At 43.3% G+C, this 253,275-nt stretch overlaps 1 protein-coding gene across 9 annotated transcripts; it reads left to right on the forward strand.

The window, feature by feature from the left end:
• Window positions 1-55,006: 55,006 nt before the first annotated feature.
• On the forward strand, window positions 55,007-222,945 carry RBMS2 (RNA binding motif single stranded interacting protein 2). Of its 9 annotated transcripts, none has more exons than XM_056562405.1 (14): window positions 55,007-55,027; window positions 174,962-175,134; window positions 204,724-204,782; window positions 210,849-210,940; window positions 213,662-213,819; window positions 213,965-214,044; window positions 215,191-215,300; window positions 215,389-215,435; window positions 216,838-216,931; window positions 217,019-217,069; window positions 218,732-218,839; window positions 219,353-219,430; window positions 220,703-220,778; window positions 222,811-222,945. In XM_056562405.1, the coding sequence occupies exons 1-14, from the start codon at window positions 55,025-55,027 to the stop codon at window positions 222,843-222,845; spliced, it is 1,164 nt and encodes a 387-aa protein (XP_056418380.1). In that variant the 5' UTR covers window positions 55,007-55,024; the 3' UTR covers window positions 222,846-222,945. The 9 variants fall into 9 exon arrangements, with proteins under 9 accessions (XP_056418380.1, XP_056418379.1, XP_056418376.1 ...); XM_056562404.1 differs by lacking the exon at window positions 55,007-55,027 and adding an exon at window positions 89,990-90,092 and having other exon boundaries at window positions 220,695-220,778; XM_056562401.1 differs by lacking the exon at window positions 55,007-55,027 and adding an exon at window positions 89,990-90,092.
• The last annotated feature ends 30,330 nt before the right edge of the window (window positions 222,946-253,275 follow it).

The raw sequence follows: 253,275 nt of genomic DNA on the forward strand, positions 1-253,275 counted from the left end.
TGTATTAATTGTGATTCCGGGTGTATTCAGGGTATCTAGGATTATGCCCTGTATACTCCGGCTGTTATTTTCTCTGTTGTTCTAATATTACTAATTTTTCGGGGTATATATATTTATATATATACCTATTTCTCTCTTGATACCTAGTTTTTTTCTCATACTCTGTATTTCTAAGCTTTCGCTACCTCTAGCAGCGATTCCTGTCATATCTCTGTATTTACCTCTATTAGTATTGTCCCTCTACAGGCGCCATCTTAATTTCTATTCGCGCCGTCTTTTACCTTCTTCCCGCCGCTCGACACCTTCGCGGGCTTCGCGATTTCAGGGGGCGTGTCCGGGTGACGCGCACCCTGCGACACGCCTTCCGGGATTCCGTGCGACCTATCACAGGTCTTACAGCCGTAGTCTCGCGAGATTACGGCTGTAAGCGCTGGTTGCTGGATCCCTCCTCCTCTCCCAGTCGCCAGTGTTGTGCGAGCGGTGAGAGGAGCGCCAGCATTATAGGTCCGGTCCCAGTTTTAGTACCTTCAGGTAGTTTACTATTAATAATAGCTAGTAGCATTAGTTCCTATAAACAGAACTACTATTATTTTACAGTCAGTTGGCTACTTGTAGCTTCTGCTAAAGTTCTTATAACTTCCCTACTCTGTCTATCATGGCTGGTGAAAAACCCTCAGTCCCTTTCTCTACTCTGCCTGGCCAGACTAATGAGGGCATAGAGATTGAGGCTGCTCAGATCATGTCTGCGACCCAAATACAAGACTTGATTAACAAGTCCATTCAGGCAGCTCTGGCTGCAAATATAAGTTGTGATAATCCTTTAGCCTCTACCTCTAGAGAGGTGCCCGTGAGGGGTAAGGTCTCACATAAAAGAAAACATGTCTCTGGACATTCCGACTCCCCGGCAGGGGAAGCTTACAATGTGCCCCAGACAGAACCTGAACCGGTCTGTCGCACCCCGCATCCTAATGTACATTCTCGACCCTTGGGCCCCAAGGAGAAAATTTGTAAGGGGCAAAAGTCCGCCCGGCGGACGAAACCGGACTCATATGTCACGTCTACCGATGAGTCGTCCGGCGAGTCTGATGTGGCTGAGGCCACAGGCTCTGATTCTGATGAGGAAGATGCGGGGTTTACGGCTGATTATCCTGATGCCGAACCAGAGACGCCAAATGAGGCGATCCTAGATTCTCTGGGCCAACCTCTTTTCAGCCCGGATGCGATCACACACCCACGCTCCGGAGACTGGGCACCGCTACCACACGTAGCACAATATGTAGATTATTGGACTAGACGGGCTTTGGACCGCACGAACCGTAACAAATTGAGGGCTGAGTGCCCCAGACCCTGTGTAACCAAGAAGATTGCGGTCACGCCGGAGATAGATCCGGTTCTCCTCAAGTACCTGACACGATCAGGAAAGTATTCAAAGAAGGGGATTGAGAGATCATTTAAGTCGATCCAAGACCGTATTCTTGATCTTCTCGGCCCGCTCACAAAGATATTAAATCTTTCAGAGCAAGCGGCATCCACCGCCCAGCCAGTAGACCTAGAGCAACTGAGAGGCTGGGCCCAACGTGCTATATGCATGCTGGGCAGTGCGAACACGGCCTGTTCTACTGAACGGAGACGGTCCATCCTGATGAAACTGGAGCCGCAGCTCTCCCACTTAGCGGAGAATGAGCCGGGTCCCTCCGCTGAAGGTCTCTTATTTGGAGACGACCTCATTAAAAATATTAACAAATTTGTCAGCCTGTTTTCCAGCCTAGATAAGGCGCAAAATTCTCTAAAAAAGACGGGCCAACCTGGTAAGGTTTTCGGCAAGGCCGGTAGAAGCAGAGGCCGATCTGCCGGCCGCAATGCCCCATATAGGCCCTACATTAGACCGGCACAGCAACAATTTGCTCCTGCTCAACCACAATATGCTCTGCCCGTGGTCCAACCGGCCCCTTTCTTTCCCCCTCGAGGGCGACCATGGAGAGGACGTGGAGGTCGTGGATTCCCCAGATCCCGCCCACCGACCGGTGAGTACCTTTTCAATTCCATACACATTGGTGGGGGGCAGGCTAAGATATTTTTTCCACGTCTGGTCCACGATTACAGCAGACGTTTGGATCCTCAATACGGTAGCTGGCTACCGGATAGAATTCCAATCTCTTCCCGAGTTGAATGTTATACCTCAACCCATACGATTCTCCGCGCAGAACGTAGCGCTCATAGACAACGAGCTCCAGGAGCTCTTGTCAAAACAAGCAGTACAAGAAGTAGACCCATTCTCCCCCGGATTTGTCAGCAACATCTTCTTGGTCAAGAAGAAAGATGGCGGTTACCGCCTGGTGATAAATCTGAGAGGTTTGAATCAACACGTGACTTACCGTCATTTCAAGATGGAAGGGATCCATCTGTTACGCGACCTCCTCTGGCCAGGAGACTGGTTAGTAAAAATCGATCTGAAGGACGCATATCTTACCGTCCCCATTCATCACACCTCTCAAAGATTCCTACGATTCCTATGGAGGGACCGAATGTGGCAGTTCACCTGCCTTCCATTCGGATTGTCATCGGCCCCCTGGTGTTTCACCAAGTTACTGAAACCGGTGATAGCGGCTCTTCGGAGCAGGGGGGTACGACTTATTATTTACTTGGACGATCTACTAATCACGGCCCGGTCCAGGGCACAGGCTGTGACTCACAGCCAATGGGCCCTTTCGTTGATGGAGGAATTGGGATTCCTCATCAATCACAAAAAATCGGTTCTGTCTCCCGCGCAGGAGATGGAGTTCCTGGGTTTCCTAGTGGATACCCAACGAGCCGTCTTGATGTTACCAACATCCAAGTTGGCTTTGATTCGCAAGGAAATCAGAGCGACTTTGCGCAAAGGTCGAGTATCACTGAGGGTGATTGCACGCATTGTGGGCCTATTATCGGCCTCTATTCAAGCGATTTTTCCGGCCCCTCTTCACTATCGGGCCCTTCAGCGGCTCAAAGCTCTTCACCTTCGCCGGGGTCTTCGCTATGCGGACGAAGTTACCATCGGTCCGGAAGTTGTAGAGGAATTGCAGTGGTGGCTTCGACACGCTGTCGAATGGAACGGCAGGACTATCTTCAATGCCTGCCCGGACGTCATAATAGAGTCCGATGCGAGCCGCCACGGTTGGGGAGCTCGCTGCGGGCAAGACACCACAGGAGGGAGATGGTCCGCAGAGGAGTCTTCTCTCCACATCAATGCCTTGGAACTCTTGGCAGCATTCTTCGCTATCAGGAGCTTTCTCCCTCACCATTCCAATTGTTGCGTACTTGTACGCATGGACAATGTGGCGGTGGTTCAATATGTCAACCGCCTGGGAGGTACAAGGTCCAGAGTGCTGGCGGACATCGCGTCCACGTTCTGGCATTTCTGTTTATCCCGGGACATCATCCCGATTGCAGAATACCTTCCTGGTGTGTCCAACATTGTAGCAGATTGGAATTCTCGCTATTTGAAGGATTCCAGCGATTGGATGTTGGAACGATCTATTTTTCAGACTTTGAGGTCTCTTTGGGGTCCGTTACACACGGACCTCTTCGCATCCCGGCTCAATCGACAACTGCCTCGCTTTTACAGCTGGAGGCCGGATCCGGAAGCATCCGCAGTGGACGCATTCCGTCAGATATGGGAATTGGGGACGCACTATGCGTTTCCCCCATTCAATATGATAACCAAAGTTCTTCTCCAAGTACTGAGTCAGAAGGCGACGGTGGTGTTGGTCACCCCTTGGTGGCCAACGCAACCATGGTTCCCCCTTCTTTTAGGGATGGCGATCGACTATCCTCGTTTGATTCCTCAATCGCCTCACCTTCTCACGAACCCAACCAAGGGTCCTCATCCCCTGATATTGGAGGGCAACCTTCCACTCCTCGCGTGGTTGGTTTCGGGGTCCCGGATGCCGGTGGTGACCTTTCGCAATTGGCTAGAGACCTCCTTGCCTTGGCCTGGGCCCCAGGGACTAGATCGGCATATCGATCAGCCTGGGCATTGTGGGTTCGTTGGTGTGATAGACGGCAAGTTGATGCCGTTCATGCACCTGTTTCAGTGATAGTGAATTATTTAGCAGACTCTTTTGAGTCTGGGAAATCCTACAGTTCACTAAATGTCTACAGATCCGCCATATCGGCGTATCATTGCCCGGTGGATGCGTTACCGGTGGGCAAACATCCTTTGGTATGTAGACTCTTACGAGGCGTAAGATTTAAACGTCCTCCCCGTCCTAGGTACCAGTCTACTTGGGATGTCTCCCTTGTGTTGGATTTATTTTCCTCCTGGGAGGATAATGACGCACTCGCTTTAAAGTTGCTATCCATCAAGCTTACTACACTGTTATGTTTAGTATCCATAAAACGGGTGTCGGATGTAAAGGCGCTGGATATTTCCAGGCGACAATTTTCACCGGAAGGGGTACGGTTTTCGGTGGTTCGTAGGACTAAGACGGGACTTCAATCCGTCTTCTATCCCTTTTTTCCTGATCACCCACGTCTGTGTGTAGTACGCTGTCTACAATCGTATGAGTCGCGGACCGTGACTTTGAGATCTGAATCTTACAATCAGTTGTTGATATCATATGTCAAACCTCATCTTCCGGTATCCTCGGCCACTTTGGCCAGGTGGGTGAGGTCGGCCATGGAAATGGCTGGGATCGATATCTCTCTTTTTGGTGCCCACTCTTCTAGAGGGGCTATGGCCACCAAGGTGGTCACTTCAGGAGGTTCACTTTCGGATCTTCTATTGGCCGCTGATTGGTCGTCCGAGACGACTTTTCGGCAATTTTATTTTAGACCTCAAACACACGTCTCTGTGTCTGTTCTATGACATATTTGTTATTATTTCTGTATGTAAGCACTGTTAGCTTTAAACTTGCAAGATATGAGCCTCCTGTCTGATATATAAATAGAGATTTTCCTAGCTAACGTGACGGAAAATATGAGTTATATGAAGACAGGAGGCGAGTATCTTCCCTCCCTACCCTCCCTGTTATGGTGTTTTTGTTTTCCTTCCAGGGTATTGAAAGGAGAAGACGAAGACAGCGGTGTTTCGGTGCAGCCTGATATATTCTGTTGCAATTGTTCCTTAACAGTTTCGTTCACGGTTTTCGGTCCTGTTGGCCGGAGGTTCGGAGTTACCAAGGAGGAGCTGTCCCGGATTCCGGCGTTCCGTGGTTCTGGTGACGGTCATGCAATTCGCATAAAGAAAGAGGAAGAGGATCTTCAAGCAGTCCCTTATATAGCAGCCAGCATGCTGGGATAGGAGGAGGAGTTCACAGGGGACTGCTGGGATATGTAGTTTTTTAAAAAAGATTTTATTAAATACGTTTGTATAAAATTTTTCTGCTATGGGCATTAATTAAAGAAAGATTAATGCAAGATACTCGCCTCCTGTCTTCATATAACTCATATTTTCCGTCACGTTAGCTAGGAAAATCTCTATTTATATCCTGTATTATACTCCAGAGCCGCCATTCATATAACAGAACCTGAGGAGCCTCACAACAGTCGAATGTAAAAGTTTCCTTAGGAGACGAGGTGAGTGACCTGCTGCTTCCACCATAAGTAATGTAACGTGAGCCTTCATTTATCGCAATAGTTAGATTTTGCACAATGGGTGCCACCCGTTGTACAAGATGTCACTATTGTGGTGAATGTAGGGTCACTTTACATTACTTATGTACTGAGTTATATCCTGTGTTATACTCCAGAGCTGTACTCACTATTCACTAGACTGTCCGGGAATGCTGGGAGTTGTAGTTTTGGACCACCTGGAGAGACACTGTTTTGAAAACACCTCCTTAGTCAGTATTTTCCAACCTGGGCACCTGCAGCTGTTGCAAAACTACAACTCCTAGCATTCCCTGGACAGTCTTTAGCTGTCCAGGCAAGCTGGGAGTTTTAGTTCTGCAACAGCTGGAGGCACTCAGGTTTGGTAGGTAGGTTCTTAGTCCATTGTTTCCCAATCTGGGTGCCTCCAGCTGTTACAAAACTACAACTCCCAGCATGCCCAAACAGCCAAAGCCTGTTTGAAAAACACTGGCATATTCTTTGCACAGGGGCGCTCTGCTGTCTGTGTCCGCCCCTGATGGAAACCACTAGGAAACTGTTATATAGATGGTATTTAACCCCAGCAAAATTATCAAGAATGTTCCCGGAACATTCCAACCTGTGTTGGAGATGCGACCTGAAAGTGGGGACGCTTCTTCACATGGTGGGAATGCGAGGAACTTACTAGGGTCTGGGATCAGATTAGGGTAATGATTATTAATATACTCAGAGGCTCCTGTCCTTGGGGACCGGAGGTGGCTCTATTACTCTTATGCCTTGACCACCTCCCTAGCCCGGATTTAGTTGTAATTGTGAACTTGGTAACAATTGTGAAAAACAAAATTGCAACTAATTGGACAAATACCGAACTTCCCGACCTTACTAATTTACTGAATGTGATGCATCAAATCTGTAAAATGGAATATAACATAGCACAGTCTTCTAATGACCTTCCGCGTTTTTATTATCTATGGTCCAAATGGTTCAAATATAGACCCTTGGCAGATGAGCTACTGGTTTGATTTATGGGCTTTCCATGGCGGTCCTCCAGCCTTCTTTCTTTTTAATTTCTTTGCTTCTCTGTGTACCATATTTGCTTGTTGAGTGTTTGTTTGCTTGATTTGATTGTTATCATGTATACCATGTAATGTATGCATAAAATAATAATAATAAAAATTAAAAAAAAGATATGAGATAGATATGAGATAGATAGATATAAGATATCACATGGATTTGTTTACATGTCAATCATGCTTGTGGGGGCGGTCCTGCATGACCTATAAGTACCCTCCTCTTCCACCATTTTGTTGCTTGACAAAGGCAGCGTGAGGCTGCCGAAACATAGCACACTTTGGAGTAAATAAAGACACCACTTTATTTCACCAGCCTGGAGTACCACTGCTTCTACTTCGCTAGATATAAGATAGATAGATATGAGATGGATATGAGATAGATAGATGTGAGATAGATAGATAGATAGATAGATAGATAGATAGAAAGATATTAGATGGATAGATGATAGATAGAGATAGATAGATATAAGATAGATACAGTAGATAGATAGCAACAGGAGAATACAGCAGCACACTGCAAGCACAAAGATATAGATGAAACATGAGTATATAGATAAAACATGAGTATATAGATAGAACGTGAAAAGCTATACAGCTGTAGTGCAATAAATGAAAATATGAAACTATGAAATCATGAGGTACTTAGCTTGCAAATTTGGCGCCAAATAGCGTGGACCGTCCCAACACGGTAAGGTGACCTCATTCTGGGATGGACCCTACACTATGAATATGCCTCTGTGTGAACAGTACAGCAGGCATTGCAAGGTCTGAAACATCCAAGGCACCTTATATACACCTAATAGAGGTGGGTGGGGTGCAAGAGCCAACATGGAGGTAGCCACTCCCCCGTATGTGTAATACAACCAAAGAATAAGTTGGCCAGCACGATTGATTCCAAACTATTGTAAAGACCTGGCTTACAGGTGTAGGCTGCTGGGCTAAATATACAGCAACAGATCTGAAACATCCAAGGCACCTTATAAGGCCAACTTATTCTTTGGTTGTATTACACATACGGGGGAGTGGCTACCTCCATGTTGGCTCTTGCACCCCACCCACCTCTATTAGGTGTATATAAGGTGCCTTGGATGTTTCAGACCTTGCAATGCCTGCTGTACTGTTCACACAGAGGCATATTCATAGTGTAGGGTCCGTCCCAGAATGAGGTCACCTTACCGTGTTGGGACGGTCCACGCTATTTGGCGCCAAATTTGCAAGCTAAGTACCTCATAATTTAATAGTTTCATATTTTCATTTCTTGCACTACAGCTGTATAGCTTTTCATGTTCTATCTATATACTCATGTTTTATCTATATACTCATGATTCATCTATATCTCTGTGCTAACAGTGTGCTGCTGTATTCTCCTGTTGCTGTATATTTAGCCCAGCAGCCTGCACCTGTAAGCCAGGTCTTTACAATAGTTTGGAATCAATAGTGCTGGCCAACTTATTCTTTGGTTAGATAGATAGATAGGACATGGATATCTTTTTACCAACCAAAACTAAAAAAAACTACAACTCCTGGGCCTTTGGCCGTTGAGGTATGCTGGGAGTTATAGTTTTGCAACAGCTGGAGTCACCCTGTGGGATGGATAGATCGATAGGTAGATAGATAGTGTTTTCCAAACAGGGTGTCTCCAGCTGTTGCAAAACTACAACTCCCAGCATGCCCGGACTGTAGTTTTGCAACAGCTGGAGGCACCATGGTAGGAAAACACTGATCTATGCCCAGTCAATCTATCTATCTCAGTGTTTACCAACCAGTGTGCCTCCAGCTGTTGTAAAACTACAACTCCCAGCATGCCCGGACAGTCTTTAGCTGTCCGGAAGTTGTAGTTTTGCAACAGCTGGAGGCTCCCTGGTTGGGAAACACTGCCTTAATGGATTAATGATAAATAAACAAGCAGTGTGTCCACATGTTGTGGCCCCAGTGGGGTCACTTTCCCTCCTCCGGGGTCCACAGGTCACCTACAGGTCACATGACAAGAATTTTTTTTTTGAAAAATTGCGGCATAAATGGCGCAGTTTTACCGCGATTTTACGAAATCGCGGTAAAAACTGCGCCATTTTTGCCGCAATTTTTCCCAAAAATTTTTCTTGTAATGTGACCTGTAGGTGACCTGTGGACACCGGAGCAGGGAAAGTGACCCCACTGGGCTGCTACCCCCCAGCCCCAGGTTCTACTGCTAGTGAGAAGAGAGGCAGGGCAGGGGACATAACTTCCCCTCACAGCCGCTGTGCTCCTGGGAGGCCGGTCAGCTCTCGGCCTCCATCCTCTTCCTGTGCTGGGGGCGGAGCCATGAATCAGGTGCCTTCATCCCTGCGCTACTGCCTGTCTCCCTAATGATACCGGAGCAGCGCAGGGATTGTAAAAAAAAATAGCGCTTGTCTGAGTGGGGATCGGGACAACTGTCCTGGATCCTCACCAGCTGCACCTCTCTCTCAAGGGGGCCCTTGGCCAGTGCCTGAGGGCCCATGTGTAGTGGCAGGCCCCTGTGCAGCTGAACATGCGGCACATGTGATTTGTCCGCCCCTGGTCTAGACGAAGGTTCCAACTTGGTCACACGTACGTGAATACAGTGATTGTTGCAGTGCGGACTCCAGCGACGGACTTCTCCGGTTTTCCAATCCAGCTGTGGGGCATGGAACTGCAGCCAAGGTAGACCAAGCAAGAGAGCTGAAGTACATTGTGGGAGTACATAGACGGACAAGTTCTCCCTATGGGAGACTCCGAACTGCATCACGAAACATCGACAGGACTTGGAAACCCCCTCATATTTTTCAGGGAGCAATAAACGGAGTTTTCTTCTGGAGGAGACAGCAGCAACGGGAGGCTGTACTGGAGCTGGAGGAGGAGGCTGTGGCAGTTGCTGCTGAGCAGATAGCAACTGCTGCCTCATGGCGGATAGCTGGTTAAGCTGCTGGGCCAACTGCTGGGACTGGAGCGCCACAATAGATGCAAGATCCGTGTTGTCAGGCAGAGGAACCCCAGTTGGATCCATGGCCGGATCTTACTGTCACGCACCTGAATGCGGGCTGTCACGAAACTGGATGTGGATCCTCTCTACCTGTGTGGCTGATGACTCGGACCGTATCGGGGAGCGGAGTCTAAGGTGCCGTTGGTCTTCACCAGAGCCTGCCGCAAAGCAGGATGGATTTGCTGCGGCAGGCGACACCTATGTCGCTACCCTCGACATGGCTCAAGCACACACGTAACTGGGCAAAGCGGGGTACTAGAGGATGAGGCAGAGGCGTAGTCAACGTAGCAGAAGGTCTAGGCAGGTAGCAAAGGTTCGGAGTCAAGAAATGTAGCAGGAAGGTCTGGAAACACGGGTAGGCAAAACAGGCAATGGGAACGCTTTCTCTTCCCAGGCAATGAGCACTGAAGATCCGGCAGGGGGGTGTGGGAGGTGCAAAAAACTTATAACATAGTGACAGGTGTATACACTAATTATGGGCGCACTGGCCTTTAAATTTCAAAGCTCCTGCGCACGTACCCTAAGGGACGCGGACGAGTGCTCCAGGGCTGAGAGGAAGCAGCAGCAGGAATGGAGCAAGGTAAGGGACGGGCCAGCATTCACATGCGGGCGCATCCCGCAATGCGAATCCCTGCCCCGCCGGGAGTCGGGGACACAGGGACGCTGCGCTCACGGCCAGTGACAGAGGCTGGAGCGCAGTGTGTTACAACTAAAGAATAATAATGAGCACAGTGATGTCACTAAAGAATAATATTGAACACAGTAATGTCACTAAAGAATAATAATGAGCACAGTAATGTCACTAAAGAATAATAATGAACACAGTGATGTCACTAAAGAATAATAATGAACACAGTGATGTCACTAAAGAATAATAATGAACACAGTGATGTCACTAAAGAATAATAATGAACACAGTAATGTCACTAAAGAATAATAATGAACACTGTGATGTCACTAAAGAATAATAATGAACACAGTGATGTCACTAAAGAATAATAATGACCACAGTAATGTCACTAAAAAATAATATTGAACACAGTGATGTCACTAAAGAATAATAATGAGCACAGTGATGTCACTAAAGAATAATAATGAACACAGTGATGTCACTAAAGAATAATAATGAGCACAGTGATGTTACTAAAGAATAATACTGAACACAGTAATGTCACTAAAGAATAATAATGAACACTGTGATGTCACTGAAGAATAATAATGAGCACAGTGATGTCACTAAAGAATAATAATGAACACAGTGATGTCAATAAAGAATAATAATGAACACAGTGATGTCACTAAAGAATTATAATGAGCACAGTGATGTCACTAAAGAATAATAATGAGCACAGTGATGTCACTAAAGAATAATAATGAACACTGTGATGTCACTAAAGAATAATAATTAGCACAGTAATGTCACTAAACAATAATAATGAGCACAGTGATGTCACTAAAGAATAATATTGAACACAGTGATGTCACTAAAGAATAATAATGAGAACAGTAATGTCACTAAAGAATAATAATGAGCACAGTAATGTCACTAAAGAATAATAATGAGCACAGTAATGTCACTAAAGAATAATAATGAGCACAGTAATGTCACTAAAGAATAATAATGAGCACAGTAATGTCACTAAAGAATAAAAGTGAACACTGTGATGTCACTAAAGAATAATAATGAGCACAGTGATGTCACTAAAGAATAATAGTGAACACTGTGATGTCACTAAAGAATAATAAGGAGCACCGTGATGTCACTAAAGAATAATAATGAGCACAGTGATGCCACTAAAGAATAATAATGAGCACAGTGAGGTCACTAAAGAATAATAATGAACACTGTGATGTCACTAAAGAATAATAATGAGCACAGTGATGTCACTAAAGAATAATAATGAGCACAGTAATGTCACTAAAGAATAATAATGAACACAGTGATGTCACTAAAGAATAATAATGAGCACAGTAATGTCACTAAAGAATAATAATGAACACAGTGATGTCACTAAAGAATAATAATGAGCACAGTGATGTCACTAAAGAATAATAATGAGCACAGTGATGTCACTAAAGAATAATAATGAACACTGTGATGTCACTAAAGAATAATAATTAGCACAGTAATGTCACTAAACAATAATAATGAGCACAGTGATGTCACTAAAGAATAATATTGAACACAGTGATGTCACTAAAGAATAATAATGAGCACAGAAATGTCACTAAAGAATAATAATGAGCACAGTAATGTCACTAAAGAATAATAATGAGCACAGTAATGTCACTAAAGAATAATAATGAACACTGTGATGTCACTGAAGAATAATAATGAGCACAGTGATGTCACTAAAGAATAATAATGAACACAGTGATGTCAATAAAGAATAATAATGAACACAGTGATGTCACTAAAGAATTATAATGAGCACAGTGATGTCACTAAAGAATAATAATGAGCACAGTGATGTCACTAAAGAATAATAATGAACACTGTGATGTCACTAAAGAATAATAATTAGCACAGTAATGTCACTAAACAATAATAATGAGCACAGTGATGTCACTAAAGAATAATATTGAACACAGTGATGTCACTAAAGAATAATAATGAGCACAGTAATGTCACTAAAGAATAATAATGAGCACAGTAATGTCACTAAAGAATAATAATGAGCACAGTAATGTCACTAAAGAATAATAATGAGCACAGTAATGTCACTAAAGAATAATAATGAGCACAGTAATGTCACTAAAGAATAAAAGTGAACACTGTGATGTCACTAAAGAATAGTAATGAGCACAGTGATGTCACTAAAGAATAATAGTGAACACTGTGATGTCACTAAAGAATAATAAGGAGCACCGTGATGTCACTAAAGAATAATAATGAGCACAGTGATGCCACTAAAGAATAATAATGAGCACAGTGAGGTCACTAAAGAATAATAATGAACACTGTGATGTCACTAAAGAATAATAATGAGCACAGTGATGTCACTAAAGAATAATAATGAGCACAGTAATGTCACTAAAGAATAATAATGAGCACAGTGATGTCACTAAAGAATAATAATGAGCACAGTAATGTCACTAAAGAATAATAATTAGCACAGTAATGTCACTAAAGAATAATAATGAACACAGTGATGTCACTAAAGAATAATAATGAGCACAGTGATGTCACTAAAGAATAATAATGAACACTGTGATGTCACTAAAGAATAATAATGAGCACAGTAATGTCACTAAAGAATAATAATGAGCACAGTGATGTCACTAAAGAATAATAATGAGCACAGTAATGTCACTAAAGAATAATATTGAACACAGTGATGTCACTAAAGAATAATAATGAGCACAGTAATGTCACTAAAGAATAATAATGAGCACAGTGATGTCACTAAAGAATAATAATGAGCACAGTAATGTCACTAAAGAATAATATTGAACACAGTGATGTCACTAAAGAATAATAATGAGCACAGTAATGTCACTAAAGAATAATAATGAGCACAGTAATGTCACTAAAGAATAATAATGAGCACAGCAATGTCACTAAAGAATAAAAGTGAACACTGTGATGTCACTAAAGAATAATAATGAGCACAGTGATGTCACTAAAGAATAATAATGAACACTGTGATGTCCTTCAAGAATAAAAACGAGCACCGTGATGTCACTGTAAAGGAACAATGAACATGGGAAAGTATCAATACAGTTTTTTTTCACTAGGTGATGCTATACCACAGCAGAATGCATACCATAGTATCACAGTAAAGATTAAATGCACAAGGAAAAGGTAATGCACATGACTAATGTATATGCTGTAATATAGGCACTTTACAAGGATAATGAACACAATGATGTCACAGGTAAGGGATAAATGTAAGATGAACAGTAAAGTGATAGTACACATTTGATGTTCACACAGTGAGGCAATGGCTTATAAATAGAACCCACATTTACATTACAGTCCAGGAAAAAAGCTTCAAATGAACTTACATCACAGAAGCAATGCACACATACACTATAGTGTTGTCATACCTCTTCTCTGTCCTGGTACATACCACATGCCCACTAACTGGCAGAGATGGATTACCACTGTGGCCAGTGCTGGCTGGGTGAGCATTTCCTATGTAATAGGACAGAGAAGAGGATGTGCTGACAGCTGGAGCCAGCACTGTGTAATGCAACGGATAATGTTGGAGAACAAGAATAATGGTGGTCTCTACTAGCATTGCAAGGAGCCTGGAGATGACCACCCTGCTGTGCAGATGGTGCAGCAATTGATCTGACAGACACAGTCCTTGCTTGCAAACTTTACTCAGGAATGTTACTCATATGAGGTACATCAAGCTTTGCATTTACAGGAAACATATGTAAATATCCTAAGGGCATGAGGGTTCTCACTCTCAATTGATTAACAGTTGTTGGTATAACAATGGTGATTTGCAGTTCCTTGCGGCAAACTCTCTACATTTAGTCTCAATCCCCTGAGACAGTCGACTGCGGTATTCAGACTCTACTCAGTCACTTGAGTCAATGTCCTAGTACTAGGCCTCAGCCCCAAGGACACACTGTATCAGTCTTCCAATCTTTATCTCAGATGACCCTGCTTCAGGGATAACACTGTTTATTCTCTAATCCACTTACACAGGTGCTTTTGATATCAGGGATGTTCCTCATCTCTCCTGCCCCAAGAGCCCTCGGACCCCAGCTCGCTCACAGGCTGTTCTCTCTCAATACTCAGCAGATGTCTTCACTACTTCAGTCACTGATGGAAACTGTTCTGCACACTACTCTTCATGGCCCAAACAGCATTCTCACAGGTCATGACTGCTGCCCTAGCTCAAAGGTGGCCATCTATCTTGAAAAGCAGTTGGTCATGTTCGTCCAGAAGATATTTTAAATCAATTCTTCCATACACATAAATGCTCAGCTTGGCTATAATAAATAAATAAATAATGATTTATTCAACCATATACAGTACAGACCAAAGTTTGGACACACCTTCTCATTCTAAGTTTTCTTTATTTTCATGACTATGAAAATTGTAGATTCACACTGAAGGCATCAAAACTATGAATTAACACATGTGGAATTATATACATAACAAAAAAGTGTGAAACAACTGAAAATATGTCATATTCTAGGTTCTTCAAAGTAGCCACCTTTTGATTTGATTACTGCTTTGCACACTCATTCTCTTGATGAGCTTCAAGAGGTAGTCACCTGAAATGGTCTTCCAACAGTCTTGAAGGAGTTCCCAGAGATGCTTAGCACTTGTTGGCCCTTTTTGCCTTCACTCTGCGGTCCAGCTCACCCCAAACCTGAGTTCAGGTCCGGTGACTGTGGAGGCCAGGTCATCTTGTGCAGCCCCCCATCACACTCCTGCTTCGTCAAATAGCCCTGACACAGCCTGGAGGCTTGTTTGGGGTCATTGTCCTGTTGAAAAAGAAATGATGGTCCAACTAAACGCAAACCGGATGGAATAGCATGCCGCTGCAAGATGCTGTGGTAGACATGCTGGTTCAATATGCCTTCAATTTTGAATAAATCCCCAACAGTGTCACCAGCAAAGCACCCCCACACCATCACACCTCCTCCTCCACACCAGCACACCTGTGAAGTGAAAACCACGTCTAAGGGGTTAATGCTGGGCATCACCGTGATCGGTGATGTGTGGCATTAGACATGGATCCTGGTGGCTGATAGCCCGTGTCAAAGCAGGAAAGCGGGTGCAGGGCATACAGGTATGCCCTGCGTCCTAAAGAGGTTGATAAACTTGCAACACTCGCTTTTGGGGCCTAAAAATCTATATGGCGGCACAGAGGAGCCTATAAATAAAGCAGGCGCTATTGTTGTGTGGGGCCATACACATGGGGAGTTTGTAAAGTGGTATGCATTGTGCTGCAGAAAGGGGCCTAAATGTTTGTCTGCTCTGACAGGTTCCGTGGAGTCACAGCAAAGAGAAGTCTTCACAATGGTCCAGGTCAGAGAGGGAAAAAAATATATAATGAACAACTTCCATCAGAGAAGACGTCGCCTGTAAGTCCCTTACAGTATGTAACTGTAATCACTTATACTGTCTGCTGAGTGCTTGCTGGTATCAAACTGTGTGAGAGAAAAAATAGAGTGATTTTCCCCTAGCAACCAATCACAGCTCAGCTAACGAGCTCTGATAAAATGAAACCTGATTGGTTAACTGGGGCACTAAAAATACCCAAAGTGCTTAATGAAAAAGCGGCACTAAAAAGAAAAAAATGTGTACAGTCCTTAAGAGATTCTAGAGAGGGATAGATGGTATAGAAAAGGAGAAGAAATAGGAGAGGAGGGTTGAAAAGAGGGGAAAAAAAGAAGTGTGAGACAAACGGGGAGTGAGCAATAGAATGAAGTACACTAGACCGTTATAATTTAAAATAAATGGACATTTATTACTAGAATAGGATTTACCAAATACTGTTGTTGATGCTAAGCGTACAGGTGGGATCACAGAGCCTTTGTGGTCACCTTACTCAGCAACCACAATAGGTCAATAAAACATAGGTAGCGTAAACATAATCACAATAAATACAATAAAATATGCATCAGATTTCCTTTTCCTTGTGCCCTCACCATTCCATCTCCTTCATCTACGGCCTGATGATCTCATCTAGGACAGAGTCCCCCCGGCTTTTTGTCATGAGTGGGAAGCCTTACTTGGCTCTACTTTCTCTCCTGAGCAGTGGGCTAAGTTTTTTTCTTATCTCATTAGAGTTTAGCTCTTTTCCCCCGATATAGAACGCTCTGTTGTCCGGCCTCTGTCGCTTGATCCTTGTTGGCAGTTTTCCAGTTTTCCAAGGACCTTGTCGGGTCTTGCCCCAGGTCTACTCTTTCTTCTTTTATTTGTTTTTCTTTCCTGGTTTTCTCCCTTTTCTCTCTATCCTTTTTCCTCCTTTTATTAGTGTATGTTAGTGTTTTTGGTTAACGGCAGCGTATGGTGGGATGGTGGCCCTTGCTTTTTTTGTTTGCTCTCCCATGGCTCAGGTACTCTAGCGGGTCTCTTTACTTCATCCTCCTTACCTAAGTCCCTTTTATGCTTAGTGCTCTCCTGGAGCCCCAGGGATGATCCCCTTGGTTGTTCTCATGCCAATTTTTCTTGTATTGTTTTGAATGATTCCACTATGAATATGGCTGCTCTATATTTTTATAAACTCTTTTCTGAATTTGAAAAAAATAATAATAATATGCATCAGGTTAGAAAGGTATTAAAATATGAGGGGATAGGATGGGATAGCCAGGGGGTTGGCACTGTAATAATACACAGATGGACAATCCAGGATTATTGTAAACTTTCCACACAATAGGTCTGTAATGCAATGGTGTTTTGCAAACAAATTGATTCTGTCCCAAATAACCATGTTAGCTACTATGTAGCTTATAAGACACAATAGAATACAGTTATATCCTTGTCCTATCTCCTCCAAGATGTATCAGTTCCTGTGGGGGAAAGGGTATGCTGATCGCTACGATGTAGCTAGATGTTATAGCTGTAACACGTCATGCAGCGTTTTAGTATGCGAGTTTAAACAGGTTCCGTTGTATCCAATCCTGTGGGGAGAAATGTGGGGGGACTATGTCCCTGCTCACCCGATCTTGCGTTCCTTCTCAGTCACGTCCATGCTTCTGGTCCCGGCGTTACAAGCCAACTAAGACAGTCTGTCCCTGAGGAAGACCGTCCCGTGCAGGGAGCATCCGGTACACAGCACTGTTCAGGGATCGCTGGGGCCGGCCGCATGTGGAGAAGGTGCGCACTTGATGGAGCGCTGTAGTGATGTAGGTCCAGTTGCGGAGTGGGCAGTGATGCTTGAAATCCTTATTCTGTGCCACAGTCTGCTGCCCATCCCTGGGGGCAGATGCAAACAGCTATTTCTCCTCCATTTCTATACCATCTATCCAACTCTGGAATCTCTTGCGGGCTGTACACATTGTTACGTATACCCTTAAGGCTGTAACTAAGCACAGTTTAGAGTTGACATCACAGGTAAGATATAAGGTGCCCACCTCCTACTACTACTACATTAATTTACTGAAAAGGGGATGTAAAAAAAGAAATCAGAACTAAAATCTGGGCTTCATAGAACCTCTCGAAATAGGGACCACAGAGCAAATAACAATAATAATGCAATACCCAAAATATTTTTTAGGTAAACTTTAACTTTACTGTAAATACAGCATTATGTTTCAAGTATACTGTATATATGTTGTCCTCGTGTTCATTTGGTTTCCTTTGGGTACTGTGGTTTCTTCTTACATTCCAAAAACATACTTTGACTTCCTATGTAATCAGCCTGTGCTTTATGGGTTAGGTAGGAATAGAATGTGAGGGTCATTGGATACAGGGGCCAGTTCAAGTGCGTGCATCATGTATACCCTGAATATTCTACAATATATTTATACTTGAAAAGAAATGTGAGAATTATCACAGAAGTGTATGAACTTCTATTGTTAAAGCACATCCACTGAGGTGGGGAGAACACCATAAGCTTCTTTTCGGGCACATGTGGAACTTATCAAGTATCCTAGTGCGTTAAGTGCAAAGTGGATTGGAATGCTAATGTGTGAATGAACAAACATGCAAGCACATGGCCCCAGCATTCAGGAGCCTTCTCTAGCTCTAAAAGAACTACTACAGGGATGACGCATTGTCTGAGCTGGTAACATATTTCTACCATCAGTGCCTGAACCCAACTGTAGCCAAACCTCCAACCAGTATGGTGTAAGTTCAATGAGTCATCTATGGAATTCTGATGCATATGCTGTACTTCAAATGCATTATGGTCCATATTTATCAAACTGTGTGAGGGAAAAAAAATAGAGTGATTTTCCCACAGCAACCAATCACAGCTTAGCTTTCACTTTACCACAGCTCGTTAGCTGAGCTGTGATTGGTTGCTGTGGGAAAATCACTCTATTTTTTCTCTCACACAGTTTGATAAATCTGGGCCTATTTGTTTTAGACACTTTTTCCACTACAGTGATCCCTCAACTTACAATGGCCTCAACATACAATAGTTTCAACATACAATGGTCTTTTCTGGACCATTGTAAGTTGAAACCAGACTCAACATACAATGCTACGGACAGTCCAGGTCTGTGAAATGTGTCAATGGCTGAAAGAACCGACCAATCAGAATGGACATTCACTGGTAAAACACCTGTATTACTGAAGTGTATGCACTGCCTGGTGTCTGGTAGCGCCCTCTACAGTACAGGGAGGTATTACATGTTCTGTACTCTTTACCTGTATTACTGAAGCGTATGCACTGCCTGGTGTCTGGTAGCGCCCCCTACAGTACAGAGAGGTATTACATGTTCTGTACTCTTTACCTGTACCAGGGTTAGCTGCTCCTCTGGACACCAGGTGAGGGCGACTCCATGTTACTTTTTTAGGACACTGGGTGTACTGTACAGGACCCCGAAGAAGTTCCTTTCCTCTACATAGACCAGTGTTTCCCAAGCAGGGTGCCCCCAGCTGTTGCAAAACTACAACTCCCAGCATGCCCGGACAGCCTTTAGCTGTCCGGGCATGCTGGGAATTGTAGTTTTGCAAAAACTGCAGGCGCCCTGCTTGGGAAACACTGACATAGACAGTGATTTACAGCTCCAGTCAGATCTTTCTTACTTTTATGTGTAAGGATTTGCTTTATCTCTATTAGTAATCTGCTCATTTTTATTTAATCCTCACTTTTTCCTATTTTTGGATGACATTTTGGGACTTTAGAACCAATTACCAGGTTTCCATAGAGTTATGGTCTCAACATACAATGGTTTCAACATACAATGGTCGTCCTGGAACCAATTAATATTGTAACTTGAGGGACCACTGTATGTCCAATAAAGACTGGCATGTCTTCTGTAAAAGGGGCATGGCTTGAAATAGAACAATCGAGCCTCTGTATATCCAATGACTCACACATGATGGTTTTGTATATATTCTCTTTCTCCCTCTTCTCCATCTAGCGCAGACCACCATGACAATTAGAGCTTGCTTCCTAGACATCTTCGTTCCCTTGCTTCTGCACAAATTCTCCAGATTAGACCCCAAAATTCATTTAGACCCCAGATCAAATGCGTAAATGAATGCAGACCTGAGTGGCTTGTTCTTCCACTCTTTTTGCTGATCAAATCCTTATACCCAGCCAAAGTTTTTCACCCATTTGGTTTCAATTGGACAATATCATCTGTCTCCACTACGAGCTTCATGTTGTAAATGGGAATGGGAAATGTGCCTTGATTTGTGCCTACTCTCAATTTTGAAGCTAAGGATTATAGTGAAATGATTACCTGGGATAATTTAGATGTCAGCGTAACAGTTCCTCCTGTGTTGTGTTGTGACATGTTTCAAACAAACAACTCAGAGACAAGCTTTTCTTTCTGATAACACAGGACCAGGGTGATCTTTCCATAAATTTCTATGCCATGCAGTGGCAGCGGGCAGGACTATGAAACTTGTGACAGAGAGGTCCACAAAAGTATGTGGTCAAGAGGTACATCACCGCCAAATCTACTCTCTTATCCAGAAAGGCCTTGCCCAAATTTGACAATATGGGTCAATTTGCTACTATCTTTCCTGTTAACCCCTTAAAGGGTACCTCTCATCAAAAAAACTTTTGATATATTATAGATTAATGTATGCAGAATAACTTCACAATTGCATGTTATTAAAAAATATGCTTCTTTCTATTTAATTTTCCACTTTGAAGAAATGACCACTAGGGGTCTCCCTACCAGTCCTGGCAGCAAGCATTTCAGACTCATGCTGGAGTCCTAAACACTACGAGCTGCCAGTCTGCTTTGTTCACAAAGGAGAACACTCAGAGCTGCCAGCCTGCTTTGTTCACAGCCTGTTTGGCTGTGAACAAAGCGGGCTGGCAGCTCTGAGTGTTTAGGACTCCAGCATGAGTCAGAAATGCTTGCTAACAGGACTGATCGGGAAAAATACAATAGAAAGAAGCATATTTTTCATTAACATGCTATTGGAAAGTTATTCAACATTCATTAATCTAAAATATATCAAAAGTTTATTTGATGAGAGGTACCCTTTAAGGACTCAGGGTTTTTCAGTTTTTGCACTTTAGTTTTTTCCTCCTTACCTTTTAAAAATCATAACCCTTTCAATTTTCCACCTAAAAATCCATATTATGGCTTATTTTTTGTGTCACCAATTCTACTTTACAGTGACATTAGTCATTTTACCCAAAAATTCACGGCGAAACGGAAAAAAAAATCATTGTGCGACAAAACTTCCGTTTCTACGCAGTGTATATTTCGGTAAAAATGACACCTTATCATTATTCTGTAGGTCCATACGGTTAAAATGATACCCTACTTATATAGGTTTGATTTTGTCGTACTTCTGGAAAAAATCATAACTACATGCAGGAAAATGTATACATTTAAAAATGTCATCTTCTGACCCCTATAACTTTTTTATTTTTCAACATACAGGGCGGTATGAGGACTCATTTTTTGCGCCGTGATCTGAAGTTTTTATTGGTATGATTTTTGTTTTGATCTGAATTTTTGATCACTTTTTATTCCTTTTTTAATGGTATAAAAAGTGACCAAAAATAAGCTTTTTTGGACTTTGGAATTTTTTTGCGCGTATGCCATTGACCGTGCGGTTTAATTAATGATATATTTTTATAGTTCGGACATTTACGCACGCGGCGATACCACATATGTTTATTTATTTTTTTTATTTACACTGTTTTATTTTTTTTATGGGAAAAGGGGGGTGATTCAAACTTTTATTAGGGAAGGGGTTAAATGACCTTTATTAACACTTTTTTAAAACTTTTTTTTACAGTGTTATAGGTCCCATAGGGACTTATAACACTGCACACTCTGATCTCTCATGCAGATCACTGGCGTGTATTAACACGCCTGTGATCAGTGTTATCAGTGTTATCTCAGGCACGGAGCAGTCATTTGTCGATTGGACACGGAGGAGGCAGGTAAGGGCCCTCCCGGTGTCCTGTAAGCTGTTCGGGATGCCGCGATTTCACCGCCGCGGTCCCGAACAGCCCGACTGAGCTGCCGGGATACATTCACTTACACTTCAGATGCGGCGGTCAGCTTTGATCGCCGCGTCTGAAGGGTTAATACCGGTGATGTCCTGTATTAGCCGCGGGTCCCGGCCGTTGATAGCCGCCGGGACCGACCCGATATCATGCGGGGACACCGCGTGACCCCGCGTCATATCGCGGGAGCCGGCGGAGGACGTAAATATACGTCCTGCGTCGTTAAGGAGTTAAAGATTAATCAGATTAGGTCACCCAAGCTCTACATATGGTTGTTTGGGTAGGGCTTGGGAGGAGCCCAAAATGCAGCCACCTCCACATGGTGGGCCCTGGGTCATTTGATAACTACATCATCAAGTGTGCGAGGAGGTGCATAAGAATGATTTCCACACAATTCACTGCACATTTCCCATGTAAAACATGAAGCTCCTAGTGGAGACAGAAGATATAGTCCAATATATTGTCCAATTGGAACCAAATCTGGCATGCAAGTGGCCCTCATGGGTGATCCGCGAAAAATGTGAAAAAACAGGGCTATCCTAGTATGTAGCCCAGACCAAACAAAGAAAAATCCTTGGTGGCCTATGCCAGGTAAGGATTTACTGCTAGGCAGGGGTCTTGGTTATATCAGCATCCATGGTCGTCTAGCACAGAGAAGCGGTTAATAACACCGTGGTGAGGGTGTGATGAGGGCAGCTGTTATTACCCTAGGGGCAGATGGCATTAACCCCTTGGGTTTGTGATGCCAGGGCATGGTTTAACCTCTACACCATGCAAAGGTATACCATTGGATCCTGGGCTAGACACGGGGGCAAATAATGACTCCGGCGCCAAGTTACAGAACAACGGCAGCTTTAATGAGTCAGACAGGTGTAACAGTCTATACAGCTTGGTTAGGCCCAAGGAGGTGATCAGTGACTTCAAAGACCTCAGGGCTCGCTGGGATTGTAGTGAACTTGGACAATTTGATGCAGGGCCATGCTGACTTGACACAGATTTATGTTGACTGACTTAAATGAGACTGACTATGACAGACTTCACCCTGTTTGGAGCTTACCAGATTTTGACTTTCACCTGTGGAGTAGTGGACTTGTGGATCCGTGGCTGTGTGGTAGACTTAGGCCTCCTCAGGACATCAGATAGTCTCTCAGGACTTGACCTCACTGCAACTCAGCTAAGCAGGAAAAGAGACTGAACTAGCTCCTCTTTATATGGGGGAGACTCTGGAGGGGTCACATAGGTCACCCTGTAGATCACTGGTACCTTCCTTGGTTACAACACTTAGCAACATTACTTAAAGGTATATAACAACATATGTACATTACAATACAGAACATAGGCACTGCTTAACTAGTTAGGGTACATAGGTGAAGGGGGTGGGGCAGGGGTCACTGAATGGAGTCCGCCTGACAAGGCAGCAAGGGTACAGGGGTGCAACTCCTGTACTGGGCCAACACAACACCATTCCTGTTGATCTAGGGAAGTTAAAGGGTAATTTTAGCATCCCTGGTAGTCTAGGGCAGTGAAGATATTAATGACATTGGAAGTAGTCTGTGGCAATAGGGTTAATGAGGGGAATTCATCAAGCTGTGCTTATGTACACGGCTTACGTACACTGTTATACATGGTGTGTTTCTTACGTGTGACACATTTATCATACTATCATGGGGGGGTTGATAAATTTCGCTCACATAAGCAAAAACACTTTTTTAAGCATACATAAGCAAAAAGAAAGAAATGACTTCAGAACACCACTTTGTAACACCACCTCTTCTCCTCTGTGACTTTTCTGCTCTAAAGCCACATTTGTGACAAAAATGTGCGATATATATGTATTAATTATTTTTTTTAACACTTTTCCCCCCTAAATGTACTAACCCATTTTTTTGTATGGTTTTTCTTTTCCTCATTTCAGTTCCGTGTATGCAAAGGACTACTTCGGACTATGGTGACCAGCATTTTTTTTTTGATATTAATAAAATGGCTAACAAAGGCTTGTGGGGGAGTGTTTTTGGAATAACATTTTTTAAACATGTTTTTTATTTTAAGTTTTCTTAACAGGGTTAGTAGTGGAACCTGTCTAATAGACGGAATCCATTACTAAGCTGGGCTTAATATTAGTCACAAAAATAGCCACAGCCTGACATTTACAGGATGGGTTAGAACCATTGTTACTGGTCCTCCCCAGCCTAAATAACACCAGCTTGTTATCGCCTAGGCCCTGGAGCGCAATTTTTGACGCTTCGGGCCTGTTTGTATCTGCTCTTCCCAGCACCCCTGTGGCATTGGTAGTACTATGTTCATGGCTCCCGACCGACCGGCTCTGCTCCCCACCACCCATCCGCATCTATCACCCGCTGCCCCTCGCATATACCACCCGTCGCACGCAATATGCCACCACGTTGCCTCCCCCCTATGTACCACCCGCCGCCCGCATATACCACCTGCTGCCTGGCCTCATTTAACACCCGCCAGCTACCAAGAGTACAACTCCCAGCATATCCTCACTGTAAGTGCATGCTGGGAGTTGTAGTCTTACAACAGCAGGTGTTATATGCAGGAGCCAGTGATCAATGCGGGAGGCCAGCCGGTGTTAGATGCGGGCAGGACTTTACGCTACTTTTTGTAAGCCATGTTTTTTTTTGGGTGTAGATTTGCTGCTTTTCACCCACTTTTTTGCGACTTTTTAGCAAAAGTTGCAGTTAGTAAATCCCTGCCTTCAGCTAAGCAAAAACAAAACTCATGTAAAACAGCTGGATTGTGAGAAATCATGCAGGCCAGCTAACCACTAAAATATACACCAAACATTCAGTGTAAATCCCTTGATGAATTCCCCCCAATGTCTTTAAAACTGGTGGTGTAGGGCAAAGAGAAGGTAAATGCCCAGTTCCCAGGTGGTTTAAGGCAGTGGAAGGGTTAATATCCTGGTGATCTTGAACAGTAAGTGTAATTGATCTTGAACATTAAGTGTAAAGTTGCATACTCCGTGTCCAATGGTCACTTACTTCCCCAGACTCCAGCACTGTACACTGTACACAGCAGTACATCTCTCAATAATATACACCTACTATAGTGAGCAGTGATGCATATAATGTATGCACTGCAGCTAACTTTACATTCCCACTGTTAGGTTAGGGGGCACAATACTTGCCATGCCTTGGGCGCGGCAACCCATGCTACGCCACTGACTGTGATGAATTTGGCACATCTCTATACTGTCAGTGTTACTAAATCCACCCAATTACTCCAGAGAAGATAACACATGTGAGTCACTAAATGTCATTATATAATTATCCTGTGCCTGCCTTGTATCAGTGATGCATGTACTTGTATGGTGTGTAGCCACATGATCATGTGGTGTGTAATTCCCAGGATATCTTTATCATTATTTAGGTCACTGTGAAGACTAGTTTCACACAGTAAAAACTTATATTGCAGGAGTTAACCTTGTCTTACAATTCAACTTTGTATCGAACTTGGTTTGGTACTTCATTTATGTAATAAGCTTAGTTCAGGTATTAATAGGCTTGGTTCTGGTACCCTATTTGGGTAATGAACTTGTTTCTCATACTATATACTGAGCTTGGTCCTTGTGTTGTACTTATGTATGTGCCAAGCTTGGTCCTTGTGCTGTGCTTATGTACTGCGCTTGGTCCTTGTGCTGTGCTTATGTACTGCCCTTGGTCCTTGTGCTGTGCTTATGTACTGTGCTTGGTCCTTGTGCTGTGCTTATGTGCCAAGCTTGGTCCTTGTGCTGTGCTTATGTATGTGCCGAGCTTGGTCCTTGTGCTGTGCTTATGTACTGTGCTTGGTCCTTGTGCTATGCTTATGTGCCAAGCTTGGTCCTTGTGCTGTGCTTATGTACTGAGCTTGGTCCTTGTGCTGTGCTTATGTGCCAAGCTTGGTCCTTGTGCTCTGCTTATGTACTGAGCTTGGTCCTTGTGCTGTGCTTATGTATGTGCCGAGCTTGGTCCTTGTGCTGTGCTTATATACTGTGCTTGGTGCTTGTGCTGTGCTTATGTATGTGCCGAGCTGGGTCCGTGTGCTGTGCTTATGTACTGAGCTTGGTCCTTGTGTTGTGCTTATATACTGTGCTTGGTCCTTGTGCTGTGCTTATGTACTGAGCTTGGTCCTTGTGCTGTGCTTATGTACTGAGCTTGGTCCTTGTGCTGTGCTTATGTACTGCGCTTAGTCCTTGTGCTGTGCTTATGTGCCAAGCTTGGTCCTTGCGCTGTGATTATGTACTGAGCTTGGTCCTTGTGCTGTGCTTATGTATGTGCTGAGCTTGGTGCTTGTGCTGTGCTTATGTATGTGCCGAGCTGGGTCCGTGTCCTGTGCTTATGTGCCAAGCTTGGTCCTTGTGTTGTGCTTATGTGCCAAGCTTGGTCCTTGTGCTGTGCTTATGTGCCAAGCTTGGTCCTTGTGCTGTGCTTATGTACTGTGATTGGTCCTTGTGCTGTGCTTGAAGTAAGTTCTGACTAATGCCGTTACTTTAAAAGATAATACATTTGAAATATTGTAACTCTTTTATTATTATTTAGTGGTTATTTACTGCAAAAAGCTGCTCTGCAGGTATATTTAATCAGCCATTTAGGCAAACTCCTGTCAAAATTAACCTGTCTTAGGCTACCTGATTATGTGTTCTATGTTGCTTCTTGTGTTTACGGTATAGCTTACGTATTTTTTGATTATATAGTACAGCATAGGATATTATGAGGGAATAAAGCAAAGGTTCTTGTGTGTGCCTTGTGCTTACCTTATTTAGCTGATGTGGCAGGTATGAGTTGTGCTCCATGTTGGATATAAATAGATCACTAAAATCCATTGCTTATGTTTCCTACATTTCCCATGAATCTTCTAGCTCCTCTGAGAGATTGGGTGAGGTATGTGACCATGTGAACACATACCGGGGGAAATGTATAACTACTATATATCCTGATCTCATTTAGGTAGCAGTTATACAGATCTGGGTGGGGAGGGATATGACCACTAGTAGGAGGGGATCTGGTAGGTGATGATGTTATCCTGTAGTTAACAGGAAGTCAGTTGATCCCAAACTGACATCCTGTTCTGACACATTAAGCATTGGAATGTTTTGGAATCAGAATGGTGATCACATGACCAAGTTACTGTAATGAAACATATAGCTGCAGCTGCGCTGGAATAAAACAAATTACCCTGTAGGACTAATAATAGTGAATGTGCATAACCTGGGCATAAACAAACAAAACAGAATGCTTCTTTATAGGAATGGCAAGAGTTACATCCAAATAAAACAATATTGACTGCCCCCGCATCCCACAACTTGGATCCACTCCTGCATTAAGCCAGTGGGTTCACAGATGTGTTAATAGCACTAATAGAACTTACAGCTTGGATTTTATCCTTTGTATAATAGTGACATCCTATCTCACTCAGTGATTGGCTGAGCGGGTCACAATCGCAGTGAAGAGCTTTTATTGGAAGTATGAAATAGCCATAGGTGTGGAGGACCATATGACATCACAGCAGGGGCACCAGGGGACTGCGGTAGGTGAGTATGTGTTATGTTTTTTCTTTTTAAACGTAAAGGTTTTTTTTTGTTTTGTTTTTTTCCTGATAACCCCTTTCATCTCTATCTTCTAAAAATTTCTAAAAAGAGGGGTTTTATGAGTCTTCTATCCAACTGATACTGCAGCCCTGGTATATAATTTACATGTGTACTGTCATCTACATAAGGTATCTGCACCTCATATGGTCAAAATCAGCTGACAGATTCCCTTTCATTTATTGAATTAACATTAGACAGATGGGTTTGCCATGTGGGTTTTTATTTTGTCTTTTATTACAGAATAATTACACAAAGACAATTTGAAATGTTCCATTGGATTTCAGCAGCATAGTTATTCAGCACAATCTATATGCTGCAGTATAAGGCTAGAATTCCACTGAGGTTTTTCATGCAAAAACACTGATAAAAACGCCCATTTTGCCACGGCCAGATGTTAGCTGCAAGTCAATAGTGAACTGCAAAATGTCAGATAAACTTGGTGTTGTAGTCTATGGGAGTGAAAAAACGGCGGTTTTTCATTTTGTCAACTTTAGCGATCCAAAAAAGTGATGGAGATACCTTTTTTTGTTAAATTTCATAGGGTACAATTAAAAAAAAAAAAAAAAAAGAAAGTACAGTAGTGATGGAAAAAATAGTTTTTAATGAAATTTTATTTAATTTAAATTTTATGAAATAATTTTTTTAATCAAATTTTTTATACATTTTTAAATAGGGATCAATTTATGTGGCCGGGCAGAGAACTAAAAATCTAGCTGGCAATATAAAAAATTTAGAAAGGGGCCATTTAATTCTAAAAATTATATATTTTTAATAATTAATTTTGTAAAACTTTTTATTAGTAATGTATTTTAATTATGTGTTTAATAAAATGCGTTTGTTTTTTATTTTTTAACTTTTTAAAAATATTTTTATAGGTAGTACTACTACTCCCAGCGTGGAACAGACTGTTACATGATGGGAGTAGTATTACCTGTACTAATAGACAGATTGCAACGGGTGTCACTTCTGATACCCACTGCAATCCTCTGGTATAAGCTATAAGCCGGTGGCGGCCACACTTCTCCGCTCCACTGCCCGGCACTATACTCCGCTGTGATGTGAAGTTCTCTTCAGTTCACAGATTCATATTTCCCGCTGAGAGCTGTGATTGGCCAGGTTATAGGTTACATGCTGGCTTTATTTAGGCTGGGGAGGGCCAGTAACAATGGTCCACGCCCATCCCGGTAACATCAGGCTGTTGCTGCTTGGTTGGTGTCTGCCTGTGAATAAAAATACGGGGAACCCTATGCATTGTTTTTTTCCACATAAATAAAAAACGCATAGGGTTCCCCATATTTTTATTTTCAGCCAGATACCAGGCAAGCAGCAACAGCCTGACTTTGGGAGAGGACCATTGTTACTGGCCCTCCCCAGCCTAAATAACACCAGCCTGTTACCGCCTAGGCCCAGTAGTGCCATTTTTGATGCTCCGGGCCTGTTGGTACCGGCTCTTCCCGGCACCCCTGCGGCGGTGGATACCAGGGTAATAATTGGGGGTTAGCGCTAGCTGTTTTGGGGGCTAATGCTAACCCCCGGCTTAGTAACGGATTCCAACAATAAGACAGCTTCCATTACTAAGCCTGAAAATTCAATAAAAAAAAAAAAAGACGACACATTGGAAAAATTATTTTATTTTTAAAAAACACTCCCCTACATCCCTCATTAGCCATTTTGTTAAAAGAAAAAAAATCCAGTTCATCTGGAGTAGTCCTCCGAATCCGCCGTAATCCTCTGCTTACACGGATCTGAAACGAGAAGAAAAAAGAAACACATAAAATAGGTTAGGACATTTTTGGCGCTCTCTGCTGGGGAGACCATAATGCAGTGTCTTCCCAAACAGAGAGCCTCCAATTGTTGCAAAACTAGAACTGCCAGCATGCCCAGACAGCCAGTGACATCATCACTAGGGGTGGAGCTACACGGACCCGACAGGGAGCGAGGTAGGTAAGCGGACCTTGTCTTCTGTATACACTATACCCAGTTATCTATAGATAGCTGTATATCCTGTATACCGCCCATAGGGGCTATAGGAGCAGGGAATCCTGTCAGTATAGTGACTGGATTTCCGGTTCCTGTATAGTATACATTGGTACGTTATGCACCCCTTTATATTATACGGCCGGGGGAGGTGAGTAGAGATATTATACATCATTCCTCACCTCTTTACACTCTATGGACCAGGTGCTCAGCATCCGACCTACTGAGTGGTACCTGAAGGAAGTGAAAAAACTGCCACAGGGTACAAATTGGTTGTTTCAACACACCAGAAAAAAAGCCAGAAAAAATGCCAAAATGCAGGAAAAAGCTGTGTCAGTTTTTCTGGCAGTTTTTCCTGGTGTTTTCGCTGGTGGGAAAAAAACTTCAGTGGAATCCTAGCCTAACCGTCAAGCAGGGAAAACTGGTCCTATATTTAGCAATATTTCTATTGTGGCTTAAAGGCTAGGTTTCCACTTGTTTTTCTTTTTTTTGTGTGTGTGCAAAAACACCAATAAAAACGCCCATTCTGCCGCATGGGATTTTTTTTGTGAAAAAACGCTCTGGCCAGATGTTAGCTGCAAGTCAATAGGGAACTGCAAAATGCCATATCCACTTGGTATTTTTCAGTTTGGCATTTTCTTTATTTTTTTTTTTGCCATGTGGGTTTTTATTTTGTCTTTTATTACAGAATAATTACACAAAGACAATTTGAAATGTTCCATTGGATTTCAGCATCATAGTTATTCAGCACAATCTATATGCTGCAGTATAAGGCTAGAATTCCACTGAGGTTTTTCATGCAAAAACACTGATAAAAACGCCCATTTTGCCACGGCCAGATGTTAGCTGAAAGTCAATAGTGAACTGCAAAATGTCAGATAAACTTGGTGTTGTAGTCTATGGGAGTGAAAAAACGGCGGTTTTTCTTTTTGTCAACTTTAGCGATCCAAAAAAAGTGATGGAGATACCTTTTTTTGTTAAATTTCATAGGGTACAATTAAAAAAAAAAAAAAAAAGAAAGTACAGTAGTGATGGAAAAAATAGTTTTTAATGAAATTTTATTTAATTTAAATTTTATGAAATAATTTTTTTAATCAAATTTTTTATACATTTTTAAATAGGGATCAATTTATGTGGCCGGGCAGAGAACTAAAAATCTAGCTGGCAATATAAAAAATTTAGAAAGGGGCCATTTAATTCTAAAAATTATATATTTTTAATAATTTATTTTGTAAAACTTTTTATTAGTAATGTATTTTAATTATGTGTTTAATAAAATGCGTTTGTTTTTTATTTTTTAACTTTTTAAAAATATTTTTATAGGTAGTACTACTACTCCCAGCGTGGAACAGACTGTTACATGATGGGAGTAGTATTACCTGTACTAATAGACAGATTGCAACGGGTGTCACTTCTGATACCCACTGCAATCCTCTGGTATAAGCTATAAGCCGGTGGCGGCCACACTTCTCCGCTCCACTGCCCGGCACTATACTCCGCTGTGATGTGAAGTTCTCTTCAGTTCACAGATTCATATTTCCCGCTGAGAGCTGTGATTGGCCAGGTTATAGGTTACATGCTGGCTTTATTTAGGCTGGGGAGGGCCAGTAACAATGGTCCACGCCCATCCCGGTAACATCAGGATGTTGCTGCTTGGTTGGTGTCTGCCTGTGAATAAAAATACGGGGAACCCTATGCATTGTTTTTTTCCACATAAATAAAAAACGCATAGGGTTCCCCATATTTTTATTTTCAGCCAGATACCAGGCAAGCAGCAACAGCCTGACTTTGGGAGAGGACCATTGTTACTGGCCCTCCCCAGCCTAAATAACACCAGCCTGTTACCGCCTAGGCCCAGTAGTGCCATTTTTGATGCTCCGGGCCTGTTGGTACCGGCTCTTCCCGGCACCCCTGCGGCGGTGGATACCAGGGTAATAATTGGGGGTTAGCGCTAGCTGTTTTGGGGGCTAATGCTAACCCCCGGCTTAGTAACGGATTCCAACAATAAGACAGCTTCCATTACTAAGCCTGAAAATTCAATAAAAAAAAAAAAAGACGACACATTGGAAAAATTATTTTATTTTTAAAAAACACTCCCCTACATCCCTCATTAGCCATTTTGTTAAAAGAAAAAAAATCCAGTTCATCTGGAGTAGTCCTCCGAATCCGCCGTAATCCTCTGCTTACACGGATCTGAAACGAGAAGAAAAAAGAAACACATAAAATAGGTTAGGACATTTTTGGCGCTCTCTGCTGGGGAGACCATAATGCAGTGTCTTCCCAAACAGAGAGCCTCCAATTGTTGCAAAACTAGAACTGCCAGCATGCCCAGACAGCCAGTGACATCATCACTAGGGGTGGAGCTACACGGACCCGACAGGGAGCGAGGTAGGTAAGCGGACCTTGTCTTCTGTATACACTATACCCAGTTATCTATAGATAGCTGTATATCCTGTATACCGCCCATAGGGGCTATAGGAGCAGGGAATCCTGTCAGTATAGTGACTGGATTTCCGGTTCCTGTATAGTATACATTGGTACGTTATGCACCCCTTTATATTATACGGCCGGGGGAGGTGAGTAGAGATATTATACATCATTCCTCACCTCTTTACACTCTATGGACCAGGTGCTCAGCATCCGACCTACTGAGTGGTACCTGAAGGAAGTGAAAAAACTGCCACAGGGTACAAATTGGTTGTTTCAACACACCAGAAAAAAAGCCAGAAAAAATGCCAAAATGCAGGAAAAAGCTGTGTCAGTTTTTCTGGCAGTTTTTCCTGGTGTTTTCGCTGGTGGGAAAAAAACTTCAGTGGAATCCTAGCCTAACCGTCAAGCAGGGAAAACTGGTCCTATATTTAGCAATATTTCTATTGTGGCTTAAAGGCTAGGTTTCCACTTGTTTTTCTTTTTTTTGTGTGTGTGCAAAAACACCAATAAAAACGCCCATTCTGCCGCATGGGATTTTTTTTGTGAAAAAACGCTCTGGCCAGATGTTAGCTGCAAGTCAATAGGGAACTGCAAAATGCCATATCCACTTGGTATTTTTCAGTTTGGCATTTTCTTTATTTTTATTTTTTTTTTACTTTGGGCGTTTTTCAGCTATTTTTGGCTCCTTTTTCAAAAATGACCTCTTGTTGAGTGAAAAAACGCCAAGAAAAACGCCATGTGGGTTTTAACTTTGGCGTTTTTGCCAGCAGTTTTTTTTTGGACTTTAGTGATCCAAAAAAGTGATGGAGATACCTTTTTTAATAACATGTATAAATGTATGTTTCTTATAACTAAATTATTATTCATTTTTAAACAGGGATCAATTTATGTGGCCGGGCAGAGACCTAAAAATGTAGCCGACAATAATAAAAATGTAGAAAGGGGCCATTTAAATGTAAAAACTATATATTTGTTACAATTAATTTTGTTAAACTTTTTATTAATAATGTATTTTAATAATGTGTTGAATAAAGTGTGTGTGTGTTTTTAACTTTTTTTTCTTTATTTTTTACATTTTTTAGGTAGTGGATGGTTCCAGCCAATCACAACTCTCTGTGGGAAATATGAATAGGTGTATATATACGTCAGTGCAGGGGACCATAGAAGAGCGGACACTGGCCGGCCGCTCTGCATCTCAGGGATGAAGGACGATTGCAGCAGGTGTCATAAATGACACCCGCTGTGATCTTTCCTTAACTGCAGGTACTACTGCTCCCAACATGGAACGCACTCTGCTCCATGCTGGGAGCTGTAGTACCTGCATTAATAGACAGATCGCAAAAGGTGTCAGAAGTGACACTTGCTGCAATCTGTCTATTAATGGAGGTACTACACTTTCCAGCATGGAGCTAAGTGTGTTCCATGTTGGGAGCAGTAGTACCTGCATTTAAGGACAGATCACAGTGGGTGTCACTCCTGACACCCGCTGAAATCGTCCTTCATCCCTGAGATGCGGAGTGGCTTTTTCCTGCGCTCCGCATAAACAAATTCACATCACTGATTCATATTTCCCCCTGTGAGTGGAGATTGGCTGCCACCATCCGGCCAATCCCCATTCTGCACGGAAAATATGAATGAGTGAGGTGAATTTATATTCACATCACTGGCTGGCCCAGAGTATAGTGCAGAGATGCGACCACTGTATAGAGCCGCTCCATCTATGCAATAGATAGGACGATTGCATCAGGTGTCAGGAGTGACACCCGGGGCTATCTGTCTATTAGTACAGGAACTACTACTCCCATCATGGAACAGTGTGTTCCATGCTGGGAGTAGTAGTAATACCTAAAAAATTAAGAAAAAATGTATTAAAATACATTACTAATAACAATTTTAACACAATTAATTATAAAAAAAAAAATACATTATTTTTACATTTATAAGGACCCTTTCTACATTTTTATTATTGTCAGCTACATTTTTAGTTCCCCCTGTTGGGTCCATCCCTTCTGCATGCTTTTTATTTATTTATTTATTCATTTTTGATACCCAACAAATTTAGAAAAAAAACGCCAAAAATACCAGAAAAACTGCCAAAACGTAGGAAAAAGCTGTGGCAGTTTTTAAGGCATTTTGCTGGCGTTTTTTTAGGTGTAAGAAAAAAAAAAAAAAGTGGAAACCTAGCCTAAAAGGGTACTCTGGTGGAAAACAAATGTTTTTAAATCAACTGGTGCCAGAAAGTTATACAGATTTGTAAACTACTTCTATTTAAAAATCTTCATCCTTCTAGTACTTATCAGCTGCCGTATGCTCTAGAGGAAGTTGTGTAGTTCTTTCCAGTCAGAGGAAGTCAGGAACTGTCTAAAGCAGGAGAGGTTTGCTATGGGGATTTGTTAATACTCTGAACAGTTCCTGAAATGGACAGAGGTGTCAGCAGACAGCACTGTGGTCAGACTGAAAAAACTATACAACTTCCTCTGTAGTATACAGCAGCTGATAAGTACTGAAAGGATTAAAGTGTTACTCTGCTCCCCAGCGTCCGGAACTTAATGTTCCGAACACTGGGTGCGGGCTTCCGTGTTCACCCCTGCCCCTCGTGACGTCACGCCCCACCCTGTGACGTCATGTCCTGCCCCCTCAATGCAAGTCTATGGGAGGGGGCATGATGGCCATCACGCCCCTTCCCATAGACTTTAATTGAGGGGGTGGGGCGTGATGTCACGAGGGGGCGGGTGGGAACACAGAAGCCCACACCCAGCGTTTGGAACATTGAGTTCCGGATGCTGTGGAGCAGGGTAACCCTTTAAGATTTTTAAATAGGAGTAATTTACAAATCTGTTAAGCTTTCTGGCACCTTTAAGTTGTTGTTCTGTTTTACTAAATCTTAATAGGTGAACAAATGAAAGTACTTATACTTAAAATATATATACGTGTATATATATATATATATATATATATATATATATATATCATGAGAGAGGACTTGACTGCGTTAGGAGAGCCCTGGGGACGATTAATCACACTAATGAATGTAAAAAATTATTGAGCGGACTTGTTGAAATTATTTTGACTTGTAATTATTTCCTGTTTGACAGTTAACCTCCTGAGCGGTATTCCCGAGCGTGACTCGGGGTTAATTTTCCCTGCCAGGATCGGTAACCCTGAGTCAAGCTCGGGGTAGAATTACAGAGTCCCCGGCCGGGCTGCACGATATATCGCAAGAGCAATGCGATATAGCGATGCGACCCCCGGGAAAACTTGCGATTATCTGCTCTGGTCGGCTCTCGTTGCGGGGGCCGGCCAGAGCAGGTAAAGAAAAATACTAAAAGTCAGTGTTTCCCTACCAGAGGGCCTCCAGCTGTTGCAAAACTACAACTCTCAGCATGCCCGAACAGCCAAAGGCTGTCCGGGCATGCTGGGAGTAGTAGTTTCACAACAGCTGGAGGCACCCTGTTAGAAAAACACTGAGCTAAGTGTAAAAGGAAAAAGTAGTAAAATAAAAAAAAACTTTTGCTCACCTAGTCCCGGTCCCTGAAGATGTCGTTCCCCTCCGTGCGCTCTGGTCCCTGCTCTATTCATCTTACAGGACCTTTCACTTTTCAGCCAATCACAGGCCGCAGTGGTGTAAAGCCTGTGATTGGCTGAAGGGGAAAGGGCTTGTTCTGCAGCAAATACACTAGGTTTGAAATCTGCCCGGCAAACCTAGTGTATGATGCTGCAGGATAAGGGGGGATGAATGTGACAAAGGGGGGAATGTGACAGAGGGGGAGGGGAATGTAACATGAAGGGGGAGAATGTGACAGGGGGGGGATGTGACAAGGTGGGGAATGTGACAGGGGGAGGGGGAATGTGACATGAAGGGGGGGATGTGCAAGGGGGGGATGTGACAGGGGGAGGGGAATGTAACATGAAGGGGGAGAATGTGACAAGGGGGGGAATGTGACAAGGGGGGAATGTGACAAGGGGGGGAAGAATGTGACAAGGAGGGGGGAGAATGTGACAAGGGAGAGGGAATGTGACGGGGGAGATGTGAAATTCAGTGCAAAAAATTGTACCGCTTTTGGTACAAATTTCCAGACAGAATCATACCGCCAGGGAGGTTTATACTACATACAATTGAGAGGAACGGCCATGGGGTCTAATATGGCCCCTACGTATGCCAACATGGTAATGACAGACTTGGAGGAGTCGGCCGTTTATGTATCTCCCCACTTCAGCCTTGTGCTGAAGTGGTGGAGATACATTGACGACATTTTTGTCGTCTGGGTTGGCAACAATGAGCAACTACAAGATTTCTATCTATTTTTGAATCAGATGGATACAGACATTAAATTTACGATGGTGGAATCTTCAGTAGTTATCCAGTTTCTTGATACCTGGGTGTATGTTGATGGTAACAGGTTGAGGACCAATCTAGTCACCAAAAAGACTGACCCCAATAGCCTATTGCATTATGACAGTCTACATCCTAGAAAAATGGTACGTTCCCTTGCGTACAGCCAGTTTCTCAGAGTGAGAAGGATTGTAGATGACCCTGAAAACCTTGAGAATAGGTTCAAGGACATGAACAATAAGTTTCTAGAAAGGGGTTACCCTAGGTGGCTAGTTAGTCAACAGAGACAGAAGGCAGCGGTGAAGGAGAGGGGGGAATTATTCAATCCCACAGATAGAGAGGTAGGTCCATCACGCATACCCTTTACATCCACCTATAATAGCTATAGCAAGGACGTGGCTAGAATTTTACACAAACATTGGCCGGTTATCTCGCACTCTTTTGATAATATTCCTGAATTACGTGTGCCTCTGCTTTTTTCATATAGACGGGCTACCAGCCTTAGAGACAGATTGGTCAAATCGGACGTGACGAGGGTTAAGGTAGATTTAGCATCACAGCTCAAGCCTGGGTGTTACCCTTGCTTGGGTTGTGAGAGCTGTAATCTATTGTTGAAGGGTGAGGACTTTGTACATCCCACGACACATAAAGGATACAAAATTAAACAACATCTGACTTGCAAGACGGATCATGCAATATATGTTATACGCTGTCCCTGCGACATGTTGTATGTCGGGGAGACAGTTAATGAGGTCAGGATTAGACTGAATAACCACAAGTCATCCATCAGGATAAAAAAGGGGGAATTACCGATCCCGAGACATTGGATTTAACGTGGTCACACCATTATTTGGGTTCATTACATCCAAATGGTTTGAATATGGATTTTCCATTGAGAGTATTTATATAAAAATATATATTTGACATAGAAGTATAACTTAAGGCCATTCTCCCTAAATGAGACACTTGGCAGTTGATGTCAGCTGATTGGTTGTAGAGGTACATTTCTATAATTTTGTCAATTACTTATAGATGTATGGCATATTTTTTACTTATACTTTTTAATTTTTCCCATTTTTTTCCACTTGTTTATACAGTCTCATGTCAGAAGATCCAGATGAAGAGGGGCGAGCTACTCGACTGATACAGTAGCCAACTTATACAGACTGGACTCCTGCCTGCAAAGGTTTTATTTGTATTATGACAGCTGTTAAGATGGATGTGACAGTGGGTACCGAATTGAATATAGTATATTATGTTTGACGGTCAGGTGTTTTGTTTAATTATTAGGGACACATTGTGTGTAATTTTTGATACAGGTGGACCGAAGAACTCCCCCTTAGAGGCCCAACCAATGCGGTGGAGAGTGGACGCTATTATGAGATGACCACTGGGGGAACCACAACTGGGACCCATAAGTGGGAAACTCTATTTAAGCAATCCATCCTGATAAAAGGTGCCCAGGGTTTTAAAAATTATGGGCAGCCAAATTGGGACCCACCCTATAAGGTAGTGGGACCTGGGGGATTGGTGACCTGTCACACACTGTGATTGTGTGAGAATTTATAGACACAATGTGTACCAAATTTAAAAGATAGGATTATCTAGTGGTGAAGTTACATATAACCGACCGTTCATAGTTATGTTAGTTTGATTGGCACCCACCGTCACACCTATTATCTTTAAACAAATATGAGGTTAAGGGCAAAGGTGCCCTTTTCAAATATGGCCGCCCGCAGTGAAAAGCATGAAGTTAGAGCATGCGTTGATATTGTGGGAGTGTTTAACAACTTAGATCGGCCCCATTACATACGTCAGGCAGATTGGAATCCCTCGCATGGTGCTTCTTTGACTTTATATATTTTTTTATATATATATATATATATATATATATTCCAATTTAAGATTTGTTCAGGAGACAACAAGTAGAAGATGTGTTCAGAAGAAAACAAAACATTTAGTTTGATATGCAATTATCTATTTTGAGCAAGAAATCTACATTATGTCAGAAAGGATAAACTGAAATTAACTTTTTTGTGCAAAAAAAAAAGAAAAATTAATGTTTTTTTTCTTGCCATTTTCACAGAACTGTAACTGGCTCCAGTGCCCCCTCCTTCACCCGCCTTTCTTTGACCCATTATCCATATGACATCAGCATTTCAGGCTTAAGTCCAAAACATCTGCAGATATCGTGAGCTCAGCTACAGGGTGGCAAAGGAATAACATACTCCTCAAGACAAGGGAATGAGAAGATCAGCAGCAGAGCAGGGAGAGCAGCCAATGCAATAACACAGGGAGCAGCACAACGCTTGAAAGGAAGGGTCACAATAGTTCAAAGAAGGTGTGAAAAGAGCACACAACCAGAAATATGAGTGTGCTAGACAGAGGGGAAACCGGCGAGGACACACACTGGGAAACATCCCTTCGGCATAGCTGCAGTTAAGCAACAGGAAATAAAGATGGATAGAGAGGAAGTAGTTATTACACTTATGGAAAAAATAGCAGATCCAGGGAAGGGAGAAGACAAAAAAGGGAGGAAAGTGACATTTACAATAAATGAGTAGAAAAAAGGGAGAACATTTGTATTTTTTTCTAGTGTGTGTGTATACATACATACATACATACAGTAGCTCACATAAGTAAGTTAATCCCTAACATTTTTGTAAATATTATATTCTATCTCTTCATGTGACAACACTGAAGAAATGACCCTCTGCTACAATGTAAAGTAGTCAGTGCACAGCCTGTATAACAGTGTTTAATGTTCGGTCTCTTCAAAAATAACTCAACACATAATCATTAAAGGACAACTGCAGCGGTATGACACTTATCCCCTGTCCAACAGGATAGGGGATAAGTGTTTGATTGCAGGGGGGGGGGGGGGGGGGGGTCCGACCGCTGGGACCCCCCTCGATCTCCCTAACGGGGCGCCACCATTAGCGCTCATGGTGACATAGCATCGACCTAGAGGTCGATGGTGACGCCCCGTCTCCTCCCCGTCCCCATACAGTTCTATGGGGGAGACGGGGAGGCATGGGGGAGATGTATGGAGATGTACGTCTGCAACGGCATGCTGCAGCCGGCACGCCCCCTGCACGGGACAGCCACGGCCTCTTACAGGAGATCACAGGGGGTCCCAGCGGTCGGACCCCCGGCGATCAAACACTTATCCCCTATCCTGTGGATAGGGGATAAGTGTTAATCACGCTGCAGATGTCCTTTAATGTCTAAACTTTGGCAACAAAAGGGCATGGAATTCACCAGAGCTTCACAGGTTGTCACTGGAGTTCTCTTCCACTCCTCCATGATGACATCACTGAGCTGGTGGATGTTAGAGATATTGTGCTCCCCCACCTTCCGTTTCAGGATGCCCCAAAGGTGATCAATAGGGTTTAGGTCTAGAGACATGTTTGGCCAGTCCATCACCTCAGCTTCTTTAGCAAGGCAGTGGAGGTATTTTTAGGGCCGTTATCATGTTGGAATACTGCCAGAGGGTCATTTCTTCAGTGTTGTCAAATGAAAAGATAAAATAAAAAATGTAAAAAAAAATGTGAGGTGTGAACTCACTTATGTGAGATACTATACAGTGGTCCCTCAACATACGATGGTAATCCTTTCCAAATGGACCATCGTTTGTGGAAACCATCGCATGTTGAGGGATCCGTGCAATGTAAAGTATAGGACAGTGGTCTACAACCTGCGGACCTCCAGATGTTGCAAAACTACAACACCCAGCATGCCCGGACAGCCGTTGGCTGTCCGGGCATGCTGGGTGTTGTAGTTTTGCAACATCTGGAGGTCCGCAGGTTGTAGACCACTGTTAGAGGAAGTTGTACTCACCTGTCCCCACCGCTCCGGACCATCACCGATCGTCACCGCTGCCCGGGATGTTGCTGTCTATCACTGTCGCCGCGTCCCCGAGTTGTCCCCAACGCTCCGGTGAGGCCTCTTCTTCCCCGGCATCCGCGCTCAACGTCGCTGCCATCACGTCGCTACGCACGCCGCTCCTATTGGATGACGGGATGGCGTACGCAGCGACGTGATGAAGCCGATGGAGAGCGTTGACGATGCAGAGGATCCCGAAGAGGACGCGCCGGAGCCCCGAGGACAGGTAAGTGATCGTCAGCGGACCACACGGGGCACCGTAAACGGCTATCCGGTGGCAGCTGAAGCAGTCAGCGCTGCCGGATAGCCGTTTATGCGATGGCCCCAACATACAAAAGCATCGTATGTTGATGCTGCCTTCAACATGCGATGGCCTCTGAGAGGCCATCGCATGTTGAAATTATCGCATGTCGGGGCCATCGTAGGTCGAGGGGTCACTGTATATATATATATATATATATATATATATATATATATATATATATATTTGTTGCTTGCTAAAACATATCAATTAATGGATGTATCTGCATGGTGCAGAGGTGTTAATAATAAACCTAATTACTGGGAAATTTTGTTTAATATCATTGATCATTGCAAGTTCTGCTATACTTTTTCCCAACGTCTAAAACTAGACGCTACATTTTTTTCAGTCATTACTGAGACCTCTCCATATTGGTGAGCACCTCTTTCACACTTCATTGTATCATTGTATCAATGTTGATCACCACTCATTGGTCAACTTTGCAGACATGGTGGTGAATGTCCAGTTGACAGCCTATGCCTTTATTAGTTTTAGGCTCTGAAACTAACAGTTCTGATAGGGGAGATAGGAGGGGGGTCATAAAAACTGGTGCCAGAAAGTTAAACAGATTTGTAAATTACTTCTATTTAAAAATCTTAACCTATCAAGTACTTATCAGCTGTTTTATGCTCCAGACTAAGTTCTTTTCTTTTTTGAATTTCTTTTCTGTCTGACCACAGTGCTCTCTGCTGACACCTCTGTCCATGTCAGGGACTGTCCAGCGCGGGATAGGTTTGCTGTGGGGATTTGCTCCTGCTCTTGACAGTTCCTGAGACAGACAGAGGTGTCAGCAAAGAGCACTGTGGTCAGACAGAAAAGAAATTCAAAAAGAAAAGAACTTACTCTGGAGCATACAGCAGCTGATAAGTAATGGAAGGGTTAAGATTTTCAAATAGAAGTAATTTACAAATCTGTTTAACATCCTGGCACCAGTTGATTAAAAAAATGCAATTGTACTTCCCCGCAGTATCCTTTTAAGCTAAATTTGGTGAGTGGAACAATAAAAAAAAGAAACGGATTGATGTATTTTTGTTTTTATTATTGCACAATTGATTATTATAATTATTATTATTGTAATAATAATAATAACAATAAAGTTTAAAGAACACTGCAGTTTTACCTTGTTTTCTATAGATTTCTAACCTTGAGGAAGTCCCCTGCTCTGTTTTCCTTGTAATAGAGAAAGTATGGATAAATGGGAGAGCATGTTATCCCTTAACTAGGCCCCCAGGTTCAAAGGAGTCCGAGGCTCCTGAAATCTACAAACTGGGAGATATGTTAGGAATTCTGGTTTGGATGGGGGGTTCAGAATGGGTCCCAGCTGTGCTAGCTATTGCTGAGGAATGTTCCCCCCACCACTGCCACACACAGTCACTACAACACGGCCAACACAACACAGGGACCTTTCGGCTATCTTCCTCTCACTGGCTATGTCACATTCCTCACAAGTCTCCATTTACTGGCCACAGCTCCAAGAAGACTTGACATAATACGTTAAACTAGAAATCCCCGGCTTTATAGGCCAGTTTGTCAATATTTTTGGCAATTCAGCCTAAATAACCAATAACAATATTGCAGACTATTTAAGCGCAAAATCAGACGATGTAATGTAAAAACAACATTTCCATCAATTAGGCATAAAAGTTGCATAAAAGCAACAGCAGGAATATTTGCTAATAACACCGACCGACAACTTGTCCCCATTGACATAAATATGCATTAGATTTGTGGTTTGCGTAGTTGGAGTTCAGTGGTTTTGGCGCGGTGGAGCCCCCTGGACCTAATCAAGGTAAAAATAACATTTAAAAAAACAACATATTTGGCTCCAAACTTACACGGCTTCGTTTACAAACTAAATAACACAGTATAAATGTTGTATAAGAAATATAGAATTACTGAACATGAAAGCAAAGTAAAGAGGGGCAGGGATCGGCTGAGGAAAAGACTGAACGATTGTTTACAAGCAATAATTATGTACAGCAACATTATATTCATTATGTATATTATGTATCATTAAGACATATATTTTACTTTACATTTTATTTGAATTGTTATGCGGCAAAAACTATCTTTTGTTTTTTTTAGGGGGAAAAAAAGCCTAGGCTATGTGAATGTTCACATCTACATTGGAACTCCGTTGGGGGGGAATCTGTTTAAATAGCGAGACCTTAGCAGGCTACAAAATGCTGATAGCAGTATTTTTTATTCCGCTTAAATCAGTGGACTTAAACTGTGGCCCTCCAGATGTTACAAAACTTCAACTCCCAGGCATGCTGGGAGTTGAAGTTTTGAAACATCAGGAGGGCCACAGTCTGAGACCACTGGCTTAAAGGGGTACTCTGGTGCTAAGACATCTTATCCTCTATCCAAAGGATAGGGGAGAATATGCCTGATTGCGGGGGTCCCGCTGTGACAGCTGTCACGCCCCCTCCCATAGGCTTGCATTGAGGGGGCGGAGCGGGATGTCACACGGGGGCGGAGCCGTGACATCACTAACTATGCTCCGTCCCCGTCATCGCCAGTAACCAGACCCGGAACGAGCATGCTCCGGGGGCTGATTCTAACGGGGTGCAGCGTGGACCCCCGCGATCAGGCACCTTATCCCCTATCCTTTGGATAGGGGATAAGATGTCTTAGCGCTGGAGTACCCCATTAAAGACTATCTGTCATCAAATCATATTTTGTAAACTAACTCAGATAATATTCCCTAGCTTCTCCATACACCCCTCCTGCCCTTAAATTTTTTTCCTGAGCTTTATAAAGCTCTGTATCTTCCGGTTCCGGTGCAGGCATGTGAGGAGCGCAGGGCAAGAGCTCCTGCACCCCAGACCTCGTACCCGCGCCGTACCGACAGCCAGGAGGGGACCTTTCCCACTCATCGGTCTCTCAGAGGTTCCAGAGCCCTCAGGGGCCACGGGGATCCCGCAGCTTATCCGCCGTCAGCCGCAAGAGTCGCAGAGCTCTGGCAGCTGCACGCAGCCTCCCAGCAAGAGCTGCCATCTTCTTCTGAGCTGCAGGAAACAGCAGAGGCTACAATTACTGACCCGGTACCAGCCTTTCATGGACCGCTATCTCAACAAAGGGTCCCAACAAGTGGGTCCCCCAGCTGTGGCACCCCCCACTATACCTGCACTCCAACCAGCCCCAGCTGCCAACTCAGTGCCCTCTAAAAGTGCTCAGCTCCCTCCAGTTAAAATGGAGGTCGCCAGCAGCCAGCCATTGTTCACCCCTGAGGAGGGTGCCCAGACCACATCTGTGCCCCTTCAGATCCCTCCCTTGGTGGGGGCCTCGGAGGTCTCATTTACTTCCCCCAGGGATCTTCAGAGCTTAGCGGCAACCCTGGTCAAGCTGATTACTCCTACTATACAGATGACCCTGGAAAACACCATGCGCTCCATGTGAACTCCTGAGGGCCTACAGGAAGTGTTCCTCCCTGCTCACTTTCTGCAACAAGAAAACATTGCTTTTTGAAGACTTTTCTGCGGAGGTTGCCAAATAGTAAAATTTGCTCAGAACTGTTCAAAGCCAAACCACGCTTTCAACTCCAGTACCCAGCCACTTTGAAAGTTTTCAGATCAGATGGCTCCTTTTCTTCATACCAGAATTACAGGAGCTCTTGAGGGAACCTGCCCGCACCACCCGCTCTCCATCTCATCTCTCTCCCTCACCAAGAGACTGTCCCTCCTCATAATTTTTCCAGACACAGGACCAGCCGCACGAGATCTCCGGTTGACTCAAGGAAACGTTGCAAATCAGCCGGAAGATGCAGCAGGAGTAGGAGCAGCCGTTCATCGTCTCCAGACTGAGTATCCTCTACGTGACTATCTCTTCTTACTTTCTTAATGTGGGGACATGCCTCACTTGAATAGTTTCAATTCCTGTTGGCCCACGAGGCACCTAGTTAACTGTCCCAGGGGATCATTTTACACTGTGCCTTAGGGGTTTATTGTCATTTATTAGTAAATGTAATGTATGTAATGCCATTTGTTGTTATTCTGTGCCAATGGTTTTATTACACCACTCCTCTACGGATCCATCAAGGGACTGCCTAATTTTGCAATATTCTTGTTGTTTAGGAGTGGTGGTTGGGTAATTTATTTATTTTAATTATATAGAGCCTACAGATTCCGCAGCGCGTAATCTCCTCTGGTCATTAGTTTTCCCGTGTTCCTCTGAGGTATCCCCTTCCTATAGGTACCCATCTACTTATAGTTGCTGTAGGATTCCTCGGGAGGCCCCTCTTTATGTATATATTCTTCCCCTGTTGTGTAAGCCAGATTGGATGGTTTATGTTGGGGGTCTGGGTTCTGGTTCCATCCAATGTCTCCTCCTCATCTTCACCCACCTTTGGTCCTCTTGTCTGTCATGTTCTCCTCACCCTCATAGCTATTGTCTTCTCAGTATATGGTCTAGTTCCCCGCTACTCTCTCTTTCCCCCCAGGGGGTCATTAGCATGCCATGTGTAAGTTAGTGACATGGAATGTTAAAGGTTAACGCTCCCCACAAAAACATGTGAAAATGCTCTTTTTGAAACGTCTGCGTCCGGACATAGTCCTTCTTCAGGTAACGCATCTAACAGAGCAGGATTTTCAGAGAGTGCAAAAGTTGTGGGTGGGCAAGGTGGTTGACAGCCAAGCGGTGGACGGCAAATCTGGAGTTGTAACATTGCTTCACTGTTATGATTCGGCAAGCTGGAGGTGGATCCTCTGTGTCATAGAGGGATTGGCGTGGACCGTGTCGGTGGACCAATTCTAGTGTTGCTACTGGTATTCACCAGAGCCCGCCGCAAAGCGGGATGGTCTTGCTGCGGAGGTAGCAACCAGGTCGTATTCACCGGCAACGGCTCAACCTCGCTGACTGCTGAGAAGGCGTGGGACAGAAGGACTAGACAGAGGCAAGGTCAGACGTAGCAGAAGGTCGGGGCAGGCGGCCAGGTTCGTAGTCAATGGCAATAGCAGAAGATCTGGAACACAGGCTTTGGACAACACTAAACGCTTTCTCTGGCGCAAGGCAACAAGATCCGGCAAGGAAGGGAAGGGGAAGTGAGGTTATATAGACAGGGAGCAGGTGGAAGCTAGTTAGACTGATTGGGCCAGGCACCAATCATTGGTGCACTGGCCCTTTAAATCTTAGAGAGCTGGCGCGCGCGCGGCTCCGCTCTCCGCTCTCCGCTCCATAGCGGGCGCGTCCCGCTATGCGAATCGCATCCCCATCGTGAATGTCAGTGGAGCGCTCCCGGTCAGCGGGTCTGACCGGGGCACTGCAGAGAGGAGAACGCCGCGAGCGCTCCGGGGAGGAGCAGGGACCCAGAGCGCTCGGCGTAACATTCACCACATCCTCTCATATGAAAGGGAGGACAAGGGGCGTTTTTCTCATTTACAACTAGTGCATAATGGTACCACATATCACGTTTATAATGTTTATGCTCCTAATGGTGAGAACTCTTCCTTCTTTGCATCTTTAGCAGATACAGTCAATGGTTCTAACGGACCGCACACCATCCTGGGAGGTCACTTGAATACAGTGACTGACCCACTAATTGACCGGGCCCTTCCACCTTTCCTGACACAGACAGGATTAATAGACTCTTGGAATCATTTACACCCGGACGGTCGTGAGTACACTTCTCACACATACACGGTTTATGGTCTCGCATTGACCACTTCCTAGTCCTTCCCCTTGTGTGCTCTCGCTTGGGAGAGGTGGACATACGGGACCATGCACCGGTGGTCTTGGAGCTCCTGCCATCATGCCCAAAGGGTTCTGATATCTTGTGGCGGTTTCTGTCTTACTTTACGAAAGATGAATCTTTTCTAAGACTCTGGAGGGTCATGCAATGGCAAGCACAGCTTTAGCGGAAGCTTACTCTCGCTTTTTAGAGTCCCCCACCACTGACCATAAACTCAAGTGGCAGACAGCAAAATCCTATGAACTCTGGTTGAATAGGAAAGAGAGAATCTATTGGTCTCACTTTGAAGTGGATATGTTTTGACAGGGCAATAAATAGCGAAGGGGTCACACGCGCCTGCGCATATACTAGCGCATGAGCCGCACTCCGTTAATGGCATCTTGGGCTCCTATAATGCTGCTCTCTATTCTTCTCCCCCTGCTCCTACTGAGGAAGGGGCGCGGTTTCTGGAGGGGCTCACATTACAATCTTTATCTTACGAGCAGCAGCAGGAGCTTAACTTGGACAACGGAAGAAGTAGTGGCTAGTATTCATGCTTTGGCAAATGGGAAAGCTTCAGGGCCAGACTGCTATACTGGCGAGTTTTACAAACCCCTGCTTGATCAGGTTGTTTCCCCTTTAACAGCGTATTTTAATGAAATATTAGGCACAGGTGTACTCTCTCCGGCTGCAAAACTAGCATATATAAAGGTACTCCCAAGCCAGACACTTTAGAACCTGGTTCTTAACGCCCAATATCTCTGATCGACCAGGATGTGAATTTATTATCTAAGATCCTGGCAGATCGCCTGGCTAGACTTTTACATAGTTACATAGTTACATAGTTACATAGTTAGTATGGTTGAAAAAAGACATACGTCCATCAAGTCCAACCAGGGGATTGAAGGGAAGGATGTAAGGGGATAAGGGAAAGGGATGTAGTTTTATAATTCTGCATAAGCTTTAATGTTATTTTGTTCCAGGAATGTATCTAACCCTGTTTTAAAGCTGTTAATTGTTCCTGCTGTGACCAGTTCCTGAGGTAGACCGTTCCATAAATTCACAGTCCTCACGGTAAAGAAGGCGTGCCGCCCCTTTAGACTAAACCTTTTCTTCTCCAGACGGAGGGAGTGCCCCCTCGTCCTTTGGGGGGGTTTAACCTGGAACAGTTTTTCTCCATATTTTTTGTATGGGCCATTAATATACTTATATACGTTTATCATATCCCCCCTTAAACGTCTCTTCTCAAGACTAAACAATTGTAACTCCTTTAATCGCTCCTCATAGCTAAGATGTTCCATGCCCCATATTAGTTTAGTCGCGCGTCTCTGCACCCTTTCCAACTCTGCAGTGTCCCTTTTATGAACAGGCGACCAAAACTGAACAGCATATTCCAGGTGAGGCCGTACCAATGCTTTATAAAGGGGGAGTATTATGTCCCTGTCCCTTGAGTCCATGCCTCTTTTGATACATGACAATATCCTGCTGGCTTTGGAAGCAGCAGCCTGACATTGCATGCTATTTTGTAGTCTGTGATCTACAAGTACACCCAGATCCTTCTCTACCAGTGACTCTGCCAGTTTAATCCCCCCTAAGACATACGACGCATGCAGGTTATTAGTACCCAGATGCATAACTTTACATTTATCCACATTGAACCTCATTTGCCAAGTGGATGCCCAGACACTTAGTCTATCCAAGTCATCTTGTAACTTATGCACATCCTCTATAGACTGTACCGTGCTACAAAGCTTGGTGTCATCTGCAAAGATAGAAACAGAGCTGTTAATACCATCCTCTATATCATTGATAAATAAATTAAACAGCAGCGGGCCCAGTACTGAACCTTGGGGTACACCACTAATAACCGGGGACCAATCAGAGTACGAATCATTGACCACCACTCTCTGGGTACGATCCATGAGCCAGTGTTCAATCCAGTTACAAACTAAAGTTTCCAAGCCCAAGGACCTTAACTTACCTGTCAGATGTCTGTGAGGGACAGTATCAAACGCTTTGGCAAAATCCAGAAACACTATATCCACAGCCATTCCTCTGTCAAGGCTTCTACTCACCTCTTCATAAAAGCAAATTAGATTGGTTTGACAACTTCTATCCTTAGTAAACCCATGCTGGCTATCACTTATAATACTATTATCCCCTATGTATTCCTGTATGTAATCCCTTATAAGTCCTTCAAACAATTTACCCACAATGCACGTTAGACTTACCGGTCTATAATTGCCTGGCGAAGACCTAGAGCCCTTCTTGAAGATTGGTACCACATTAGCCTTGCGCCAGTCCCTTGGCACAATACCAGACACCAGAGAATCTCTAAATATCATGAACAAGGGTACAGATATTACTGAACTTACCTCTCTAAGAACTCTTGGGTGTAGTCCATCCGGCCCTGGAGATTTGCTTACATTTACTTTACTTAACTTACCTTGTACCATCTCTACATTAAGCCAGTTCAATACATTATATGATGTGTTACCAGCACTGACCTGGCCAATGTCAGCTCCTTCTTCCATAGTATATACAGAACTAAAGAACCCATTCAGTAGCTCCGCCTTCTCTTGATCGCCCGTGACAACCTCCCCATTATCATTATTAAGGGGTCCTACATGCTCTGTCCTTGGTTTTTTTGTATTTATATATCTAAAAAAATATTTAGGATTAGTTTTGCTTTCTTTGGCCACCTGTCTCTCATTTTGAATTTTTGCTGTTTTTATTACATTTTTACAGATTTTATTAAGCTCCTTGTACTGTTTAAATGTTATAGCTGACCCATCAGATTTGTATTTTTTTAAGGCTATTTTTTTGTTGTTTATTGCTCTTTTAACCTCATTTGTCAGCCATGTAGGATTTAGTTTTAATCGTTTATATTTGTTCCCCTTTGGTATATATTTAGCTGTATAGTTATTTAGAGTTGATTTAAAGATGTCCCATTTACCTTCTGTATCAGTATTTGAGAACACCTCCCCCCAGTCTATGTCCTGTAGTGCAGCCCTCAACCCAGGGAAGTTTGCCTTTTTAAAGTTATATGTTTTTGCTTTCCCCGTCTGTCTTTGTATTCTACATTTTAAGTCAAAAGTAACTATATTGTGGTCGCTATTACCAAGGTTTTCCCGCACAGTTACATTACCAATCAGCTCTGCGTTGTTGGAAATGATCAGATCCAACAAGGCATCACTTCTTGTTGGGTCCTCCACAAACTGGCCCATAAAATTATCCTGCAATAAATTTAGGAATTTTATCCCCTTTGTAGTTTTAGCCAACCCCCGGCCCCAATCTATATCTAGATAGTTAAAATCTCCCATTATTACCACTGTACCTGCCCGGGCGGCCCTCTCTATTTGTTTATACAGCCGAGCTTCTATCTCTTCAGTGATATTAGGGGGTCTGTAGATTACACCAAATATAATTTTTTCAGTATTTCCCTCCTTTTGTAATTCTACCCACAGTGATTCCACCTCCTCGGAATCATCACACACTATGGCATCGTTCACATTGACTTTCATACCACTTCTTACATACAGACAGACTCCACCACCTTTTCTGTTCATTCTATCCTTGCGAAACAATGTAAACCCCTGCAGATTAACAGCCCAGTCATGTGAGGAATCCAGCCATGTCTCAGTGACCCCAACTATATCAATATATTCCTCCAGTATCAAGGCCTCAAGCTCCCCCATTTTATTTGCTAGGCTTCTGGCATTTGTGAACATACACTTTACATTTCCATTAAGTTTTACACATATAGTCTCACTAATGGGATTTTCAGAGTTATTGGGGTTAATGTCATTTTTTGAGTTATAAGGGCTAATTGTACTATTTAAGTTATTGGGGCTAATGGGATTTTTTGAGTTATTGGGTCTAACGTTATTATTTAAGTTATTGTGGCTAATGGGATGTTTTGCGTTATTGCGTCTAACGTTGTTATTTAAGTTATTGGGGCTAACGGTATTTTTTGAGTTAATGGGGCTTATTGTAGTTATTGAGTTATTGGGGCTAATGGAATTTTTTGAATTATTGGGATTACAATTTTTCGGGCTACATTTATTTTTACAGCTGGTTTGTAACGCATGAATCTCCTTATCCACTGCTCTTAACCTCCCCCCACAGGACTCCTCTCCACCCGCCATTATGTCCTGACCCCTCTCTAACCTATCCATCCCACTGTCTGCTTTCTTTGCTTTATTATCCTCCCCCCACTCACCTAGTTTAAATACTCAGCCACCCCTTCCAGGATTCTCTCCCCCAGCACAGCAGACCATCAAGTGACCATCAAGTGGGGTTCGTGAAGACCCGCTGGCGGTCACATACATTAGGAGGGTGCTGTCAGTGCTGGACAGTGTTCGGGGCCATATAGTCCTTTTAGTCGCCATGCGTTGTCTATTTGCTAAATGGTTATGTGGTAACTGCCTTGGGTGTAGTGTATTTGGGGTGTTGCTTCGGTATATGAGGGGTTAATTTAACCCTTGTCACTCGTGATGCCAGGGTGAGGGTTAATACGCTGAGGTAAATCTTCGGCCTATCGCCACCCTTCCCAGAAACGATAGGTGCGTGCTTAAATGAATGAAGGTCCACAATAGAGATGAACTTGAACTTGCATAAACTTTACTGAGGTACTTGCGGTACATCCAATTAACAGCAACAGTCTTAGCAATACAGTCTCTATACAGCACGGCAGTGATTGACAGATGCTGAGGACCATTGACTTATCCAAAGGATTATTAGAATTAGGATTGGTGCAGAGATCCGTCCGGATTTAGGTGTCTATTTAGGTCCGGTGATCTTGCAAAGTTAACAGGGATTGAGATAACTCACAGTTTTGTAAAGATGGCCGTTGCCGCAAGGCTTGGGCCTAGTCACTGCTGATGACAGCTGCGTAGATCCTCCTCCATCAGCAGCCCACGAGGAAAGAGAGCGAGTAATGGCCGCCGCTCCCTTATATGGGCAGGGCCGTTTTGGATTGGTCCGTGTCAGCTGTCACTCACCGTTACAATACATGGTGGGCGATCACCTGACTTCCTCCAAAGGTCCTTAAACCAGAAAACCATAGAGTTTTGGAACGCATCACATGACCCCCAGGTCCTGCGACACCACAACAAGGTAAGTACATTTTATTTACATATTTAAACATTGAATTTGAATAATTTTAACTATTAAAGGGGTGACAAGGGGTTAACTATTGATGAGGACCCCACCGGTACCTAGGGACTCTGACTTTAGGGACCTCACCACAAGGTAACGGATGCAATCCGGTACCGGGACACCACAGTTAGATACTACCACTCCAGATTTGCCTATGCTGATTGCCCAATTGAAAACGTTTCTAGAAGTAGATCGCTTAGATGCCAAAAGACATTTAGAGAAACTGGCACTAAACCTTTTTTCCCAGAAATGGAAATCCTTTATTGTTACTCACTTTGACTCTTGGGGGATCGTTAAGATTGTACGACCATTTTAATACACCACTTGGTACTTCTGAGAGGTTCTCTAGGGGCACTAAGATTACCGGATACATAATACTGAATACAGGCTGGCCATTTATTTTGAGCATTATGGCACAGGGTTCATGTGGGGCTCCCGCAGCGAGGAGCCACACTTTATGCTTTTATACATGGTATGGTGCCAGGGAAGGTATGTGGTAACTATGTCTTCCCATTGATGACACCTATTTTTCTTACCAGATGATGACTACGTGGTGAACAATGTCACTTTCTCCTGAGATGCCTTAGTGCGGGGGGGGGGGGGGGGACGTAAGCTGCCGTTCTGACCGCAAGAAGCCCCTCCATGTATCTCTATGGGATTTAATTGTTTATTTATTTATGGTGCTTGAGGAGAATAAAACACTTGCTAAATTACAGCTGATCCCTAAAGGTCCTTTCGAGAGGACACCTTATGACCAAATAATATTTTGGAGAACTTTTTAACCCCTTAGAGGGGAACTCAGGTACAGAACATATTATCCCCTATCAGCAGGACACCTCCAGATCTGCAACTGAGGAAGGGTGGAACAACACCCGAAACGCGTCTTGCTTTGATGTAGTCTGTTATTTTATTTTTGTTTAATAAACAAGTTTTATTGGATTAAGAGGATTTTCCTCACTTTTATTTTCTCCTCTGGAGATAGCGCCTAGTGGGGATAGTTTTTTTTAACCCTTTCTCTCTTTTTTAACTTTAGACCCAGCGATTGGTGATGTCCACGAGTCCCGGCTATCATCGTCAGCCGCTGGGACTGACCTGATATGACGCACGCCCCAGTGCCAGATGTAAATATATGTCCTGAGTCGTTAAGGGGTTAAAGAGTACCTGTCACCAAAACAAACTTTTAATATATTGTTCCTTATTTAATTAAAAGACACTTTGCTTTTTACTTGCTGTTAAAATTCTCAACCTTTATATGTTGTCAATGTGACTGAAAAAACGGCAACTAGGTGCCTCTGTTCTGTTCTCCTCTGGGCCTGGCCAGTTAGTTTGGTCTCCTCCCGGCCTGCCAGGAGACCAAACTCAGGAATGGGGCATGGCGAGACACAGCTCTCGCAGGCTTCAGTTATGATGCGCCTGCTGGGGAACGCCCACTTTCTCCTGCCAGGAGCTCACACAATGTGAGCAAGGGGAAAGGTATGATATACAGCTTTTTAAAGCTCGGAATTTTTTTTTTAAGGGCAGGAGGGGTGTTAGGAGTAGTTAGGGAATATAATCTGAGTTAGTTTATAAAATATGGTATGATGGCAGGTACTCTTTAAGTTTTCTTTTTGTGGCATTCACTGTGCAGCATAAATGATAAGATAGCTTTGTTTTGTGGTTTGTTTTTCTATCAATGAGAGCTTATTAATGAGTTTTTTTTTTGCAGGGCAAGTTTTAGTCTTCATTGTGGTGATGGTGTGATGAGGGCAGATGTTATTACCCTACGGGCAGATGGTATTAACACCTTGTGTTCGTGACGCCAGGGCGTGGTTTAACCTCTACACCACCCGAAGGTACACCGCTGGATCCTGGGCTAGGCATGGGGGCATATAATTACTCAGACGCTAAGTTACGGAACAACGGCAGCTTTACTGAGTCAGACAGATGTAACAGTCTATACAGCTTGGCTAGGACCAAGGAGGTAACCAGTGACTTCAGAGACCTCAGGGCTTGTTGGGACTTGTAGTGGACTTGGACAATTTGATGCAGGGCCACCCTGACTTGAGATTGACTTGACTGAGACTGACTATGACAGACTTCATCCCGTTTGTAGCTTGCCAGGTTTTGACTTTCACCTGTGGGGCAGTAGACTTATGGATCCGTGGCTGAGTGGTAGACTTTGGGCTTTCTTAGGACACCAGACACTCTCTCAGGACTTGACCTCAATGTAGCTCAGCAAAGACTCAAAGAGAAAGAGGAAGCTCCACCCAGGGTTTTTATGGCGGAGACTCTGGAGGGGTCCCATAGGTCACCCTGTAGGTCACATGGTCACTGGTACCCTCCTTGGCTACAACACAAAGCAACATTACTTAACGGTATATAACAATATATGTACATTACACTGAATAACATAGGCAGTTTATCATTTTAAATGCTACTTATAATAAAACATTGGGGAATATGGGAAAAATATTTTTTTTTTGTTTTTTACAGTTAAACTGGCACTTGCCTATGCAATTAATTGTGTGCTTCTACACTGGTGTATATAATGTGTTACAATGGAAAAGTGACAGGCAGTTGAAAGACCTTATAGGCATGTACATAGACATATTGTAGGACATGAAGGCAAACGACAGGATAACAGATGGAGCTTCATCAATCTGTCTAACCACCAGGCCCGTCGCTACAGGACAGGCAAACCAAGCAATTGCTTGGGGCCCCGAGCAGAGCCAGTGCTTGTTGTGCCGTCCTCCTGCCCCTATCCCAGTTTGGCAGTTTGCCCTGTCGGCCGGGCCAGCAGTGCGAGAGCCTGGAGTGGGAGGCAGAGACTAAAGCCACTCGGCCTCTGGCTCCTATTTTTGTGCCCGCCCCGGCTCACCTGTAGACTAGGCTGTAGTTGCCAGGAACTCAGGATGTACCAGCCCCCAGTGCCGTACAGCTACACGCGTGATGTGTCGGCCTCGTATTGAAGTTCACAATGCTCACGTCACACTCCCAGAATTCAAGGACCGGTGCTACTAAATCCTGATGCCGGCCCTAGGTATTCTAAGAGCGTGACGTGCGTGGTGCGTGAACATCATTACTGCATGTTACGCAGCAGCAGAGGTACCAGCTGGGGGGGTCTAATATAGGGGTACTAGTAGTTTAACCCCCTCCCCCCAGTAGGCAGGTAGTACCGTACTACCTGCCTACTGGGGGGAGGGGGTTAATCTGGGGGTACTACCTTCCTACTTGGGGGGAGGGGGTTAATCTGGGGGTACTATGTGCCTACTGGGGGGAGGGGGTTAATCAGGGGGTAGGGATGGGAAGGGGAGAATGTGACAGTGGGGGAGGGGGGATGTGACATGGGGGAGAATGTGTCTAGGGGGGATAGAAATGAAATGAGGAAAATGTGATTAGGGGGGGATAGAAATGAAACGGGGAAGATGTGAAATGGATATACAATGGGGGAATAGATGTAAAATGGGGGGAGATTGGACATGAAATGGGAGGATTTAACTATTTGTTTATAATGTCGAAATTGCAATATTTAGGTCCATAATCGCAATCGCACAGTTTCCCCATATTGTGCAGCCCTATTAGCTATGTACCTGGCTACTTAACTACCTACATCATTGTTTCCCAACCAACCAAAATGCAAAACTATGACTCCCAGCATGCCCGGAAATCCAGTGGTCGTCTGGGCGCTGTAGTTTTGCAACAGCTGAAGGCACCATGGTTGGGGAAAGGCGACCTACCTACATATCTAACAACCTGCTCTTTTACTGGGCAGGACACCAAGGGGGGCATTATTACAGCTCTATAGATGAGGAGATTGTGTAGTGTTAAGGAGAGCACTGGAAAAATGCAGCGTCTAAGATGTTTGTTCTGCAGATGAAGAGAGATGAAGTTTTGGCTGGAAAAAGACATCATGGCAGTCTGAGTCGGACGGGGAAGAAAAGGAAAGAGGACGACGCTGATCAGAAAAGACGTGACCTGTGAGTTCCTTCATGTAGCTGTAATCACTTATATGGTAAATATATCCTGTGTACAGCTGGTATGTACCTCTATATGGTCCTGTATAGGGGAGGGGGGCCTCCATGTCTATTTTGCTTGGGGCCCCCAAATTCCTTCAAATGGCCCTGCTAGCCACTAAGACGCTAAAGTTAGCATTGACCACAGCATCTAAGGGGTTAAATTAAGATGTGGTTTGATCCTGGTTGCTAGAGTGGATTGTTGCCTGTGTGAGAGTAGGGTCAATCCGCAGCTACGAGTAGACACACAGCGATCTGCTAATCATTGTACGCATGCACAGTGTATTCGCAGACATCGTGGCTGCTCTCCCTGCTTCCTGAGCTAGGCTAAGAGCAGCCGCGATGTGTGCGAGTACACTGCGTCTGCTCTTATCGGTGGATTGCCACTACGAGCAGGCATAGCTGGAGGAACACGGTAGGGTCCGTCATCAGCTGATCCACAGCGGCAAATATTCTGTGGATCCATTCCGTGCGACTCTACCCTAATATTGAAAGTGGTAGCTGAACTGATGTACATTACAATGGACTATTCTGTTAATGGAGTTTTCTAGCCAAAAGCTATTGATGGGGTAAAATATTTCCAGCACATTAAATTAACATTATTGTGCCAGATCTGATCTTTCCAATGGGCTGTCAGGATTTCATCCAGTTTGTACAATGTCTGTTCCCAAAATGATTCTCATTTTTACTCCTGGTTTGCTAGAAATAGGAAGATATAAGATGACTTTTTAAGAATGGGATCACAAGATTGCAGTTTTTCTCTATGCATATACATTATCACTACTTACTGTAACTCAGTAGGGCCTCATGTGCCATTTTCATTACCGGTCTCTTAACGGCCAGATGTGCCTTGGGGTTCCCTTAGGCACCATGGCCCTGGTGGGACTGCTACCTCTGCACCCCCAATAGATAGCCCCTGATGACACTGATCAAAGTTTGCATACAGTAGATGAATAAGTACATTGTACTACTACTTAACACCTTACAATTCAAGGAGGGTTTAAACTCTTTAAAGGGGTACTCCGGCGCCTACAGCTGTCATGCCCCCTCCCATATTACATAGTTAGTACGGTCGAAAAAAGACATACGTCCATCAAGTTCAACCAGGGAATTGAAGGGTAGGGGTGTGGTGGGATATTGGGGGAAGGGATGGGATTTTATATTACTGCATAAGCATTACTGTTATTTTGTTCAAGGAATGTATCTAACCCTGTTTTAAATTTATTAATCGTTCCTGCTGTGACTAGTTCCTGAGGTAGACTGTTCCATAAATTCACAGTTCTTATGGTAAAGAAGGCGTGTCGCCACTTGAGACTAAACCCTTTCTTCTTCAAACGGAGGGAGTGCCTCCTTGTCCTTTGAGGGGGCTTAACCTGGAACTGTTTTTCTCCATATGTTTTGTATGGGCCATTAATATATTTATATACGTTTATCATATCCCCCCTTAAACGTCTCTTCTCAAGACTAAACAATTGTAACTCCTTTAATCGCTCCTCATAGCTAAGATGTTCCATGCCCCATATTAGTTTAGTCGCGCGTCTCTGCACCCTTTTCAGCTCCACAGTGTCCCTTTTATGGACTGGTGCCCAAAACTGAACAGCATATTCCAGGTGAGGCCGTACCAATGCTTTATAAAGGGGGAGTATTATGTCCCTGTCCCTTGAGTCCATGCCTCTTTTGATACATGACAATATCCTGCCGGCTTTGGAAGCAGCAGCCTGACATTGCATGCTATTCTGAAGTCTGTGATCTACAAGTACACCCAGATCCTTCTCTACCAGTGACTCTGCCAGTTTAATCCCCCCTAAGACATACGATGCATGCAGGTTATTAGTACCCAGATGCATAACTTTACATTTATCCACATTGAACCTCATTTGCCAAGTGGATGTCCAGACACTTAGTCTATCCAAGTCATCTTGTAACTTATGCACATCCTCTATAGACTGTACTGTGCTACAAAGCTTGGTGTCATCTGCAAAGATAGAAACAGAGCTGTTAATACCATCCTCTATATCATTGATAAATAAATTAAACAACAGCGGTCCCAGTACTGAACCTTGGGGTACACCACTAATAACCGGGGACCAATCAGAGTACGAATCATTGACCACCACTCTCTGGGTACGATCCATGAGCCAGTGTTCAATCCAGTTACAAACTAAAGTTTCCAAGCCCAAAGACCTTAACTTACCTGTCAGACGTCTATGAGGGACAGTATCAAACGCTTTAGCAAAATCCAGAAACACTATATCCACAGCCATTCCTCTGTCAAGGCTTCTACTCACCTCTTCATAAAAGCAAATTAGATTGGTTTGACAACTTCTATCCTTAGTAAACCCATGCTGGCTATCACTTATAATACAATTATCCCCTATGTATTCTTGCATTGAGGGGCGGAGCGTGACGTCACATGGGGGCGGAGTAGTGACGTCACACGCCGCCGACCCCGTGGTAATCAGACCCGGAGCGAACATGCTCCGGGGACTGATTTTAACTGGGGTGCTGCGTGTAAGATCACGGGGGTCCCCAGCTGCGGGACCCCCGCGATCAGGCATCTTATCCCCTCATTTGGATAGGGGATAAGATGTCTAAGCGCAGGAGTACCCCTTTAAGCACACAGCATACTTTCATTTTTGCATTTTTATTTTGTCCTTGCCGATTTAAGAGACATAATTCTTTTACTTTATCCATCCACAGAGCCATATGAGGGTTTGTTTTGCAGGTCAATGTACTTTGCAGTGATACCTTTTATTTTATCATAAAATGTACCGCAAAGCTAAAAATATATTTTTAAGGGGAAAATGAAAATAAAAAATACTGCAAATTTTGGGGGTTTTCATTTTCACTTTGTGCACTTTTCTGTAAAAATGACATGTAAACTTTATCCTGTGGTTTAATAGGATTATAACAATACCCATATTTACATGCTTGTCTATTATTATACTGCTTTTAATAACAGTAAACCTTTTTGACAAAATAATTTGTCCTATTCTGACCCCTATAAGGCTAGGTTTCCACTTGTTTTTTTTTCTGGCAGTTTTTGGAAAACTGCCACTGCAGTTTTTGAGCCAAAGTCCATAACGGAGGAGAAGTATAAATCCTTCCTTTATATGTCCTATTCCTTTTGAATACACTTCTGGCTTTGGCTCAAAAACTGCAGTGGCAGTTTTCCAAAAACTGCAAGAAAAAAAAAACAAGTGGAAACCTAGCCTAACTTTATCTTTCTGTTTAATGGGCTGTATAACGGTTCATTTTTTGCCTTATGATCTGTAGTTTTTATCAGTTCTAATTTTACAGAACTTTTTGATTTTTTTTTTTTACAAAAAATGTTCTGACAAATGATATGAACAAAAATCAGCATTTTTTGTGTATGGTATTTTGTTTATGTTTCTGAACGTACGGGATTGCCGTTATCTGTCATTAACGCACCTGTGTGCAACCAATGCAGAAAAGACAATTAGAAAATGTTTCTTACACGCTGTGGTAGGTGGCTGTGAGTAAGGAGTTTTCTCTTTGATATACAACCAATTGGTTAGGTTGATGTCTCTCGTCCTGCAGCATTGCCGTCTCTTTTCTCAGAAATCCGGTTCCCTCCTTGCAGCCTGAAAAAGAAGCGACTCCATTGCCTCTGTTTCTGCATTAGCCCCTCTCCACTCCTCTGGCCAAAGTGGTTGACACCAAGCTAGTCTGTTCTTTTACTGTCAGCATCAGGTCCAAGAACAGCAGAAGCTATTTGTCATTTAACAGAACTTTTTTTTTTATCATTTTGGGTCTCTGTCCTGAGACCTTCTCTTATCAGTAGATATAGCTGGCTGAAGTGTGGTAGCCGAATTCACTCCCCAGCTGCCTGTGATCTCTATCCATATGCTGGAAACAGACTTAATAGAATTACAAAGGAGCCTTTTGCCTGCAACTGGACAGAGAGTGCAGCCAGCCGGGGCCACAATACTGCATGCTTCAGCTAGGTATATCTAGCCTTTGGAGGGTCTTAGGACTGAGACACTGATCAAAACTTTTGACAGGTCAAAGGGTAGAGCTCTAATACTGAGGTTCAGTTTTGCCTTACATCTATGTAGTGTACTATTTTTTACCTGTTAATCTGTCAAGGGCCTACATACTGTGAAAGTCCAGCCAAAACTACTCACCAGCTGGTGTTCTAGACAAATACTGTTTTAAGCGTAGTGAAGCATATTGTACTCCCCTCATATATACACTAAGTATGTCAGGCAGAGAAGTGCCAGGACATGCACAGAGGAGTGGCAAAGGCCTAAATCCTTCAGACAGAGGTGGCAGCAGCAGACTAGGGGCGAGGGGCAATAGGAGTCGCAGCGATCAGCTAGCGGTCGTGTCTCGACCAGCAACCCATCTGCCGTTGTCGATTGGTTAACACGGTCATCCACTTCCTCACAAGTGACCTCTGACACCCCAGTCAACAGTCGCTGGGTTCCTCAGACACAATCCTCAGTTGGCATGGCCCGGGAGCAGTACCTGTACTCCCATTGCCTCTGTCCTATGCTGTTCCCTCCCCTACAGAAGTATCTTATGCTGTGGGTTCAGCTCCACTATTCACTGAGGACAATCTAATAGAGGACACTCAGCAGCTACCGTCCAGCCAATATGTGGAGGAGACATCCGCCGTTTCCTCCGCTAGGCGGCCAAGTTGTGATGAGGAGAGTGACGTTGGAGGCGGTGTTGCCAGGGTTGAGGGTCCTGAAGCAGACACTGTTGAGGAACCTGAGGAGGACATCAGTGACGTGCAGACACTTGGTGATGATGATGAAGCCGATCGCAATTGGGAGCCAGGTGCAAAAGTGGCTTCATCATCATCAGGAGAAGAGAGTTGCAGGTCGCCCATGAGGCAGCAGCTGAGCCAGCAAGGCGGTAGCATGGTTGGCAGTCAGCGTGGTGGCAGAAGTGGAAATTCTGGAGCCAAACTTGCCATGGGGAGACCACCTGCTTCGCAGCAGCCTATCTTCCCAGGAGGTAGTGGAACAGGGGTTCTTGGAGACGGTAGCAGTAGCAGTCAATTAGTGCGGACTGTTGGTGTGAAAATCAGCTACTCGGCAGTGTGGCAGTTTTTCATCAAGCATCCGGAGGAGGTTCACATAGCCACATGCAAGATATGTCGGCTGAAGGTGAAGCATGGCCAGGGTCCCAATGTTGGCACCATGGACCTGCATCAACATATGCTTCACCACCATAAAGCGGCCTGGGAGAACCATGGCTCCGATGTAGTAGTCCAGACTGCTGCATCACCCAGTGGCACGCCGCTCCCTCTTTCAGCCAGCCAAGGCTCCACCACCTCAGCCGAAGGGAGCTGTGTGTCATACCCTCCTTCTGTCACTCCAGATGTTCCTGCTCCCCCTACTTTTAGTCAGCCATTCCGCCAACAATCCATCGGCGAAGCCATGTTCAAGAGACAACAGTATGCGCCCATTCATCCAACGGTGCACAAGCTGAATGTGCTCCTGTCTAACTTGCTGGTGCTGCAGTCCCTCCCTTTTCAAGTGGTGGACTTTGCACCTTTCAGAGAACTGATGGCTTGTGCTGAGCCGAGGTGGAGAGTGCCAAGCTGTCATTTCTTTGAGAAGAAGGCAGTACCAGCCCTGCACAATTTTGTGGAAGAGAAGGTGAGCCAGTCCTTGAGCCTGTAGGTGTGTACCAAAGTGCACGGCAGCGCCGATGTCTGTAGCTGTAACTACGGTCAGGGACAATACATGTCCTTTACGGCTCACTGGGTGAATGTGGTTCCTGCACAGCCACAACCCCAATTTGGACAGATCACGCCGCTTCCTCCTCCACGCTCTCAGCCCGTTGGTCCTTTGACAGTGTGCGACTCCGCCTCCTCATCCTCCACCCTGTCCTCAGCCTCCACTGCCCAGACAAGTCTCAGTGGCCCTTCAGCATACTATGTGTGCAGGGCATGGCAGTGACACGCTGTTCTTCATATGGTTTGCCTTGGCGAAAAGAGTCACACAGGGGGGGAACTGCTAAAAGTAATTCGTAAAGAAATTGGAGCATGGCTTACTCCACGAAAACTGGAAATGGGAACCATGGTGACTGACAACGGGAAGAACATCTTACATGCGCTGCGACAAGGAAGGCTGAGCCATGCGCCATGCATGGCACACGTGTTCAATCTGGTTGTGAAGCAGTTCCTGAAGTGTTCCCCTCATTTGCAAGACATCCTAACAATGTGAAGGAAACTTTGCATGCACTTCAGCCACTCATACACCACAAAGCACACCCTCCTTGAGTTGCAGCGTCAGAACGGTATCCCACAACATAGTCTGATTTGTGACGTTGCCACACGTTGGAATTCCACCCTCCATGTGTTGGACCGACTGTACAAACAGAGAAAAGCCATTACCGATTTCTTGATGATCCAAGTGGATAGGGGTACTCCCCTGTGTAACTTCAATGTGAACCAGTGGCAGCTCATTCATGACACCTGCTGTTTGCTCAGGCCCTTTGAGGAAGCCACATTATTAGTAAGTCGCCAGGATTACGGGATGAACAACGTCATTCCACTGCTTCATTTCTTACAACACGTGTTGGAAACGATGGCTGGTCAGGGCACTGGAGACGTAGCGCCTACATCTCACGGCCTGTGGGGGCTGAACTGGAGGAGGAGGACGGGGTGGGGCACAGTGGAGCACAGTTTAGGTTTTGCCAAATGGGCATTTTTTCTAGTAATCTGACAGGAGAGGAGGAGCCGGAGCAGCCAGAGAAGCCAGAGGGTTATAAGGAAAGTGAGACAGAGGACCCAGACACACCGTGGCAGTATGCAGTGGAGATGGAGGCAGGGAGTCCCTCTGAGTCACTTGCACAAATATCACAATGCATGCTCACCTGCTTATATCCAAAAAAATATATATAATTTTATTGATATACATTAAAAATCTTATAAAAATATGGAATTTATATTAAGGGAAGCACAAAATTTATATTAAGGGAAGCACAAAAAAGTGGAGAATAAATAGGCGTTGCTCCAGAACAGACCCACATCAATATGAAGTCAGCATATAATAGGTAAGTATCCACATGTATATATGCTATGTAAACCATAGGGACCATGGATTCCTCCTATAAGTGGTAAAGACAAGCTCACATGAAAGATACATACATACATACCAAAATTGTGATGTACAATTGTGATGTCGCTGGAGCGACGCCACCCCAACGCACATTTTGGGATGTCCTTCATCCCCAGGACTAGGGGGGCAGGAGCAGTACCAGCTCCATCAGCAGCAGGCTGAGTCTACAGTCGCTGATGAGTAGCTTTCTTCACCTGCATAGTGAAGAAACTCATCAGGAGCAGGTAGACCTGGAGCAGGACCTGAACCAGCAGGTGGTGGCATACCTTGACATGCCCATGCCAACACACCTTGAAGATCCGCTGGACTTCTGGGCAGCCAAACTTGATTTGTGGCTGCAACTAGCAGAGTTTTCCCTGGAAAAGCTGTCCTGCCCCGCCAGAAGTGTGCCATCAGAGCGGGTGTTTAGTGCAGCGGGGGCCATAGTCACTGTCAGGCCCAAGGCCTGATTATGGAAACATACATGTGTTTTATAAGACATGGGTGAGGGGTCATTCAGACGGTATATCCTTTGTTTGCTGTGTATTGCATTTTATTGAGGGGGTCTGGCTGTTTGTTTGTATCTCCTTTGAAGTCATGCACTCTGGTCTCATCATATAATCAAAGAGATAAGGGGCCAGGAAGAGAGAAGACCCCCTGGTGGGCTCAGAGGGGAGGGGGGAACGGAGTCTCCCTCCAAAAAGGCAGATATATAATATTTAACAATGCTAGACTCAGGTTATTCAAGGCTTTGCCAGAAGCTGACAAGACCATCCTAAGAACAGCTGGAACTCACTCTCATGGACTGCTATATCATCATGCTGTAAAAACATTTTTTGTTTTCTGAACTTGTCTTGCCAAACTCTTTTATATATTTTTGTAACTGTATGTCATTTGTTTATTTTTATGCATAGCACTGTGATACCTTTTATCAGATTAAATGTTTAATTAATCAGCTCTGGTCTTTGATCTCTAAATATATGAGCTCACCTTTCTGAAGGCAGCTCTGGTGGAAACACGTTTATCTAAGGGTTAATTTGGTGACTTGCTGGGACTAGTAGTGGATACCCAGAGGTCTGGCGGCTTTAACCCTTGCACCATCACACTCTCTCTAATGTCTTGGCTGGACCGATAGGGTGTGATCGTGACAACTGGTGGCAGCGGCGGGATATATTTAGAGATTTTTAGTGCTTGCTGGATTTTACCTGTAAGGAAATCTTAGCACTAAAAAGAAATTGCATACATATTCTTGTGTGTAAATTCCAAAGACAGAGCTCAGTGCTGGTTTAAAAGATATACAAAAAGAGTGCAAGACAGTTCTGTCCTCCCCATCTCCTGTTTTACCTCCTCTGTCTCATCTCGGAAATATGGAGGCATATCGCAAGCAGTCCAAGCCTGCACTGGAGCTAATGTGCCAAGAAAAGGACATCCCTACTGCAGGAAAGAACAAGGAACAACTTATTGCTGAGCGTGTGGAGTATGATGCCCGTGCAGAAGAGCTGAGTGACATGAGACAAAGTCCTACAGCTGGAACTGCCATCCAAGGACTGATATCTCCTGGGGAATACAACATTACTCCCCATCAGGACAGTACTCCACATGAGGCCTTGGACTCTTATATGCGGACTGCCTTACAACACCTTGGGAATGTGGATGCCAATATGAAACTCCAACTGCTTCTCCAGTACCGAACTGCAGAGAGGAAGGCTCAGGCACGAGCCGCAGAGAGAGAGGCGGCAGAGAGGCCCAGCGGAGGCATGTACTGGAGGTTCTGAGGCCTAGAGGGGATACTTTATCTGCACGCAGTGATGTGCAGGATCAAGGAGACCACAAACCTCGCTTGGAACATTTCCCCATGTTGGAGAAAGATGGTGATCTGGATGTGTTCCTGAGGGGATTTGAAAAGGTTTACCGGCAGTTCCATCTACCTAAGGAACAGTGGAGACGATATCTTACCCCATGGCTGCGAGGGAAAGCTCTGGATGTGTTTGCTTCGCTTCCCTCTGAGAGTGACCAGGACTATGAGGTAATAAAATCTGCCCTGCTAAAAAGTTTTAATCTGACTCCAGAGGCTTATCGGAAAAAGTTTCGGACTTTGCAACAAAGTGCCACAGAAAGCTGCACTGAACATGCAGGTCAGCTAAGGATTGCATTCAGGCAATGGACTGGGGGCCTACAAGTCACTATCTATGAGGTCCTGGAGGACTTGATGGTCCTTGATCAGTTTCTCCAAACATGGAGCTTTGAAGCCAGAGAGTGGATTTTGGACCGCAAGCCCAAGACAGCCATGGAAGCAGCAGAACTAGTAGATGACTTTGCCAATAACCGGGCGCCAGCAGCAAAGCGTGGATCTGCACAAGCTGGAGCAAGTACGTGGAGGGGAGCCACACAACCACTAAGCACCAAGTCAGCTGGAAAATTATTGCCATCAGCACCAAAAGCAACAGGAGCAACTTTGGGTCAGGGGGACACCCGCCGATGTTACAATAGCCCTGTGTATGATGCCTGTATTGTTATGTCTGGAACTGAGGGGGAGGAAGGTAAACCCTAGGGAGGCATACCAATGGTGGCAGTGGTAACGCATCAGCAGCATGCCAGGGCTGCAGCTTTAACAGGAAGGGAGGATTGTGATAAAAGGGGCAAGCTGTGTGACTTGCAAGCCCCAGCAGAGGAAGGTGGAGATGCTAGTTCACCTGGGGGAAATGTGCTCCCTGATACCACGAGATGGGGGGAGGGAAATGAGCATTTCCGGGAAGCTCTGCGCAGTGACCCTTCCCTTGAAGGGCTGAGACAACGTGCTGAGCATACAGATGTTGACACATAGGGGCATCGGGTATATTGGGAAAATGATATCTTGTACTGGGAGTCCCTTTCCAAAGGCATGCTAGGGGCCCAGGAGGGAGAAAGGCCGTTAGTGGTTCCTAGGCAGTACAGGAAAGAGCTGCTGAGGTTAGCCCATGAGACCACCCTGGCAGGACATTTGGGAGTGGTCTATGCGGTTATAGAGAAGGAATGTCTAGCTGTGGTCTGGGCTTTGCAAAAATTACAGCCATACCTGTATGGCAGGGATTTTACTGTCATAACTGATCACAACCCTCTGCATTGGTTGGACAGAGTGTCCGGTAACAATGGCACCTTGAAACAAATGCTAAAAAAATTTGTAGAATCGGAGGGCAGAGACTGGGAAAAGTATTTACCCCATCTGTTATTTGCTTACAAGGAGGTACCCCAAGAGTCTACTGGTTTCTCGCCCTTTGAGTTATTATATGGTCACAAAGTGTGGGGACCCCGAGATTTAGTTAGGGAAGAATGGGAAGGGGGGCTACCTGCCCCTGAGACTTCTGTGGTGGAGTGTGTTCTGAGATTCAGGGACAGGATGCAGACATTGACTGGGCTGGTACAGGACAACCTCATAGCAGCACAGTCCAGGCAGAAGTACTGGTATGATCACAATGCAAGGGACCGGGTCTATGAAGTGGGACAGAAGGTAATGGTTCTGAACCCCATCAGGCAGAATAAGTTGCAGGCTGCCTGGGAGGGTCCCTTTACCATTTTACAGTGCCTAGAACCCACCACATATGTAGTAGCCCTTGATGAGAAAGGTCAGAGGCAGAGACCGTACCACATTAATATGCTAAAGGCATACTATGACCCTGAGGAGGTGGTACTCGGTGTATGTAGTGTAGTGCACCAGAGGAATGGCTGGGTAGTGATCCCTTACTTGATCTAGTGGAGGAAGCTAAGAGCCAGGGATCCCTTCAGGATGTGGAGATCAATCCACAGCTCTCAGATGAAAGGAGGAAGCAGCTTAATCAGGTACTAGGCCCCTTCAGTGCCATCTCTGCCTGGGAATGCAGGGCCTGTGGTGTCAAGAAAAGAAATAGACGGTTAAAGGGTACCTCTCATCAAAAAAACGTTTGATATAGTATAGATTAATGTATGCAGAATAACTTTACAATTGCATGTTATTAAAAAATATGTTTCTTTCTATTTAATTTTCCTCTTTGAAGAAATGACCACTAGGGGTCTCCCTACCAGTCCTGGCAGCAAGCATTTCAGACTCATGCTGGAGTCCTAAACACTACGAGCTGCCAGTCTGCTTTGTTCACAAAGGAGAACACTCAGAGCTGCCAGCCTGCTTTGTTCACAGCCTTTTTGGCTGTGAACAAAGCAGGCTGGCAGCTCTGAGTGTTTAGGACTCCAGCATGAGTCAGAAATGCTTGCTGACAGGACTGATCGGGAAAAATACAATCGAAAGAAGCTTATTTTTCATTAACATGCTATTGGAAAGTTATTCAACATTCATTAATCTAAAATATATCAAAAGTTTATTTGATGAGAGGTACCCTTTAACCTCTTAAGGACCCATGACGTATGCATACGTCATGGGTCCCGGTCCTGCGATATAACGCGGGGTCACACGGTGACCCCGCATCATATCGCGGCGGGCCCGGCGTCATAGTGAAGCCGGGACCCGCCTCTAATAGCGCGCGGCACTGATCGCTGTGCCGCGCGCTATTAACCCTTTAGCCGCGCGCTCAAAGCTGAGCCGCGCGGCTAAAAACGAAAGTAAAAGTGCCCGGCTAGCTCAGAGAGCTGTTCGGGATCGCCGCGGTATAATCGCGGCATCCCGAACAGCTGTAGCACAGGAGGAGGTCTTCTTACCTTCTCCTGTGCTGTCCGATCGCCGAATGAATGCTTCAAGCCTGAGATCCAGGCTTGAGCATTCAATCGCCGAAAACACTGATTGATCCATTCCTATGGAGATGGATCAATCAGTGTAAAAGATCAGTACATGCAATGTTATAGCCCCCTATAGGAGCTATAATATTGCATAAGAAAAGTGTAAAAAAATCATTAACCCTTTCAATTATCCCTTCCCCTAATAAAAGTTTGAATCACCCGGCATTTCCAAAAATAAAAAAAACATTATGTAAATAATAATAAAAATAAACATATGTGGTATCGCCGCGTGCGGAAATGTCCGATTTATAAAAATATACCACTTTTTAAACCGCTCGTTCAATGGCGCACGCGCAAAAAAATTCCAAAGTCCAAAATAGCGCATTTTTGATCACTTTTTATACCACAAAAAAGTGAATAAAAAAGTGATCAAAAAGTCTGATCAGAACAAAAATGGTACTGATAAAAACTTCAGATGACGGCGCAAAAAATGAGTCCTCAAAGCACCCTGAACACAGAAAAATAAAAAAGTTATAGGGGTCAAAAGATGACCATTTTAAACGTATAAATTTTCCTGCATGTATTCATGATTTTTTTCGGAAGTGATACAAATTCAAACCTATACAAGTAGGGTATCATTTTAACCGTATGGACCTACAGAATAAAGATAAGGTATCATTTTTGACAAAAAATGTACTGCGTTAAAATAGAAGCCCCCAAAACTTACAAAATAGTGTTTTTTCATCAATTTTGTCGCACATTGATTTTTTTTCCCGTTTCACCGTAGATTTTTGGGTAAAATGACTAATGTCATTACAAAGTAGAATTAGTGACGCAAAAATTAAGCCATTATATATAATTTTAGGTGAAAATTTTTAAGAGTTATGATTTTTTTAAGTTAAGGAGGAAAAATTGAAAATGAAAAAACGGAAAAAGCCCGGGTCCTTAAGGGGTTAAGGAAGACAGATCAATCAGCCTGGAAAGGCAAGATCTCTCTGTCTCCATCTTAAGGGGGAGGTGTCAGGCCCAAGGCCTGATTATGGAAACATACATGTGTTTTATAAGACATGGGTGAGGGGTCATTCAGACGGTGTATCCTTTGTTTGCTGTGTATTGCATTTTATTGGGGGGTCTGGCTGTTTGTTTGTATCTCCTTTAAAGTCATGCACACTGGTCTCATCATATACTCAAAGAGATAAGGGGCCAGGAAGAGAGAAGACCCCCTGGTGAGATCAGAGGGGAGGGGGGAATGGAGTCCCTCCAAAAAGGCAGATATATAATATTTAACAATGCTAGACTCAGGTTGTTCAAGGCTGTGCCAGAAGCTGACAAGACCATCCTAAGAACAGCTGGAACTCACTCTCATGGACTGCTATATCATCATGCTGTAAGAACTTCATCTTTTGTTTTCTGAACTTGTCTTGCCAAACTCTTTTATATATTTTTGTAACTGTGTGTCATTTGTTTATTTTAATGCATAGCACTGTGATACCTTTTATCAGATTAAATGCTTAATTAATCAGCTCTGGTCTTTGATCTCTAAATGTATGAGCTCACCTTTCTGAAGGCGGCTCTGGTGGAAACATGTTTATCTAAGGGTTAATTTGGTGACTGGGACTAGTAGTGGATACCCAGAGGTCTGGCGGCTTTAACTCCTTAAGGACCAAGGACGTACCAGTACGTCCTTGGTTCTGCTCCCGTGATATAATGCGGGGTAACACGGTAACCCCGCATCATATCACGGCGGGCCCGGCGTCATAGTGAAGCCGGGACCCGCCGCCAGTAGCGCGCAGCGCCGATCGCGGCGCAGCGCGCTAATAACCGTTTAGCTGCGTGCTCAGAGCTGAGCCACGCGGCTAAAAGTGAAAGTAAAAACTGCCGGTTAGCTCAGTGGGCTGTTTGGGATAGCCGCGGCGAAATCGCGGCATCCCGAACAGCTTGCAGGACAGCCGGAGGGTCCCTACCTGCCTCCTCGCTGTCCGATCACCGAATGACTGCTTAGTGCCTGAGATCCAGGCATGAGCAGTCAAGCGGCAGAATCATCGATCACTGGTTTCCTATGAGAAACCAGTGATCAATGTAAAAGATCAGTGTGTGCAGTGTTATAGGTCCCTATGGGAGCTATAACACTGCAAAAAAAAAGTGAATAAAGATCATTTAACTCCTCCCCTATTAAAAGTTTGAATCACCCCCTTTTCCCATAAAAAAAACACAGTGTAAATAAAAATAAAAATAAACATATATGGTATCACCGCGTGCGGAAATGTCCGAATTAAAAAAATATATAATTAATTAAACCGCTCGGTCAATGGCGTGCGCGCAAAAAAATTACAAAGTCCAAAATAGTGCATTTTAGGTCACTTTTTATATAATTTTAAAATGAATAATTTTGATCAATAAGTCCTATCAATGGTACCGTTAAAAACTTCAGATCACGGTGCAAAAAATGAGCCCTCCTACAGCCCCATAAATGGAAAAATAAAAAAGTTATAGGGGTCAGAAGATGACAATTTTAAACGTATAAATTTTCCTGCATGTAGTTATGATATTTTCCAGAAGTACGACAAAATCAAACCTATATAAGTAGGGTATCATTTTAATCGTGTGGACCTATAGAATAAAGATAAGGTGTCATTTTTACGGAAAAATTTACTATGTAGAAACGGAAGCCGCCAAAAGTTACAAAACGACTTTTTTTTTTTTTCAATTTTGTCGCGCAATGATTTTTTTTTCCTTTTCACCATAGATTTTTGGGCAAAATGACAGACGTCATTACAAAGTAGAATTGGTGGCGCAAAAAATAAGCAATCATATGGATTTTTAGGTGCAAAATTCAAAGAGTTATGATTTTTTAAAGGCAAGGAGCAAAAAACGAACATGCAAAAACGAAAAAAAAAAACGGTCCTTAAGGGGTTAACCCTTGCACCATCACACTCTCTCTAATGTCTTGGCTGGCCCGATATGATGTGATCGTGACAGTCACCCCAAGGAGAACTCGTCTGTCCACAAAAAATGTGGAGAGACTGACCTTTGTGAAGATGAATCAGGCATGGATCAGCCAGGATTTCCAACCACCAATGCCTAATGCATGAGAGTAGATTGACCATGGTGCCACACCAACACTTCACAAATATGAATAGTTCCAAACAGATTTAAGGCGCTGCTCCCCAGTTACAAACATTCCTCTGCATCAGACCTTTTTTCACCCACCTTCGTCACCGGGTACTGGTATTGCTACCCACCGCACCACTCTGTCACCGGGTCACTTTCAGGAATCCTGATACTGCTGCTGCCACCTCCAAGCTGTCTCATTCAGACACTATATGGTCTCCTCATGCTTCAGCCACCTCTAGGCTGTGCAATTCATCCAATATATGGTTTACTGATGCTTCAGCCAGCTCCAGTCCGTGTCATTCAACAACTACATGGTTTAGTGATGCTGCTGGGCCTAGGACATTACCTATACATGTTTATGGTAGGACTAGGTACCAGACATCTTCAATGGAAATTTCAAAATTCATCTTTTATTCTTAGAGAGTGTGAGGCCCTATTGTCTCCTCATGTTCAAGGCTGTGCCAGAAGCTGACAAGACCATCCTAAGAACAGCTGGAACTCACTCTCATGGACTGCTATATCATCATGCTTTAAGAACTTCATCTTTTGTTTTCTGAACTTGTCTTGCCAAACTCTTTTATATATTTTTGTAACTGTATGTCATTTGTTTATTTTTATGCATAGCACTGTGATACCTTTTATCAGATTAAATGTTTAATTAATCAGCTCTGGTCTTTGATCTCTAAATATATGAGCTCACCTTTCTGAAGGCAGCTCTGGTGGAAACACGTTTATCTAAGGGTTAATTTGGTGACTTGCTGGGACTAATAGTGGATACCCAGAGGTCTGGTGGCTTTAAGCCTTGCACATCACACTCTCTTTAATGTCTTGGCTGGCCCGATAGGGTGTGATCGTGACAGTCACCCCAAGGAGAACTCGTCTGTCCACAAAAAATGTGGAGAGCCTGACCTTTGTGAAGATGAATCAGGCATTGTTATGGACACTGAAATTATGTGTTTTTACATCCATTGTTTCCATGCAGTATACATTTCCCTGCCCCCACGGTTTTAGCTTGGTTTAGCCACAGCCACAGTGGGCGGGGCTAAAGAACCTGTTTTTCCAGGTTATGTGAGGAGAGTAGGCCAAAGGGGTGGGGCATTAGGGGATATCACAGGAAACCACATAGCCTTTGGGCCTCTTTTGCTTGGGAATTTCGTTGAGAGAGGAGCATCCTGCTCCTTAGCCTGGGATGGATAAGTATATTGGTTGTATCATTTCTACACTAAATATTCACGTATCACTTGCGTAGATTCCTGCTAGTTTGCTAAACATAGAGTATGTACTATTGTATTAATGCTTGTATGTATGTCTTATTTGGTTTAGCTAATTAATGTTTTTATTAAATGTTATTAACTTTGCTGGTTACCGAGTGATAGTTAATTTGGTGGTATACACTGCCGGTACAAGACATTTCTGCCAAAATACCTTGTACAATTATTTCATAGTTGTACAAAACTTAATCAGTGTTTCTGGGTGTTTTACAAACATATTTAGGACCTATAAATTTAGCCTGAACTTCCTGCTTCCGTTTTCATATAGTTGGTGCCATTTTGACTCCAACAAAGAGAGCACATGGTCGGGGGAGGGGCATGTTTGTTTTACTCTAATTCTAAAATCACAATTGGTGTAGCATGCAGGATTGTCCACAATAAGTGGAGCTGCAGACAGGATTATCACCTTTAGAACCGCAACAAATGGCGTAGTTGGCAGGATTTTGCCGGAAATTGAGTATTGGCAGTTAATAACCAAGTTGACAATAATAGTTTAATTACTTTTCTAATTTGGTGTATCTTTTTGATTACATTAGTATATGTTCCCAGTGTAATTGAGTGAGTCTACAAGAGACTTATTCTTAAACTGTGACCTAAGGATTATTGCTTTAGACAGGAGGAAGCCCTTACAGATTTTGTTGTATGTTACAATAGGTTAATCTGTTTAGATGTGGTTATCACGTGTAGCACTGTACTAGTTATACAGGATTCTCATAGACTGTTGCTTTGTGTTCCTTATTTAAGGGTAACTTTTATTGCATACATGATAGTTATTTAGTGATTTGTCACTGGTAATTAATAGCATTGCTTTTCTAGGTAATGGATGGTTTTATTGCATACATGATAGTCATTAGACACAGACTGTAAAGCATATTGAAAGTCTCCTGTTGTACATGTGTTGTTAGATTGTGAGTGTACCCTTAGTTGTGTGAGCTGTAACTCTACAATATATATTTTCAGTGCTTCACTAGTGAGAGGGCATACACACTTGTGCGAGATACCCCCAGTGTAGCCTGTATGTGTTAGTGGTACAATAAGGCTTACTGCAAACACGTGTGATTGTCCTGCCATCTGCTGTTGTTCAGAATGAGTTTCCTTAGGAAGAAGTTTTGTGCATTGATGGAGGATAGAAGGCCCAAATTTGGGGCTGTACCACATTGGGCTACCACTATGGGAAAATGGAGTGTTGTAGCAGAAGAGCTTGTACGCTATGGTGCACCGGTTTACCCAGAGATGGGGATGAGATAGGCGGTATGGCTCTGAAGCTTGATTTAGGGGTTTATCCAAAAAATGAGAGCCGAGCTGCGGCTGAAGTGGGCTGGACTCTGTTACATGCCCTAAAATGTGAGGTGCAGAGAAATGAGGAACTTGAGAAAGAGTTGCAGACAAAAACACAGGTGATTTGTGATAAAGATAAGCAGATTTGCATGTTGGAATCAGAGTTACTGGAATGGGAGAGCCAATGTATAGATACTGATGAAAAATTGTCTCAGTCTTATGCTGAAATCCAGGAGTTGAGGAATGAGATTGGTAAAAGCGAGTTCCCCAAAATGGTGTCTGGTGTGGCCTCTTCCCACAATTCACAGCCACATTTCACAGCAGATTTGCCCTCTGAAAAGGTCTGTGTTTCAAGTGCAAATAAGGGGGCGCTAGAGAGTGAGATTGTAGAAGTTCCCAGTGTTGGTTCTCAATTGTGTAATAAACAGAAATTGAATAACAATAAGGGCAAATACAAAGCAAATTGGAGAAGTTTAAGTGTTGTTAGAAGTGTGTCTCTGGCAGTGAAGCGGTATAGATCAGCTATGAAAAATGAGACCCAGATAGTAAATACGGCTAAAAGGGTAAAGTCTTGTTTTGCATGTGGTGTTTCAGGCCATATCGCTAGATATTGTAAGGCACATGGTAACAAAACGAAACACTCTTCAGCTAAATGTACTACATGTGGTCATAGTGGCCATATCTCCACAAGTTGTTATTCTACTGGAAACATGAAGCAGAGGGAACCAGGTAAATCCAGACTGACTGGGAAGGGAAATCTACATTCTTCCTCCAAACAACAGTTTCCAGAGAAATCTCTCAGCTTCCCATATAAACCTCATCTGTTTAATCCTATGAAAGATGACATTACAAAATACGTGTTCAAGGAGTTGTGTGCACAGGTAGCAATATTCTTACAGAAACCGTATATACAGGTGGAGGATCCCATGCCCCCTGTTGGTCAAACGGGGGAAGGGAGACTAAAGAGTGAACAAGGGCCACCTTCCTTTTGCATGTAAATAGTGTTCACTTGTTTTGTCTTTTGGGGAAAAATGGCGGTACGTAAGATACTGACTAAACTTTCTTTCTGCCCACTAGGGCCATACCATAGGCTTACTTGTAAAAATGACAATTCATTTGTTAGTTTAGGGTTGACATTTACAGGAGCCTCCCCAAATTTGTGGGGAAAACTAATTAGGAAGAAACTAACTAACCACTTTGATTTATTTTTTTCAAGAGGTGGGGGAGGTTTAGCAATAGCTATTCCTCCCACTAGAAGGCAATATGCCTAGAGGGACTGAGGTAACACTCACACTCAAATATTAGTTAGCAATGGTCGGAATAATGCTGGGAAAGTGAGTGTGGATATGCAGAGTGGAGTTCAACTGTGTCTGGTGTTGGGTTGTTCCAAGGTTCACTGATCAGCACAGGCAGAAGATAATCTCTGATGGGCCTGGAAATACTAAAATTGTATTGTTGGAAAGTGACTCTAAACCTGTTTATTTTCCATTCAGCAGATTAGTGGCAGTGTAACCCCGATCAACCCATCGACCTCCTATCAGAAGAATCCAAGCTCAACACAAAGAGATGACCAGATGACCAATGCTTCTAATGGAGTGAAGAAGGCTACCTATTCCCCAGCATCCCGTGGTTGGAAGATGACAAGGATCAAGTCGTCAAGACTGGGTTTGGATGACATCGCGAGACAGGAGAACCCAGAACCAAAGAATTCCCTCCAGCATTTTGGAAAAGGCTTTTAGACACCACAGAGGATGCTTTAAAGAAACTGTCTGAAGAGAAGCTACAAATAAGGGCTGTAGCTCTAACAATCTCCTAGCCCTAGATCCTTGCTGCAGCTACATAGTGAACACTGAGGGCGACATTAACCATCATCAATGTAGACTGACAGCGATCAAAACTCCATGGAACACCAAACACCGGATTATTTGGGTGGATGGGGAAACTGGGGGAATATAATTACTTTGTATTTCTTTGTTTTATGGAGATATACATGTTGGATGTTTGGTAAACTAGCAGACATGGAATTTAGGGAATCACCTAACATTCGTCAATTATGATGTAAAAGCAAGAGGTGGAATGTTATGGACACTGAAATTATGTGTTTTTACATCCATTGTTTCCATGCAGTATACATTTCCCTGCCCCCACGGTTTTAGCTTGGTTTAGCCACAGCCACAGTGGGCGGGGCTAAAGAACCTGTTTTTCCAGGTTATGTGAGGAGAGTAGGCCAAAGGGGTGGGGCATTAGGGGATATCACAGGAAACCACATAGCCTTTGGGCCTCTTTTGCTTGGGAATTTCGTTGAGAGAGGAGCATCCTGCTCCTTAGCCTGGGATGGATAAGTATATTGGTTGTATCATTTCTACACTAAATATTCACGTATCACTTGCGTAGATTCCTGCTAGTTTGCTAAACATAGAGTATGTACTATTGTATTAATGCTTGTATGTATGTCTTATTTGGTTTAGCTAATTAATGTTTTTATTAAATGTTATTAACTTTGCTGGTTACCGAGTGATAGTTAATTTGGTGGTATACACTGCCGGTACAAGACATTTCTGCCAAAATACCTTGTACAATTATTTCATAGTTGTACAAAACTTAATCAGTGTTTCTGGGTGTTTTACAAACATATTTAGGACCTATAAATTTAGCCTGAACTTCCTGCTTCCGTTTTCATATAGTTGGTGCCATTTTGACTCCAACAAAGAGAGCACATGGTCGGGGGAGGGGCATGTTTGTTTTACTCTAATTCTAAAATCACAATTGGTGTAGCATGCAGGATTGTCCACAATAAGTGGAGCTGCAGACAGGATTATCACCTTTAGAACCGCAACAGGCATGGATCAGCCAGGATTTCAAACCACCAATGCCTAATGCATGAGAGTAGATTGACCATGGTGCCACACCAACACTTCACAAATATGAATAGTTCCAAACAGATTTAAGGCGCTGCTCCCCAGTTACAAACATATCTCTGCATCAGACCTTTTTTCACCCACCTTCGTCACCGGTACTGGTATTGCTACCCACCGCACCACTCTGTCACCGGGTCACTTTCAGGAATCCTGATGCTGCTGCTGCCACCTCCAAGCTGTCTCATTCAGCCACTATATGGTCTCTTCTCATGCTTCAGCCAACACCAGGCTGTGTCATTCAGCCACTTTATGGTCTCCTCATGCTTCAGCCGCCTCTAGGCTGTGCCATTCATCCAATATATGGTTTACTGATGCTTCAGCCAGCTCCAGTCTGTGTCATTCAACAACTACATGGTTTAGTGATGATGCTGGGCCTAGGACATTACCTATACATGTTTATGGTAGGACTAGGTACCAGACATCTTCAATGGAAATTTCAAAATTCATCTTTTATTCTTAGAGAGTGTGAGGCCCTATTGTCTCCTCATCTGCCGCCAACTCCAGGCTGTGCCATTCAGACACTATATGGTCTCCTCCTACTGATGCCTCCTCCAGGCTCTGTCATTGTGCTGCCATGTGACATGTGACTCCTTGTTAGATTAGGTCCTTTGTACCCACACGCCGGGGCTCGGGACACTAAAACTTGGGAGTTAAGAGTTCAATTTCAAAACCCTCAATTTCAATTTAAAAATCTTCAATTTCTATTTCAAATTCTTAATTTCAATGGTCTCCTCATGCTTCAGCCAACTCCAGGCTGTGCCATTCAGACACTATATGGTCTCCTCATGCGTCAGCCACCTCCAGGCTGTGTCACTCAGGCAATATATGGTTTACTGATGCTGCTGGGCCTGGGTCTGGGAATAAAACTTTTGTTATGGTAGCACTAGCTACCCAAAATCTTTGGTTTAAATTTCAGAATTCATTTTTTAATCTTAGGGATTGTGAAGGCCTAGTGTCTACTCATGCTACTGCCAACTCCTGGCTGTGCCATTCAGTCACTATATGGTCTCCTCATGCTTCAGCCAACTCCAGGCTGTGTCATTCAGGCAATATATGGTTTACTGATGCTGATGGGCCTGGGTCTGGAAATAAAACTTTTGTTATGGTAGCACTAGCTACCCCAAATCTTCGGTTTAAATTTCAGAATTCATCTTTTAATCTTAGGGATTTTGAAGTCCTAGTGTCTACTCATGCTGCTGCCAACTCCTGGCTGTGCCATTCAGACACTATATGGTCTCTTCATGCTTCAGCCAACTCCAGGCTGTGTCATTCAGGCAATATATGGTTTACTGATGATGCTGAGTGTTACGCCTAGCGCTCCGGGTCCCCGCTCCTCCCCGGAGCGCTCACGGCGTCTCTCTCCCTGCAGCGCCCCGGTCAGTCCCGCTGACCGGGAGCGCTGCACTGACATGGCCGTCGGGGATGCGATTCGCACAGCGGGACGCGCCCGCTCGCGAATCGCGTCCCAGGTCACTTACCCGTCCCGGGCCCCTCCTGTCATGTGCTGGCGCGCGCGGCTCCGCTCTCTAGGGCGCGCGCGCGCGCCAGCTCTCTGAGACTTAAAGGGCCAGTGCACCAATGATTGGTGCCTGGCCCAATTAGCTTAATTGGCTTCCACCTGCTCCCTGGCTATATCTGATCACTTCCCCTGCACTCCCTTGCCGGATCTTGTTGCCTTGTGCCAGTGAAAGCGTTTAGTGTTGTCCAAGCCTGTGTTACCTGAACCCTTGCTATCCATCTTGACTACGAACCTTGCCGCCTGCCCCCGACCTTCTGCTACGTCTGACCTTGCCTCTGCCTAGTCCTTCTGTCCCACGCCTTCTCAGCAGTCAGTGAGGTTGAGCCGTTGCTAGTGGATACGACCTGGTTGCTACTGCCGCAGCAAGACCATCCCGCTTTGCGGCGGGCTCTGGTGAAAACCAGTAGCCTCTTAGAACCGGTCCACCAGCACGGTCCACGCCAATCCCTCGCTGACACAGCGGATCCACAACCTGTGAGCCGAATCGTGACAGTAGATCCGGCCATGGATCCCGCTGAGGTGCCGCTGCCAAGTCTCGCTGACCTTACCACGGTGGTCGCTCAGCAATCGCAGCAAATTGCCCAACAAGGACAGCAGCTGTCGCAGTTGACCGCCACGTTACAGCAACTTCTGCCTCTGCTACAGCAGCAACCATCTCCTCCGCCAGCTCCTGCACCTCCTCCGCAGCGAGTGGCCGCTCCTAGCCTCCGCTTGTCCCTGCCGGACAAATTTGATGGGGACTCTAGACTCTGCCGTGGATTTTTGTCTCAGTGTTCCCTGCATATGGAGATGTTGTCGGACTTGTTTCCTACAGAACGGTCTAAGGTGGCGTTCGTAGTGAGCCTTCTTTCAGGAAAGGCCTTGTCTTGGGCCACACCGCTCTGGGACCGCAATGATCCTGCCACAGCCACAGTCCAGTCCTTCTTCGCTGAGGTCCGTAGTGTCTTCGAGGAGCCAGCCCGAGCTTCTTCTGCCGAGACTGCCCTGCTGAACCTGGTCCAGGGTAATTCTTCAGTGGGCGAGTACGCCATCCAATTTCGTACTCTTGCTTCCGAATTATCATGGAATAACGAGGCTCTCTGCGCGACCTTTAAAAAAGGCCTATCCAGTCGCATCAAGGATGTGCTGGCCGCACGAGAGATTCCTGCCAACCTGCAAGAACTTATCCATTTGGCCACCCGCATTGACATGCGTTTTTCTGAGAGACATCAAGAGCTCCGCCAGGAAAAAGACTTAGATCTCTGGGCACCTCTCCCACAGTATCCGCTGCAATCTACGCCTGGGCCTCCTGCCGAGGAGGCCATGCAAGTGGATCGGTCTCGCCTGACCCAGGAAGAGAGGAATCGCCGTAGGGAAGAAAATCTTTGTCTGTACTGTGCCAGTACCGAGCATTTCTTGGTGGATTGCCCTATTCGTCCTCCATGTCTGGGAAACGCACGCACGCACCCAGCTCACGTGGGTGTGGCGTCTCTTGGTTCAAAGTCTGCTTCTCCACGTCTCACGGTGCCCGTGCGGATTTCTTCTTCAGCCAACTCCTCCCTCTCAGCCGTGGCCTGCTTGGACTCTGGTGCCTCTGGGAATTTTATTCTGGATTCTTTTGTGAATAAATTCCGCATCCCGGTGACCCGTCTCGTCAAGCCGCTCTACATTTCCGCGGTCAACGGAGTCAGATTGGATTGCACCGTGCGTTACCGCACAGAACCCCTCTTGATGTGCATTGGACCCCACCACGAAAGGATTGAATTTTTTGTCCTCCCCAACTGCACCTCTGAGGTCCTCCTCGGTCTGCCTTGGCTCCAGCTTCATTCTCCCACCCTCGACTGGACCACCGGGGAGATCAAGAACTGGGACTCTGCTTGCCACAAGAGATGCCTCTCCCCCCCTCCCAGTCCCATCAGGCAAGCCTCAGTGCCTCCTCATGGCCCCCGTCCTTGTGTCACCCTGCCCCGTGCCAAGCTTCACCCTCTGCCCTCCCTCCCCATTCCCTCTCCTGCTGTACTGCCTGCCTTTGAGGAAACCCTCCATTCTCTCCCGGTGTCCTCGTCCCAGGTAAAGCAGTTGTCGGACAAAAAAAGGGGGAGACCTAAGGGGGGGGGTACTGTTACGCCTAGCGCTCCGGGTCCCCGCTCCTCCCCGGAGCGCTCACGGCGTCTCTCTCCCTGCAGCGCCCCGGTCAGTCCCGCTGACCGGGAGCGCTGCACTGACATGGCCGTCGGGGATGCGATTCGCACAGCGGGACGCGCCCGCTCGCGAATCGCGTCCCAGGTCACTTACCCGTCCCGGGCCCCTCCTGTCATGTGCTGGCGCGCGTGGCTCCGCTCTCTAGGGCGCGCGCGCCAGCTCTCTGAGACTTAAAGGGCCAGTGCACCAATGATTGGTGCCTGGCCCAATTAGCTTAATTGGCTTCCACCTGCTCCCTGGCTATATCTGATCACTTCCCCTGCACTCCCTTGCCGGATCTTGTTGCCTTGTGCCAGTGAAAGCGTTTAGTGTTGTCCAAGCCTGTGTTACCTGAACCCTTGCTATCCATCTTGACTACGAACCTTGCCGCCTGCCCCCGACCTTCTGCTACGTCTGACCTTGCCTCTGCCTAGTCCTTCTGTCCCACGCCTTCTCAGCAGTCAGCGAGGTTGAGCCGTTGCTAGTGGATACGACCTGGTTGCTACTGCCGCAGCAAGACCATCCCGCTTTGCGGCGGGCTCTGGTGAAAACCAGTAGCCTCTTAGAACCGGTCCACCAGCACGGTCCACGCCAATCCCTCGCTGACACAGCGGATCCACAACCTGTGAGCCGAATCGTGACACTGAGCCTGGGTCTGGAAATAAAACTTTTGTTATGGTAGCACTAGCTACCCAAAATCTTCAATTTAAATTTCAAAATTCATCTTTTAATCTTAGGGATTGTGAAGCCCTAGTGTCTACTCCTCATGCCTCAGCCTCATCTAAGCTGTGTCATTCAGCCACTATATGGTCTCCACATGCTGCCAACACCTCCACGCTGTGTCATTCAGCCACTATATGGTCTCCTCATACTGATGCCATCTCCAGGCTCTGTCATTGTGCCGCTCTGTGGCAGTGATTCTAAAAGCGATGCCTGTAATCTGCATGTCATACTGAATAACAGTATTATTTCACTACCCCAGCACACTCCATATGCGTGTTAGAACACAGCAAAGTGTTCTACACCCCTATTGAGGCTCTCTGTAGGGCAGAAATAGTCGTTTTTAATATAGATTCGCCGTAAATAAATTTGGATCGAACCGATCTAAAAATTCGGCGAATCGGCAGAATCAAATTTTTCAAAAGTTTGCTCATTTCTTGATTAATTTTTCCAAGGCGAGGAAGAATTACACAGAAACTGCCCAAACACAAAAAAAAAGTGTCCCCAAGACATAAAAACACAAAAACAAATAAACGGACATTACAGACAGTCATTAACCCCTTAATGACGCAGGACGTATATTTACGTCCTGCGCTGGCTCCTGCGGTGACCCTGCGTCATATCAGGTCGGTCCCGCCGGCCATCAACATCCAGGACCTGGCGGTAATACAGGACATCACCGATCGCGGTGATGCCCTGTATTAACCCTTCAGACGCGACGATTAAAGTTGACCGCCGTGTCTGAAGTGAAACTGAAAATATCCCGGCAGCTCAGTCGGGCTGCTCGGGACCGCCGCGATTAAATCGCGGCATCCCGAACAGCTTACAGGACATCGGGAGGATCCCTTCCTGCCTCCTCGGTGTCCGATCGGCGAATGACTGCTCCGTGCCTGAGATCCAGGCAGGAGCAGTCAGGCGCCAATAACACTGATCAATGGCATGTTATTACATGCCAGTGATCAGTGTAAAAGATCAGTGTGGGCAGTGTTATAGCCCCCCTTGTGTGCAGTGTTATAGCCCCCCTATGGGGGCTATAACACTGCAAAAAAAAAAGTGGAAAAAAAAGTGTTAATAAATGTGATTTACAGTGGGGATCAAAAGTTTGGGCACCCCAGGTAAAAATTTGTATTAATGTGCATAAAGAAGCCAAGGAAAGATGGAAAAATCTCCAAAAGGCATCAAATTACAGATTAGAGATTCTTATAATATGTCAACAAAAGTTAGATTTTATTTCTATCATTTACACTTTCAAAATAACAGAAAACTAAAAAATTGGGCCTCTGCAAAAGTTTGGGCACCCTGCAGAGTTAAAGGAGCAGTACGGCGCGCACTTTTCTTATTTTATCCCGTCCGGGTTGCAAAAGAAGACAACTAACTTTCTCTTGCCTGCCTGCATGCCCCCGGAGCTCCAGTACAGGTGTTCGGTCGCCGGGCTGTTTGCTTCTTACTTCCTGTTAGCCCGGCACGTCACACGGAGCTTAGGTGAAAGGCTGAAGCTCCGTGTGACATGCCGGGCTAACAGGAAGTAAGAAGCAAACAGCCCGGTGACCGAACACCTGTACCGGAGCTCCGGGGGCACGCAGGCAGTCAAGAGAAAGTTAGTTTTCTTTTTTGCAACCCGGACCTGAGAAAATAAGAAAAGTGCGCGCCGGACTACTCCTTTAATATCTTGTACTGCCCCCTTTGGCAAGTATCACAGCTTGTAAATGCTTTTTGTAGCCAGCCAAGAGTCTTTCAATTCTTGTTTGAGGTGTCTTTGCCCATTCTTCCTAACCAAAGTCTTCAAGTTCTTTGAGATTTCTGGGATGTCTGTCACGCACTGCTCTTTTAAGGTCTATCCATAGATTTTCAATTATGTTGAGGTCAGGAGATTGTGAAGGCCATGGCAAAACCTTCAGTTTACGCCTCTTGATGTAATCCCCCGTGGATTTCGAGGTGTGTTTAGGATCATTATCCATTTGTGGAAGCCATCCTCAAGTTAGCATCCAAAATTTGCTGACATTTTATTGAATACATTTTTCCTTCTACTCGTGAAATGTTCCCTGTGCCACTGGCTGCAATACAACCCCAAAGCATGATTGATCCACTCCCATGCTTAACAGTTGGACAGAGGTTCTTTTCATTAAATTCCCCTTCTTCTCCAAACATGCCTTTGCTCATTCTGGCCAAAAAGTTCAATTTTAACCTCATCGGTCCACAGAACTTGTTTCCAAAATGCACCAGGTTTGTCTCTATGTTCATTTGCAAAGTTCAAATGCTGATTTTTGGGGTGAGGATGTAGAAGAGGTTTTCTTCTGATGACTCTTCCATGAAGACCATATTTGTACAAGTATCTCTTTATAGTGGAATAGTGTACCATAACTCCAGTGTCTGCAAGATCTTTCTGGAGGGATTGTGTAGTCAAATGTGGGTTTTGAATTGTCTATTCTCACAATCCTGCGAGCTGTTCTGTCTGATATTTTTCTTGGTCTTCCAGATCTTGCTTTAACTTCCACTGTTCCTGATGACTGCCATTTCTTAATTACATTCCGAACAAAGGATATTGACATCTGAAAACGTTTTGCTATCTTCTTATAGCCTTCTCCAGCTTTGTGAGCGTCAACTATTTTCAGTTTCAGATTTCTAGACAACTGCTTAGAAGAACCCATGGTGCTGATTGTTGGGGCAAGATCAGATGAGTCTGGCCATTTAAAACCTGGTCTTCCCAGATGATGATTGAGAACAATCCATGACACTGGCAGGTCTCAGCTTTGCAAAGGGGCAGTGCATGTTATAAATTCTGCAGGGAGCCCAAAGTTTTGCAGACGCCATTTTTTTGTTTTCTGTTATTTTGAAAGTGTAAATGATGGAAATAAAATCTAACTTTTGTTGACATATTATAAGAATGTCTAATCTGTAATTTGATGCCTTTTGGAGATTTTTCCATCTTTCCTTGGCTTCTTTATGCACATTAATAAAATTTTTTACCTGGGGTGCCCAAACTTTTGATCCCCACTGTAACCCCTTCCCTAATAAAAGTGTAAATCACCCCCTTTTTCCCATTAAAAAAAACAATGTAAATAAAAATAAACATATGTATAAAATTCAAAGTCCAAAATAGCGTATTTTTGGTCACTTTTTATACCATTAAAAAATGAATAAAAAGCGATCAAAAAGTCCGATCAAAACAAAAATGGTACCAATAAAAACTTCAGATCACAGTGCAAAAAATGAGCCCTTAAACCGTTCCAGACGCAGAAAAATACAAAAGTTATAGGGGTCAGAAAAGGAAATTTTTACACGTATACATTTTCCTGCATGTAGTTATGATTTCTTTCTGAAGTACGACAAAATCAAACCTTTATAAGTAGGGTATCATTTTAACCATATGAACCTACAGAATAAAGAGAAGGTGTCATTTTGTACCGAAAAATGCACTATGTAGAAACGGAAGCCCCCAAAAGTTACAAAATGGCGTTTTTTGTTCAATTTTGTCGCACAATGATTTTTGTTCCGTTTCCCCGTGGATTTTTGGTTAAAATGACTAATGTCACTGCAAAGTAGAATTGGTGTCGCAAAAAATAAGCCATAATATGGATTTTTAAGTGGAAAATTGAAAGGGTTATGCTTTTTGAAAGGTAAAAGGAGGAAAAAAATAAAATTCAAAAACTGAAAAACGCTGAGTCCTTAAGGGGTTATAGGGGTTTTCAACCAAAAGGTGATTTTAGTACGTACCTGTCAGACAGTAATGGACATGATTAGGAAGGATCCGTGCTTGTCTTGGTGCTACATGGCTATGTTGTGAGATTAACATAACGCTGAGGCTATCTTTTTGTACACTGGCTATTTACTGTTGGAGTTTGTTCCCTCAAACTACAAGTTCCATGATTCCTTGGTGGTAAGTGTGACATCACTTTTCTCCCTCCCACACATCAGCCACCACACCTATTGAAACACACATTTAATCCCTTCCATGCAATAGACCAGTGTTTTCTAACCAGGGCGCCTCCAGCTGTTGCAAAAAAAAAAATTATGTGTCACTCCACCCATTGCAGCAGACAGGCTGCCTCTAAACATCCGACTAATGTAGCATAGTCAAATAAAAAAAATCCTGGAATAGCCCTTTACAATCTTAAAGGGGTTGTTCCACCATACCAACTTATCCTCTTTTCACAGGATAGGGCATAATTGTCTTATCATGGGGAATCTGACTGATGCCCCCCCCCCCCATATCTCAGGAACAAGGACCCAAGTCTCCCATTAGAATAGAGAAAGGCAAGCACTGTACTCAGCTTTCACTGGTGGCTCAAGAGTCTCCCATAGAGAATGAATGGTGAAGCAGTGCGCATGTATGATCATCACTCTCTTCTAAAGGGATGACTTGGGTCCCTGTTCTCAGGAAAAAAGGATCTCCCAGCATGTGGGCCCCCTGTAATCCTTTTTGGTAAAATTTCATTTTCATATCAAGTATTAGATATATAATAAAAGTTTGACTAATGTATATTTTATAGTACTGATTTGGTCAAGTTATTATTATTTAGTACTTCATTTGTGTCATTGTCTTTTATATATACGTTTGATCATTATATGTTCCACTATGTTCTCTAGTTTACGTGACTGATGGAAATATCATTAACATAGTCAAAACAGGAGCCACTTCATTTTATACCAAGCATAGGATATATGCCCACATGTTAACTCAGTAGGAACTATGTGCTCTAAATTCCCTTATTAGGGAATTTTATATTACAATAGTCATTATAAACAACAATTCTGTTACATAGTAGCCAGACTTCACAACTTAGCTAAAGTTTACCTAAAAAGCTAAACTAGTCTGTAAAGTGAATGGAGCCTAGTTGTAATACCACACACCACCTAAGGACAGGTGTGGCACTGTTTTTTTTTTTTTTTTATAATAATAATTTTAAAAAATTCTCATCAAGGACAACCCCTTTAAATTATTGCATACAGTGTTTTGAAATTATTTAGCACATTCTCTTAGGAATACAATATACATTATTCAGAGGCCAGCATTGTTTTAAGATACTTTTGCACAATTAATTCTTTCTTCCTGGTATTTTCCTTGCTACATGCTGCTATCAATATACTACATGCCCAAGTACAGTTGAATATTGACACAGGTAACCAATGGGCTTCTATGTGCTAAATAAAGCCTACATGTTATACACCTACAGAGAAATTCCTTTAGTGCGTCATCCCATAATAAAGCTGATTATCTACCAGTTGTATCCGGGACGGAACTGTAAAATCATGTGAAATTTCTAAAGACAGGAAAAGGACTGAGCAAATAGAACACAAACATAATTTTAGTAGCAGATTCAGTGTCAACATTTTTGGGCTTTTCTTTTGAAGGTAATCTGCCTCTACAGAAGTTTAATATACTCTTCTAGGATGCGGCAATAACATAGAATAGGTAATAATAGTCTGCCCGTATCAGGTCCCACTTCATGGAATTTTATCACAGTTATAAATTACTTATAACGAGCCCAAAGTAACACCTATTGTACGTAGTTGTTGACAAGGATGTGGAAAAAATATACTTTTGGTTGTGTGAACTTACCTATGAAAAAAATTACCACAATAAAAAAATGTGTAAATTATATGCGAACAATAAATGTTAACCCTTAAATGGGCACTGTCACCAACTTTATTTTTTGATATGTTGTAGTACTTATGTACTACAACATATCTCTAATATACTTTTATAAAAAAAATTTCATTAAAAAGGTTTAATTTACATTTAAAAACCGGCTACTGAAAATGGACTGATTTTGGAGTGGCAATCAGTCCTTTTTCAGTTAGGCTGCACTCGCTCCCTGCCTGTCAATCAGACAGACGGGAGCGAGCGCATTGGCTCCCCGGCCACTGGCTGGGAGGCCACTCCTCCCGCACATCGCTGCCGCCGCCTCGTTGCCGCTGCTGTCTCTGCACGCCCGCTGCCGAACTCTGCAGTAACTGCAAGTGTAATGAGGGAACAGGGTATGCAGGGCGGGGGGGGGGGGAGGAGGGAACGGGCTAGTGCCGTAGCGGGGGGGGGGGGATGGGCTAGCAAAAAAAAAAATAGGATGGTGGGAGCTACCCTTTAAGGACCCAGCCCATTTTCACCTTAAGGACCAAAGCATTTTTGCACATCTGACCACTGTCACTTTAAGCATTAATAACTCTGAGTTGCTTTTACTTATGAAATTGATTCAGAGATTGTGTTTTCGTGACATATTCTACTTTAATATAGTGGTAAATTTTCGTCAATACTTTCATCATTTCTTGGTGAAAAATTCAAAAATTTCATGAAAAAATAGAAAATTTTGCATTTTTCAAACTTTGAAGCTCTCTGCTTGTAAGGAAAATAGACATACCAAATAAATTATATATTGATTCACATATACAATATGTCTACTTTATGTCTGCATCATAAAGTTGACATGTTTTTACTTTTGGAAAACATCAGAGGGCTTTAAAGTTCAGCAGCAATTTTCAAATTTTTCATAAAATCTTCTAAATCGGAATTTTTCAGGGACCAGTTCAGTTTTGAATTTGATTTGAGGGGCCTTCATATTAGAATTACCCCAAAAACGACTCCATTATATAAATGGCACCCCTCAAAGTATACAAAATGACAATCAGAAAGTTTTTTTTAACCCTTTAGGTGTTTCACAGGAATAGCAGCAAACCTCCATTATTTACACTAACATGTTCTTGTAGACCCAGTTTTTGAATATTTGCTAGGGGTAAAAGGATAAAAATCCCCCCAAAATGTGTAATCCAATTTCTCTTGAGTAAGGAAATACCTCATATGTGAACATAAAGTGCTCTGTGGGCGCACTAGAAGGCTCAGAAGGGAACGAGCGACAATGGGATTTTGGAGAGTGAATTTTGCTGAAATGGTTTTTGGGGGGCATGTTACATTTAGGAAGCCCCTATGGTACCATTAGAGCAAAAAAAAAAAAAAAACACATGGCATACTATTTTGGAAACTACACCCCTCATGGCACTTAACAAGGGGTACAGTGAGCCTTAACACCCCACAGCTGTTTGATGACTTTTCGGTAAAGTCGGATTTGTAAATGAAATTTTTTATTCTCACTAAAATGCACCCCCCCCACCTGGAATGTAATAAAGGGTGCAGTGAGTATTTACACCCCACTGGCTTTTGACAGATCTTTGGAACAGTGGGCTGTACAAATGAAAAATTAAATTTTTCATTTTCAAGGACCATTGTTCAAAAAATCTGTCAGACAACTGTGGGGCGTAAATGCTCACTGCACCCCTTGTTACATTCCTTGAGGGGTGTAATTTCCAAAATAGGGTCACATGTGGGGGGTTCAACTGTTCTAGCACCATGGGGCTTTGTAAACGCTCATAGCCTTCAATTCCAGACACATTTTCTCTCCAAAAGCCCAATGGCACTCCTTCTCTTCTGAGCATTGTAGTTCGCCCGCAGAACACTTTATATCCACACATGGGGTATTTATATACTCAGAAGGAATGGCGTTACAAATTTTGGGGAGCTTTTTACCTATTACCCCTTGTGAAAATGAAAAATTTGGGATAACACCAGCATTTTAGTGACATTTTTTTTTAATTTTCACATCCAACTTTAATGAAAATTCTTCAAACATCCAGGGGTTTGCAAGGGGTGCCTGTTGAATGATTTCAGCAGGCATCCCGGTCCATTCCCCGCCAGGTGCGTGGCGGGGACCAGAATTCCCACAGGCATATAGGTACGCCCTGGGTCCTTAAATCCCAGGACGTCAGGGCGTATCTGTACGCCCTGGGTCCTTAATGGGTTAAAGGGATTTCAGTGAAAGTGTGAGTGTGTGTTTTTTTAATTTAATAAAAAGTTTAAAACTTTTCTAAATCCATTATCGATAGTTTTCAAAATCTCTGATTACAGTCATTTAATAGAAATCTTCTTTGGATAAAAATCTGTAATGGTCATGTGACGGACACTCAAGTACACAGCTTATTACAAGACACAACTCTGATAACTGTAATGTTAATATACTCAGCTGAGTACCTGTGTGTCCATTACATGACAAAGACAGATTATTTGGGTGTAAACAATGAAAAATTCTATTGAATGACAGCAAGCAGGGATCGATGAGGGAGGCATTGATAAAATGTAAAAAAATTGGGAAAATGCGGCTCACCCCCGATCCCGACGAGTGTCAGTCCTGCTACTCCCTGAACAAGTATCAAATGTAAATCAAATATAACAACTCAGGACGTCTCCTCTCGGCACCTAGAGGTGCCTAGAGGAATTGTCCTGAGTTGCTAAAATTGATAAAATGTACATAAAGCAGAATACTGCTTTAAAGGGGTACTCCACTGTTAGACATCTTATCCCCTATCCAAAGGATGTTTCTCAGAGGCTGATGACGGGCGGTACAGGGGACACAAAATATTATTGATCATCTTGCTGTTAGCAGAACATTACAGCGAATCTTCCAAGTAAAACAATAGAATATATTAAATGTGAATTACAGTTTCAGCAAAATATGTTAATCTTTCTATTATATAAAGTCAGTTCCCATATACTTTTTCTATGAATGCCTTCTGGGTTCCAAGATCTCTGCTTGATATCATTTAGGAGGAACTTTCCTTACAGTGGATAAAATTTGTCCTGGTCATGTGACAGGTACACAGCTCTCATAACTGGACTGTATTTGTAACAAGCCGCACGCCTCTATGTCCATCACATGATCAGAACAGGTTTCTATTGTCTGCCAGTAAACATTGAGGGAGCCAAAATGTATGTTGATTCTCTATGCCTATTGCTTATTTCCAAGCCTCCACATTTATTTATTTCATTAATATTCAAATCTTGATTTTCTTTATATGTATATTATACACAGAAATGTCAAGAATAGTGTTGAGCGGCATAGGCCATATTCGAATTCGCGAATATTCGCGAATATATGGACGAATATTCGTCATATATTCGCGAATATTCGCATATTCGAAAAATTCTCATTTTATTTTCGCATATGTGAAAATTATCGTATACCAAAATTTGTATATGCGAAAATTAGCACATGCAAAATTAACATAAGCGGAAATTCGCATATGCGAAAATTCGCATATGCAAATTTTTGTATATGCGAAAATTCGCACACCAGTCTCACACAGTAGTATTAGAGCCTTCTTTACACCACACAAGCTGGAAGCAGAGAGGGATGATCACTGTGATGTGTACTGTGAAAAAATAAAAATAAAATAAATATTCGTAATTACGAATATTTAGTGCTATATTCGCGAATATTCGCGAATATTCGCGAATATGCGATATTCGCGAATAAAATTCGCATTGCGAATATTCGCGAGCAACACTAGTCAAGAATACACTTTGTGGCATAGTTAGGACTCAACAAGTATCAATGACTTTGAAAATAGGTGTAAAAAATAAAATGCAAAATAGGAATTTATAGTTGGATTGTTGCATTAGAACTAAAATTTATATTAGTGTATAACCACTGACAATGTAGAAAATAGGAAATTGATTCACAGTAAATTGTTTTACAAAATTTTGTGATAACTTATTAGGTTTTTACCTACAGCCCAACATAAAGCGACACGTGGTATCATGCCATGTTGTAGTAGTGGCAAACTATAGCTATTATTTATCTTTGCTACATACTGTATGTATACTGTACATGTTTCAAACGCTTTCACTTCTATTAATATTCTACATACACATCCTCTTTATTCATCTGTATAAATACTTTTATCTATTAATGCTTTTACTCACCTTAGCGGCATCTGTATATGTTTTGTGTATCATTACTTCTATGCAGCTTGGCTATAATAGTGTTTTATTTACTATTTATTATAGTTTTTTATAATGTTACTTATTCATACCTTATTTGTTTGATCTTTATTTCTTGAAAACAATCGCTTCTTTTTACACTGTTATAAAAGATACATTTATATTAACAATAATAAAAGTGTTCTATTCGTACGCTCTAAATAGTGTATAGGCTATTAATATTTTCAGTGTGTAACCTGAACTTACCCATAAACATCTGAAGAGTTTTTGTCGCTTAAACTTCAAAAGTTCAATGGGTAAAGCAGCAAAGCAAAATACAGGAGGGAGGAAAAGGTTAAATTACAAATCCCCCTCCTTCGCCTCACTCCCTTGCTTTACCCACAGAGGGCACTAGGACCCTGCAGGCCTCTACTATAGGCTGTGTTACGTCAGAGGGCTGGACAGAACTGCCAGTCTCCTGTGTCCCATCTCCCTGTACCTTAAAGGAAAAATGCTGCTGTCTGTCCCTCCAAGGGCAGGGATCGCCTCTTTCAGCTATACCAGGAGCCATAAGAAGGTAACCTAGTTGACCATACTTGTCTTCTGCTCGCACACTACCTGCGTACTCTCACATTTACTAGCAGGCCTATGCCAGATCTTTAAAATGGTTCACAAATGATTTGTCTGGGAATCAGTTTACCCTTGTAGAAGGCGGAGGGGGACTTATTGGTGTATAGTGCACTTATATGTGTAGGTGCCTATGAGACTCATCAGTGTATATATGTGTATGGGGGCTGAGCAGGAAGTAGACGCTATTGCCTTTATTTCTGTCTTAGCTTTGGTTACAATACAGCAAAACAATGACAAATAGTACAAGAGGATTATACTGTCAGCCCTGGGTGTCATCATGTGTCACGGGGCTGCCTGGATTGTGTGCCTTGTGGTTTGTGTTGTGTGCTTATGTAGCTGGATGATTTGGAAGTAACATTGAGAGAGGCACAGAGGAAGGGCATTCACTGGGAGAGAGAGAGAGGGAGAGAGAGAGAGAGAGAGAGAGAGAGAGGGAGAGAGGCGCACCCAGAGGCAGGCAGACAGGAAAGAGACACACAGGCTATAGAAGTACAAGACACACAGCATAGCGAGAGACACACAAGGCCAAAAAGGGTCAACACTGGGACAAAACTGAACATATACAATGTATCGTACACAACCAGCAAGAAAGAAGAATAGTGCCGACTGTTGTTGGAAAGACCACAATGCAGATTTATAACATGGTAGCCAATAGACAATACTGTATAAAGAAAGGATACAGGTACCAATGTAGTTATCTATAATACTGCACATGTGGCCAGAGAGCAGGGTCATTGCTATAGCACTAGAATCCCTATGGGCAGTTCCCCAGGATGTACTGTACAAGAAGATGCTGCCCATCATAGGTTATCATCCGTGTGGATTATTGCGTTCTCAAGGATAGTAGATTCAAGGTTATCGAGCACATCCTATATACACTGCATTCGGACAGTCTTCAGACCCATTTTATATTGCGACCTTGTTCTAAAATAAAAAAATTCAGCTCCCATGACTTTGCACTGAATACCCAATAATGTGCAAATAGAATGCTTAAAATCTTTGTTAAATTATTGAGATGAAATATACTAATATATTTCATTGACATAAGTATTCAGACCCTTTACTCAGTGCGTAGTTGAAGCCCCTTTGGCAGTGATCACAGCCTCCAGTCTTCTTGGGGATGAGGCCACAAGGTTTACAAACCTGGATTTTCTGCCATTCTGCTCTGCAGATCCTCACAAGCTGTCAGGTTAGATGAGGACTGTCGGTGGAAGCCATTGTCAGGTCTCTCCAGAGATGTTCATTTGGTTTCAGGGCTCTGTCTGGGCCACTCAAGGACATTCACAGAGTTGTCCCTAAGCCGCTCTTGTGTTGTTTTGTCTGTGTGCTTAGGGCCTTTGGTTTGTTGGAAGGTGAACCTTTGGCCCAGTTTTAAGTCCAGTCTAAGTCACTCAGGATCAGGTTTTCATTAAGAATATTTCTGTATGTTCCTCCATTCTGCTTTTCCAAAGCCCTGACCAGTCTCCCTGTCCAAGCCACTGAAATATACCCCCACAGCATGACGCCATTCACTGTAGGGATGGTACTGGGTGGATGATGAGCAGAGCTTTGTTTTATCCAGAAATGACACTTATAATTGAGGCCAAAAAAGTTCAAACTTGGTTTCATTAAACCAGAGAATCTTGTTTCTCACAGTCTGAGAGTCCTTTAGGTGCTTTTCTTTACATATTGCAGGCAGTCTTTCATGTGTATCTTACTGAGGAGAGGCTTCATTCTATCCATTATCCCATAAAGCCCAGATTGGTAAAGTGTTGCAGTGATCATTGACCTCCTGGAAGTTTCTACCATCTGCCAGAGTGATTATTGGATTCTTCGGTACCTCTATTATAATGGTCCTTAGTTTGGATGGGTGACCAGCTCTAGGAAGAGTCCTGGTTTTTCCAAACTTCTTCTTCCATTTAAAAGTTATGGAGGTTGCTGTGCTCTCGGGAACTTTCAATTTTCTGTACCCTTCTCCAGATCTGTGCCTTCACACAATGCACTTTTTTCCCCACTTTATAGTTTTTGCTTTCATATACATTGTCAGCAGTAAGACCTTATATAGGGTGTAATGACTTTCTGAATGTATTATATATGTATGTATATGTGTATATAAACATACTTGACCATGTATTTTATGCAACTATAACACTAATTATTATTAGTAGTAGTATTTTTCATAGCTATGATATATATATATATGTATACGGTATATATATATATATTATTATTATTACAGACATGTAGGCTTTAATAGACCAAACATAACAAACATAGTCTAGTTGTGGCTATGTTTGGTTTGCTTCATGCCAGTAAACTTTTTTTGAGGGAAGAAAAGCAGTAAATCTCATAGGGCACACTGTGTATTTGAAATACAGCTAAAATATGCACATTTTTTTCTGCAGAGTGTGAATGTAGTTATGTAAAAACCTACTCACTGGCATTGTCCTGTAAATCTGTTGTAAGGTTTTGCTCAAATGTTACACCCAAAGTTTACAATAACTATGTCTAAAATTGGCAAGTTCAGCATTGGTGCCGAGGGCAGCATGAAGTGTAAATATGGCCTTGCTTTACAGCATCTCATTTAGGACACTTTCACATGACAGTATTTCGGTCTGTATTTTGCATCAGTATTAGTAAGCCCAAAAGGTTCTACGCCTAGTTTTGGTTTACAAATGCTGATGCAAAATATGGACCAAAAAAACTGCTATGTGATAGGGAGCCAATACTTTATAATGATTGTAATAATGTGAAATGTGAAAATAGCATGCATACCACGATTGTACTATGTGGGGTATATGCTTATGCCCAATATAGTCCAACAAAAGTCATATCAGAAATATCTATGCCAGAATGGAACATTTTGGTTATAAAACTTGATAAAGCTCTGTATAATTTAATTGACTATTATTGAATTGTATGTGGTTTTTATAACAATATTTTATTTGAAGACTAAGGAATTAGGATTGACAGGAACCTATGGCTTCTTATTTAGTATGTATGATTCACAATATTTGCAATTTAGCTTTTTCTCTTATAGTAACATTTGATTCTGTATTAGAGGCCTTTCATACTGCTGCTGGGCTCTGCCTTTTTGAGGGGGGTCCATTTGGTGCCAAAGAACAGTGTAAACCTAGCCCTAAAATGTCAGAAATACTCCCTGTACAAGAAAGAGTGGTTTTAAAAATAAGCCTACAAGAATATGTAGAAACCCATGTCCCTGCCAGGTACAACAAGCAGAATGCAGGCACCACTCTTACCAGCCAGTATCCTGTAAATGGAGCTTCCAAAATTTACAGCCACTGGAATAACTCTATTCTTCTTCCCAGAATCCCCCCTTCTTATGAGTCTGATAATATTACTATGTCGAGGAAATAATTCCATTACCTAATACACTGAATAATTCAGCCTTATGTCAAAGCCTCAATATTTTGGGGTACATTCCCATGATAACAGTGTTTTGCAACCAATGTGCCTACAGCTTTTGCAAAACTGCAACTCCCAGCATGCTGCGCTGGCTCCAGGTTATGTTTTGAATTTGGGCCACAGTGATGTCCTTATGTACCTCATCCTTGGTTTGTCCAGCACAGGCACCCCAAACCCAATCATCCATCGTGCCTTCCCAGGTTTCCCCAGTGCTTATGTTGTAGGATACTTGGTGTATTGTATCAGATACTCCTATCACTAATGCATTTTCCTGTCTATTTCAATGATAAACAAGTGTTCTAGACTGACAAGACAAATAGTACGTTGAGATGAACAGCAGCAGAGTGTCATTTTACACTGGGGAATACCACAATTTGCAGTTGGATTAAGTCAACTTAATATGATATGTTTTGTATAGTTAAAGGTTGAGCTGCAATGTAGCTGTTGTTGAGTAACCCTTGGTATACTGCATGTTATATTGGAACAGGGCTGACATTTCAACTAAATGACATATTAATGTCACAGGATGGATGAGAGAGCCTACTGGGATGCCAGCGTAGTGTTATGTGCTGGAAAGAAGACACACAGTCATGTCATTCTACAGATTACTGGGAAAATCCCTTATTTTATACAAGATCCAGTTTATTAGAATAAGATGAAAGTCTTCATATTTTTTTTCTCAGGAAACCATGTGTTCTTCCCTATAAACCACAATGAGGGATTATTATCTGATTCATAAAACCTTTGGCAAGGTTGTGGAATGACGTATAAGAAATATCTATGACTTTGTTCCTGTGTTGGTAGTTATATCATCTTGTCCAGCCTCCGTAGTGTTTCTAAGTTGTCTATTTACTCCATATTTGGCCATAAACTCATGTTCCCTTTGCTTACTAACACTAGGTTCTGATAGGTCAGTTCTTCTCTAACTTCATAACAACCGTCTGCCACCACATTAAAGGGGTATTCCAATATGAGGTAAAAATGCCGCCAATACATAGCATAGAATTGCTTGCCTATTTGCCCCAATTCTAAAAACTAACAAAAGTCTGGAAATCTTATGTTTCCTGGTTGAGCAGTTGATTAATACCACAATTCCCAGAAGGCATTGCTTTCTTTCAGCTCTTTATCACAGTCCTTCTACCTTATCTACTCCCGTCCCACAGCACTTATGCCAGTTCCCTGCCTAGAGCTATTGCAGAACATCTCATTTGCAGAAGACTATGGCACAATCAGTAAGGTTGCGGCACCTGCTGCATTCATTCCCTGTCTGCTTCTCTGACTTACATTTGGCTGTGTAAACATAGCCTTAACCTGAGTGGATTTAACAACGCTTGCTTTCTTTTGTTTGTGAGTATCAAGAAAGTATACAGCATATATACACATGTACTTTAATAAGTGTTCATTGTAAAAAGCTGAGTTTTAATATAATTTGTATTAACCTATCTGCCATTGTGTGGGAAAATAGTTGTATTTCAGAGGCTAAAGTGAAAACCTGAAATGATTATTACCTTTTTGTCCCATAAAAACCTTTATCTGTAATATCTACCATAGCAGGCATATTATGAATGACTGTAGAGCTTACTTCCAGTGCTTCACTTTTCCTTCTCTAGCACTGTCTTTAGTTACACATGAGCAGTGACAGGGAGCGAAGTTGTCACTCCAACCACTGCACCCTGTCACAGCTCCTGTAAAAATATGACAGAGTTCATAGGGTTCAGAAGAACAGAATACAAATGACAAACGTGCGTACATACATGGCATATAGAGCACTCCGATGGGCAGTAAACAACTCGTTTTCATTCATATCAGAGTCTTTAGGCTTTTTATAGACATATTAGATTTGTAATTATTTCAAGATTTCAGGCCAAAGTTTTAAGAAGCTGCATTCTTAAAAACTGAAATGTTGTGCTGACGCACCCTCCAACAACTTTGACATAGGCAAATAGGTAAAGATTTATCCTTTAAAGACTGGGGGGAGGAGGAGCCAACAGGGACCGTCCCACTGTGCCCTGTTTATGCCTCATGTTTATGATTTCTTTGAAACACTACCGAATCATATATGACCGTAATAAAGAAGTATTTACCTGTTTCATGCTATCTGTGGTTTGGACATCATAAAATCTGGTGACAGGGTTCCAGTAAGGTAGCTATATACATCAGATAGAAATAGACTGCCTGAATAATCATTGAATGAATGAATAACTGTACGGGGAACAATGGTTTCACAGATTCAGCTAGACCCATTTGGCCATTACAGTCATTTAATCTGACTGTACCATGATCAGTGACACCGGGTGAAGGACAAAAATCTTTTAGGGAAAAATTTCAGACCAGAAAATTTCAGACTACGGTCTGTTATTGGTCACCTAAAATTATCATTGTTACAATTTTGGTAAATTTCACCCGATGAGCTTAATGGTGGAAAGTTTTCATCAACTTGCATTGGTACCTTTAAAGGTGTTGAATTGTATCTATATAAACATTACCTCTGAATAAAGTAGCCCGGTCTGCCCCCTAGTAGTGTGAAATCACAGAACAATGTGAACCACCAATAAACAGCTGAATACCACCCCATCAATGATCTTCATGTACACAAACCCTTGTCTCTCTAAGGCTATGTTCACATGGCCAATAATGTTCGGACTGCCCACCTGGGCGGACATTTCGCACAGTTACTTGATTCGGCGGCACTAGGACCACTCAGAAATGCGCTGTCTCCATAGACGGCAATGCATTTCTGACCAGAATCAGCAGAAACACTGAACCGTTCAATGTTTCTGCCGACGCCGGAATCGGAATTTCTGCAGCGGAAGCATCTGCTGTGGAAATTCCGCCATGTGCATAGTGCAGCAGAATCCCATTCCTGCGGAACTCCGCTGTGTGAACATAGCCTCAGGCTGTCTTACACCCAGGCAAACAGGGGTAAAAAGAACTTGACTCACAGACAATGATAAACCCCTCCCTGCTCTGTGTCTGCAGAAGGAAAGCCCTTTGGAGCCATCGCTCTGCAGTGAAAAAAAGGGAAGATGTTGTTTTGATTAATAGTGGCTTTATTATTTCATAAAATGCACAATAGAGTATAATAGGTTCGTGTTTCATTTAATCCGCTTTATTTTAATATTATCCAGTTACAGAAAACCTTCAACAAATCATTGGAATCTATCACATGTTAACAGTGGTGGTGCATACTATAAATTACAAGATCTTGCTTAATAGTAAAAGGATCTACAAGGGATCCATCATCTCCCAGCATAGAAGTACAAAAAAATCTCAAATAAAACAATTTGATAAGGGGAGGTGCCTAAAACTTAACTTTGAAATACTATATAAAATTCACCAAAAGAATCCAGTGCTCAAACTGACCATCACCAACTCAAAAAGTGACCAATGGATCGAGGACCTAAATAAGTATACTCAATCACATATATTGCATATAAGTTCATAGAGGTTCTATCATGAACAACACTTCACAACAATACCCACAGGCAATTTTACATAAAGGTTATTGGAAGTTATATCATGAGTAACACTAAACAATATTACCCTACGCGTTTCAGCCAGTTTTGACTGGCATCCTCAGGGGCTATTTATAATTTGTAACTCAAATACTGACACATGATAGGTCATATCCTAATGTGAGAGCTTCAATTTAGTTTGAATGCTCCAAAAGCCTCTCATTATTTACTATGTTTATAGATAAAGATATATGGTCAACAACAAAGGGGTGCATATAGGGTGCTTTATCCCCTCTGATCACCCCCAGACAGTTCCAGCAACGGTACCTGTAAAAAAAGTTACCTGTAAAAATAAAAACACCCTTTCCCTATTTGTCCTTGGTGTACCTGTAAAAAAAAGGCCACTGCACACCATGCCGCTAAGTAACTACTCACAGTTGCGTAGTCGGTCCTGACGTCTCCACGATCGGAGCGCTTACCCGCAGTGGCGAGGAGCTGTATAGTGTTTACGGCTTCACAGGCTCATCCTGTTGCCGGAGCACCACGTCACTGGGCTATGCCCCGCTGTGACTCTACAGTGGGCATAGTAACTATCCACTGCGTGGTGTCTCAGTACCGGCCGGATTTGCAAATAAACTAGTGTTTATGGCTATCATTAATATTATCTTGTACTAAATAACAGTGAAGTAGAATGACTGCAGAGTGGGTAACATATGGATTTGCAGAGAATAATTACAGAATGGGTCCCATATGTTTACTGAATGGGTCACATATGTTTAAGTTATATCATATCAACCTTGATATGATTGGCAGGGAGTATAAAGCTTTAGAAAAAATGTTGCTAGTAAAGGTTAAATGTTATTAAATAAGGAAGGGGTTACAGTGGGCAGGATATTCGTTTATCCATAGAGATTTGGGGATGGTGTTCAGTGGCCTTTTTGTGGTGCATACTCCTACCACTTCCTAGAATGAAGCTGATAAAAATGTGGTGGCCCAGTACGGGAGTTGTGCCCCCGTAACCTTGCTGCCCTGTCAGGCAGTCTCCTCACAGTGTCCCCTTATGTATATATTGTTTGACATGTGTTATACTGTATAATGCATATAGAAAGTGTTATAACTTTTAGAGAGGTTATCATGTGATCACCAGTTGTCATGTGCGTGTAACCCAGGGACTTAAGGGTGACCTATGGGACCCCACCAGAGTCTCCCCTATAAAAGCCCTGTGAAGAGTCTATTCACTCTTTCTGCTGAGTTGCAGTGCAGTCAAGTCCTAGAGTGTGTCTGGAGTCCATAGGAGGCCTCAAGTCAGTCCAGCCGCCACAATTCTACAAGTAAGCTTCAACCACAGCATTGTCAGTCTCAAGTCAAGTCAGTCACAGGCATCTATTGTCAAGTCAGAGTGGCCTGCACTAAAATTGTCCAAATCTACTGCAAGTCCTTAAGGTCTCTGATGTCACTGGTCACCTCCGTGGGCCTGGCTGAACTGTATAGACTGTACCATCTTTCACTCAGTAAAGCTACCGTTGTCCGTAACTTGGCATCAGAGTCATATTGCCCCCGTGCATAGCCCAGGATCCAGCGGTATAACTTCGGGTGGTATTGAGGATAAACCATGCCCTGGCATCACGAATACAAGGGCTTAATGCCGTCTGCCCCTAGGGTAATTCCATCTACCCTGCATCTCACACCCTCTACCACAAAAAGCTTTAGCATCTGTAGGCTATTCTCTACTTTACCTTAGAGAGCTGAAATTGGTGCAAAGATTTGCTTTATATCTATATTATCTTCGGTATTTTAAGTAAAGAGGGGCCAGAGTGATTCATCAGCTTTCTTCTAGCAATGTACACTCCAGACATGTTGTCTCACCAGAGACTCCATTTCTCATTCCCAGGAACCATCAACAACAATGGCCCTCATTTACTAAGCTAAAACCCACTAGTTTTTGTCGTTTTTTTCCAAGTTATTTTCGTGCACAGTGTCTGAGACTGTCTCAGACACTGTGCGACAGTGTGCACCAGGAAAATCCAACTAACCCAACATTGCATTGTGATAAGCCGGAAAAGAGGTGTCTGGTCTGTTGCAAAGGGGTGAGGCTGGCCCAAAAAGGGGCGTGGTTTTACAACCTGACCTATTTACTATTGAATTAACAAAAAATCTTGTGAATAAATGGCCTGATATTTCCACCTAGAAAAAGCTGGTCAGAAAATTTTCCCAACTTGTAAATCTGTGATCCCCATAGTAAATAGAGAGGAATCCTACAAGTCTGAAACAACATTTCACACAGGTAAAAACCCAACACTTTTAGTAAATGAGGCCCAATGTGGTTTGAAAATGTCATGTTACATGGTGGCCATTATAATGAATGGCCGTCCCAGTAATGCAAGTTCATCCTGTAATACATTCTTGTAATATAAGGATAAACATAAGCGGCAGCTACTGGGACCCCCCCTCCTATAATGTCCATATGCCCTTATAGGGCATATGTATAAGGGTTTATTCACAGGGCAGAATTTCCGCCTCAAATGAAAGCCCATAGACTTCTATGGGATCCCGCACTCCCATCCAACCTTCTGAAGTTCCGCCTGCAAAATTTCAGAATGTTGAATGGGAGTGCTGAATCCCATCTATGGGCTTTAATTTGAGGCAGGATTATATGGAAAGAAAAAACAGACAGTGGTGGCGCTATCCTTGTGCCGTTACCAAGAGCAACACAATAACAGTTTCCACTTTGTAAAATGCCCACGTACCTCGACGTGTTGGGCTCAGAACACAACACCTTTTTGCACATAAACAGGAGTAATTGCGTGGCAGCCAGGACCCGGTTCCGTAGATGCACAGAGTTTGCAGAGAAGACTTGGTTCCGTTGGAAGGCTCGAACGGAGAGGTAAAAACGGGTTTTCCTAAGGGCGCACACCTCTACGGTAGGTTAAAACCGCGGACATCAATAGTAAAATAATAAAACGGCTTTTATGACATATAGACGACGCGTTTCGAGAGCGCAGCTCTCTTTATCAAGTCTTGTAACAGTATATAAGTATCCATGCTTTATATATGCTTGATACAATTTGAAAAAAACAGGGAGTTGACTGATGTAGTGATTCAATATCCTATTCACATTGATTGAGGAGCAGGTGATCAGATAGTGTTCTGGGTGCATTTCTTAAAATTATATATATGAGAATTATTGCTGGAAATAACGATTGTGCAACATATTAAAACCTGGAGCATAGATATGATTTATATTTTATATAAAACACTTTTTTATTTTTTAAACTACTAGGAGAGTGCTGGTGGTGCAGTAAGTAAAGTTCTTTACTTTATGCCACTACATACCTGAAGGTTTGGAGTTCGAGTCTGACCAGTGTCTTACTACGTGTTTGGTTACTATTTTTATTGTCATTTTTTACTATGGTGGAATAAAAGGACCCTTTTTAAAAATAAAAATAAAAACTCAGACATTGTTTACATTTGGCTATTCCATTATTTGATTAAAATTGGATTAAATTAGACTCGTGTTGGTTGATACATTTATGGAATAAATGATACAATGTGAATAATACCTCTCCGTTCGAGCCTTCCAACGGAACCAAGTCTTCTCTTTATTTTGAGGTGGAATTCTGCAAGCAGAAATTCCGCTGTGTGAATAGACCTCAATGGTTGTGTTCATGTCTTCATTTTATCCAATATTTAGAATGACCCACAGCACCTCTATACTGATGATTCTGTAGAGCTGACATATTTAGACAGTAATCATATATTAAATTGCATCTGTCACGTACTATACACTTGTATAGAGTGGTTAGAGTGCTTTATGTCCATAAAAAAGGTTTGCAAGGCATGTTGTATTGTTGGCGAGGCAGGCTGCTTATGTCTCTCCTATTACTTCTCTAAATTGACACACAGGGCTCGCCTGCCTGCGGCTATCTGTGTGGTTGTCCTGCGCATGTGCAGTTAATGTGTATTATGAATGAGATTCAGCACCTCTCTGACTCACTGCTCGTGCATCATGATAGCTCGCTAGCTCCCTGCCTCTAGTGACAGCTCTGTCTTCACTGACAGCCCATATAAGGGACAACTACAAAGGCCGCCATGGGCAGACAAGCCCTGTGTGTCAATCAAGTGGAGAAGCAGTCGCGACTTAAAGAGGTACTCCTGCCCTAAGACATCTTATCCCCTAAGGATAGGGGATAAGATGTCTGACAACGGGGGTCCCGCCGCTAGGGACCCCCTCAATCTTGCATTCAGTACCCACCTCGGAGAGCTGCACGCCGCGCTGCCAGCTCAGAATCTGCCGTGTGACAACCACAGGGCCAGGGTATCGTGATGTCACAACTCCGCCCCCGTGTGATGTCACGCCCTGCCCCTGCTGTGCAAGTCTATGGGAGTGGGCATGACGGCCGGAGTACCCCTTTAAGCAGAGAGTGGTGTGGCCCCGGAGTTTAGTGGATCCTGATCCCTACCTCTCCGACACTCCTGGACGTCTTGATAGATGTAAAGCCCTCTAAACACTAAACAAAGGTATGCCTGGATAATACTTGTGATGCCCTTCTCCAATAGGCAGCCAGAATAGAGTTATGTGACTGATACACTTTAACCTGCAGTCATCACCAGCTATCCTGTGCTATGCAGAAATGACCACAAGTAAAAATTCACTAGGAACCAGCACCAGCTACATTTCAAGAGGTCAGTGCTTCCGTATTACCCGTATTTTTCGCCCTATAGGACGCATCGGCATATAAGACGCACCCAATTTATAGGTGCCAAATCTAAAAAAAATAAAGATTCTGAACCCAACAGTGGTCTTCAACCTGCAGACCTCCAGATGTTGCAAAACTACAACTCCCAGCATGCCCGGACAGCCATTGGCTGTCCGGGCATGCTGGGAGTTGTAGTTTTGCAACATCTGGAGGTCCGCAGGTTGAAGACCACTGGTATAGGAGGTAGTACTCACGTGTCCCCGCCGCTCCGGACCTGTCACCGGTGCCCTGGATGTCGCTCCATCGCTGTCGTCGCGTCCCCGTGGTGTCCCCGACGCTCCGGACTTCTTCTTCCAAGGGATTCACACTCTCCGTCGCCGTCATCACGTCGCCGTCATCACGCCGCTATGCACGCCGCTCCTATTGGATGACGGGGTTCGCGACGACGTGATGACATCGAAGGAGAGCGCAGGGGATCCTGGCATGGAGAAGACACCGAGGAGGCAGGTAAGGTCCATTCCGGTGTCCTGTAAGCTGTTCGGGACGACGCGATTTCACCGCGGCGGTCCCGAACAGCCCGACTGAGCAGCCGGGTTAGTGTTTTTTCCGCTTCAGACGCGGCAGTCAGCTTTGATCGCCGAGTCTGAAGGGTTAATACGGGCATCACCGCGATCGGTGATGTCCTGTATTAGCGGCGGGTCCCGGCCATTGATGGCCGCAGGTATTGGCCGTATAAGACGCACCAACATTCCCCCCCCCCCCCCCCCCCAGTTTTGGGGAAGAAAAAGTGCGTCTTATACGGCGAAAAATACGGTATGTACCTGAATAGTCAATTTAAATCTTGCTATGTATATCTTAGGCCCCATTCACACTACCGTTGTTACACAGTAGTGTAATGGCCGTCGGGCGAATAACGGGAGAAAAAAATACTGCTTGCGCCATCTTTTTCTTTTTGACTATAATGGGGTCCATTGGGACCCGCTGTTGCCCGTTGTGCCCCATTAAAATGACATCCGTCAAACTAAAAAAAAAAAGGAGAGTTTGACGTCCTTTCTCGATGGGGCACAATGGCAGTGTGAAAGAAGCCTTATTTGTAAATAACACTGAAATACTACATACTTACTACATACTCTACCACATATGTTAGAACTAGGCTACATGTCATATTTGCAGCATGGATGGAAACGCTTTGTGACTTAGCACATCATCTGTAAAAGTTTGCGCAGTCATCTATGTCTGACTTGGTGAATGCACTAGTAGCTAAAATAAATGATCGTATACAATAGAATGCAAAAGAAATTCTTAACCCCACCTTTACTTTTATTAGCAAAAAAACTAAACACATTTTTGCTTGTGTGGCAAAATAGGGTATTGCTTTCCAATTACTCTTCTACTTTGCATATTTTGTTCCCAGCGGAGCATTGCATAGCTTATAAGTCTCCACAAGTCACATTGGTGCTTTCCTCAAGGAGAAACTTAACCCCCTCAATGACAAATACCTCCTGAAAAGAGGCAGTGTTAAGGAATGTGCCATACATTACCTTAGAATAACACAATGTACAGATACAATGTGCAATAATTTTGCATGTATGCATATAAAATTATTTTGCAGCCTGACCATGTTCGGTTACACGAAGGAGGCAATCGGGGACATTTATCATTGTTGCTTTGGTAAGCGAGTTCTGTAGTCATGTTTTTTTGGGGGCTGTGGATTTGCTTATGTGTGACATATTTATCATACTATCACAGGGGGTTGATAAATTTGGGTCAAATAAGCAAAAATACAATAAATCACATTTGAATACAATTTTTTAGCACACATAAGCAAAAAACCAATAAATGACTTCGGAACACCAATTTGTAACCCCACCTCAAGTCGCAGCTATTAAAAAAAGCTGCTATATAGAGATATGTATACATACATATACTCACCTGTCCCCGCCGCTCCGGACGGCGTCCTCATCGCTCCCGATGCTGTCCCAGGGGCTCCCGATGCTGTCCCAGGGGCTCCCGATGTTGTCCCGCTGCTCCGGCGTCTTCTTCGGGATCCTCCAGCTTCTTCCCCATCTTCCCCAGGGTCCGGGCCTTGCTTTTTGGTGACGTTATTACGTTGCAGCGCCGGCACGGCGTGTGTAGCGACGTAATAACGACGCCGGAAAGCGAGGCCCGGAGCCTGGAGGAGATGCAAAAGACGCTGGAGGATCCCGAAATGGACCCGGAGCAGCGGGGATAGGTAAGTGAACCTGTCCGGGATGTTTAAACTGCTATCCGACAGCAGCTTAAGCATTTTGGGCTGTCGGATAGCAGTTAATGCGATGGCCCGACATATAAAAGCATCGTATGTCGATGCTGACATCGACATGCGACGGCCTCTGAGAGGCCATCGTATGTCGATTTGATCATATGTCGGGGCCATCACATGTCGGGGGGTTACTGTATATATATATATATATATATATATATATATATATGTGTATGTATCTAAATGTACTTTTTTTCTTTCTCATTTCAGCTCCTTGTATCCTGTGGACTACTTCAGATTCAGAGTACGATGACCAGCGTTTTTTTGTTTATTATTAATAAAATGGTTGACATGGGCTAATGGGGGGGGGGGGTTAAATAAAAGTTTTATAAATTATTATTTTTTTTTTTAGTTTACAAGCTTAGTAGTGGAAGCCGTCTTATAGACGAAGTCCACTCTAATAAGCCAGGGCTTAGCGTTTGCCACAAAAACAGCTAGCGCTAATCCCCAGTTATTACCCTGGTACCCACCGCCACAGGGGTGCTGGGAAGAGCTGGTACCAACAGGCCCAGAGAGTAAAAAATGGCGCTCCTGGGCCTAGGCGGTAACAGGCTGGTATTATTTAGACTGGGGTGGGCCAGTAACAATGGTCCTTGCCCAACCTGGTAACGTCAGGCTGTTGCTGCTTGGTTGTTGCTGCTTGACTGAGAATGTGGGAACCCCACACGTTTTTTGCATAAATAATTATTTAAAAAAAAAAACCGCATAGGGTTTCCCCTATTTTTCATCTCTATTTTTAATATACCAACCAAACAGCACCAGCCTGACGTTACCAGGGTGGGCGAGGACCATTGTTACTGGCCCTCCCCAGCCTAAATAACGCAAGCCTGTTACCGCCTAGGCCAGCCCATTTTTGAGCACCATTTTTGACGCTTTGGGCCTGTTGGTACCGGCTATTCCCGGCACCCCTGTGGGGGTGGGTAATGAGGTAATAATTGGGGGTTAGCGCTAGCTGTTATTGTGGCTAATGCTAAGCCCTGGCTTAGTAATGGACTCCGTCTGTAAGACCGCTTCCACCACTAAGCCTGTCAAGTAAATAGAAAAAAAAACACAACACATTTAGAAAAACTTTTATTCCGAAAAAACACTCCCCCACAAGCCCTCGTCAACCACTTTATTAACATTAAAAAAAAAAACGATGGTCATCGACGTAGTCCACCAAATCCGATGTAGTCCACAGAATACACGGATCTGAAATAAGAAAAAAAAAACACGGAAAATAGGTTAGTACATTTATTATTGCCCGCCCCCACATTTCCCACCCACGATGCATGACTACAACTCCCAGCATGTCCTCACTGTAAGGGCATGCTGAGAGTTCTAGTCATGCGAAGACAGGCTGATGGGAGATGTGCAGGCGGGTGACCAGCAAGCTCACAGTGACCACCACCTGGACAGCAGCAGCTTGCGTCACTGAGGGATCACGTGTTGGTGCCTGTTGGGCCTGCCAAACCTCCTCCTCAGCAGGAGTAGGCCGAGTCACTTTAATTGGTGCCCGTTGGTTAGGTCAAACCTCCTCGACCACAAAAGTAGGCCTCAGCACATCTGTAGAGGACCCTTGATGCAAATACTTGGGGTCCATAGCAGGTGTCTCAGGATACCATTCCTCTTGGATGATCTTCCCCTTGATGCTTGGTGGTAGGAGACCAAAGGGATCTGAGTCCCAATCTTCAGAGGGGAAATAGGCGAACGGGATTTACGTAGGATTCTTGGGCCTGGTGATGGCTGCTGTCCATTCCCCTCAAAGGCTCTGTACAGGGGTGTATTCCACAATCTCCCTGCTCTCTAGGAAGTGTAGAGGTGGAAGGAGGTAGTCTCTCTTCACCGCTCTCCTGTTGACCAGTATAGTACCACCATGGTGGCAGTCCATTAACGTGCCATACCTCCTCACTCTGTCAAACTTGACAGCAGTAGCTCTTTGCCATTCTAGGGGAGGCTCCCCCTCTCTGGGTTGTTCTAGCCTGCGGATATATAGGGCCTCGAGGCTCTTGGTGTCCTGTTGCTGGATTTGACGTACTTCATACGGCATAACTTTAGGGCCATACTACCTTCTCCTCTGCTCCCTTAACTCCTCCATTATGGCAGACACTTCGGCCTCAAGTTTGGCCCTTTCGGCCTGGGACAGGAGGATGTGATTTCCCAGGCAGTCCCTTGGGTAGCGGTGGTGACTAGGGCCGTGCTGTGGGCTGCCGGACCAGGGGCACTGGTTCTGGACTGGGAGTAGATGGCCAGGGTACTCACTTCCGACTCCTCCGTGTAGATCTCTGCCCAGGATCCCCAGGTCCGGTGGTGTGGTGACAGCCTCACCAGCGACGGCTCTTTTGATGACTTCGGCGTACCTTCTGCCAGGTTGCAGGCCACTCTCCATCGTCCTCGTTCAGCAGGACTTAATGGCAGGCCTCCTCGGCCCCGATGGAGATCTCCTGGAACATATGTGCCGAGGCGACTCTCCAGGTCTCTGGCACCATCTTGGGACTCTCTGCATGGGTAATCTGCTGCGCATCTGCCATCTTCTTGCTCTCACCAGGAGCTTCCGCAAGACTGAAGAGGCCGAGCTCCGCTCCGCTTCTTATACTGGTCTCCAGCAAAATGGCTGCCGGCCGGAACTACATCAGCATGGCCAGGGACTGGCAGTGACTAAGCGGTGTGTCCTCTTCTTCCGCCCCCCTGACAACAAAGGGTGGACCTTTCAAGTTCCACTTGGGACTAGGAACTATGACTTGACTTTCACACCAGGGGGCGGGACGCTGGCCATGGCGGAATCCTTTTGCGCGCTTTTCGTCCAACAGATTAACCCTTTCAGGTATGACAGCAGACATCTTGGGACGTAACATTACTTCCGTGCAAATTTTGCACATGATGTTCACAACTTCTGGGTTTTCTTCAATAACAAACGACAGTCTTTGTTTCACCTCCCCCTCTATTTCACAAGCGCCTCGGTTAACACACTTTTCATAGACAAAGTCCCGTACACTTTCTGGCGCAAACTTTGTTCGCTTCTGCATGAGATTTTCTTGCAGACAATACTGGACAAAGTTCAGACTAGGGGGGAGGACTTGCGGCAACAGGCACACACCCGTATCCTGTTCGTGATGCCAAAAGTTGTGGTAGTGGCAGGGTGTGTGGTGCAGGGCAGATGTTATTGCCCTAGGGGCAGATGGTATTAACCCCTTGTGTTCATGGCGTCAGGGCATGGTTTAGCCTTAACCACCTAAGGGTACGTTCACACGGGTGGATTACCTGCGGAATTTCCGCAGCATATTTTCTGTGGAAAATCTGCAGCGGATTTTGCTACCATTGACTTCAATGGGTAAGCAGTAAATCCACAATAGAAGCAGATTTGCAGATTTTTCTTTGGACCCATTGAAGTCAATGGTAGCAAAATCCGCTGCGGATTTTCCTCAGCAAATACGGTGCGGAAATTCCGCAGGTAATCCGCTCATTTGAACGTACCCTGATACTGAGGAAACACATTGTAACAGTTACAAAAAAAAAAACACTGTGGTACAAACTAGTGATACAGTGATAGATTTATAGATTGGGAGTTTTTGGGCTATAAAGAATAGGATAAGGGGTCATGAATCTGTATGTTTTATTCTTTCTAAAGATGGAATATAATGACAGTAATATGTTGGGGAACATAGAGTGCAGTTGGGAAGATAAACCAGTTACACATTAGATCAAAAACTGTATCTTATAGAGCAGTGGTCTCCAACCTGCGGACCTCCAGATGTTGCAAAACTACAACTCCCAGCATGCCCGGACAGCCGTTGGCTGTCCGGGCATGCTGGGAGTTGTAGTTTTGCAACATCTGGAGGTCCGCAGGTTGCAGACCACTGGTATAGAGTTTTGTGATATAGAACCAAGACAGAAAACTTCCACATACAGTGATTTTGTAGCGGCACATGCACCTTCAAGCCCTTGCAAGTGAACTGAGGGTGACAGAGGGAACAGAACACTCCAGTCACATGCCTGCCAGTAAGCGTGATTCTGCTATATAGGAAATAGATAGCACACTTCTCACATGCTCTGCATTTTCTGCCTGATGAAACGATGCAGTTTTTATAGAACAAACCTATTCTTACACATATAAAAGGTTATTTTTTGTCTGAACCAATGTCATGTTACTTTATTAGAAAGTACTGAAATAACTGATATAAATACATAAGACCAGAATCCTGCTCCCTGGCAGAATGGTGAATGAGTGGTCAGCCCTCTCGTCCTGCAGCACTCGGGTCTTGTGTTTTAAAGGGGTACTCCGGTGGAAACTTATTATTATTATTATTATTATTAACTGGTGCCAGAAAGTTATACAGATTTGTAAATGACTTCTATTAAAAAAATCTTAATCCTTCCTGTACTTATTAGCTGCTGAATGCCACAGAGGAAATTCCTTTCTTTTTGGAACAATGATGACATCACAAGCACAGTGCTCTCTGCTGACATCTCTGTCCATTTTAGCAACCGTGCATAGCAGATGTATGCTAAGGGCAGCATGGTGGCTCAGTGGTTAGCACTGCTGCCTTGCAGTGCTGGGGCCTTGGGTTCAAATCCCACTAAGGACAACAATAAATAAAGAGTTATTATTATTATAATGACGTCAGCAAAGAGCACTGTGCTCGTGATGTCATCAGAGAGAATTCCAAAAAGAAAAGAATTTCCTCTGTAGTATTCAGCAGCTAATAAGTACAGGAAGGATTAAGATTTTTTAATAGAAGTAATTTATAAATCTGTTTAACTTTCTGGCACCAGTTGATTTAAAAGAAAAAAGGTTTTCACCGGAGTACCCCTTTAAGAACTGTCCAGAGTAGGAGAAAATCTCCATGGCAAACATATGCTGCTCTGGACAATTCCTAAAATGGACAGAGATGTCAGCAGAGAGCACTGTGCTCATGATGTCAGCAGAGACCTCTGTGTTCCAAAAAGAAAAGAAGTTCCTCTGTAGTATTCAGCAGCTAATAAGTAATGGAAGGATTAAGATTTTTTAACAGAAGTCATTTACAAATCTGTTTAACTTTCTGGCACCAGTTGATAAAAAAAAAAAAAATGTGTTCCACCGGAGTACCCCTTTAACTCCACCAAGGGCAACAACTGCATGGAGTCTGTATGTTCTCCCCATGATGGTATGGATTTTCTCTGGGTACTCTGGTTTCTTCTCACCCTCCAAAAACATATTGATAGATTAAAGGTGTTATCCAAGATTAAAAAAACAAAGTGGATTTCTTCCAAAAACAGCACCGCTCGTCTTCAGGTTGTGTGTTGTATAGTAGCTCAGTTTCCTAGAAGTGAACGGAGTCAATTTGTAATAGTACACACAACATTTGGACAGGTGTGGTGCTGTTTTTAGAAGAAACCAGATCTAACCTCCTGCAAAAATGGGCATAGAACTCTATAGAATCACAAGGAAAAAATGTTATTCCAAAATTCTGTGGTAGAGGGTATGATGCAGGGCAGATGGAATTACCCTAAGGGCAGTTGGCATTAACCCCTTGTATTTGTGACGCCAAGGCATGGCTTATCCTCAATACCACCCGAAGGTATACCACTGGATCCTGGGCTAGGCACAGGGGCAATAATGACTCCAACGCCAAGTTACGGAACAACGTAAGACAGGTGGAATAGTCTATAAAGCTTAGCCAGGCCCACAGAGGTGACCAGTGACTTCAGAGACCTTAGGGCTCGCTGGGACTTGTAGTGGACTGGGACAATTTGGATGCAGGCCACACTGATTGAAAACAGGTTGACTTTGACTGAGACTGACTATACCCCCGTTTGTAGCTTACCAGGCTCTGACTGGGACTTTGGGGTAGTGGACTTTTAGACTTGTGGCTGCGTGGTTGACTTGAGGCCTCCTCTGGACTCCAGACACACTCTTAGGACTTGACTGCACTGGACCTCAGCAAAGACTTAAAGGGGTACTCCCCTGGAAAACATTTTTTTTTTTTTTTTTTTTATCAACTGGTGCCAGAAAGTTAAACAGATTTATAAATTACTTCTATTTAAAAAATCTTAATTTTTCCAGTACTTATCAGCTGCTGTTATGATCCGCAGGAAGTTCTTTTCTGTCTGACCACAGTGCTCTCTGCTGACACCTCTGTCCATTTTAGGAACTGTCCAGAGCAGGATAGGTTTGCTGTGGGGATTTGCTCCTACTCTGGACAGTTCCTAAAATGGACAGAGGTATCAGCAGAGAGCACTGTGGTCAGGCAGAAAGGAAATTCAAAAAGAAAAGAACTTCCTGTGGATCATACAGCATCTGATAAGTACTGGAAGGATTAAGATTTTTTTTAATAGAAGTCATTTATAAATCTGTTTAACTTTCTGGCACCAGTTGATTTAAAAAATTTTTTTCCAGTGGAGTGCCCCTTTAACTGGAAATCAAGAGAGCGAGCTAGCTCCTACCAGGGCTTATATGGGGGAGACTAGGAGGGGTCACATAGGTCACCCTAAGGTCACATGGTCATTGATACCTCACTGGGTTACAATCACATGACTCTGGTTCTTAAAGCTATAACGCATTACAAGTATAATACACTTGATAACATATATATATACAAGTGAATACAGAAGGAGAACAGGTGCAGGGGGACCAGGGGACACTGCAGGGAGGCTGCCTGACAGGGCAGCTAGGGTACAAGGGTACCAATCCGGTACAGGGCCACCACAATACATATAAATATTATGACAAAATCAATATATTAAACAATCATACAATACAACATGAATGATAAAAATTGACACTGCTGTTTAGCAAGTACACATGATGTCCCTAGTCAGCATATAATACAATGCAAGTAAGATACTGTGCTACAGTATGTGATGAATGCAAAGAAGGAACCAATGAATCATGTAGAAACCCAAGGCACCAATGTATAAGAAACATCTAGACTAAATCCATGTGCTTATTGCCCAGTAGTGTCTGACTCCAACGCCGTTTCGCCACACAGGCTTTGTTTGACAATTTTTATCATTCATGTTGTATTGTATGATTGTTATATATACAGTGGTTCCTCAACATATGATGGTAATCCGTTCCAAACGGATCATCGTTTGTTGAAACCATCGCATGTTGAGGGATCCGTGCAATGTAAAGTATAGGACAGTGGTCTACAACCTGCGGACCTTCAGATGTTGCAAAACTACAACACCCAGCATGCCCGGACAGCCAACGGCTGTCCGGGCATGCTGGGTGTTGTAGTTTTACAACATCTGGAGGTCCGCAGGTTGTAGACCACTGTTAGTTGTACTCACCTGTCCCCGCCGCTCCGGACCGTCACCGCTGCCCGGGATGTCGCCGCGTCCCCGAGGTGTCCCCGACGCTCCGCCAAGGCCTCTGCTTCCCCGTCATCCGCGCTCTCCGTCGCCGCCATCACGTCGCTACGCACGCCGCTCCTATTGGATGACGGGACGGCGTGCGCAGCGACTTGATAATGTTGATGGAGAGCACCGACGATGCAGAGGATCCCGAAGAGGACGCGCCGGTGCCAAGGACAGGTAAGTGATTGTCAGGGGACCACACGGGGCACCGTAAACGGCTATTCAGTGGCAGCTGAAGCAGTCTGCGCTGCCGGATAGCCGTTTATGCGATGGCCCCGACATACAAAAGCATCGTATGTTGATGCTGCCTTCAACATGCGATGGCCTCTGAGAGGCCATCGCATGTTGAAATTATCGTGTGGCGGGGCCATCGTAGGTCGGAGGGTCACTGTATTGATTTTGTAATAAAATGGACATGTTTTTGGCATAATATTTATTTGTTATAAGCTTCGTTGGAGATCAAAGGAATTGGCTATTTCTTAATTTCTGGATAACTTCTTTTATTCAGAACATATATCTCGTGAGTCTCAGTGGGGACAGAGAGTGATCTATGTAATGACAGTCTCTAATGCAGAGTACGTAGATGAGAACTTGGCTTCCATCTTGGATTACTTCCTCACTGTAATAGTGCTCCATCACAAGGTATAAGAAAGCGTGAATTAAGCCTTAAAAGGGGTATTATCACTTCAGCAAGTTATCCTCTCTCTACAGGATAGGGGATAACTTGGAGAACGGTGGTGGTCTGACCGCTGTGACCTAAGCCAATCCCGAGAATGCAGGTAAACTGTGCCACCGAATGAATGTAGTGGGCTGAACATGCGTGCCTAACGGTTCACCTATTCTCTGTAAGCCTGAATTCTGAGGTTCAGTGGGGTCCTATCAGACGGACCTCCACTTATCAGCAAGTTACATCTTATCCTTTGGATAGGGAATAACATGCTGAAGTAAAAAATACCCCTTTCATGTATTAAAACAATAAATGTGTCTTAAAGAAGCACTCTGGGATTTTTTTTTTTTTTTACTTATATAGTGTAGAATTTGAAAATAATGTAAAGATTCTTGTGTATGGCTTGTGTATACCTATTTTTTGGCATGCATTTCCCCTCTGATATGCTTCTCCTAATGCAGCTTAAAGGGGTACTCCGGTGAACACCTTTTTTTCTTTTAAATCAACTGGTGGCAGAAAGTTAAACATATTTGTAAATTACTTCTATTAAAAAATTTTAATCCTTCCTGTACTTATTAGCTGCTGAATACTTCAGAGGAAATTCTTTTCTTTTTGGAATGCTCTTGATGACATCATGACCACAGTTCTCTCTGCTGACGTTATTATAATAATAATGCTTTATTTATTGTTATCCTTAGTGGGATTTGAACCCAGGTTCTCAGCACTGCGAGGCAGCAGTGCTAACCACTGAGCCACCATGCTGCCCTTAGCATACATCTGCTATGCATCTGCTATGCATGGTTGCTAAAATGGACAGAGATGTCAGCAGAGAGCACTGTGTTTGTGATGTCATCAGTGTTCCAAAAATAAAGGAATTTCCTCTGTAGCATTCAACAGCTAATAAGTACTGGATTAAGATTTTTTAATAGAAGTAATTTACAAATATGTTTAACTTTCTGCCACCAGAAAAAAGGTTTTCACCATGATGCCTATGGCTTTGCAGAGGCAGATGAAGCAAAGTCTTGTCCCTACACTTGCTATCCTCTCAATATACAAGTGCAATAAGTGATGGATCAGTGACATAGATCTTCTGTGCCCTTACAATATACAGTTCATTAATCACCTGAGAAACAGCCCCTGCCCAGTTAACCCAGAGCACAGAGGAGTCCTATCACATAGGAGAGAGCACAGAGGAGTGCTATCAGACAGGAGAGAGCACAGAGGAGTGCTATCAGACAGGAGAGAGCACAGAGGAGTCCTATCAGACAGGAGAGAGTACAGAGGAGTCCTATCAGACAGAAGAGAGCACAGAGGAGTACTATCAGACAGGAGAGAGCACAGAGGAGTACTATCAGACAGGAGAGAGCACAGAGGAGTACTATCAGACAGAGGAGAGCACAGAGGAGTACTATCAGACAGGAGAGAGCACAGAGGAGTGCTATCAGACAGAGGAGAGCACAGAGGAGTACTATCAGACAGGAGAGAGCACAGAGGAGGGCTATCAGACAGGAGAGAGCACAGAGGAGTCCTATCAGACAGGAGAGACCACAGAGGAGTGCTATCAGACAGAAGAGAGCACAGAGGAGTCCTATCAGACAGGAGAGAGCACAGAGGAGTACTATCAGACAGGAGAGCGCACTGAGGAGTACTATCAGACAGAAGAGAGCACAGAGAAGTGCTATCAGACAGAAGAGAGCACATAGGAGTACTATCAGACAGGAGAGAGCACAGAGGAGTCCTATCAGACAGGAGAGAGCACAGAGGAGTCCTATCAGACAGGAGAGAGTACAGAGGAGTCCTATCAGACAGGAGAGAGCACAGAGGAGTATTATCAGACAGGAGAGAGTACAGAGGAGTGCTATCAGACAGGAGAGAGCACAGAGGAGTCCTATCAGACAGGAGAGAGCACAGAGGAGTGCTATCAGACAGGAGAGAGCGTAGAGGAGTGCTATCAGACAGGATAGAGCACAGAGGAGTGCTATCAGACAGGAGAGAGCACAAAGGAGTACTAGCAGACAGGAGAGAGTACAGAGGACTACTAGGCCACCCTCACTTACTGGACTTTGTCCATGCCTGTGCTTCATGTTGGACAAAGTCATGATTTTATAAACCATGATTTCTATAAAAAGGAAATAACATTTTCTTATTAAGTATATTAGAAAGGTTAATGTTTGCCAAGATGTACAACATATAAAACGTTTTTAAATCTGACAGTGCCCATTTAAGAATTTTTGAGGCCACGGTGCTCTCAGGAACTTTCAGTGAAGTATATTTTTTTTGTACCCTTCTTTACCCTGTCTCTGACCTCTACAAGCAGTTCTTTCCACCTCATGACTTGAATTTTGTTCTGTTATGCATTGTTAGCTGTGAGACCTTATATGGTGGATGTTTCTTTCCAAATCATATAGAAACACTCCAATGATCATGAGAAATGGTAGGCCACCTGAGCTAAATTTCGAGTGTCACAGAAAAGAGTCTTAATACTTCATGTCCCTTTTTAATTATGGGGTATTGTTTGAAGAATAATGGGGGGGGGGTTCTTAAATTATTTTTCCATAACGAAATGTTAAAAGTGAAAGTAGCCTATAAACTGTCCGAATGTGGTGTAGTGCAAACCTCAAAGATACACCATCCAATTCATATAGAGGAGTCACAAGCATTATTACATACATCCTGAGATAAACATAATATTCAAATTACTGCTTATATACAAATCAAGATTCTATAGCGTAGAGATGTAACACCATAGTTAAGCAGATAAGAAATATACAGCAATGTAGTGTGAACAGTTACTTATTCTGCCACTCTCCAAGTTCAGCCCCATGCCCAGACAATTGAACAAGGCATTATGGCGCACTTATACAGCAAAACAAACAGGGCTCCACATCATAATGTGAACAGCTGCTTAATGTCTCGCCCTGTGGCATACATACAAGAAAGGGGCCCCCATAGCAAATATCATAGTGGGCCTTCTATCATGGCATCAGATATTTCCTTTAAGACAGAAATGTCTGGTTTTTATTTCCCTTTGCATTTTCATGACCCATTGGTCAATGCCCCCTCCATTAATTTGCTGACAATAAAGTTCCCTTGAGAGAAGTTCTGAACAGTTTCATTCTATTATGAAAAGGAATGTGACCAACCAGGATGGGGTCCCCTCTCTCCAGGGGCCCCATAGCAGCCACATGGTCTGCCTCTATGCTACGTACAGTCTCAAACACATGTGAGGATCCTTCTTTGCGGATTTTGGTGTAGACATACTCCGCTACATCTGGCCACATTTTTTTTTCATCATAATGATATGAATTCCTCCTATACATAGGAATATATACCGTAATTTAATAGTGCTATAATATTAGTGTTACAGAAGCATGTAAGATTTAGTATGTAATTCCAAATCATATAATCCAAGAAGGACTGTTACCCACTGGGGATATCCGAATCATTTTTTCCTTTTAAGGTAAAAGCAGGTTTTCTCAAGGTTCTCCTGCAATCTGCTTCTCTACCGAAGGCCCATAGAGACGACTACACGCAGCAATTACAATTTAATTAAACAAGCAGCATGTTTTTAGGCTGTGGGAGGAAAACTCTAAAATGTGCAACTAAACACAAGGTCCTACTTATACAGGATTGTCACCAATATAACATCCAAACCAATGCCACCCAGAATTACACTGCCATGAAAAAGCATTGACCCCCCCTGTCCAGAAGTCCCCTGAGACTGGAAACAGATTACATTCAATTGTATTAACAAGAAATTGTGATAAGAAAATAAATTGTAATATTAAATAGCAGGAACATATGTCACATAGATAGAAGAAATGTCCTGGCACAGGCTCTTTGGTGCTTTTCCAATGCTTTATTAATGCATGAAAGGTATACAGGAAGGCAAGATGCGTTTTGGCTTTCGCCTTTCGCTATCAATTGCGTAAAGGCAAAGCCAAAATGCGTCTTGCATTCCTGTATACCTTTCATGCATCAATAAAGCATTGGAAAAGCACCAAAGAGCCTGTGCCAGGACATTTCTTCTATTTATATGCTATATAGTCCACGTGCACGGCAAATTGATTTCCATTTTCATATGTCATATAATACTGTCTTTTAATTGTTACTTCATTATTTTTTTAAGGGATCTGTCACCAGACAAAAATGTGTCCATTAAACATTCATGTGAATATGTAAATTCTTTCTGCCAAGGCCGGAATTTCCGCAGCAGAAGTTTCTGATGCCGAAATTTCACCATTTGCACATTGCAGTAGAATCCCTTTAAAAACAATTCGGGAAAGTTTTTCCACTCAGAAATTCCGCAACGTGAATAAGGCCTAAGGGTAGGTTCATATGGATGGATCTAGCGGCAGAGCCCTTTGAAGTCAACGTAATCTACCGCTGCTTGTTCTAAAGCCCGCAACGGGAAACTTGCAAAAGATCCGCCCATATGAACACACCCTAAGACACTGATTAAAATGTGACCCGGCAAAACTGCCCCTGCACAAAGGTCATCCGAATATAGGCTTGGATGCATTACAAAAGTGTACATGGTCTGATTGTTCACAAGGCACCACATTGTCTACAAGACTACAACTCCTTATGAAAACACTATAGAGAACACTCACACAGAATGCAATTTCTGCTGAATTAACTGGTGGATTTGGCCAGGATACAACCACTGCAGAATACACTACAAGACCCACAATCTTGTCTACATTCTGCAGAGATGCAAATTATTCCTTTAGGGTCAGTTCAAACAAAAAATTTCCACCCAGACTAATTCCAGGCAGAGATTCTAAGTGCAGGTACCACTGGCGCTATGATTGTATGGACATGTGCCATTCATCCCTATTGACAGCAATACAGTTTTTGCAAAATTCCTCTGAAATTCTGCTGCAGAATCCTATTGACAGTAATGGTAGACTGTAGCAAAACCAATTCTGCCCAGAATTTCCCATTCTGGAAATAATTTCTCAGTGTGAAAGTACCCTTATAATTCTTCTCTGTCTTTAGCCCGTAAACTTAACACCCATATAATTTGTTACAATTTTAGGCCTCATTACAGCTCAGTACAAGCTCTATGTCATATGGTGCCATAATATGGGGCCCGTAGGTGTATATGGTTGTAGAAAGAAATCCCGGCACTCACTGAATTCTTCTGCCAAACGTAGTGTGTTTATTTACACAGTGCTAGATACAACATACGCGTTTCGGCCAAAGCCTTTCTCAGACTGACATCAGTCTGAGAAAGGCTTTGGCCGAAACGCGTCTGTTGTATCTAGCACTGTGTAAATAAACACACTACGTTTGGCAGAAGAATTCAGTGAGTACCGGGATTTCTTTCTACAATTGTTCTGCAACTGTCCTCGTGCACCACTCAAAATAGTCGAGTGCCGACCCTTCCCACACTTCCATAGGTGTATATGGGACCCTCCTGTATTTCCATATCTTTTATATAGGCATACAGAATTCTTTATCTATAGGTTTCTGTATAACAGAAAAGGGGGGGGGGGGGGGGTGTTGAAGTTATTTGGGTACAATTTCCTACATATAATAAGGCCATATAGCCTTTCTCTCTGTGTTACAGTTTTATATTGTTTGAATACATTGCTAGGTTTCCATGTATGACCTGCATCCAGAAAGAGGGACAGATTGGGTAAAAAATATTTTTTAAAGAAGTAGTACTCACCGTACAGATTCCCTGCCACTGTCCTTCCAATGGGACTTTGGTGTCCGGTAGTCTCAACTTCCTGGTCCATGGCATAAAATGCAAACTCATAGCAGGTCACCACTTTAGCCAGTTATTGGCATGAGTGGACTCATCGGGGACCCAGGCACCATCTGAATGGCAGGGGATCAGAGAAGTGAGTACTGCTTGTTTTATTTTCCTTACCCAGTTTAACCCCTTTTTTAATTTTAACCTGCAGGAATAACCTCTAATATTTGAATGTAATGATGATATATATATATATATATATATATATATATATATGTGCAGCTTTTGTTTTGTTAGAATAACAGTGTTATTTGGATGAAACAGATAAATTCATATTCCTTAGTTTTTCCTTAGAAGTAGCGTAATGTACCATAGTTGGCTGGGTTTATTCTCCACTAAAGATGAAGTGGTTTAATAAGACAACTGTCTGGTCTCTCGAGGACTCGAATCGCCAGGTACATGACTGCTTTTTATGTTGTAGAAGAGATCATTTGCTCCCGAGATACCCACCACTTTACTGCAGTGTTCTGAGGCGACCTTGTGTCCAAAAAGCTACTATAATGAACAGGAGTTGAATTTACCAGTAGTAGGGTCATTGGGATTAAGGATCCTTGAAAAATGAAGGTCTTGGAGTATCAGCTTTTTATTCCCGAGTGATACAGCATTTCAGGTACCTTGGTCACATATATTTCACACTTGGATAGTCTGTGGTTATTGTTTTATTTTGCTGCTGCATGTCCCTTTATGTTACTTATCTGCTTGTAATAGAAAGCTTACTGAGCTACATACCTAAGAGATCCACAGAAAGACTGACCATTCCCTAAGACAGTGGTCTCCAAACTGCAGCTCTCCAGATGGTGCAAAACTACAACTCACCCTGATGAAGCATAATAGCGAAACGTGCGTTGGGGTACAGAGGTGTGTGGTCTCCGGCAACACACATGGCAGATATACAGTTTGTATTTGTGCTCCTTTAAGTTTTTTACTCCTTAACAGGGCTGTTTATATTAATGTTTCTTATTACCATCTTTTCTGGTCCAGCTACTATTTTTCTGTAGAATTTCCTATATACTTACCTTTGCTGGGAACTCTTTGGTTATTTATACATGTTCTTGTTCTTCCAGTGCCTGTATTTTTCCATGATGTGTGGTTTCCATTATCTATTTTGCTTTGCCTGTAGCCCATGTTCCTTATCCTCTTATGATGTTCTTTTTTTATTTGTGTTTTTATTATGCATCAGTAAAGATTTTGTATTATTCTTTTGTCTACATTCTAGTAACTTTTGTTTGGAATGTAAAACTACAACTCCCTGGATACCCGGACAGCCGTTGGCTGTCCGGGTATCCAGGGAGCTGTAGTTTTGCAGCATCTAGAGGGCCACAGTTTGGAGACCACTGTCCTAGGATGACATTAACTATGTAGGCATTGTAATGTAATTTATTTTATGGTTCAAACATGGATACCTGATACATGTGTATGATGAACAAGGTAAATCAAATAACAGGGTACTGTACAACAAAATAAAAATAAAAGAGCAGCAACCTCAATACGGCACAATCCCAAGGAGCCCCTAAGACATTCAGTAGAGAGACATAGAGTGGCGAACATTTGGACAGTATGACAAAGTCATTCAAGGATTCCCGTCTAGCACTAAGTTTTTCAAGAAGCATGATGGAGTGGATCCGGTTAAGGACAGCGGGAAAAGATAGGGCAGGCTTCCTCCACTGAGAAGCAAGCTGCCAATGCGAGCTGCCAATAAGAAATGGAGGGCAAGCTTAAAGAGTACCTCTCATGATCTTGTTAAATTTTATTTATTTAATTTTATCATTCCAGTTCACTGCCCCATCATGATAAACCACCCCCTGCCTTTATTTTTATTATTTTTTTTAGTTTTCTACATTGATATTGCTCTGTATTTTCTGAAAGTCTAGGTCAGATTCACAGACTGGGAAGGGGTGTTACCCAGCAGGCATGACATCATCTGAAGCCATATAGGGGAGAACTTCCTCCCTCACTCTGCTACACACAGCCCAGAGCAGTTTTGTACGAGATTAGCTATGATTGGCTAAGGCTGCACACACACCCCTCAGCACTCGAGACTGCAATTCCTGATTTTGGACTTAAGCCAGGCCAGCAGGAGTCCAAAGACTGTGCAAGAAATGGGGGAAATGTGCTCTGGACAAGTAGGGAGAAACCTAGTGGCATCTTTTTTAAACACAAAACATAGAAAACTTCTTTGTTTGTAAAAAAAACAAACTACATTAGAAAGACTTTTTGATTTACCATAAGAAGTACAATAACAAAAATTAGTTTTAACAAGAGTGCCCATTTAAAGGTACAGTAAGGCATTCTAGATGGCTTCTGTCCTATTAGACAAAAAAAAAAAGGGTGACAGGGAAATTTATACTGAGTGATTTCCTCGATCAATAAGACCACCTGAGTACAAAAAGATGCCGCGGCCGGGAAACTCCACCATGTGAGATACATAGAACCAGAGGACTAACAGCCCCTAAAACATAGAGGAGACACTGAAGAGTACATGGCGGGTAGTAGAGGTGGAACAAAGTAGGTTCTATGAAGAGGTCTCCGATGTGTAATTTATTTTAGGTGTTCATGCAGTTGTTCTACTGTGCATCTTTACTAGCAACTTTAAGTAGGTTTCACAGCTGGGCCCATAGTCTCCTCAGCTTGTGAACTTCAAACAGGGGCCATAGGCCCAACTGCGAAGGCGACTCTTATTTGTTACAAGGATAATCGTCACGCAGAGTTAAAGGTTATTTAGGAATTACCATTGCACACAATATTTATTAGTCCCCATCAGCCACTTACTCTTTTACTCAATAATGCTTTTTCAATAGACCTTGAAATGCAAAGACCAAGAAAGAGGAACGTTCTCATAGGGGGTTCTTATTAATGCATAAATTTACTTCTAAGTAAAGACCATTTACAGTACAGTATTTCCGTTCACTGATGCTACTAGCAGGGATGGGACTATGTATTTGCAGAAGGATAATGGTTTCTATATTTGATAGATTAAATAAGGTAATTGAAGTGTCAGCACTGCAAATCCCATTAGCAAGAATTTAAAATAATATTTACCTTTGAACATTATTTTACAATATGGATGTCATCTCCAATGTGAGTGCATTGCCTGAATTCACGAAGTTCATTGAGATACAACCTGCATTAAAGCCAAGAGCTGCATTCACATTTCTGATGGAACAAACTTGTCAGGAGACATTTTCTTAATACAGTCAGACAGTTCGTTCTTCCTACATCAGATTACTGTGCTGTGCTTGGTGAAGAGATAAGACACCTCACAATTCACATCACCAGGGTAAGCTATTTCCAGATATTGAACAAACTAAGATTTCAGGGTTAGATTTCAGCTTCAAAGCCTGCTGAGTTATAGCTATAAAATAGTATAAAATAACTTACTCTTTACATAAATGGACTCTATATGTAAACTGTAACATGGTGTATATAAGTGAACATACGCATTTAAAGCTGTTCTCTGTGATAGAAAAATGTATTTCCTATGCTAAGGATAGGGGATACGTGTCAGATCCTGAGGGTTCTGACCTCTGGAACCCCCTGTGATCTCCTGCACTTTGCGTGGGTCTCTGCGTGAAAAGAGCTATGTCGACCACCGCACAAAGCTGTGGCCGACACACCCCGGCCCCTCAAGCATCTCTATAGGATAGCCGGAGATAGCTGAGTGCAGCACTCTGGCTCTCCCATAGAGATGCATGAAGGGGACATGTGGTGGTTTACATGCCCCATTTAGGAGAAGAGGCAGGAGATGGTGGGGGATCCCAGCGGTTAGACCTCCTGCGATCTGAAACTTATCCCCTATCCTTAGGATAGGGGATACATTTTTCTATCCTGAAGTACTCCTTTAAGACAGCCCCAGAAGAAAATATACAATCGGCACAGGGTGACATAAAGATTAAAAAAAAATACTCACCTGCCCTGGTTCCCATGCAGCTCAGCATTGCTTCCTGATTCCAGATAAGCCTCAGCAAGTGACTGGCTGTCTAGGCAATTCCTGTGGGGTCAACGTGTCACAGGAACCAGGGCTGAGCTGCAGGGGATTAGGGCAATTGAGTTCTTTTTTATATTTACATCACCCTGTGCCGTGTGATTTTTTTTTTCAGGGAAATTTCTTTTTTTAAATAAGTTTAGATAACTGTAGCTGGTAATGTTGGTTCAAGTATGGTGGAAATAAGCATGGCCGATCCTTTATCTATAAACATCCATGGGGGAGCAGGTAGAAAGTGTTCTGCTGATATCTGTCTTTCAAAGGGGTACTCCGGTGGAAAACAAATTTTTTTTTTAAATCAACTGGTGCCAGAAAGTTAAACAGATTTTTAAATTACTTCTATTTAAAAATCTTAACTCTTCCAGTACTTATCAACTGCTGTATACTACAGAGGAAGTTCTTTTCATTTGAAATTTATTTTCTGTCTGACCACAGTTCTCTCTGCTGACACGTCTGTCCATGTTAGGAACTGTCCAAAGTAGAAGCAAATCTCCATAGCAAACCTCTCCTGCTCTGGACAGTTCCTGAGATGGACAGAGGAGTCAGCAAAGAGCACTGTGGTCAGACAGAAAAGAAATTAAAAAATAAAAGAACTTCATGTTGAGCATACAGCAGCTGATAAGTACTGGAAGGATTAAGATTTTTAAATAGAAGTAATTTACAGATCTGTTTAAAGAGGTATTCCGGGAATTGTATTTATTTGACTATGCTACAGGGGCTGTAAAGTTAGTGTAGTTCATAATATAGTGTCTGTACCTGTGTATGATGGTTTTCTCACAATTCTTCTGTGATTTTCATCCCAATATTTATTGTTACCAGCATACAAAATGACTGTTGTCTCAGATTTCTCCCAGGCTGCAATGCGGCCGAGACCTGACTCACTAGTCAGCTGATGACAGGGAGCCTGTCTTCTTCAATGGGTGGAGCGATCGCTTGGTGGGAGAGGGATCAATCTGCAACTAATGCAACAGCTGTAGGCACCCTGATTGAAAACCACAGGTCTTTTGAATGGATGCAGCTCATTTATGTTTCAGCGGGTGGGGTGGCTGATGTGTGGGAGGGAGGAAAATGGAATTGTGGGATTTGTAGTAAAAAAAAGAACAGGAAATACTGGTTCACAAAAAGCTAGCCACGGTGTTATGGTAATCTCACAACATAGCCATTTAGCCCAAAGACAAGCGCAGATCCTTCCTAAGCATGTCCATTACTGTCTGCCAGGTACGTACTAAAATCACCTTATGGTGGATAACCCCTTTAACTTTCTGGAACCAGTTGATTTAAAAAAAATTAAAATTCCACCGGAGTACCCCTTTAATCTGGAAAGAAGGCAAACCACAAAAATGTTTGTTTCTCAACTGTGGCACCAACTAAGTTATCTACATCGGTGGTCTACAAAATGTGGACCTCCAGATGTTGCAAAATTAAACACCCAGCATGCCTGGACAGCCAACGGCTGTCCGGGGATCCTGGGAGTTTAGTTTTGCAATATCTGGAGGTCCACAGTTTGAAGACCACTGCTCTACAATGTGCATATTAAAAGCAATTGTTATGTAAATGTTTGATAGTATATTATCTTAATGTTGTCTCCTTTAGCAGTCAACAATGGATTTAATTGATGGGGAGCAGAAGGTATTCTTGGTTTGGGAATCTTTTCTTAAAAAAGAGAACCATTGTGCCCGACAAAAGGCAAAACATCAGAGTTCCCATATGCGCACGCCTGGGCCCTCCCTCGCCTCCTTGTCTGTCATTTCCTCAGCTGTTCTACTAGCTCTGCCGCTGCCAGTACACTGAAGCCTGAGTGTCAGACGATGCTGTCGCCAATTCTGGTGGCAGACACCTCTGGCGACGGAGACAAGGCAGGAAGTAGTTTCAAGGAGCAAAAAGAAAGGTTCTTCTTGTGCTGCCCCTCCCAGCACTTTCCCTGAAGTCTCTGTGTGCCGGAGCTTAATGAAAACTGCATTGCAGATCTATATCACTGGAAGAGAAACTATTCTCAGTGCACTCAACAATACAGCATGGCCCTTCTCAAACAACTTCCTGAAGGACAAAAAGCATTGTTATGGGGGCTCAAGTCATAATATTTAAGACATATGGGGCATCAGTGTGATCGGAGCGTACTATAGCTCCGCTGATGTCAGATACAAACACAGTTAGGCTGGGTTCACATATAGCAGGCATGCGGCATAGTTTCCCTCTGGCGTGCATCGGAGGGAAACTGATGCAAAAACTGATCCCATTCATTTGAATGGGACAGTTCACAATCATTCAGTGTCTCAATTTTGACGTTGGATGGTTGGACACACCGGAGAGCTTGCTGTGTTCCCCTGTCTGTTGTGCAGAAATAATGGACGCTGGATGCCATACAACTGATGACAACTTGTCATCAGTTGTGGCATCAGTTGCGTCGAGATCTAGGCTGACTTCACCTATGCCGGATGCCGGACATATGTGAACCCAGCCTTACAAACTATAAAATTAGGAGGGCAAGAAATATCCATGAATCGGAATTTGCCAACCATTACCTAGCTTTGTGATCTTATAGTACAGGGTACAAATAACATTCAACGACAACATCATATATTTTCTTGCAAAGCGGGTTCTAGCAAACAGTGTCGTTTTTATACTAGTGATTCATCATTTGATCTTAGCAATGCAGTTGGATTTCCCCATCATTCAGGAAACTTGTTACGGTGCCTACTACGACAACGTGCTTGTCAACCTTCCCTTTGTTTCCCGTGTTAGACATTGCACTGGGCCATTTGTGTCTGTGTGACACAACCCATTCAAGACATTTGCCAGTACCTTATTACAGCATCTTGTTTGGGACCTCCATAGATTAGCTGGAGCACAGGGTGGTTTCTAAGGGGGACATTTACCATTGACTTTAATGTTCTAAATGTCTCTGCAAATTGCATTTTGTGCTCAAATTTTTGCACAATTTTTGGTAGAACATCTTTCAAAGGTGTTTACCTTTTGGTGCACTGTACACTACTTTTTGCAGTGGAGCAGTATTTATTATTTGCGCAAAATAAATTTAGAAGTGTTTTTTTGCGCAAGTGTACGACCGGTAACAGGACACATACAAATGTGTCAGAAGCCAGAGTACAAAGCTTAAACTTAACTTTGCAGCTCACTGGTTTCTATAATTGCACATAATTTATCAGGTCTCTGCACCATTTTAAGAAACTGTAAAAAAAATACACCAAGCAACCAGGAGTTAAAGGGGTATTCCAGGCAAAACCTTTTTTTTATATATATATCAACTGGCTCTGGAAAGTTAAACAGATTTGTAAATTACTTCTATTAAAAAATCATATTCCTTCCAATAGTTATTAGCTTATGAAGTTTTCTGTCTAACTGCTCAATGATGATGTCACATCCCGGGAGCTGTGCATGATGGGAGAATATCCCCATAGGAACTGCACAGCTCTCAGGACGTGAGTCATCAGAGAGCAGTTAGACAGAAAACAACAACTAAACTTTAGAAGCTAATAACTATTGGAAGGATTAAGATTTTTTTTAATAGAAGTAATTTACAAATCTGTTTAACTTTCCGGAGCCAGATGATGTATAATAAAAAGTTTTGGCCTGGAATACCAATCTCTAATACCTTACACCAACATTTTAAGGACCCAGCACATCTATTTATTATATAAACAGTTTATTTATTCTATTGGACACCATAAAATGCATCATGAAGGGCCCTTTAACTATAGGGCTCCGCCACCTACTAACAGGAAAGTAAAACAGCAGTGTATGTGGCAATAACTAAAGGTCTGAATAGTGGTGTAACATAAAAGAGAACCCACATAGTGGTGCTAGAAAGCATAAAGCCATTAAACTGTTATTTTCTTAGAAAAGGTGCAATATTCATTTACCTGATTGGGTCCCCTCAACCTCTGGGCCCCATAGCAGATGCTATTACTGCTGAGGCTATAGTTACCCTTATGGCATCATGGACACCATGTTATGAAGATGAGGCTCTTCAACCTCATATACCATGACTTCATACCATTATAGCATACTGTCATACCTATGGTTTCCAACATTGGGTACCAGAAGCTTAGCCATGTACCCTCCTCATTGTCACATGTCTGTTTGTAAGGGTCCTATTACACAGGCAGATAACTGCCCATCACAAGTGCTGCAGTAGGAGCCTCTCCCTCTGCCTTCTCTGTAATAGGACAAAAAGATTAAGCCCCACCCCTAAGGACTGACAAACAGCCAGGGCAAGATTACCTTCTGTTTATAATTCATTTTATGGTTTAGCATAACTTTAACTGGAAATTACATATTACCATGGCCAAGAGCTGGACATATTAGATTTAAAGGGGTACTTCGCCCCTATCCAAAGGATAGGGGATAAGATGTCTGATCGCAGGGGTCTGGTCACTGGAACCCCCTGCGATCTCTGGCACGGCACCCCAGTCATACGATGCACGGAGCATATTCTGCTTTGCACTGGATGACGGGCAACCACAGCCGTCACACCCCCTCCATTCATGTCTATTGAAAGAGGCGTGACAGCTACATACTAACCGTCACACCCCTCCCATAGACATGAATGGAGGGGGCGTGGCGTGACGTCATGAACACAGAAGTTCCAAGCTTCCTTGTTCATAACGCTGCTGTGCCATCCCGGAGATCATGGCAAGACACCCCCCACCCCCCATCCCCATTTGCATAGGGGATAAGATGTCTAGGGATGGAGCACCCCTTTAATATAATTCTTAACTTTACCCAACTACCCTGTGCTTATCCTACAGCCACTATTGGTAAGATGACAGAACCTTGTAGTGTACCTGCTTATTGCATTATCTCATGTTCCTAATTCTTTTTATGTCAAAAGGTCACCAGCCATTGACAGTTCTATTTCTACGTCTTTTTAAAGATATTACGTGACATATGTAGATACCACACCTCAAGCATCACTGTATATCTCGATTTCATGGATGATATGTAAACAAACACTAAATAGCTTAAAATGTGGTGATTTAACTGTAATGCAAAGGGAATGAAGGGCAAACACACGCCAGACTCCACATGTCCTGGATGGTAGAACCCGGCCCTGTTATAGGATTTATGCTGAGGGACCATTTGATGTATGACGATAATTCTATCAAAAAATATAAATATATAGATTTTAAATGTTAAATGTTACTCAATAACAACATCAATCCCTGCTCCATTGTCAATTCAAAGCATATAGATTGGAAAACCACTAAACATGTGTTAATCGCTAGAAATTAACCGATAATTGGGTAAATGGCACCTGGACTAAAAAGCATTGCGAGTGCTATCTGGGGCCACTAATCCTGCATGTAGGGGCGCCCTACGTAACATGTATAATTGCTGCTCTTCCAGTGTCCAAAAACCCGGCTAATGAAACAATAGCATCAGCTGTGGCCTCTCCACATATTTCCTCACAACCCCCAGAGGACTGACCTCCTTTCACACTCTGGGGTCTCCTCTCTCCTTCGCTCTGTGTTTCCTATCTACTAATTGCTATTGATTAGTTTGAGCTGTTGCATTTCCTCATTCCTCATCCCCCTCCGATAGGGTTCGTGAATGCATTACTAATAGCAAATGCTAATGTGAGGTTAACCCTGTGGATTGTAGGGCTGTGGTTACTAGTGTATACATTTGCTAAAGTCTTTTATTTATTCGGTGGTAAAAGGGTTGTCTCATGAAGACAACCTGTTCATATGTCCTATTAGGGAATTTTCATGGACCCCCTCTATGACATAGACCACAGGGGCCATTGTGTAATAATACATATCTCCTGCAGGCCATAGCTTTCTCTGGATAAATAAGCTTTACCATGACTATGATGAGGCACAAGTAAAAAGTACTATGGCTTAGGGCGCTACTACACAGAACAGTATGTAATAGGGCCAATGATCAGCCAACGGCAGCTGATCTTGTAATATTGACCCATTAATAAATAATCTCCACATGTAATAGGGAATTTGCAGTCAACAACTAAGGGGAGCAAAGGGATACAGCGATTGTTTGTGTGGCCCTTACCACCCGATGCTCGAGCTGTGTAAAGATTCGGTAAAGGAGCACCACTCTACGAGATCGGGGCTCAGTACCAGTGCAGAGTCCAACCACAACATACGTTGCAGATACACTGCAGAAATCTGCCGGTAATCTGTCCTTGTGAACGGACCCTAAAGGGGAAATATCAAGGAAGGTGTTATACTTCCAACTGGATACACTTCTGCCTATGGCACATTTTCCGCTGCAGAAAATCTGCAGCGTATCTACAATGTGTGTTCCTATGCTAAAAGGGCCTTAAGGCTTAACGGGTACTCCACCCTTAAAGGGGTATTCCGGTGGAAAACTTTTTTTTTTTAAATCAACTGGTGCCAGAAAGTTAAACAGATTTGTAAATTACTTCTATTAAAAAATCTTAATCCTTCCAGTACTTATTATCTGCTGAATACTACAGAGGAAATTATTTTCTTTTTGGAACACAGTGCTCTCTGCTGACATCACAAGCACAGTGCTCTCTGCTGACATCTCTGTACATTTTAGAAACTGTCCAGAGCAGCATATGTTTTCTATGGGGATTTTCTCCTACTTTGGACAGTTCTTAAAATGGACAGAGAGGTCAGCAGAGAGTACTGTGGTCATGATGTCAGCAGAGAGCTCTGTGTTCCAAAAAAGAAAATAATTTCCTCTGTAGTATTCAGCATCTAAAAAATACTGGAAGGATTAAAAAAATTTTAATAGAAGTAATTTACAAATCTGTTTAACTTTCTGGCACCAGTTGATAAAAAAATAAAAAAAAGTTTTCCACAGGAGTACCCCTTTAAACAACTTCGGGGACATTTATCATCGTTGCTTTGGTAAGTGAGTTATGTAGGCTACCCGCCTGCTAGCTGTTGCAAGACTACAACTCCAAGCATGCCCTAACCCCAACCCCCCCCCCCTGCTTATTGCCAACACCTCCCTGCTTATTGTCCTCACCTGTAGTCCTGTAACGGCTAGCCGGCGGGTGGGAGATGTGGAGCGGGGTCTGCTGCGAGCGGCGGTGAGGCAAAGATAGGCAGCAGTGGGGGGGACTTGACACAAACAGAGCGGGGGACGTGATTTCATAATTCCCGCAGGAGCCGTGGTCTCAGTTCCCGGCGGGAAATATGAAATCCCGCTCTCCAAAGCAAGTATTGTAAGCCAGCTCCAGCTCCGACTTTTGTGCCACTGTTGCACTTGATAAATCCCTGACCACTGCAAAGTGAAAACTGAAATCTGCTATGGTAAGCTCTTTTGTAGATTTTTGCTTACAGCCAAAAGTCGCACAATAAATTGTTTAGGCGCAGATGCGACTTTTTGTGCGACTTTTGTAAGCAAAAAAAAGAGCTCTAAATACCTTGATAAATCTCCCCCCTTATCCCCTATCCAATTATGTTCAGAATGACGGCTTCAGACGGCCGTGGTCGTGATGTCATGCCAAGCCATGCCCCTATATTCATGTCTATGGGAGGGAACATAAATCTTCAGTATGTCGGGTTTCCAGCCCGGAGGTCGTGGAAGTCCCAGCGGCCGGCCTCCCTCTGCGATCAGACATATTATCCCCTATCCTTTGGATAGGGGACAAAATGTCTAGGGATGGAGTACTCCTTTAATTCTTACTAGCAGTTGTGCCTATGGCAGTGTTTCCCAACCAGGGTGTCATCAGCAGTTGCAAAACTACAACTCCCAGCATGTCCCAACCAGGGTGTCTCCAGTGGTTGCAAAACTATAACTCCCAGCATGCCCCAACCAGAGCATCTCGAGCTGTTGCAAAACTAACACTCCCAGCATGTCCCAACCAGGGTGTCTCCAGTGGTTGTAAAACTATAACTCCCAGCATGCCCCAACCAGGGCATCTCGAGCTGTTGCAAAACTACAACTCCAGGCATGTCCCAACCAGGGTGTCTCCAGTGGTTGTAAAACTATAACTCCCAGCATGCCCCAACCAGGGCATCTCGAGCTGTTGCAAAACTACAACTCCCAGCATGCCCGGACAGCCTTCGGCTGTCCGGGCATGATGAGAGTTGTAGTTTTGCAACAGCTGGGGCACCCTGGTTGGGAAACACTGGCTTAAGGCCAAATTCATGCTCACAAGTCTAACCACTTTTCACGTGAGCAGAAATGACATTACCTTAGATTACCATAGAACCCTAAAGTCTATTCAACAGTAATGCAGTTATATTTTAATGTCTATATTACAGCCACAGCAAGACTGCATGGTGATATTGGGGGAGATTTATCGAAACCTGTCCAGTGGAAAAGTTGCTGAGTTGCCCATAGCAACCAATCAGATCGCTTCTTTAATTTTTCAGAGGCCTTTTCAAAAATGAAAGTGAAAGTAGCAAGCTTATTGGTTGCTATGGGCAACTCAGCAACTTTTCCTTTGGACAGGTTTTGATAAATCTCCCCCATTGACTTCTGTTAGATGGTCCTAAAATCCAACTTAAAGCAGATCTGCATTTTTTTTTTTTTTACCTCCAATTAAAGCGCCATATAGTGAATAATGTTTAAGTGAACCCTAATATAAAATCTCTGGGGGATATTTATCAAAGCTGTCTATGTCCCCCATCAATAGAGACCAAACTACAGAGGGTTAGGCCGGTCTATTGTGCGCCTAATTTATCAAAAGTCGCACGGCTCTTGATAAATTCTGCGCACGGACTTCGGGATCTATGCTTTAGTCTATATTTAAACCTGCTCCAGCATGGTCTGACATTTCGGCGTACTTTCAGCCGATGCGACTTGTCGCTGAAAAGTCGCTTTTGATAAATTCAGCACTAATGCATTTTCCAATGCATTTCCGTCTAAAATAGACCAGAATGCATCATGTTCTAAAAAAAACTCTAGAGCAAAAGTCGCAAAAAAGTCGCACATATTTAGACTGCGACTTTCTGTGCGACAAATTTAGACAGGAAAAAACTGTCTAAATCCTTTGATAAATCTCCCCCACTGTCTTTGGTATTCCAACCAACAAGCAAAAGTATCCCATAGTATACCTGGAAGCCTATTTGCCAGTGTCACTGGTTATATAGTCGATCTGCTTACACTAACCCGATTATCTCATTTTGGTAATTGGAAGGTTACTGTCTTTGATAGCATTACATTAAACCAAGCTGGGGAGCCATAGGCTGAATGATCACAGGAGTCTCGAAATCCAGGACTCTCACTTAGTGGTAGCAGCAACTCCCAGAACCTAGTCAGATGCTGCTATCGTGGTGCATTATAAACTTATCCACTAAAAAGTCTGGCAGAAGATGAAGAATATCTTTATTATCGCTGACATTTTCCAGTTTTTTTGTCAAAGTCAAACGTCAATGCTAAATGTGAGGGAAGACATCACCTTCAGAGAGTACAGAATAGGCTACACTGACATCTCTACAACTCTCAAATAATTGACAAGATCCCAAAACATGAAATATCCTGTACAGGTAGCAATACTACATGAAGCAAGTCGAAAAGATGGGGCTGTGAGTAGTTATGGAGAACATGGCGGATTTTTGTCAGTTTTTTTCTGCACTGATTTATGTCCCTTTATAATTAAAGGACTATGGGGGGCATTTACTAAGATATGTATGATGTAGTTCATTTTTTAGTTCATTTTTTTTTTTACATGTTTTTTTTTTTTTTGCGTGACTCCGCCAAATTTATTGAATGGTCGCAGGGCATTTGATACATTTTGTGGAGGATATACATTTTCTGAAGTTTCACTCTTCACATACACCAATAAGCTACACTAAGTCTGGGCTGGTGTAGAATTGCGACTTTTTGATGGTTTTTGCTACTTTTTATGTGAAAGTCGCAGTTGATAAATTACTGACCACTGCACACGACTAACCCTTAACAGCTGGTCTGTACACTCTTTTTAAAAAAAGGTGTAAACCAAAAAGTTGCAAACAAAAAAAAAGGCTGAGGTGCCCAAATAGAGACAAATCTACACACAAAAACAGCTCTAAAGACAATGAGAAATCCCTCCATATATCCATATTATAATGTCATGCAAATCACTAGGATATGTTACCGAAATTGTTACCGAAATTTTCCACGGGTTGCCAGGAATTGCAGATAAAGTACAGTACTGCTATAGTGAAAAATACTGCTATGCAATACTGCTATGGTGAAAAATAGAGGTTCTTAGCTTACCATTTGGCCAAATAGTGTGTACAATCCCGCCACGATAGGGTGACCTCTTTGGGACAGGCCCTACACTATGAAGATGCCTCTCCTAGGCTAGCACTGAGCCTCAATATGTGGGCATGTAAGGTCTAGCACATCACTCACCTAGTGGAATGGGTGGGGTGCATGAACCAACATGGAGGCAGCCACTCCCCCCACATGTGTAAAATAAAAAAGGAATAATTGGTCAGCACATCCTAATTCACAGCTATTGTATGAAACAAATATATAGGTGCATGCTGCTACGGCTGAACAACAAATAAAAGCAAAAGGATAACAGCAGCATACTGCTAGCGCTAAGCTATATGTGAACAATGACACTTTTTGCTTTGCAATACTGCTATGGTGAAAAATTAAGGTTCTTAGTTTACCATTTGGCCAAATAGTGTGTACCATCCCACCACGATAAGGTGACCTCTTTGGGATGGACCCTCCACTATGAATATGCCTCCCCTAGGCTAGCACTGAGCCTCAATATGTGGGCATATAAGGTCTAGCACGTCCCTCACCTAGTGCAATGGGTGGAGTACACGAACCAACATGGAGGCAGCCATGGAAGTGTTACTCTTAGGCAACATGTAGAGAATAGTAAGTGAGGGGGTAGGGACAGAGGACAAGCTATGAGGATGGGATTTGAGGATGGCATATGAGGGTGGGATTTGTGGTCAGGATTGGAGGTTGGGATATTTGGTCGGAATATGAGGACGGGATATGAGGTTGGTATATGTGGTTGGATGTGAGGACAGGATATGAAGGTGGAATATGAGGATTGAATATGAGGTCTGGATATGAGGACACAATTTGAGGTTCGGATATGTGGTTGGGATATGAGGTCGGGATATGTGGTTAGGATATGAGGTCGGATATGCGGTCGGGATATGATATCGGGAAATGAGGACAGCATTTAAGGATGAGAGCTTCATTGTTGCTTTTTCTCTCCTACTGAGCAGCAGTCTTCTTACCTAAAATAAAACATAAAGCCTACCAGTTAAATACATTTCTTTTTCATGTTTTCCCCACACATAAAGTGTCTTTAAGATATTAGACTTGTTAGTAAATCACAGATATTTGGTGGCATAGTCATTGATGAGGTAATCAACCCAGATGTTTCCAAAGCCACGCTGACATTACACAGAGATGGCACTCCATGGTGATCTGAACCGAGAGGAAGCACATCCACACTGTACAAATTGTAGTAATTGTCATAATTAGAGAGTATATAACCCTCCCAATTTTGGGATATGCATATGTTACTGTTATTGGTAGTGTTTTATTTTTTATTTTTATCACTGACAGATGAAAATTCCTTCATAAGATAATGTACCCAAGATGTTTTATAGGTTTACCTAATGGACTATTAGCTATTTGATGATTGAATCTTACTTTTGCTGTCATTATTTTACTTCTCTTTTATACATATATATAATGTATAATAATGCTGTACAAATAGACGATGATCCAACACTTGCAAAACGAAGACAGCTTTATTGAAGATCACTGGGCACAGATAAAACCAACCATATCATCAGACGCGTTTCGAGCGCATGCGCTCGAAACGCGTCTGGTGATATGGTTGGTTTTATCTGTGCCCAGTGATCTTCAATAAAGCTGTCTTCATTTTGCAAGTGCTGGATCATCGTCTATTTGTTTTGTATTGGAGTGCCTTGCCGGGCACAGGATCCAAGCACGGCTAAGAGGTGGCGAGCTGGAAGTTTTTCGTTCATTGTTTGCATAATAATGCTGTACATTAATAACAAAAATAAATGACATTAAGTTTTATAGTGAAGACAGCCCTATTATCTGTTCATGTGAGACTGGAAGAGGTTGGATACATCATAACAAGAGCTGCTGTTTGTTAATGGCCCTCTGTTATGGCTGTAGATGGGGTCTCTACCTTGGAACACAGAGTATAGCTTTTCTTACTTCTTGTAGGTAGGGACGACATTCTTCTGTGTGGGTGGGGGAAGCAGGGCTTGCAGGATTTCTCTGTGAGTCCTTGCCCCTCCTGACACGTCTGTTTAAAAAAATATTTGTATTTCCCGTTAATTAACAATTCTGGAAAGCATTTTCTTATAAATCAGTTTTATGGCATTCTTCTGTTATTCTTATTAGAAATGTATGACCAAGAAGCCAACTAGGTATAGCCAGTTGGGGAGGGGATCTACCTATAATGTCTGATACTATCCAATCAGAGTTGACAGTGCCAGATACCTAGCCCCGCCCCCCCAACTAGTAACACCCAGTTGGCAATTTAATCATATATTTCTAGAAAGAATAGCAGAGGAACGGCACAGCACAGAGCTATAGGAAAAGATGTTCCAGAATTGTTATTTCTTGGGGAATACGAATATTTACTAAAGCAGGCAGGTCAGGGGAGGCCATAGATCCTCTTTGAACAACTCTTTTTGCCTAGGGCTCAGTGTTTCAGGCCTGATAGATCTACGATCTTCACCAAAGTATATGAAATTATTACTGACATCTCCAGGGGGGTTTAGTGCTAACTTTTGCTGTACTTTCAACGTACATATCGATTTCCTTGACAAGCTTACATCCACATCTTGTTTTTTTCTCCATCCATCATAAATCACGAGAAAAGGCTTCCAATATATATTATACAAAGGTTGCGACATATACTATAGTCGTATTTGTCATTTATAGGCTATTATGGCATCCATTTAACAGACACCTCATGAACATATCCTGATGTTTACATTAAAGAAAAGATGGCAGCCATACCGTGGTACTAATGTACAAACAAGGAGAGCGCTCCTAGTGTGCCTGATGTAGCTGGTTATCCAGCGAAACGCGTTGCATGCCGGGTAAATAAACCATTTTACCTTTGAAGTCTTGTGCGCTGCCTCTATCCTGGGCTGTTCCTTGGAGGGATCCGTCTAAGTGCTTCATACCGTGGCACTGTCACCCATAGGCAATAGGCATCCATTAAAGCAATCGTTATTTTATTGAATCTCTATATAAAAGATGTAGTTTACTAACTTGGGCACGTTTTCATGTTTTGCTTTATACAGATGTATACTGGCCTCTTGTAAGCTTATGTAATAATGTAATGTGTACAGGACCCAATCAGTCTTTGCTAGATGTGAACGTCACTCTAGGATTCCTCCCACTAGTCACTGCCACCAAAGTAGAAATTCCTCAATTGCCTAAACTGGACAGCAGACTTGCACTACGAACATGTTAGTTGATCCGTTTATCTAGCATAGACAATATGACTAGGTATGAGTTATTATTTTCTGCAGAATTTCCACAGGAAATGACATTAATAGTTGGATGTAGTAAATCATGATTCCATGCTTTTTATATTGTTTCCTATGGGAACACTCCTGCTGAGCGTAGGCTAAAATTGCTGTTTAATGTACCAACATCTATTTGTTGCATGTAGGTCTAAGAAACTGGCATATTTATAAGATCCTGGTAGATGATTGTTCTGGGTAAATCACGTGGGTGGAGGAAAAGATTTAGCTATATTCAATGTTAGTTTTACTCATTAAAGGGGTTATCCTGGGAACTAAGATGCTATTACCTTCATTGTTCCTGGCCCCTCCCTCATAGATGCATGCTGACACTGCCCGATAGCTTTCTCCCCACTTGACGGGGCAGACCGTGTCCCTGGGCTTGTACTAAGTTGTGACTGCAGTAGAAGGGCAAACCCATACCTGTGTGTGTTGGCTAATGGCTATATTATGTTTCTAGAGTTGCCGCAACATGATGCAGCCGCTGAACACTGCGCGCTGATGTGGTTTCGCCCCATGCAGCATTTGCAACTTGGTGCATGCGGTGCATGCCCCATTGACATGGCCCACTCCTTCAAGTGGGTAGAAAGTTACTGTATATTGGCATGAAGAGAAAGGACAGTTACAGTATATGTTTTCAGCTCCCAGAACAACCCCTTTAAATGTAATAGGGGGCAGCCATATTGAATCAAACTATGTTACTCTTGAAGAGTTTTTTCAGTGGTCTATCCTGAGGGTAGGCTGTCAATATCTATTCTCTGACTCCTGGCACACCTACAGATCAGCTCATTAAAGAGGTTATGGCATCCTCTTTACATCCTACCAAGCACAGCTCTGTACATTTGGTAGCAACTGTACCTGATTTTGCAGCTTGTTCCATTCCCTTCATAGCGATGGCAGGTACAGCCTCTACGGAATGTATAGAGAGATGACTGTTAGGAAGCAAAGAAGTCCCAGTGCTCACACAAGCGCAGTGGCAGCTTTACTTAACTAAATGGTGCGGTGCCAGTCAGACCCCACTTAGCTGATATGAATGGCCCAGCAGAAGGACAAGATAGGCCTATTCTCAGCATCCAGTAGTACAGTTGAGCTGTCATTTACTCCCTTGCTCTCTAATGATAATGAAATGACACTGCATATCTTTCCCATTCTACACAGTAATTAAAGTAAAGGGCAGAATACAAGAAATGACAGCTTATTGTGTGACAATGTGAATTTTCCTGTTTTTTTATGTGTAGTAACATAAAAAAATTAAGAAAACACATCTTTGGAAATGATATGTAATTTTCTGAATGTTCCCTTTAAATCCAGATATTTTTACTGTATATATAACTGTTTTTGACTGAACTTCTCCTTTTACTAAAGTTAATGGGAATCATAAGTGTAGGAATTTGCATTTCTAGCTCACAAGGTAAATCTGGATTACTGTATAAATGATCACACCCAGCCATATGGGTGTGTGACCTGTACTGTCTCCCAGGGCAAAACACTTTCATTATCATAAATAGGAGAATCCAATAACCTAATGTTTGCACTGCCAATCCTACACTTGGTTCCCGAGTCTGTGATAAGACAAGTGCACAGGATGCAGTTACAACACCAGGTTAGATTGGTATTTGGGCACTATGCCAATATGAAGTGCTCATAAGGACCGCTTACAAAGTCAGGTTTAAAAAATTGGCAGATTTCTTGTAAACAATTAATAGTGAGACAGGCTGTTATGTCCTGCTATCACTCCTCTAGGCCTATTGAAAACACACGGTGGTCCTGTAGATACTTACAGTAGGCTTTGCTCACTGGGCCGTCATTGTAAATGTTATAAGAAAACCCATGACAGCACTGCCTGATCTTATTGACTTACGGTGGGTAAAATAAGTCTTTAACACGTTTTCTCACTAAATATTGTTTATTTGAGACATTAGTATGTGCTAATCTTCTTCCAGGTCTTTTTGAAGTTTTCCACAAGAGGTCCTTGTTCTGGACAACTCTTCCGGTTATTCTTTTCACTCCTGTATTAGAAATCTTGTGAGGAGCACCTGGTTGAGGCAAATATATGGTGAAATTATTGTCTTTCCACTAGGGCTGGGCGGTATACTGGTTCATACCGAAAACCGAAATTTTTGTCCTGCACGATATTAATTTTTCCCCAACCGCAATACCGGTTTGGCCCCTCCCCCCCGGGAATGAATGAATTATCAGCCCAGCGCTGTCCCCACATCGGGGAACTAATCATATGGGACCCGCGAGCGATGTTCTGCTACACTCCCCCCCCCCCCAATTAATTATCAGCCCAGCGCTGCGCTGTACCCATCGAGGAACTAATCACATGTCACCCGCAAGCGCTGCCCTCCTCGTCCTCCTGTTTGTTGCAGCCGCTGGCGCTGACACTCTATAGCTGTATCCCTATGCCTGGGCTGCAAATGGTAAACAAAATAAACTTTAACTCACCTTCCCCGTCGGCCCGGACTTGCTTCCTAGGGAATGGAACGTCAGACAACCATCAGCTTATCACCGGCCGCAGCGATGTTACGCCTCGGCCGGTGATAGGCTGAGTGCACTGTCATGTAAGAAGCCGGCTTCTTACATGAGAGTGGGCTCAGCCTATCACCAGCCGAGGCGGAACGTCGCTGCGGTCGGTGATAGGCTGACGGCTCTCCGACGTTCACATCCCCAGGAAGAGCGTAAGGCCAAAGTAGGAACATGCCTTCAAGTTCATTTTTTTACCTTTTGCAGCCCGGGCATAGGGATACAGCTATAGAGTGTCAGCGCCGGCGGCCCGCAACAAACAGGAGGACAAGGAGGGCAGCGCTTGCGGGTGACGGGAGTAGTACCCCGATGGGGACAACGCAACGCTGGGCTAATAATTAATTTTTTTGGGGAGGAGGAATACCGTTATATACCGTGGAACCGCCATAAGTTACAAAAATACCGTGATACACATATTTGATCATACCGCCTAGCCCTACTTTCCACTTCCATATTATGGTCCTAACAGTGCTCAATGAAACAATCAGAAGCTTAGAATTGTGCCTGTAACCAATATCATTGTTATATTTTGCAACAATTATGTTGTGAAGGTCTTGAGACAGCTCTTTGCTTTTACCCATCATAAGATGTGACTTGTGTGCAACCTTGGCATTGAGACCTATTTGTAGGCCATCAGTTGGGACTGAACAAGCTGACATTAATTTGCACTGGCAAGGGGCTGGATAGCTTTCAGCTGTTGTCTTGGCTTCCCATGCCTTTTTGCATCTCTCTTTCTTCATGTACTTCAATACTTTCTTCCCTGTATCATTTCACATTATTACACATAACTTAATTTCTGAGCTTATTTCTTTGTGTTTCTTTGTATGTATGGATTACTTGTGTTGTCACCAATATCTGGTGTAATTTTCATGTCAATAGTGCCTTTGAAAATATATTTAGTAAGAAAATGGTAACAGAGTTCTGTTGTTATGTCTGCTGTTCTTGCACTATTCTTCCTGTCAAATGTGACAGAACTGTCAATGGACGCTCCAAGTGAAGCCTATGATGGCAGTGTGAACACAGCCTAATGAGCAGGCAACTTACATTGAAACAAACATGCATGCATAGTTGAGATAGCTGTCATTCAAATAAGTGTTTGTCTGGCTAAGGGTATATTCACACAGTGTGATTGTGCTACGTTTGCACCATGGCAAAGAACCATGCGTCAAAACCCAAACATATATTATTAGATCACAGAAAAGACAACCACTTTAATTATTTAATCCCAATACTATGGGCCTTTATACTCAATTGAATCTCTCCATACACATACACACCCTTTGTAGCCTCCACAACAGTCTCCACTCTTGCGCAAAGGCTTTCAACAAGATTTGAAAACAATGACTGAGACAATTCATGTCCATTCAGCCGCACAGCATTAGGGAGGTTAAGTACTAAGTGGTGTATGCCTCACCTGTCCTTACTGAAGAGGGCGTTACCAGTGTTCTTTCACCCGCGGATTGTGGCCACCAAGAAGCCTATTATTAATTCTACAAGTATTACTCTATAATGGACAGTCATTAGATTATGTCATTTTTGCCTATGTTGGACACTTTATAGTGGTATTATACTGCATTGTAGATGCTAGTGGCACTATTAAGCCTTTGCATGTACATAAGTGTTATGGGGTATACATATGTCTCTGTTTTTTGGACACCATACAGTGTTGTGTTGATAATTTGTATGATATGGTTATTTGGATACCATATGTATGGGTATTGTATGTTCATGCTTTCGGAAAATTACACATGGACAGCATTTCCGTAAATAATGACGAGCAGGTTTGCCCAGTGGCCACTCAGACTGGATCTCCGAGAAGAATTGCTGATCAGAGTTTTTAGAGGTTATTATTTCAGAAGACTAAAAGGTAGGCAGACAATGTAATAGAGTAGCAGGAAACACTAGCAGAATGCTTGGATGTATAGGGAGAGGTATAAGCAGTAGAGAGAGAAGTGCTCATGCCGCTGTACAGAGCACTGGTGAGACCTCACTTGGAGTATTGTGCGCAGTACTGGAGACTGTATCTCCAGAATGATATAGATCATTTGGAGAGCGTTCAGAGACGATACTAAACTAGTACATGGACTGCAGAATAAAACTTACCGGGAAAGTTTAAAGGACCTTAACATGTATAGCTTGGAAGAAAGAAGAGACAGTGGAGATATGATAGAAATTTTTAGGAGGTAAAAAAAAATAAAAACTACCACAAGAGGACATAGTTTTAAATTAAAGGGGCAAAGTAATACCAGGAAGTATTACTTTACTGAGAGAGTAGTGGATGCATGGAATAGCCTTCCTGCAGAAGTGGTCGCTGCAAATACAGTGAAGGAGTTTAAACATGCATGAGATATGCACAAGGCTATCCTTCATATAAGATAGGGAAAATAACTATTCATAGTATTCAGATTATTGAGCAGACTAGATGGGCCAAATGGTTCTTATCTGCCGACACATTCTATGTTTCTATGTTAATTCTGCGTGTAGATTCCTTAGTATGAACATACCCTAAATATATAAACAGGAGGAGTGACAGCCTTGCCCGCGTACGGTGTCCATTTTAGGACATCATCAGTCGTCAGCCATAACTCCATCCTCCGTCAGGTGAAATAGCGTCCCGCCTCCTCCCTCGGGCCACTCTCCGTCAGGCATCAGCCGCAACTCCCTCCTCCCTCATCCTAAAGTCTCTCATCCAAAACTCTGTCATCCCTCAGACGAAAAACTTTCCTGTCGTGTAGCAGAGCCGAGTCAGTTTCAGCTCTCTGCTATACGGGTTCTGCTGTACACGCTATTCAGTGTTGGCTCTGCTATACAGACTCTGTAGAACATGTAGTGTCTGTAGTATACACGTGCAAGTTTTACAGTTTCGACTCTGCTATACATGCTGTGCAGTGTCGGCTCTGCTATGCGGCAGGAAGTTACGTCTGAGGGAGAATCGTCTGAGGCATGACGGGGTTTTGGATGAGGGAGTTGTGGCTGACGGCGATTGGTCCGTGGGAGGAGGCGGGACGCCGTTTCACCTGACGGAGGACGGAGTTACAGTTGACGATGTCCTAAAATGGACACCGTACCCGAGAGTGCTTACAGTCTATGAATAGGGTTGAGACAAAAAGACAGAAAGTGCTGTATTGATACAATGAACCAGCCATGTTTTATAAAAAAGTGGGGGACCTAGTCACCAACTAATCTCTGAGGGGGAGATTTATCAAAACCTGTCCAGAGGAAAAGTTGCCCAGTTGCCCATACCAACCAATCAGATTGCTTCTTTTATTTTTCACAGGTCTCTTTATAACTGAAAGGAGCAATCTGATTGCACCATTCTTCCTCTGCACAGTTTTTGATAAATCTGCCTCTGAATGTCTATAGACAATAGGGAGACACTACCGCATGATAGTGGAGGGACATATAGATAGTAGGGAAGACCAGACGAAGAATGTCATACGCCTGCTTTAAAAGATAATAATAATTCTTTATCTATATAGCGCCCACAGATTCTGCAGCACTGTACACTGTTTATGCACATTTGTGTGTCTTTAGAGAAATATAAACTATTTTAAATTTGTTGGGATACACTGTCATACAACATCCAGTAGAGCTGGGTACCATTTATATATATATATATATATATATATATATATATATATATATATATTACACTCAAGAGCTGGTCCTGAAGGACCACTTCTTATGGGAATGGTGTTCCTGCTGTGGAAAAAGTGCAGGAACTCAGTTCCCACACGTTCCTCTAGGAATTGAGCCCTGTATAAATATATATATATATATATATATATATATATATATATATATATATATATATATATTGCTTTACATAGGGGTATGAAAATCTCCACAGGATATCGTATGTGTTATGTGAGTCTTTAGGTCAATGTTCTCTATATTGTGACTCTCAAAACTGTTAATAAACTTCAACTCCCATCATGCATAATAGGAATTGTGGTTTTGGAACAGCCATAGGTTGTGGAGCAGTGCAGGTAGGTTGGAGATGGTCTGCCCTCAGCATTTGGATTCTATTAGGCTCTAAAGCAGTGTGACTCCAGCTGTTGCAAAACTACATCTCCCAGCATGCTCCGACAGCCTTCGGCTGTCGGGGCATGCTGGGAGTTGTAGTTTTGCAATAGTTGTAGGCAACCTGGTTGGAAAATACTCCTGTAGAGTATGTGAAAGAGATGTGGCTGGGCCCATAGAGCATGCTGGGAGCTGTAGTCTTGCAGCAACTAGAGGCACCCTGGTTGGGAAACACTGCTGTAGAGTATGTGTAAGGGTACGTTCACACTGCGGAATCTCCGCTCGCTGAGATTCCATTCTGTCGGCCGCCACCAAAATACTTCGGCTGTAGGCTATGCAGTGCTCGCGGACTTCCGCGCAAAGAATGAATATGTTCCTTCTTTGCGCAGAACAATAATTCCACTGCTGAAATTCCTCAGGGTGGACAGGTCTTACGGAAGACCCATTCACACTGATGTTTCCGTTTACAGAGCGTAATTCTGATTGCAGAATGACGCTGGAATTATGCAGTGTAAACATACCCTAAGAGCTGGGGACCGACCCATAGAGCATACTGAGAGTTGTAGCTTTGCTGTAGTTGTAGGCACCCTAGTGTGGTGGCCCAGTACGGGAGGTGTTACCCCGTGCTCCTGCTGTCCTGTCAGGCAGCCTCCTTCAGTGTCCCCAAGGCCCCCTGCACTTGTTTCCCCACTGTAAATATGTTTTACCATGTAAAGTGTTATAAAATGTAATGCTGCTTTAAGAGTTATATCATGTGATATGTCATGTGATTGTTACCCAGGAGGTACCAGTGACCAGGTGATCCTAAGAGTGACCTATAGGCTCCCTGCTAGTCTCCCCCATATAAGCCCTGGGTTGAGCTTCTCTCTCTTTGATCTCTGCTCTTCTGCTGAGGTCCAATCCATTCGTGTCTAGTGTGTGTGTCCAGAATGTTGGAGGCCTCAAAGTCCAGTCCTGCAGCCGCCATCAATTCAAGTAAGATAAAGTCACAGCTTTATGAGTCAAGTCAGTCCCTGTCATCTGTCAAGTCAGTGTGGTCTGTATTCAATTGTCCAATCCTACTACAAGTCCCAGCAAGCCCTTAAGGTCTCTGCTTCACTGGTCACCTCTTTGGGCCCTGGCTGAACTGTATAGACTTTACCATCTGTCTACCCTCAGTAATGCTACCATTGTCCGTAACTTGGCGTCGGAGTCATTATTGTTCCCGTGCCTAGTCCAGGATCCAGCGGTATACCTACGGGTGGTTATAGGCTAAACCACGCCCTGGCGTCACTAATACAAGGGGTTAATGCCATCTGCCCCTAGGGTAACAACATCTGCCCTGCAACACAGACCCCGCCACCACACTAGCGGATGTGTGAAAACTGTGGCTGGACCCATAGAGCATGCTGGGAGTTGTAGTGTTGTAGGCGCCCTAGCACTGCTGTGGAGGATGTGTGAGAGCTGTGGACAGGCCCATAGAGCATGCTGGGAGTTGTAGTGTTGTAGGCGCCATAGCACTGTTGTGGGGAATGTGTGAGAGCTGTGGCTGGGCCCATAGAGCATGCTGGGAGTTGTAGTTCTGTAGTAGTTGTAGGCACCCTAGCACTGCTGTGTAGGATGTGTGAGAGTTGTGGCTGGGCCCATAGAGCATGCTGGGAGTTGTAGTTCTGCAGTAGTTGTAGGCGCCCTAGCATTGCTGTGGAGGATGTGTGAGAGCTGTGGCTGGGCCCACAGGGCATGCTGGGAGTTGTAGTGTTGCAGTAGTTGTAGGCGCCCTAGCACTGCTGTGGAGGATGTGTGAGAGCTGTGGACAGGCCCATAGAGCATGCTGGGAGTTCTAGTGTTGTAGGCGCCCTAGCACTGCTGTGGAGGATGTGTGAGAGCTGTGGCTGGGCCCATAGAGCATGCTGGGAGTTGTAGTAGTTGTAGGTGCCCTAGCACTGTTGTGGAGGATGTGTGAGAGCTGTGGCTGGGCCCATAGAGCATGCTGGGAGTTGTAGTTTTGTAGGTGCCCTAGCACTGTTGTGGAGGATGTGTGAGAGCTGTGGCTGGACCCATAGAGCATGCTGGGAGTTGTAGTAGTTGTAGGCGCCCTAGCAGTGCTGTGGAGGATGTGTGAGAGCTGTGGCTGGGCCCATAAAGCATGTTGGGAGTTGTAGGCGCCCTAGCAGTGCTGTGGAGGATGTGTGAGAGCTGTGGCTGGACCCATAGAGCATGCTGGGAGTTGTAGTGTTGTAGGCGCCCTAGCACTGTTGTGGCTGGGCCCATAGAGCATGCTGGGAGTTGTAGTAGTTGTAGGTGCCCTAGCACTGTTGTGGAGGATGTGTGAGAGCTGTGGCTGGGCCCATAGAGCATGCTGGGAGTTGTAGTGTTGTAGGCGTCCTAGCACTGTTGTGGTTGGGCCCATAGAGCATGCTGGGAGTTGTAGTGTTGTAGGCGCCCTAGCACTGTTGTGGCTGGGCCCATAGAGCATGCTGGGAGTTGTAGTGTTGTAGGCGTCCTAGCACTGTTGTGGCTGGGCCCATAAAGCATGCTGGGAGTTGTAGTGTTGTAGGCGCCCTAGCACTGTTGTGGAGGATGTGTGAGAGCTGTGGCTGGGCCCATAGAGCATGCTGGGAGTTGTAGTGTTGTAGGCGCCCTAGCACTGTTGTGGCTGGGCCCATAGAGCATGCTGGGAGTTGTAGTGTTGTAGGCGTCCTAGCACTGTTGTGGCTGGGCCCATAGAGCATGCTGGGAGTTGTAGTAGTTGTAGGTGCCCTAGCACTGTTGTGGAGGATGTGTGAGAGCTGTGGCTGGGCCCATAGAGCATGCTGGGAGTTGTAGTGTTGTAGGCGTCCTAGCACTGTTGTGGCTGGGCCCATAGAGCATGCTGGGAGTTGTAGTGTTGTAGGCGTCCTAGCACTGTTGTGGCTGGGCCCATAGAGCATGCTGGGAGTTGTAGTGTTGTAGGTGTCCTAGCACTGTTGTGGCTGGGCCCATAAAGCATGCTGGGAGTTGTAGTGTTGTAGGCGTCCTAGCACTGTTGTGGTTGGGCCCATAGAGCATGCTGGGAGTTGTAGTGTTGTAGGCGCCCTAGCACTGTTGTGGTTGGGCCCATAGAGCATGCTGGGAGTTGTAGTAGTTGTAGGCGTCCTAGCACTGTTGTGGCTGGGCCCATAGAGAATGACATGTAGAGGCCTCTGAGGTGTCTGGCCGGGAGCTCTCCATAGTGCTCCCCATTGTTGTGCTTTGTGTGTTAGTGGAGCAGCCCAGGCAGGCAGAGCAGGCGGCGGGGAGGGCTGTGGACTGTGTCCCTGGCTCGGCTCCTGATCTGCTGATTAACTCGTCAAGTATGCCAGGAATCCTGCCCGGGAACAATGCGCCTCCTCGCTGCAGGACAGCCCCACGTGTAGGGGGCGAGGAGAAGGATGGGTGGGGGCCGCCTCCTCCCCTTACTACGATGCCCCCTGTGCCCACACATAGCTGCCCCCGCACACTGTAGCCGAGCCCCCCTATTAGCCGAGGCTGAGTAGTCACCAGCAGCACAGCGCCCCGGTGCCCCCAGCTCCCCTGGCACCTCACCCGCCGCTGGGCCCGCCCGCCCGCGCACTGTGGGCAGGACTACAGGCGGCCCCGGCCCTGCCCTTCTCTTTTTTGTTAATGAAAGTTCCAGGAACATTGTATTCCTGCCCTTCCAGTGGATCCAATAGCGACAAGAGCCGCGGCCTGACCTTTTACTACGAGGCCACTGACGTGTGGGGCAGGACGGGGCCGCGGGCAAGACTGGCACCGGAGATACACTCGGCACCTGAGCGGGCACTCAACTCTCTGCACCATGATTTTCTCCAGCGTACCCATGAGGATACCCAGCGGGAAACTGGTAGGCACACCTGGGAGCTCCGGCAGCCTTTTGTGGTCATAGATGGTACGGGGGACGGGGTGACCGAGCAGATGTGGGTGAGGGCTGATAGATCGGGTTACACTGACCCCTGGAGATGGAAAAATCCAGCGAGAGTAGCCATGTGCCCACACACTGCTGGCATGGTAACTGCGGGCACTGCTAGACGAGCTTTGTGACCAGCCTGGCATCATCACTGCAGGAATCTATCAATCATCTGTCATATGACTCTATCATCTATCTGTCATCTATCTATTTATCTATCTATTATTATCTATCTGTCTATTTATCTCATATCTATCGCTATCTGTCTTTCTATCTCATATCTATCTCATATTTATCTATCTATTATCTATCAATCTTATATCTATCTATCTCATATCTATTATCTATCTATCTATTTATCTATCTATATCTTATATCTATCTATCTGTTTATCTTTCTATATCTTATATCTATCATCTATTTATTTATCTATATCTTATATCTATTATCTATCTATCATCTATCTATTTATTTATCTATCTATATCTGATATCTATTATATATCTATCCATCTATTCATTCTATTTGTCTATCTATCTAACTCATATCTATCTATTCATCCATCCATCAAATCTCATATTTATCTCTCTTATATCTATTATATATCTATCCATCTCTTCATTCATCCATCTATCTTTGATTTATCTAATATAGATCTATCTCTTTTATCTATATCTATATATATATATATATATATATATATATATATATCTATTATCTTATATCTATGATCTATCTATCTAACTAACTAACATATTCATCTATTTATAATATTATTATCTCTATATAAAATGTGTTTGATTCTACATTCTAAGCCAGTGGTTCTCAACCTGGGGTACAAATATCCCCAGGGGTACTTAGCAGTTCTCCAGGAGGTACTTGAAAAAAAATCAGTAATGGCAGCCACTGGTTACTGGTCTGGACCACTTTGAAAGAAATGGTAGACTGACGTCACTGCACCGAGGAGCGGAGCAGGAGGACAGCAAAGGAGAAGCGCGGGCACTGGGCTGCTGTGGGCAGTAACTACCATCAGCTTTGTTGCTCCACTTTGTTGCTATGAGCCATAACAATAGGTCCCCAGACCAGAGGAGCAGTGGAGCACCAAAGCAGGACAGTATGGTGGCCTACAACTATATATGGGGGCCTACAGCTATATTTGGGGGCACAGAGGGGACCTAACAACTTTATGGGGACACAAAGCGGGTACTATTACTGTATGTGATGATAAACATGGGGAGTTTGTAAATAGGTGGGTATTGTGCTGCTCTCTTGTATAGGAGAAATCTTAATGGCGGTCTAGGCCAGATAGAGAAGAAAAGAAAAGTAAACAACTCCAGTTAGAGAAGACATCACCTGTAAATCAGGGGAGATAGGGAGAGGAACAGGGGGCCTGTTATAGAGGAAAATAAAGCATATGAATTATACTATACAGTGATCCCTCAACATACGATGGTAATTTGTTCCAAATGAACCATTGTTACTTGAATCCATTGTATGTTGAGGGATCCGTTCAATAATAATATACAAGGTTATACTCACGTGTCCCTGCCGCTCCGGACCATCACCGCTGCCCTGGATCGTCGCTCTCCATCGCCATCATCACGTCACTGCGCATACCGCTCCTATAAGATGACGGGATGGTGTTCACAGTGACGGGATGATGACGAAGGAGAGCAACGGCTATACAGTGGAGCATGAAGAGAACAGTCCGGAACATCTGGGACAGGTGAGTGACACTCACCGGAGCACACGGGGCACATTAAACGGCTATCTGGTGGCAGCTGAAGCAGTCTGCGCTGCCGGATAGCCGTTTATGTGATGGCCCCGACATACAAAAGCATCGTCTGTTGATGCTGCCTACAAGACACCATGGTCTCTGAGAGGCCATCGTATGTTAAAATGATCGTATGTCGGGCCCTCGTAGGTCGGGGGATCACTGTAATCATTACAAAATGGGGGTACAATTTTTTGGGAATGGGCTGTCAAGGGGTACTCGGGCAAAAAAGGTTGAGAACCACTGTTCTAAGCAGAAATATTGATATTATTTGTTATTTATTATGCAGTATATTTATATTATAAATAAGATAATACAACTAGTAGCAAGTCAGGATATTTGTCCTAATCCATTGACTGTGACCTCTTGAAGTCTTTTGAACATTTCCTCCATTTATCTTATATAATTCTCTTCTTTGTCCTGGATTCTAATTGTATAATTGGGACATTTATCTAATGAGTCGTGAATAATTCACCTCTCCTGCCCGGACCTTCTAGTAATGGCCGCTGTGCTCTGTGATTTTATGTATTTCTCTGTGCAGTCCAATCTAGTATCTATCACTGCCCCCTGTTTGCCATGTGCCACTGGTGTGATAGCTTATGTGGCAGAGGGGCATTTGGCCCCACATGAGGCATCAGTGCCTGCGGATTGAGTCCTACCTCGCCGCCCCCCTATAGCTACATCTCTGCTGTTACAGTTTTGTTCATACAAAGTTGTCTGTATTCTAATGATATACCATAGTATAAATGAGATTGTATTGATGTTTATCGGAGACCAATGTGACATATAAGGACATGGTGTGAAGTGGTTCTCCCTAGCCTGATGCTCCTCACATCAGATGTCAGGGCATGCTTGGGGTTGTAGGTGGGGACTACTCTGGCTTTAACACTCTCAATAAGCCATGGCAAAAATTTGGATGTTTTACGGCTAGTTATCTACGGAGATTGCAGGCCTTGATGTGGACTTCTTTATGGTATTTAGATCTACTTTATGGATATACTCGAGTATAAGCCTAGTTTTTCAGTACGATTTTTCGTGCTGAAAATGCCCCCCTTGGCTTATACTCGAGTGAACTCTCGGCCAGTCAATAGCTTCCTCATCATCCAGACCCTCCTTTAGTTTTCTACTCACCTCCCCTCGGTGGGAAGGAAGGGGGGGGGGGGCTGGTCCGGGCCATCTATGCTGCAGGGCCCATTGGTGGGGAGGGTTAGTTGTTCCGAGCTATCCATTTTCACCGGGAGGCCCTCTTCTCCGCTCTGGGCCGGCCCCGGCTTAGTGACGTTGCCTTGACGACGACGCACAGGGACGTCCATGCACAGCAGATGTCCCTGCGCATGAAAGTCCCTGTGCGTCGTCGTCAAGGCAACATCACTAGTCCGGGGCCGGCCCGGAGCGGAGAAGAGGGCCTCCCGGGGAAAATGGACTGCCCGGAATGACTAACCCTCCCCACCGGACGGTCCCTGCAGCATAGATGGCCCAGACCAGCTCACCCTTCCTTCCGACCGAGGGGAGGTGAGTGGAAAACTAAAGGAGGGTCTGGATGATGATGAAGGCCACAGTGGTCTTCAACCTGCGGACCTCCAGATGTTTCAAAACTACAACTCCCAGCATGCCCGAACTGCTGATGGCTGTCCGGGCATGCTGGGAGTTGTAGTTTTGCAACATCTGGAGGTCCGCAGGTTGAAGACCACTGATTAAGGGATTGACAGGGGGGTGATGATGAAGGGGGGGGGGGATGATGACGAGGGGGCTGATGACGGGGTGACGATGACATGGGGGTGAAAATGACAGAGTGATGATGATGACGGGGTGATGATGACAGGGGGATAATGACGGGGGTCTGGATGATTACATGGGGGGGATGATGTATTTCCCACCCTAGGCTTATAGTCGAGTCAATAACTTTTCCTGGGTTTTTGGGGTGAAATTAGGGGCCTCGGCTTATATTCGGGTCGGCTTATACTCGAGTATATATGGTATATAATACTGTAAGCTTTTGGCACCCAATGTGTGTAGAAGTCTGATGGGGACCACCTCTCTAGGAGCCAGAGCAGAGAGCATGCAAGGGGCTATCATTTAAATGGTTGTATGTAATACTACTTTTCGCCTGTAAGAGATGCTGCAGAGAAAATGAGCAGCTAAAGGCAAATAGCTCCAGCAAAACCATTTGGTCCAGGATAGGCCTTCAGGATCCATGTGCTGTGACCTGATGATTTCTGCACTGTCAAGGATAAGACCGTGTTTCATGGGAGATGCTCCTACCAGAATTAGATGCCAGAATTAGATGTCTTTCCGCTTGATGATAGGGCAATAATGGGGTAAACTATATGGCCTGTACCTCTTTGTATCTACCTTTATGTGTCTTGTGAACCTCTATGATACCTTCAGGACTGTGTATGAAAGTTCATGATGCTAAACCTTTAGTGTAAGTGTTTATAGAGCTTAAAGGGGTACTCCGCTGCTCAGTGTTTGGAACAAACGTCACGCTCCAACCCCTCAATGCAAGTCTATGGGAGGGGGCGTGACAGCTGACTTGCATTGAGGGGGCGGGGCATGATGTCATGAGGGGGCGGTGCTATGACATCACACGTTCCCGGCACCGGCTCCAGCGTTCGGAACAGTTTTTTCCAAACGCTGAGCAGCGAAGTACCCCTTTAAGTACATGGTGGGAGTTCTGAGAATGGCATGGGCCTTATCCAAGAGGACATTACACTGAACCACAGTTACTGTTGGGTTGTGTACAAAACAGGCTGTCACTCTACGTCCTTACTTTCCAACATCACTCACTCTTATATCTCATTATAATGAATAAATGAACGTAAATGGCCTTAGGATTGTAATTACTTGTGTCTGAACAGTTGAATTGTCTTTCCTTGTTTTAATTGTTAGGGTACGCTCACACGTACAGGATCTGTTGCATATTTTGCTGCATATTTTTTTATTTAAAGTCAATAGGTAGCAAAATGAGTGGCAGAAAATATACAGCAGAATAAGCAGCAGATCCTGTATGTGTGAACGTTTTCCCAGAATGACAACTTATCACCTATTTCACAGGATAGGTGTTTAGTGCTCAGCTATGTGCGTCAGTCCTGTAGACTTTAAGCAGGGCCCATGAAGGAATGGGGACCAAACAAGGTGGCCCCCTATTCTCCATTGGTAGTTTAAACCTAAGCACCAACGTGCAAGCCTATAGTGTTGCTATTCGGCTCACTCTCCACAGTATCTGCCTCTGTTGGGTTAAATGTATTTTTGGGAATTTTTTGTTTTAGTCCATGAATGGTCAGTATAATGCCTTGAATCAGGTTCTCCTAGTATAGAGAAATATATTGTGGTGATCATCAGCAGCCCTCATTGTATGTAAATGCAAGCAACTTCTTGTTAGCTAAAATGTTGTGATTTACATTTATAGTAAAATAAAGGGGTCCATACATTGTAGGTTGCTGTACGATGTATGCTATTCCTGTGCACCTGATGCACATGCATGCTCATCTCAGCTCAGCATGTTTTCTCAGTAGGAAGAGGAGAATTAGCTGCTGTGGTATGTCTATTATAAAGCGGACCTGTCAACAGTTTTTCTTAAAGAGGATATATTGTGAACAAAAACGTATCCCCTATTCGCAGGATAGGGGATAAGTTTTAGATCGTGGGGGGGTCTGACCATTGGGACCCCCCGCGATCTCCTGTACGGGGCCCTAGCTCTCTCTGGAAATGGGGCGAAGCGGCAGCCGACACGCCCCAACCATATCTCTATGGGAGAGCAGTCTGGCTATCTTTGGCTCTCCCATAAAGATATATGGAGGGGGCGTGCCAGACGCCACTTCGTTCCAGGGTCAACACGCTCTGTTCACGAGGAGAGCCAAGGCCCCAAACAGGAGATCGTGGGGGGTCCCAGTGGTTGGAACCTCGTGATCTAAAACCTATTCCATATCCTACGGATAGGGGATAAGTTTTTGTACATGATACTTCTTCTTTAAGGTATAAAGTAAGGGCATGGCTTTTGACCCTGAATCCAAATTAGGCAAATTAGGCTTTGGACACACTGGGTATTCCCCAGAGCCCAGCACAGTTCTGACCCTTCACTAGCTGGTCATTCCACTCTGTGTGCTGGTCACCTCCTCTAACCCCCTGATTGGAAGCCATTAGGATGTTCTGTAAGCCCACCTCTCCCTTATAATCCACCGCTCATGCTTGGGGCCGCTCATGCTGTTCTTCCAGCTTCCTACACCGCTGTCCTGTACTGACATTACGCAAGCGCAGAACATGCTTGGGGATGCCTGGAGAAGAATTTGTTACTGCGCACATGCCGTTTAGTTGCTCTATGGTGCTTGCAAGGGACTTACAAATTTTTTGGCCGCTTACACCATAGTAACCATGTCTGTCCAGCTTTCATCTTTTGTCGACAGCCACCCATCTATTTTGCTCATGAAGTCACTGGATCACTATTAATTTACAGCATTCCTTTTAAGGCCCTTCAAAAATGGCAACCAGTTCTAGAACAATGAATGTGAAACCTGTTATTCTTTTCTCTCTTAATCTCGAATGACAAATACTGCACACACCTGAATACATACCTGTTACTTCCCTGTATTAGTCAACATGTTAAGTGTCAGTGATCAAGATCGCTTTGGGTCACACGGTGATGTAAGGGTGATCGTTCTTTCAGTTTTAAGTTTACTTCATATTTGCATCATAAAAGAAAGGTTTGTTACAGATGAGTTTGTTTTGGATACTACTCCTGTACAACTCTTTGAATTAGCATTTCCTTTTGTACCCTAACAGCTATAGCTACAGCCCCCCTTTAAGCCTCTTGATGTGCTTCATACAACCTCCAAGTTATATAAAGCCACAATACAACACCCATAGACTTGTCTTAGAATGTCCTCAATACAGAACCAAAATTGTGGAATGCTTCATTGGAGCCATATCATTGAGCTAATCTACCATGGAAGCAATAAATTGTTACTACTATAAGGTGATGTACAGCCAACAAGAGATATGTACTACTATTTATCGAAACTCCACATTTACTAAATAAAAATAACACAAAAATAAACAGTCCATGTGATTTTTTTGTTACTGCTTGGTTGCCTTTAGTTAATTTCTCTATAGTCCTGATATTAACAAGACCCTTAGGGTCTATTCACACAGCAGAATTTCCACTTGCGAAATTCCGCATCAAATTAAGGCCCATAGACTTCTATGGGATTCCGCACTCCCATTCACACTTTTGAATTTCCGCTTGCGGAATTCTGCAAACGAAAATTCAGAAGTGTGAATGGGGGTGCGGAATCCCATAGACGTCTATGGGCTTTAATTTGAGGCAGAGTTCCGCAAGCGGAAATTCTGCCATGTAAATAGACCCTAAGGCTAGGTTCACACTGTGGTATCTCTGGGCAGAACTTCTGCCAGAGATCAAGCCGGCGGCACTAGGACCGCGCAGACTGCATTGCTGTCCCCATAGATGTCAATGCATTTCTGAGCAGCTCTCCCAAAAGAACCACCCAGAAATGCATTGCCGTCTACAGGGACAGAAATTCTGTCCGGAGATTCAGCAGTGTGAACTCAACCATACTCTACCTGAGCTCCTGTCATGTCTGACAGTGGCTTACCCTCATCTCCCCATTGAGAACACCTGCATCTTAGCCAAACCTGGCACCCATATGTATAAGGGGGATCATTACAAATTCCATTCAGCTAAACTAACATTTTGCCTACAATCTTTGAAATTTTATGACCACGTAAAGATCTAATAATAAGATATAATTGTTACATTTATTGCCAGTCAACATCTTGAGATCAAATAATTTCTAAACAGTTTTTTTGCCCTCTACCCAGGTAAGTGACATACATTACGGGCCACCTACTTCCATCGCACTGTGGTCCAGTGCTCATGTGTTCAGTGTAGGCACTTTAATTGGCGGACAGGGGTCAGCTATTTTTGCTGTAGTACCTCTTCTGTAAGATAGGACCAGACAGGCTAGACTTTACTCCCCACATACATCAGTGAGCCTTGAGCGCCCATGACCTTGTTACCATTGGACTGTTTCCCCCTCCCTTAGACCACTTTTGGTGGTTATAGCCAATGCATACTGCGGACATCCCACAAGGCCTGCTGTTTAGAGAAGACCCATTTTTTCTACTTTAAACACGTCAACGTCAAGTCCTGACTGGTCACTTGCGGTCTTATATACGTGCAACCTCATGGCATTACCCATGTAACAAGACAATCATTGTTATTAATTTCAATGTTGGGAAGAGAATACATTTGTCTTAGCTCTTTTCTTGATCATAAACATTTAGAATGGAGTTTACTTGTTATTAATAGAAATTACCTGACCGATCTGGTTGAATTAATAGAATAACTAGTGTGTTTGTCTACACTAGAACGTTTTGTTGTTTTGTTTTGAGCTGGTGCTACACAATGAATTGGTAGAGCTGTGTGGCTTATAGTGTGTTCCAGCTTTCATGCTAGTCAAGTCAATAGGCTTTTATAATCTTCTGTATATGTGGGTGGGAAAGGATGCATAAGATTTGTGTGACTACCCTGCCCTTGGTCACTTCCGTTGACATTCACCCTGCATTTACTCTATATATTGTGCCTTAGTTGCAGTTACAGCAATTTAAAGATGGGTTCACATCTGCTTTGTGTATTCTATTGTACCAGAACGAAAAAAGCTGTGGCACATGCATATCCCTTTAATATCGTACAGCCCCTGGCAGACTCCACTGACTTTAATGGAGTTTGTTGGGTTTTTGGGATGGGGTTTGTGTTATTGTGTCGGATGTTTTTCATGGAACATGAAGCAGGCACCCAGCACGGATTTATACCAAGTCTACTGGTTCTAATAACATTGACTCCCAAAATTTGTATTTGTTCGGTATAATGTGAAGCCCCAATGTATGTCACTGTATGTCATATAGTAACATATGTCATCTTTTAGTCCCTCATGTGTACTTGTTTTGTAAAAGAACACACCAAACATTGGGGTATATTTATTAAGAGTGTAGTGTAGTTTTCTTTGTGGGTTTTGATTCTCGACAGGTATTTTCCAAAGGTATTTACTAATGTTTCCCTACATTTTGCACTTTTCCCTACATTTTTCTTCTTTTACAACTGTTCTGATCTGTCGGGTTTTTCCCAGCTCAAATCTACATCATTTTCTGTAGAAACCATAGCAAATATGTTGGAATTTTTCAAAACTGTCAGGGACACGTCTCATTGTCGGGACCACGCCCCCTTTATCCCGAGGCCATGCCCCCTTTTCGGGTTTTTCTTGTAGAGCGAAGGATTTGGTTTTTTTTGTCCGCAAATTGCACAATTTGGGTGTATAACCCGAGAAAAAAGAGTTAGGATCACGTTAGTAAATAAACCCCATTGTGTGAATAGAATACAAATACATTCTATGTTTTTGAATGTTTTTTTTCTGCAGCGTGTGTATGGATTTCTTCTGCCATGTGTCAGTATAGCCTGTTCAGAAGCATTTTGTCCCTCTAGGCTCTTGAAATATACATCCTACGCTTAGTAATAAAGGAAACAGAAATGACAGGGGCAACTCACCAAGACACTGCAATATCTGTGGCATCAAATGCACTGGCAGGTTACTCATACCCAAAGAAATCAAATTTTGAGAAAATAACCAGCTTTAACAGTTTAGGGTTTTCATTTTAGGACAAAATTTGAGGAATGAGATATATTTTAAGGGGTTGTCTGACAAACCAGACATTATTGGAATGGCAGCAGTGGGGAAAGATGAGTACAGCTTTTTTTAGTTTTCAACCCAGTCTGACTACTTTTAAAAAAGAAGTAAAACTCCAAACAACCCCTTTAATAATATTATAATACTAGTAGACAGACCTTTACACATCAATTATAATTACACAAATCAGATTACACAGTTTTATGGTTATAGGTCTGTCGTGTTGCCTATTGTTCTGTCTACTAGTAATATTATGGGGGTTATTAAATATATATCATTTTTCAATATAAATACATCTTGGAGATCACAGCTTGTGGGGGGGGGGATGGCGGGGGGTATGGGTTTACTGTTACAGTTTGGTCACTATATAGAAAACAAAATAAAGAAAAACCCTGTTTACACTGAAATACAGAATAAAAGTTGCCTATACGTCTTATGCGTGTCAGCCGGGCTTTATGTGTAACAAATAAAATGCTATTGCTTAGTGTGAATAAAAAAAACACATTACCTCCAAAATTTACATATTTTTAATAGAGCGAAATGAAGGGAAAATTCTGTAAGAAGCCGCCTTGCTTAGAGTATACTAACAAGTCAGTAATGCCTCACCTTTACTTAGAAAATAACATATGCAGTGTCAGCAGTAATGTAGAAATGTTCATCCGCTCAATGCCATATACAGTCATGGCCGTAAATGTTGGCACCCTGAAATTTTTCAAGCAAATTAGGTATTTCTCACAGAAAAGAATTGCAGTAACACGTTTTGCTATACATACCGGTATGTTTATTCCCTTTGTGTGTGTTGGAACTAAACCAAAAAAAGGAGGAAAAAAAGCAAATTAAACATAATGTCACACCAAACTCCAAAAATGGGTTGGACAAAATTATTGGCACTCTTAACTCAGTATTTGGTTGCACACTCTTTGGAAAAAATTACTGAAATCAGTCGCTTCCTATAACCATCAATAAGCTTCTTACGCCTCTCAGCCGGATTGTTGGACCACTTTTTCCTTTGCAAACTGCTCCAGGTCTCTCTTATTGGAAGGGCGACTTTTCCCAAAAGCAATTTTAAGATCTCTCTACAGGTGTCCAATGGGATTTAGATCTGGACTCATTGCTGCCACTTCAGAACTCTCCAGTGCTTTGTTGCCATCCATTTCTGGGTGCTTTTTGACATATGTTTGGGGTCATTGTCCTGCTGGAAGACCCAAGATCTCAGATGCAAACCCAGCTTTCTGATACTGGGCTGTACAGCGCAACCCAAAATCCATTTATAATCCTCAGATTTCATGATGCCTTGTACACATTCAAGGCACCCAGTGCCAGAGGCAGCAAAACAACCCCAAAACATCATTGAACCTCCACCATATTTCACTGTAGGTACTGTGTTCTTTTCTTTGTAGGCCTCATTCCGTTTTCGGTAAACAGTAGAATAATGTGCTTTACCAAAACCTCTATCTTGGTCTCATTTGTCCACAAGACGTTTTACCAGAAGGATTTTGGCTTTCTCAAGTTCATTTTGGCAAAATGTAATCTTGCTTTTTTATGTCTGTGTGTCAGCAGTGGGGTCCTCCTGGGTCTCCTGCCATAGCGTTTTATTTCATTTAAATGTCGACAGATAGTTTGCGCTGATACTGATGCTCCCTGAGCCTGCAGGGCAGCTTGAATATCTTTGAAACTTGTTTGGGGCTGCTTATCCACCATCCAGACTATCCTGCATTGACACCTTTGATAAATTTTTCTCTTCCGTCCACGCCCAGGGAGATTAGCTACAGTGCCATGGGTTGCAAACTTCTTGATAATGTTGCACACTGTGGACAAAGGCAAATCTAGATCTCTGGAGATGGACTTGTAACCTTGAGATTGTTGATATTTTTGCACAATTTTGGTTCTCAGACAGTTCTCTTCTCCTCTTTCTGTTGTCCATGCTTAGTGTGGCACACACAGACACACAACGCAAAGACTAAGTGAACTTCTCTCCATTTTATCTGCTTTCAGGTGTGATTTTTATATTGCCCACACCTATTACTTGCTCCAGGTGAGTTTAAAGGAGCATCACATGCTTAAAAAAATCTTATTTATCCACAATTTTGAAAGGGTGCCAATAATTTTCTCCAGACCATTTTTGGAGTTTGGTGTGACATTATGTCCAATTTGCTTTTTTTCCCTCCCTTTTTTGATTTAGTTCCAATACACACAAAGGGAATAAACATGTGTATAGAAAAACGTGTTACTGCAATCGTTTTCTGTGAGAAATACTTCATTTTCTTGAAAAATTTCAGAGGTGCCAACATTTACGGCTATGACTGTATCACTGTTTTCCAACCAGGGTGCCTCCAGCTATTGCAAAACTATAACTCCCAGCATGCCCGGTTGGGAAACACTGCCATATATTAAGGTTCTACACAGTAATACATGGTTGTCCTTATACACACTGACAAATAAAAAACATGTTGTCTAGACCAGAGATGGCCAGGATCGTGGCTTTGGGGTCCTGGCATGTAGTGCTCAGCTTTGCCAGTGTTGTTACATAAACAACAGGAAGTAGATCAGATATTAGATTCTTCACCCTTTTTGGTAAAATCTTTTTACTATAAAAAATGTTTGTCTATATATAGCAGCCGTCTGTTAGAAATCCATCTTTCCCTCTTTGCCATTCCATTCCTTTTTGATAAAAGTACCAAGGTAAGAAATCGCTTCAGTCCAGGAGATACAAGTACTAAAAAAGACAAAGGGAATAAGGAGGGACATTTTACAAAAGACCACAATCGATCTTTTCATTTACTGAGAGTAGAGAGTGAAAATGACTATTCACATAAAAGTGTAGCTAGAACCCAAACACAGACTACACCATAACATGTATTTTCTTTGCATTTAGAGAGTGCAAATAAAGAAAGCCACAATTAGGGTTGGTGCCGAAATCGAGTGGAGCAAGCAAACAGCAGTCCAAGAGGAAGTGGAGACGTAACTACACTGACTGCAAATATTGATCCAGTTGTTGTCATAAAACATAATTACATGAATTCAAATATAATAATAAACTATAACTTGTACGAAAAAGTTTTAATTCGAAACGAAGCTTTAAATACCACCATGGTAATTTTCCTGGGACACTAAAGAAATACAAACACAATAGAGAATGCATACTGTACATACATTTTATAGGGTGGGATGAAAGAACTCAATGACATGGACTGTCATGAGGATACACAGCACCACAACACTGTCCCTCTACGGCCCCTTTCACACTACAGGTATCATCCTGCAAAAACCTCTGTTATTACTCCCGGCAAAAAGTCCAAAAATCGGCCGGCAAAAAATCCCATTCATGTCAATGGGATTTTTTGAACACCCTTTTGCATCAGGCATGTCCAATTTTACTAATTTCAGTTATTTTTGCATGCACAAATCTCTGGTCCGGCAAAAAAAATTTGGTGAAAAACCGGACGTTGAAATTTAACATGAAGTCTATGGGAACCGGATGTTTAAAAAAAAAAAAACATCCGTTATCATCAGTTATTCTCAGGTTTTTTAACATCCGTTTTATGTACTGAGCATGCTCAGTACAGCTTTACAAAAAAAGGTTAAAAACCTGATAAATGTAACTGGTAATAAAGGATGATAACGGAGGAACAACATCAGCTTTTTCCTTCCGACCGGTGGTGCGGCCGGTCGGGAGGCCGGTGGCGGTGATAGGTCTCAGGACCCCTGGACAGGCAGGGGGAGAGTAGTGGGTGGTGGCGGCGGTCTATGGCACCGCAAAAGCCACTGCAGTGCACTGATTTAAAACGCACGCTTTAAATCAATGATCTGCAGCGGTGTCGCGCGGGGCATAAATAGCCGATAACTTATACCGGAATATCGGTATAAGTTATCGGCTATCGGCCCTAACCTCCACCGATTATTGGTATCGGCCCTAAAAAAACGATATTGGTCGATCCCTAATTCAGAATGCACCAGTCATAAAGCACTCTTACAACCTGCCCCTAGCACACATTTAGATATTGATGTCTTATTTAGGATTGTGGACTGGAACGTTCATTTTAATTTCAAGATAACCAAAGAAATACATTATTATCTTGTACATTAATGTTCTTCAAACTGTGGATCTTCGAATGTTGCAACGGCTGTCCAGGCATGCTGGGAGTTGTAGTTTTGCAACATCCAGAGGTCCACAGTTTGAAGACCAATGTTGTACATTAAATGACACTTTATAGAACATGTTCTCTTATTTCTGTAGTGTGGAATAAAGTCGGAAAAGCACAAACTTACAAGCTATGTCTACATTTGCCGGACATATGTGAACCCAGCCTTATTGTTCCTATACATCTTGTATGTTGTGATACAAAGCACCCACATCACAATGTGCAAATGTGTTCTGCCCCGATAAAGGGGATTATAAGCCAACATGTACATTTTACGATAATAATAATATGTGCAGTACTATTATATCTGGTGCTATAGACTTGCCCTTGGTTAGGATGAGGGACACCAACACTGCAGCTAGAGAAACCGCTGACCCCTGCAGTTTCTGACATAATGAATTCTGATTATACAATGTTACAAAGTGAAAACTGCAGCACGCAAGACTGAAAGCCAAGTGTTCCTTACAAGCGGTGTCCCCTTTAATATCCTTACCGTTGAAAACAGTTTGGCGGTTATATATGTACACAAAACCAGACATTTTTAGGCATGTGTACACTGGCGTCTATTACAGATAACAACTATATTTTTTCTCACAATTGATACTCCAGATTACAGCACCGAACACCGGAGACTGAGGATCTTGATAGGATATAGCTTGTTTGGGTCCTCATAATGCAACGTTTCGGCATACAACTGCCTTTTTCAAGCAATGCTTGAGAAAGGCAGTTGTATGCCGAAAGGTTGCACTATGGGGAGCCAATAAAGCTATATCCTATCAAGTATCCTCAGTCTCCGGTGTTCGGTGCTGTAATCTGGAGTATCTATTGTATGCATATCTGGACTAGCATTTCTGGATGATTACTGGCACAACAGGGAATTCCAGTGCTGTCTCTTAACATTCTTTTTATAATTTTGCTCATGTACTCACCAAATTGGATGCAATACCTGAAGTGTTTATTCACATCTGGTCATAGTTGTGGTACAGACTGTATGCATTTTGCCACAGCAGGTCTTCCCTTAGCCTGCTGCGCCGAAACACGTACTGTCTGTATTACCACTATGACCAGATGTGAATAAACACTTATTGCATCCAACTTGGTGAGTGCTGGGATCATCCAACTTGGTGAGTGCTGGGATCATCCAACTTGGTGAGTGCTGGGATCATCCAACTTGGTGAGTGCTGGGATCTTCTTACAACTTCCAGTGTTGACTTTGATGCCTCCATCGCAGTTTTGCTGACACTTTTCTATATTCCATATTTTTGCACATAGTATGCTAGGTTGTCAATGTGTGATCGAAAAGGGGTCCACCCACCAGGAACCCCCAAAATCACCAGTAGGAAGAGGCAGCAGGGCTCCACCTTAGCTACAGTGAGACAACCATGTCGCCATCAGAGATTGCTGATTGGAGATGAAGTGACAATCCATGGGGATTACTTCGGTCGCTTATGACTTCAATGTCTGCCCTAACAAAACCCCTTTTCTCAAGTATAAACTTCACAGTTATTGTATGTTTTATGTATGGTCTGTATTGCTGTTGGATAAGTTAGTATTTTAAAAACATAGGCACATTGGTTCCCCCATCATTATGTATAGAAACTGTTATAAAAAATATATATGTTGGAATTTATTATTGGTTTTACCCAATTTTTGCGGTGTTGACTTGTTGTACAATATGTTGCAAAGCCCTCAATTTGTCACAAATCTACCCTAGCCCAGACCTGGCAGTGGACAGCATTTGTAAAAAATCTCACATTTTGGCACAAGGAGTTAAAAAGTTGCAGAGGAGCCATATAAGTGGGGTACTCAAGTGTAATAAAAAAAAAAAAAGTACTAGCACCAAATATACCACATGACATGCAACCATTTAATACATTTAGTAAAACGTACACATTTCCACCACACAAAATAAGGGTGTAAAAATATGGTTCACCTACATCACCCTTGATAAATCCCCCCCATATTCACTTAGTACATAAAAATAAAATAAAAATTATATGTTGCAATATGGGAAACATCTTTCAATGAGATCTGTCATATAAACAGAATTGCAGAAGGTTTTTATAGCACATTGCCTCATTTGTATCTCATGTACCTAGTGTTTCCTGTAATACTCAAAGAATAAAATTACACTGTACAGTTCCTGCAATACATAAATAAGCATAAAACTTATGGAGCCCAATCTCATTGCAGAAGGAGTCTCAAGTGGTTGCAAGACAGTATATAGCAGAAAGCAGAGCGCAGAAAATCCAAGGAAGGACCATTGGCATGATAACCAATGGGGGATTTATCTATTAAACTTTAGAACACCATTTTGTTTGGTTCCTCCTCTGCAACTTTTTCTGTGACTTATTAAAAATATTGGGGGGACATGTATCATTGTTTGCTTTGGTAAACAAGTTCTGTAGGCATTTATTTTTTTGGTTTTGGTTTTGCTTATGTGTGACATATTTATCGTACTATCACAAGGGGTTGATAAATTTGGCTCACATAAGCAAAAACCAATAAAATCACTTTGGAATACCATTTTCTTAGCACACATAAACCAAAAAAATGTGTGTGTTTGTTACATTTTACCAATTTTTCCCCCCTAAATGTACTAACCCATTTTTTTTCTCTTTTCAGTTCAGATCCGTCTATCCTGTGGGCTACTTTAGATTCGGTGGAGTACAATGACCAGCGTCTTTTTGTTTAATATTAACAACATTTTGTAACGAGGGCTTATGGGAAGTGTTTTTTTGGAATAAAAGTTTTTTTAAATGTGTTTTTTTATTTATTTACTTTACAGGCTTAGTAGTGGAAGACGTCTTATAGACAGAATCCATTACTAAGCCAGGGCTTAACGTAGCCCAAAAAACAGCTAGGGCTAACCCTGATTATTACCCTGGTACCCACCGCCACAGGGGTGTCTGGAAGAGCCGGTACCAACAGGCCCGGAGCGTCAAAAACTGGGCCTAGGCGGTAACAGGCTGGCATTATTTAGGCTGGGGAGGGCCAGTAACAATGGTCCTTGCCTACCCTGGTAGCATCAGGCTGTTGCTGTTTGGTTGGTATCTGGCTGAGAATAAAGATTACAGGGAACCCTATGCGTTTTTCTTTTATTATTTATTTATGAAAAAAGGAAATAGGGTTCCCCATATTTTCATTCTCAGCCAAATACTAACCAAGCAGCAACAGCCCGACGTTACCAGGGTGGGCGAGGACCATTGTTACTGGCCCTCCCAAGCCTAAATAACACCAGCCTGTTACTGCCTAGGCCCAGGAACGCCATATTTGATGCTCCGGGCCTGTTGGTACCAGCTCTTTCCGACACCCCTGTGGTGGTGGGTACCGGGGTAATAATCGGGGGTTAGCGCTAGCTATTTTTGGTGCTAACGCTAAGCCCTGGCTTAGTAATGGATTCTGTCTATAAGACAGCTTCCACTACTAAGCCTGTAAAGTAAATAAACAAAAATGTTTAAAAAACTTTAATAAAAAAAAACACTCCCTCACAAGCCCTCGTTAACGATTTTATTAACATTAAATAAAAAAAAAAAACACAGGATACACGGATCTGAAATGAGAAGGAAAAAAAAAACAAGGAAAATGGGTTAATACATTTATTGTAACCCAGCCGCACATTTCCCACCCTTACCGCACCGCATGACTACAACTCCCAGCATGCCCTTACAGTAAGGACATAATGGGAGTTGTAGTCATGCAGCAGGGCTGGGGGGGAGATGAGCTTGTCACCTGCCCCCACTGCATGACTGCAACTCCCAGCATGCCCTTACAGTAAGGACATGTTGGGAGTTGTAGTCATGCGGCGCAGGCGGGTGACAAGCTTGTCATCCGCCCGCCCATCTAACACACACCCCCCTCTGTGCCGCACAACTACAAGCTTGTTACCTTCCTGTACATCTCCAACCCGCTTGTCCCACCGTGCCTGTGAAAATGAAAGTTTAAAAAAGTCACACAAAAAGTCTCACCTGCGATTTTTTGTTCGACTTTTGTAAGCAAAAAAAGCTTCTTAAAGGGGTATTCCAGGCCAAAACTTTTTTATATATATCAACTGGCTGCGGAAAGTTAAACAGATTTGTAAATTACTTCTATTAAAAAATCTTAATCCTTCCAATAGTTATTAGCTTCTGAAGTTGAATTGCTGTTTTCCGTCTAACTGCTTTCTGATGACTCACGTCCCGCGAGCTGTGCAGTTCCTATGGGGATATTCTCCCATCATGCACAGCTCCCGGGATGGGACATCATTATTGAGCAGTTAGACAGAAAACTTCAGAAGCTAATAACTATTGGAAGGATTAAGATTTTTTAATAGAAGTAATTTACAAATCTGTTTAACTTTCCGGAGCCAGTTGATATATAAAAAAAAGTTTTTGCCTGGAATACCCCTTTAAATCCCTTGATAAATCTCTTTCATTGTCCACAGCCAGCTTTGTAAACTAGGTATTGGCTGGTGTACAATTGAGACAAATTGTGCGACAAATCACACATGATAAATTCCTGCCCACTGGAAAAAGTTAACCAATGGAAACCATACCAGAATGGAACCATAATGGAAACCAAAGGATAGGATTGTGGAACTTCTAAAATCCCATGGATTGCAAGATGAGAAACATGGGTTTACTTCACGGAGATCATGTCAAACAAATCTTATTGATTTTTTTGATTGGGTGACTAAAATAATAGATGGCGGAGGGGCAGTGGACATCGCATATCTAAATTTTAGTAAGGTTTTTGACTTACATAGAAAATGTATCAATAAACTACAGTCATTGAGCTTGGACTCCCATATTGTTGAGTGGATTAGGCAGTGGCTTGAGTGGATTAGGCAATGGCTTAGGGACAGATGACAAAGGGTTGTAGTCGATGGAGAATATTCAGCACAAGGTCATATTACCAGTCGGGGACCTCAGGGATCTGTACTGGGACCCATTTTGTTTAATATCTTTATTAGTGATATTGCAGAAGGTCTTGATGGAAAGGTATTGGTGTTTTTGCTGATAATGATTGGTAACAGAGTTGATGTTCCTGGAGGGATACGCCAAATGGAAAAGGATTTAGGTAAACTGGAGGAATAGTCAGAATTCTGGCAACTAAAATTTTATGAGGATAAGTGCAAGATAATGCACCTTGGGCATAAAATCCCAAGAGCATAGTCAGTCCTAACCTCAGTATCTGAGGAAAGGCATGTAGGGGTCACTATTTCAGAAGATTTAAAGGGAACCAGTCATCAGTTTTATCTTGCCTAAACCTCCAGTCATCAGGGTGGTCCCAGTGTCTTCTCCTGGCCCCTCCAGCCTTGACTGATAGGTCTTTCCCCATACCCAAACAGTAAATGATCTATCAATCAAGGCTGTTGGGGCACAGAGAAGCCACCAGAGATTGCACGTTGACGCAGCATGAAAGCGATGACCTTTAAAGGTAAAGACAATGTAATAGAGCAGCTGGAAATACTAACAGAATGCCTGGGTGTATAGGGAGAGGTATTTGCAGTAGAAAGAGGGAAGTGCTTATGGGTGTATAGGGAGATGTATTAGTAGTAGAGAGAGAAGTGCCCATGTTGCTGTACAGAGCACTGGTGAGACCTCACTTGGAGTATTGTGCGCAGTACTGGAGACTGTACCTCCAGAAGGATATAGATACTCTAGAGAGAGTTCAAAGAAGATACTAAACTAGTACATGGATTGCAGGATAAAACTTACCAGGAAAGGTTGTCTAGTGCCTTGTCTCATTGTGACATGACATTTATTGGCACAAAAGAATTAATGATAAAGAAAACCTACCTGATAGCAGCCTCCAGTAGTGATGGACAAATGTATTTCATCCATGTGTCACTTATATAGAACTATGCTGTATTTTGGCTAAACTAGAAGTCCGGTGTATTCATAAGCTGCCCGTGTCCTCCCGCCACTGACTGAACGCATTCTCCCTATCGGGGGCAGGAGAAGACAGGAGCTGAGGAATATTCAGGACTCCGAACCTCACAACGCTCTGCATCCAATAAGCTATTAGTTAAGCTAATACACAGAATAATTCCACATAAGTGGCACAGCGTGCCCATCACTACTGGATTCTGCCTTAAAATGCGCTGACGGGTTCTCTTGAAATAAATGTAATGTAATGTGCTTAGATACAATATTTGCATTGTCCTACATAGGAAATTCTTGGCACAGTGCAGTTTATACTCTAGAATATTCTGCCAAGTAAACTTTTTTCAGCGTGTCCAATAAATGTTATTTTTTTAAACAATCTTTTGTTACCATAGGTACATGGATTATCCACACAAATGTTCGTTATTGGCTGTGTTGGCAGAACCTTCTGCTTGACCCCTGGCCGACGTTACTTAGTAATCTGCTATTTAGTCAGTGTGTGGAATATCCTATGGATTAAACTGTATATACACTATATAGAGCCTGTGTCATCTTTATTATCACTTATTATGTCTACATGTCAAAATGAAAAGTGCCATTTATAATACTGATGTCTTCTATCTGGGACAGGAGTCTGGGCCTATTTAGGCAATAGGGCGGTTGTGATTGCTACCTTTTCACCCACTATGGCCCAGCCCCATGGCAAGACTGGCCTGCTTTGGTGCCCGAGGATCCTCCAGTAGGTCTGGATTCTGATATAACGGGCCCAAAATTCCAGTAGAAGACATCCCAATTTGGAGTTGATTTTGGAGCCAATACCTTCCTACTGGGATCTATTTCTGATTGGTTGATTATAAGTAATCTATTAGACCTTAGCAATGATATGGCTCGTCCTGTATGTTCAATGATACCTGCAAAGTTTATGGTATGATTAAAATTGGACATGTTGGATGTATAAAGTGATTGACATATTGGTTCGGTCTTCTGAGTTACTATTTCTTAACCTCAGTTGTTTGAAGGAGCCACAGGGCTTGTGCCCACACAAGCCCCTGCAAACAGCCGATCTGTGGTGGTACAGGGAGTTGGACCCCGCCAATCTAATATTGATGGCCTATCCTGAGGATAACCGGTTAAATAAAATGAAGGATTGCTTCATGTAATAATTAAGTATGGAAATTTTCATTCGGGGGAGATTTATTAACCCCTTCATGACCAGGCAAATTTTGATTTCTGGCTCATGTTTTTTCTTCCTTACATTCTAAGACCCATAACTTTTTAGTTTTTTCGACTGACAAAGTTGTATTTATCATACAATTTATTACAAAGCCAGAAAAAAATTATACGCAGGGAAAATTGAAAAAAACATGGAATTGCACAATTTTGTAGGGAATTTTTTTTTTTCGGAGTTCAAAATACAGTAAATCTGACATTCCATAAATATTCTATGGGTCAGTATGATTCCAATGATGCCAAACTTGTATATTTGTGTTTAGTTTTATTGTTAAAAAAAATTTAAACCTTGAAACATAAAAAAACAACTTTGTTAATTACCATGGTCTCACCCCTATAACTTTTTTATTTTTCCACCTACAGAGCTGTTTTAGGGTTTGCTTTTTGCGCCATGAGCTGTAGTTTTTAACGGTACCACTTTTGTATAGTTCTGTTTTTTTTATCACTTTTTTATAAAAAAAGAAATTGGGATGTAATGTAACCAAAAATCTGCAATTTTGGCGCATGGAATTTTTACGCCGTTCACCGTGCAGGATAAGAAACATTATAATTTAATAGTTCGGACAATTACGCACGCAGCGATACCAAATATGTTTTTTTTTGTTTGTACAGTGTTTAATTTAAAAAATATGGGAAAAGGGGGATGATTTGAATTTTTATTAGGGGAGGGATTTTTTTTATATTTAAAAAATAATAATTTTGAACTTTTTTTATTCACATTTTTTGGCCCCCTAGGGCCTATCATAAGCCGTCATCAGATGGCTTACATATTGGATTACATTGATCTATGAAATCTGTGGTGCCCTAAGTAATCTCAGAGCCAGGGAAGACGAGGAGGAGCAGGTAAGACCTCGGGCTTCCATAGCAACCCATAGCGATGCAATCGCGGGAGGGTTATGGGACCACTAGACACCAGGGAATAGCGGCATTTAGTGTTTAAATGCTGTGATCTGTATAGATCATGGTATTTAACCAGTTAAATGACGGACCTCGGCACAATCGCCAAAGTCCGTCATTACCTGCAGATGTCAGCTGCTGATAGAAGCGGGCATCTCCCGGTCATAACGCGGACCCGACCCGCGGGCCCCCCGTCATGTACGCCCACCGGACCCATGATGTACATGTATGTCATGGGCCGGGAAGGGGTTAAAACCTGGTGCAGTTGCCTATAGCAAACAATCAGGTTCATTCTTTCATTTTTTAAAAAGGCCTCTGAAAAATAAAAGTAGCAATCTGGTTGCTATAGGCAACTGCGCCACCTTTTCTCTGCACAGATTTTGATAAATATCCTCCATTGTCCTTGGTGTAACGTGGGGCTACTGTTAGTTAGCTGACAGGGCCTAAATGTTGAACATACTGCCAGGCAGGGGCGTTGCTAGGTCTTCAAAAGACCTTGGGCTAGAGACCAAACCCAAGCCACGCCCCTATCCACACCCTAAGACACACCCTTAGCCCACCCTCAGACACACCCCTGACAAACTGACAACCACCATCATTACCATAACAGACCATAGATTATGTGTGTATATATATATATATATATATATATATATATATATATATACAGACACAAACATATCTAGCCAGCATTTCTTTAATTGCCGCACGTCACACAAGTGGTATTATGTGATGTCATAGGCAGTGAGGGGACTGGATAGGCACTGTGGATAATACAAACTCTGGACAGGATAATGAGACCTAAGTGAATCAGAGACTGCGGCGCTGAGTTCATATGAAATATAGAATCAAATACAAGTCCAAAACACAAGAAGACTAAACTATATAGCACTCACCAGTTGTAGATCAGCATAAATAACTGGTCTTTATTCAAACTTCAGTAGTCTCATACAAATGATACACCCGATGCAGGGAGGGAGAGAAAGCGGCCAAAGCAGCATGCAGGAGTGCAGCAAAGGAGCAACAGACTGTTTCGTGTCAGTGACGCTTATCCGGTAAATTTTTTACCTTAAAGGGGTTATCCAGGAAAAAACTTTTTTTTATATCAACTGGCTCCAGAAAGTTAAACAGATTTGTAAATTACTTCTATTAAAAAATCTTAATCCTTTCAGTACCTATGAGCTTCTGAAGTTAAGGTTGTTCTTTTCTGTCTAAGTGCTCTCTGCTGACACGTGTCTCAGGAAACGCCCAGTGTAGAAGCAAATCCCCATAACAAACCTCTTCTAAACTGGGCGTTTCCCGAGACAGGTGTCATCAGAGAGGACTTAGACAGAAAAGAACAACCTTAACTTCAGAAGCTCATAAGTACTGAAAGGATTAAGATTTTTAATAGAAGTAATTTACAAATCTGTTTAACTTTCTGGAGCCAGTTGATATATATAAAAAAGTTTTTCCCTGGAATACCCCTTTAATGACCGGGCTCTATTTTTCAAAGCTGACCTATGTCTTTAAGTGGTAACTTTGAAATGTTTTGTCTGAGCTAAGCGATTTTGAGAACGTTTTTTTTGTGACATTTTGTACTTTATATTAGTGGTACATCTTTGTTGCTACAGGCAACTTTTTTTGTGAAAAACGCCAAGATATTGTAAAAATTACAAAATTTTAAGTTTTTTTATTTTCTTAATTGCATTCACTGTGCGGTAAAAATAATGTTATCTTCATTCTGTGGGTCATTATGAATTTGGCAATTATTACGATTATGCAGTACCCAATTTATACACTTTTTTATGTTTTTCCTCTTCACAATAAAATCCTTTTTTTTTTTGGATAGCGACTTTCCGACACCTCTAACTTTATTTTTCGTCCAATGGCATTGTGTGAGAGCTTATTTTTTGCACTTTTTTTTTTTGTACTTTTATTGGTGTACTTTATTGTATCATATGATGCATTATGAAGCCAGAAAAAAACATTATATGTATGGCAGAATATGGAATTGCGCAATTTTGTGGGGCAAAATTTTCAACAGAACGCGGGGGGTCATGTGGAACACGGGCACATTCTGAAACGCCACAGCGTTCAGGTTTAGAATTGGTTGGGCATTTGCTTTGCTTCAGGATGGAAATTTTGTTTACTATACCCTCGACCTACGATGGCCCCGACATATGATCATTTCAACATGCGATGGCCTCTCAGAGACCATCGCATGTTGAAGGCAGCATCAACATACGATGCTTTTGTATGTCGGGGCCATCGCATAAACGGCTATCCGGCAGCGCAGACTGCTTCAGCTGCCACCGGATAGCCGTTTACGGTGCCCCGTGTGGTCCACTGACGATCACTTACCTGTCCTCGGGGCTCCGGTGCGTCCTCTTCGGGATCCCCTGCATCGTCGGCGCTCTCCATCGACGTCATCACATCACTGCGCACGCCGTCCCGTCATCCAACAGGAGCGGCGTGTATAGCGACGTGATGGCGGCGACGGAGAGCTAGGATCCCGGGGAAGTAGAGGCCTTGCCGGAGCGTCGGAAACACCTCGGGGACGCGGCAACAGCGATGGATGGCGACATCCAGGGCAGCGGTGACGAGCGGTGACGGTCCGAAGCGGCGGGGACAGGTGAGTACAACTTCCTCTAAACGTGGTCTACAACCTGCGGACCTCCAGATGTTGCAAAACTGCAACACCCAGCATGCCCGGACAGCCGTTGGCTGTCCGGGCATGCTGGGAGGTGTAGTTTTGCAACATCTGGAGGTCCGCAGGTTGTAGACCACTGTCCTATACTTTACATTGCACGGATCCCTCAACATACGATGGTTTCAACAAACGATGGTCCATTTGGAACGGATTACCATCGTATGTTGAGGGACCACTGTATTTGACATTTTATGTACCTAGACACTAGTCACCTTGTACATTCTAATTTCCTTGTACTATGGATATTGACTTTTAAATTGTGATTTTTTTCCGTGCTCCAGGAGGGAGAGCGTCTGGCCCCCTCTAGTTTTGTTTGTGGTGTCTAGAGATGAGCGAACTTACAGTAAATTCGATTCGTCACGAACTTCTCGGCTCGGCAGTTGATGACTTTTCCTGCATAAATTAGTTCAGCTTTCAGGTGCTCCGGTGGGCTGGAAAAGGTGGATACATTCCTAGGAAAGAGTCTCCTAGAACTGTATCCACCTTTTCCAGCCCACGGGAGCACCTGAAAGCTGAACTCATTTATGCAGGAAAAGTCAGCAACTGCCGAGCCGAGAAGTTCGTGACGAATCGAATTTACTGTAAGTTCGCTCATCTCTAGTGGTGTCTCTTGTATGGGATACTTTTAATTGTTTTTTAAATGTCTGTTTTATATGTGATGGCTACACATTGTTTGGATGTGCATCTGCTTTACAGTGCGTAGTGTTCTTTCTTGACATGTTTACCTCATTCTACGGGTCTGTACGATTCCAATGATACCAAACCTGGATGGTTTTTTTTGTTTCGCTTTATGGATTAAAAAAAATAAATAAAAATACTCTGTTCAATGCCGTGTTCTGACCCTATAACATTTTTATTTTTCAGTCTGCAGAGCTGTGTTAGGGTTTATTCTTTGTGCCATGAGTTGTAGTTTTTATGGTACCAGTGCAGTTCTGGCTTTTTGATCCACTTTTATTACATTTTTTCTGTGATGTGATGTGACCATAAATCATCAATTTTGGTGTTTGGAATTTTTTTTAACGTTTACTCCATTCACCACGTGGGATAATAAACATTCTATTTTCAAAGATCGGACATTTATGCACGAGGTGATACCAGATATGTAGTGTTTTTTTTTTTTTTCCTTGAATTTATTTTTAGTTTTTTGTTAATGGAAAAAGGTGAATAATTTTCATTTTTATTGGGGGGGGGGGGGGGGTTAAATAATTGTATATTTTTATTATTTTATATTATCTTTTTATATTTATATATTTTTTTTACCTGGCTGGTTAGCAAATAGAGACGGGACCGCATGCATTTTTTGCTTTTTTAACTCCTCAGGGACGTGCGCCATAAATGTACAGTGCTGCAGCGAGTAAGTTTGCACACAGCTCCATACATTTACAGCGCCTATGACTCCCCAGCTGTGGCAAAACTACAACCCCCAGCAAGTCCTCACTGGCAGGGCATGCTTTGAGTTGTAGTTTTGCTAATGCTAGCAGGCGAAGGGGAGATGTTACAGGGGCTGGTCGCGCTATTACCCCCTAGCATGTCTTCACAGTCAGGGCATGCTGGGAGTTGTAGTTTTGCTAATAGTAGAGGGTGGAGGAGGTGGCGGGGAGATGTGTGGCGGGGCTATGTGAGCAGCATAGAGATGTGCGACGCCAGGGCAATGTGAGCGGCGGGAGTTGTGCATTCCGGGGAGATGTGCGGCGGTCCAATATGATTGGTGGGAGTTGTGCATTCCGGGGAGATGTGCGGCGGTCCAATGTGAGTGGCGGGAGTTGTGCATTCCGGGGAGATGTGCGGCGGTCCAATGTGAGTGGCGGGAGTTGTGTATTCCGGGGAGATGTGCGGCGGTCCAATGTGAGTGGCGGGAGTTGTGCATTCCGGGGAGATGTGCGGCGGTCCAATGTGAGTGGCGGGAGTTGTGCATTCCGGGGAGATGTGCGGCGGTCCAATGTGAGTGGCGCGAGTTGTGCATTCCGGGGAGATGTGCGGCGGTCCAATGTGAGTGGCGGGAGTTGTGCATTCCGGGGAGATGTGCGGCGGTCCAATGTGAGTGGCGGGAGTTGTGTATTCCGGGGAGATGTGCGGCGGTCCAATGTGAGTGGCGGGAGTTGTGTATTCCGGGGAGATGTGCGGCGGTCCAATGTGAGTGGTGGGAGTTGTGTATTCCGGGGAGATGTGCGGTGGTCCAATGTGAGTGGCGGGAGTTGTGTATTCCGGGGAGATGTGCGGCGGTCCAATGTGAGTGGCGGGAGTTGTGTATTCCGGGGAGATGTGCGGCGGTCCAATGTGATTGGCGGGAGTTGTGTATTCCGGGGAGATGTGCGGCGGTCCAATGTGAGTGGCGGGAGTTGTGCATTCCGGGGAGATGTGCGGCGGTCCAATGTGAGTGGCGGGAGTTGTGCATTCCGGGGAGATGTGCGGCGGTCCAATGTGAGTGGCGGGAGTTGTGCATTCCGGGGAGATGTGCGGCGGTCCAATGTGAGTGGCGGGAGTTGTGTATTCCGGGGAGATGTGCGGCGGTCCAATGTGAGTGGCGGGAGTTGTGTATTCCGGGGAGATGTGCGGCGGTCCAATGTGTGTGGTGGGAGTTGTGTATTCCGGGGAGATGTGCGGTGGTCCAATGTGAGTGGCGGGAGTTGTGTATTCCGGGGAGATGTGCGGCGGTCCAATGTGAGTGGCGGGAGTTGTGTATTCCGGGGAGATGTGCGGCGGTCCAATGTGATTGGCGGGAGTTGTGTATTCCGGGGAGATGTGCGGCGGTCCAATGTGAGTGGCGGGAGTTGTGTTTTCCGGGGAGATATGCGGCGGTCCGATGTGAGTGGTGGGAGTTGAGCAGCGCAGGTGAGAGCGAGCACGCTCCTTCTGCATGCAATGTTGAAAAGAAGACAAGGATTGCACTCACCGTCCGTACAGCGTTTTATTGATAGTAGTCAGGCATAACGAGCTGGTACAAGAGCAGAGGCGGGGGACGTCGTCCCCCGCCTCCGCTCTTGTACCAGCTCGTTATGCCTGACTACTATCAATAAAACGCTGTACGCACGGTGAGTGCAATCCTTGTCTTCTTTTCAACATTGTTTACACACCTTATTGGATTTATGCACCGCCTTATCCGACATTATACTCTGGGAATCCTCACGCTATCCACATCAGTCACCTGTCCAGCTGCAGCCTTAGTCTTGTAGTGCCGGACCACTTTTTCTCTATCATTCAACTCCTTCTGCATGAGCTCCACAGTCCGTCTGTGGCGGGGAGATGCTGTTCTCCCGCTCTCTGCGCCAAGCCTGAAAGTCTAAAATCTTCTGAGACTGCTGCTACGTGCGGAGAGCGGGACAACAGAGGGGCTGACAACCCAAAATTGGACTGGACTATTGTGACTGAGCTCTCCATTTAACATATTCTAAGAAAAGTTCCCAGTGTAGACATTAAGGGGAGACACTCCAGCCAAAGGTTTATTACCTTTCCAAGCATTAGTCTGGTGAGGGTAAAATGGCCATCTGCTCCATTTCTTACCGGCGGCTCCATCTTCATGATTCAATACCACTTTCTGTCCCTGCTGCTCTCCAGTGTGACCACCCCATTCTCTTGTGTGTGGACCAGAGGTCACTTTGTTAATTTAAAGGGGTACTCCAGTGAAAAACTTTTTTCTTTTTAAATCAGCTGGTGCCAGAAAGTTAAACAGATTTGTAAATTACTTCTATTAAAAAATCTTAATCCTTCCTGTACTTATTAGCTGCTGAATACTACAGCGGAAATTCTTTTCTTTTTGAAACACAGAGCTGTCTGCTGACATCATGAGCACAGTGCTCTCTGCTGACATCTCTGTCCAAAAGGAAATCCCCATAGCAAACATATACTGTTCTGGACAGTTCCTAAAATGGACAGAGATGTCAGCAGAGAGCACTGTGCTCATGATGTCAGCAGAGAGCTCTGTGTTTCAAAAAGAAAATAATTTCCGCTGTAGTATTCAGCAGCTAATAAGTACAGGAAGGATTAAGATTTTTTAATAGAAGTAATTTACAAATCTGTTTAACTTTCTGGCACCAGTTGATTTAAAAAAAGTTTTTCACTGGAGTACCCCTTTAACTCTCATAGAGTTATATGGAGAGAGTTACTCCCGGTCCACACAACAAGCGCCTTTGTAAATTGGCTAGTTATTTTGAAAATAGCAGGTGACACCATGCAGCATTGTATAAGGGAACCTGAGCTGCCCAACAGGGTGGCCTTTTTCCCCTAACCAAAAAAATTAACTTCTTAAAGGGGTATTTCAGGAAAAAACTTTTTTTTAAATATATATATATATATATATCAACTGGCTCCAGAAAGTTAAACAGATTTGTAAATTACTTCTGTTAAAAAAATCTTAATCCTTTCAATAATTATCAGCTGCTGAAGTTGAGTTGTTGTTTTCTGTCTAGCAAAAGTGCTCTCTGCTGACATCTCTGCTTGTCTCGGGAACTGCACAGCGTAGAAGAGGTTTGCTATGGGGATTTGCTTCTAAACTGGGCGGTTCCCGAGACACGTGTCATCAAAGAGCACTTAGACAGGAGAAAAAAACAACTCAACTTTTGCAGCTCATAAGTACTGAAAGGATTAAGATTTTTAATAGAAGTCATTTACAAATCTGTTTAATTTTCTGGAGCCATTTGATATATAAAAAAAAGTTTTTTCCTGGATAACCCCTTTAATGTAAAAATATAAAGTGTAATTTACACTTATATAGTCTTACCTGTTGGTATGAAAAATAATAGCGTAAGTGGATCATTATCGAATACTATTCCTAGACTATACCTGAGCATCTAGTTTTTAACATGTTGGAGAATGACTATATGGAAAGTGTTGATTCTAGTAAGTAGTTGTCATTAGACACTTCAAATGCTGTATAGGAAAAGCTGATTTATGTTAAATAAATGGATGACTTCATTTTCCAAGAAATTATTGCAAATGAACCAATGAATCACCTGGAATAATGCCTGGGTTGTGTACTGGTGTTGCAGATAAAAGTCTTCCAATATCTAAAACTTTCCTTTCCATTTGTTTTCCAGCAGACCTATGTTTCATCGGCACAGCACATGGCTCCTCCCAGCCCTAGTAATAGTAGCGGTGGTGGAGAAGGAGGAGGTGGCGGAGGTGGAGAACAGCTGAGCAAAACCAATCTCTACATCAGAGGTCTTCATCCCAGCACCACGGACCAAGACCTGGTGAAGCTGTGCCAGCCGTAAGAAACATTCCCATTCCCTATTGAATAGGTTGATATAGGGCTGGGCGGTATGACCAAATGTGTGTATCACGGTATTTTTTCCTAGCCCCCCCCCTTATTAATTATCAGCCCACATCCCCATCGGGGTAAATACTCACATATTACCCGCAAGAGCTGCCCTCCTCGTCCTGTTTGTTTCGCTGACACTCTCTATACTGTACGCTGTATTGCTATGCCCTGGCTGAAAAAGGTAAACAAAATAAACTTTAACGCACCTACGTTGGCCTTACGCTGGGGACGGGAACGTCGGAGAGCTGTCAGCCTATCACCAGCCGCAGCGATGTTCCGCCTCGGCCGGTGATAGGCTGAGCCCACTGTCATGTAAGAAGCTGGCCGGCTGGTGATAGGCTGAGCCCACTGTCATGTAAGGAGCTCTGGCCGGCTTCTTACATGACAGTGGGCTCAGCCTATCACCGGTCGAGGCGGAACATCGCTGCGGCTGGTGATAGGCTGACGGCTGTCCGACGTTCCCGTCCCCAGGAAACAAGTGAGGCTGGTACTGGACCAACGGGAGGTGAGTTAAAGTTTATTTTGTTTATTTTTTGCAGCCTGGGCATAGGGATATCACACAGTATAGAGCAGTGGTCTCCAACCTGCGGACCTCCAGATGTTGCAAAACTACAACTCCCAGCATGCCCGGACAGCCAACGGCTGTCCGGGCATGCTGGAAGTTGTAGTTTTGCAACATTTGGAGGTCCGCAGGTTGGAGACCACTGGTATAGAGTGCCAGCGCCCGGCGGCCGCAACAAACAGGACAAGGAGGGCAGCGCATGCTGGTGACATGTGAGTAGTACCCTGATGGGGACAGCACAGCGCTGGGCTAATAATTAATTGGGGGGTGGCAGAACAGCGCTCGCGGGTCAAATAGGATTAGTTCCCCGATGTGGGGACAACGCAGTGCTGGGCTGATTCATTCATTCCCGAGGGGGAGGAGCCAAACCGGTATTGCGGTATGGGTTAAAATTCATATCGTGCAGCACAAAAATTTCGGTATGAACCGGTATACCGCCCAGCGCTAGGCTGATAATACAGAGACAATTATCTCGCTTTGTCTAGGCTTCTTTTGATGCATTTTGGCAATGTCTATGGGTCATAAAATGATGTCCTAGAAGCTGCAATCGATATGCAAATATGTTTGAGATACAGACTGCAAAATAACCTTGAAATACAGTAGGGAGATACAAAATGCCTAATAAATATCTCTAACGCTATCTTTATACTTGTACTGCACAGTAGTAATAGACATGTATCTTGCCCATGGAGGCCCCTGCCAGCAAGCTGCTCACTTCATTTTTTGGATTGCTTGTATTGCCATTTACATGGACTTCGTCCCAGTGTATCTGTTGCCTTGTGGACATTAACAATTTGACGCTGTCAGACTTGGACCAATCCATTGCCATTCACTAATAAGAATTAAAACATCAAAACAAGCTGTCCGTCTCGGCATTTGCCCATGCTTTGTCAGTCTTGTGACTAGTGGCGATGTTTTTTAAACTGTAGTTCTTTTAGCTGTTGCTTTGGGGATTTGTAGGAATTAAATTGAAATGTTATTGCTAAAAGTGTTCCAGTTATCACAGTGTTTTATAGGCTGCTCTGATAAGAAAGAGTAGTAAACATATAGATGCACATGGACAGAGACAGCAGTAAGTGTTACGCCGAGCGCTCCGGGTCCCTGCTCCTCCCCGGAGCGCTCACGGCGTCTCTCTCTCTGCAGCGCCCCGGTCAGACCCGCTGACCGGGAGCGCTGCACTGACTTTGCCGGCGAGGATGCGATTCGCATAGCGGGACGCGCCCGCTCGCGAATCGCATCCCAAGTCACTTACCCGTCCCGGTCCCCGGCTGTCATGTGCTGGCGCGCGCGGCTCCGCTCTCTAGGGCGCGCGCACGCCAGCTCTCTAAGATTTAAAGGGATCAAGAATTGGGGTCCTGCTTGCCGTAAGAGATGCCTCACATCGCCTCCCAGTCCCGTCTGTCAGGCCTCAGTGTCTCCTCCTGTGCCTAGCCTCCCCAAGGCCTATCTGGACTGTGCCGTGCCTCCTCATAGCCCCCGTCCTGGTGACACTCTGCCCCGTGACAAGCTTCACCCTCTGCCCCCCCTCCCCATTTCCACTTCTTCTGAACTACCTGCCGCTGGTATAGCTACCCAGAATTTCTTTTTTCAGAAGGAGACTCAAGAGGCGTCCCCTATGTTGTCGTCTCTTTTGAAGGGACAAGGAGACAAAAAGAGGGGGAGACCTAAGGGGGGGGGGTACTGTTACGCCGAGCGCTCCGGGTCCCTGCTCCTCCCCGGAGCGCTCACGGCGTCTCTCTCTCTGCAGCGCCCCGGTGCCGGCGGGGATGCGATTCGCATAGCGGGACGCGGCCGCTAGCGAATCGCATCCCAAGTCACTTACCCGTCCCGGTCCCCGGCTGTCATGTGCTGGCGCGGCTCCGCTCTCTAGGGCACGCGCGCTCCAGCTCTCTAAGATTTAAAGGGCCAGTGCACCAATGATTGGTACCTGGCCCAATCAGCTTAATTAGCTTCCACCTGCTCCCTGTCCATATTACCTCACTTCCCCTGCACTTCCTTGCCGGATCTTGTTGCCTTGTGCCAGTGAAAGCGTTTGGTGTTGTCCAAAGCCTGTGTTTTCAGATCTTCTGCTATCCACATTGACTACGAACCTTGCGGCCTGCCCCGACCTTCTGCTACGTCTGACCTTGCCTCTGCCTAGTCCTTCTGTCCCACGCCTTCTCAGCAGTCAGCGAGGTTGAGCCGTTGCCAGTGGATACGACCTGGTTGCTACCGCCGCAGCAAGACCATCCCGCTTTGCGGCGGGCTCTGGTGAATACCAGTAGCATCTTAGAACCGGTCCACCAGCACGGTCCACGCCAATCCCTCGCTGACATAGAGGATCCACATCCAGCTAGTCGAATCGTGACAGTAAGGCTTGGTTCACACCACGTTTTCCGTCATACGGGACCGCATACGGCTGGGGGGGGGAGCTAAAACCTTGCGTTCCCGTATCCCTGCCATATGCCCCCCATATGTAATTCATTTCAATGAGCCGACAGGAGTGAAACGCTGACTCCGGTCGGCTCATTTTTGTCCCATATGCGGTTTTCCCACCGGACCTAAAACCGTAGTGGACCACTGTTTTAGGTCCGGTGGAAAACCACATACGGGACAAAAATGAGCCGTCAGGAGTCAGCGTTTCACTCCGGTCGGCTCATTGAAATGAATTACATACGGGCGGCATATGGCAGGGATACGGGAACGCAAGGTTTTAGCTCCCCCCAGCTGTATGCAGTCCTGTATGGCTGAAAATGTGGTGTGAACCCAGTCTAATTTGGCAAAAAAGCATATAAAAGTCCTGTGTTCACACTGTTAGGGGTACTCTTTACTTATTTTTAATCCCTTTAAGGTCAAATAATCTGTGAATAAACACAAAAGTGTTAAAGGGGTACTCCGCGGGTCAGCGTTTGGAACAAACCAGGAGATCATGACGTCATAGCCCCGACCCCCATAATGACGTCACGCCCCATCCCCTGAGGGGGTGGGGCGTGACATCATGAGGGGCGGGGCTATCACATCACGAGCTCCTGGCGCCTGCTCCAGCGTTCGGAACAGTTTGTTTCAAACGCTGACCCGCGGAGTACCCCAAGTGTGTCTTGCGTAGCTTTATGAATGTGCAAGGGCTGCATGTAAAAACCCTATAGTCTGTAAGGTTGGTTGTCACTGCCTTAGAATGTGATCTTGAAAGTGGCTGCTCCTACGTATAGAAGTTGTATCAGAAAGTCTAACCAACTCTTCTCATATTTACGTAAAGCTTGTTTCATACAGTGTTGCTAGCAGATGCACTCAATATACAAAGTTACTATAAAGCGTTAGAAACATGTTGTATGTTTAAGTTATTGAAAGTAACATGTCATTTGAGAATGTTGTCTAAAGAATTTGGTGGGCCAGTTTAGTAGGTCTTAGCAGTGGTCCCAAAACAGTAGCTCGAGAGCCGCATGTGGCTAAAAACCCTCTTCTTTGTGGCTTGATATGGAAGTCCTGAGTTATGACCATATGTACTGGCAATTTACATTATTATGGACATATCCTAGCCATGATTTTGATTCATTATGTTCGCTACATTTCTAGGGCACTCTTAGGCTGCATTCTCACCTTGTTTTTACGTTACGGTTGCCAGCTCTGGGTGGGGGAGGGGCAAATCGTGCTCTCCCGTACCCCAGCCGGACCAGCGCTGAAATCCATTGACTTTAATGAGCCGACCGGAGTCAAACGGTGACTCTGGTCAGCTCATTTTTGACCCATATCCGGTTTTGTGACCGGATCTAAAACTGTAGTATACAGTTTGCCCCTCCCCCAGCCGGATCCGGCAACCGTAACATAAAAATGGTGTGAATGAATGCCGCCTAACAGCCATATTTGTATCTGGTGTGAACCTATTACTCTTACTTGTTGTCATTTGGTCTTAAGGGGGAAGATGTTTCCAGCTTGGCACCACTTTCAGGAAATTCACTGGCGTGCTGACTTTTCCTAATCGTTAAAGGGGTACTCCGGCAGAAAACTTTTTTTTTTTTTTTTTTAATCAACTGATACCAGAAAGTTAAACAGATTTGTAAATTACGTCTATTAAAAAATCGTAATCCTTTCAGTACTTATTAGCGGCTGTATACTTGGATTGGATTTCTCTTCGGTCACAATCGCACTGCTCTCTGCTGACACCTCTGTCCGTGTCAGGAACTGTCCAGACCAGGAGAAGATCCCCGTAGCAAACATATGCTGCTCTGGACAGTTCCTAAAATGAACAGAGATGTCAGCAGAGAGCACTGTGGCCGTGACAGAAAAGAAATCCAAAATGAAAAGAATTTCCTCTGTAGCATACAGCTGTTAATAAGTACTGGAAGAATTAACAATTTTTAATAGAAGTCATTTACAAATCTGTTTAACTTTCTGGCACCAGTTGATAAAAAAAAAAAAAAGAAAAAAAGTTTTCCACCGGAGTACCCCTTTTAAGTATTTGTGGCCCTATGACTTCCAAAATCAACTATAGGCTTAAAGGGGTACTCCGGTGCTTACACATCTTATCCCCTATTCAAAGGATAGGGGATAAGATGCCTGATCGCGGGAGTCCCGCAGCTGGGGACGCCCGGGATCATGCATGCGGCACCCCATTTGTAATCAGTGCCCGGAGCGTGTTCACTCCGGGTCTGATTACGGTCGACCGCAGGGCCGGCGGCATGTGACGTCACGCCTCCGCCCCCGTGTGATATCACACTCCGCCCCTCAATGCAAGCCTACGGGAGGGGGCGTGACAGCTATCACGCCCCCTCCCATAGGCTTGCATTAAGGAGCGGAGCGTGACATCACACGGGGGCGGAGACATGATGTCACACGCCGACGGCCCTGCGGTCGACCGTAATCAGACTCGGAGCGAACACGCTCCGGGCACTGATTACAAACGGGGTGCCGCGTGCATGATCCCGGGCGTCCCCACCGGTGGGACCCCCGCGATCAGGCATCTTATCCCCTATCCTTTGGATAGGGGATAAGATGTGTAAGCACCGGAGTACCCCTTTAAAGTGGAAGAGGTGCTTAGGGTAAAGTGAGGACATGGCTGTATATTACTATGACTCTGGCTGTATATGGCTGTTATTTTTTCCAGGTGTTTTCAAAGTGTTTTTGAAATGACAGAGACACTTTAAAAGGATATTCTAATTCTCATTATCAAGAGTTATCCCCTATCTACACGATAATGAATAACTAGTGGATCTATTGGCAATGTTTAGAGGCCCTATAAAGAATGAATGGAGTGTAGATTGCGCATTCGTGGGGACAGTTTTCCCAGTGGTTGTCCCAGCGATCAGATCCCCACTAGTCAGCTTTTTATTTTTTTCGATAGGGAATATCTTTTGAAAATGGGATGACCGCTTAAAGGGGTACTCTGCTGCTCAGCGTTTGGAACAAACTGTTTTGAATACTGGAGCTGGCGCCAGGAGCTCATGATGTCATAGCCCTGCCCCCTCATGATGTCACGCTCCGCCCTCTAAATGCAAGTCTATGGGAGGGGGTGTGACAGCCGCCACGCCCCCTCCCATAGACTTGCATTGAGGGGGCGGGGCGTGGCAGCATGAGGGGGCGGGGCTATGACATCACGAGCTGTCGGCTCCAGCATTTGGAACAGTTTGTTCCAAACGCTGACCAGCAGAGTACCCCTTTAAGAGAGAGTTTGTGGGTCGGCTAGATGCTGAGCTTTGCGGAGGCTGGGAGGAGGAGCTTTTTACTATATTTAAATACATATAATAATTCTTTTAAGCATAATTTTCTTGTTTTTTATGTATGTACCCCCTCCCTGTTTTTTACCTGTGGCCAAATAGGAGGTTTGGTTGTCTATCCTATTTGCCCCCAGCAGCCTATTTAGTGAAAAGGGGGCAAGTACACATCTTCCACTTCCTGCATCTTCTTTCTGCGACTATTGTACGGTTGGGTTCACACCACGTTTTTGCAATACAGTTACCATATCAGGTTTTTGATTTAAAAAAAAACGGATTCCTCAAAACCTTACTAAACTGTATCAAAACGTGTGTACAAATTTGTATCTGTATATGGTTGAAAACCGTATAAGGTTTGAAAAATGATGTCCGGTTGCATCCGTTTGTTAAGAAAAAAACGTATTTGTTTTTAACTTTTTACTCCATTATGAATAAACTGTGCAAAGTCAAAAACCTTATGGTGAAAACTGGATGGAACCGTACGCCCATACCGTTCTGTATGGTTCCCATTGACTCCCATGTTAAAAAAAAAAAAAACGTTTACGGTTTTCTGCCGGGGAAAAAAAAAGTAAAAAAAAACGCTTGGTTTGAAAAACGGAGACAAACGTATACATTATGGTGCTTACAGTTTTAAATGGGAAGTCTATGGGCACGGTTTTCTGTACGGTTGCATACGTTTTTTTTTTTTAGTTTTTTTTTTTTTATGAAAGTGTATTCCGAAACCGTGGTGTTAACCCACCCTAAGTCTGGCCTGACAACCAGGGACTCAGAATAAGCTGCAGAAAGGAGCTTCAGGAAGTAGAAGAGGGTGTGTGCTGGGCCCCGTCTCCACTAAACAGGCTGCCGAGGACCAGAGGAGCATATATACATAGTGATTAGAGATGAGCGAACTTACATTAAATTCGATTCGTCACAAACTTCTCGGCTCGGCAGTTGATGTTACATAGTTACATAGTTACATAGTTAGTACGGTCGAAAAAAGACATATGTCCATCAAGTTCAACCAGGGAATTAAGGGGTAGGGGTGTGGCGCGATATTGGGGAAGGGATGTCTTATCCTGCATAAATTAGTTCAGCTTTCAGGTGCTCCGGTGGGCTGGAAAAGGTGGATACATTCCTAAGAAAGAGTCTCTTAGGACTGTATCCACCTTTTCCAGCCCACCGGAGCACCTGAAAGCTGAACTCATTTATGCAGGATAAGCCGTCAACTGCCGAGCCGAGAAGTTCGTGACGAATCGAATTTACTGTAAGTTCGCTCATCTCTAATAGTGATAATCGCTACGTAATCGATTCTGAAAATAGTTGACAACTATTTCCATAATCAATTAGTTGCCGATGAATCGATTAGTTGTTTCAGCCATAACAATAAAGCATTTTGGAGTATGATGCTTTTGGCTTTGATTTACATCCTGGAGACACTGATAGCTAATTATCATTAATGGACGGAGATACAGATATGGACAGGGAAATATCAAGTATCCAATTCTTACATACGATCATAGGATTCCGCCCACAGCTGAATTGCTGATGTTAAAGGAATTTCACAATTTGAACTGGCTATGTCCTGATATTGTACAAGCTGAAAACTGGCTTCAGGATCTGAAAGAGTATTTTTACATTACAACCTGGGAATGATCAATATGTTGAAACAGTCCTATAAGGTATGCAGAAAAACAACATTGCCCTGTGTGTAACCTTGGTCAGTGTGTAGAAATGATTTGAAGGTACTCTCTATTTACGGTAGAGTTTAACAAGGCAGAGCCCCAATTTAACTATTACTAATAGTCCAGAGCTTTATGCCTGTGTTTAACTGCTTTTCAACAATGTTTTATATGAGGCAGAGTTGTTTACCTCTCTATAAATTACAGAAGTAAACCTAAATCTCCAAATGTAACATTTGTTATAGGAGAGGACAGTTGTGTATATGTTCTTAATCTTTGTCATTTTTTTGTATCTTTCAATAAACGTTGCATAAATCAATAGTACAAGTAAATGTTATTGACTTTATAATATGTCTTATTAGAGAAAAATGACTCTTTTTTTATTGCCACCTATGCTCTTTTCCTTCTTTGTCTTTCTTCTAAACTCATTCTTCACTCTACTAAACACCGAAACTATTGGCTTACTAAGGGATTATATTGTATGCTGCGTATAGAAGAGGATAAAAATAAGGGGAGGAGCAGTTAGATGCAGAGTGTGAGAGAGACACACAAAGACCCTGTTGAAAATGTCTAGTGTGATATCTCACAGTGCACACTGCTCAATTCTGCCCTATAATGTCCTCAATGCTGCTGTGTCTATTTGCTATTGAGATATAGAAGAGCAGAATTTCCTTTCTTTTCTGTGTACACAGTGTATAAGAAGAAATCATAGCAGCTAGTCTCCACCCACTAGTTCATGGTGGGTGGAAAATGGGCACAAAACAGGAAAAAGAGGCATAAACACTTGATAAATCTGCTAGGCACTGGAAAACTAGGTCAAATAGTTACAAAACATGACATTACAACTGAGCACTGAGCTTGATATATATATAGTGTAGCAAGCTATGAGCTCGATGTGTAGTGTGAATTTGGAACAATGGAGAAGATTTATGAAAACCTGTGCAGAGGAAAAATTCTCCAGTTGCCCATAGCAACCAATCAGATTCCTTCTTTTATTTCTACAAAGGCCTGTGAAAAATAAAACAAGCGATCTGATTGGTTGCTATGGCCAACTGGACTACTTTTCCTCTGCACAGGTTTTCATAAATCTCCCCCAATGTGCTTGATATATTTAATATGTGTATGCCATAGTTTATTTAGTATTGTTGTTTATTAAATTTCGTCCTATTTTAAAACCTCTAATGGTGTGTTCACACTAAAGAATCTCTGTGCGGAATTCCACACCGAGATTCCGCTGCATGAACCTTCCAGTGGTGTGAATTACATTTTTCAGCAGAATCTGCAAGCAGAGACCCTTTATTTAAAGGGAACGTGACACCACATATGCTCTACCACTTCCACTGCTAAAACACGTAGTGATACCTGTAATGTAAATGAGTTTACAGTTCCTTAGGGCACTGGGGGTGGTCGCCCAGACCCCACCTATGTCCTCCTCCTGTAGTGAAGTCATTTGACAGTCCCGCCGAGACACAGCACATGCTCAAGACCTTTCACAAGACCTTGGCTCCACGTCACTGCTAAGGGGCGGGTTGTGCTCGGTGGTCAGGCGGGGCTAGAAGACAGGAGTGGTCTGGGGAGACTGCCCCCAGTGCACCATGGAACTGTTGGTGACATGCATTTACATTACAGGTATTAATCTAATGTGTAATATCCTGTAGCTTACACTGCTCAATTCTGCCCTATAATGTTCATAATGCTAATGCTGCTGCTTCTAAGTGCTATACAGATTTAGGGGAGCAGAATCTCCTTTCCTGTGTGTGTCTTGGCTCCACATCACTACTGAGGGGTGGTTTTGACTCAGTGGTCAGACAAGGCTACAGGAGGAGAAAGGAGTGGTCTGTGGAGACCACCCTCAGTGCACCAAGTAACTGTTAGTGCCGTGCATTTACATTACAGTTATCACTGTGTTTTAGCCAGGGCTGTGGAGTCGGTAGATAAATGTTCCGACTCCGACTCCTCTGTATTAATATGCGAATGTATTTATAAACACTTACAGTTGAATCCAAGAAGCTGTTCCACCAAGTTCTTCTAAGCTCTTCTAGCAGAGAGAGGTAGTTGGGCAGAAGCTGCTGCCTTCTCCTTTTTGTGTGCTGATCTGCTGCTGAAGATAGGGCAGTGGGAGGATCCAGGAAGGGGCATTTATTATAAAACATGATTTCCCTAGTAGAATCCCATAGTCATGTTTATAGTTTAAGCTAACAATCAGAGTTTATAAGTTTTTATAGCCTTAGCTGAATGGCAGCAGTTTTTCCAATGGTTTACAGCTTCAGTCTTGAACTATTGACCCTCCATTCCCTTCACTTATACAAGTGTCTCTAGTCCTGCATAAAACATATTTAATCCCTTATCAGTGAGAGGCTAGGTTACCCATGGGTTCCCTGTAACAGCAGAACACAACACTATGGAAAGTATTGCCGCTCCTAATTGTGCGTTGCGTGCCATATAGTGAAGCACATGAAAAGCATGCTTCTTCAGTCACTTAACGTGTTCGTTTTGCGGTTACATGAGGCACTGCATGCATTGGTCTTTATTCTTACAGTAGAGAAGTCATTAATTATAACTTTTGTGAATTGGGACATTTAAACTTGCTTTTTTTTTTTTTATTCCAATCTAAATTTTGTAGGAGTTGGAGTCGTTGCATTGATTGCCGACTCCGACTCCAGGTACCCAAAATTTCGTCCGACTCCGACTCCACAGCCCTGGTTTTAGCAGTGGAAGTGGCAAGGCAAATGTGGTGTCACTTCCGCGCTTATTTCCAAAACAAATTGCAATGAAAAAAAACTACCAGTTCTGGATCATTTCTGCCCCATTTAACACAAAGCAGAAAGGTGTGAGTCCCTAGAAAACACAATTTTCCTTGCTTAATTCCATAGTGTGAACATACCCTAAATGTTTGGCAAGGCCTATGAAAGAAGCTAAGGATTTGTGTCTGGGTGTACATATTTTTCCGAATGCATTCTAAATGAGTAAATATAGATCTATCTAAATACGTATACGCACACATACGTATAATTATACATTTAGAGAATCACAAGGAGGAGGAGTTGAAGGAGGGAGACGGAGGGGGAGTAGCTGCCTCGTAACCTCATTTCACCCCAGCCAAGGAATGCGGTGTACATCCCCTGAGCCCCAAGGAGATCTGCACATGTCGCCCACAGACTGAGGGAATGTTGTTTGGATGAAGCAAGATGTTTGTAGGGGGAGAACAGGCCAGATGGGAAAGTGTTTGATGCCAGTACGGAGCTAGTATTGTAGGAAACAAAGTTCACACAGCACTCACTTCACGTGCACTATAGATCACTATTCTTTTTAAAACGGTGTGTCTCCAGCTGTTGCAAAACTACAACTTCCAGCATGCCTGGACAGCCGAAGGCTGTCCAGGCATGTTGGGAGTTGTAGTTTTGCAACAGCTGCAGGCACACTGTTTTACGGGTTCATCCACTGTGCAGCTTGTCCTTCTTTCCTCCTACTCTTCTCCTTGAGTATATTCCTTTATTTTATATATAACTTTAAATAAAAATCTTGTAATTTTGTATTATTGCTTTTTCTGCCGATTGGTTTGTGATATTTGCTTTCTGTGAATGGAATATATAAGCTAGACCCTTGCGTATACAGTGGAACTAAACGTAAAAAATGAACTTAAAGGGGTAAACATTTTTTTTTAAATCAACTGGTGCCAGAAAGTTAAACAGATTTGTAAATTAGTGCATGAGAAGACAAAGAAAAGTCGGCACTCACCGGGTTTCCAATTCAGCAGATTTTATTGCACGTTGCTCACAGCCGTAGTACAATTCTCGGGGAGACGACGGATGGTACAAGGGGGGTACCACAGAGAGGCCACAGAGAGGCCTCTCTGTGGTACCCCCCTTGTACCATCCGTCGTCTCCCCGAGAATTGTACTACGGCTGTGAGCAACGTGCAATAAAATCTGCTGAATTGGAAACCCGGTGAGTGCCGACTTTTCTTTGTCTTCTCATGCACTGATGGTATATTCTACATAAGTCCGAGCACCACCGTATCCCCACTCCGCTACAGCGACTTAGTGTCCACCCGCTTTCAGGTTCAGAAATTAGCAGTGCCGAACTACTCATCTATACGCTACAGATTTGTAAATTACTTCTATTTAAAAATCTTAATCCTTCCAGTACTTATCAGCTGCTGTAGACTACAGAGGAAGTTCTTTTCTTTTTGAATTTCCTTTTCCGTCTGACCATAGTGCTCTCTTCTGACACCTCTGTCTATTTTAGAAACTGTCCAGAGCAGGATAGGTTTGCTATGGGGATTTGCTCCTGCTCTGGACAGTTCCTGACATGGACAGAGGTGTCAGCAGAGAGCACTGTGGTCAGACAGAAAGGAAATTCAAAAACTTGCTCTGGAACATACAGCAGTTGATAAGTACTGAAAGGATTAAGATTTTTAAATAGAAGTAATTTACAAATCTGTTTAACTTTCTGGCACTAGTTGATTAAAAAATAAAAGTTTTCCAGTGGAGTACCCCTTTAAAGTGTAAAGAAGATTCTGTTTATGAGTGGGAAGGCAATTAATAATTGTATATTTTTACCAGGTTATATCATTTCCAACATATTTGCTGTCTGCTATAGGATATTTCTGTTACTTGTGATCCTGTATGTTGGCACCGACGTTGTGCCTGTCACCGTAGTTTATTTGTTGACTTTGTCCATGATTTGTGATGTGGCTATATAATTTTGAAGCAGTTTTTTTTTAAATTCTATTTCCAGCAAACTAGTGCAGTCTGTTTTGCTATGTACGGTAAGGTTGTAGAAATTTATTTATGGTTCTATAAAAAAACAAATGAAGCGGTGCTTCACCATAATACAGCCTTTTTACCGCACAGCCATAAGATTACAACTACTGACAGGTACAGTGTATAAGGCCCCATTCACATCACGTTTTCAGGACTCCGTTAGGGTGTATGCCGACAGGTTGTACAGCCTGACGTGTTGTCTACAGCCCCGTAGACTTCAGTGGGCCGAACGTATTCCGATCATGACTATGTGTGGTCCGTTGCTCTAAAATATATGCTGTGTTGGTAGGACTTAAAAACGTGGATGACCGTGCTGACTTACAGCTGTATGGAGCCTCGAAACTGTAATGTAAATGTAGCCTAATACCGATTATCTTGTGAAAACAGAACTTGTTAAAGGGAACCAAGCATTAGATTTTACCATATATAACCCTTAGCAATGCGTTATACTGTATATATGGTCAAATCTTCATCTTCCCCGCCGCCCCATAAGTAATCCCCTAGGCAGGGAGCTATGCTTACCTAGTCCCGCTGCTCCAGCTATAGTGTCGCCTGTTCGGTGTGGTTGGTAGCCCGCATCACCACTCTACCCCGTCTGCTTAGGAAGCAGAGCAATGACGCAGGCCATCAATCAGGCCTAGGGGACTTCACTACAGCCGGAAACGGCGGGCCTAGGTAAGTATAGCTCCCTGCCCAGGGGACTACTTATGCAGCGATGAGGAAGAATTACAAACTTCATATCCTCAGCGGGGCATCTCATCTCTGGGGGCAGGAACATCTCCTGGGGATGGTAAGGATGAAGATCTTACCATATATAACGCTTTGCCAAGTGTTATGTATGGTAAAATCTAATGCTTGGTTCCTTTGAGAGATTATACTAGGCAATAAGAGAAAAGTCAGTTCTTGAAGATGATAGGTTTGGAGCAGGATAAATGGGCAAGTGTAAGGATCTAAGGGACTTTGAGAAGGGCCAGATTGAGATGTCTTGATGAGTCACAGCAACTCCAAATAAGCATTTCTTGTTAGATGTTCCTGGTATGCAGTGGTTTGGATCTATTAAAAGGGGTCAAAGGAAGAACAATTGGATACGATAATTGGTAAAAGGGCCATGGGCACCAAAGACTCGTTGATGCATGTGGGAAATAGAGGTTAGCCCATCCAATCTGTTCTTGCAAAACAGCTACCGATTGTTCTTGATATGTTGTAAGCAAAATAAATTGACAGGCATAGGAATCTGAGCAACTTTGATAAAGACAAAATTGTGATAGCTACATGGCTGGTGTTATGGTGCATTCCTTGTTTACAGTGCTTAGTACTTCACGAAAGGGGCTCAAGAATGAAAAAAAAGGTGAAAAGTAGCCACTGCAGGGGCATTGATAAGATCTAAAAAGATCAAGGGCATTAACCCCAAGGCATATGACCTACCAAAACATATACAGGTGAAAGTCGAAAATTTTTAATATCGTGCAAAAGTTCATTTATTTCAGTAATGCAACTCGTCTGCGGAAGGAAGCATGAAGTGCTTCAAAATCTCCTGATAGACGGATGCGTTGACCCCGGACTTAATGAAGCACAGTGGACCAACACCAGATGATGACATGGCCCCAAATCATATAGTATATTGGGGATTTGGGGTTTTCATGAGCAGTAAACCATAATCATAACAATTATGACAAATCATGGGTTGAACTATTTTGCTTTGCATGTAATGAGTCTCTCTCATATATTAGTTTCACCTTTTAAGTTGGATTAAACAGCATAGTTATAAAACAATTAAAAAACGTTTTAGGACATGACAGACTTAGATACACCCCCTCATCAATGTCCCTGGAAATATCATAAAACCTGTACCTAAAGATACATCAGACTTAACCCTAAATGCCCTTCTTCTCCAGTAGCACTAATGTATATGTAACAGCATATCTTTGAATAATACAGTAATATACAAGGTCCTAATTCCTCCACCCCATTCCACAAATATCCACACACATACTGATTTAACTGATATAACACCACATAGTGCCAATATAGCGATCACATTCCAGTACTACATTGGTGGAGGTATGATTAAATGGTAGACCTGATATAGGTGATTACGGTGCAGTTACATCCAGTGACTACAAGTGGTGTATTCTCTAATTAGAATCTTTCACTTTTCCTTTTTTTCTCCATCCAGACCTCCACAACTTATATCTGCTCTCTGTAGTGCCCCACACAATAATAGTGACTTTTTATTGACTGCCATAGTAGTAGCATCCACTTTGTGTCCTACATAGAACTGGTGCCCCCCCAATTGCTCCTATAGTAAAAGTGTGCCAACTCTAGTATTGGTGCCAACCTTGTGCCAACTTGAGCAACTGTGGTGCCCACTCAGTAAAATTCTCCTCTTAGTACCCATGTTTCAGTTATAATTTCCCTTAGTAAGCCCACTGACTACTGATGCCCTCCTTAGAGCCCCCAAGTTAATTATATTGCCCCTACTCAGTATATAAAGCCCCCTATATTGCCCTCCATGTAAGATGATGCTCCCATTACTATTGAAGCCATCCATTCCGGGCAGGTGAAATTACACCATATCGCACCAGACACTTTTTTGGGTTATATATAAATTCTAAGAAGTATCGTTTTTCCTTCAAGCCCTGCATGGTGAACTAGCACAGAGATGGAAATACGTCACTCACACATTGGCCATATGGCATGTATTTAACCCATACACTGGAAACATATTGCTCACCAAATACAATGTGATCATATATAATGTATTTTGTTAGTTTCCACTTGTTTATATAGCAAAAACATATATATGTTTGTATTCATTTGAAAACCCCTAATATACAAAATGTAGAACAGTGACTGAATAATGACCCTATTAGGAGTATTCCAACATATTTTTTTAGCTTTGTATAGAGATTGTTAACGGGGTTATCCACCAAATAGGGATAGTTAACAGGGTTATCCACCATAAGGTGATTTTAGTACGTACCTGGCAGACAGTAATGGACATGCTTAGGAAGCATCTGCGCTTGTCTTGTCCTGGCTAAATGGCTATGTTGTGAGATTACCATAACACCATGGCTAGCTTTTTGTGGACTGGTATTTCCTGTTTGACTTTTCTTTTTTTGCCTACAAATCCCATAATTCCATTTTCCTCCCTCCCGCACATCAGCCACCCCACCCATTGAAACATAAATGAGCTGCATCCATTCAAAGACCTGTGATTTTCAATCAGGGTGCCTACAGCTGTGCCATTAGTTGCAGATTGATCCCTCTCCCACCAAGCGATTGCTCCACCCATTGAAGCAGACAGGCTCCCTGTCATCAGTGATGTCAGGTCTTGGCCGCATTGCAGCCTGGGAAAAATCTGAGACAACAGTAATTTTGAATGCTGATGAAAATAAACATAAAGTGAAAATCACATAAGAATTGTGAGAAAACCGTCACACACAGGTACAGACACTATATTATGAACTACGCTAACTTTACAGCCCCTGTAGCATAGTCGAATAAAAAAAATTCCTGGAATATCCCTTTAACGAACAGGCTGTCACATACCAAGTGCCTAGTATTTTTTGCCATTGACAGGAACTGAGAACGACTTTAAAATGTTGATGGTTAGTGATTATTGTCATGGTTGTGCCAGTTGCTCACTTACACACATACACATGAGGCCAGTTTCACAGGAAGCCAATGATCCTTTGGATGTTTTTGTAATTTACACTATTTCACCCATATATACTATTCACACTGTAATGAACACATATTAGCTTTCTTTTGTTATGCAGAATCCTAGCAGGCTGGACAGAGACACCTACCAATAAGGGGAAAATACTGCCCCTTTTAATAAGAGCTCTATAAGATTAGATGAACAGGCCTTTAATGGCCTTATCCAGTGGCTGTTTTATTTTTATTTTTGCCAATTATGTGGTCGTACGGGTGGACGTGTCCTGGCTGCATCTTTGCTTTCTACATGTAGGTGTCTTTTTGCACCATAGCAGGGCTTTGTACTCTTTGTGCATTTGCTATTTATATGTAATGCTTGGTGTAACCTACGGATACTGCCTTATGCTCTACCTATATTTGTGCCATGAGTTATATGCCCCTACATATGGGATTTGCACCATTGATTATTACTTATTGCCCAGGAGACGCCCTATTTTTCAGCTGCCATTCCTCTGATTTTATAAATATCATTTTATACATGTGTTTGTGTTTTAAACAATAAAGATTGTTACTTTTTTTGCCCAGCTTTTTTGTTGGTATAGGTTTTGTATGATAGCTATATAGTAGAAGAATACATTAGGGACTTCCCGCTGGTGTATACATCTAATGGACACTGCTGTTGTGAACCCATCCTGACCCTGCTACTGCATTATAGACAACCTCTTTCAGATATGTCTGATGGCAGCTTGTTGTCTATTTCTATTAACAAATAGCAGAAGTCTGAATACAGCTCTGGAGCATTGTGCAGGCAATAACCCAGGCCAGTATAAGACAAGTAATTACATCCCATTACGGTAGAACGTGTACAGGCTCATCGCTGTAGAGTTCCACTGGTAACAGAATCTGCCTAGCTTAGTTATTTCCTGTCTGGTGTCAGTAAATGGATGGGTGGAGGTGGGGGATGGTAGCTGTAGGAAGGGTTAGTTAATCCTTTCCGTGCTGGGTAGTAAATAAAATACTGTCATTTGCGCAGACGTACGACCCTAATGCACTAGTAAGGGTTAAACAACTTGGGGGAACCAGAACATTTTTATCTGTCATATGAAGGAGCGAAAGAGGCAGGAATAGGAAGAGGGAGATGGCTGGGAAGCAGCGCTGTCAACCCAGGCTATTCTTAGCTGTATGGGTCACTGTCTCACTAGAGGAAGGAAAAGACAGATAAAAGGCAACACTTCCTGATTCTACATTCAGAAAATTAGAAGATTTCGGCATATCATTATACGCGGCGAAGGCTCTACATGGCAAATACGTTCAATGGTGACTTTATCAGTGCCACTCCTTGGGCCTACAGAACCACAGCAGTTCTTTATGGCATAGCTTCCACTAGGGGATGAAATTGTTCCTCAGGAATATTGGCCCATGCGGACAGGCTAGCTTCTTAGAATGACTGCATAGTCCATTCTACCCTGTCCCAAAGATGTCTCTGGGATTTATATATGGCCAATGAGAAGACCAGGAAACAAGGAAAATTCTCTGTCATGTTTCTGTAACCATTTCATGATGATACAATTGTTGCACGGTGCATTGTCCGGCTGATAGTGCCCTTCTGCCATAGGGTAAACATCTCCCATGAAACAATGAACTTGGTCACCAAGGGGTACTCTGGATACAAAAAATGATTGATGGTAAGACATGCTAGACGACCATAAATTGTTATCATTACAGTGGAGAGAGAGTGTAGCAGTAACTTCCCATCTGGAATTGATGAAATTGGAGCGTCCTAGGGTTTCTTGCTCCCTGCAGGGAATAGTAAGGGTTGGAGGGCGCACAGCACTCTGAGAGGACCAACGAGGAATGCCAGGAACTGTAGTTTTACATCAGCGCATGGCAAGATGTCAAACAAAAGGAAAAAACTGGGAAATGAGGTACTGGTACATTGGGAACATGGGTTTTGGCCATGAAACATACAGGGGGACATTTTTAAGTGCATGCAATTTTTTTGTAATTATTCGTTAGATAATCGCTTTAAACCCTGTTGTCCCAGCATCCAACCACAGGCCACAGACCCAGGTGCTAAGGAGTGATGAGTGTGATGTACTTGGCTGTAATATACAGTGTATAGCATCTGTTCATCAGAACGATTCCTGACCCACTTTCATTGATATCACACCATCCAACACTATTGCACCATTTGTGCAGCAGTTTTTGGAATACTTCCCTTGCTAATCTAGCGTGAATGTCTAGGTCTTGTTTTAAGATGCCCAGATCACTGATTTTCCAATACTAACGTAGATTCACACCAAAAGTGATCCACAGAAATCTTGCACACTTTAAAGGAAAACTGTCAGCTTGCTCCCCCCGCACTAACCAGCGTTACTGGGCGCTGATCAGTTTGATGCTTACTGTGCTCAGATCCACCCTGCCATTTAGCGGATGTCTTTATTTTTCCGTATATACTAGTTAAGTGCTAACTGGCACAGGCGAGGTAACTGGCACTCTGACGTCAGCGGCCGCGGGCCAGCTCATCAATATTCCTCCCCTCCCTCCACCACTCCCTCTTCTCCCCGCTCTGTAATGAAGAAGGAGAGGCAGAGGGTGGGGAGGAATATTGACGAGCTGGCCGGCGGCCGCTGACATCAGAGTGCCAGTTACCCCGCCTGTGCCAGTTAGCACTTAAGTAGCATATACGAAAAAACAAAGATATTGGCTGAACGGCCGGGATCCGGGCACAGTAAGAATCAAACTGATCAGTGTCCCCCGCCAGTACCGCTGGTTAGTGCGGGGGGAGCAAGCTGACAGTTTTCCCTTTAAAGTGTCCCTGTAATTTCTAAAAACTGCTGCTCGCTTCTCCCGACTCGCTCTAATGATCCATGAGGCTGTGACATGTCAAATGTTTTTATATAAATGATAGGCACACTTCAATGCTGCATTTTTGGGTTTTATTCTAGTTTCCACACAGAGAAGCTCCAATTGTAAAAAGACAATGATCACCAGAGCATTTTGGGTGAAAAAATGCTGTCCTGCAGCTATTGCATGTGTGCCTCTATAAGGTGACCAAATAGACAAGCCAGACTCCTGGTTTGTCAATCATCCTGCTGCGTGAGCCGGTTATATGTCACAGAGCCTCACTGCACAGAGCTCTGCTTGTCCTCAGTGTACAGAGCCCTGCTTGTCCTCAGTGTACAGAGCCCTGCTTGTCCTCAGTGTACAGAGCCCTGCTTGTCCTCAGTGTACAGAGCCCTGCTTGTCCTCAGTGTACAGAGCCCTGCTTGTCCTCAGTGTACAGAACCCTGCTTGTCCTCACTGCACAGAGCCCTGCTTGCCCTCAGTGTACAGAGCTCTGCTTGTCCTCACTGTACAGAGCCCTGCTTGTCCTCAGTGTACAGAGCCCTGCTTGTCCTCAGTTTACATAGCTCTGCTTGTCCTCACTACACAGAGCCCTGCTTGTCCTCAGTGTACAGAGCTCTGCCTGTCCTCACTGTAGAGCCCTGCTTGTCCTCAGTACACAGAGTCCTGCTTGTCCTCAGTGTACAGATCCCTGCTTGTCCTCAGTGTACAGAGCCCTGCTTGTCCTCAGTGTACAGAGCCCTGCTTGTCCTCAGTGTACAGAGCCCTGCTTGTCCTCGGTGTACAGAGCTCTGCTTGTCCTCAGTGTACAAAGCCCTGCTTGTCCTCAGTGTACAGAGCCCTGCTTTTCCTCAATGTACAGAGCCCTGTTTTTCCTCAGTGTACAGAGCCCTGCTTGTCCTTAGTGTACAAAACCCTGCTTGTCCTCAGTGTACAGAACCCTGCTTGTCCTTAGTGTACAGAGCCCTGCTTGTCCTCAGTACACAGAGTCCTGCTTATCCTCAGTGTACAGATCCCTGCTTGTCCTCACTGCACAGAACCCTGCTTGTCCCTAGTGTACAGAACCCTGCTTGTCCTTAGTGTACAGAGCCCTGCTTGTCCTTAGTGTACAGAGCCCTGCTTGTCCTCAGTGTACAGAACCCTGCTTGTCCTCAGTGTACAGAAACCTGCTTGTCCTCGGTATACAGAACCCTGCTTGTCCTCGGTGTACAGAATCCTGCTTGTCCTCAGTGTACAAAGCCCTGATTGTCCTCAGTGTACAGAGCCCTGTTTGTCCTCAGTGTACAGAGCCCTGCTTGTCCTCAGTGTACAGAGCCCTGCTTGTCCTCAGTGTATAGAGCCCCGCTTATCCTCAGTGTACAGAGCCCAGCTTATCCTCAGTGTACAGAGCCCCGCTTGTCCTCAGTGTACAGAGCCCCGCTTGTCCTCAGTGTACAGAGCCCTGTTTGTCCTCAGTGTACAGAGCCCTGCTTGTCCTCAGTGTATAGAGCCCCGCTTATCCTCAGTGTACAGAGCCCTGCTTATCCTCAGTGTACAGAGCCCCGCTTGTCCTCAGTGTACAAAGCCCTGATTGTCCTCAGTGTACAGAGCCCTGTTTGTCCTCAGTGTACAGAGCCCTGCTTGTCCTCAGTGTACAGAGCCCTGCTTGTCCTCAGTGTATAGAGCCCCGCTTATCCTCAGTGTACAGAGCCCAGCTTATCCTCAGTGTACAGAGCCCCGCTTGTCCTCAGTGTACAGAGCCCCGCTTGTCCTCAGTGTACAGAGCCCTGTTTGTCCTCAGTGTACAGAGCCCTGCTTGTCCTCAGTGTATAGAGCCCCGCTTATCCTCAGTGTACAGAGCCCCGCTTGTCCTCAGTGTACAGAGCCCCGCTTGTCCTCAGTGTACAGAGCCCCGCTTTTCCTCAGTGTACAGAGCCCTACTTTTCCTCAGTGCACAGAGCCCTGCATGTTCTCAGTGTATAGAGCCCTGCTTGTCCACCCACACCTCCTATATTTGGTCTCCTCACAGAGACACACAGGCAATAGCTGCAGGGACAAAAATAAACATATATTTTTTTTAATCAATGTATATTTCAAATATACATATAATGTAATGTTCTACATGTGTCGTGAGCTTGTGGGGATGTGGGGTAGGAAGGGTGTAGCTGTGCAGTGATGAAAGGGCGTTGGATTAACCCTTAACTGTCGTGATGCCAGGGTGCGGGTTCTTCATATATATATATATATATATATATATATATATATATATATATATATATACATATACATATATATATTCCAAGAAGACCGCAGCACTCCAAGATCAGGTGAAAATAAAGATAGCGTTTATTCCATCTAGTTCAAAGGCAACGTTTCAGCTGCGTACCTGCAGCCTTTATCAAGCCAATCGCTTGATAAAGGCTGCAGGTACGCAGCTGAAACGTTGCCTTTGAACTAGATGGAATAAACGCTATCTTTATTTTCACCTGATCTTGGAGTGCTGCGGTCTTCTTGGAATATACTTACCTGTATCCCGTGACCTGGGCTTGACTGATAGCACCCACCACAATTGGTGTGTTGCTCCCTATTGGATTTCTACATACATATATATATATATATATATATATATATATATATATATCCTACCGCCACCCGTCCCAGGAACGATAGGGAGGAATAAAGGATTGTCCACAACCGGAGGTTTAGTAAACTGGAAATAACTTTACTGCAACTTTTATGCAGGTTAACAGTAGTAACAGTCTTTACAGAGGACCGGACTTCAAGTTCCTCACAGTTGGTTGGGACCTTGTGGGGAATAAGCTCTGAGGCTTGCTTTACGCTGTTCCACTGAATTTAAGGTTTGGTTTTAGGTTCAGTAGTCACATAGATTTAGGATTGAGTTTAGTTGAACTCACGGTTTGGTATTCGGCTGAAGTTAGCAGGCTTCAGGCCTAGATTTGTCTTGCAGGTATACACGGAGCTTCCCTCTGTCTGCTAGTCCGGAACCCAAGAGAGCATGGTGAGAAGAGAGCGATCATTGGACACAGCGCCCTTATATGGCAAGGGGCAGGCTCATAGCTTATTGGTTCCCACCAACTGTCAGTCCTTTCACAAAGCATTGTGGTACATCATGTGACCCACTCATGTGACCTGGAAGGTCCTTAAGCTTAACCTAACAGTAGGCTTAGTAGTCATGTGCCCTAAGGTCCTGGAAGTACTAGATATATATATATAAATTATACAAATTATATACATCAAACACATAAAATTAAAGAAGGAAGAGGCGACAAGGGGTTATCCCACTAGGAGGATCCTACCGATACGCAGGAACTCTGACTTTGGGGACTTACCACACAAGGTACGGTACAACGTACGGTACCGGGACACCACACATGATATAAAAAGTTTTTGCTAATGACAGGTACACTTTAAGCATATTTTGGTGATATTTTTTTCTAATATTCCACATCTATGTTTTGAAAACAATCCTGAAATCTGCAGTTTTCTGGCCACTTAGCTTAAAGAGTACCTGTCATCAAACTATATTTTCTAAACTAACTCAGATTATATTCCCTAATTATTCCCAACACCCCTCCTGCCCTTAAAATTTTTTCTGAGCTTTAAAAAGCTGTGCATAATACCTTTCCCTTTGCTCACATTGTGTGAGCTCCTGGCAGGAGAAAGTGGGCGTCCCCAAGCAGGCATGATGTCACTGAAGACTGCGAGAGCTGTGCCTCACCATGCTTCGCACGCACTTCCTGAGTTTGGTCTCCTGCCAGGCCGGGAACAGAACAGAGACACCTGGTGGCTGTTTTTTAATCGCATTAAAACATATAAAGGTTGAGATTTTTAACAGGAAATTGAGTACCGTATTTTTCGCCGTATAAGACGCACTTTTTCTTCCCCAAAACTGGGGGGGAAAAGTTGGTGCGTCTTATACGGCGAATACACACCTATCGCGGCTGTCCCTGCGGCCATCAACGGCCAGGACCCGCGGCTAATACAGGACATCACCGATCGCGGTGATGCCCTGTATTAACCCTTCAGACACAGCGATCAAAGCTGACCGCTGCGTCTGAAGGGAAAGTGACACTAACCTGGCTGCTTAGTTGGGCTGTTCAGGACCGCTGCGGTGAAATCGCGGCGTCCCAAACAGCTTACAGGACCTTACCTGCCTCGGTGTCTGCTCTGGGATCCCCTGCTTGGCCGGCGCTCTCCTTCGACGTCATTACGTCGTTGCGCACGCCGTTCCATCATCCAATAGGAGCGGCGTGCGTAGCGACGTGATGACGGCGACGGAGAGCGTGGATCCCGTGGAAGAAGACTTCCGGAGAGTCGGGGACACCACGGGGACCCGGCGACAGCGATGGAGTCACATCCAGGACAGCGGTGACAGGTCCGGAGCGGCGGGGACACGTGAGTATAACCTCCTATCCAGTGGTCTTCAACCTGCGGACCTCCAGATGTTGCAAAACTACAACTCCCATCATGCCCGGACAGCCAGCGGCTGTCCGGACATGCTGGGAGTTGTAGTTTTGCAACATCTGGCAGTCCGCAGTTTGAAGACCACTGTTGGGTTCAGAATCTTTTTTTTTTTTGATTTTGCTCCTATAAATTGGGTGCGTCTTATACGCCGGTGCGCCTTATAGGGCGAAAAATACCGTAAATAGCAAAGTGTCTTATAATTATATAAGGAACAATATATTAAAAGTTTTGTTTGGTGCCAGGTACTCTTTAGTAATAAGCTGACACCTCCTGTTCTTTAGAGAAAAATTTTCAGCGCTGTCCTTCTTATCATTAATAGCCGGAGTATAATGAAAGGTTATACCTGTATATAGTGTAGATAACACAGGATCACACCATTCACAGACTATAGTTTCCCATGGTCCATATGGCTGGTGTAAAGTGTTTCTTTTAATTCTCCAGAAGCTTAGACGTGGCTGCAGCCACAATAATGTACGCAAATGGTACTTGCAGAAATATACTTACAAAAAGTATACCGTACTTGCAGAAAATAGAAATTGCTTTTTTTTATATGTTTCAGGATTTAAAACTACAGATTTTATGCTGTGTTCAGACATTTAGTTTACATAAAGTCTGCAGCTTCAAATCCTGTTCATCAAATATGGGCAGGATACTGTATGTGTGAATTTATCCTAAAGGAATATTCTATGTAATAAAGTTCCCTTACTTGATGAGTGTTGGATGTCTGACCTTTGGCCTAGGGGTCAGATCCTGCTGATCATAAAGTGATGGCATATCCTACCTTATGAGATGGGAATACCCCTTTAATGATAATACATAATGCCCCTTCAGTTAGGGCTGGGCGTTATACCGGTTCAAAACGAATACCGAAATTTTTGTGCTGCACGATATGAATTTTAACCCATACCGCAATACCGGTTTGGCCCCTCCACCTTGGGAATGAATGAATTATCAGCCCAGCGCTGCGCTGTCCCCACATCGGGGAACTAATCATATGTGGCCCGCGAGCGCTGTTCTCCTCCCCCCCCCCCCCCAATTAATTATCAGCCCAGCGCTCTCACCCGCAAGCGCTTCCCTCCTCTTCCTCCTGTTTGCTGTGGCCGCTGACACTCTATACTGTGCAGTATCCCTATGCTGTATCCCTATGCTGTATCCCTATGCCTGGGCTGCAAAAAATAAACAAAATAAACTTTAACTCACCTCTCATTGGTCCGGTATCGGCCTCACCTGCTTCTTGGGGATGGGAACGTCGGACAGCCGTCAGCCTATCACCGGCCGCAGCGATGTTCCGCCTTGGCCGCTGATAGGCTGAGCCCACTGTCATGTAAGAACCCGGCCAGAGCTCCTTACATGACAGTGGGCTCAGCCTATCGCCGACCGAGGCAGAACATCGCTGCGGCCGGTGATAGGCTGACGTCTGTCCGACATTCCCGTCCCCAGCGTAAGGCCAACGTAGGAACATGCATTCGTTTATTTTGTTTACCTTTTGCAGCCTGGGCATAGGGATACAGCATAGGGACACCGCACAGTATAGAGTGTCAGCGCCGGCGGCCGCAACAAAAAGGACGAGGAGGGCAGCGCTTGCGGGTGACATGTGAGTATTTACCCCGATGAGGGCAGCGCTGGGCTGATGATTAATTTGGGGTGGAGTGAGGGGAGGAGGAAGAAATACCGTTATATACCGTGGAACCGCCAAAAGTTACAAAAATACCGTGATACACACATTTGGTCATACTGCCCAGCCCTACCTTCAATATTATACATTATTAATAAAGAAGGGTAGAAGAATTGAAATTACCAGTGTTGGACCTCAAGTCATTTATGTAAAACTGAGCAGATGTATGGTACCGTAACATAATAATGTGCACAAGCCCTGAGAGAGATTTTGAGACGACAGAAGTGTTAAAGGGGTACTCCACTGGAGCCTGGTGCCAGAAAGTTAAACATATTTGTAAATTACTTCTATTAAAAAATCTTAATCCTTACAGTACTTATCAGCTGCTATATGCTCCACAGAAAGTTCTTTTCTTTTTGAATTTCCTTTCTGTCTGACCACATTACTCTCTGATGACACCCCTGTCCAATTTAGGAACTGTCCAGAGCATGATAGGTTTGCTATGGGGATTTTCTCCTACTCTGGACAGTTCCTGACATGGACAGAGGTGTCAGCAGAGAGCACTGTGGTCAGACAGAAAGGAAATTCAAAAAGAATATAACTTCCTGTGGAGCAAATAGCAGCTAATAAGTACTGTAAGGATTAAGATTTTTTAATAGAAGTAATATACAAATACGTTTAACTTTTTGGCACCAGTTGATTAAAAAAAAAAAAATGTTTTCCAGTGGAGTACCCCTTTAAGTATATGCCTGCTATGGTTGTTATCTCAGTATGCATGGTCAACTGTACTGATAAATCTACATGATGTCTCCTGTTATCAGCCTGTTAGGAGCAGGTAAATGAAGCATGTGAATTACAGTAAGCTCCTCTTTTTAAGTTTGTCGTACAAACGGAGGCATTTATAATATAATTCTGAAGGTGGGTGTGGTCCATGAACTACTGAGTTCTTAAAGTGGTATTCCCACTATCCTATTCCTGGCTTAGTGTCCCCACTGCCAAAATAAAAACAAAAATTCTCATATACTATACATTTTTAAAAATTAAACAATGCTTGAGATATCAGCGCCTTCAAAATCCCCAACGGTAAAAGATTGTTTCCGTCCTCCTGTAGTCTAGGTTGAGTCTGTGCTGTTCATACCCACTACTCTTCTGTATGTTTTGTGTAGCAAGATGGCGCATGTGTCGTCTCGCTTCCCTCACTGGGCAGGATGGGCATCTTCCAATGTAGGAGCAGCGGGTTTCCATTCTGCTCTGCTTGGACGTGCGATAGGCATAGCCATGAAAGTGCAGAATGCATTGTCTAATAAGACCATGAGAGGCAGATGTCTTATAGAGGGAGTCTGGGGGCAAAGAGGTCAAAAATGGATTTGAATTTTTTGTCTTCAAGAATTTGTAGCTTCAGCATAGACAGTACAAGACTGCATTGTAAATGTAATCCCAGCATAACTAAAGATGTTTCACAATATTTTGGCTGGTCAAAGGGGAACAGTTGATGTTTAATGTGCAAAACAGTGTAGTCGTTCAATCATGCAGTAGTACAAGATGGCCAAATATATAGAGTTACCAGCAAAAAACAGAGTATAAGGGTGCGTTCACACCGAGTAAATCAAGAGTAATTCACGCTGGAAAATTTACTGGCGGAAAAAATAATTTTATTTTTGCGCGAAAATTGTGCGCAATTTGCGCGCAATTGCAAGCGTAAATGGGGGAGAAAGAAGTGAAGGGTTTTTTCAGCGATGTCGGGCAGAATTTTTTTTTTACCATTGACTTCTATTGATTTCTGCTAGCGGATTCCGCTTGAAGAATGAACATGCTCATTCTTCACGCGGAACGGAATTCAGCATCGGAATTCCGCTAGCAGAATTTCCGCAGTGTGAACGGGACAGCGGAAAAAACATTAAAGTCAATGGGCAGAGGAGATGTAAATTACGGTAATTTGGAGTAAATTCCTCTTGAATTACTTCGTGTGAACGCTCCCTTAAGCTGAGACATACAATTAAATAATAGATGTGAGACACTGTGAGGGCCCAGGCACACATTATTGGGTACAATTTTTAGGGATTTATTTATACATCAGTTTAGACCATTAAAAGGAATTTTGGAAGTAAATCTAAGTCTAAGTAGAACTGAATCTGAAAATGTAGGTTTGAAATAACCCAATATCCCACTCCACCATACCCGAGATGTATAACAAGTTGTTTGGAGGTATATGACCCAGCAGAGCTTCTTTATCTGTCTTTATGCCTGTAAGACTGTGATAAGGGGAAATAGTGCAATTCTTTCCTGGAATACACAGTGGTTCTGTTGTTATAAAAAAAAAAAAAAAAATTTTATTCATGTAGAGTTACTATCTAATAGGAGATAATCAATAAGTGACCAAAGTATTTGATACATGTCACAGGGAGGCACAAGTGCAGGTAATGTAGCTCTTCATTGTAATATAATTCATTTATGCAGTTAATTTTATAAGCTTTTAATTCAAATTCTTCTTTAATGTAGTTGTTTCATCTGTAGCCCCATGTAATAGCCCAGAGCAGAGAGCCCCTAAACAAAAGCAGCTCCTATTCTAAAAGACTTGATGCAATGAGGAATACACTTGCTTAAGGTCACAAGAAGAGCTTTCCCTGACTCAGCGGTTGGGGTTAGAGATGGCGGCCGTTCAGTCATCATCTGCTCACTGAGGTGGCTTCAGTATAAGAAAGTGTAACACTATGTAATAATAGTTTTATTTTGTAATGTACTAGCTGAGTACCCGGCGTTGCCTGTTTTTTCCTTCCTAATCCTTGTTGGGGAGGAAAATCAACAAAGGAGGAAGCTTTTGACTTCATATCCCATCCTGATATATTCTTGTAATATTCCGTCCCCATATCCCGTTCTCATATCTCAACCTCATATCCCGTCCCCATATCCCGTCCTCATATCTCAACCTCATATCCCGTCCTCATATCCGTCCTCATATCCTGTCCTCCTATCCCTTCCTCATATGATGTCCTCATATCCCATCCTTATGTCCCGTCCTCATATCCTGTCCTCATATCCTGTTCTCATATCCTGACCTCATATTCCGTCCTCATATCCCGTCCTTATATCCCATCCTTATATCCTGTCCTCAGGTGGGACTGAGTTGTGATGAAGATATTGTAAGCTGAACATAGAAAGGGACGTTGCTTTGTGGGACTGGGCGTAATTTGCAAGCCAGATCGATACACAAAAAGGGTAGATAATAAAAGGGGTGTGGCCTAAAACTGTGGGCTTGTCTTTGTGAGATGGGGTGTGGCTTGCAAGCCGGACTGACACATTCACCAGAGCGGAGCTTGTGGAGTAAGGTAACAGAAATCCCATATACTTGCATGGGACTTGAAACAAAAACCCATCTTTTATATAAGGGTTGTAGGTTAGGGGTTAATTTAACTATCATATCTTTTTATTCGACATATAAGTAATATGTGTACCAGATATTATTGAAATATCTTCAGCCGTACGGAAGTTATGTAGGAACATACATTTCCCATTGATTTGCATGGGACTTTAAACAAAAACCCTGACCCTCAAAAATGGGGGTAGTTAAGGGTTAAATTAACTATCCTATATTTTTTGTGGACATATAAGTAACATGTGACCAAGTAGTATTGAAATATCTCCAGCCATACGGAAGTTATGCAGTAACATATATTTCCTATTTATTTGCATGGGACTTTAAACAAAAACCCCGACCCTGGCAAATGGTAGATGAATCGTGTGGGTTTTTGACTGACTGTCTTTTATGTTTCTATGTGAAAAGCTGGAATTCTTGACAGGGAATTTTTATGTTGTGTTTCATATGAAGAAAATGCTTTTAAGGACACTGTGATGGGCTTGTCAAAGCAGAAGGGCCTGAATGGGTTAATACTGGCTCCCACTGTATTCATGCAAACCTTTTGTACTTCTGTGTACATAGATGCACGTTCACCATTATGTGAATTGAATCTTGCCGACTTGCCCGTTTCGGCGTGTGCTCCATACATACAGGTTAATGGATAGTTGTATGTAATGAAGTTAATCTACAGCCCTGTTGATGACGGGTCATGTTGTAGTCTGTGCTGGTTAGAGTTCCTTATATTCCATAACAGTTAAGGCGGACACTACGTCATGTATTAGAATTGTATGCGGTATGCAGGCGATCATTATAAAGATTATATACTCTTAGTATTATGCACATTTATCATTTACAATCTATGTAACATCAATAGAACATTCTTATTAGTAGCTAACCATATCTATTGTTTTTTTTCTTCTAGATATGGGAAAATTGTCTCCACAAAAGCTATTTTGGATAAAACAACCAACAAATGTAAAGGTGAGAACTATGTCCTATATCATAAAGGCATGAAGCACACTACATAGGAAAAGATGTTTCTGTTATAATGTTAGATAGTGATTGTCATCCGGTACATCACTTCATGTCCCGCTTAAAGGGGTTCACTGGTGCTCCAGCGATCTGAACATATAGTTCAGAACGCTGGGAGCCGGAGGCCAGTCACGCCCCCTAGTGATGTCACACCACGCCCCCTCCCATAGACATGAATGGAGGGGGTGTGGCCATGGCGTCACGAGGGGGCGTCACAACCACTGCCACAGGAACCTGGCGTTTGTTTAAATCGCGGGATGCTGCGGGAGATTTCCGGGGGCGTCTAACAGCAGAGTACCCCTTTAAAGGGGTACTCCCACCCTAGACATCTTATCCCCTATCCAAAGGATAGGGGATAAGATGTCTGATCGCGGGGGTCCCGCTGCTGGGAACCCCCGCAATGTTGCATGCGGCACCCACCTGTTTCTTGTCCAGAAGCGCTGGAGGGTCTGGGTCGCGACCACGGGAACGGAAGTCCGTGACGTCACGACTCCGCCCCCGTCCCCTCAATGCAAGTCTATGGGAGGGGGCGTGACGGCCGTCACGCCCCCTCCCATAGACTTGCATTGAGGGGACGGGGCGTGACGTCACACGGGGCGGAGTCCTGACGTCACGGACTTCCGTTCCCGTGGTGGCGACCCAGACGCTTCCGGACAAGAAACAGGTGGGTGCCGTATGCAACATTGCGGGGGTCCCCAGCGGCGGGACCCCCGCGATCAGACATCTTATCCCCTATCCTTTGGATAGGGGATAAGATGTCTACGGTGGGAGTACCCCTTTAAGGCTCACAATCTAAAGCACCATCTGGCTGTACTGAGTATTGACTGTACAGTCTTGTGCCTACAGAGCTATTCATCGTCTCTATGGGTGCCCGGGTATATAGCTCCATACATGGCTGTGTGTATAAGGCCTTCATTTTTCGATCTCAAACACAAAACGTAGGACAATTTTATAGAAATAAAATTATTCAGCTGAGAAATGACTTTTGAAGCAAAGCCATATTTGAAGTGGTTGGAATGATTTTCCTTTATACCAGTTACCTGTGCACCTCTGCCAGTATGAAGATTGCAAGAAATATCAGACAGCTCCTGAGGCCATGGGCAAATCTTGTGATTTATGGCCAGTTAATCCTAAATCCATACATCATCCACAACATAGCAGTATTTTTCCTTCATTACCCTGTACCTGAAGCCAGTACAATGACACACAGTCCCTACAGGTTTGTATTATAGGGATTTTTGTATTACATGCTGACTCAGGTTTGGTCATCAATATCAGATTGATCAATCAGTTTTTGGCAGAGCTGCTGTACTGTAATACACAGTGACACATAGTAGAAAGCACATGGCTCTATACATTGTGAATAGAGATGAGCGAACTTACAGTAAATTCGATTCGTCACAAACTTCTCGGCAGTTGATGACTTTTCCTGCGTAAATTAGTTCAGCCTTCAGGTGCTCCGGTGGGCTGGAAAAGGTGGATACATTCCTAGGAAAGAGTCTCCTAGGAATGTATCCACCTTTTCCAGCCCACCGGAGCACCTGAAAGCTGAACTAATTTATGCAGGAAAAGTCATCAATTGCCGAGCCGAGAAGTTCGTGACGAATTGAATTTACTGTAAGTTCGCTCATCTCTAATTGTGAAGTAGCCATACTTACTGCAGCTCAGCTCCCATTGAAGTGACTAGGAGCTGAGCTGCAGTTACCCAGGACAGCCACTACACAATGTACGGAGCTGTCTGCTTCCTGCTCTGTTTTCTGTACGGCGACATCACAGCACTGGCAAACAGCTGATCGATAGGGGGCAAGGTACCAGATCTGATATTGATTATCTGTCCTAATGATAGGTCATTAAAATGTTTTTTCCCCCCAGAAAACCCCTTTAAAGGGTTACTTGACTGGCCAGCGTTTGGAACATTTAGTTCCGAACACTGTACGCGCACTGCAGGGGTCGGCTATGCCCCCTCGTGATTTTACACTCCACCCCCTCAATGCAAGTCTATGGAAGGGGGTGTGGTGGCCGCCATGCCCCCTCCAATAGACTTGCATTAAGGGGGCATAATGTCACGAGGGGGCATTTTCAACCCCCGCAGCGTGCACACAGCCAGTGGAGTACCCCTTTAAAGGCTCTTCTTGTGAGGGACTTCTTGTGCTATTGTACGCCTAGGGAATAATATTACCATAATACAGCATGCGATCGGGAATGCTACAGTTACAGAGTCCCTGAGAACCCCGAAACCTCAGTGTCTCAATGTGGAATCGGTAGTCCCTATTATAGTCCACAGCCGAGTGCATGATTTCTAAATAATTCATTTGTTTGGCAAGCATTGGAAACCCTAAAAATAAAATGTTTTAACAATCTGGTTCATTTGCCAAAATGTAATTGGTTGTTTTTGGAAACTTTAGTTTGTCGATGATTATATGTGACGTAATAATGTAGATGGAAACCCGCAGGGTTGAGACTGTGTGTTTCACCTATTGTGTACAGTAGTCTATTTGTGGTTTAAGGTCCTTAAACTAAGGATAGGTTTGCTTGTCACAAGCCCCAGGCATTAGTCACCTCTTGATGGTCATACTAATCGGTGCTCAGGAGCGGGGCGACGGATTTTATACAAAGCTGCAGCCCCATTCTTAGACCAGAGACCAGAGAAACCTTTCATCTCCCCCCACTTGAATTAAAAATGGTGGAGATTAACAGAAAGTGATTTTTAAATGAAAAATACAAAAAATGTTCGAACCAATGAGAGGCAAAAAGAAGACCAAAACTGTACTGATCCTAAAGGGGTTAAGGGGTCACACAGTGACTTACAGGGTAGCCAAATATAGGTTTCTTACTTTTGCTAGAGAGCACTGACACATCAAAATCTCTAAAAGCTTTATCATTTTTACTCCAGTATATATGATTTATGATTTTCTTTCCGTCTGTCGTAGTCTTTTATGATATTTTATAGTAGTGCTTTACTGTATTTAATAATGGCTAAATGCTCTGGAGCTGAGAGAAATGATGTCCAGAATGGATAATGAAAGGATTCACATTCTGAAGGTCAGGAACCTGTTATCTAGAGATTTGCCTCAGTAATTCCAAGAAGGTCTGTTGTTATCAGGTCATGGGGCAGACACATGTAATAGCAGATTCCTTACATTCCAAGAATTTCTAGTGTGAGGGGAGTAGTCGAGAGCTGAGCAGAGCTGCAGAGACATTCTCATATATATATACAGTGGTTCGAGGAACAGGTTACAATCATACGTGTAATTTCCTACATTATACTATACCCGCAGACAGAATTGTCACCCTATGACATAGACCTTACCTGTAGCCAGAGCAGTCACCCTTTTTAACATAGTCCCCTATAATAGAGTCAGTCACTGTACCTCCATTACAGAGCCAAAAGCATAAAATACGTCCCTGGAGGTTACAGGGCAATTTAATCATGAACAACCTTTAAGGGGTTAACCCCCTCACGGGGAGAAAGCCTTTACTAGAACCCCCCTAAAAAATGTATCTTTATTATTTACTTATTAAAATATACCCCACAAAAGTTAAAATTACAGCAATATGGGTGATTTATATACGTATGTGAATATGAGTTATTCACTATAATTGGATTTTTGGTCCAGATATATGTTTGCTACTGGGTGCTTACTGTCTAGCAACCCTTGCTACTGGCACAAAGTCCTTGTTCAAAAAAGAAAGTTGCAACAGCACTCTTGGTCAAAAAATGGAGGCTCTTAGCGCACTTTTTGATCAAAATGTCCTTGTTGTCTTATGCCCCCATGAATCGCTGAGCTAAAAATGCCACTAATAGCCTCCCCGACGTTTCGCTGAACACGTCAGCTTTGTCAAGGGTAGCGAGGCTAATGCCTCTCTAGCCTCGCTACCCTTGACAAAGCTGACGTGTTCAGCGAAACGTCGGGGAGGCTATTAGTGGCATTTTTAGCTCAGTGATTCATGGGGGCATAAGACAACAAGGACTTGGTGCCAGTAGCAAGGGTTGCTAGACAGTAAGCACCCAGTAGCAAACATATATCATTCTGGACCAAAAATCCAATTATAGTGAATAACTCATATTCACATATATAAATCACCCATATCGCTGTAATTTTAACTTTTGTGGAGTATATTTTTACATAAGTAAATAATAAAGATAAAGTTTTAAGGGGGGTTCTAGTAAAGGGTTTTTCCCCGCGAGGGGGTTAACCCCTTAAAGGAAAACTGTCACATATTTTCTCCCACACTATCCACAGGTATTGGTGGATAGTGCGGGAGACGCTGATTAAAACGAGCCCTACCTTGGTCTGATCCGCGACACCGTTCGCCCGCAATTGTAGTTTTAATCTCTGTGTATATCCGGCTGTAACTGGCAAAGGCGGGGCTTCTGCGGGCTAAAGGACACTGACGTCAGTGCGGCTCAAGAATATTCATCCCTTGTGAAGTGTTTGCCAGGTAGGGCTGGATAATCCTGTGGTGCTTTTAAGCAGCCTCCTTCACACGTATTTGTTTCTAGTGCTATTTGGACTTTAAAAAGCACATTCAAAAATGTTAGCCACAAGTAGAATTCGGATCCAGCACTAGGATGCACACGTGGAGTAGGAGTACGATACCGACCCACACAAAACTGGTACAGGTGGTGCTCAGTCCAAACTAGAGATAATGTAATGCAAATACACAGAAGACGAGCAGCCGGCACTCACCATCCTGGTAAATGCTTTATTCAATCCGATGAAGCATTACAGGTGCAGGCGGGTATGGCAATCTCGGGCGGGGGTTACCCCCGCCCGAGACTGCCATACCCGCCTGCACCTGTAATGCTTCATCGGATTGAATAAAGCATTTATCTGGATGGTGAGTGCCGTCTGTTTGTCTTCTGTGTATTTGCATTAAAAAAATTTAGAATTTTATTTTGTGTTCTTTATTTTTATATATTTTTTTATGAAGTTCTTATTGTATTTGTACATTTTTGATATGCATTTTATGGTTGTGCTTTTCTGTGGTGTTTTGTCCTATGACAAACATTATTCCTTGATCATGTGATTAAAAAAAAAAGTGTAATAAAAAGACTAGACACATTTACACGTGCGTTTTATTTAAGCGGGAAAAAGAACAATGGATGTCTGCGGGAAGAGGAAGACCCAACTAATTGGTTAAAAAAAAATTACCACACTTAGATCAAGCTGTATTTTAGAAAACGGAATTTCAGACGAATTTCAGCCGCAAAAAGAATGAGCTTTCTCATTCTTAAAGGGGTTCTTCGCTGGAAAACATTTTTCTTTAAATCCACTGGTGCCAGAAAGTTAAACAGGATTTGTAAATTACTTCTATTTCAAAATCTTAATCATTCCAGTACTTATCAACTGCTATTTGCTCCACAGGAAGTTCTTTTCTTTTTTGGGATTTCCTTTCTGTCTGACCACAGTGCTCTCTGCTGACACCTCTGTTCATGCCAGGAACTGTCCAGAGCAGAAGTGGTTTGCTATGGGGATTTGCTCCTGCTCTGGACAGTTCCTAAAATGGACAGAGGTGTCAGCAGAGAGCACTGTGGTCAGATAGAAAGGAAATCCAAAAAGAAAAGAACTTTCTGTGGAGCAAATAGCAGCTGATAAGTACTGGAAGGATTAAGATTTTTAAATAGAAGTCATTTACAAATCTGTTTAACTTTCTGGCACCAGTTGATTAAAAAAAAAAAAAAAAAAGGGTTTCCAGCGGAGTACCCCTTTAAGGCGGAATCCGTGTCACAGGCATTGCTGTCTATGGGGATGGCAATGTCTGTGCGGTCCTAGTGCCAACTGATTCAGTCGCCAATGGCTGCACTTGGAATCTCTGGACGGATTTTGTCCGCATGAAAGTTCCGTAGTGTGAACCTAATCTTACTGATATCTGTTTGCAGGGAACAGAGCTCCCATTGCCCTACTCCCTGATAAATGAGAGGGCAGAAGTTTACTGGATCATGTCATTTTTAGTTACTTTTTTAATACAATGGAGATTGGTTATATTTATCTTCTTTCTCTTTATCTATAGGATATGGGTTTGTGGATTTTGATAGTCCTGGAGCTGCCCAGAAAGCTGTTACCGCTCTAAAGGCCACTGGGGTGCAGGCTCAAATGGCAAAGGTGAGTCCTGCAGGAAAATATAACTCCGTCAGCATGGGGGTTTCAGACTCTGCTGCATTAAAGGGGTACTCCGCTGCCCTGTGTCGGAAGCTCCTCTCCCCAGCGTCCGGAAGTTTATTGTTCCAGACGCTGTGTGCGGGCTTCCGTGTTCAGGGCCGCCTCTCGTGACGTCACGCCCGCCCCCTTCGTGACGTCACGCCCGCCCCCTCAACGAAAGTCTATGGGAAGGGGGCGTGACGGCCATCGCGCCCCCTTCCCAATGACTTTTGCTGAGGGGGCGGGCGTGACGTCAAGAGGGGCGGCCCTGAACACGGAAGCCCGCACACAGCGTCTGGAACAATAAACTTCCAGATGCTGGGGAGCGGAGCATCCGACACAGGGCAGCGGAGTACCCCTTTAAAGGGGTATTCCAGGGAAAAACTTTTTTTTTTTTTTTTTATCAACTGATTCCATAAAGTTAAACATATTTGTAAATGATTTCTATTAAAGAATCTTAATCCTTCCAATAATTATCAGCTGCTGAAGTTGAATTGTTGTTTTCTGTCTGGCAACAGTGCTCTCTGCTGACATCTCTGCTTGTCTCGGGAACTGCACAGAGTAGAAGAGGTTTGCTATGGGGATTTTCTTCTACTCTGGACAGTTCCCGAGACAGGTGTCATCAGAGAGCACTTAGACAGAAAAGAACAACTCAACTTCAGCAGCTCATAAGTACTGAAAGGATTAAGATTGTTTAATAGAAGTAATTAACAAATCTGTTTAACTTTCTGGAGCCAGTTGATATTTATAAAAAAATAAAAATAAAAAAAATTCCTGAATAACCCCTTTAAGCTTTTATAAGAAAGTAAGTTCTGTACCTGACTCCAAAAGAGCATAAACATCATCCTTTATTAGCCACTAGTGCAGTGTTTCCCAACCAGTGTGTTTCCAGCTGTTGCAAAACTACAACTCCCAGTATGCCCGGACAGCCTTTGGCTGTCCGGGCATGCTGGAAGTTGTAGTTTTGCAACAGCTGGAGACAGACTGTTTGGAACATTGCACTACTGGTTAAAGGAAGGTCCTAGCTAGAGATGAGCGAACTTACAGTAAATTCGATTCGTCACAAACTTCTCGGCTTGGCGGTTGCTGACTTTTCCTGCATAAATTAGTTCAGCTTTCCGGTGCTCCCGTGGGCTGGAAAAGGTGGATACAGTCCTAGGAGACTCTTTCCTAGGACTGTATCCACCTTTTCCAGCCAACGGGAGCACCGGAAAGCTGAACTAATTTATGCAGGAAAAGTCAGCAACCGCCAAGCCGAGAAGTTCGTGACGAATCGAATTTTCTGTAAGTTCGCTCATCTCTAGTCCTAGCCATCCATTTCCTCTATGATGTCCATATGCACTCTTTGGCATATGGGAAGGAGTTGTCTATCATATTACAACTCACGTTGACTAAATGCCACAAAATACCAGTTTACCTTAACAATATACCGAAATACTTTATTTATCTACAATAATGTACTGTTCTTGATGTGAGTGAGAGTACATGTGAGAATTGTTAGAACCGGGTGCCTGTTCCCACCAAAACTGTCAGTGGCAAAGAGATAAAGAGATCATGTATATATATATATATATATATATATATATATATATTTATATATATATATTTATATATATATATATATATATATATATATATTTTTTTTTTTTACATTTTGCATGGTACAGTACAGTAATAGCTTTAATTGAGCTGGCCGTACAGAAGATCCAGTGACAGTCTAGTGTGCACAGGGTCATCCAGGCCATCCCATGATTTCAGCGTGCTCCATCCGTTTCTGTGTTCTGAGATAAGTCATGGGTTTCCCTTTTTTTTATTAAAATAATCAATAACCATGCATGTCCTACATCTTTATATGGAGGTCAGAGGAAAAAGCTACGTTTTTTTTCTTATATACAAAAAAGGGTTGTACAGCGAAAACTAAGTGATCCCTTATCCACAGGGTAGAGGATAAGTAGTTGATCGCTGGGGCCTGCTGGGACCCCCTGCAATCTCCTGCGCGACGCTTCGGTTCTCCCCATGTATGGAGCAGGGGTCTGCATCTCCCATAGAGATGAATAGAGAGCATGCACCGACCCCCACTCCATGCACGGGGAGAGCCAGAGCAACGTGTAGGAGATCGCGGGGGGCAGTCTGACCGCTATGGATAGGGGATAAGTTATTATCCTCTGCACAACCCCTTTAAATGTTTCTTTCTTTGTTTAGCACTTATATGCATCAGTAAATATAAAAGAAAAGTTTTTTCCTGGAATACCCCTTTAACTATATATCAACTGGCTCCAGAAACTTAAACAGATTTGTAAATTACTTCTATTAAAAAATCTTAATCCTTTCAATAATTATCAGCTGCTGAAGTTGAGTTGTTGTTTTCTGTCTGGCAACAGTGCTCTCTGCTGCCATCTCTGCTTGTCTCGGGAACTGCACAGAGTAGAAGAGGTTTGCAATGGGGATTTGCTTCTAAACTGGGCGGTTCCCGAGACACGTGTCATCAGAGAGGACTTAGACAGAAAAGAACAACTCACCTTCAGCAGCTCATAAGCACTGAAAGGATTAAGATTTTTTGATAGAAGTAATTTACAAATCTGTTTAGCTTTCTGGAGCCAGTTGATATAGAAAAAAAAAGTTTTTCCCTGGATAACCCCTTTAACCCCTATATTTTTTTACTCACTTTTTGTTTTGCATTTACAGCAACAGGAACAAGATCCGACTAACCTGTACATCTCCAACTTACCAGTCAGCATGGATGAGCAGGAGCTGGAATCACTGCTAAAACCTTTCGGGCAGGTCATATCCACTCGTATCCTGAGGGATGCCAATGGGACCAGCCGAGGGGTCGGTTTTGCAAGGTGAGAGCACAAACTAGAGTCATGTGTACTTTTAAATATGGAAGAAATAAATAAAAAAATACAAAAATCTTCATATTGCAGACTTTTTCACCAGAGTACCCCTTTAAGTAACTAATGCACTTGAAATTGTTATTTTTATTTGTAGGATGGAATCTACAGAGAAATGTGAAGCTGTGATTTCTCACTTCAATGGCAAATACATGAAAGCGCCACCTGGTGTTCCAGGTAGGTATTGGCAGTCAAGTAAAAAATCAGTATTTAGATACACAATTTGCAGCAGTAAAAAAAAAAAACATTTATTAAATAAATGTGAACAAGATTTATAACAGAAAAAATGATTCACGCTTTGTTACTTCCAGTACTAGGGGCTGTCTGGAATTTTCGCATAACCTTGACTAAAATCCTAATACAGTGGTCTCTCAAGTTACAATATTAATCGGTTCCAGGACGACCATTGTATGGTGAAACCATTGTATGTTGAGACCATAACTCTATGGAAACCTGGTAATTGGTTCTGAAGCCCCAAAATGTCATCCAAAAATAGGAAAAAGTGAGAATTAAAGAAAAATAAGTAGATACCTAATATAGATAAAGCAAATCCTTCCATATAAAAGTAAGAAAGATCTGCTGGGAGCTGTAAATCACTGTCTATGTCAGTGTTTCCCAAGCATGGAGCCTCCAGCTGTTGCAAAACTACAACTCCCAGCATGCCCGGACAGCCAAAGGCTGTCCGGGCATGCTGGGAGTTGTAGTTTTGCAACAGCTGGGGGCACCCTGCTTGGGAAAAACTGGTCTATGTAGAGGACAGGAGCTTCTTCGGGGTCCTGTACACAACACCCAGTGTTCTAAAAAAGTAACATGGAGTTGCCCTCACCTGATGTCCAGAGGAGCAGGTAACCCTGGCAAAGGTAAATAGTACAGAACATGTAATACCTCCCTGTACTGTAGGGGGCGCTACCAGACACCAGTCAGTGCATGCACTTCAGTAATACAGTGTTTTACCAGGGTTTTACCAGTGAATGCCCATTCTGATTGGTCAGTTCTTCCGGCCATTGACATGTATCACAGATCTGGACTGTCTGTACATTGTATGTTGAGTCTGGTTTCAACTTACAATGGTCCAGAAAAGACCATTGTATGTTGAAACTATTGTATGTTGAGGCCACTGTAAGTTGAGGGATCACTGTATTCTCAATTGTCAGAAAGTGGGGTCTATCAGCGGACATTGAAACCCATGAGAGCGATTAGTCACGGCTTATAAGTTATGACACCAGTGTGAAAAGAGTCTTATGAAATGTCATGTCTGTTTATATATTTTTTATACATAGATCCACTTATTTTAGTCTTTCTATTTGTGTCTTCCTTTGTCAGCACCCCAGGAGCCCCTCCTTTGCAAGTTTGCCGATGGAGGTCAAAAAAAGAGACAAACCCAGGGGAAATATATTCAGAATGGACGTGGCTGGCCACGAGAGGGAGAGACGGTAATATGAGACATGATTTCCTCTCTTTTTTTTTATCATATTGTACCAATTCTTGTTTTTCCTAAAATTTTTTCCCTTTATTTCTAAGGGTGGAATGACTTTGACATATGATCCTACGACTGCTCTGCAAAATGGGTAAAAATGTATTTTCTTCTTGACTTCTCCCTACTTTTACCATACTGCAATCCATCATGTCCAGCCTCATAGTTTATCGCGTCTTCTTTCCTCTGCAATAAAGCTGTTAGGCTATGTTCACACAGACATTGGCGGCAGAACATGCCAGCACTAGGACCGCTCGGAAATGTGCCGTTTCATAGATGGCAATGCATTTCCGTGCGGACTTGGCAGAAATAATAGAAATGTCAATTTTTTTCTGTGGATTCTGGAATGGAGATTTCCTCAGCAGAAGTTCTGCTGTGGAAATACCGCCATGTGCACAGTGCGGCAGAATAACATTGGGGGGGGGGGAGGTATTTATCAAAGGATTTATGTGTTTTTGTTTTTTCACGTAACTTTGGCACAATACTTTGGCGCAGTGTCTTTTTGCGCATCTTCTCCACTCTCATTTTTACAACTTTCTCAAAATCCCACGGTCCTGGGTGTGATTTTGACTTTAGTCAGTAAATCATCATTTGCGCCAATCGATCGCAATTTTGGCGCAAATCCCGTTTTTTTGGCGCAAATCCCCGCCAAGAAATTTTGCACATGGAAAACACTAAGCAATGTCAGAAAATGTAAAGGCGTCAAAATACATTTAAAAAATTTTTTTTTGTGAAAGCAGCGACACCTCGAGGGCTGCTCAATACCATCCTGCGCCATAGTTGTCTCTGAGGAACCTTCACCCTCCGTTGAGCCAGCATTGGACATGGCCCCACAGTCTGCAACCTGCGGACCTCCAGATGTTGCAAAACTACAACTCCCAGCATGCCCGGACAGCCAACGGCTGTCCGGGCATGCTGGGAATTGTAGTTTTGCAACATCTGGAGGTCCGCAGGTTGAAGACCACTGCACTAAAGTAACAAAACAAAAAAAAACTACCCAAGTTGAAAATAAAATCCATTTCACATGGTGGCTATAAACCCCACAAAAGAAAATAACTCATGTCTCTTGCTGATATACTGCAGGAGGGACTCCGAAATGGCTGCTCTACAGGGTAAAATACGCGTCCTCTGTGGTGGTAAGTTCTGTGTAAAAGGCGCTGTGAATGGCTGATTACAACATTTGAGCCAAAATTACTAACAACTTGAACCAAATGATAAATTTGGTGAATGTCCACGAAAACCAAAGTGAAAAAAAAAAGGGTAAAAAGAAACGGTCAACAGGCAAAATTGATAAATACCCCCCAATTATATCAATGGGGCTCTGGTGCTGCGGAGTCTCCGCGTTGAACGCTAATGCAGAATTCCACACAGAAATACCATCGTGTGAACATACCCTAATAGTTGGCTATAGAAAACCAAACCTTCTTGGTAAAATTAGATGAGCTATCGTATTGCTATTATTTTTTAATCTCAATATTTGTTTATATAAATTTCAGGTTTTACACCACCCCATACAGTATTGCCCCAAATCGGGTGATCGCTCAGGCAGCCCTCTCCCCATACCTGCCATCACCTGTTTCTTCTTATCAGGTAGGTAGTTAAGATGGATGTTGACCTTATTGTGTATGACTAGAGATATTATCTAGACTAATAGACTTTGTATTGGTTTATTTGTAGGTTCACAATCCTTCCTGGATGCATCATCAGTCTTACCTCATGCAGCCTGCAGTAAGTAACACTTATGTCTGATACCAGCAGAGACCTGTGAATTCTGACACTGCTTACTCTGTCACATCCTATGTCAATGGAGCATATATTATCAATCTTAAAGGGGTACTCTGGGTAACTAAACCAATAGCCCATCCTTTGCTTCTCATTAACCTATTCCGTGGTCTAAATATAATTCATTAGCTATATAGAGTGGTTTCTCCTCTTTGGTTGTCACTTACACGCAACCCAATCTTTCTCTGTCCAAATCCCTCTCTGAAAGCAGCCTCCACCGTCCTTAGAGAAACAGGCCATATGGTTTCTGCCCTGTACCGATGAGTTATGCTCCTTTTAGTGCTGAGAGCTAGGAAGTGTGTGCTGCCTGAACCAAACAGCCATTGAACTTTTTTCACTTCTCTCTACTGCTCAGAGCATGAGGGTGGGGGCTGCTCTCAGAGAGTGAGCTGGCTTGCAGAGCTGTAATGATTGCTGGGAGATGTAGGCAAGGGGAGAGAATGATGGCTAACAGTATCCAACAGTCAGAGAAGACAACAGAGGACACAGGAACCATGCATATCAGTCAGGATGGTGTACAGGGAACATATCCAGGAAGTGTGGTGGCTTTGGAGCTTTATATATATATATATTTTTTTCCCTGGAGTACCCCTTGAACTTAAAGGCAGAGCAACAACATGTTCACAGAGAAGGTGAAAAAGTGACCCCTGTTCCAAATGGTAGATAAAATAGCCATAGAAAATACAGACAATCCAGCACTTAAATGAATGCAGGTACACAACATCACAGCTACACAGACCACCTATTTACATCTTGACGTGTTTCCGGTGAGGTTAGGAGTTGAGCTGGTTTTTCTCTAATAGCTACCATTGGTAATTGAGGTCATTTTTTGCCTTTTTGATGAACATGTTGGGACTAGGTGATTAGGACTGGCTAATGGTATGATGTAGGTATCACCTAAAGGGGTGCTCCGGTAGAAAACAAATGTTTTCAGATCAACCATTGCCAGAAAGTTAAACAGATTTGTAAATTACTTTTATTTAAAAATCTTAAGCCTTCTAGTACTTATCAGCTGCTGTATACCACAGAGAAAGTTATGTAGTTCTTTCCAGTCTGACCACAGTGCTCTCTACTGCCACCTTTGTCTGTGTCAGGAACTGTCCGGGGAGCAGGAGCAAATCCCCATAGCAAACCTCTCCTGCTCTAGACAGTTCCTGACACTGACAGAGGTGGCAGCAGAGAGCACCGTGGTCAGACTGGAAAGAACTATACAGTCTTCTTTGGAGCATACAGCAGCTGATAAGTACTGGAAGGACCTAGATTTTTATACAGAAGTAATTTTCAAATCTGTTTAATGGTCCCCATGAAAGAGCTTCAGTAGTTAATTTGAATGGAACTTTGCAGGGAAAAAAAACAAATCCTTCTTTGTAGTGTCCCAGAAGTTGTACCCGTCTGATCATGTTACGACATATCCTAGCGATATCCCATATCACTCAAAGGTGGGAGTACCCCCTTAGTCTGGATCATTTTCTGTATCGACTGCCTATAGATGAGGATTACATGAAAATAAATGATTATGAAATTAAAAATAAGAACTGATTTTGAGTGTAGAGAGAAGACAGTAAGGCTTTGTGGGTTTGTGCCTTGAACCTATATTTTGTTTGCCAGGGAACTGTCCTCACTCCTACTATGGACCATGCTATTTCCATCCAGCCTTCCATGATGGGACCTCTGACTCAGCAGCTGGGACACTTGTCACTGGGGAGCACGGGAGCGGTAAGAGATTACTATTAAGAGCTCTACAAGTTTCGAATACATTATGTGTAAAAACTGTTTATTGAAGTTGCTTAATTAAATTCCTTAAAATGTACTTTTTGTTTAAAAACATTTTAAAATCCTGCATTTTACATTAACCTTTCTGAGTAGTGACAAGGTCATTTTAGTGCTCTCCTTGCTGTTATTGAGCCCCCTGTGAGTCCCCTCCCGTGTCGCACAGCATTTCTCATTCTGCTATTTAGAGGCAGGACCAGAGCTCAGCTCTTTGCCAGTAGTACACATACTTAGACTTCCTTTACCTTACTTCTCTGGCCAGTGCTCGGCAGTGCTGGTAAAAATGCACTCGGCACCTACTGGCCAAGACTTTACAGCTGTTTCTCTATAGTAACAAGTCATTTTCTGTAAATTTTACAAGTGTGTTTGGATTGACTTAGACTATTAAATGGATGGAAGTTGTTTGAAACAACTGTGATTATTTAAACCTTTTTCCTCACTCTTTTCATCTTTTTTCAGTATATGCCAGCTGCAGCCGCTATGCAGGGGGCTTATATCCCCCAGTACCCGTCCGTGCCTTCTACTGTCTCCATAGAGGTGAGGAATGAACCATTGTGGGAAGTTAAAAGAGAGTTGTGAGAGTTTTGGGAGAGAAGGGGTGTTCTCTTGGTGTGGTACATAAAAGGTGCACCAACCTGATGGGGTTGTGCCGTCTATGGGCACAGCTCCACATAGTGCATTGCAGTCATCAGATCCATATCTCGGGCATTCTGAGCCTCAAGCATGGTTGCTGGTCAAATGTAGCTGCCCATCAGGTTCCTATATTGCCCTGTGGATGTAAAAGGATCAACAAAAAGACAATTGTTAATTGCTCAGATTTTTGTCCCCAGGTGAAGGAGAAGTCAGGATTAAAATAGTTAATATACCATAAAGAATCAGGCTAAAATTAGGGCCAGAAATGCAAATTTAAAAGGAACATGTCATCGCCTTCATGCTGCCTGAACCATGATGGTCTCGGTGGCTGATTGGTTGCTATGGGCACTGCTCCAATCTGCATAGGTTTCAATAAATCTCCCCCTCTGTCTATTAAAAAAATTGTGTAAAATGAACGCTACTACTAGGTTAGCAAACCCACTAAGTAACTAAAGGTATAAACAACTTTAAACTGTGAAGTTCTAAGTACTATATTTTTTTTGGTAATCTACAGGAAATAGTGTTAGTTAGGGATATATTGCTTTCTTGTATCAGTTTTTTTTTTAGCTCCTGCCCCTAGTTTCAGTCAAGTGTTATTTTTGTTATTTTGGTTCTACTATTTCATGTTTCTCAGCCTACAAGCGATTCTAGTGTTTTACATGTTTGGCTTAAAGGGGTACTTCGCCCCAACACATCTTATCCCCTATGCAAAGGATAGGCGATAAGATGTCTGATCGTGAGGGTCCCGCCACTGGGGACCCCTGCGATCTCTCCTGCAGCACCCCGCTATTGTATGCTGCATTGAGCGAACTTCACTCCGTGCCTTATGACGGGCGATACAGGGGCCGGAGTATCGTCACATCAAAGCTCGGCCCCCTCATGATGTTACGCCCCACCCCCTCAATACAAGTCTATGGGAGGGGGCGTAGCAGCCACCAAGCCCCCTCCCTTAGACTTGCATTGAGGGGGCGGGGCATGATATCATGAGGGGGTTGGGCTTTGACGTCAGGATACTCCGAATCTAACGATTCAGATAACTCCTCTTGGGGACAAACAGGGAAGGGTTTTCATTTTGTTGGTCCTCTGACAGTCCATGTTTGCAGCATTGATGGGTGAAGTAGGGCATGTTACGTATACCAGACTCCTCCTAATCATTTCTTTTGCTCAGGAGAGCAGCGGGCAGCCTCAACAAGTTGCCGTGGAAACTACCACAGAACACGCCGCTTATTCGTACCAGTGAAAGAAAGTGCAGGTAAGAACAAAGATACAAAGTTGTGAAGCTTCCAGTACATTATATACATTATACAGATTGGACAGATACAGACACATACAGACAGTGATCTACACATATAAGTCAGCCCTGGGAGCATTGAGAAAATAACAATTGATGTTAATGATTTTGCTATGTTGACTAGTTTATAACCATTTTGGGGCACCCGTCTTTGCTTTGTATTCTTGTTTTTTTTTATTTGGCCATGGCATGGCTGTACACCTGGAACCTTGGTGCAATATGGAAATATAGGGAGCTGAGGATGGCGGTATGTGACCTTTTGATATGTAGCACCGAAAATGAAGTATGGATTAATTCCTTTCATCTGTTTATATAGCACCACCATCTTCAGTGGCAAGGTACAGTGTGGTACCCTGCAGGGGTCACAGAATAAACATGCTTGTAAGTGTTGTCTTTGATAACATTAATAGAGGCAGTAGAACCATCCCTGCTCATATTAGGGCACCACTATTGGATCAAATTATGGATATATACTTGGTCTTTGTTTTTTGTATATATAAATCAGCATTGGCTATTCTTTGAGAACAAAGTAGAGACTATACTAATTTTAAATATAAACCTATATCTCAAAAGATTGCAGCAGATTAATGTAGTAAAAAGTATACTTTATTAAATCAGATAAAACAATTTGTGTCATGTTACTAAATACATATACACAAACAAGACAAATGGCAACTGGAACACATGGGCGACAGTAGTTCGGCAGAAAAATGTGCTGTAAAGGCATGTACATAAAGTGCAATGCTACCCAAAACAAATGGAACGCTAACACATAATGTGGGGCATAAGCAAGTAAAAGCTGAAAAATAAGAGCATAAATTGCACGTGCAAAAATACAGAAATAGTAGCAGAGATTACAGAATAATACCCAGATATAGGAGCAAAAACGGGACGTCCACCCCTACAGTCGTTTCAGAACACTTTCCTTCTTCCAGGGGTGTCACAAATTGGTTACAGGACAGTATTTATGCAAACAATGTCCAATCAAAGAAGAGAATGTAACATAACACACCTGAACAAGAGCAAGACCCATATTTGTGATCCTGAATAATGGCGCTGTGGGGAATGCTTGGACCCCCTAACTCAAACTATATAGTATCATATGAAATACAGCTTCAGTATGTCAGCTTTTCTCCCTGTTAACGATAGCTCTTGCAGAAAGGAGAGCAGATGTCAGGCTCCATCATTTAGGATACGTTAGAGAATCGGCATGTAGAAGAGACAGATAGTGTGAGCCAGGGGATTGTTATAGCACTGCACTAATCATTATATGGACACACCTACTATATCACTGCAGTTATGGTCTTTTAGAGGGGAAAGACTTCAGCATTCTGAATACTGGTCTATGGGTGACTTGGCATTTCCATGTAGTTGTATGATACAGCAGATCTCCGGAGAGGGGCATTCTATGGTCCAGTTAAAGGGGTACTCCAGTGGAAAACATTTTTTTTATAATCAACTGGTGCCAGAAAGTTAAACAGATTTGTAAATGACTTCTATATAAAAATCTTAATCCTTCCAGTACTTATTAGCTGCTGTATACTACAGAGGAAGGTGTATAGTTTTTTCCAGTCTGAACACAGTGCTCTCTGCTGACACCTCTGTCCATGTCAGGAACTGTCCAGAGCAGGAGAGGTTTGCTATGGGGATTTGTTCCTGCTCTGGACAGTTCCTGACATGGACAGGGGTGTCAGCAGAGAGCACTGTGGTCAGACAGAAAAGAACTATACGACTTCCTCTGTAGTATACAGCAGCTGAAAGGATTAAGATTTTTTTTTTCCCCACCCGAGTACCCCTTTAACATGATAGAAAGACTCTAACATAGCAGACAACTCCTTTCATGGAATATATGACATGTTTGTGTATATGAAGGTCACTGTCCACATGTAACGCTTTACATTATTATATTACATATAATATTATGGAACATTTATGTACATTAGGTTTCTCCTCACTCAAGTGTTTCATTATGAGTTTTATGTTTTTTTGCCAGGTTCACACGAGTATATGAGTCAGCCCAGGAAGTGACCGGATGGAGATCTGCAGGGCTGATCATGAGGCTTTACTGAATAATGGGGATAACTGAAAAAAAAACAAAAAAAAATAAAAACAACAAGGAAAAAAAAAAGAAATAAACATGCTGGGGGATGAATGAAGAAAAAATATTTTTCTTTCTTTCTTTTGCAAAGAAGCATTTTTACTGCAATAAACTTTAAAACTTCCAAGGAACCAAAGCAGCTAGGAAAAGAGAACTCAAGAAACCTAATGAAACCAGAACAGACTTTCAAATCTCGACTGAGAAATACTAAAAAACTAAAAAAAAATCTAAAAAAAAAAAGAAAAAAAAAGAAAAGACTGAAAAAAATCCAACAAAGCATAAAAACAAATTCTATTTTAATAAGAAGATTTTTTTTGTCATTTTTTTACCGTAGAATATTTTTTTTTTTTTTTATTTAAATGCGTGACATACAAGGAAAGCGCAGCACCAGGACATAAGCGGCGAACCGTATGCGAAACAGAGACTGCAATGGGGAAGTTGCAATTTTGCTGCCTGACACCATTTTAATTTTCATTTTTTTAATGGACTGTGTGGCTGTTTTTTAGTTGTTCATTTTGGGAAGGGGGGGGACTGAGGGGGGAGGGGAAAGGAGGGATGCAAGTGATATGCAAAAACATTTTTGGAAGGTGATTTAATTTTTTCGTTTGCATTTTTGTCTTTGTGCTTATTTTTTTATTCCTGTCACCGATACTGACTATATTTTCCAAAACGGAAGCCATAGCAAATAGACCCAGAACAGAAACTAAACAGATGCCAACATTTTAAGGACTAAAGCTTCTAGGACTCTGAGGAGGTGGAAAAAGAAAAACTGAAAAAGCTGAAGAATTTGACAAACGTGTTAGACTGCACCGCTCTGACTTCAGTCTTGTGTATGCGAGGAGACCATACATGTGTATCATTAGGAATTCCACCTTAAAGTAGCCTTAGTGTTTAGTTTAAAGGTGCACATACATGTTCTTATTCTTGAGCTGAGGTTTTGTAGCAGCAGCGTGGTCTGTACTGAGATATGCCGGCCAACCTTATAAAAAAAAGAAAGAAACATCTACAACCTTATAAATACTCAAACACATAGACCATATTAGCATTTTACTTCTGTATAACATGCCCCTGCAACTTGTTTAATTGGTAATTCCATCTGATTTAGGCCAGTCCAACACGTGGAAAATATGGATGCCAATGTTGTTCCATCTATGGGTCCAATGGCTCAAACCAACAACATAATAGAGATCTACAATGCTACTATTTTAGGTCATTAGACCTGTTGCAGTTTTAACGTAGATGCAATAATTTGCCCCTACTCACGTGAAACTAGCCTTAGGGTGTCTTTAAAGTGTTACTGTCACAAAGACATGTCAAAAGTATTGTGTCAAGTGCCAAGACCCCTATTGATCACTACATATAGCCAAGAGAAGCGCTTGGCTGTGCGCTTCACTCCCTGACTCGCTTCTTGATCTGGCTTGTCGCAGGTGACAGGCTCTATTGTAAGATTATGGTCCCCGTCTAGAGCAACGAGTAGGATCTAGCAGCGAGCCAGGGATTAAAGTGCACAGCTAAGCTCTTCTCCTGACCTATTAACACTGACCTATTCAATCTTTTGACATATTCTTTGTTTTTAAGCGACAGTAATGATGGGTGTTGTCTGAAGTTATTAAAATAGCAAGACCAACCCGGTTCCATGTGACTAATGGTGACCATACACATAAGAGAAGTTACCTGAACCCACCAATTTGAATGGGACCGGTCAACTCTTTTGTTTGTATGGGGATTTGCCAACTCTTTCTTGACGGATGATGTTGGGGTTGGGGGGGGGGGGGGGGGGGAGGAAGGGGGAAGGATCAGTTATGTTGAATTTTAATGCATAAAAATGTTCTTGTCAAGAGAGTTCATCTGGATGGAAGGAATAGCTGTTGGTTTTGGGATTTTGATAACCTCTGATAACAGCACAGAAACTGTTCTATTAAGTGCGTAATGAAGCCCATTTAAGATATTGAACCCGTTTTTCATACATTGTATTATTTTTAAATAACAGAGAAGAAGGATGGAGGTCAGGATAGAACAAGAACTGTCCCTGCATGAACCATATGGAATACAATTCTGCTACTTCACATTTACATCTTTCTACAAGTTACACCTTTTCTGTTTTCTTTTCCCTGCTTTATACACCTACATAAAAATGGGGTTTAGTTTTATAACTTTCTGTTGGCACCCCCTGGTGGCATGTTAGTTTGTAAAAGTTTTTTAAGGATTCCAGTTTTTCGAAGTTGAATTTTTGTAGATGAGTCCCTTTCAAGCTCTGGAGTTCCACAGTCTTCCTAAAAGGATAGAAAAAATTCATACTGCGTACGTGTGATCTGCAACTAAAAAAGTCATAGGAAAGAAATGGTAATACCGGATAGAAACCTAAGCCAGGTCGCTGTCCCCATTACATGCAGGTTGGTACAGTCCCATCCAGGTTTGATTTTCGGGTCCTTTTCTTCTCTTTATCTAATTTATAGAAATGTAGATCCTTTTTAGGATAAAAGTTATTGTTGGCAATGATTGTACATGCCATATTTCTAGGGTTTGCTTGTGAAGGCTTCCATTATGTCTTCATTTACTTACATAGTGTAATGTACATAGAAATGTCCAGGGCATTGCGGTTTTAGGTCAGCTTTTTATTGTTGTATCTTTTTTTTTTCTGTTAATATGAATAATTTGAGCAAACAGCAACATATTGGAGTATCATGATAACCCAATAAAATGGTTGTAGGGAAAGGATTAAGAAATGAGGAGAGTCAATAGATCACATTGTGATTCATGTTGGTTATGGGAATTTTTTTGCATGGCGTATTTTGTTTATTTAATATATTTTCATTTTTTTTTTAAGGCCTAAGGAGAATAAATCTGTTTATCCTCACTAGAAATTGGCCAACTTAGACAAGTCTGTCATACCTTTCTCTAATTCAGTTTTAGAGCCATGCTTGGCACCACCACCACCAGCTTTAATCATAATCCATATGTTAGCCACAATTAAAGGGGTACTTCTCTGCTCAGCATTTGGAACAAACGGTTCCAAATGCTGGAGCCGGGAGCTTATGACGTCATAGCCCCACCCCCTCAATGCAAGTCTATGGGAGGGGGCATCACGCCCCCTCCCATAGACTTGCATTGAGGGGGTGGGGTGTGACATCATGAGGGGGCGGGGCTATGATGTCACGAGCTCCTAGCATCGACTCCATAGTTTGGAACAGTTTGTTCCAAACGCTGAGCAGCGGAGTACCCCTTTAAATCATAGTCCATCCACAATAGACACCATTGATCCTAATGCTGTGCAGTTCAAGGACTGGAAGCAGTGCAACTTCTCACAGCGACCCTAAAGCTAGCCGTACATATTATATGTGTCACCCAAAACTGCCTCGGTGGCCCCTGTCTTTCCCTTGGACATTACACATCTGACTTTCACCTGTTAAGTCCTATTGTTCTTGGGGAGATAAGCTGCAAAGGAGTCGGGCAGCGTCTTTTTCCTCTCACCCCATTGAGAACACACGTCCCCATCTTACTGTGGCCTTACATGGATGGACTGTTATTTGTCTTTTTTCTAAAGATCATAAAATGGTAAATGATTCCCTCTTGGTCATCTCCGATAAGTTGGGAGCACACGTAAAATACTTTATCCATATACTAATACAAATCTAAAATAACTGGACCAATTGGGGTAAATACTGTATGTAGACACTTAGTATGAAGTACTCCTCATATTTGGCTTTTGTTTCGATCATCATAGGACAATTCCCAGTTGAGTAGTCGGTGTCTTTTGATATGAGACAAGACAAGAGCCGCCAGGTATTACAGGCCTGGTACCTGTGCCTATGGTTATGATAACGGATTGTCCGATAGACGGCAGCTGTCATGTTTCGAGACTTGAGAACTCAGTTTAGAAGACGTATGGCTTTGACTGTATATTCTTCATATTTTCTCTACAGTCCTAATAGGAGTTGTACGTGTAATGATAAAATCCGGTTTTCGAAAATATGCCATGCATAAAATTCCCTTTAACCTTTGACTGTCCAAAACCAATCCATGCTACAGAAATGATCTCATTATGCTACAGTATTCATTCCCATGAGTGTGTCGTTTCACCATGTGCTTCGGGTTCACTTGTTGGAGTGGATCCTTATTTTGCATTATTTCTCCAGGTAGTTGTAGACGGTGGTTCTTTAAAATGAGTTTAAGAAATTCCTGCCTCAATTCTTGTCGGGCTATACTTTGGCCTGCTTCTTCGAAGGTGATGATGTAAAAGTTGTAGTGGCGTAGATTAACATTTTGTATATATGTGCATAGCATACAGTCAGTAGGAGGTTGTATGACTAAATCTTCTTTGTCTTCCTTTGGGGAGCATGCTGTGCGTTGTACAGTTGGTGTTCACAGTAAAGCTGAGTAGATATAGGATCAGGTGTGTTTTGTCATAGAAGTAGAAGGATCTGTTTTTTTTTTTTTTTTGTTTTGTGACTGTGTATATCAGTATGTTACCAAAGAGTTTGAAAAGCCATAAAAAGGGAAAAATAACACTTCATCCCTCCATACATCCCACAGTGCAATATGGTGTGTTCTCTGCCTTTCTTGAAAATGGTGCAGTTCATAGATGTCAACCTAGTCCATTCCATTGAAGTGATTTTCTTTGGCTCCATATGTCTAATTTGCTTTTTCATTGGGTTTATCCAGTGCCTCCCTCCGTCCTGTAAAATTTGAAGATACGCAGTGTAAGACATGGTGGTGGTGGTGGTGGGGGTGACCTATCTTCAGTCTGAATGAAGCTTTGTTGACACCGTTGGTGGTAAATACAGTCGGCACACAGAGAGCTAGTAGAGCATGCCCCCGAAATGGTGACTTCTTAAGTATGTTAAGTACTATTTGTCTTCATTTTTTTACATTATAATGGAAGAACAATTTAGGAGTGACACAATGTGCCATATGGAATGCACTGGGATGACATCTCTGATATTTACACGTGGACAAGGGAGGTAGGAAACAGCTTTTTATTTATGTGTGTACATATAATGTTAGGATGCTGTACATATAATGTTAGGATGCTGGTATATTACTATTGTGATGGCCGTCTGAGATGTTTCTTTTCTGGCAGAGTTTGTGTCTGTTCTTAGGCCCGTAGAAAATGATGGATGTTCCTACTTGGACAATACACCTCATCTATTGCAGTCACCAGATGCAAAAATCCAACTTCTGTTGCTATGCATATAAAACATAAACCTGGGAAATTTGGCAATACCTTGTGCGAGCCTGTTTAACCATGGTAGAAGGACTGACAAAAATTTGAGAGAGCCATCAGCTCTGTTCCAGTTATAAACATAGCCCATTGAATCTTCATGTTATTATCAGCCCAAGGTGCTCTTGCACAGCACAACAGAAGTTATAAAGTTAGCACCCTTAGGCTAGGTTCAGACTACGGAATTTCCGCCTGCAATTCCGCCTGCTAAAATGTATAGTGTAGTGAATGGGTTTCCGTTCACAAATTCACACTTCGGAATTTGTGAAGCGGAATTTGTGAACGGAAAATCCGCTTGAAAATTTCCGCCTGAAGAATGGCGTTGCTCTTTCTTCAGGTGGAAATACTCGCGGAACACATTGCAGTCTATTGGAGACTGCAGTGTCCGCTCGGTCCAGTCGGCACTGGCCGCACTCGGAATCTCCGGGCGGAAATTTTCTGCCCGGAGATTCCGTAGTCTGAACCTAGCCTTAGACTTCTGTGGGGGCCATACTGTGCCTGTAATACCTTTAATTTGAGACAGGTTGCTTCTAGGTAAGAATATCTCCTCAATGCAATTCCACAGGAACTTCATGTACCCAAGGCTATCTGCATGGCTACAGATTTTGTCAAACCCACAGTGGTCAAGAAATGTTCTCCCAATCTGTTATCTCATTTATTGTATTCCTTTATTGACCATGCTTAGACTACAAACATGGTCCAACCATCAAGGTACTTCATACCTAGGAGGCCCCTAAAATTTTCATCCAAAACATAGAGAGCACCTTGCAGATATAGTAAAATTGTGCTAGTAGCCCCCTACCATAGACTTGCATTGAGGGGGCGTGACGTCACGAGCTTCCGCCCAGCTTTGCCAGTCATCCGGCACAGAGCGAAGTTGGCTCTGTGCACTGGATGTCTGGGGTGTCGCAGCCGAGATCACGCGGGTCCCGCACGATCTCTGCTGCGGATGGGGATTAAAGTGAAGGGGCGGCGTATCCCTAAGTAAAGTGAGTACTTGCATTTACTAAACCATACATGGAACTTTTTCCCAAAAATTCAGTGCATGTATAAATTCTTGAACTTGGGTGGACAAATTTTTATTGGTCACTTTTTTCCCCACACACAGTGGCTGGGCTTAATAAAGACTGGCAAAGCACTCAGGCGGGTACAACTTTACAGACTGCCAGGTTATTTCACCTATATATAACTGGGGAATCAATGGCTCCCATTAAGCGCATCAATAGTGAGTTGGCAGAGATTAGTGTTCTAAATCATGACATAGTATTGGGCTGTTGAATAGGTGTTGTCGGAGAACAGTCTAGCGTTGCTGCTTGTTTCTGCGTGTGCGACGATAAGCTGAAGACTTTATGTTACAAGGGTGCATCTGTCACCTGATCTACCCTCCTTTTCTGAGTGCCTTATTACTTTAGTATGTGGTGCAGATGTACTGTAGCAGATGATGGACACCCGAGAGACTTGCTGCTAGACCCTTGTTGATGTTGTCGTTGATGGAGAATGATCCTTTGTGGACTTGTTCTCTGCTATTAAACTACCTTGTAAGTTCGGGAGAAGAAAGTATCGCGCGTGCATCCATCTTTAAGAATTATGTTGATCATGTCCATCATGTATTAGATTTTATTTATGTATTAACCACTTTTCAGCCTTGGCTCCTTTTACGTAACTTGGACCTTGTAGTTATATAGCTGAGCAAAGGGGCATTACTCTGGTGTCATTGGGACACATTTCTATAAAGAGCAAAAATAAAGGCATTATTTGGCCTTTATTTGATGAGTATTTTTCTCATATTTCATGGAGGTGATTATTATTATACATACATGAAGCATTCATTGTGTGTGTGTTTGTTCTTTCTGTCACCAAAATGACACTTTATATCAATATGTCCCATTGTCAGGTGATAAAATGCAGTCTATTGCCTAAACCCTATACTGCTCTGTAATATGCCGACATTTTTTGATTATCAAAAAAAAAAAACATCTTCTTGTTCCGCTCCGGTCAGCTCATGATGGAGGGTCGGTCTACATATGACAAACGTTGTCGACTTTGTGTCATAGAGGAAAAAATGTCTATTCTTGCTTTCTAGTGGAGATAAAAAGTAAATCATCGTGGCCACTGAAATCACTGGAACTCAGTGCAGTGTGCTGATCGTGATATTCACACCAAACGTGCAAAAAATACCAATACAACATGCAAAAAAATAAATAATAATTAACAGGTTTGGATCCTATAGCTGCCATGATTTGTCAGCGGTTCGCACTTTCAACCAAATCTATCAATATCCTGTTTATGGAGACAGACCAGCAGTGCCACTGGGATCAGACAAACCTTTTTCATGTGATAGTTTCCTAGAGGTGTCTGTAGACATAAAAACAACATGACAGCAATCTTAAAGGGGTACTCCACCCCTAGACATCTTATCCCCTATCCAAAGGATAGGGGATAACATGTCTGATGGCGGGGGTCCCACCGCTGGGGACCCCCGCATTCTACCATGCGGCACCCACCTGTAACGGCTTCCGAAACTGCTGGAGGCCCTCAGGCTAATACTATCACGCCCCCTCCCATAGGCTTGCATTGAGGGGGCGGGTGTGACATCACACGGGGGCGGAGTCGTGACGTCACTTTCTTCTTTTCTTCATGGTTTGAATAGGGGATAAGATGTCTAGGGGTGGAGTAGCCCTTTAAAGGGCGTTCGAAAGAAAATATTCCAAACGCTGTTTTAGCGCTACAGGGGTCAGTCACACCCCTCGCAATGGCACGGCCACGCCCCCTCAATGCAAGTCTATAGGAGGGGGCTTGCTGTGACATCACTGGGGCTTGACCCACCGCCGCAGTGTGAAAACAGCATTCGGAACATTTACTTTTGAACGCTGGCCAGTGGAGTAACCCTTTAAAGGAGTTATCCAGGATTAGAAAAACATAGCTGCCTGATTGTAAAAACAAGGCTACATCTGTCCTCAAGTTATGTACGTTATTCACCATGGCTCCATTTACTTAAAGGGGTACTCCTGTACTTTTTTTTTTTTTAATCAACTGGTGCCAGAAAGTTAAACAGATTTGTAAATTACTTCTATTAAAAAATCTTAATCCTTCCAATACATTTTATGGGCTGTATACTACAGAGGAAATGCTTTTATATTTGGATTTCTCTGATGTCATGACCACAGACATCATGACCACAAAAATGTAGTGCATGTATAAATTCTTGAACTTCGGTGGACAAATTTTTATTGGTCACTGCTCTCTGCTGACCTCTGCTGTCCATTTTAGGAACTGTCCAGAGCAGCATATGTTTGCTCTGGGGATTTTCTCCTGCTCTGGACAGTTCCAAAAATAGACAGCAGAGGTCAGCAGAGAGCACCGTGATCGTGACATCAGAGAAATCCAAAAAGAAAAGCATTTCTTCTGTAGTATATAGCCTCTAAAAAGTACTGGGAGGATTATGATTTTTTTAATAGAAGTAATTTACAAATCTGTTTAACTTTCTGGCACCAGTTGATTAAAAAAAAAAAAAAAAAAAGTTTTCCACGGGAGTACCCCTTTAAGTGGAACTAAGCTGCAATACCACAGACAAACTGAGGACAAGAGTGGCGCTGTTTCTGAAATAAAGCTGCTATTTTTTTTTTTTAACCCAGGAAAACCCCTTTAAGTCTATACCCAGTGCTACTAAACTACGGGAAGGATCTGGCCCACTGGTAAAACAGTAGAGAAAGAACTGGAAGATGCTTCCGAGACAGTAATCTTACCATCTATTGTCAGCTGTATACTGCTCGATCCCACCAGTGTCATTATAACATACATATAACTTTTGTTTATTCTGGTGAACTTACATTGTACACACGCACCAACTTCGACTTTTCTGGAAGCAAATTCATGTGTGGTTTTAATCTTCGCTATCTCAAGGCTATGACTAAATGTTAAATAATTATTACTATTTATTTCTTTATTATAAACCCTGTTGGAACCTGTAGTTAGAGTAGCAAAAAAAAAAGCCTTCCCTTGATAAAAAGAAGTTACCCCTAAATGATAATTGTTAATGGTTGAATAAAAGCAGTGAATAGAACCATATGTGTAAAATGGGTAGAAGACTCATGGTAAAATCTGACATGATATACCGTATATACTCGAGTATAAGCCGAGTTTTTCAGCACGATTTTTCGTGCTGAAAACGCCCCCCTCGGCTTATACTCAAGTGAACAAAAAAAATGTTTTGGCTTAGCTGTGAGGGGATGGTCCGGGCCATCCATCTCTGCCTGTCAATCCCTTCTCAATGGTCTTCAACCTGCGGACCTCTAGATGTTTCAAAACTACAACTCCCAGCATGCCCGGACAGCCATCGGCTGTCCGGGCATGCTGGGAGTTATAGTTTTGAAACATCTGGAGGTCCGCAGGTTGAAGACCACTGCAGCCTTCGTCATCATCCAGACCCACCTTTAGTTTTCTACTCACCTCCCCTCGGTGGGAAGAGAGGTTGAGCTGGTCTGGGCCATCTATGCTGCAAGGACCGTCCGTAGGGGAGGGTTAGTCTTTCCGGGCTGTCAAGCTTCACCGGGAGGCCTTCTTCTCCACTCCGGGCCAGCCCCGAACTAGTGACGCTGCATTGACGCCACTGCGCAGGGACGTTAATGCGTACAGACGTCCCTGCGCGTCGTCGTCAACACAACGTCACTAATCTGGGGCTGGCCCGGAGCGGAGAAGAAGGCCTCCCGGTGAAGCTGGACAGCCCGGAACGACTAACCCTCCCCTACGGATGGTCCCTGCAGCATGCTGGGAGTTGTAGTCTTGAAACATCTGGAGGTCCGCAGGTTGAAGACCACTGTGATGATGATGGGGGGGGGGGGTTGGGGGGAATGATGATGAGGGTGATAATGACAGGGTGATGATGACGGGGGTCTGGATGATGACAGAGGGGGGGGGGGATGATGTATTTCCCACACTAGGCTTATAGTCGAGTCAATAACTTTTCCTAGGTTTTTGGGGTGAAATTAGGGACCTCGGCTTATATTCAGAACGGCTAATACTCGAGTATTTACGGTAACTTCACCCATCCACCCACAGGTTCTGCTGGACCTGGTTTTACCAGATTATTTTTATGGTTTTCTTGCTGCTTTTATGTTGTCTGAGTAACTAGTAAATACATATGTAGTGGAGCGATTTTTTTTTTGTGTGTTACCAAGTCCTATAGAGATGACAGGTTGTCACCCAATCCCTGTAAAACACTTTCTTGCGCTTTCTGTGTGTATATATTATTAGCGTGGATATGATGGTTTTAGCATGTGTCCATCCAACGATCCTGCAAATTCTTTACCGGGAAAGCCACTACTTGCATAGGCTCCGCTTCATCAAACCCATAAGAGATCTTTCCATGGAAGGTAATCTCAGGATCAGGCCAGCAAACCCATCAGAAGAAAGATGGAGCATCTCAATAACTTTACGGTGCAATAGTTACAACTAGATAAACAAAAATAACAGCCACGGTAACTTACATGGGTTAAATAAAAATGCTTCATTTTTTTGAATTGTACTTTTTTATATTATAGTTTCTACTGGTGCTTTTCTAGATTTTTATTGTCGCTGCCAAACCTCATACAAGTGATGGTCTTCCTCTCTCCATTATTGTTGCTGTCTTCTACCATGAAAGGAATTAGCTACAAGAAGGCCAGCAGCCACAGAGTTTAAGCTTTATTTTTTGATTTTAGAATACAGTGATCCCTCAACTTACAATGGCCTCAACATACAATAGTTTCAACATATAATGGTCTTTTCTGGACCATTGTAACTTGAAACCAGACTCAACATACAATGCTACAGACAGTCCAGATCTGTGAAACATGTCAATGGCCGGAAGAACTGACCAATCAGAATGGGCATTCACTGGTAAAACCTCTGTATTACTGAAGTGCATGCACTGAGTGGCTGTCTGGTAGTGCCCCCTACAGTACAGGGAGGTATTACATGTTCTGTACTCTTTACCCTTATTACTGAAGTGCATGCACTGACTGGCTGTCTGGTAGCGCCTCCCTACAGTACAGGGAGGTATTACATGTTCTGTACTACTCTTTACCTGTATTACTGAAGTGCATGCACCGACTGGTGTCTGGTAGCACCCCCTACAGTACAGAGAGGTATTACATGTTCTCTACTACTCTTAACCTGTATTACTGAAGTGCATGCACTGACTGGTGTCTGGTAGCACCCCCTACAGTACAGGGAGGTATTACATATTCTGTACTCTATCTGTGCAGGGTTAGCTGCTCCTTTGTACACCAGGTGAGGGCAGTTCCATTTAAAATTTTTAGGACATTGTGTGTATGGTACAAGAAGCTCCTGCCCTCTACATAGACCAGCGTTTCCCAACCAGGGTGCCTCCAGCTGTTGCAAAACTACAACTCCCAGCATGCCCGGACAGCCAAAGGCTGTCCGGGCATGCTAGGAGTTGTAGTTTTGCAACAGCTGGAGGCACCCTGACATAGACAGTGATTTACAGCTCCCAGCAGATCTTTCTTACTTTTATATGTAAGGATTTGTTTTATCTATATTAGTTATCTGCTTATTTTTCTTTAATCCTCACCTTTTTCCTATTTTTGGATGACATTTTGGTGGCTTCAGAACCAATTACCAGGTTTCCATAGAGTTCTGGTCTCAACATACAATGGTTTCAACATACAATGGTCATCCTGGAACCGATTAATATTGTAACTTGAGGGACCACTGTACTAGGTTTAGTTTTTTCGTTGTTTTTTTTTTCTTGTGGCTTTCAAACCTTCTGTTGCTGCTAAATGTTCTAGAAGGACTGGGCCGTACAGTCTGGAAGTAGATAGTGGAGATGGTTTGTTTTCAAACTTTTGTTTTATAAAAGCATCTTGTGTGCAAAAGGAAATGCAGGTTTTATAGTGTGTAATAAAGAAATCTCCTTTACGTATCGGGGATGGTATCAAACACTAAAACGGACTATGGTAGGAGGAACGGGGATGTTTCTCAGTAGATGAGAATTGTGTTAATAGTGTTTTTTTATATAGGTAAGAGCTTAAGGAAACCAATAGCTTTTATGTCTGTTTATGTTTATTGGAGAAGAGGAACCCTGCCCAGCTAGGAATATGTAGTATTTAGTAGAAGGATCCGTGATCGATAAACATCTGTATAGGTGGTAGGTACTTACCACTCCCAATGAATTATCACTTTTCCAATATGGCCGCCTTGCTGTCTGGGTTGAGTGTAAGAATATCTGAAATGAACGTACATTGTTGTTCATCTTTAACAGGGATACATTTAAGAAAAACCTTTTCTGCTGTGACAAAGTCTTCCACTAGATCATGTGCACTTACCTTGAGACATATGGTACAGCTCAGCCAAGCAATGCAGAGTGTAACATGTCATCTGTTAGTCTCTAGAAGGGGCTACAGAGCATGGACCTAAACTTTGGCTATAAATGGCTATTTTAATGTGCCGAAAAGGGTTAGGTGCCTTGGACCTGACATGTCAAAAAGCCTCAAATCTACACATAGCAAACAAAATGTCAGGTTATAAAAGTGCAAAACTGGCCCATTTATTGCCCCATACATGAAAATTCATGAGTCATGTGACTTCAAACCGGCGGCAAATGAGCCATTTTTGCACCAACTTAAAAGCAACTTGCCATATGTTACGTTTGTTTCTCAACTCCAACGTTAACAAAATACAAATTAATTCATTTGTACAGTTTTATTTTGTTTTTTTATTTTTTTTATGCGTGGTTTTTTTTTTCTCCAGTGCATCACAACTCTCACACATGGCTTCTGTGCTAAAATTGTTTTTTTGTTCTCTTTTTGCAATGATTTTGTGAAGCTCGAATTTGAAAAAAAAAAAAAATGTTGTTTTTCAATAAATACGTGATAAAAGTAACGCAGTGTTTGGTTTCCTTATTACTAAATGTATATTTTGAAGGGATTGAACAAGGGATTGAATAAGCTACTTCTAAAAAAAAAAAAAAAAAAAAAAACTTCTCCAAACCTGTGTGGGGTTGTGGCCCTGTACAATTTATTTCAATAGATCCAATACCCAATGTAACCCATAAACAGCTGTGGCACCCATGGACTGGTTTACTTCTACAAACTCTTTATAATAACTATCTGCTGTAACAAGAGAATTTGGCATAAGGCTGGAATTCCACTGAAGTTTTTTTGTTGCAAAAACGCAGTAAAAAAACGCCAATTTTCCCACACTGCATTTTTTCAGAGAAAAAACACAGCGTCCTGATGTTAGGTGCAGGTCAGTAGTAAACTGCAAAATGCCAGATCCACTTGGCGTTTTTCAGTTTGGCGTTTTTTTTTATCCTTTTGGCGTTTTTTCAGCATTTTTGGGCTCAGAGGCTAGATATTCAAAATGCCCAACAAAACCAAGTTTGGCGTTTTTTCTGGCATTTTTTATTATTTTTTTGGACTTTAGCGATCCAAAAAAGTGATGGAGATACCTTTTTTTTTTTTAATTCGTAGGGTACCATTAAAAAATGATAATAAAAAAGATACTTAGTGATGGAAAAAATGGTATTTAACAAAATTTTTCTTTTTTATTATGAGATTTTTATTAATTTTTAAACAGGGATCAATTTATGTGGGTGGGTAAAGCACTAAAAATGTAGCCGGCAATAATAAAAATGTAGTGTGTGTGTTTTTCACTTTTTTCCCAATTTTTTTTTAGGTAGTACAACTACCCCCAGCATGGAACACACTGTTCCATGATGGGAGTAGTAGTACCTGTGCTAATAGACAGATCGCCCATTGCGATCCTCCTGTATAATATATGGATATGGCCAGCCACTCTTCTATAGTCCCCTGCACTGCCGTATATATACACCTATTCATATTTCCCGCAGAGAGCTGTGATTGGCCAGATGGTTCCAGCCAATCACAACTCCCTGTGGGAAATATGAATAGGTGTGTATATACACGTCAGTGCAGGGGACCATAGAAGAGCGGCCGCATCTATACATTATACAGGAGGATCACAGTAGATGTCAGAAGGAACACCCGCTGTGATCTGTTCTTACCTGAAGGTACTACTACTCCCAACATGGAGCACACTCTGCTCCATGCTGGGAGCTGTATTACCTGCATTGATAGACAGATCGCAGCGGGTGTCAGAAATTACACTCACTGTGATCTGTCTATTAATGCAGGTACTACAGCTCCCAGCATGGAGCAGAGTGTGCTCCATGTTGGGAGAAGTAGTACCTGCAGGTAAGAACAGATCACAGCGGGTATCACTACTGACACCCGCTGTGATCTTCCTGTCTATAGCAGAGATGGAGCGGCTTTCTATTGCGCTCACATCTCTGCACTATACTCAGGCCGGCCACTCACTCATTCATATTTCCCGCAGAGCTGTGATTGGCTGCAACCATCTGGCCAATCACAGCTCTGGGTGGGAAGTATGAATGATGTTCTATTTACATCACTGGCCGGAGTATAGTGCAGAGATGCGAGCGCTGTATAGAGCCGCATCTCTGCTATATTATGGGCTATCGCATCGGGTGTCACGACTAGCACCCGGGGCGATATGTCTATTATAATAGGTAATACTACTCCCATCATGGAACAGTGTGTTCCATGCTGGGAGTAGTAGTACTAAATAAAAAATGTAAAGAATAAAAAGTTAAACACACACATTTTAAAAGAAAAAACATTTAGTTAAATAAAAAAATTTACATCCCTACTGCATCCTTTTTTTTATTTTTTGGTACCCAACTAATTTTGTACAAAAAACACCGAAGGGGCCAAAAAAAAAAAAAAAAAAAAAAAATTCCAGAGAAGTAAAAACGCCAAAACGCAGGGAAAAACTGTGGCAGATTTTCTGGCCTAACTGTAATACCCACAGCATCTCATGTAACTGTCTTTTCTGATAACTTTTAAGGAAAAGCTGCCCTGTGTGTGTACACGAGGAGTTGCCCTTATATAAATTCTATGCAGGTGTAAATAGGCTAGACAGGATGTGGTTTGTGCTCTAAATACTTAAAGGGGTACTCTGCCCCTAGACATCTTATCCCCTATCCAAAGGATGGGGATAAGATGTCTTATCAGGGGGGTCCCCCGCTGCACCTAGTGTTCGTTTAGAGCATCAGGTGCAGTGGCGGAGGCGCATGATGTTACAGCCACCTCCCCTCAATGCAAGTCCATGGAAGGGGGCGTGATGGCCATCACGTGACGTCATGAGCCTCCGCCCCCCCATCGGCAGTCATCAGGCACGGAGCAAAGTTCGCTCCGTGCACCGGATGTCTGGGGTGCCGCAGCCGAGATTGCGGGGGTCCCCAGCGCCAGGACCCCCGCCATCAGACAATCCTTTGGATAGGGGATAAGATGTCTAGGGGCGGAGTACCCCTTTAACTGCATTTTTTCAAAAACTCAGCCCCAAACTCTGAGCTGTATCCAACTCAATATATAATACATATAGTCAATAGATCAGGGCAGTAGACAAACAGCTTTCAACCCAAGGCATATAACATATCCATAAGGTTAAACTCACAGACCTCTTAAAGAGTACTTCCATTTTATTTTACTTTTTCAAACACCATTCACATGATATGCATTACAATGCTAGATCCAGCAGCACAATGTTTCAGGTGAATGCCCCCTTAAAGCATTACTGTCATGAAAAAAGGAGATTTTTTACACTTATCGTAAAATCTTTTTCTCAGAAGCTCCATTGGGGGACACAGGAACCGTGGGTATATCTTGCTGCCACTAGGAGGCTGACACTAGGCATACGAAAAAAGAAGTTGGCCCCTCCCAGCAGGGTATACCCCACCTCCTGTCTTAGAGACACTCCGTTTTAGTCGCAAAGCAATAGGAGGAACCGAAAAATACAGAGTCCAGAGGGTGCCCAGTCAAAACAACGAACCAACAGACTGACAGGCGACCAAAACTCAGATCACAAATAACAACACAGGGTGGGAGCTGTGTCCCACAATGGAGCTTCTGAGAAAAAGATTTTAGGGTAATTGTAAAAAATCTCCTTTTCTCATTCAGCTCCATTGGGGGACACAGGAACCGTGGGACATACCAAAGCAGTCCCCGGGGGTGGGAAAACCATGTAACCCAGAATCAAGCGGACGGCAGAGCCACCGCTGCCTGCAAAACCTTACGCCCTAAAGAGGCATCGGCGGATGCAGAAGTGTGCACTTGGTAAAACTTGGTGAACGTGTGCACCGAAGACCAAGTAGCCGCCTTACACACCTGTAGGGCCGAAGCCCTGTTAAAGACCGCCCAAGAGGCCCCCACAGAGCGAGTGGAGTGAGCCGTAACCCGGAAGGGAGGATCCTTCCCCTTGGAACGGTATGCTTCAGAAATGGCGGACTGGATCCATCTGGAGATGATGGCCTTAGAAGCTGGCAAACCCTTGCGTCGGCCCTCCGGAAGGACAAACAGCGACTTCGACCTTCGGAAAAAAGAGGTGGCTTTGAGGTAAACTCGTAAGGCTCGTACCACATCCAGATTGTGGAGAGAACGCTCATTAGGATGAGACGGAGCAGGGCAGAAGGAAGGGAGAACGATATCCTCGTTCAGATGAAAAGACGAAACCACTTTCGGTTGAAAAGAAGGAACCGGTCGAAGTACTGCCTTGTCTTGATGAAGAATGAGGAAGGGAGGTTAACAAGAAAGAGCTGCCAATTCCGACACCCGACGGATCGAGGTCACAGCTACCAAAAAGGCGACCTTCCAGAAAACAGAGAGAAATATCGCGGATAGGCTCAAACAGAATGGATTGCAAGGCACTCAGAACCAAATTCAAGTCCCAAGGGGGAGTAGGAGACCTGTAGGGAGGAATCTCATGAGCAACTCCTTGGAGGAAGGTGTGAACCGTTGAGTCAGAAGCCAGAGGCCGCTGAAAAAGAATAGACAGCGCCGATACTTGACCCTTGAGGGAACTAAGAGCCAGGCGCGTCTCAAGACCCGACTGCAGAAACGCCAGAAGGTTCGGCAGAGAAAAACGAACCGGGGAAAGAGAGTGGGCCTCACACCACCAAAAATAAGCCCGCCAAGTGCTATGGTAGATCCTCGCCAAGGATGGCTTACGTGCCCTGAGCATAATGCGAATAACCGCAGATGAGAAACCGTGAGCCTTCAATACCGCGGTTTCAACCACCACGCCGTCAAACACAGCGGCTTTGAATTGGGGTGGCAAAGAGGACCCTGAGACAGAAGATCGAGACGATCTGGCAGTCGGAAGGGAACGTCCGCCACGAGCCGAACCACGTCGACATACCAAGATCGGCGGGGCCAATCCGGGGCCACTAGAATGGCCGGAACGCCTTCCACCTTGAGTTTCCTGAGCACTCGGGGAAGGAGGGGAATTGGCGGAAACAGATATGGGATAGTGAACAGAGACCAGGGAATGACGAGGGCGTCCACGGCCAGCGCCAGAGGATCTCTGGACTTTGCCACAAAGCTTGGAACCTGCCGGTTTAAGTGGGACGCAAATAGGTCCACGTCCGGAATCCCCCAACGATGGCAAATGAACTCGAACACCTCCGGGTGAAGGGACCACTCCCCGGGATCGGTAGACGAGTGACTTAGAAAGTCCGCCTCCCAATTTTCTACCCCCGGAATGTGGATCGCTGATATGGAGGGAACCATGCGTTCCGCCCAGGTCAAAATCTTGGACACCTCGGTCATGGCGGCACTGCTGCGAGTGCCCCCTTGGCGGTTGAGATACGCCACGGCCGTGGCGTTGTCGGACTGAATGCGAACCGGGCGACCCCGAAGAAGAGACTCCGAGTGTCGGAGACAAAGGAATATCGCCCGGATCTCCAGGACATTGATAGGAAGCCTGGCTTCCTGAGGTGACCACCGGCCAGGTAAGGAAGGACAGACACCCCCCTGGACCTGAGAATGGCCATGACAGCCGCCAGGACCTTGGTAAAAACCCGGGGGGCTGTGGCCAGGCCGAAGGGCAGAGCCACCAATTGAAAGTGACCCTGCGGAACGGCAAAGCGGAGGAAACGTTGATGAGGAGGAAAAATCAGGATGTGTAGATACGCATCCCGAATGTCCACTGAAGACAGGAATTCGCCCTGATTCATGGATGCTACGATCGACCGTAGTGACTCCATACGGAAGTGGCGAAGGCAAATATGCTGGTTGAGGAGTTTCAGTTCCAAAATCGGACGAACTGAATCCTCTTTTATGGGCACCACGAAGAGGTTTTAATAGAAACGCCTGAAACGGTCCTGAGGTGAAACGGGCACAATAACACTCTGTTGTAGCAGAGTGCGAATGGCAGAATGAAAACCTGCGGCCAGAGTAGGTGAACGAGGAGGCCGGGATCGAAAAAAAACGATCTTGGGGAAAAGAAGCGAACTCGATTCGGTAACCGTCGGAGATGACGTCCCGAACCCAAGAGTCCTGGACTTGTGCCAACCAGACGTTCCGAAAAAGAAGTAAGCGACCGCCCACCCGAGACGGAGTCCCGGGTGGGGGCGCCCCTTCAGGTCGAGGCAGGTTTGCGGGTTCCTGATTTAGCGGGAAATCGGTTGGAGCGATTATCCTGCTTCCAGGAGGAGAGAAGTTTGAAGGACGGGCCCTGCCTACCCTGCGATGGGCTCGACTTTTCCTGGCGCCCCTGACCCAGGGGGCGAAAGGACCGAAAGGAGGTTGACTTACGAAAACCCCCACGAGCCGCAGTGCGGCGAGCCTTGTTCTGGGGAAGCAAAGAACTTTTACCTCCTGTAGCCTCAGAGATTATGTCGTCTAGCCGTTTCCCAAAAAGGCGACCGCCAGTAAAGGCCATTGCCGTCAGAGATTTCTTGGAAGCCGAATCTGAGTTCCAAGCTTGTAGCCACATGGAGCGACGAATGGCGACTAGGTTGGCAGACGCGACAGCTGCACAGCGAGCAGACTCCAACAAAACCTGGCATAAATATTCGCCTGCGTCTGACCCCTGACGAGCAATCTCAGTCAGATCATCCGGGGAGGCCCCGGACAACAGACCTTGACGGAGCTGAGAAGTCCACACCGCTAAGGCCTTCGCAACGCAAGTGGAAGAGAAGGCCGGAAGCAGAGAGGATCCCACTGCTTCAAATGCGTATTTGGCAAAATTCCCGACCCGCTTGTCCGCGGGATCCTTAAAGGAAGCGGCATCCGCCAACGGTAGAGTGGTGGATTTGGACAAACGGGAGACTGGGGGGGTCCACAGATGGTGGAACAGTCCATTTAGAAATAAGGTCCTGAAGGAATGGACACAAAGTCTTTAACCTTTTAGTGCCTTGGAAGCGCTTCTCTGGAAGCTTCCAGGCGGTCTCCAGAAGCACATCAAACTCCTTATGAGGATGGAAAGACTTAGGAGAACGAGGAGTGTGGGCAAAGGAAACCTCAGGAGCAGGGTCCGAGGGTCCAGGGTCCTGTAGATGGAAAGTGTCCCTGACTGCAGACACCAGGCCATCCACCAAGTCAGACATGGAGGGCAGCTCATCAGAATCCGAATGAGGTTCTGAGTCCGCCAATTCACCCAGAGATCGGGAACGGATAATGGAGGCTCCTGATCTGGGCGACCGGGATCTAGAATGGCGGTTCGGGGAAAGCGGAGGAGTCAGGATAAAAAAAAACATGGGCGTCTGTGGGAGCGTCGACTGTCCGAAGACGCCGTACTTGCTTCCCGAGGGGGACGTAGGGAAAACTGCCTTAAGGCTGTAGCCACCTCCTTGGAAACCTGCGTCAGATCTGAGATAGTTTGGGGAGGGAAGACACCCAAACCAGGGCCGGTTCAGGGGCCACAGACCCCGAAGGAGTATCTTGGGCAGGGGTAGTAGGGCGTGCGGAAGAGCAGGCAGAACAAGTGGCTACAGCCGAACCCCCCGAAAATGTAACCCTACACACTGTGCAAGCATAGTAAGTGACCAAAGCAGGGGCCGCCTGTCTGAGGGAAGGTTCAATGCTGGGGTAGACATTGCCAAGCACAGCCTATTAGTGACAGAAGAACTGGAATTATCTCACCCAGGTTCCTGGTTGACGTCCCCACACCCTCGGAACAGCCGGCTGGAAACAGGAAAGGAGACCCACAGGAGCAACGTGCAGCAGCGTCTGAGGACAGCGCTGGACAGGAGCTATCCGGCTCCTTGAGTCATGTGACCTGAGGGGCGGAGTTAATATGCGCGCGCTAGCACGGAAGAGGCTGAGACAGCCTGACCCTGATAGGCTGAACCAGTCCTCCCCGTGCCGGCGCTAAGATTTGGCGCTCAAAGAGCGCAGGAAGGGGCGGAGCTACATGCGGCCGGGACCAGGCCGAAGCCACGGCCTAAAGTATCGGCCTGGTTCCCAGCCAAATAGCCCCATGGAGTCGGCAGCCGTCTCCCTCTGCGGGGACGGCTGCCGGAAAACATACAAGACCGCCCGCGGGGCGGAGCCACACTTTGCCGGGACCAGGCCAGTTGCAGATAAGCAGCGGCCTGATTCCCGGTCACACCATGCCCCCTGACAGAAGCCCGCAGCTGCCTCCCTGTGAGGACGGCTGCAGAACCCAGCTGAGACCGCTCACGGGGCGGAGCTACACTCGGCGGGGACCAGGCCGAAGCCGCAGGCTAAATTAGCGGCCTGGTTCCTGGCCGAACACGCCGCCCCGCCACAGAAGGGCTGGCAATCGCCTCCACTGCGGGCACGGCTGCCGGTAAAAGCTAGTCTGGACGGCCACAATGCCGTCCGGGGGGGCCGGCAGCTGTCTCACGATGTGTGAGGGGCTGCAGCCCACAGAGACAACAGTGCCCCCAATCACAGATTCCCCCAATTGCCCTTACCCCACAACCTTAAGGGAGCCCCCCAACTAATAAAGACCTGTCACCCCTTGAGGAGCCCTAGAGATGGAGAGGGGGAAGGGGTGTAGGGAAACTCACCTGAGTATGAAGGTATACTTACCTCCTTCAGAAGCTCTGTCCCCAGAAGTCTTCACCAGCCTAAGCCTGCTGCATCATGCCAGGCTTCTTTAAGCGGGCGAGCAGAGGCAATAGGTGACCCGGACCCAAGGTACAACCTGGTGCTGGCCGGTGGCGAGGAAGGGTTAACGGACCATACACTATGGAACCGAGCCCTTCAGTCGGGGAAACAGGTAGCGCCATGCTCCTGTCGCCCCTACCTAGGAAAAATAAAAAAGAAGAAAAAGTCTAAACACTAACACTAAAAAATAATAAAAGACCAGACCTGGAGCAATCCAGGACCGTGTTGCCTCCTATGACACTAAGCTAAAGCGGAGTGTCTCTAAGGCAGGAGGTGGGGTATACCCTGCTGGGAGGGGCCGACTTCTTTTTTTGTATGCCTAGTGTCAGCCTCCTAGTGGCAGCAAGATATACCCACGGTTCCTGTGTCCCCCAATGGAGCTGAATGAGAAACAACTTTTGACATGTAAGACATCATTTTACTCAGATACACCTGCAATACATTCCTGTGCATTGGGTTTGTTGCGAGTGAACCAGCTGTCAAATTCACTTTAACCTGTTAAAGGGATACTCCAGTGGAAAACTTTTTTTTAAAATGAACTGGTGCCAGAAAGTTAAACATATGTAAATTACTTATATTTAAAAATCTTAATCCTTCCAGTACTTATCAGCTGCTATATGCTCCACAGAAAGTTCTTTTTTTTTTCTTCCTTTCTGTCTGACAACAGTGCTCTCTGCTGACATCTCTGTCCATTTTGGGAAGTGTCCAGAGTAGGAGCAAATCCCCATAGCAAACCTATCCTGCTCTGGAGGTGTCAGCAGAGAGCACTGTGGTCAGACAAAAAGGAAATTCAAAAAGAAAACTTCCTGCTGAGCATACAGCAGCTGATTAAGTACTGGAAAGATTAAGATTTTTAAATAGACATAACTTAAAAATCTGCTTAACTTTCTGGCACCAGTTGATTTAACAAAAAATAAATAAATAAAATAGTTTCCAGTGCAGTACCTCTTTAAGGATGCAGGGCGTACAGGTACGCCCTTGCGTCCCGGTCCTTAAGGATGCAGGGTGTACCTGTATGCCCTGGTCCCGTTACTATGGTTTAAAACATGCTCACAAGCTTAGAATGCTTCAAACCCGGTAGGTCCCGACTGCAATTAGCAGCCAAGACCCAGGGATAATTCTGGGCACCGCCAATGCCTGGCAATAACCCTTTAACCCTTTCAAATTTAATCGTGCTGTCTAAATGAATTGATTGGTAAGGGATATAGCTTCAATTTCAAATTGCTCATGGTGGGTACAATTTCTTTTTATTCTCCTAAATTGGCTCGTAGGGACATTAATCAGCCATTGAGGAAGATGGCAGCTTGTACGGAGAATAAACCCATTCTTTGCTACAGGTTTATGATATGTACTACATGTAAGTTTGTTATCGGTGGCTGATATTAAAAGATCTAAAAATTCCACAGATGAGCACCATGAGCAATTTGAAATTAAAGCTATATCCCTTACCAATCAATTCATTACCAAAAAATATCCATTAGAAAGTCTACACCAATCCCTCAATAAAGTGCGGAACCTCGATAGGACTACATTCTTCACCCCCAGTACACCAATCACACAAACACCAACCAATAAGGATCTTCCTATACTCATTATCCCCTTCAACACCACAAAATAGAAAATATTATCAAAAAATACTGGCCACTACTTTGCGAAGACAAAGCTTTAAACCGACCGCCTATAGTATACACTAGAGCACCTAATCTAGGTATAAAAATAGCACCCACAGTCCGGACCACTAATCCCAAACCCCTATCCACAATAGTAGACTTAAAAGGGTTTTTTAGATGTGGACAATGTCCAAATTGCAAGGCCACCCAATTTGATAAAAGAACCACAGAAGTAAAATCTAAAACCAACAACTATACACATAAAATCAATTATTTCCTCAATTGTGCAAGTAAAGGAGTGGTGTACATAATAGAATGTTCTTGCCAAAAGCAATATATAGGGTGTACATCACGTGCTCTGAAAACATGTATACTCGAACACAGATACAATATCAAAAAACAAAATGAAAAACATCCACTGTCAGCCCATTTAAACAGTTCCATTAAGGAAACCCCAATTGCCTGAGATACGCAGCCATCCAACTCATCCAGCACGATTGGCGAGGAGGTAATTACATTAACAAAATGTCGAGAGCAGAATCACGAAAAATATTTGAATTTGATTCCCTAGCACCAAAAGGACTGAACAGTGAGTTGGAGGTGTTCGGTTTTTTAGAGCAATTTTTTTTTACAATTTTTTATAATTTTTTATATCACATAATACACAATCATTAACCCTATTACACCACGACCTCACTTCACCTATCCACCTATTACACACTCAAACCTATCACAAGACTATTAGTACCCCACAATCTCACAATATCACTTCACTATATTTATTCATTCCATTCATATTCATAAATGTCTTCTATCTTATTTTTATACCTATTTCACCGATATATCCGAATGTCTTTTCCTATTTCTATCTATCCAGTTTCCTAGTTTTCTATTTAATCCTTTTCTTCATCTTTTTAATATTTTTTCATTATATTTTATTATATTTTTTTTTCATTTTATTACTCACATTTTTTATATACACATATAATTTGATTATTATATTATTATTATAATTTTTATTTCCATTTTTATTATTTTATTTTCTATTTATAATTGTTATTTTATTTATATAATTTTATTCTATTTTACTCATATATAATTTGTGGTTTGCTGCACCTTATCCGATTCCACCCTTTTTTTTTCCCATTTGTACATAGTCTATTCATAGTCTATTCAATTGCAATTCTTCTTAAGCTTAGTTCAGTCATGCATGTCTAAATTAAATTATTTTATATATGTTACATCACACACTATTTATTTTAATATAAAGTCTGCATTTAAATCAACTGACTTTTTTTTTCCACGTTTTCTACAAAAATCCAATTTTTTTGCTAATTGGTTGTGACGCCTCCCTAAAAGGGAGGAGCCACTTATATAAATACTCCTCCAAAAAGACCATTAGGGACATATTCCAAGCTGCTGAGGAAAAGTCCTATGGAGGGCTTGAAACGCGTCCAGCTTTAATCGCCACTTTATCCAGCATTCAACCATCTGTTCCCATTGCGGCATCCTTCAGACACAGATAAATTCTGTGCACATCGCCACAGCCACGAGGAGATTGCCAACCCTCGGGCTGAATGAATGAAACCACCACAGCGCTCCTAAAAGACCGGACTTACTACTAGTACCGATGTATATTTTGAGACGGCCGAGTCTCTAACAGCCATCGCATTCTTCATATGAGCCGGGACTATCCTTCTAATAAGGTACCATGTACATGATTGCATTCTAAGGCACTGCAGTCCCCTTGTCCAAAGCCCACACACATCGCTGTATACGTGTGAGACTGCGGAGTCTCTAATAGCGAGCTCTCTGCTCTGAGAGCGGGGCTACATTGTAGCAATTCCAGTCCATCTGTTACTTATTAACATTATATTCCCCACTAACATTGTATCTACTTCAAAGCATCACTATATCTATTGAGACGGCCGAGTCTCTATTAGTGAGCTTTCAATTATATAAAAAAATAAATAAATAAAAAAATGAACTTTTTCATTTCTGTGGACATTACCGTTACCAATACCAATAGTTATTTCATTACTATTTTTTGCTGCCATGTTTATTGGGATTATTTTTTAAACGTGTGATACTCGCATCTTTTACAAACTGGATAACCATAGACGTGTGGCCTAATATTAATTTTATTAATTCTATTTTAAGTATTGTCATATTTTAGATTGTTTTATTTTTAATGTATTTTTCCCATTTTTGATTGAATATTGCCTCTATCTATTTGTGTTTCCACTGACCCACAAGGGCCCTGTGAGTCACGGTACACATATTACATTTTAACATTGTGTAAATTCATATATAAATACATTTATTTACCATTTATTCTATACCCTGAGCCTCAATTTCTTTCCTATTTATTTGCCATTTTCGACACCGTGGGTATAGGTGCCATTTGAGTTGCTCGGGTCGCAGGTCACTAGTCTGATAAGAGCCTCTCCCAAAATTTTCTCTATTAAAATATTAGGTTCGGTAAATCGCACAGCTGATGGCGTACACATAAAAAAAAATACCAAAGTCCATAAATGTGCATTTTTGGTCACTTCATATACTATATAAAATAATAAAAAGCGATCAAAAAGTCCTATCATCATAAAAATGGTACCGATAAAAACTACAGACCATGGCGCAAAGAAGGAGCCCTCATATAGCCCTGTAAGTGTAAAATAAAAGAGTCATAGGGGTCAGAAAATGACAATTTTAAACATACAGATTTTGGTGCATGTAGTTATTTTTTCACATAGTAAAATAAAACCTACATAAATTGGATATCCTTGTAACTGTATGGACCTACAGAATAAAAATAAGGTGTAATTTTTATCGATAAGTGCACTGCATAGAAACGGAAGACCCCAAAAGTTACAAAATGGCTTTTTTTTATTTTATTTCACCCTGCAGATAAGTTTCTTTTTGTTTTGCCGCAGGTGAAGTGATGTCATTACAAAGAACAATTGGTGATGCAAAAAACAAACCCTTATATGGGTCTGTAAGGTGCAAAATTGAAAGTGTTTTGTTTTTTCCTCCTCCCCTTCTAAAACTCATAAGTTCAAAAACGAAAATTGTCTGAGTCCTTAAGGGGTTAATGACAGTAACGCTTTAATCAAGGTGTATGATTAAGGGGATGTTTCCCAAAACGTGGCACAGCTGGATCTAGCAGAGGTCGAGTAAATCTGACCCAAAGGCGTTGGCATTGTAACACATGCATCATAGAATTCTGTTTGGAAGAAAGGAAAATAAAATGGAAGAAAGTAATCTTCAAGTGGTCCAAGATTTAAACCTTATGGATAAGTTCTGTGCCTTGGTTTGAAAGCGGTTTGTCTACTTCCCTAATTAATTAACTATATACCCCTGTGCAGGCTTTATTTCTTAGTGTCAGCCTTGAGCTCAGGTTCAGAGTGGATGAAAACTAGCTCTTACCATGTATCCTGCTCTCCTGCCTTTCTCTAGCAAAGTCTCAGAAGGAGCAGCAGCATGGAGGACATTGTAGGAAGATCAGTACTTCAGCAATGTAAGCTGTGAATCAAGCTCTTGGCTGAGGAATTCTTTATTCAGGGGTCCTGATCTTTATATTTTGATAGAAGTTAATTGGAGGGATAAAAAAACATATTAGGAGCACTCCCTTGTGCAGTATATCACCACACCAATGTAACACACTGAACATATGAAGTTGTTATAGCGATGGGCACAACTCTATGGAAGATATAGAAGGTAAATTTTAGATGCGCTGCCGCACTCTGACCAGATGCCACACCTTATAGGTGCAGATACTCAGCAAGTGGATGATCAATAAAAGGACAAAGTAGGTCTTAAAAGGTGCTGCTCAAAACTGGCAAAAACATGACCACAGGTGATGCACAGAACAAGAATAGCTTTATTGGGTATACAGCTGGACAATGCATTTCGGCATTTCATGTTCCTTCCTCAGGTCCACCAGAATGACCAGAATGAATGCAGCGTCCTGAACTGATCTGTGCCACCGTAAAGCTGCACCACAGATCACAGCTGCACAGCTTCAGTTTAGAATGCTGCATCAATCATTCTGGTGGATCTGAGTAAGGCACATTAAATGCCAAAACGCGTTGTCCAGCTAATAAAGACATTGTCGTCCTGTGAATGTGTTTTTTGCCAGTTTTGAGCAGTGCCCAAGACCTACTTTGTCCTTTTATTGTTCATCCACTTTATTCTGAACTTTACATTGTACAGTGACTATCCCACCCACTTTGGCTTTCCTATAAGCCAATTCACGATTGGTTATAATTTCTGATTTTCCAAGGCTATGACTAAATGTTTAATAATTATTACTATTTATGTATATAATTTTGAACTTCTTAGTATGTATTAGAATTTAGGTATCAAAAAACTATATTCAGGATATGTGCGATATGAATCCCACACATAGTCATGTGCATTAGGCCTTAGAGAAATATTTTCAAAAGCAGATGTCACCTGATGGCCTCAGCAGTCACACTCTGTACTCCTCACATCACTATACTCCTGGCATTAAGAGTAAGAATCGTGACTGCCTAGAAAGCTGGTTGGCTACGAAGGTCATGTGACAAGTGCTCACAAAGAGAGACCGGAGCAGCAACTTAATCTGCAGCAGATTTCAGCTATTTATATCTATTTAATCTATATATGTGAACATATCCTAAAATAAATTTAGCGGTTCAACAGAAATTGGATTCTTTAATGTGAGTATTTCTCTCAAATAGTCTTACGGCAGGAGATTTATCACTCTTTTTAAAGCATTTTTTTGGCTTATAAATGTTGCATGAAATGTCTCACATGCGCCAAACCCCAATTATTTGCGACTTTTGCCAGAGCAGTCAAGAAACAAAAATCTTTAAAAATGTAATTGACTTTGTAAGACTGTTTTGAACTTGCAGTGGTAACATTTTGCACGTGAGTCATGTAAGTGCAAATGTCACACCAAGATCAAAAAATTAGTAACAAGGTCAGAATCCACAACAGCCTAGACTGGCTCACAAAACTGGCAAAGAATTGTAAAAATTTCGCACAAAATGTAGCAACAGAGTAAAACGTTGCACAAAATGTAGCAGGGGAGGAATCAAAGTGGTGTTTTGAAGTGATTTATTTTTTACTAACATGCGACAAATGTATCAACCCCCATGTGATATTCTGATAAATTTGTACCACGTAAGCAAAACCAAAGCGAAAAATTACTTCCAAACACACTTTCTAAGGACACACAATGATAAGTCTCCCCAAAGGAGTTTTCATGGATGCCACTCTGTGTCTTGAAGAATATTAGGGAGGATGTATCAAAACTGGTGCAAAAGTTAAAAAAAGACTAGGTGCCATAGAAAACAAGTCTGCCTGTAAACAATATGAGCTGGAAAATGAGCCACCACGCCCCCTCCCATAGACTTGTATTGAGGGGGTGGAGCGTGACATCACAAGGGGCAGAGCAGTGACGTCATGATGCTCCGGCCCCTGTAACGCCCGTCATTACGCACAGAGCAAGTTTGAGACGAGATCACAGGGGGTCCCTCGCGATCAGACCTCTTATCCTTTGGATAGGGGATAAGATGTCTAGGGGAGGAGTATCCCTTTAATTTTTATTTGGCGGGGCGGGGGAGTGGGACTGTGTAATGGGTCACACGGGCGGGGGTTCACAGGGAGTTTGAGCTGCGGCAGAAGGAAAATGGACATACCAAGTAAACAACACATTGATTCACAAATACAATATGTTCTTTATCTTGGCATCATAAAGTTGACATGTTTTTACTTTTTGAAGACATCAGAGGGCTTCAAAGTATAGTAGCAATTTTTCACGAAAAGTAAAAAAAAAAAAAAATTTGGAATTTTTCCGAGACCAATTCAGTTTTGAAGTGAATTTGAGGGTAGTCTATTTTAGAAACCCCCCATAATGGACCCCATTATGAAAACTGCACCCCTCAAAGCATTCAAAATGACATTCAAATAGTTTGTTAACCCTTTAGGTGTTTCACAGGAATAGCAGCAAAGTGGAGGAGAAAATTCAAAATCTCCATTTTTTACATTAACATGTTCTTGCAGCCGCATTTTTTTTTTCATTTTTACAAGGGGTAAAAGGAGAAAATGCCCCTCAAAATTTGTAACCACATTTCTCTCGAGTAAGGAAATACCTTATATGTGAATGTAAAGTGCTCGGTGGGTCAACTAGAGGGCTCAGAAGGGAAGGCGCTACATTGGGCTTTTGAAACTACACCCCTCAAGGAACGTAACAAGTGGTACAGTGAGCCTTTACACACCACAGGTGTTTGACGAATTTTTGCTAAAGTTGGACTTAAAAAAAAAAAAAAAAAAAATCTATATTATCATTTTTAACTAAAATGTTTGTGTTACCCCAAATTTTTCATTTTCACAAGGGGTAATAGGAGAAAAAGCTCCCCATAATTTGTAACACTATTTCTTCTATTCTATATATCTTCTTCTGAGTATGGAAATACCCCATATGTGGATGTAAAGTGCTCTGCGGGCAAACTACAGCGCTCAGAAGGGAAGGAGCGCCATTGGGCTTTTGGAGAAAATTTGGTTGGAATGGAAGTTGGGGTCCATGTGTGTTTACAAAGCCCCCGTGGTGGCCAGAACAGTGCCCCCCCCCCCCCCACATGACCCCAATTCAGAAACTATAATCCTCACAGAATGTAATAAGGGGTGCAGTGAGCATTTACACTCCACTGGTGTTCAACAGATCTTTGGAACAGCAGGCTGTGCAAATGAATGTTTTTTTTCATTTTTACGGATCACTTTTCAAAAAATCTTTCAGAGACCTATGGGGAGTAAATGCTCACTGTACCCCTTGTTACATTCCCAAAATGGGGTCACATGTGGGTGTTTTTTTTTTTTTTGGGGCGTTTATTTCAGAACTGCTGTAACTATCAGCCACCCCTGTGCAAATCATCAATTTAGGCCTCAAATGTACATGGTGCACTCTCACTCCTGAGCCTGTTGTGTGCCTGAAGAGCACTTTTTTTCCCCCCCCCTTCTACCTCTTGTGAAAAGGAAAAGTATGGGGCAACACCAGCATGTTATTGTATACAATTTTTTTTTTTAAACATACTGGTGTAGGCCCCCCAATTGGTAACGCAGTCAGTGGCTGTACGGCAATGCTGGGAGTTGTTTTACAACAGCTGGAGGCTTCGTTTTGGAAAAACAGTACCTTACGAGATGTTTTTAAACTGGATGACTGCTGATATCTAATTTTCCGCCACAGCTCAAACTCCCTGTGAATCCCGGCCCGTGTGAATGGACCCTGAAAACACTACACTACATAAATGGTGGAGGAGATTTATCAAAACCTGTCCAGAGGAAAAGTTGTCCAGTTGCCCATAGCAACCAATCAGATTGCTTCTTTCATTTTCCAGATACCTTGTTAAGAATGAAAGTAGTGATTGATTGGTTGCTATGGACAACTCAGCAACTTTTCCTCTGGACAGGTTTTGATAAATTTCCCCCTAAAACACTACATATCCACACCCTTACACAGTCAACCTCCCCCCGTCCCTCCCAATAAAAATGAAAGGGGTACTCTGCCCCTAGACATCTTATCCCCTATCCA

Source organism: Hyla sarda, chromosome 2 (assembly GCF_029499605.1).
Source record: "Hyla sarda isolate aHylSar1 chromosome 2, aHylSar1.hap1, whole genome shotgun sequence".
Classification (NCBI taxonomy): Eukaryota; Metazoa; Chordata; class Amphibia; order Anura; family Hylidae; genus Hyla; species Hyla sarda.

What these genes read in the sequence shown, in the direction of transcription:
- RBMS2 (XM_056562401.1), top strand. Translation starts at nt 90,027, where the DNA reads ATGCTGCTGTCTGTCCCTCCAAGGGCAGGGATCGCCTCTTTCAGCTAT. An exon ending in GGCCACGAGAGGGAGAGACG is followed by an intron (nt 215,301 to 215,388) that starts GTAATATGAGAC and finishes TTTATTTCTAAG; the next exon opens with GGTGGAATGACTTTGACATA. An exon ending in ACGACTGCTCTGCAAAATGG is followed by an intron (nt 215,436 to 216,837) that starts GTAAAAATGTAT and finishes TATAAATTTCAG; the next exon opens with GTTTTACACCACCCCATACA.